This window comes from Cetorhinus maximus, chromosome 7, assembly GCF_964194155.1.
Source record: "Cetorhinus maximus chromosome 7, sCetMax3.hap1.1, whole genome shotgun sequence".
NCBI lineage: Eukaryota > Metazoa > Chordata > Chondrichthyes > Lamniformes > Cetorhinidae > Cetorhinus > Cetorhinus maximus.
Genome location: NC_135885.1, coordinates 22,379,839 through 22,667,145, shown reverse-complemented (window position 1 = coordinate 22,667,145; position 287,307 = coordinate 22,379,839). Strand labels below are relative to the sequence as shown.

At 41.2% G+C, this 287,307-nt stretch overlaps 4 protein-coding genes across 7 annotated transcripts; 3 read left to right on the top strand and 1 right to left on the bottom strand.

Moving 5' to 3' along the window:
* The first annotated feature begins 13,671 nt into the window (after positions 1 to 13,671).
* Positions 13,672 to 28,227, top strand: LOC144682642 (inosine-uridine preferring nucleoside hydrolase-like). Its single transcript, XM_078545167.1, has 5 exons — positions 13,672 to 13,854; positions 15,515 to 15,694; positions 17,398 to 17,509; positions 25,805 to 25,941; positions 27,880 to 28,227. Exons 1-5 carry the CDS (start codon positions 13,672 to 13,674, stop codon positions 28,225 to 28,227), a joined length of 960 nt encoding a protein of 319 aa, XP_078401293.1.
* A 19,333-nt stretch (positions 28,228 to 47,560) lies between these two features.
* Positions 47,561 to 70,051, top strand: LOC144682641 (nucleoside hydrolase-like). The gene is made up of 5 exons (XM_078545166.1): positions 47,561 to 47,796; positions 50,628 to 50,807; positions 51,911 to 52,022; positions 60,194 to 60,330; positions 68,731 to 70,051. The coding sequence occupies exons 1-5, from the start codon at positions 47,614 to 47,616 to the stop codon at positions 69,076 to 69,078; spliced, it is 960 nt and encodes a 319-aa protein (XP_078401292.1). The 5' UTR covers positions 47,561 to 47,613; the 3' UTR covers positions 69,079 to 70,051.
* A 14,690-nt stretch (positions 70,052 to 84,741) lies between these two features.
* On the top strand, positions 84,742 to 95,215 carry LOC144682637 (nucleoside hydrolase-like). Its single transcript, XM_078545160.1, has 6 exons — positions 84,742 to 85,031; positions 87,614 to 87,807; positions 89,683 to 89,862; positions 90,940 to 91,051; positions 91,688 to 91,824; positions 94,248 to 95,215. The coding sequence occupies exons 1-6, from the start codon at positions 85,019 to 85,021 to the stop codon at positions 94,593 to 94,595; spliced, it is 984 nt and encodes a 327-aa protein (XP_078401286.1). The 5' UTR covers positions 84,742 to 85,018; the 3' UTR covers positions 94,596 to 95,215.
* A 20,641-nt stretch (positions 95,216 to 115,856) lies between these two features.
* Positions 115,857 to 285,564, bottom strand: tmem131 (transmembrane protein 131). 4 transcript variants are annotated; one of them, XM_078545159.1, is made up of 43 exons: positions 285,285 to 285,421; positions 269,627 to 269,727; positions 238,297 to 238,358; positions 232,833 to 232,873; positions 220,617 to 220,704; positions 208,885 to 208,953; positions 190,908 to 191,031; positions 188,510 to 188,626; positions 187,854 to 187,976; positions 182,151 to 182,231; positions 180,082 to 180,232; positions 179,933 to 179,989; positions 179,220 to 179,281; positions 179,018 to 179,126; positions 176,637 to 176,745; positions 173,888 to 174,041; positions 173,571 to 173,741; positions 172,556 to 172,666; positions 172,331 to 172,465; positions 170,533 to 170,637; positions 165,217 to 165,303; positions 164,779 to 164,931; positions 164,486 to 164,561; positions 164,232 to 164,349; positions 162,698 to 162,836; positions 162,450 to 162,559; positions 160,041 to 160,107; positions 158,084 to 158,235; positions 157,635 to 157,777; positions 155,942 to 156,128; positions 155,225 to 155,410; positions 154,187 to 154,345; positions 151,205 to 151,797; positions 140,855 to 141,024; positions 138,077 to 138,222; positions 137,879 to 137,997; positions 137,620 to 137,775; positions 136,743 to 136,905; positions 126,261 to 126,382; positions 126,007 to 126,121; positions 125,488 to 125,597; positions 118,037 to 118,206; positions 115,857 to 117,091 (listed from the first exon to the last, which is right to left on the bottom strand). In XM_078545159.1, the coding sequence occupies exons 6-43, from the start codon at positions 208,902 to 208,904 to the stop codon at positions 116,804 to 116,806; spliced, it is 5,358 nt and encodes a 1,785-aa protein (XP_078401285.1). In that variant the 5' UTR covers positions 208,905 to 208,953; positions 220,617 to 220,704; positions 232,833 to 232,873; positions 238,297 to 238,358; positions 269,627 to 269,727; positions 285,285 to 285,421; the 3' UTR covers positions 115,857 to 116,803. The 4 variants fall into 4 exon arrangements, with proteins under 4 accessions (XP_078401285.1, XP_078401284.1, XP_078401282.1 ...); XM_078545158.1 differs by lacking the exon at positions 220,617 to 220,704; XM_078545156.1 differs by lacking the exons at positions 220,617 to 220,704; positions 269,627 to 269,727 and having other exon boundaries at positions 285,285 to 285,564.
* Between the last annotated feature and the right edge of the window lie 1,743 nt (positions 285,565 to 287,307).

Below are 287,307 nucleotides of genomic sequence, written 5' to 3'. Positions count from 1 at the left end.
CCTGAGCCCACCAAGTTGGCCTGGAAATGTTCCAGGCCAACGTGGGCTTCCTGCATGGCAACTGGAAACCCAGTGAGCATGGGAACAAAGCCTTAACAGGCACCTTAATTACATTAATTTGATCTAAAGGCTACTGTTTTCTACCTCACCTGTTTTCTCTGAAAATGGCTCAGGGTTGTGACTGTGACGTCACACCGACACTACGGCCGACAGTACCGACAGAAGGGCTGTGGGCCCTTCCAGCTCGTTCCTGACCCTGGCCTTCTTTCAAAATTCAGTCCAAATTCTCCAAATTTGGTTTGCTAACATACCCGTGAAATAGCTTGGGTCATTTTACTATATTAAAGGTGCATTATGCAGCTTGTTGTAGAAATTTTCTGATGATGCTGATAAGTGTCAGCTGTGGCACAGTGGGTAGCACTCTTGCCTCTAAAGCACACTATTATGGGTTCAAGTTCCACTCCAAGATTTGAGTAAAGTGCCAGCATTAAACCAATTAGTTAAGGTTAACATTTAAGTCAAATAAAGCATTGCAAAGGTATAATTTGCAATATAACTGATTTAACATGTAGACAAAATACATGGATTGTATGCAAACTCAAAGGAAGAACCCCACTGAGATCATCTTTCCTCTCCTGTTCCATTTCTTGGCATGTTCTATTAATTCTGCTGTAGTTTAAGGTACCTTTGAGATTTCTACAGCCAAATGTGTGTCTTGCCGGCCACACTGAATCTCTGTCTAGTAAAGTTCTTATTTTGAAAGAAAAAAAGACTCTCATTTATATAGTATTTTCACAACCTCCAGACATCTCAACATGCTTTAGATAAAAACAAAAAGCTAAAAGCTACTGCGGATGCTGGAAATCCAAAACAAAACAAAAACAGAATTACCTGGAAAAACTCAGCAAGTCTGGCAGCATCGGCGGAGAAGAAATCAGTTAACGTTTCGAGCCTTCATGGCCCTTCGGCAGAACTGCAGCATAGTTTCAACAAGGGAGAAATATAAATTGGTTTAAGGTGGGGGGGGGGGGGAAAGAGACACATTGAGGGTGTGGTGTGAGCAGATGATCAAAAGATGTCACAGACAAAAGGGTCAAAGAGGTGTTGAAGGTGGTGGTCTTTGTCTGAGAAAAGTGCTAATTAAGAATGAAAAACAGGATATTCAAAGTACAGCTCTAGTGGGGGTGGGGTGGAAAGACTAAAGGTTTTAGTTTTAGATTTAAAAATAATGGAAATAGGTGGGGAAAGAAGAATCTATATAAATTATTGAAAAAAAAGCGGGTGGGGGGGGAAAAAGAAACGGGGTGGGGATGGGGGGAGGGGGAGTTTAAGATCTAAAGTTGTTGAATTCAATATTCAGCCCAGAGGGCTGTAAAGTGCCTAGTCGGAAGATGAGGTGCTGTTCCTCCAGTTTGCGTTGGGCTTCACTGGAACAATGCAGCAAGCCAAGGACAGACATGTTGGCAAGAGAACAGGGTGGAGTGTTAAAATGGCAAGCGACAGGGAGGTTTGGGTCTTTCTTGCGGACAGACCGCAGTGTTCCGCAAAACGGTCGCCCAGTTTGCGTTTGGTCTCTCCAACCCACCTCCAATATTCTCCCTCCACTTGGACCCCTCCCTCTGGATTCTTACTTTCTCTTGATCTTTTCATTGAGAACTGTCGGCGTGACATTAGCCGTCTCAATTTCTCTGCTCCTCTCACCCATTCTAATCTGTCTCTCTCTGAACTCACTGCACTCCGTTCTCTCAGGTCCAACCCCAACATTGTCATCAAACCCGCTGACAAGGGTGGTACTGTTGTTGTCTGGCGCATTGACCTCTACCTCGCGGAGGCTGAGCGTCAACTCGCAGACGTTTCCTCCTACCTCTCCCTGGACCATGACCCCACCACAGAACATCAAGCCATTGTTTCCAGGACTGTCACTGACCTCATCTCCTCTGGAGATCTTCCTCCCACAGCTTCCAACTTGATAGTCGCCCAACCTCGGACGGCCCGCTTCTACCTCCTACCCAAAATCCACAAACAGAACTGTCCTGGCAGACCGATCGTGTCAGCCTGTTCCTGCCCCACGGAACTCATTTCTCGTTATCTTGACTCCCTTCTCTCTCCCCTTGTCCAGTCCCTTCCCACCTACATCCGTGATTCCTCTGACACCTTACGTCACATCAACAATTTCCAGTTCCCTGGCCCCAACCGCTTCCTCTTCACCATGGATGTCCAATCCCTCTACACCTCCATCCCCCACCAGGATGGTCTGAGGGCCCTTAGCTTCTTCCTTGAACAGAGGCCCCAACAATCCCCATCCACCACTACTCTCCTCCGTCTGGCTGAACTTGTTCTCACACTGAACAATTTCTCCTTTAACTCCTCTCACTTCCTCCAAATAAAAGGTGTGGCTATGGCTACCTGCATGGGCCCCAGCTATTCCTGTCTCTTTATGGGGTATGTGGAACATTTCTTGTTCCAGTCCTACTCCGGCCCCCTCCCACAACTCTTTCTCCGGTACATCGATGATTACTTCGGTGCTGCTTCATGCTCTTGTCGGGACCTGGAAAAATTTATTAATTTTGCTTCCAATCTCCACCCCTCCATCATCTTCACATGGTCTATCTCTGACACTTCTCTTCCCTTCCTTGACCTCTCTGTCTCAATTTCTGATGATAGACTGTCCACCAATATCCATTACAAGCCTACCGACTCCCACAGCTACCTCGACTACAGCTCCTCACACCCCGCTTCCTGTAAAGACTCCATCCCATTCTCTCAGTTCCTTCGCCTCCGTCGCATCTGTTCTGATGACGCTACCTTCAAAAACAGCTCCTCTGACGTCCTCCTTCTTCCTTAACCGAGGTTTTCCATCCACGGTCGTTGACAGGGCCCTCAACCGTGTCCGGCCCATATCCCACGCATCCTCCCTCACGCCTTCTCCTCCTTCCCAGAAACATGATAGGGTCCCCCTTGTCCTCACTTATCACCCCACCAGCCTCCGCATTCAAAGGATCATCCTCCGCCATTTCCGCCAACTCCAGCATGATGCCACCACCAAACACATCTTCCCTTCACCCCCCTTGACGGCATTCCGTAGGGATCGTTCCCTCCGGGACACCCTGGTCCATTCCTCCATCACCTCCTACTCCTCAACCCCCACTTATGGCACCTCCCCATGCCCACGCAGAAGATGCAACACCTGCCCCTTCACTTCCTCTCTCCTCACCGTCCAAGGGCCCAAACACTCCTTTCAAGTGAAGCAGCATTTCACTTGCATTTCCCCTAACTTAGTCTACTGCATTCGTTGCTCCCAATGTGGTCTCCTCTACATTGGAGAGACCAAACGCAAACAGGGCGACCGTTTTGCGGAACACCTGCGGTCTGTCCGCAAGAAAGACCCAAACCTCCCTGTCGCTTGCCATTTTAACACTCCACCCTGTTCTCTTGCCAACATGTCTGTCCTTGGCTTGCTGCATTGTTCCAGTGAAGCCCAACGCAAACTGGAGGAACAGCACCTCATCTTCCGACTAGGCACTTTACAGCCCTCTGGGCTGAATATTGAATTCAACAACTTTAGATCTTAAACTCCCCCTCCCCCCATCCCCACCCCGTTTCTTTTTCCCCCCCCACCCGCTTTTTTTTCAATAATTTATATAGATTCTTCTTTCCCCACCTATTTCCATTATTTTTAAATCTAAAACTAAAACCTTTAGTCTTTCCACCCCACCCCCACTAGAGCTGTACTTTGAATATCCTGTTTTCCATTCTTAATTAGCACTTTTCTCAGACAAAGACCACCACCTTCAACACCTCTTTGACCCTTTTGTCTGTGACATCTTTTGATCATCTGCTCACACCACACCCTCAATGTGTCTCTTTCCCCCCCCCCCACCTTAAACCAATTTATATTTCTCCCTTGTTGAAACTATGCTGCAGTTCTGCCGAAGGGCCATGAAGGCTCGAAACGTTAACTGATTTCTTCTCCGCCGATGCTGCCAGACTTGCTGAGTTTTTCCAGGTAATTCTGTTTTTGTTTTGTTCAACATGCTTTACATCAGATGAATTAATTCAGAAGTGTAGTCGCTGTTGTACTGTAGGAAATGTGATAGCCAATTTACACACAGCAATGTGATAATGACCAGATAATTTGTATTTGTGATATAGATATGCATGAATTTCTGCCCCTATGTATCCTTTTACATTATGGTGACCAGCATTACACACAGTACTCTTAAGTGTGGTTTCACTAAGGTTCAATACAGGTTTAACAAACTTTCCCTACTTTTCAATTCTATTCCTCTAGAAATAAAACCTAGTGCCTGTTTTGCATTTTTAATGGCCTTGCGGTGCAATGACTTTTGGTGATTGGTGTATTTGTACTCCGAGATCCCTTTGTTCCTCTACTCCACATGGACTTGGACCTTCCAGTAATAAGTGACTTCCCTGTTCTTCTCACCAAAACGTACTGCCTCACATTTATCTGAGTTGAACTTCATTTGCCAATTTTTTGCCCATTCTACAAGGTGATTAATGTCCTCCTCTAATTTGTTGCTGTGCTCAATATTGAATATTTGCCCCCTCTCCCACCCAATTTGGTGTCATCCGCAAATTTAGAAATTGTGTTTTTGATTCTAAAGTCCATATCATTAATGTAAATTGTGAACAGCAGCGGCCCCAATGCAGGTCCTTGTGGAAGGCCACTTCCCACCTTCCGCCATTCTGAATAATTACTCTTTACTCCCACTCTGTTTTCTGTCTTGAAGCCTGCTAGCAATCCATTCTAACACTTGTCCCCTGGCTCCACATTCTCTGACCTTATTCATTAGTCTTTTATGGGGCATCTTATCAAAGGCCTTTTGAGACTACAGATAAATTACAAAGACTGCATTACCAACGTCTACTCCTTCTGTTACTTACTCAAAAATTCAATAAGGTTCGTGAAGCAAGATTTTCCCTTTGAAATCCATGCTGACTATTCATTTTTATTTTTCTCATATCTAGATTGCCTTGGTTTTGCTTTGAAATCCTTTGTTTATTCTTTCCTTAATTGTCCTTTCTAATTTATTTGGTACAATCCTTTTAAAGCTCTTAATTTTGCTGCTTCTCATTTAATGCTTTATTCTCCCACTAACTGGATTATGGTAAAGCAATGAAAGAGAAATACTTTTTTGTGTGCTGCATTTTGGCCTTCATCAGGTTAATTTATTGAACTCGCATTTATGATAATACAAGTGGGCTACCTGTCTTGCGTTTGAGAAATAAAGGGATGAAAGTTAAAAATAAGATGTAGCAAGAGCTACAAAAAGAGAGTATGAGATTAAACTTTGAAGAGATATCAAAATCAACTCAAAAAATCCAGGACACTCGCCCTCACAGTCCTCTGATTCTATTCTGTCTTTTGTGCCAGGAGTTATCTAAGTAAAATCTGTACAGTCATTTTAGACTGTTCAACAGTATTGTCCAGTTGTAATCCTTGTTTTCAAAAACACCATCTGTAGTAAATCAGTTACTTGCATCATGAACTGAATAAGAACTCTGGCTTTAATTGCATTCATTGCAGCAGTAGCTGTCAGGATCTATTCAAATAACAACGCCTTCTAGCTTACATGTTCAATCTTATCCAAATTTATACAAATGTTCTCAATTGCAGCAGTGTGATGGTTAACTTCCACAATAATTGCTTGATTCAAACGCTGAAACATACACATGCAATCACTTAATCCCATATTCACAATTGTAGATTCATTAACCAAACCTGAACAGTGCAAGAATGAGTCATTCCATACAGGATGTTAAATTAACATTGCCTTGATGGAAATTATCATACATTTTTGTTGTCAAATGTCTGACAAAATCTTAGATTCATTTCCAAGTAGGACCAAGTAGCTTGAGTATATATTGGGCTCTTCTTGATGGCTCTTATGACATTGTCACTCGGGTAACCAAAGTTTACAACTGGAAACACAACTTGTTGGGTGCCGTTTCATGGTTACAGGACCACAAACAAAACAACCATAAAACTGACAATGTTCCAAATCAGCCCGAACCCATTCGGCCCAAATGGTCCCAGGGTAGTGCAAACCAAGTCCAGCGGCCAATTCTGATTGAATAAAAATCAAATGATTGATCTTAGCTAATTCTTTCATATTCAATTGTACATCTTGACAAAGGTTGGCCTATGCTGCCTCGTTTAACTCTTAAGTGCCCTAATGCCATCAAGAATAAGTTTACATTCTGGCTGGAATTAATTGAAGCATTGATTACTATCTTCCAGTCCTCAGTTATCATAACCCCTGTACCCATCCCTTCCTTTCAACTGGGTAATTCTAGTAATTTATTGCTAAAAACCTCTATATCCATTATGTTCAGTAACCCTGTATCAATGCCCATGAATTCCAAAACAGTATTGAACTTAAAAGTCAGGTAAATTTTTCTATTCTTGTATGCTTGAAAAAGCAGCTCATATCAAGTTATCTTATCAATTTCAATTTCAGAAATGAATGTTCGCTTCATACCTTCACACACTTTTTTGCTTTGGGGAATAGTGGGGAGATGTTGGAAGGATTGGCAGGCTGAACATCAACCTGTTGAACTGCGTCATGAATGCTCCTTCTGTGGCCAACAAATCTTGGAGTGGAACTTGAACCTGGAGTTTCTGGCTCAGAGACAGAGATGTGACTGGTGAGCCAAAAGACCTTCAGAAGCAAATAATGATCGATAAATAAATTTACATTCAGCAATATAAAAGTTGTTGCTTGATGAATTAAATAAAGATATCTAACAGCAGAAAGGGCTAACAGCCACATGGTTACCATTAGCAAAATGTGTGACAGCGGGGTCTGAAAAACAGCATGGCTATGATTTCTGCCTGGACCCTGGCAAAAATGTGGAATTTTCCCAGACCGTGGAATTTCCATCCATTATAACCAGGTGTAAATGGAAGCTCATTGAACTCCTAATTTACAGGCACAGAAAGTATGCTTATTGCAGATTTGGAAATGATTGTTTTGTACATTGGCCTCGACATTTACTCAAAGCTGTGAATAGAGCCAGGGGGAGAGTTTCCATGGGGGTTTTCCTGATCTCCAGCAGGATTTAACTGCAGGAAGTCTTTTGGGTTGCAAAACTGCTTGGAGATTGGAGGGGGTGGCAAGAAAGTCGAATATTGATTGGGGGGTGGGAGATCACTGGGGCAGGGCATCAAAGATCAGAGTGAGTGGGGTGTTGGAGATTATGGGAGAGTCAGAGCATGAGGGTGGTACAGGAATAAGCTTGTATGTTCTTGAGGGAACACTCCTGTTCTTCTAAACCATAAAAAGTGCTTTGAATGCATTTATCTTATGGATCCAGCCCTTCTCACCTTCTTTTACCTAACAAGATTTCCGAGTCCTGGGAAAACTCAGTCAACTTTAATTAAAAATAAAAGATCTATAAAATTGGAGATACGCAGTCTCCTTAAAAGTTTTCACTGACCCACTTGTCTCCTGACAGTGAATTGGTTGCCAGCCCCTTGACCCACCTCTATTAAAACTACAAATGTATGTACTGGAGGAGGTTTGGGTCTGATTTAAAAGTTTTAATCTTTTTTCTTCCCACCTGACCCAAACCCAAACCATTTTTGGAGATCAAAATTACCCCCACTTGTGTTTCATACACTTTCCCTGCATTTTCTGAATCAGAACAAGATGGAAATACTTTCATAATGAGAATAGCAACAGAACCATTGTTGCTAATATAACAGAGAAACTGACCATAAACTGCTTCCAAGAGTTTTGCAAAAAGAGAATGAACCGTTACAAATATGAGATCTGTAAAGTGTTTCCCAAATTACAAATGTTCATTCCAACCTAGAATGCTCTATTACATCTAACTGGAAATTATACCAAATGCCTTTACACAAGTGACTGTTTCTTTACTGCTGGGAATGTACTTTGAAAGCAACTTAATACAGCATTTCATCTTTAAGTGGTATAATTTGAACAAGACCGAGATATTATAGCCATATTAGACACAGCTGCTACTATGTCACCAACCAAATCTCCAGGGAAATGGATTCCATAGGCTTTAGAACTCCAGAAACCAATGCAGAAATGTGAAAACCTGAAGCAAGGTGCCCTGCGGTCAACCTTATTGGTTTGGTACTGTTTATGGCAGGACGGGATGCCAAGATACAACCACACAGTGCTAAAATTCTTAATGCCATGTTCGACTTAGTCAGCAACTTCATCTTTTCAACTTGTGTGCAACTGGAGGGTGGTAATTCTGCCCATTGTCATTTTATTAATGCATTTCCCAAACTAGGGGATACACCTGATGATGACCATTCCCTCTCTGCCACTACAATTTGCTTCTACTTACCTATGCGTCATGATAGTTCTCCAAGATCACTAACTGTATCCTGTGCTGATACTTGCAAGGGTTTGCAAAGTTGATACAGGGTGATATGAGGTATTGTGTTGGCCTGTTTATTGGCTGTGTTTCAGGCTGTTGTTTCAGGCCTACAATGACAGAATAGTGATAAATGTTATAAAGCTACCTTAAAGAGACAATAACTATGGCCTTGGCCTTATCTCAGTGAGTGAATTGAAGGTGATCTCCTAACCATTTTTGCATTGTGCATGTGCAACACAACAGTCCATACCACTAGAATCTGTGACAGAGACTTTATACAATAGTCTTCCCCTTTCCCCTCTATGATGAACTACTCCCAATGAGACCTTGAGTTAGGAAACACTGCCTCTCCACCAAAAAAAGAGAAAATGTTTACAAAACACAGTTTACACTGAATATACAGTAGAGAAACAGGCCTTTTTGTTCAACCAGTTCATAACTGGTTAATAAAAACAGGAAATATTGGTAATACATTGCCTGCATTTGAATGGGAAGGTGCTGTGTGAAAGGGATGGGGTGTTGGCAGTGATTGAGAACTGGGCTAGGGTGTCACAGTAGGAATGGTCCTTTTGGAATGCTGAAAATGGTGGGGACGAGATGTGTTTAGTGGTGGCATCATGTTGGAGGTGATAGAAATGGCAGAAAATGAACCATAGGATATGGAAGCTGGTGGGTGGATGGTCAGGACAAGGGAAACCCTAACATGGTTCTGGGAGGGAGGGGAAGGGGTGAAAGCAGAAGTGCAAGAAATGAGTCCAACATGGTTGAGGGCCTCACAGTTGTGGGGAATCCTTGGTTGAGGAAAAAGCAGGATGTATCATAGACGCTGGCATGGAAGTTGCATTATCAGAACAGATACGACGGAGGCAGAGAAACTGGAAAAATTGAATGGAAAGGGTGTAGGCTGTGTGGAAGTGTAGTTGCAGTAGCTTTGGAAGTCAGTGGGCATATAATGGAATGTTTGTTGAAAGCCCATTACCAGAAATGGAGATGAAGACATCAAGGAAAGGAATGGGGAGTCAGAGGTGAACCATGTGAAAGTGAGAGAAGGGTGGAAAGTAGAAGGAATATTCTTGCCTTTATGGCACAGCAGACGGTAAATGCTGAGCTGCTCAAAGGGAAACTTGAAACAACTGACATAACTGTTTTGCAATTTGTATAAATGTTGAGATGCGTGCCTTGAATTCAGTAGTAATAAGACCACCGAGTCTTATAGATTTCCTACAAAACTAAATTAAACCATTATTAATAGAAGAAACAATTTTAAGCACACACATAGATCTACAAATTACTACTAGGATAACTTCTAAATCTCCTAGTTAATCTAACTCCCAGTTACAGTTTCGTAAAGGCAACAGTAAGGCACATAGATTTTAAAAGGCTCAGGCAAAGAAACACAATACCCTGAACAATCCAATTCAAAATGAGTTTTCTTTATTTCAGATCTTTGTAGACAGCAGCTTGAGGTATAGATGCTGAAGGCTTTTCACACTTGTTAAATCTTAGAATGCCTACCCTTACACACAGCCTTTGCTCCCATATAAATATTTTCCCCTTTGAATGCAAATTCCCATTGTTTCACTATGTCTTTGGACTTTACCTTTCTAATAATAAAACCTCTCATAGTACCAACTTTACCAGTAACCTTTGGGAAAAATAAACACACTGGGCAGAATTTTGCCCTTGGTGGGCTTGTGGGCCCCACCGGCTCGGCAGCGGGCGGACAGCTGACCCCCGCCACCAAAACGGGGCCCACCGCCATTTTGAGTGGGCGGGCCAATTAAGGCCCGCCCAGCGGCCTGCCCGACAGGAAGCGCTATGTGCTTCCTGTGCAGGGGGGAGGGAATCCCCCACTGTCAAAGTGCGCTCTTTCGCGCATGCGTGCGAAAGAGCGGACTGCTCCCTGAGACTAAGTGCTGTCTCAGAGCGATTAGTGACAGTCTAAAAAACTTTAAAAATAGAAATATAAAAATATTATTAACATGACCCCCTCATGTGACATTGTCACACGAGATGGGACATGTTAATAAATATAACATTTATTAAAGTTTTTAAAAAAGAACATGAAACCTCATCCCACCAGTGGATGAGGTTTCATGTATTATCAGAAGCCCGCTGGGGCTCCTGGCCTGTCCGCCAGTCTTAAGGTTGGACGGGCAGGTCCTTTAATTACTTTAAGTACCGTGTCAATGGCCTCAATTTCGCTGTCCGCCCGCCTTCCTGAAAATTTAAAGGGACCGGAATGATGTCAGGGGTTCCTCCCGACGTCATCCCGCATCATTTTCCGTTAGCGAGCAGGCCCCGCCCCCAAATCACTGATGGGAAAATTCTGGCCTATGTTTACCTACTTAACATTTCAAACCTAGCTTATCTTCTATTACATCAAAGCCTTCAGACCGGCTGTCTTTAATTCAATTAAGTCATATGCACACAGACATAGACCCATAGACACAGACCACACTATTACTCTATAATAAATTCCAATAACATAATGAAAATTATGATATCTTCCTGACACACTGTCTAGCAATGCTGGATGCCTGTCTTATACTCAATATCATGTGAAAATGAGGCACAGAACTCAGGAATGTCATTTGCATGTAATTTTAATTTGATTGTCACTTCCATGTGATGGCCTTTACCTGGGGAGGGGGGGAATTAATAATACATTTGTGGGAAGGCATGCAGTGTAATGTGCTTCAGATCGACTTGTGATAGCACCCAAGCAAAAACTAGGTGAGGAAAAATTGGGAAATCTAGTGCAATACCTCTGAGTTGTTCTCCATTTTCTCATATTTGCCTTTCGAATCTCAAATCCGGAATTTTATGGCCCCATGGCAGTGGGGACAGGGCCGAAAAATGCGACGAGCCATTCTAAACTCCATTGGCTTTGGTGGGAATGTAAAATCCCACTGGCGTAAAATTCAGCCCTAAGAATCAAGCATTTGAGTGTCATCTTTTAATTTTCATCAATGGTCATTGCGTTTATGGCACAACTTGAAGGCTTATGTTTTTTCCCACCAAAAACTTTTGTTATAATTTAAGTTCTACAACTAAATAATGATAAATATTGATGATAAATTCAACTCCCTTTCTATATGTCAAAGTATGGTTAGGACCCAGAAACTTGATACTTCTCCTTCGGCAAGGAACGTTTGTGTGTGAATAATGATGTTCCAGGTTATCTTTGTGTTCATCAAAATTCCTAAAAGAAAACTTCAATTCCCTCACATTGTCGAATTTTGCTACCTTTGGGTTTTATTTTGTACAGTGGGAAGTCCGAGCATAGAAAACAACTGGTTATTTTTTTACAAAGTTTTAAATTAATTAAGTACAAAACTGCTTTATAAATCTATCCAAAATATAATATATAGAAAAAAAGGGTTCACACCTACCTTGTGAGGAAAGCTATTGCAAATATTTGCGCAAGATCAATGGTTGAGCAATGTTGAAAGTTAAGAATCTGATCTCTAAGGAGACAAAGAAAAATCAACAGAACACTTTCGATTTATATCTGATGCTTGGACTCACCAACTTTACAATCTTCTCTACCAAGTAAGTTGTATGCAGTGTTGGTGCCTCATTCTTAAATTGTTCATAATTTTGGCTCAATTGCTCTGAACAATTACAATGTGATGAAAAATAGCAGAAGTAAACTGGCAGCCAGGAAGATTGGATGAAGCAATATGATTGCTGAAAGCCTGCCCACCCATAGAGAGTAAAATAAGGGACTCGGGTGGCTCTAATTCCTGAGCTAGGCTGTGCTGTGCTAGTAGAACAGACAAAGGCTCAGGTGTCACAGAGGTGCAAAGCATAGCAATTCATCAGTGGGACAGCGGGTGTTTAATCCGAGCATTTGTTGGTCCCACTGCCAAATTCAGGGTCCCTTTCTGGGATGTCAAAAACAGCTCCCTTCTGTACTTCAATTAGAAGCGTAATGTTTGAATGATTCCATTGAAAAATTAATTTACTCAAGATTCTTCAGCGACCCCTGCGGCTGAATGTACATATTAGCAATTTCAGGTATGCTGACAAACTGTTTTAATCATTTTTGAAGAGAAAATTTGGCAGCATTTAAAATAGGCTGCTAATTTGTGTTTGCCCATTTTCACCTTCCACCCAAGACAAATATATACCACGTGATACGGTCGAGGTTATTGTTGCGGACCAGCCTTGAGAGTTGCACAAGTTTAGAAAAAGATGGAAATGGCACATTTCTAACCAATTTATATTGAGGCATTTGGTTCTGAGTTTCTTGTTTATTTGCTTTATGTGTGATAATTTTTGCAGTGAATTCTTGATTTTAAAAGAAGGAAAAATGTACATATTAGCAAATCTCAGTACACAAATAGTATCTAACAGTGGGAATTGGAAAACTGGGTGTGAGGTCTATAAAACACTGGAACCCAAGGAGCTAGTGGGGACACAGTACAACCTGCCTCGTTGTTGTTCAGCTAAACAGGAGCAGTAGGGTTGAGTAATATAAAACTACGGCAACAACTTTTCACACATATAATGGCCTAGATTTTGCAATCAGCAGCAAATAAACAATGCTTGCTGTTCATTACAGTTGCCTACAGACATTCACCAGTTGCCTACAGACATTCACCAGCATGCCAAAGTATTAACTCCAGAACATCATGTGAAACCACATATGGAGTACTGTGTACAGTTTTGATCTCCTTACTTAAGAAATGATATAATTGCTTTAGAAGCAGTGCAGAGAAGGTTCACTAGGCTAATTCCTGGGATGAAGGGGTTGTTTTATGAGGAAAGGTTAGACATGTTGGAACTGTCTCCAACATGAGTTAGAAGAGTGAGAGCTGATCTTATTGAAACATATAAGATCCTGAGGGCACTTGACAGGATGGATGCTGAAAAGATGTTTCCCCTTGTGGGAGAGACTAGGACTAGGGGACACAGTTTAAAAATAAGGAATCTCCCATTTAAGACTGAGATGAGAAGAATTTTTTCTCTCAGAGAGTCATTGGTCTGAGGAGTTCTCTTCCCCAGAGAGCAGTGGAAGCAGGGTCATTGAATATTTTTAAGGCTGAGTCAGTTAGATTCTTGATTGACCAGAGAGTCAAATGGTATAGGGGGCAAACAGGAATGTAGAGTTGAGGCCACAACAATACCAGCCATGATGTTATCAAATAGAAGAGCAGACTTGAGAGAACAAATAGCCTACTCGTGCTCCTAATTGGTATGTTCGTATATACGTAAGGTCAGATCAGACAACAGGTACCATTTTAAACTCAATCCTACACATTTCTTTGGACCGCAGATTCTGAGATGGCAAAGAAGCTATTGCTCTTAGATCTCGACTGTGGGGTGGATGATGCCCAAGCGATGATGATGGCTCTTGCAGCTCCTAATGTGCAGATCATGGGTATAACATGTACTCATGGAAACACAAAAATTGAAAATGTGTGCAAAAATGTACTTCGGGTGCTGAAGGTTTGCCAGAGAACAGAGGTACGTGATGACAATTATGGATAAAGGTACAGAGTGTTTTGAATATAATTAGTATTACTAAGGGAAATAGATACATGTTATTGGTCCAATCTAGTGTCACCATAATGTATGATTATAGCTCAATTATATACATGAATTTCACACACAATGGAACAGCTGTGTGAATGATATCTGCTTTTTTTAACTTTAAATATTTCCAAGCCATTTAAGTTTGTTTCTAATTCTTGACTACCCTCATGAATTGTCCTTTAAAAAAGTTCCAGGTTCAGACTGAGCTGTATTACAGTATTTGTAAAACGTTTTCTCTTTTCAAATGTGTATATATTTTTGTCCGATCAGATGCTTAGAATTAAAAATTCAGTATACAAAAAAGATTTGCTTTGCTTGCTTTGTGTAACAATGTAAATGCACTCAAAGAAAAATGGCATCAAAATACCTGGTCCTAGGAAAGCAGAACCAGTGCACACGTCATGGAGGGAATAGGGGAGGAGAGGTGAGGTGGTCATAATTTGATGAGGAACTATGGTCCAAGGGTCAAAAACTCTGGTGAGGCATGTGTTTCTTATAATCACCCCTTCCCATCCTAAACTCACTAAAAGATGCAGGACTGGTGGGATAATGCGCCCCATTAAAAAGACCAACATAAAAAATGCCTGCATAATGTGGAAGATGGAGTCTAATATGCGTTTACCATTACTGGCTAATCACTGAGTAAATGGACGAGGGAAAATTCCTGGCTATTGTCTTTAGAAAGGCTGCACCAGGAGAAAGGAGATTTCTTTCTATGGCCTTTTTCTTCCTCCTGCCCTAAAAAGCAGCAAGAGCCTGGAAGGAAAAATAGCCAGGCAATGTGAAAGACAGTATGGTCATTCATTTGTTCCATGTAAGTGACTTTGTACCTGGAATTTGGGATAAGGTCAGTATCGGGCCAACCTGGTGGCAAGTCCCCCAAAGAGGAGAGCCCGTGAGTGAAATTTTATGATCCCCTGTCCATGGGTTTGAAGGCAGGAGGACTCAGAAAATACAGCACATGGCCTGCATGCCACTTACCCGCCCACCTCAACCTGTCTCACTACGGGGGGGGGGGGGGGGGGGGGGAGGTGAGGCGCGGGTGGCTCACCTGCCCTTAGGCCTATTGAGACTCTTAAGTAGCCAATTAATGGCCGCTTAAATACACTCCCCTCCCCCACTGCTATATTACCCATGGCGGGGGAAGGCCCATGCCAGGTGGGTAACCTGGCAGCTTTTTGCAGGCTCTCAGGCAAGGGGTGACCTCCTTCGGGGGTCTCCTGTGCCCATCAGAGGCAAGTTTGTACTCCCGCTTTAGCCTTCACCCCATGGGCTATCAAACCCAACCCCCACCCCGCTCAACGCACCTCCCCCCCCCAGCCCCTAGGGTAGGATCTGCCAGCCAGGCTCTGCCACTACCCTGGGCTTACCTGAAATCCAGCATCCATAACCTCTTCTTCTTCAGGGGCTGCCTGTAGCCCCAGCAATGGCCACCACTCAAATCTGCATTCCCTGTCGACATTTCAAGTGAAGGGGTGAGAAACCCCACCATTTAAGAAATCCTGCCCCATGTTTACACAATGTCATTACATGTAGCAATCACTGCAGCTCATTCCCCATAAGAGCTATTTTATTTTCCTTACAATTGCAGATTCCTGTGTTCCGAGGTGCAGGTACCTCTCTCCTTGGAGATGAGCTAAATGCTGATCATTACCATGGAAAGGATGGCCTGGGTGATGCTCCAGACCCGAATGCTCCAGGGTTTGAACACATACAAGCTGAACATGCAGTGAATGCCATGATAAGGATAGCCACTGAACATGCTGGTCAGGTGAGATGTATGTGTATCAGCAAATAAAATTCTAGCAATCAGTGAAACAGATGAGCAGGAGTGGGCCATTCAGCCCCTGAAACCTGTTCCGCTATTCAATTATATCATGGCTGGTAAGTATCTTAACATTACCTTTTTTTCATTCATTTACGGAATGTGGGCATCGCTGGCTAGGCCAGCATTTATTGCCCATCACTAATTTCACTTAAGAAGGTGGTGGTGAGATGCCTTCTTAAGCCGCTGCAGTCCCTGTGGTGTAGGTACACCCACGGTGCTGTTAGGGAGGGAGTTCCAGGATTTTGACCCAGTGACAGTGAAGGAGCGGCGATATATTTCCAAGTCAGGATGGTGAGTGGCTTGGAGGGGAACTTCAAGTTAGTGGTGTTCCCATTTGTCTGCTGCCCTTGTCCTACTAGATGATAGCAGTCGTGGGTTTGGAAGGCGCCTAAGGAGCCTTGGTGAGTTTCTAACCGCGTTGGTCCTGTAACTCTTAATACCCTTACCTCAACTATCAGGGAGATGGTGGTGTAGTGGTAACGTCACTGGATTAGTAATCCAGATGTCCAGGTTAATGCTCAGGGGACAAGAATTCAAATCCCACAATTGATGGAATTTAAATTCAATTAATAATCTGGGATTGAAAACTTGACTCAGTAACCATGGTAACTATCGTTGATTGCTGTAAAAACCCATCTATGTTATCCTGCATAATGGCTACCCTGATCAGATCATTTCGCGCTGTATATCACTCAAGCTCATGAATGGGCTTAAGGCTGTCACTTTTGGTCCTGAAAAGTGCCCAGTCTACTTCAGATTACCCAGGAAGGGCAAGGTATCTCAAAAATTTGAGCAACAGGTGAAGCTAGCCGTTTCACACTGTCACCATGCAGCAACACAAGTGGTATTCGCCACTACCAGGATGCTGCTGTCAAGTCAAAAAGACGTTCTGCCTATCACACAAATGAATAATGTGGAAAATGAATTTCAGTGCCAGTGTGATGCTAGGTATGTAGGCCGTACATCCTGAAGACTGGCGGATCATATCAAACAGCATGTCCCAGTCTCTGTTCATAATGGGCAAGGTATAGACTGTACCTAACCAGCCCATGCTTGCAAAACTCAAAACACAGTGTCCAACCTTGAATGTGATTCTGCGATTGGACAACATTTGCTAAATAATCCTCGATGCTAAGAATTACACTGACACCAATTTAAGTGTGGTGCATTTGAGTGTACTAGAAGCTAAATATACTATACACAGGGCCCTGTTCTTTGCGGACAGAAAAACCATGTACACACATTATGCCTATGTCAGCTAAACAAAATAAATGACAGCCATTCGCTGACTCATTCCTCAGGGCAATGCCTTGACCAATCGGGGTCAAGCTGCCTGGTTGAAATTTCAAACAATGCTTGGCAGTTAACTGTCAGTTACCATCATTGGCGCTTTCTCCATGGCAACGCCACTTGACAACCAATCAGCTTTCTCTTCACATACAGTATAAATTGTGGTTTTCCTCTTATATTGGTATTCTTGCGAGGTGTCCTGATGAGTGTAAGACAAAAAGCTTAGACATATCTCTTTTTTCAGCAATACTCAAGAATGAAAATAGCATCTGTTATATTTTACAGTTGTAAAAGCCTACTGTAACTTTACCATCTCTCAGTGTCACTGTGCTAAGAATTTGTTTATTATCTTACAGGTCTCTCTTGTGGCTACTGGCCCCCTGACCAATGTTGCCCTGGCACTTAAAATGGATCCCACCTTTCCATCTAAGTTAAAACATCTGTACATCATGGGAGGAAACATGGAAAGTATGTCATAGTTTGCATCATTCTATCCGACTCAGGGAGCTTCATACATGAACCTAACCCAGCCCTCACCTGATAACATATACATGTACTTTTAATGATAATCAAGTGGTGGGGGATTTCTTTCTCCCCTGTCTTCCCCAAAGTGCCTGACTAGCTGGCACAAGCTGACAGGAGCAAACATGAATAAAAGCTGAAACAAAAACAAAAATTGCTGGAAAAACTCAGTAAGTCTGACAGCATCTGTGGAGAGAGAGACAGAGTTAACATTTCGAGTCTGTATGATTCTTCTTCAAAATTAAAGAGAAGTAGAAATATGGCGAATTATATACTGTTTGGGGGGGGGGGGGGGAGGTAGGACAGATGAAGCTGGATAGAAGGCCAGTGATAGGTGGAGGCAAAGGAGAGATTGCAAAAGATGTCATAAACAAAAGGTCGAAAGGGTGTTGATAGTGGTGATACTGGCTAAAGGAGGTGCTAATGTTGACATTAAGAGTAGAAAGCAGGATGACCAAGAGACAGAAGGCCCTAGTGGGGGTGGGGTGGGGGGAGGGGATGGTGTGGGAGAAAAGATCAAAATAGGCTAAAAGTTGGGGGTAAAACAATGAATGGAAATAATTTTTTAAAAAATAATAGAAATAGGTGGGAAAAAATGTATAAATAAAAATTAAAAATTTGAAAAAAGGGGATCAAAAAGGGGTGAGGATGGAGGAGAGAGTTCATGATTTGAAGTTGTTGAAATCAATGTTAAGTCCAAAAGGCTGTAGAGTGCCTAATCGGAAGATGAAGGGCTGTTCTTCCAATTTGCATTGAGCTTCACTGGAACACTGCAGCAGGCCAAGGATGGACATGTGGGCATGAGAGCAGGGTGGTGTGTTGAAATGGCAAGTGACCGGAAGGTCTGGGTCATGTTTGTGGACAGACCGAAGGTGCTCCACAAAGCGGTCACCCAGTCTGCGTTTGGTCTCTCCAATGTAGAAGAGACCGCATTGGGAGAAGCGAATGCAGTAGACCAAATTGAGGGAAGTGCAAGTGAAGCACTGCTTCACTTGAAAGGTGTGTTTGAGTCCTTGGATGGTGAGGAGGGGGGGGAAGTAAAGAGGCAGGCGCTGCACCTTCTGCGATTGCATGGGAAGGTGCCGTGGGAGGGGGTTGAGGGTGTTCAGGAGGGAAAGGTCCCTACAGAATGCCGACGGAGGTGGGGTGAAGGGAAGATGTGTTTGGTGGTGGCATCATGCTGGAGTTGGCGGAAATGGCGGAGGATGATCCTTTGAATGCAGAGGCTGGTGGGGTGAAAAGTTAGGGCAAAGGGGACCCTATCATGGTTCTGGGAGGGAGAGGAAGGTGCGAGGGCAGAGACGCGGGAGATGGGTCGGACACGGTTGAGGGCCCTGTCAACCACCATGGTTGGGAAACCTCGGTTAAGGAAGAAGGAAGACATGTCAGAAGCACTGTTTTGGAAAGTGGTTATCATCGAAACAGATGCGATGGAGGCAAAGGAACTGAAGAATGGAATGGAGTCCTTACAGGAAGCAGGGTGTGAGGAGTTGTAGTCGAGGTAGCTGTGGGAGTCGGTGGGCTTGTAATGAATATTAGTGGACAGTCTATCACCAGAAATTGAGACAAAGAGGTCAAGGAAGGGAAGGGAAGGGAATAAAAGCTGATAGCTTTCTGGTCTTCATGGCTCAACAGCTCGTCATGGGTACCAATGAGTCCTTAGGGAAACTCTGACAATAATATTCTCTAGTATAGAAATTTAGAGGAGAGGAGAGCGCAAGAGGAGGGTCCCGAGACAGGCAGTCAGCAGCACCTAATATCACAGGAGAAAAGTAAGTTCACTGGCTGGTGAGAAACAGCCGCTAGAGAGTGTCATCAAATAGCTGAGAATTAGAAAAACACATTGGGCAGAATTTTCTGGCTGACGTGCGGGTGGTGGAGCCCACAAGTCAGCGCTTAAAATGTCCCGCGCTGACGTCGCGCGAGCGTCCTGTCATCAGCGCACGGCATTGCGATATTTAGGTCAGCGGGCACGCTATGCAGTGCGACGCGCGCCCGCCATTAATTAAAGGCCTCGTTAAGGCCCATAACTTGCCAATTGGTGAGGATTTTGAGGGGGCCATGCGAACTTCGGCTCAGCACACAGGCCCAACGGGCAGGCGGGTACATGATTTTTTATCAAAACTCATGCACTGGTGGGATATGTGGACTCAGAGGGGTTGTTCGTGTTTTTCATGAAGTATTTATGAAGTGTTTAAAGTGTTTTAAACTTGCCTGTGTGATTGTTAGCAGTTCACATCGATTTCCAAGAGCTTTCTGTGTACTTTGAAGCTTCACCTCATCAGTCTGCAGACAGTAATCTTTATCGGGCCTGCAGCTTTCTGGAGGCCTCCATTTAGCCTGGGTATGGGTTCTGACATCTCCACTGGAGGCAGCTCCTCTGAAGAGGAAGGGAGGGATAGAATAAGGAGGAGGCCAGGAGTGGACAATCAACCTCCAGGGGAGCCACCTTTAGGAGTCCAGGCGCAGGCACAAGGGGCGCAAGGACAAGAGGTTGTCCAAGGTGGAAGGGGCTGCAGAAGACGCCACTATCCTGCTGCCAGGGTATACAGGCGGCGAAGCAGCTACCTCAATATGACTGAGGTGCAGTGTCGAAGGAGGCTCCGTCTCTCAAGGGAGACAGTCAACTATATCTGTTAGATGTTTGGCCCTGAGATCTCCCCTAACTGTGGGTGGACACCCCATGCCAGCGGCTCTGAAGCTCACAGTTGCCCTCCACTTCTATGCCTCTGGCCTGGCCTCCTAAAGGTGGCTCCCCTGGTGATCTTTGCGGTGTCTCCCAATTAGCTGTCCACACTTGTGTCAAGCAGGTTACAGACGCTCTGTTCAGACAGGCATTGACCTTCACAGAATCACAGTGCAGAAGAGGCCCTTCGGCCCATCGAGTCTGTACCGACACGTGAGAAACACCTGACCTATCTACCTAATCCCATTTACAAGCACTTGGCCCATAACCTTCATCCACTTCCGCTGCGACCAGGCAAGTCAGGCACAGCGACAACTCATGCTTATGTGTAAAAAATGGCTTAATTTCTAAATCCAGTGTTGGTATTTGTAATATAGTAGTATAGCCAGGCTAACACAGGGTCCCTACGACTTGTTCTATAAACGTCATTTGTTGTAATTGGCAACTCATCTTCTTTGAAAAGAAAAATATATCTTCCTTGTCAGACTCTATCTCTGATGGGGATGGTAATCCAGACATCACATTGGCTTTACAATAATCTTCTGATCATCTATACTTAATGTCATACTTATAAACAGACAAAATCAAAGCCCATCTCTGCATTTGGGCTGCAGCTAAAGTGGGTACTGGAGACTTTGGATTCAAAATCGCTATCAATGAAATATGATCAATTTTGATCATGAAACTCATGATCATACAGGTATTTATGAGATCTTATTATTCCAAAACTCAAAGACAATGCTTCGTATTCTATCTGAGTAGAATTTCACTCACTGGCACTGAGGGTGCGTGAGGCAAATGTCAGTCTCTCCTCAGCATTACCCAATTGACTTTTACACAACTTGAATGCTTTGTCACACTCCTTCCTCCAATTCCGTGGAATATCCTTCATTCGATCGATGCAGTAAGGTTGCTAAATTTGGTTTGATTTTACTGTAGCAATTCATTAGGCCCAAGAATGATCTGAGCTCAGAGATATTTTGAGCATGTGGCATTTCTTGTTGCTTGAGCCTTACTCTTGTTTGGATATGTAACACATCTTTGTTTACTCTGTAGTACTCTACAGAATTTTGAAACATTTCACATTTGTGTGCCTTCACCCGAATTCCATGCTTTGCCAAATGTTGGAGCACCTTTTTCAGTCTGACATCATGGGTCTGCCTGTTTTGGAGCTGAAATAAGTATGTCATACAAATAGCACACTCTTCCCTGAATTCCTTGCAAAATTTGGTTCATCACCCCTTCGAAGATTCCAGGGGCTGAAGAAACACAAAATGGCAGCCTATGAGGTTGAAATAGACCCATGTGTGGTATTAATATTTAAATATGACTTAGACTGATCATGTAACTCAAGTTGCAGATAGGCATTTTTCAGATCTATCTTTGAAAAAAATCTGCCCTCCTGACAAGATTGCGAACAGATCCTCCATGTTTGACAAAGTATAAGGTGGACTACATTCTGGTACCTGCTTTACCTGGGAATCATCACACTACTGTCTGACTTTGGTACTAACACTATGGGAGTAGCTAATTACTCTGTTCTACTTTAGAGATAATGGTCTCAGTTTCAAGTTTTTTTGGTTCTTGCTCTACTTTCTCCCTTAGAGCATAGGGTACTGGACAAGGTCTTGTGTTCTTCTAAACCCGAACATAAGCCTTGTACCCTTGAATTGGTTTGCCAGTTGTCAATAAACACCTGAGGGTACTTTTCAAGTGAATTTTGCATCAACACAAAAAACCTTGTTCCAATTTACCTTGAGTGCTGCTAACCTGACAAAGCTGGTTTTTCACCATTCACCACAACAATGGGCAATTTTGCATTGTTGTGACTGGAACCAACACACTTCTCATTATGGGAATTTTCTCTCCTCCATAACTTTGTAATCCTATGTACGATTTCTCCAGCTGATGTTGACTCAGTTTTACAAGATACAGCGATTCAGGAATCACCCTAATTGATGCACTCATGTTGACCTTCATGTTTACCTGAGCTCCATCCAAAACTACTTGGACTACATTGCCCTGCGAATTTCCACTAGGCATCCTTGTGTTTCAGATTGTATGGATCTCAAGCGACCCCTCACCCACCTGGTGCTGTTCAACAACTACATGCAGTGATTCCCGTTTCCTCCAGCCGGCATTTTCTCCATTTACCTTCCTCTAACATGCCTTGGCAAGATGACCCTTCTTCTTGCAGCTGTAGCATGGTCTTCACAATTCTGCGCCCAATGTTGACCCAAGCTTCGGTAACAGCTCTTTGTAGTACCACTGCTGTAGTTTCCACAAGTTTAAGCAAAGAAGGCCCATGATTGCTGGGACGCCTGCCAAAATGCAGAAAAGTGCAGGAAACTTACAATGAAGGAAATTGGCAGCTGCAGAGATAGCCTGATTAAAAAATAATAGTTACTGCACACACTGTTGTAAAGAGGTAACGAAATTTAAAGCTGTAACTACAAGAAAACACAAACCGCCATGGACAGCAAATCAGAAGAGCTAGATGCATTTTGCTATGCAAAGGGAAAAACCAGACCCAAGAGTGGAAGTCTTGGAGAAGACAATTTTTAGTCTACGAAAGAGCTACAAGATTAAATAACGAATTAGAAGAAGTACAAGTTGATAAGTTTTTATTCATCTTTGGTTCATTTATTGGTGAAGTACTCCACAGCCAATGTATAGATCAATACTTGACAACATTTGGTGAGATATTAAATGGCTGTGACAGGTATTATAAACTCCAAGTTGTAGAGAGTGCAGACCCTAGAAGAAGGTCTAGTACACTCTTAATAAAGCACCAAGGGCAACAAGAGACTCCAGAGAGAGGGCGACTCTCAATAAAGTGCTAAGGACAACAACAAGAGACCCCAGAGAGAGAGCAACTCCTAATAGAGCACTGAGAGTAACAACAAGAGACCCCAGAGAGAGGGAAACTCCCAATAAAGTGCTAAGGGCAACAAGAGACTCCAGAGAGAGGGCAACAAAAGACCCCAGAGAAAGGGAGCCAAAAGATCCCAGAGCGAGGGAGATAGATGGCAGTGCGGAGTGAGAAGATGGCTATGAATGAAGAAAAGCTATCAGAGGTAAATCAAAAGAAGCAAAACATTCAAAAAATAAATGAAGCTGTTCTACAGGAAAATGTTTGCATCAAAGCTGAACTAGAAGATTTGAAGTGTAAGATTCAAACTGAGTATATACCTCATGAAAAAATATGGTAAACCGAAGTCTTCAATGAACCAAGCTGTTTGAGATCTGAACAAACAAACAAATTTCAGAGACAAAGCTACCAGGAGGAAATAATGATCCTCAATTCCACAGTTGGCTAATCAAAGCAGGAGTTGGGAAAACTCAACCAGATATACAGCCAGGCAAAACATCAGGCAGAAAAGGCACACAAAGAAGTTATGATTCTGAATGACTCCTTGAAGAATCAAAATGCAGCCATGGAAAATCATGAGGAGCTAAAAAGGATGTTGAATATTACTTCTGAAAAAGCTGCATAGCAACAAATATTATGCACTGAAGCCTAGAGTGAGTTGGCAAGAGGTCAACAAGAAAATAAACAGTTGAAAGAACAATTGATTGTCCTACAAGATCAAATATGAAAGGAATGTGTAACTGTCTTAAACAGCAGAATGGAAACACATCAGAAGAAACTTGAGAAGACTCTACTAAATTATAGGAAAGCTCAAGATGAAATAAGTGGGCTTTATAAAGGAAAGGAAGGTCTGTTGAAAGACCTTCACATGCTACAAGAATTCCTTTGGTCAAAGTTTATTCCTCTGGAAAATTACAAAGAGAAGGAAAGTGAATTTAATGTCACTCTGAACAAGCTGAAAGACCAGTTGTCAGAGAAGACTCAGCAATGTTCTACATTCCAGGAGGAAGCCAAAAGCTACAAGAAACAGACTGAAGAGCTGAAGAAGCAGTTGAATAGAAAAGAGGGGGCATTGAAAGGAAAAGCCATTGAACTTTCCAAACTGAGAGTGTATAATGGAGCCACGATAGCACAACTACAGTACTGAAACAAGTTAAGATTATGCCGGAGACAGACCTGGCCAACAATGAATCCAAAATGAAGGACAAGGACAAAGTTCTGTTGCAGATAGAAAAAGAAAAGACAGAAATGAGATCGGAAAATATAAATCCGACGCTGAAGTAAGGCACTAGAAGAAGTAAAAGCTGAGATGAATGAAAGGATTCATAAGCTTGCAAGAGGATTTGGAAATAAAACAACACTCAAGTGTTTGGCTGAAATTGTGAAATAAGTGGAAATGAAGATTCCACTTGCAAAATGTTAAGGTCCAGCAAGAACATGGCAGATACCATGGAAAAAGCAAATCCGAGTCCACTCTGGGAAAGAATGGAGCACACGTTCCCCTCAAAAGGAATGGGACATACCCATAGTGTCCGAAAAAAGCAGACAAGCTGTTAATAAAGAGAAACACAACTCGAAGGATTGCAAAAAGCAAATCAAGTGGTGTTGGCCAAGTACCAAAAAAACAGAGTACTACCACCATTCCATCCAAACGTTACAGACAGAGATGTGGAAGAACTGTCAAGCTTCAAGACCGTCTGAGTTTATAGAGTCAGAGATTTGAGATTGAGGAGCAGGGTTAGCAAGTAAAGATTGTATTACAAATAGGTATACTCAATTGGAAAGGAAAGTTTTCTTTGGAGAAGAAAGGGGGATGTTGTATAATGTGCCTGCATGCCACTGTAATGTAACACTTGCTCTTCCAAGCACCTTTAATGTAGGGCTGGAGAATAGCACCGTCCATGGTATGATGTATAGAGTCACATGGTAATAGACTGACAGAACAATCTAGAGAGAATGCTGCAACCAGTCTGCATGCAGGTAATAGCACCATGCATGACAGTAACCTGGGATCTGTAAATAGTTAAAGATTAACAATAAAAGGTTCATGTTTAAATATACAAATCTCAAGATCTCATCATTGATACATCTAAAAAACCCATATTACAACATTTGGTGAAAAGAAGGTTGATCTGAATCAATATATCACTATATTTCACAGCCATTTGTTTCAATCACTAGAACCTGTCTTTTTGTAAGAACACAAAATAATAACTACATTACACTTCCACAAATCAATGGGTTGTCTTATGTGACTTAAGTGAAATAGTTCCCCTGAATTCTGCCCTTTTGCTTAGGGCAGGACCTCTTTATTGCAGGAGCAATTAATATGTTGTCAGATCTGAATCCTAATCCACTGTGGCTCAAATCTGCTGACTTGTGAATTTAAACCCTTGAAAGCTAAGCTGAGCTCACCAGTGGTATTTTTAACTAGTATTGCCCTGTGGTGTCCCCCAGAAACATTTTCAGAATTCCTAAAATGTGATAATGGGTATAATTACGTATTTGATTCCTTAAAATATACTTATATTCTATAATATTGGATAGTTGATAATTCCTTCCAATATTGATATTTCATATAAATGCTAAGCATTTATTTTCATCGATGCTGAAGGTGACCGGATGAAGAAGCTTTTAAGGTTGTGGTGGAATGAATTTCATTTGAAGGTTTTATCTTTTTCAGGCAGGGGGAATGTGACAATGTGTTCTGAGTTTAACTTTGCAGCAGATCCTGAAGCAGCTTATATTGTCCTGAATCATTTTGCATGTCCTATCTATATCGCTACTTGGGAATACTGTCTTCGTCAGGCACTGCCTTGGGTAAGCTGTAGAAAATACATTTTAAACAAAGTCAAGACCACTGAATACATGTACACTTCTTTTGCACATGTGTGGTTTATGTCAGTTACATTAATTGGAGAAAAACAATCAATCAAATTGTAAGGACATCATTTTAAAATTGAAGATTATTGATGGGTTTTAAAATAAAATTATAGGCTAGAAATTGTCATTGATGTTAATAGCAGACATACACAATACACTCACAAGACATTTATTTGCTTTAATGGAGGCATTACCCATGGAAAAAAATGCCTGCATAGAACTAGCACATGGAAGAATATCATAAGAACATGGTAATCATTTGTGCATTAATATCAGCAACAGCAATTCCTAGGATATTTGTCACATTATTTATATGCTGTCAGAGCACATGCACTGATTTAGAAAAGAAATTGATCCTAAACATGAGGTGGATATCAGGTAAAAGTAAGACTGTGCTGTGTAGGCTTAAAAATAGATTGGTTTCCTCTGCTAGTTTTAGTTTACCTGCCTGCTGTAAAGAGCCAAGGCAATGTAAATCTGCCACACAAAATCTGTTTGTGGAAGTACTATGGTATGTTCTTGGAGGAGTTATGGTGACCTGCTGGTTTTGGAAGGGAGTGTTGCTGCATCCTGACAGGGAGGTGAAAGGACCTTTGTGATATGTCAATGCCACTCTTGGCACCATTCTCACCTTGCTTTAGGGTTACAGGTTGGAATGCAGGAGGTTCAGTGATCAGCTTGTTGGTGAAATGCAGACATCACAATTACTGCTCCTGGATGAGGTGGAAGTAAGAGAAGTACTTCCCTAATGACCATTGGTGTCTAGGGCCTCCTACTGAGATCCCTCCTCCTCCCTCTGCAGATTGCTTCCCCTAGCTCTTTGCCACTTGTGCTCCATTTCCAAATTATGCTGCAGCCCAAGAGGTTTTGCAACTATAGTCCCCATTACGGAAGCAGGCTTGTTCCTGAGAGGTTAAACAATCTTCTGACCTCCTTGTTAAGATCCAGTACCACACCCTTCAAAATCCAAAAGGTTTGCAAAATACCTTCAATGACATAGCAAAAGTCAGTCAACAGTACTTCACCTGATTAGCCCTTTAAATAGCCCCAGTTGGTGTGGGGAGGGTATTTAGCTGGAAGTACTTTAGAAAGCGTTTTAACTCGATGTGTGCAGTCCAAAATGGCAGATCATGCACAAAGTCAGCTTCATAGACTGTCTGATGTCATGATCCACCCGCTTTGCAAGCTTTGAGTATACCTCCATGCCAGTGGTCTGACAGTCAGGACGCGACATGCATTGGCAGAGGCCGGAAGCATTCTGCCTGACGTTTTCTGCATTTGGGGCTTCTGTAGCACAAGCGATATCAGCACTAACTGGGTGAATTCCACTATCACTGTCTCTTGTTTCTCTTCTTAGAATCATAGAATTATATAGCATAGAAGGAGGCCATTCAGCCCATCATGCCAGCACCAGCTCTTTGACAATTCATGATTATCAAATTAATCTCAGTCCTTTGTTCATTTCCCTTAACTCTGTAATCTTCTCCCTTCAAGTATTTGTCTCATTCTTACACTTGTAGTTACAGGTTGCTGAATCACTTCACAAATGTAGAGGGCCAGTTATTTATGACTGATTTTAATTATCTGGGTTATAATGAGTGAAATGAGCCCAATAATTGCCAGTTTAATATTATAGGTCTGTATTTTCCATATCAATGATGTTCTTGCTTTTTCATTGTTGCTCTATAAGCTAGTAGCCACAAAGAAAAATGTTAACACATGAAGACGTTTACTCTTATAAATGATGAGAACCATGTGTTAAAAAAAATTTTAACACTTGACAGTTTATTTTTTTCATTTTGATTTAAATAGAATGAATAGGAGATGACTTGGAAGTTGTGCAAAGTTGATAGCCTTTCATTTTGTCCATTACAGGAGTTTTTTAAGGAGTGGGTAAATCAAGACACTGAGAAAGCTTGTTTCATGAAGAAAATAACGTCACACACTGAAAGATTTTCCAAAAGCAAGCAAGCCAGCAAAGAGATGTATTTTGGGCCCGGCTTCCTGTGCTGTGATTCTTTTGCAGTGGCTGCTGCTATTGATGAGAGTGTCGTCACTGAACATATACGATATGGAGTAAGCGTGGAGTTACAAGGATCAGTGACCAGAGGGATGATGATCGTGGATACACTTAACCTACTGCAAAAACAAAATCAAGCTTTTATTATGACAAAATGTGATGTTGAGAAGGTTAAACAGCTCATGATGTCTGCTCTGAAATAACAGGCTTAATAGCGCTAGCAAAAATTAAGTTGAACACAAGCATCAGTAGATTTTCTAGCGTGCATAGAGTGTTGATAGCAAATTACTTTCCTATTTCTTATTAATTTGCTAGAATGTTTATTTCATTTCTTCACTCTTTCCCTATCTCTTCTAATTTTCTACTGAAGGCATAGAGTCAGGTTCAGTGGGCCCTAAGTGTCCTCTTATATATCGTGCAAGTTTTTTATTCTTCACTTTTGAATGCAGATGTTAAGTATTGCAGACTATTGCTCATGGTGGCAGCATAACCAAATCGGTTCCCACACGTGACCATTTTCTGCATCTGCACTCCAGCAAGAATTGTGACTGGACAGTCAGAAGGAGCAGAAAGCTTGGTTGAATTTCTCTTCCTTCCCAAAGACAATTGTAATGCTTCTACTGCAAGGTGAACTATCTCAGCTCAGACTAAAAATGTGACATGCGACCTTTACTAACTGGTTCAGTGAGTAGAGATAAAGTGTAGCAAAACAACAACAACACAACTTGTATTTAAATAATGCTTTTAATGAAGTAACATGTCCTACGGTGCTACACAAGAGCATAAAATATATAAAATTGACACTGAGTGAAAGAAGGATACATTAAGGCAGGAGACCAAAAGCTTGGCCAAAGAGGTAGGTTTATCAGAGCATCTTACCTACCCAACTCCAGGAAAAATGGGTTGAGTTTTCAAACAAGAATGGCATTTTAGGAGTATAATGAAGGTACAGATTGTGATTGCAGAGGTGCTGCTCCATTCATAGCCAACTAATGGGATTGTGATGTATCGCGAGCTGCATTTGGTAATATAAGGTATCCAATCAAGAAGCCACAGAATCATATGGGAAAAATTTTCCCCCTGTTAGGGGGGAGAAGTGCGGGAGTGGGCGCAGGCAGGCGCGCCACCATTTTACGTGGGTGGGCCAATTAAGGGCCCGCCCAGCATGACATCTGCCAGGAAGAGCTATGCGCTCCCTGTGCGCGCGGGTGAGGATTCCCTCAGCCGAGAGTGCGCTCTTTTGTGCATGCATGCCAAAGAGCATGCTGATCTCCCTGAGACTAAGTGCTGCCTCAGGGAGATCGGCTCCAAATTAAAAATTGTTAAACGAAAGATAGAAAGATTTCCCTGATATGTCCCCTCATGTGACACTGTCACATGAGTTGGGACATGTCCATAACTTTTATTGAAACCTTTATTAAATATTTAAATACCCTCATGAAACCTCATCCCGCCCATGGATGAGGTTGCATGCTTTTTCTGAAGCCCGCCAGGGCTCCCGGCCTGCCGCCAACCTTAAGGTTGGACAGGCAGGTCCATTAATTATGTTAATTACTTTTTCGATGGCCTCAATAGACCGTTGACAGTTCGGCGGACGCACAGCTGATTTGGCTGCGCCCCCGCTGACCTGAAAACGGAAATGACGCGGGGTGACATCGGGAGTTCCACCCGGCATCATCCCGCGTCATTTTACACATCAGCGAGCGGGCCCCGCCCCCTCTCACTGACCGGAAGATCCTCCCCATAAATTAAACTCTTAAATTCCTGATTCAGCTAGCATTTGGAAATGTGTGGGTTAACTGGGACAGTCAACATGGATATCATGAAAGTAGGTCACGTTTGAACAGTTTGTGTTTTTTTTGAAGAAACATCCAAATTGAGAAAGAGAATATTGTAGATGTTGCATATATGAGTTTAAGTTTCTCATAAGGGGCTTGTAAGAAAAAACAGGAATTTGGTCTAAGAACAACTATAGTAGCATAGACAGAAAGCCGCTTTCCACCAGAAAGACTTGCTTAGAAAAAGGTTAGAAGGTTTACTTTATGGATCTATTTGCATCCACTTTTGTTCTCAAGTTACCTTGATTTGGACTTGAACATGAAGAAAATAAATCCATTCGTTTTTATCCAGAGAATTACATGCAACGGCTTCTCTTCTGATTCCTACAATGTTGCCTCTGGCACTCTACAAAGATCTATCCTTGGCCCCTTTCTATTTCTCACCTACATGCTGCACCTTGGCAACATCATCAGAAAACATATCTACTCCATCACCAAGATCACCTTTGTCTACCATCTTGGTATTGCCTCATTCCATCCCTGCCTTAGCTCAGTTGCTGCAGAAACCCTTTGCCATGCCTTGATTACCTTTAGATTTTACTATAACAATGTTTACCTGGCCAGCTTTCCATCTTCCAGCTCGTCCAAAACTCTGCATCCTGTTCACTTATTTTCCCTGTGCTTGCTAACCTACATTGGCTCCTGGTTCAGCAATGCCTCAATTTTAAAATTTACATCCTTGTTTTCAAATCCATGGTCTCACTCCTCCCTATCTATGTAGTTTGCTTCTGCCCAATTTTCATCTACTGCACATTCCCAATTTTAACCAATTCAATCACTGGTTGTTGTGCCTACAGTTCCCTAGGTCCTGAGTTCTGAAACTCCCTTGCTTAGCCTCACCACTTCTCTCTTGTCCTTTAAGAAGCTCCTTATGAATTCCTGCTAAACTGTCTTAAAGCCTTTTTATCCCAGCTTGAGTGAAGTGCTTTGGGATGTTTTACCACATTTAAGAAGCTAAATAAATGCAAGTCATTGTTGTTGTAGAAATTTTCTGATGACACCAAAATAAGCATTCAGTGATTCAATAGGACCAGCAAGGCACATATTTGGCTGTTGAATTCTCAAGGGTACATTAAACCACAGAAGGGTTAATAGAACATGACAAGAAATGCAATGTGGAAGGAATGATGAACAGAGTGGGTTTCCATTTCTTCCTATGAGTTTAAGTACAATCTAGGCAATTTGTCTATATATTAAAATAGTTATATTGAAAATTATACCTGAGCAATGTTTTATTTGATCTAAATGTGAATCTAAATTTGATCTATGCTTAACCACTGAATATATCGTTTAATGCTAACACTTTAGTAAAAGTGCTTTGATTGTATAATCCATTTCACAAAATGGTCAATATCTTTTTATAAGTTTGCATTTATGTACCTGCATTTTGGTATTCCTTACTGAAAGATTTATTGCCTGTTGCCTCATTTTTGCAATTCCTCCTCTCAATAAATTACTGAGCTCTTTTGTGCTGACTACTCTAGTTGTCCAGCATTTGTACCTCATTGTCCTGGACTTTCTTTTCATTTCAGCATACTTTGTTTGCTTTTTCCTTGCAATTGTCCTTCCTATTTTATTTGATACAATCCTATTAAAGTTCTTAATTTCACATTTTCTTTTTTAACGCTTTCTTTTCCAATTAACTGGCCTATGATAAAGCTAAAAAAGAAAAAAGACTCTTTGTGTGGTGCACTTTGGCCTTCATCAATTTTATCTACTGTACTCTCTTTTATGATGATAAAAACCTTGAGATTTGCACTGAGTTGACTGCTCATAGCACTTAATGCCTACTGTTTTCATACAAACTTTTAATGCAATCCAGAACCAGCCTATGCTTATCAGGGGAAAAAGTCACACATGTGAGAAAAGAACCACGAATAACTAAAGAGATTAGAGACAGAAAGGAAAAAGATACAAGTGCAAAATATGATGCAAATTCCACTAATTGGGAGAGATATGAAGAACGGCAAAGGCTGATAAAATAGATAGAGCTACAGAAAGGGAGTATGAAATGAAACTTGTAAGGGACATCAAAATCAGCACAAATTATTTTTGAAGTTAAATTAGAACAAAAGGGTGGTCAGGAGCAATGTGAGCTCCCTGAAAACTTTTTAAAAATTCATACATGGGATGTGGGTGTCACTGGCTAGGCCAGCATTCATTGCCCATCCCTATTTACTCTTGAGAAGGTGGTGGTGAGCTGCCTTCTTAAACCACTGAAGTCCCTGTGATGTAGGTACACCCACAGTGTTGTTAGCGAGGGAGTTCCAGGGTTTTGACCAAGCGGCAGTGAAGGAACGACGATATATTTCCAAGGCAGGCTGGTGTGCTAATGGTGATAATGTCACTGAAAGTAAGGAAATGGTTGTAATGTTGAATTTTCCTCTGAGTAGAGGAAGATGTTAGCATGCCGGACTTTCCAAGGAAACTAATTTTGAATCAAGGACCAGGATTAAAATTAAAGTAAGCAAAACAACAGAAATGAACAAAAGAATGGTACTAAAGATTGATAAATCCCCAGGACCAGATCGTTTTCATTCTAGAGTTTTAATGGAAGTAACCTAATTCGATATACATTGTGCTGCACCAATTATTCTAGATTCTTCAATAATACACATGCAGTCAATGCCACGATACTTCACATCAGCTTTCATATTCCATTGTCTCACTAATGGTCCTAGCATTTGACAACAAGGACCAAGCCATGAACTGCAGGCACTACTGATGCATAATTACCAACCTTCTACTTTTGGAGCTGATGCCTGTAGTGTAATGGGTTAATAGAATAGTTATGGTTGTTATGACCAGGATGGGAGGAGTGCGCAGCTTATCTAGCCCCACTACTCCACAGGTCGCAACTAGAGTGTAACTTTTTAATTCACTCAACAAAACTCAGCCAATTGTTTACCTTCGCTACTGTTAGACCCAGAATAAAAGAGACTTTAGCCAGGCTTCTTTCAATAAACTCAGAATGTTGCCTATGTCTTGCCTATACCCTGTGACCTATGTTGGTATACTTCCCCAATTAAGCTCACTGTACCCTGTAGGGTGTGCACACCTATTGCAAAGGTTGATACTGTACTAGCCAGGGCTATTGGTTGTGTTTCAGGCTGCTGACCTTGGCCTACAATGGTAGGAAAATGCTCAATGTTACTGTTTTGTGTGGACAGTAAAAATGGCTTCTGCACAAAGTCTTTGTTTCACCCAAGATAACCTCAGTGGTCAAATGACTATGGCAAGCCTTGTATACAAGAGGCAGCAGTGCAAAGACATTTCTCCAAACATCCCCCTTTATATAAAGAGAAATAATACACATTCCATGCGCTATCGTTTGCAGTTGCAAGTAACTCACATACTGTACACAGTCTATAAAGAAAGTCATCACGGTGAACAGAAAATTGTTCATTCTAGTCTGTCTCACTTTCATCTGTTTCTAAACATGCATTGCACACATATCTTTAAAACATTCAGGTCTTCTAATGGTATGTGTGCGGGTTATTGTTGGTTGTTTTTCTGGTGTCTGCTAGTTCCTGGGGTGATGGTGCCTCTTGGGAAATGTCATTGCCATAGCAAGTGTTGCTGCTGACCCGTTGTATTTGTTGGTTCAGTTGATGAAATCAACTCTTCCGCATCAGCTGTCTGCTGTGAAAGGGCAGCTTCTCCAGTTGGATGTATATGCCTGCGGTTGTGACAATATATCCGGTCATTGACTTTGCTTTATACAGGTTCCAAGTTGCCAAGTGGGCTGAATTTTGTTGACTGCGTTGAGTGTTTGCACTCTGACTAGCTCTCCAATTCTCAACTCTGACAATGATTTGGCTGCTTTATCAAAGTGAAATTTTGCTTTCTGTCATTTCACTCTGATTTTGTCACTCACTCCTGTTACTACTACTGGCTTCAGTGGTTTTTTTTAGCTATTGGAAGAGTAGTTTGGATGTGGCATGACATTAGTGTTACAGACAGGAGGGGATTTAGTTTAGAACAGCCCTCATTTCTCTACTTACTACATGTAAACAGGAAGGTGTTTTTGATTTTTTGATTCCCCGCCTATTATAAGTGGTGGCGTACGTTTCCCAACCCTTCAGTTTGGAGTGATCCAACCCTCTATTAATAACCCCACAGCAAACTCGAAATAAGGTAAAATAAGAGGGTCGGTTTATTTTACACACACATACTAAATGCAGGAAAGGGGCTTTGCAACGTCCACCCCTTTTTGCATTCATACAATAAAAGAGAGATAAGAGAAAGAAAGGGTTTCAGGTCAAAGATCACGATAAAAATAAAAATGATGGTTTCATGTGAATCCAGAGTCCAGAATCAAAGTCTAAGGAGGAATTCTTTCACAGAGTTCAGCTGGCTGAAGACCAGTGGTGTAAGATTCACTTTTCCGGTGGTGTTGATGTCCCAAGATGAAGTAGGCACACAGAAGTTGAATCATTTCTGTAAGTGATAGTACAAAATCACTCCAGCAGAGTCAGGTTAGATGTGGGCCAGTTGTCCAACCTGGCCAAAGCTCGCTTCTGTGTGACCTGCCAGTCAGATGTTAAACAGCAGACTGAAGATGGAATCCGAAGCTGTATAACTAGCAATTCAAACAGCTCAAGTCTCAGCCATGTGACAGAGTGGTTTCGGGTTGAGCTATTCAGCTAACGGGGCTTCTTGTTAAACCCATTGTGCTTTAGCAGGTAACAATAGAACCATTAGCACAACGTTGGAGATGAGGAGCCACAAATAGCTCTGTCTTTATCCAAAGCTGACTAGTGCAGACGTCTCATCTACTATCCTTTGTGTTGCCTTGGCTGGTATGTTTCTACAATGCAAGGGGTGTTACATTCCAGGGGTTTGATGTTTTAGCCTTTGTCCATGTTTAAACTGCTCAGAAACTTCCAGTGCTACCATCATGTGGTCAGCAGTGGCCATTTTATCAGTCCAGCCATTTGTCCATTTTAAAAGAAAAATAATTTTATAAAGTAGCCAGGGTGACATTGAGATATATATATATATATATATATATATATATATATATTTTCCATCCTGTCTTCTAGACAGGACATTAGTCACTGGACTGGACTACTTTCCATTCTTTCATTAGGTGTATTTCTCCACTTTAAGACTGCCTTGCACACCTGTGCTGGATCTACTGGATTTTTTGATGTCCCCTTTGGCAATCCGCACCCACCCTCGCCCGCTCCTGCCCAGCATCCCACCATAGGAAAAATTCTCCCCAACGTCTCTGCTGTTGATGACTTGATGACTTTCAGAGTGTGTGGTGCCATTGCTTCTTGTTGAATCTGGAAGATTTCACAGTCTGTACTAGTGACATCAACTTCCTTCAAAAGGAGTGCGGCTTTCATCAGCATGTCGGCGATGTACATCTGTTTCCCTTGCTTGTACTTCGCTTCCAAATGATATCCCTGTAAACGCAATAACTCCATCCTCTGCTGACGCTTTTGAGCAGATAGAAGCAGTTTGAGAGAGAAACTTTGACGTCGCTTGTTGTCAGATTCTGTCGTCACTTTGTGTCTCCCAAACAGGCACCGATTAAAAGCTCACAATCAAAGACAATAACCAGGCACTTTTTCTCAATGTGCAGCATTGTTCAGCTTGTGTTAAAGCTCTGGATCCAAATGCAACTGTTTTTCCTTGCTGCATGTGTGTTGCTCCAAGTCCTGCTTCATTGCCATCACACTGCAGGGTGCTTTGCCATTGGCATCATAGTACCTCAGCACTGACGTTGTTGTCACCAGTTGTTTGATGTGAGTGAAGGCTGCTTCTTGTTCTGAGCTCCAATGCCAAGGAACATCCTTTGCAGTGAGCTTGCATAGAGGTTCACACTCTGATGACAAATTGGGCAAGAACTTTGTTAGGTAGTTCACAAATCCAACAAATTGCTGCACCATCTTCACATCTGTTGGTTGCTGCATCACAGCTATAGCTCATATCTTATCAGGACCAGGATGAAGTTATTTTTCTGTCAGTACATGACCTATGTAGTTGACGTCAGTCAACTTAGGTTGCAGTTTTCTGTTACTCAACTTCAGGTTCATCTAGCAAGTTCTCTCTAGTATTCTCACTAGATTCTGATCATGGTCTACGATGACTTCTTCCAGCATATCTCCACATCCATAGACTAGCATATCATCCACGATCGTTTCCACTCCTGGAAGATCATTGACTATCTATGCTGTCTGTGTTTATACTCTTCCCGGGCAATAGAAATGCCAAATGGCATGCGCAACCACCTCTTCCTCCCAAATGGCATCCAGAATGTAGTCAGAAAACTGCAGCATTCATCAAACTTCGCTTGCCAGTATCCATCCTTTACATCTAGGGTAGTATAGACCTTTGACTTGGCAAGTTGCAGCAAAATTTCTTCAATGGTTGGCATGAGGTCATGAGATCTATGCAAAATTTTATTGAAAGCCTCTGAGTCTATGCACACTCTCAGCTTTCCAGGTTTTTCTCACTGCGACTGTGCTGCTAATCCAGTCTGTAGGAGTTGTCACTTTATTACTCCCATCTTTTTAAGCTTCTCTATCTTGTCTTTCAGGCTGGACTTGAGGGCAGCTGGAACTTTCCTCGAAAGATGCTGACTTGGCCTCATACTCTCATCTATTTCAAGGTGATATTCACCAGGAAGACATCCAAGAGACATGAAAACGTCCTCTTAATTTATCTTATTTTGTCAGGATCTGTTCAGCAGTCCAAGCTGAACTCCTGAGGTGAGGTGAGAGTGACTGCCCTTGACATCAAGGCCGCAGTTGACAGAGTGTGGCATCAAGGAGCCCTAGCAAAACTGGAGTCAATGGGAATTAGGGGGAAAACTCTCCGCTGGTTGGAGTCATACCTAGCACAAAGGAAGATGATGGTTGTAGTTGTTGCAGGTCAGTCATCTCAGTTCCAGGACATCAGTGCAGGGGTTCCTCAGGGTAGTGTCCTCGGCCCAACCATCTTCAGCTGCTTCATCAATGACTTTCCTCCAACCATAAGGTCAGAAATGGGGATGTTTGCTGATGATTGCACGATTTTCAGCACCATTCGAGACTCCTCACATACTGAAGCAGTCCATGACCAAATGCAACAAGACTTGAACAATATCCAGGCTTGGGCTGACAAATGTCAAGTAACATTTGCGCCACACAAGTGTCATCTCCAACAAAAGAGAATTCAACCATCGCCCCTTGATGTTCAATGGCATTACCATCACTGAATACCCAACTATCAACATCCTGGGGGTTACCATTGACCAGAAACTTAACTGGAACAGCCATTTAAATACTATGGCTACAAAAGCAGATGAGAGGCTGGGAATTTTGCAGAGAGTAACTCATCTCCTGACCCCTCAAAGCCTGTCCACCATCTAAAAGGCATAAATCAGGAGTGTGATGGAATACTCTCCATTTGCCTGGATAAGTGGAGCTCCAACAGCACTCAAGAAGCTTGACATCATTCAGGACAAAGTAGTCCACTTGATTGGCACCCCATCCATCATCCTCAACATCCACTCCCTCCACAATCGATGCACAGTGGCAGCAGTATGTACCATCTACAAGATGCACTGCAGCAACTCACCAAGGCTCCTTGGACAACACCTTCCAAACCCACAGCTTCTGCCACATAGAAGGACAAGGATAGCAGATGCATGGGAACACCACCATCTACAAGTTTCCCTCCAAATCACACACCATCCTGACTTGGAACTATATCGCCGTTCCTTCACTGTTGCTGAGTCAAAATCCAGGAACTCCCTTCCTATCAGCACTGTGGGTGTAACTATACCAGAGGCACTGCAGCAGTTCAAGAAGGTGGCTCATCTTCGGGAAGACAATTAGGGATGGGCAATAAAAATGCTTTCCTAGCCAGCGATGCCCACATCCCATGAAAGAATAATTCAAAAAAAGTTCAGCTAGACATCTCAATGCAGTCACATACTGATCAATGCTCTCCCCCTCTTGCTGAGTTCTGGTGTTGAACACACATTGTTCATAAATAACATGAGTAGATGGGTGTAGTGGGTCTTCAAAGCCTCCAAAACTTCATAAGATTGGCTTTGCTGCTCTTCGGGGAGGTCTAGGGTGCAATACTGCTTGTAGCACTCTATCTCCAGCACTGATAACTGAATTGCTACTCTTATTTGTTCAGGTTTCTTGTTTAACTGATAATTTCATAGCTCCGTCATTGAGACTGGAAGAATTTCCAATTTATTTTCAAATCTCCCTTCATCTCCATATGAGCTGATATTGGAATATTCAAAGCCATACTGACTCACCCAACAGTCAATGCCCTGTTCTGTTGAAGGGTCATGAGGACTCGAGGCATCAGCTCTTTTCTTCTCCGCCGATGCTGCCGGACCTGCTGAGTTTTTCCAGGTAATTCTGTTTTTGTAATGCCCTGTACAAACTTGCAGACTGATATTTCAGCTAATCTCTGCTGTTACTTACAGTGGCTGGCTCTCTTACAGCTATCAAAGCCCACTCAAATTCAGCTGCACACTCCTGACGCCATGAGCCTGAACTTCCTCAGAGTGGCAATCAGCGTAGGGTTGCCACTCCACTCCTAGTTTGTTACCCGAAATCCTGCCTCGCCCAAACTTTCAACTCAGGCCGGTCGACGCCTGAGTAGCACAGCGTGCCCCAGGACCTAGTGTAAAGGGTAACGCTGTCAAAGGGAAGGAAGCCACGCCCCCTTTTTATGACACTAGCCACCTTACAGCAGGTAAGGTAAAGATCCAGTGAAGAGTAAAGGTCCTTGACAGGCCAGGAAGAAGGCAAGTGTCTCAGGTAAGTGGGTAGGATTTAGTTGGGTGGGAGAGGATTGGGGGAGGGGGCGGAGATCAGAGTCAGGCCTTGTGGGAGGGGGGGTCAAACCTGGGAGGGGCTGGGCCTCGGGGATGTGGGACTCAGGGGGTGGGTGGGTTGGGCTTGGGGGGTAGTGGGTCAGACCTTAGGTGGGGAGGGGGTCAGGTCCCGGGGAGTGTTGGGTTGGGCTTCGGGGTGGAGCTGCGTCAGGCGTCAGCGGGGAGGGGGAGGGTTGGGCTAAAGGAGGGGGGAGTCGGGCCTTGGTGTGGGGGGGATCTTGTCGGGCCTCGGGGGTAGGTCAGGTTGGGATTTGGGATAGGGAGGGGGTCAGGCTGGCAGGGTGGGGGGAGGCAGGTTGGGTCAGGCCAGGCCTCGGGGTTAGGGGGTGGTGTCAGGTCTTGCCGGGGGGTGGGGGTGGATCAGACCTCGGAGGGGTAGGGCTGAGAATCAGGCCTGGCAGGCAGATGGGGTGTTCCATGGGTTGGGGAGTTCCTGTCAGTGGGTCCAGTCCCTTGAGGGTGCGAGAAGTCCTGTACGGGGGTGGAGGGGGTTGTGAGGAGACACCTGGGGGTTCGGGCAGCTGGTGAAGTCCTGTGGAGAGGTGGGGCTGTGGGGTGTTCCCTGAGGGCTCAGGAGCATGTGAGGAGACCCATGGGGTTCGGTGTGGGGCTGTGCAGTAGTTACACAGAAGTTAGAACCTCTTCTAATTTTTTCTGGGTAACTATTGGTGTAAGCCATCTGAAGTTTGTGATTTAAACCGCATTTTTTGATGGTTACCAGTGCAGGGCAATTGCTTAGGGGAAGTTTGCACTTCTGGGCAATTGCTATGCAAACCTTACGGTGAGCTTCCGAGGTGGAGGGGTTCCCCCAGCACATCTTTGGGGTATTCCCGCAATAGGATGCCATGAAGCTCAGATGTTATGGCCCCATGTTTCATGTGGTCAGTAAAATGGCTTCAGCACAAAGCCTTTGGCCAGGATTTTTTGGCCCTGTTGGGGCAGAACCCGCCACAGGAGATTCAGCGGCCCAGCCAAAAGTCCATTGACTTTCAGTGGGGCCGGATGAGCCCGGCGGTGGGCGGGGCCAGAAAATCCTGCCTTTTGTTTCACCCAAGATGATCTCAGTGGTCACAATACTATGGCACTGCAAGAGGCAGCAGTGCACAAAGGCATTTCTGCAAACAGTTACAATGCTACTTAAAGAGACAATAAATTTGTCTTGGTGCTTATTCCAATGAGTGAATTGACGGAGTTTTCCTGACCATATCTGCACCTAACTGGATGCATGTGCAACATGCAGCCCACACCTCCAGACTGTAGTGTGATACAGACCCTACCTTCTACCCTTACCTTCTATGATGGAGGGGCTCAGGTAACTGCCACTGAGGCTTTGAGATAGGAAACCCTGCCTCTCCACCAAAACACTGTAAAGTACTATTTACATAGAATATACAAAAACGAAGCAGGCCATTTGGGAGACCAAATGCAGATTGGGTGACTGCTTTGCAGAACACCTCTGCGCAGTTCACAAGCATGACCCCGAGCTTCCAGTTGCTTGCCATTTTAATTCTCCACCGTGCTCTTGTGCTCACATTTCTGTCCACGGTCTTCTGCGGTATTCAACTTAAGTTCAACTCAAGCTTGAGCAACAATACCTCATCTTCTGAATAGTTACTTTACAGCCTTATGCACTCAACATTGAATTCAACAATTTCAGACCATGAATTCTGTCCCTCATTTTGATTCAGCTTTTTTTTTTTGCCATGTGCCCATCTGAATCTTGTTTTGAATGTTTTTGCTTTTGGACAGAGCTGTTCATTATTCAGCCATTCACATTCTGGACAAATGCTTTATTTCTTTACTACAACCATTACCACTCCCTTTGCCTTTTGTTCCAAGATATCTTTGTCCGCTACCCTATCCCTTTTGTTCTTCCTTGCCCTCCCTCCTTTTAACAGCATAAAACCCATTATATATCTACCTACCTTCCTTCAGCTCTGAAGAAGACATATTCAGCTCGAAGTGTTAACTCTAGCCAAGATTTTCGTTACAATGGAGGGCCTCTCCGTCATGGTGAAAATCCCTTTGGGAGAGTAAGGTACCCTTTGGGATTGTTAAAAGTAAACATGATTGTACATAAATTCATTGGAACTGTCAAGACGTCAAAGAACTGTGAAGGAAATGCACAGCTGTCAAAGAACTGTCCAGATGTCAAATAACTGTTGTTACGATCCCAGCTTGTGTTACTACTGTACAAAAACCAGGTCCCAGGGTGGAACCCGACTTAATAGATCCCAACTTTTATTTTTTGTTTAGATATGTGGACAGTGGCTACTGAACAGAGTCACGGGAGTCAGCTGATGAACTTATAACAAAAAGATAAAACATTTATTAAACAGGAAAAGATGATCTATATTACAATACTCCTTCACCCACAGCTATATATTTACAGATGTACACAGATTTGTAACGATAACACAAGTTACAAAAGCTATCTTATACTCTAGCGTTCACAGTCAGTACAGTCCATGTAAACCAATAGGCAACTTGTGGTCAGGCATACCGCACACTGAAACCAAGTGACAGATGCCACCCCAAACAGATGCTATGGATCTTTCCTCAAATCCCCGCAAAAGCTTGTCACACTATGAGCCAACCAGTCTCAGTGAACTCCATCTTTCACACGAGGGTTTCCAATCTCCACTCTTGAAAAATTCGCTTTGGAATCTTTTCCCAAGCCGATGCTTTCTCTCAGGCGCATTCCACAAGGGTCCACCTCCAGGGTTTCAAACTCTCCTTCCGAGGTTCCTTTCTCTGGGTCACCACGCACTTTCTCTCACTGAACACATGCCCATAGTAAAGAGTTACTGACCTTCAGCTGTCTCCTTGGACCTCTGGCTTCTCGCAGCCTTTCTCTGTTCCTCACTCTTAATTTCACTTAACAGGACCTTTTCCAGACTTATGTTCTTGTCCTTTGACTTAACTGTCTTCTTGGGATCTTTCCTGTTCCACTTCCCTGGATTTGGGGACTTTCTTCTTCTGTTCTTTAGGGAAACCTGCTTTCTCTGAAGTTCCCTCTCCTGCTTCTGCTGGCCATTGCTTCCAAATTAATTTTGGGACTTACTATCTGTCCCTCTCTTATGCTACTTCTGCTGGCAACTCCTTTCAACCTTGGAGCCCGCTGACCAATTACGCTCAAACTGCTTTGGGTTTCTCTCTGTGTGTGTGTGTATGTATGCAGGGCTTCCCTCTCTGGACCCCTGTTGCCAGCATAGTTTTTTCTTCTTTGTTGGAACTTCCATAAACCACTACCCCCCTTGATAACACAGATCTCCACTTCAAGGGTCATAAAACACATTAAAAATGCAGGCATCTTTAAAATTGAAATTAAAACTTAACTTCTCCTTTTCTTAACACACAAATACAGAAACACAAATCAAACTTACCTTAAAGATAAAACTCATTCCTAGCACACACAAATACAACATACTTAAAACTCTCTCTATTTCCTAACACTGTCCAGCTGTCAAAGAACTGTCAAAGTTGTCAAGGAACTCTTAAAGCTGTACAGGAACTGTCGAAGGATACTAGGTTAGTTGGATGGAGGGTGTAAGGGCAATGGGTGGTGAGTGGGGAGCATAGGTTGCCATGAGTTGGCACTTAATTGGCATAGGGGCTATAAAGGCCCATGGGGATGTGAGGGTCATGGGGTTATGTGGGGCCATGGCGGTGGACAGAGAGGCACTGGGATATGAGGGGCATGAGGTGGCAAGGTTAGCATGGATGCAGCATAGGGAGTGTGTGGGGGGTGAGTGGTAAGGGCTATTTTTTGTTTTACTGTTTTCTGTTATTGAATTCAATACAGTGCCAGAGCACAGAGGCAGGCCCAGCCCTCCTCTGCACCCAACAGCCTCCACACTCCTTCTGGGGGCGGAGGGCCCGACTTTCAATCCAGCCCGCCCCCCAGAATGAACATCAGAACTGCGGGCGGCAATTTTTTTTTAAAAATTGGGTTGGCAGGCCAAGGAGCGAAAATCTGGGCCTCTGTTGATCTCTTCACAGATGCTACCCGGTCTGCTGAGCATTTCCAGCATTTTCTGTTTTTATCCTTCACACAAGTTTTCAAGCAACTTTTTGTTCAGCGAAATTGAAAAGAAGTATTAGTGCCTTTTTTTTTTGTCAGTACCTAGCAACACTGGATGCCTGTTTTCCACTCGGTATTGTGTTAAAATGAGGCATAGCACTCAGGAATGTCATTTGCAATTAATTTTAATTGGAGTGTTACTTCCCGGCTACGCCCTGACTCCTTACTTTAGTAGGACTTCTGATAGCACCCATTCCCAAAACCAGGTGAGGAAAAATTGGAAAATCTAGTGCATTGCCTCTGAGTGGTCTTCATGTTTCTGAGGGTAAAGAAAATGCTGGCACCTACCTTTGTGAGAAAAGTTGCCTTAAATATTTTCGAAGGCTCAATGGTTAAGGAACGTGGTAAGTAGGGTTTTTTTTTTAAATCTCGGAGGAGACAAAGGGCAATAAGCAGAAAGCTTTCGAATGATAAATACCTGGCTCACCGTCTGTTCAAACTTCAATCGGTGCTACAGGCAGCGATGAGCATCGCCAAAATTACCTTGGCTTCGGGTGATTTGCAGTGAGGTGCGAAATTCTTGGCGCTACAATTGCAGAAGTAAATTGGTGATGGAAATGAGGCAGTAAAATGAGAGGCTGGGCTGGAAGTGCGGGCTTCACACCTTCGTTGCTGAGGTATTGTTTGCCGGAGGTGAGCGTTAGCCCGAATGTCCCGGCCCTCAAACGACCGTTAACGGCTGCGCGTGCGCGCGCGCCAAGCAGAAGCGGTCCCTCCAGACCAAGGTCGCCTCCTCACTGTTAACTCCCGCTTCCTCGCACTTGCTTTGGTTCCTGATGGAAGGTCGCCGGCGCGAACCGTCAAATTCTCGCCCCACTCCACTCTCCACAGATGCTGCCCGACCTGCTGAGTATAGCCAGTCTTTTCTGGCCTTTTTTTTAAAAAAAAATTTCGGATCTCCATCCTCTCACTCCCCAAATATTGCTGCCCGGTCGTTTTGTGGCCGGCTCACTGCTTGGAAGGCACTTCACCAGCAAATAGATGAGCCCGTTCATGGAGTGAGTTGCCGCCCCAGCTCCACTTTCCCCCTCCCGGAGCAGCTCATGGTGACCTATGCCATTGCCTTGCCCAAAAGTTGTCAGGTCGAAACTGCCACGAAGATTTTGTCAGGAATGACGCCAAACTATCAATCAGCACCCTGTGAGGGTGCCAAAGATTTTATATTATACTATATAGAGAGATAGCTATAAGGCTTTCAAAAGGAAATTGGATAATTATCTGAAGAAAAAAGTTGCCAAGTACAGGGGAAAGGCAGGGGAGTGGCATGAGCTGAGTAGCTCGTACATAGAGCCTGCATGGGCACGGTGGGCTGAACGGCTTCCTTCTGTGCCGGAAGCATTCCATCATTCTGTAAATATTCCATAGTGCTGGGGCTCCTAGCTGAATGCAATGGTCTCCTTGGTCTGATATGACTATCTGGATCCAGGACTGACAAATATTAAAAGGAGGGCAGAGAAATTAATGGGGGGCCAATTAGCTTGCTTGGCTGGAGGCTAACGTGTGGATCAGATTAATGCCAACAGCACGGCATTGATCCCCATTTCGGCTGAGGAAGGCTCAGGGCTTGCCACTTCACCCTACCTGTCGTAAAAAAAATCACAGCACTTAGCTCTGGCACTGTGAATAATTTGCCAAGGACCTGCCTTCAGGCAGAGAACTCAAAGAAGTTCACATTGCACCCCAATTTTTGGGAGTTAAGGGGACTCAAAGCATAGCAGTGGGGCAGCTTGTGCCCAATCTGTGCATTTGTTGGTCCCACTACTAATTTCTGGGGTCATTCCCCACATAGTAAAAATGAACTCTAGCCCCATGAAATATGTAAATAAGAGGCTTAATAAATAAAACGCTCCATTGAGAAATTGGAATAGCCAGTGTTCTTCAAGAACTCTCCCATGGCTGCTATCTCCAGATATGCCAAAAAAAATGGTTTTAGTTACTGTTGAAAATAAATTGGGCAGCCAGTTTGCTACTACATGTTTGAACTTTTGCCCAAGGTAAATTTATACAATTTTTTACCCTCGTGTTTATGGTTGCGCGAATTTCTTTTTTATTCATTCATGGGGTGTGGGCTTCCCTGGCTGGGCCAACATTTATTGCCCATCCCTCATTGCCCTTGAGAAAGTGGTGGTGAGCTGCCTTCTTGAACTGCTGCAGTCCATGTGGTGTAGGTACACCCACAGTACTGTTAGGAAGGGAGTTCCAGGATTTTGACCCAGCGACAGTGAAGGAACGATGGTATATTTCCAAGTCAGGATGGTGAGTGACTTGGAGGGGAACTATCAGGTGGTAGTGTTCCCATATATCTGCTGCCCTTGTCCTTCTCGATGGTAGTGGTCGTGGGTTTGGAAGGTGCTGTCTAAGGACCCTTGGTGAAATCCTGCAGTGCATCTTGTAGATGGTACACACTGCTGCTATATGCGCTGGTGGTGGAGGGTGTGAATGTTTGTGGATGTGGTGCCAATCAAGCAGGCTACTTTGTCCTGGACAGTGTCAAGCTTCTTGAGTGTTGTGGGAGCTGCACTCATCCAGGCAAGTGGGTAGTATTCCATCACAGTCCTGACTTGTGCCTAGTAGATGGTGGACAGGCTTTGGGGAGTCAGGAGGTGTGTCACTCAGCACAGGATTCCTAGCCTCTGACCTGCTCTTGTAGCCATAGTATTTACATGGCTAGTCCAGTTCAGTTTCTGGTCAATGGTGGGATATTGATAGTGGGGGATTCAGTGATGGTAATGTCATTGAACGTCAAGGGTCGATGGCTAGATTCTCTCTTGTTGGAGATGATCATTGCCTGGCACTTGTGTGGTGCAAATGTTACTTGCCACTTGTCAGCCCAAGCTGGATATTGTCCCGGTCTAGCTGTATTTGGACATGGACTGCTTCAGTATCTGAGGAGTTGCAAATGGTGCTGAACATTGTGCAATCATCAGCGAACATCCCCACTTCTGACCTTACGATAGAAAGAATGTCATTGATCCAGCAGCTGAAGATGGTTGGGCTGAGGACACTACCCTGAGGTCCTCATGCAGTGATGTCCTGGAGCTGAGATGACTGATCTCCAGCAACCACAACCACCTTTTATTTGTGCTCGATATGAATGCAACAAGTGGAGAGTTTTCTCCCTGATTCCCATTGACTCCAGTTCTGCTAGGGCTCCTTGATGCCACACTCTGTTAAATGTGGTCTTGATGTCAAGGGTAGTCACTCTCACCACACCAGGGGAGTTCAGCTCTTTTGTCCATGTTTGAACCACAGCTGTAATGAGGTCAAGAGCTGAGTGGCCCTGGGCGGAACCCAAACTGGGCATCAGTGAGCAGGTTATTGCTAAGCAAGTGCTGCTTAATGTTGATGAGTCCTTCCATTACTTTACTGATTATGGAGAGTAGACTGATGGAGCAGTAATTGGCCAGGTTGGATTTGTCCTGCTTTTTGTGTACAGGACATACATGGACAACTTTACAGATAGCTGGGTAGATGCCAATGTTGTAGCTGTACTGGAACAGCTTGGCTAGGGGAGCGGCAAGTTCTGAAGCACAGGTCTTCAGTACTATTGCCGGAATATTGTCAGGGACCAGAGCCTTTGCACTATCCAGTGCTTTCAGCTGTTTCTTGATATCACGTGGAGTGAATCGAATTGGCTGAAGAATGGCATCTGTGATGCTGGGGACCTCCGGAGGAGGCCAAGATGGATCATCCACTCAGCACTTCTGGCTAAAGATTGTAGCAAATGCTTCAGCCTTATATTTTGCTCATTGAGGATGGGGATATTTGTGGAACACCCTCCTCCAGTGGGTTGTTCAATTGTCCACCACCATTCACGACTGGATGTGGCAGGACTGCAGAGCTTAGATCTGATCCAACAAAAACAGATCTGATCTGTTGGTTGTGGGATCACTTATCCCTGTCTATCACATGCTGTTTGACATGCATGTAGTCCTGTGTTATAGCTTCACCAGGTTGACACCTCATTTTTAGGTATGCTTGGTGCTGCTCCTGGTCACCTATGCTCTTCATTGAACCAGGGTTGATCCCCTGGCTTGATGGTAATAGTAGAGTTGGGGATATGCTGGGCCATGAGGTTGCAGATTATGTTCAAGTACAATGCTGCTGCTGATGGCCCACAGTGCCTCCTGAATGCCCAGTCTTGAGTTGCTAGGTCTGTTCGAAATCTATCGCATTTAGCATGGTGATAGTGCCACACAATACGATGAAGGGTATCCTCAATGTGAAGGCAGGACTTTATCTCCACAATGGTCACTCCTACCAAAACTGAACTTTTGCAATTCAGTAATCAGTTCAGAAAAAGGCAAGTGGCGCATTCCTAATTTCACCCAGTTGGTTTATATTGAGATAAATGGTGCTGAAATCCTGGTTTACTCACTTCACAAGTGATAATTTTTGAATGAAGTCTGGATTTTAAAAGGAGGAAAATTGTACATGTTAGAAAATCTCTGCATAGAAATAATATCTAAAAGTGAGGATTGGAAGACTGTGTACAACTCCAAAACACTGGGACCCAGAGCTTGTGCTTCAGTGACTCAATAGCCACAATATATCCTGTCTCATTGTTTTCAGTTGGTCAAGAGCAGTGGAAACGAGTAATCTGAAACTACAGCTTCAGCTTTGTATTCAAATAACAGCCAGGACTTTGTAGTCCATGACAAATGAACATTCATTCATTATGCCATTTATTATTCTCGTAGCCGCCCCCACACATTCACCAGTGTTACCAAAGTAGTAACTACAGAACGTCAGACCAATAGGTACCATTTTGAACTCAACCTTACTCATTTTTTGAGCCACAGATTCTAAGATGGCAAAGAAGCTGTTGCTTTTAGATCTTGACTGTGGGGTGGATGATGCCCAAGCGATGATGATGGCTCTTGCAGCTCCTAATGTGCAGATCCTGGGTATAACATGTACTCACGGAAACACAAAAATTGAAAATGTGTGCAAAAATGTACTTCGGGTGCTAAAAGTTTGCCAGAGGACCAAGGTACGTGACGGAAAGAAAGTTTTTATATCATATTATTTTACCATTTGCAGATCTACCAAGATGCAGAAATTTGACAAAAAATATTGTTGGGCATGTGTAAGAATGATGATAATTGTTTTATAAAACAGTGCAAAAGTATACTGAATGGTGTTACACAAACTAATCAACCTTTTACTTGTAACTATATGATTTTGGTTCATAAAAGTATTTTTTTACATTAACGATGACTTTAGTTGTCAAAAATTATATGGTGAGTATGCAGTGATTTAAAATTCTACTTTTCTGTAATGTTCGCATAGCTTGAAGAGAAATCTCAGTTTGGTTAGGTGCTGTGAAAATGTTCTGTTGGTTGTCTATCTCTTCAGTGGGTCTTCCTGGGAATGTCAGTTGAGGATGGTCAAAGAGCCTCATAGTTGTTACTTTATAGCCACCCACATGAAGATGGCTCATCTGGGTGGAATACCAAAGGGCTGCAGATGCCTGTGAAATTGTGCTCCACCTACAGGGAAAGATGAGATAATGTTGACAGTATTGGTGGTAGGCAGACAGAGGAATGTAGTGGTAGGGCATGGTACATACAAAGTTAATGTGGGACTGAGTACACTACTGCCAATATAGTGATGTAAGAAGGCACATGACCCAGAGCCAGGGTCAGCCTAGAGATGGACAGAGATGAGTAAAGACTTAGGATGGAGTCAGCTCCATACCTGCACTCTCTGCTGTATATATGTATAAAGTTATGAATTGTTAATAAATACTTGCAGTTAATATACTCAAGACTACGACGCCTACTTCATGGTATCTGAAGCAGGATTCTTCAAGGAACAGGAAAGTAATTTGGGTTTGCAATATCCTATTTATCCAACCAGTGTTTTGAGATAAAACCGATGTTGAAGTGCTTCTACCCCCAAGCTCTCCCACACTTCTTGTATTACCAGTGGAAATAACAATATCCTATTGGTCAAATCTAATGCAGTCCTAACTTCTGATTATCATTAAATTATATACTTGAATTTCACACACATTGTGTGAATTATATCTATTATTTTAACTTTGGAGATCTTGTGGCACAGTGGGTAGTCTCCCTGCCTCTGAACCAGAAGCTCCGGGTTCAAGTTCCACTACAAGACTTGATGGCCATGGAAGGTGTATTCATAATGCGGCCAAACAGGTTGCATACCTACTTGTATATCCTTCCAACATATGCCAATGGCAGATGGTACGGGCAGGAGAGATTCCTGGTCAGCCATGTGATGGAAAGAAAATCTGAGCCTCTGCCATCACTGTTCATAGCTCCAGACTACAACACGCATGTAAAAATGTGTGGTGCCACAGAAACTGACTCCTTGGGAGGCCAGTTGGCTGGATGGCCAGTGTGGATCAGATTGGTGCCAACAGCACAGGATTCTATCCCCATTCTGGCTGGGGTGGGTTCAGCACCTGCCTCCTTGTCCTACTGTCCTACCCTGGGTGGAGGTCATGGTGCTCTGGATGGTACATGCTTTCGGGCAGAGAACTGAAGGGGCTGAATCTTCTCAGAAGGAAAGTCAGCAGGCAGCCGATGCACCTGAAAGAAGCTACTCTGCAGCTATAACATGCTGTGGGCAGGTTAAAGAAGATGAGATTAGGACTTTCACCCTTCAGTGGGAGGAATCCCACCCACGAGAGCTGCCGGGAAATCTGATTTTGGAGGTTAGGTGGGGAGGAACAAATGGGGGGGAGGGGGGTCCTAATGTACAGAATGCTCCCAGAATGATGTGCCCCCCTTCTTTCCCACCTTTACAAAAACATTTTCAAAAAAACGTCCTGCTCACTCCCACTTGCCTGCCCATGCTAGCCATATTATCATATTATGTTGTGCGCAGCATATTATAGGGTCAATTGAGCTTGTTATTTAAATCTGATTTTGAGCACTGATTTTGGCACCCACCTACCTAGCATATTAAGGCGACAGCTCAGGGGTGGACTGGAAGGCTTTCCACCTTGCGTTATATGTGTCCTCCCCCACCAGTTGTAGTCAGGAGCTGTAAAATCTAATTCAAGAAGAAGAAGATGATTTTAACTTCAAATATTTTCAAGCCTTCAAGTTCATTTCTAATTCTTAACTACCCTCATGCTTTATCCTTAAAAGAAATCCCTGGTTCAGCTTGAGCTGCACCACAGTATTTTCTTTTTAAATGTGTACATGTTTTATCTGATCAGAGTGCAGAAGAGGCCCTTCAGCCCATCAAGTCTGCACCGATACGTGAGAAACACCTGACCTACCTACCTAATCCCTTTTACCAACACTTGACCCATAGCCTTGAATGTTATGACGTGCCAAGTGCTCATCCAGGTACTTTATAAAGGATGTGAGGCAACCCGCCTCCTCCACCCTCCCAGGCAGTGCATTCCAGACTGTCGCCATCCTCTGGCTAAAAAAGTTTTTCCTCACATCCCCTCACCTTGAACTTATGTCCCCTTGTGACTGACCCTTCAACTAAGGGGAACAGCTGCTCCCTGTCCATGCCCCTCATAATCTTGTACACCTTGATCAGGTCGCCCCTCAGTCTTCTCTGCTCCAATGAAAACAACCCAAGTCTATCCAACCTCTCTTCGTAACTTAAATGTTTCATCCCAGGCAACATCCTGGTGAATCTCCTCTGCACCGCCTCCAGTGCAATCACATCCTTCCTATAATGTGGCGACCAGAACTACACACAGTACTCCAGCAGTGGCCTGACCAAGGTTCTATACAACTCCAACATGTCCTCCCTACTTTTGTAATCTGTGCCTCGATTGATAAAGGCAAGCGTCCCATATGCTGTTAAAGATTTCTTTTCTTTATGCAGATTCCTGTGTTCCGAGGTGCAGGTGCCTCACTCCTTGGAGATCAGCTAAATGCTGGTCATTACCATGGAGAGGATGGCCTGGGTGATGCTCCAGACCCTAATGCTCCAGGGTTGGAAGACATACAAGCTGAATACGCAGTGAATGCCTTGATAAGGATAGCCACTGAACATGCTGGTCAGGTGAGACGTATGAGTTTCAGGAAGTAAAGTTTTAATAAACAGTTCAGCCCCTCAAATCTGTTCTGCCTTTCAGTTAGATCATGGATTATATGTATATTAGCACTGTCTAACTGCCTTGATTGTGTAACCATTAATACCCTTACCTATCAAAAATCTATCAATTTCAGTTTTGAAATTTCCCAAGTTATCGGGGAAACTTCCAGATTTCCTCAATGTTTTTTATGAAGAAATGCTTTCTGATGTCTCTACTGTACAGCCTAGCTCTAATTTTTTTTATGCCCTACTTTTTCTGGACTGGCCTAACAGCGGAACTAGTCAGTGCCTCCCAAACTGTGGGTTACGCCCTCCAGTTGGGTTGCAAGATGAGATTTTGGGCTGCCTTAGAACTCGGACTGAGTGCCCCCTTAAATCCTCACATTTTTTTTCTATTGATGGACTTGGCCTAATGGGCAGATCTTTGAGACCTGATTCCAGCTGCAAAAAGCCTGTGAAAAGATGAATGCTTTTTTAAAAAAAACTTGCAGTTTAAGCACTCCCCATCATGCTTAACCATAAAAAATCTCTCCCCACTTTTTGCTCTGACAAATCTCTGCCCTTCATTCTCTCAAATCTACCCCCACCTCACAGCTCTACTCCATCATCCCACTGTCATACTGGGGTCAAGATGCTTTTCAAAATGAAGTCACTATGGGACAAAGTTTGGGAAGCACTGAACTAGTTTCTCTCTATTTACCCTTTAGGTGGTAACTTTTAAAATGGATACTCATACTGACATAACAAACATTTCTCACAGCCAGCTGAAGGTCCAGACGGCCCACATTGGCATTCATATCTCGCTGTCCAAGGACTGACTGCTAATGTAGCCTATACTTTTTGTATGCTGGTGATGTCAGAATTGCACAGAGCTGCATCTGGTGAGGTGACAAGGACAGCTCCAGCTTATTTAAAGAATGGTCTGGAATTTGAACTACTGATGAAACAAATCCAAATATAAAATTAATCTTAACCTATAAAATAGAGAAAGACTGAAAATAATAATGTATATTTTACAGTTGTTCAAGCTTTAGCTTTAACATCTCTGTCACTTGTCTATTGCCCTACAGGTCTCTCTTGTGGCTATTGGCCCCCTCACCAACATTGCTTTGGCATTTAAAATGGATCCCACCTTTCCATCGAAGTTAAAACATCTGTACATCATGGGAGGAAACATGGAAAGTATGGCATATAGCTTATTTGCATCATTCTCTCGACTATGATGGGGGGTGGGGGTGCATTCTTCATATCGGAGTCTGACCATGTCCTTACCTGATAAGTATTACATGTACTTTTGATAATAATGAAGTTGCTGGGGGAGGCGAGTGGGGGATTTGATTTTTTTTTTTTTCCCCCTTATCCTAGCCAAAGTGCCTGACTGGTTGACGTAAGCTGACAGCAACAAACGTGATAGCTTTCTGGTATTTATGGCTCAGCAGCCCATCATTAGTGCATTTACTCAATGAGTCATTAGGGAAACTGTGAAAATAATATGCTCTAGAATTAAAATTTAGAAGATTTACATCATAGTATGCAACTGGTTCTGTTTCTCTGTGGCATAGTTAACCCAATGTCCTGATTAATTTACCACCTTTTTCTCTCCCCTTTATTTATGTACCAAAGCTAACCATCTAATGGCTCTGAAACTGCTTTGAACTATATGATCATGGTGACCAGACATTAATCTAGATTTGGAATAACTATTTAATTGAATATAGTTATTGTTACAAATTTGTTCAGACATAGATATCACCTGATTTGAGTGGCATCTGGTAAAAGCAGTCTAACTGCCTTTATTATGTGGGAGATGACTCACTTTGCTCTACATCTCCTTGTATGATATGATCCAAGTCTAGCAATATCTAAACAAGATATTGACGCCTTTCATGTGAACTTCTTCAATCTCCAAAGGCGGACTGAGAACACATTTGGCAATTAGAGGCGGAGAATATTATGTGGGGGCAAACGGATTGCTCCCCATCTCCGGAAACAAAGTTGGAGTGGAACCGACCCGCTCTACGCCAGCCCACCCCACAGCCATAACACGTTGTGGGTGGGCTAAATTGGGGCAGTGTGGGACTTCCACCCCTCACTGGGGAGGAGGTCCCGCTCTGGGGAGCTCCATTCGATGGCTGGCAGCTCCATCAGTTCCGGCAGTGCTAAGAGCACATTGCCCATTTAGTGGGCAAAAAACAGCTTGCCCACTCTTGCCCGACTGCCCACGCCAACCATTTTATGGTGTGGGATGTATTATTGGGGTCTATTGGCTTGTTTACAAGCTCAATTGACCCTTGATTATTTATTTAAATTTGGTGGGCGTGATGCTGATTTCAGCAGGAAACACGCCCAGCTGGGACACATAAAATGCAGCCCAGAATAGCTCCTCTTGCGTCTGCCCTTTAGCTTAGGGCAGACCTCATTACAGCAGCAATGAATGTGAGTGATCACTAGAATGATTATTCTTGACTGGTTCAGATGCCACATCTGAATCCTGATCTCCTGTGGCTCAACCCTGTTGAACAGTAAATAATAAACCCTGGAAAGTTAAACTGAGCTCAGCAGGAGTACTTTTAACCAATATTGCACCTAGGTCTCCCCATGGGAAGATTTTCAGAATTCCCAAAAAGTTGGCAATGGGTATCATTGGGCTGAATTTTCTGGCTGGCGGAGGAGCGGAGTGGGCGCCCAACGTACTTCACGACTCCAGTGCATAGCGGAAGTGGGCGGACGGCGGTGGGTGCGTTCATCCCACCGGGTCCAAAGGCAACCCGGCGGCCTGTATAAAGGAAGGCCTGGCAGCCTTGGAAAGACTGCTCTCATGGCTGGGTGAGGGGCAATGGAGGTGACGCAAGTCCAGAGGGTAGGCCATCGCGGCAGGCCAGGCCGGAGGGTAGTGTGCCCCTTGTTTTTCCAACAAGTGCTTTGCTGCCCTCCTTGAGGGAGGTGGCAGCATAGCAGGAAGGGCTGGTTCCCCAGGATGGGAGGAGGAGGGCCCCCCCACATGACAAAATGTGCCTGGGAGGAGTTGGTGAGCTCCCACGACCTGGTGCGGTGCACCTGGATCCAGTGTCACAAGCACTTCAATGATTTGTTGTGCTCTGGAAGGGTGAGGACAATGTTGGCATTGGTCACTCAACCCAGCAGGTTGGCTTTCCCCCATGCTGCCACCCCACCCCCAAGTCTGAGTGTAGTGACTGCATTGAATCTCCATGTGTCCTTTGCTGGGTGCGCCAGCAGATATTGCCCATGCCGAGGTCAGCCTGAGAGGGTGGTGGAAAGATGAGTTCTGCGCCCACAGCATGTGGTACACTGGGACCCACATGACTGTTTTGGGGGCCACCTGAAGGAGCTGCGCCTAGGCGCTGTGCTTGAACTGCAGGGCATGTTTAAGTCAGGGTGATGACATGCTGGGAGGGGAGCTTCAAGGTGGCGTGGCAATAAACCATCTGCTGCCCTCTGTGCTCCACGTGCTTGCGCCTCCTTGCTACAGAAGGATATACCATGTGGTGTCTAATGTGATGTAGGCAGCATGTGGCCAAGGAGGGGGTGGGGAACAGGCCTAGCATCTTTGTGAGAGTGTTCGGCAGCAGCGGGGTGAGGAGGCATGAGTCCTGATATGTCCTACTTTGGTTGGGGTGGGTCGTGCATGAAGGGAGTCCGTGTACAATTTGCATAAATCAATGCTCGTCTCTGATTTTCAGGAGAAGAATGCTCAATGCTGCAGAGCGTGTGAGGACTGGTGGTGGACAGGAGCAGTTAGCCATTCTCAGCCAGTTTGAGCAGGAGGCCCTGGATTTGGAGAGATGCCATACGCCCAGATCCACTGGTGTCGGTGAGGGTGGGTGCCACGGCCAGGTATGTATGCCCAGCAGTGAGGTCAGCATTGTTCCTCCAACAGCCATAGCAATGCTGAATGTTAAGTGATTTAATTTTGCACATGGCTTGACCATTGCTTATGGAAGGATGAGTGCATAATGATCTGGGGGACCAGGATGCATTTTATCATTGTCTCCACGTTAACTGATCCAATGTCCTTGTTCTTCCTTTCAGCATCAGCGAAGCAGAGCTGGGAAGAGGAGCAGCAGAGGCCCCCTCTCACACCTGAGGACCCTGAAGTCTCACCAGCGTCACACCATCTCTGCCAGGCAGGCATCAGCGCAGATACTAGCACCTCAGTGGGAATTAAAACATCGGCTAGTGTCCTGGGGCACAGTGGTGAGGGCACTTCACAGTCACTGGAGGAGCTGGCAGAGACAGTGTGTCCATGGCGCCAGCAGTCGGAGGACTGCAGGGGACCAGGCACATGCTCAGTCAGTGGCTGATGATGTGCCTCTAGAGTCATGCGCGATGCAGCAGGGGCAGGAAATGCGGCTTGGTGTGCGGGAGCATCTGGGGGAGATACATGAGGCTATGCTTGGCTTGGTCTCCGTGATGGAGGAGTCTACGTGGACTTTCGCCGAAGCAATGAGCCACATGTCCAAACACCATGCGTCCTCCATGGAGTGAGTGGCGACTCTCGTGGAGAGGCTTCTCCAGGAGACCCATCAGGGCTTTCTGGGGATGCGCTCTGACCAGCAAGCACTCATATCGGCATTAACCTCAGCTGGTCAGTGCCTGTGTGGGAGATGGTCTGTGCACCAAGTTTCCTAGCTCAGTGCCCATCAATCCACGGTGAGCAGGGAGGTCCAAAGTGACCTCATGTCGGTGCAGCAGCAGCCTGTCATCTCTGCGGGTGCCTCTCAGGGTGCACCGGATAAGGGTGTGCAGCTCCTCCACCCCTCTCCTTGTACCGTAGCATCCAGTGAGGCTGCGAGAGTGCCTCTTATCTTCTGCATTTGCATGGTTTCCAAAAATGTTATGAGTGCTTTGTGGGTAGATGCCAGCTGTGGAACTGGCAGATCCCTCCCAGGCGGGGTCAGCACAGGCTCCATGGGCCAGAGGACGACCGCCAAGGTCATTGAGGCCGACAGGACAGCAGAGTTAGCAGGCTGTCTCAGATGCCACTCCCAGTGATGGGGCAGCACCAAGACGTAGCACCCGGAAACGTAAGCATAAGGCACCTTGGGCAAACCACAGGTTTATCACTGGTGCTTTTGTGTTGGCCTGAGATGAAGTCTTTATGATTTGCTTTGAATTGGAACACCGTTGTCATTTTTTTTGCTTAAGTTTCTTTGCTTGTGATGTTAAATTCAGACATGTGACAATGGCTGAGGGTGCCTCTTTTCTTCTGCATTTGTATGGTTTCCAAAAATATTGAGTGTTTTGTGGGACATTCAGTTTTATTAGCAAGGCCCTTAGTTACTGTTCCTAACATGGCAGATCTTGCACTTAGGTATTGAGAATGGAGCCTATAGCCCAGGCTTGTCCTGGAGCTCCATCTGTGGTATGCTAGCTGAAGGTTCATTGCCTCCCTGCAGTATGCTGGGTCAGCATTTACCCCCTCAGCATTTCCCTATGCATGCTCATCCTCGGACTCACTGCTGGACTCCTCATGTGCAGCCACAGCCACTGCATTGACATCTTCATTGTCCACTCCATTTCTCCACCCCCCCCCCCCCCCCCCCCGCCACTTTCCAGCGCAAGATTGTGGAGAGCGCAGCATGCAACCAACATCACTGACACACGATCTGGGGGGTACTGGAATGAGCGGTCCAGGCATTAGAAATGCATCTTGAGAAGACCGGTGGTTCTCTCCACCACAACCCTTGTGGAGGCGTGGCTCCTATTGTACCGCTGCTCAGCCTCTTCTTGGATGGCAGAGAGGCATCATGAGCCACCATCTGGGGTGATAGCCCTTGTCACCCAGCAGCCATCCATCAAGCAGGCTTGGAGCACTGAAGAGCCCTGGCACCTGGGAGTGTCTGAAGATGTAGGTGTCGTGGGAGCTGCCTGGGTACCTTGCACAGACTTGTAGAATCAGCATCCTGTGATCACACACTATCCGCACGTTCATGGAGTGGAAGCCCTTCCTGTTGATGAAGGCACCAGGCTCACCTGCTGGTACCCTGATGGCCTCATGTGTGCAGTCTATAGCACCCTGGACACGGGGCAAGCCAGCAATGGCCGCGAAGCCTCTGGCTTGTTGTATCTGGCTTGCCTGGTCCCAACAGAGGTCGATGAAGGTCAATGCACGCCTGAACAGAGCGTCTGTAACCTGCTTGACACAAGTGTGGACAGCTGATTAGGAGACACCCACCGACCCCTGGAAGGAGCCAGAGGCATAGATGTTGAGGACAGCTGTGACCATCAGGGCCACTGGCATGGGGTGTCCACCCACACTGTTAGCAGAGATCTCCGGCCTAATCATCTGACAGATATAGTTGACTGTCTCCTTTGAGACAGAGCCTCCTTCAGCACTGCACCTCTGACATATTGAGGTAGCTGCTTCGCCGCCTGTATACCCTGGCAGCAGGATAGTGGTGCCTTCTGTGGCCCCTTCTGCCTTTGTCTACCTCTTGGCCTGTGCCTACCCTCCCAAAGGTGGCTCCCCTTGAGGCTCAATGTGTACTCCTGGCCTCCCCCTTGTAGCTCCCCCTTCCTCCTCAGAGGAGGTGCCTCCAGTGGAGAGTTCAACTCCCATTCCCAGGCTAAGGGAAGACTTCCTGGAACCTGCAGGCCCAAAAAAGATTCCTCACTGCAGAGTGCTGACCTGCAGGTTCAGTCCAGACAAAGCAGCTGGTATGGGTTTTGAAGTATTGCAGATCACACAGGCACGTTTCAATAACTTTGAAAAATCAATACTTGAGAGAGCACACTCGCGACTCCAGTGAGCCCTCTTATCCCGCCCGTGGATGAGGTTTTTACAAGTGTCCTACCCGCCTGCCTGTTGCGCCCATGTGCCGACCTAAAGATTGCACGGGTGCCAAAAAATTGTGGTCGATTGGAGCGTCAAGCGCCTTAAGTGGTCCGTTAATTAATGGCAGGTGCTCACCGGAGAGCAACGCAAGCCCACCCAATGAAATATCGCGATGGTGCGCAGTGATGTCGGGACGCTTGCCCAATGTCACTGCACGTCATTTTACACCCGTGCTCGCAGGGCCCGTCCCATACGCCAACGGGAAAATTCTGCCCATTGTCTCTTTGTTTGATGTATATATTTACATTATTGGATAGCTAATATCCAAAATTCACATGAATGATAAGCCTTTATTTCCACCTGACTGCTAACGATGCCCATTAAGAAGCCTTTAATGTCGTCACAGGGGTAATTATGATATTACAGATTTTAAGGGCAACTATTTTGAAGGTACATTTCTGTTTTTATAGTACAAGGGTATCTGGCATAGCAAGGGTTAATGTGGAATTAGTGTGATGTAAACAAGCACATGACCTGAGACTAGGGTCAGTTGTGGACTACACAGAGACCTGTGTAGAAGCAAGCATGGAATTCGCTCATAGCTTGGGCTACACCCTGAAAATATGTACATAGTTATGTGTTATCAATAAGCACTTAATGTACAACCATACAAGACTCAGGACCTCTTTGTGAGACCTACTGAACGTACAATATGGTGATAGCAAATGGGAAAAACCCAGAACCTTAGAAGCTGGAGCAGAAATTCAAACCTGGAAAACTAAAAGAACAGCATTCTGAGCTGATTAAAAGCACCTGAAGTGAAGCCACAGAGGGAGATCATCTGAAAGAAGCTCCATTGCATAATTGGAAGCAGAAAGGCTGAAGAAAAAACTCCACTGTCCAGCTGAGTACTCAAGATCTCGTGGAGGTTCATTGTGAATGCTCAGTACAGAGTCAAAGGACTGAGCAGGAGTAAGCAAAAACATCAGTTCTAAGCCAGAACTAGTTTAAAAAGCTTCAGTGCTGGAAAAAAAGTCAAAGCCTGTGTCTAAAAGCACTGTGGCCATCCTGGATTCAGAGTTGGCATCATACCACATGCCGCTGAGCTTGTCATAAGAAAAGAAAGTGGCAGGTTTAAAAATGTCAGCCAAAGCCAGGAATCCACGGTAAAACACCAGAAAATCCTCTAATATCACAGGGATGGCCCAGCATAACTGATTTGACAAATTTCTGCAAAGATGTCTGGATGATCATGGCTGCGGGAGTCTGCCAAAACACACAGGCACAGGAAGACTCTTTGGAGAAAATGATTACTGCGGCACCATCTTTCAAACCTGCACACCATTTAAAGCTGCACTCACCTTAGCTTTAAAGCACCCGTGGACAACAAATCAACAATACCAGACCAATTTGGACTGATCCAAGGGCCAGACCAAACAAAATTGAGGATTTTGGCAGAAAAGTCTTAAGATACATGATAGCTTCAAGATTAGATAAAAAGACAAGAAGCTGAACAAGTGAATACACTACTTTTGGTAGTCTGATAGCCGATTATTTTATTGCGAGGTAAGGAATGAGCAAATTCTCAAATAAATTTGATGTCTAAAATCATTCAATATATATCTTAATCTAAGAAACAACAACATTTCAGAGCAAAATTCAACAAATGTGTCCAACAGCTGGTTGATTCTTTTATAAACTAATTATACAAATTGGCTGAAGGCTGTGACTATTGTGACCTTAAGTCAGAACTCATAAGGGACAGAATTGTTGTCAGAGGGGCTGACAATGCCCTTTCTGACATACCTCAGGCTAAGGAAGATCTGACTTTAGAAAAGGCCATCCAAATCGACAGTCTGAAATCCGCCACCAGCACCTGCCATTTTACGTGGCTAAGAACATAAGAAATAGGAGCAGGAGTAGGCTATTTTGCCCCTCAAGCCTGCCCTGCCATCCAGTAAGATCATGGCTGATCTGCCCCAGGCCTCAATTTCTCTTTCATGCCAGCTCCTCATAGCCCTCAACTCCCCGATTTATTTCAAAAATCTATCTACCTCTTTTAAACACTTTCAGTGATCTAGCCTCCACAACTCTTTGGGGTAGAGAATTCCAGACATTCACTACCCTCTGAGAAGAAATTCTTTCACATCTAGCAAACCAAACCTCAAGTTTCAATACCTTCACGTTGGAAAGAAGGAATTCAAACACAGGGCCTGCAGATATCTCAGACTGATTTGAAATCTCATCTTTAAGCATCTTTTTTCCCTTTATCTGCATTTTAATCTTTGTATCTGTATTTTAGCTAATAACTTTAGAACTTTTACTTAAGTAACTTTCAGCAATAGTTTTGTAATAAAATAACCTTTATCTTATTTCGGAATGAAGCCTGACTGCTGGGTTATTTTTAAATTGGATCACTAGCAAATTAAAAAAGAGGGCTACATACACACTACACATAAATTCTTAGCTTATGGACCACTTTGAAGAAATACCTTTTATATGGTTGTGACAATGTTGTGATGGAATGAATTTTATTTAATGGTTTTATCTTTTTCAGGCAGAGGGAATGTGACAATGTGTTCTGAGTTTAACTTTGCAGCAGACCCTGAAGCAGCTTATATTGTCCTGAATCATTTTACATGTCCCATCCATATCGCCACTTGGGAATACTGTCTTCATCATGCTGTGCCTTGGGTAAGCTGTTGTGAAAGCACTGTTACCAACATAAAATCAAAACCAGTGGCTGGATGTACAGATCTTTTGATTTAGAAAATAAAAGAAATTGCTCTTGAACATGAGGTGCATGGCAGAGGCTGGTCTCCATGCTGGTTTCTGTTTCCTGACTTCTGTAAAGAAGAAAAGCAGAGTAAAGCTGCCACATGGTAATAACAACAAACAACTGTGGAAGGTTGACACTGGGATCTTAGGGGTGAATTGCAATGTTTCAAGGTAGTGTAGAAGGATTCAAGCAAATGGTAAAATTTGCATCAGGCGAGGAATAAAGATGTTTCAATGCACTATCGCAGCCATTAAACCATGAGAGACTTAGCACCAATCAAGGATTGGCGCCTTTACACAGTGAACCATCAGGGAGTCAGAATAGGGCAGGATTGGTGCCTTTATCCAATGAGCTGCAGAGGAAAACTCACTTTAAAAAATGGAAAGCCTCTGTTGAATTTGTGGTCCTTGTTTTGTGAGGGTTGTTGGACCAGAGATGTTTTGCACCTGTGGATTAATTCAATCTTTAACATTAAGGTACCAGGAACACTAAACATAACAATCCAATGCAAGGGACATGGAGAAAAAGCCCTGCTTACAACTAGGATGTGTTTCTAATCTCTGCTATGCCTGTGCATGACAAATGCCTGCCGTCGTTTTATTTGCACCATTTGGCTCTTGCTCCAAACATGAGCAGATAATTTTCATTTGGCTTCTGTTGTGAGCAACTCTCATGTCAACTACTCCCCCACAGCTACTTTTGCCAACCCATCCACCTCCCTCTTCTACATTTGTCCTCCTTAACCTCTTCACCTGTCTTGATATCCCCTTTGGCTAAGTGTTTATTTTTTACTTTGTGCATCTGTGAACTGCCTTGGGACCCTTTTTTTTCTACATTAAAGGCACTATATAAATGCAAACTGTTGCTTTTAACAGATTAGGGTTTGAATCATGGAATTGATACTGTATAGAAGGAGGCTATTGAACTCATTGGCCAGAATTTTTCCGTCGGCGATTTGGGGGCGGGGCCCGCTCGCCAACAGGAAAATGACGTGGGATGATGTCGGGAGGAGCCCCCGACGTCATCCCGGTCCCTTTAAATTTTTAGGGAGGCAGGCGGACAGCGAAATCAGCTGTTTGCCCGCCGACCTGTCAATGGCCAATTGAGGCCATTGACAGGCTCATTAAGATAATTAAAGACCTGCCTGTCCAACCTTAAGGCTGGCGGGCAGGCCAGGAGCCCCAGTGGGCTCCTGATAATACATGAAACCTCATCTACTGGCAGGATGAGGTTTCATGTTCGTTTTCAAAAACTTTAATAAAGTTTGTGAGGTTTATTAACATGTCCCATCTCGTGTGACATTGTCACATGAGGGGGACATGTTAATAATTTTTTAATTTTTCTATTTTTCATGATTTTTCAGTTGTCACTAATCTCCCTGAGACAGCACTTTAGTCTCAGGGAGCAGTGTGCTCTTTTGTGTGCATGCACGAAAGAGCACACTTTGACAGATGGGGAAGCCCTACCCACCCCCCCACCCCTGCACAGGAAGTACATAGTGCTTCCTGTCAAGCAGGCCGCTGGGCACACCTTAATTGGCCCACCCACTCAAAATGGCGGCGGGCCCCGTTTTGGCAGCGGAGTTCGACTGCCCGCCCACCACCGAGCCAGTGGGGCCCACCTGCCAACCGAGGGCAAAATTCTGCCCATTGTGCCTGTGCCAGCTCTTTGAAAAAGCTATCTTTCTACAGCCAGGATTTTACCCTCGTTGGGTGGGCTCAGCAGGGGAGAGCAGGAGCATTCGGGAAGCCGACCACCACCCAGGATCGTGGCCCGCCCAGTGTGAAACGCGTGCTGCCTGTGTGGGGGGGGGGTGAGGAGGGCAAGTGTGCAAGTTCACGCATGCGCGCTGTTATGACGCAGCAATCGGTAAAAGCTGAGTTGTTTAAATCCCAGAGGGAAACTTGAACAACTGTCGTAATCTATATTTTCAGTTGATATGTTTGAGATGCAGCTCTGAATTCAGGAATAAACTGCCAAGCCTCAAGAGGGTTTTTTTTATATAAAACTAAATTAAACATTTATTAATTTAACAACAACTTAAACACATACACATGTCTACAAATTATTACCATAACGACTTTTAAACAAATCCCCAAATTAATCACTCCCAGGTAAATCTTCGCCAAGTGACAGTAACCCATAGGGCAGAATTTGCCCGTTGGTGTGTACATCCGCGCATAAAATGACACGTGGTGGCATCGAGCGAACATCTCGACGTCACTGCGCACCATTGTGATATTTCGTTGGGCGAAAGGACAAATGCCGTCAATGATTCAATGCAGTCACTACACTCAGTCTTTGGGGGTGGGGGGTTGAGGGGGTGCGCGGCAGCAGGATGGTAAGCCGACCTGCTGGGTTAAATGACCAATGCCAACATGGTACTCACCCTGCCAGAGTGCAACAGGTTGTTGAAGCGCTTGCGACACTGGATCCAGGTGCGCCACACCAAATCACAGGAGCTCACCACCTCCCCCCACCCCCAGCCACATTTGTCATGTGAGGGGGCATCCTCCTCCCATCCTGGGGAACCAGCACCTCCTGCCGTGCTGTCACCTCGGAGGGCAGCAAGGCAGTCATCCAAAAAAACGAGGGGCACACAGGCCTACCTGCCCTATACTCCAGCCTGGCCTGCTCTGCTGCCCTACCCTCTGGACTGGCCTGCTCACCATAAGCCCTCTGGTGAGCCCTTCTACTTGCCATTGTGAGCAGCCTTACAAAGGCTGCCAGCGCTTCATATAAACAGGCCGCCGGGTCGCTATTGGACATGGCGGACAGTGCACTCCCGCTGCCACCCGCCCGCTATCCTTGGGAGTCACGCATTATGCTGGGCGGGCCTTAATTAGCCCGCCTGCGTGAAATGGCTGTGTGGACCCGATCGCGGGCAGCGATCAGGTACGTACCCGCTCCCGCTCTCCTCTCTCCTCCCCCCCCCCCACCCCACCACCAACCAGAAAATTCAGCCCCAGGTATTTTTGAAATGTCCAATTTTCCCTTTAAGCTTCAAACTCTTTGATAACACAACTGTGAACAGATTTTCTCTACCAGCAACATGTATAATCCGTGGATTAAATGGTTATAATAATAGTCCCCACCTGAAAAGTCTTGCACTTTTCTCCCTCAATTCGTCCAAAAACTTCAAAGGAATGCAGTCTGTATAAACAATTGTTTCTGATTAATTGTTTGCAACATAAATTTGGAAATGCTGCAATGCTAACACCAAACCCAAGATCTCTCTTTCGATCGTTGAATATCTTCTCTGTTGTACATTCAGCTTTCATGAAAAATAACCTATCGGTTTTTCAATTCCAGTGCCATCCTCTTGTAACAGTACGGCCCCAATGCCTATATCGCTTGCGTCAACAGCCAACTTAAATTGCTTGGTGTAATTGGATACTGCCAAAATGGGTGTGGTAGTTAGTACAGTTTTCAAACTGTCAAATGGCTTCTGACACTCCTGCGCCCATTGAAACTTCTTGTTCTTTTTAATAGTTCAGTCAGTGGAGCAACCACACTGCTAAAATTTGGTACAAATTTCCAGTAAAACCCACTCATGCCCAGAAATCTCGAAACTTCTTGTTTTGTTGTAGGCACTGGGAAATCCACGTTGGCCTTGACTTTCACCTCTTTCGGAGCCACCTTACCATATCCAATGGTATGGCCTAGATATGTAACTTGCGCTTTTGCAAATTCACTTTTAGCCAAGTTCATCATCAAATTAGCTTCATGTAATTGAGAAAATAATTCTTCTGAGAAAATGCTCCTCCCATGTCTGACTGAAAACTATCAGATCATCAATATAAGCAGCACAATTGCTTAGACATGCAATTACTTTGTTTGTCAGTCTTTGAAACATCGCAGGTGCATTCTTCATGCCAAATGGCATGATTTTAAACTGATATAGTCCATTTGGCATCACAAAAGCCGATATCTCCTTTGGTCTTTCCGACAACAGTACTTGCCAATATCCTTTTAGCAAGTCAATCTTTGTGATAAATTTCAATTGTCTCACTTTCTCAATGCAATTTTCCACCAATGGTATAGGATAGGAATCCACTTTTGTCACCACATTCACCTTTCAATAGTCCACGCACAGTCTTTGTGTTCCATCTGGTTTCAGTACCAGCACAATAAGCAAGCTCCAGTTACTGCAACTAGATTCAATGATATCATTTTGAAACACAAAGTCAATTTAGTTTTGTACTTATAGATTAAATCCAGCAAAGTTATCATAAGGATGTTGCCTTATTGAAGATGAAACCTATACCGACACATCATGTACAGCTAAATCTGACTTTCCCAACTTATTCCCACAAATAGGTTTTTGTGACTGCAATAGCTTTTCCAAATCACTTTGACACTTGTTTGGAAGGTAACTCAATATTTCATTTACATTTTCAAGCACCCCCTCACTATCCAATTTGATTAGAGGAAAACCAATTTCAGAGTCCTGCACTTCTACCTCTTCCTCATCATCATACACAGAAAAACTTTCCCTTCACACACAGTCTTTAAACTTTTCTGCAACTTGCCCCTCAGAATTCTCTTGGGTAAATTGTGAACACATTCTCACTGCTTTACCCATCAATAATTCTTCCTGTTTTACTTGTACGCAAACCACTGGTTTCTCCTGTGCCTGAACCTCACCCACAGTACTTTTACTTCCAGGACTATTCTGCATCCCAATAATTCCAACAGATTTTCCCTGTAATTTCCAACACACTGACTTTGTATGCCCCAATTTATTACAATAAAAACATCTCAACCTTCAAATGTCACTCCCACCCTCAGCACCTTCCTTTTTATTCTGAGAACAAACTTCCTGGGAAATTCCAGCTACTCCTTCTCTTCCCTGACTATCTGCCTTCCTTTTGCCTTCCCACTTCCTATCCTTTTTGGATTTAAAAGGGTGGTGAGAGAAGGTTTAGCTCTATGAACTAACTTCTAATCATCAGTTATCTCTGCTGCTTGCCTTACCGAATCAACCCTCTGTTCCTCCACATGAGTTCTCACTACCGAAGGGATTGAATCTTTTAAAGTCTTCCAAACGAATTACCCCTCTAAGTGCTGCATACGTTGTCTCTATTTTTATTGCCTGTATTCACCAGTCAAAATTGCTTTGTTTTACTCTTTCAAACTCAAAATAAGTTTGCCCAGGCTGTTTTCTCATATTCCTAAATTTCTGTCTATATGCTTCAGGAACCAACTTATATGCACTCAAAATAGCCTTTCTTTACTATATCATAATTCACCGATACTTCTTCAGACAGCAAAGCATATACCTCATGTGCTGTACCCACCAACTTAGACTGTAACAATAATGTCCAGTTTTCCTTTGGCCATTTCATCTGTTTAGCTATCTTCTCATATGAAATAAAGAATGCTTCAATATCCTTTCCTCATACTTTGGAAGAGCTTGTACAAATTTAAACATCTCCCCACTGGGTTCTAATTAACTGCCAACATTTTCAGGTCTCTCTCTCTCTCCCTGCAATTTCTAATTCATTTTCCTGTTTTCTTTCTCTCTCCTGCCTTTCTGCCTGTTCCCTTTGGAAGGCCCTGTCTCTTTCCTTTGCTTCTAATTCAAGTTTTTTCAGTTCCTTTGCTTGTTCAAGCTCAAGTGTTTTCATTTGTAACTGAAGCCTCACTACCTCCAGCTGTGACTCACTAGTATCAGGTAGCACTTCCAACTGTAGGTGCTGTGCTATACCTTTAATAATATCTGATTTCCTAGCCCCTGCAGGGAATCCCAATTGTCATTTATCCGCCAACTCTTAACTTACTCTTGGTTACTTTTTGTAACCCAATCAGAGTTATATCTTATACTTCCAAAAAAGATTTAGCCATGGATACAGTCATTTTTGTAGTCTCACCACGTCAAAAATACCTCACCAACTATTCAAAGTGTTTCTTGTACTCGTAATTTTATGATTTCACCAATTTCAAACCCCCAATTGTTATGACACAGCAGTTGGTAAAGGCTGAGTTGTTTAAATCCCAGAGGGAAACTTGAGCAACTGTCGTAACCTATATTTTCAATTGGTATGTTTGAGATGCAGCTCTGAATTCGGGAATAAAACCACCAAGCCTAAAACTAAATTAAACATTTATTAATTTAACAACAAATTAAACACATACACATGTCTACACAATACTACCATAATAACTTTTAAACAAATCCCCATATTAATCACTCCCAATTAAATCTTCACCAAGGCAACAGTAACCCATGGGGCAGAATTTTAAGCTCCGTGCAGGCAAGTGCCCGACACACCCGAGCATAAAATGACGTGTGATGACGTCGAGGCGTGCATCCTGACGTCCTCGTGAACTTGCGCGATATTTTGTTTGACGGGCGCACGCCAAAGTCAGCTGCATGCCTGCCGATAATTAAAAGGCCATTAACAAGCCAATTAAACTCAAATTTAAAAACAAAAATACCTGGAAAAACTCAGGTCTAACAGCTCTATTTTTCCTTAGTTCTGATGAAGAGTCATTCTGATTCGAAACGTTAACTGTATTCCTCTCCGCAGATGCTGTCAGACCTGCTGAGTTTGTCCAGGTATTTTTGTTTTGGATTTCCAGCATCCGCAGTTTTTTTGCTTTTAAATTAAAATTTACACTGCCAGTCCAACCTTAGAGTTGGCAGGCAGACGAAAAGGCCAAATGGCCTTTACATTTTTTAGGAAACCTCATCCACGAGTGCGATGAGGTTTCATAAAGCAAATAAACATTAAATAAAAACTTCATTTTGGAATTAAAAACATATCCCATCTCATGTGACAGAATCACACGAGGGGACATGTTTTTTTTAATTTTTACTGTCTTTATTGATTTTTTTAAAAATTGCTTCAATCTCCCTGAGATACCTCCGGACCTCAGAGATTGAAGTGCTCTTTTGGGCCGGGTCCACTTTCCCTCCTCCCGCTGCCCACACAGGTAGCACTGAGCACTGCCACTCGCGATCCACGCTGGGCGGGCCTTAATTGGCATGAAATCGCAGTGCAGCACCGATTGGGGTGGCGGTCTGCTTCCCGATCGCCCCGCCCGCTGTTGCTGAGCCCACCTGACGAGTGAAAAATTCTGGCCATGGACTTTAAACGGACACCAGGCAAAGCACATTTGACCTTACGAATTCAAAATTATGTTCCTTTCAATTTGGTTCCTTTGCAGACACAGTTGTAGGCTTACAGGCTGGTTAGATCTTAAATGCCTCTGACCTACACACACAAACTCCTTTCTGTTTATACCTAGCTTCCCCTTTGAATGTAAATTTTCCATTGTATTACTAGGGGGAGAATTTTCTCCCTGTTGGTGGGGTTGGGCGGGAGTGGGCACGGGCGAGCGCGCAGCCAATCACCACCCGCGATCGGTTGTGCGCCGCCATTTTATGTGGGTGGGCCAATTAAGGCCCGCCCAACGTGAAGCGCACGCGGAAGCGCTGAGCACTCCCTGTGCGGGTGGGGGGAGTAGGCTGAGCCAGGGCCTGCGTTTTTTCGCGCATGCATGCAAAGGAGCGCAAGAAATATCCCTGAAGCACAGAGCTGCCTCAGGGAAATTAGTTTGTTTTTTTTTTAATTTTAATAAAGAAAAAAAAAAATTTAAGACATGTCCCCTCCTGTGACAATGTCACATGAACTGGGACATGTCAATGAACTTTCATAAAAGTCTTCATTCAATTTATAAACACTTCATGAAACCTCATCCCACCTGTGGATGAGGTTTCATGATGAATGCGAAGGCCGCCCTGGGCTCTTCGCCTGCCCGCCAACCTTCAGGTTGGATGGGCAGCTCCGTTAAGTATTCCAGTTGATATTTAACTGGCCTTAATAGGCCTTTGACAGTTGGGCGGGCGCAGCTGACTCTGGTGCTTGCCCGCCGAAATGAAATTCGGAATGATGCATGGTGACTTCGGGACGCACGCTCGGCGTCACTGCGCATCATTTCACCTGTTGGCGAGCAGGGCTCATCCCCAGCTCCAGCTTCCCCATGACTGATATTAATTAATTATGAGGTTTTTAATGAATTAAATTAACCAAATAATTGCCAACATAATATTGCAACTCCTTATTTTCTAAATCATGACAATGTTTTTGCTCTTTCATAGCTGTTTTAAACTTGCATGTAATTCACCTTGTAACCAAAAGGAAAGATGTCAACATATTAACATGTTCACCCATGTGATGAGAAGTTTCATGCGTAAGAAAGTATATTAACCTTGGTCGCTTATTTTATGGTTTCAATTTAAGTGAAATGAATATGAGATTACTTGAAAGTTGTGCAAAGCTTATGACCTTTTGTTGTGTCCATTACAGGAGTTTTTTAAGGAATGGGTAAATCAAGGCACTGGGAAAGCTTGCTTCATGAAGAAGATAACTGCAAAGACTGAACAATTTGCCAAAAGCAAGCAAGGCAGTAGGGAGATGTATTTAGGATCCGGCTTTATGTCCTGTGATTCTTTAGCAATGGCGGCTGCTATTGATGAGAGTGTTGTCAGTGAATATATGCGATATGGAGTAAGCGTGGAGTTACGGGGATCAGTGACCAGAGGGATGATGATCGTGGATACACTTAACCTATTGCAAAAACAAGATCAAGCTTTTATTATGACAAAATGTGATATTGAGAAGATTAAGCAGCTCATGATGTCTGCTCTGAAATAGCAGATCTAATAGCAGTAGCAAACGGAAAGTTGAACACAAGCATCAGTAGATTTTCTAGAATGCATAATCTAGAATATCTTTCTTGGTAGCAAGTTTCCTCATGAAATTCTTTTTATTCTACTGATTTCAGTTTGATTTTTTTTCTACCCCCAGCCCTACACCCTTTCTTTTGAAGGAATAAAATGGAACTCAATGGGCCCTCAGTGTCCTCTTGTAAGCTGTTATTCTTCACGTGTAAGAGCAGATGTTGAATATTAGCAGGCGATTGCTCATATTGGTATCACGGCCAAACCTGATCCTACCTTTGCCCAATTTCTACATGTGCAAGGACCACTGGATAGTCACAAAGAGCAGAGATGCTGGTTGAATTTCTTTTCCTTCCCATGTTTCTACTGCAAGATTAACTCCGCTCAGACTAGAAATGCTGCATGCTACCTTTACCTTAATGACTTAGTGGGCAAAGGTAGACTGTGGCAAAACAACAACAACACAACTTACATCTATATAATGTCTTTAATGTAGTAAAATGTCCCCTGTGGCACTCCACAAGAGCATAGCTCAAAAGAAATTGACACTGAGCAAAGGAAGGATACATTGAAAGGTGACAAGAAGCTTGGCCAAAAATTTTAAACAGCGTCTTAAAGCAGAGAGAGATGTGGAGAGTTTTAGGGAGGGATTCTTACATTCACTAATTCAAAATAAATTTATAAGACTTTGCGAAATGGACAATAAACATGGATGGGATTAAAAATAACCAAATGTGATTAAAGTAAGTTGAAAAGTTTGAATTTTTTTAAACCAGTGGACAAATCAATAAAGACAGTGTTACGTATTTGGGTTTTTGATGAGGTAACTCAAAAGACACTTGTTAGAAAAATCAGGAGTTTGGTATAAGAAGAGTTATAGCAGCATGGATAGAAAGTTGGTTGCTACCAGAAAAGAGAGTTGCTTAGATTTGAAAAAGAATTGGGATTGTCATCCTAGGGATCAGTGCTGGGTCATTTGTGTTCTCAGTGTATCTATAGATGATTTAAACTTAGGGAAAATAATCTATTTAGTCATAGCCAGAGAATCACCTGTAATGGCTTCTTATTCCACTCCCACATTGTTGCCTCTGGAACCCCCCAAGGATCTGTCATTGACCCCCTCCTATTTTTCATTTGCACGCTGCTCCTCAGCAGCATCTGAAAACACAATGTCAGGTTCAGCATATATGATGACGACACCCAACTCTACCTCTCCACTGTCTTTGATTTGTTAGACTGCTTGTCTGATATCCAGTGCTGAATAAGCTGAAATTTTGAAATTTCCCCCCAACTAAATATTGGGAAGACCGAAGCCATTGTCTTCAATCCCCACAACAAACTTCATCAACTCCATCCATCTCCCTAGCCACTATCTGAGGCTGAACCAGATCATTTGTAAACTTAATGCTGTACTTAACATTGAGGTGAGCTTCTGACAACATATCTGCTCCATCACTAACACTATTTACTTCCATCTTCATAGGAATGCCCAACTCTGTCACTGCCTCAGCTCAGCTGCTGCTGAAACCATGTTCCCTGCCTTTGTTACCTCTGGACGTGATTATTACAATGCTTTCCTGGGCAGCCTTTGGTCTTCCATCCTATATAAACATGAGTGCATTCAAAATTCTGCATCCCATTCACCTATTCCTCCTGTGTTCGCTGACCCACATTGACTACAAGTCCAGCAATGCCTCAATTTTAAAATTCTCATCTTTGTTTTCAAACCCCTCCATGACTGTGCCCCTACCTGTCTCTGTGGCCTCCTTCTGCCCTACAACCTTTCAGGAGCTCTTTGCTGCTCCAACTTTGACCTGTTGGGCATCCTTGATTTTAATTGCTCCATTATTGGTGGTTGTGCCTTCAGCTGCCTAGGACCTAAATTCTCTCCATAAACCTCTCCACCTCTCTATTTCTCTGCCTCTTAACCTTTCTCTCCTCCTTTAAGCCACGCTATAAAACCTAAATTGTACAAAATCTCCTTGCGTTGCACGGTATTTGATAACACTCCTATGAAGCAACAGGGGATGTTTTACCATGTTAGAGTGCTATATAAACACAAGTAGTTTTTATTGTTGTGGAAATTTGCCGATGAAACCAAAGTAAGTACTCTTCTAGCCAGTGATTCAACAGGGCCAGCAAGCCACGTATTTGGTTGCAGAATTTTAAAGGGTACATCAAAACCATCATAGGATTAATGGAGCATGACAAGAAATGCAGTGGGGGAGGAATGTTGATGTGAGTGGGCTTCCATTTCTTCCTTATGAGTTTGAGTATGATCTATGCATATTAAACCAGTTATATTGAAAATAATAGCTGAGCAGTGTTGCATTTGACCTAAATGTTAACTTTAATTATTGAACATTTGGCTCAATGCTGGCACTTTGGTAAAAGGCTTTCATTGGAAAATCTGGTTCTCAAAAAGGTCAGCATGTATAGATAAATTTATATTTATACATCCGCATTTTTATATTCCTTGCTTAAAGGTTTGTTGTCCGTTGCCTCATTTTTGCAATTATCTCAAATTTCTGATCTCGTTTGTCCTCCAGTATTTGTACCTCATTGCCTTGTTGTTTCTTTTCATTTCAACATCCTTTTTTTGCTTTTCCCTGTTTTCTTGTAATTGTCCTTTCTGTTTTATTTGCTACAATATTCTTAAAGTTCTTAATTTTGTTTCTTCTCTTACAATGCTTTATTCTCCCACTAAATGGACAATGGTAAAGCTGATGAAGGAGAAAGACTCTTTTGTGTGCTATGCTTTAGCATTCATCATCTGTTATCTACTTAATTCTATTTTATGATATTATGAATACAAACCTTAAGAATTGTGCTGTGACTTGGCTGGATATAAAGTATCCATATGGTGATGTGCACTATTTCCATACAAGCATTTAATGAGATTCAGAACCACCCTATGCCTTTGAGCAGCAATAATTCTACTTGCCAAGAAAAAGCCATGGTTGACTAAAGAGATAAGAGATGACCTAAAACTAAAAGAAATAGCATACAAAAATGAAAAGCAAAACAGATCCTGCTGAATAGGAGGGGCCAGACTGGAGAGAGAATGGAACTCCCTAACAGCAGTGTGCGTATACCAACACCACATGGATTTTAAAAAATATTTATTCTTTCATGGGATGTGGATATCACTGGGAAGGCCAGCATTTGTTGCCCTTCCCTAATTGCCCTTGAACTGAGTGGCTTGCCACACCATTTCAGAGGGCAGTTAAGAGTCACATATACTGGGTAAGGAGGGCAAATTTCCTTGCCTAAAGGATATTAGTGAACCAGACAGGTTCAGTTTTATGACAGTTGACATGGTTCCATAGTCACCATTGCTGAGACTAGCTTTTCAATTCCAGATCATTACTTGAATTGTAATTGCACCAGCTGACATGGTGGGATTTGAACCCTTGTCCCCAGAACATTATTTGAGCTTCTGGATTACTAGTCCAGTGACATAGCCACTACACCATCTCCCCGATTGCAGTGGTTTAAGGCGGCAGTTCATCACCATCTTCTCGAGGGCAATTAGGGATTGAGTAACAAATGCTGGCCTTGTCAGTCATGCTCACATCCGGAGGACAAATAAAAAATTCATTAGAACACAAGAAATAAGTGAAGCAGTAGTCCATTCGGCTCCTTGAGTCAACTGCATCACTTAAAAAGATCATGGCTGATCCTCAACTCCACTTTCCTGCCGTTCCCCAGACCCCTTGATTCCCTTGGAGTCCAAAAATCTATCTAAATCTTGCATTTACTCAAATTTTCCTCATCTCAGTCTGAAATGGCTGATTGTTATTCTGGGTTTATGCCACCTGGTTCTAGGCTCTCCTTCCAGGAAGAAACAACATTCCACTCTGGTCAAAGCCACTGGACAAATAGGAAAAAGATTGGGGCAGTCCCATAGTATTTCTTAGATTTCATTATTATAGGATTGGTTGGTTACATGCTGCAGACTAGGGATTTTAATACAAATAGCTGCTTTTGAGGTATGGGACTCAGTCTTTTTGTATTGATCTTAAGATTATGCTGGGATGGGGTAAGGATAGGGAGAAGGGCTGATAATATCTTAGAAATAAAGGAATTTGCACCTCATTATTTTAAATAAAAAAGAGAAGCCATGTTCTAGGAAGTGAAACCAATAGCATTGCAATTGCAGTATATAGTCTGTGAGTAAGCTACACATGACTGATAATTTTTATCACATGATTCTCTCTAATTCCAGAAAGTTTGCTGACTAGTCTGTACCGCTAAACATGCAATGTACATCTCCTCTAGCCTCTTTGATGAATTGAATAAAATCCTAGTAGTCAGTTCCCATTTTGGGAATGTAAGTCTGTGAGAACACCCGGCACTTCCAATACCCCCACAAACCAAAACAAATGACAGAAGCAAAATTTTTAAGGACACTCAAAAATTAGGGACAAGGGAAGTTGTAGGAACTAGTTAAACATATGGATAAAAGTTCCATGTTGTTTTCATGATGAGACAAGCCCAAGGTTGATTGCTTGGAGTAGTGACTTTACAGTAACAAGTTAAATGCTGGGGATGCTCATTGTATTTTTGCTGCAAGTTGGGTGACCAGCTTCTCTGCAGGGTGATGTCAGCAGGCTGGTGTGAATAGTTCTTCTTGTTCACTGGCAAGACATCCATGTCAAAGGCTTTTTGTTCTGCCTTCAGGAGGTCCAAACTCCGACAGGCCCATGAGACATCATGGGGAGGATTTTACCTCGTCGGGCGGGAATGGTGGGCAGGCACGGGAGTGGCCGCGAAACGGTTCACCATCTGCGATTGGACCCCGACCACGATTTCATGCTGGCTCGCCAATTAACGGCCAGTCAGCGTGAAACGTGTGCTGAGAGCCTCAGCGCTGCTGGGGTGGGGGCGGGAGGAGCATGAACGCTGAAGTTTGTGCATATGTTAGGGGGGGCTCATTGAAAAGTCCCTGAAAGCACAGAGCTGCGTCAGGGAGCTGAAGGATTTAAAAATGAAAAATAAAGGGCAGAATTTCCCCCCCTTTGTGGGGGGGGGGGGGGGGGGGGGGGGGGGGGGCGGGAGTTGGGGGTGGTGGAAGTTGATGGGCGGGAGCATGCCAGCGCGCTTCCGATCGGTGCCCCTGATCGGAGGCGCAGTGCGATTTTACTTGTGTGGTCCAATTAAGGCCTGCCCAGCGTGACGTCCACAGGGAAGTGCTGTGCGCACCCTGTGCGGGCGGGGGGAGGGGGGGCGGGAATGCCTAAAATCAAGAGTGCGCTCTTTTGTGCATGCGCACAAAAGAGCGCACTCATCTCCCTCAGGCTAAGTGCTGCCTCAGGGAGATCACCTCTAGTTTCGAAAATATTAAAAATAGAAAAAAAAATTCCCTTACATGTCCCCTCATGTGACAATGTCACACGAGTTGGGACATGTTCATAATTTCCAAAAGAACTTTATTAAAATTTTTAAAACCCTACATGAAACCTCATCCCGCCTGTGGATGAGGTTTTATGTTTTTTCTACTTCCCGCCGGGGCTCCTGGCTTGCCCACCAACCTTAAGGTTGGACGGGCAGGTCCACTAATTACTTTAATTGATCTGTCAATGGCCTCAATTGATTTTGCTGCGTCACCGCCTTCCTGAAAATTTAAATGGGGCGCGGTGACGTCAGGAGTTCCGCCCAACGTTACCGTGTGTCATTTTATGCGTCGGCGAGCGGGCCCCGCCCCCACTCGCCGGTGGTAAAATCCTGCCCAAAGATTCAAAAAAATAAGGGAAACATGTCCCCACATGTGACCCTGTCACGTGAACAGGAACATGTTAAAAATGAGTCTAAAAAATGTTTAATTTTTTTATTCACTGTTGGATGAGGTTTTGCAAAAAATGCAAAGGCCACCAGGCCTATTCGCCTGCCCACCAACCATAAGGTTGGATGGGCAGTGAAAAATAGAAATAAATTAATTGATTAAGGGCCTTAATAGGCCTCTTAATTGTCGGTGAGCGCACTACTCATTGTCGCATGCACCCGCCGACCGAAATATTGCGCAATGCTGTCGGGACGCTTGCCCAACATTATTGCGAGCTGTTTCATGCTCGGGTGTGTCAGGCATGTGCCCACACGCCGAGATGAAAATGCTGCCCCATGTAACATTCCAGGTTTTTGACCCAGAGACAGCGATATATTTCCAAGTCAGGATAGTGAGTGACATGGAGGGGAACTTCCAGGTGGTAGTGTTCCCATTTATCTGCTGCCCTTCTCCTTCTAGATGGTAGTGATCGTGGGTTGGGTTTCCTGCCTGCTCCTCATATCCCTTGATTAACTGAGACAAAAATCTCTCTATTTCAGCTTTAAACATATTCAATGATGGCGGATCGACAACCCTCTGGGTTAGAGAATTCCAAAGATTCACAACCCTTTGAGTGAAGAAATTTCTCCTCGTCTCAATCCATATCATGAAACTACTCACTTATTCTAGATGCCCCGGCCAGGAGAAACAACTGCGGGGATGTTTGCTCCCAAGGTAGGCATGCAGAGTCAGGAAACTTTCTGGGTTCACCAGACCAGCCTTGGGAAAATTGCCCCGAATGGCATGATCTTTTTTGGGGTGGGGGTGTGCATGCTAGAGCCAGGCCCCATGTGCCCAGACGCAGATCAGAAGCAGCGTCAGGAGCTTCCGTATGCTGAGATGGGTTAGTTGAAATACCTGCCTCAGTGCTCTGGAAATTTGTTCCAGCTATGTTGTTAAGTAATTGGCCCTCACCCTTCACAGCCCCCACTGCTCCCCAAGCCTCATCCATGCCAACTCATGGCAACCCATGGTCCATCATACCCTCCATGCCAAGCCATGTCCCTCCACTTATCCCCATAGTTCCCTTTGGTCCCTATGTCAACTTAGTGCAACTCAAGCCAACCCATGCCTCCTTCTCATCCCATGGTCCCTTATAGGCCCAAGCTAACTTAGTGCCATCTCATGCCAACCCATGCCCACCACCCTGTGCCCTTACATTCTCCATACCAACTCACCCAGTATCCAGCATGGGTTGACTTCAAGGGCCATGCGGAGATAAAATAAAGTTCCAAATATCTTCTTTATTCATTCACAGGATGTGGGCTTCGCTGGCTGGCCCAGCATTTATTGCCACATCCCTAGTTGCCCTTAAGAAGATGGTGGTCAGCTGCCTTCTTGAACCGCTGCAGTCTATGTGGTGTATGTACACCCACAGTGCTGTTAAGAAGAGGGTTCCAGGATTTTGACCCAGAGACAGCGATATATTTCCAAGTCAGGATAGTGAGTGACATGGAGGGGAACTTCCAGGTGGTAGTGTTCCCATTTATCTGCTGCCCTTGTCCTTCTAGATGGTAGTGGTCATGGGTTTGGAAGGTGCTGTCTAAGGAGCCTCGGTGAATTCCTGCAGTGCATCTTGTGGATGTACATACTGCGGCTACTGTGCGTTGGTGGTGGAGGGAGTGAATGTTTGTAGATGTGGTGCCAATCAAGCGGGCTGCTTTGTCCAGGATGGTGTCAAGTTTCTTGAGTGTTGTGGGAGCTGCACTCATCCAGGCAAGTGGGGAGTATTCCATCACACTCCTGACTTGTGCCTTGTAGATGGTGGACAGGCTTTGGGGAGTCAGGAGGTGGGTTACTCATCACCAGATTACTAGCCTCTGACCTGCTCTTGTAGCCACAGTATTTATATGACTAGTCCAATTCAATTTCTGGTCAATGGTAACCCTATTGATGTTGATAATGGAGAATTCAGTGCTGGTAATGCCATTGAATGATAAGGGGCAATGGTTAGATTCTCTCTTATTGGAGATGGTGATTGCTTGGCACTTGTGTGGCACGAATGTTACTTGCCACTTGTCAGTTCAAGCCTGGATATTGTCCAGGTCTTGCTGCATTTGGACATGGACTGCTTCAGTATCTGAGGAGTTGCAGATGGCACTGAACATTGCGCAATCATTAACAAACATCCTCACTTCTGACCTTATGATCGAAGGAAGGTAATTGATGAAGCAGCTGAAAATTCTTTCGAGTTATCAACAGTCACAGATTGCAACTGTTTTGAGTACAATCACAGTTCTTGGTTTCCGGGAGTGGGACATGAACCCACAACCTTCTGATTCAAAGGCGAGGGTGCTATGGACTGAGCCACAGCTGACACCTCCCTGAAACAGCTGAAGGTAGTTGGGCCGAGGACAGACTATTACAGGCTTCACTGTGCCATAGCTTTTCTATGATTGTATACAAAAAAGACTCTCATTGATAAAAACCTATTCAATACATTTATATTCCCTCAAGTACTTACCCTTACAAAAACAAACATTTGTATTCACAACCCTGCATCAAAGACAGCTAATCCTTTAATCTTTGGAGCTGTCAATCAATGGTGAACTTGCAGTCCCCCACTATGATAATGACAGCTTGTGGAAACAGTCAAGCAGTAATAATACTATAACAATAGCAATTAGTGCTATGTCAACAAACATCTATTGAAACCGCAAACACAAATTTTTTCAACTCAGAAGGTGGGGCTCTCCAACCCTGACATTAGCAGGCATTGTCACAGGCTTTTAACAACTGTCCAAATTTTCCTGATTCCCCCCCCACCCCCCTCCAACCCCCACAATATTGCCCACTGGTGTTGGGGCTGGAAAATCCCGCCGAGGGACACAAGCAGCCTGGGTTTTTTTTTCAAAATTTAGAGGCTGGCTATTGAAATAACTTGACGGCTTTGACAGTTCACAAACTTAATCCACCTTTAACAAGCATTTATGTTCATTCTAAAACATTGTAAGTCACACACTGTGGTTTAGGGCCCTTGCTTCAGCAGTAATTTCAAATGGCCCCGCTGAGTTTGGGTTTACCCCACATGTGAGTCAAGTCCAGCCCCCATTCCCTCACCAGCAAAACTAGGATCTGTCGGAAATGGAGGCTGGACTTCCGGATCTGGGTTCCCAGTGCCATTTTGGAAAAGCCCTGGAGTCTCTGCAAAAATCTGGGCCAACGTTTCAGTATCTACCTTGTCAAGCCTCTTTATAATTTTGAATGTTTCACTGAGATCACCTCTCATTCTTCTAAACTCCAGAGAATGTAGACCCTATTTACTCCGCCTCATCATAGGACAAATCTTTCATCTCAGGAAACGATTTAGTGAGCCTTCACTGAACTGCCTGTGGAATCGGAATGCCCTGCAATTGGACTGTATAAAATGTGATGGAAGAACCCCAAAAAGGTGGGGTTAATCTCAGACATTCCAACATTACAACAGAACTGATACTTTTAAAAGGACTGGAATTTAAGACATCACCACAGTAGTAAACACAAGATAACAATAAGACCATAAGACATAGGAGCAGAAATTAGGCCATTCAGCCCATCGAGTCTGCTCCGCCATTCAATCATGGCTGATAAGTTTCTCAACCCCATTCTCCTGCCTTCTTCCCATAACCTTTGATCCCCTTACCAATCAAGAACCGCCATCATGTTATCTAATTGAAAAATGAAGGAGGCCATTGTCAGAACCAAATAGCCCCAGACGACATCCATTCACTCCTGTCAGGGAAGGAGAGAAACCTTTCACATAAGTATCAGCTTTGGAGCCAGGGATACCTCACCTTGGTGGAATTTATTGTTTTCAGTTGTGGAAACAACATCAGCACTGAGTAGGTGTGTCTGGAACAGACTTGAAGGATCAAAGAAGGTGCTAAGCACTAACCATCCAGCAGGATGGCCTCAGGAAATGTCTTCATGATATTTCAATAAGGATCATCATAAAAAGGACAAGAGCGAGGGTTTGGCATTACAGTCAAGAAGGACAGTCAGGAAGGGTCAACCTGGCTCATGGACTGACAGTTCTCACTGGAAGGACCAACCGTGTGGAGGATTGTAAATTATCAGCCAAATCTGAGGGGCACTGGGGCTGAGAGGTTAGAGTAATTTAGGGTAACGACCAAATCCAGGGGGTTTGTGTCTGAACTAAGTATAGTTGGGACAGAAATGTAAGGTTTTGCCTGTGGTTTTTCCAGTAAAGGTTTATCCTAATAAGTCATGGTGACTTTGTGTGTTTTTGGTTGGGAGCCAAGGTCGAACCGTGGAGGAATTTAAATCGGATGAACCAATTGAGGTGTTGTGTCATTTAAAACAGCATAGAGTTTTGTATTAGGGCATTAGGACATTTATTCCTAATAAACAAGAAGTTTGTAGTTGAGCTGAACCCTGTGTCTGTGCAATTTTGTTCTCGATAAAATCCTAAAGTCCTAGAACCACTTTAGGAGGGGAACGGAAACCACTTACAGCCTCCAATGGAAGTAAAAGTTCCTTAAGTTCCTTAAATATGGAGACCAAAATTCCAGGTGTGGTCTCACTAAAAGCCCCGTACAATTATAACAAGACCTTTTTATTCTTGGACTCCCATACACTTTCAATAAAGGCCAACATGTTATTTGTTTCTATAATTGCTGGCTGTATCTGCATGCTAAGTTTCTGTGTTCCTTGTACAACCATACCCAAGTTTTAGAGTGTGCTCTCTGCCTCTGTTACAAATAGTGGAGTGTTCTCTCTCTCTCTCTCTCTCAGGATTAGCGGATTGTGTCCCCTCTCTGTGAGGATTAGCGGAGTGTGCTCTCCCTCTCTCTCTGTGAGGTTTGGTGGAGTGTGCTCTCTCTCTCCCTCTATCTCTGAGGATTAGCGAGGTGTGCTCTCTTTCTCTGTCCGGATTAGCAGTGTGTGCTCTCTCTGTTAAGGTTAGTGGAGTTTGATCTCTCTTCTCGCTCTCTCTCTCTGAGGATTAGTGGAGTGCTTTCTCTCTCTCTCTTCCTGTGAGAGAGTGTGCTTTCTCTCCCTCTCTCTCTGCGAGGATTAGTGGAGTGTGCTCTCCCTCTCTGAGGATTAGTGGAATGTGCTCTCTCTCTCGCTCTCTCTCTGTGATGATTAGTGGGGTGTGCTCTCTCTCTGTGATGATTAGTGGGGTGTGCACTCTCTCTATGAGGGTTAGCAGAGTGTGCTCTCTCTTTCTCGTTCTCTCTGAGGATTAACGAGGTGTGCTCTCTTTCTCTATCAGAGTTAGCGGAGTGTGATCTCTCTTCTCACTCTCTCTGTGAGGATTAGTGGAGCGTGCTTTTTCTCTGTGAGGATTAGCAGAGTGTGCTCTCTCTGTGAGGATTAGCAGAGTGTGCTCTCTCTGTGAGGCTAAGCAGAGTGTGCTCTCTCTCTGTGAGGATTAGCAGAGTGTGCTCTCTCTCTCTCTGTGAGGATTAGCAGAGTGTGCTCTCTCTCTCTCTGTGAGGATTAGCAGAGTGTGCTCTCTCTCTCTGTGAGGATTAGCAGAGTGTGCTCTCTCTCTGTGAGGATTAGCAGAGTGTGCTCTCTCTCTCTCTGTGAGGATTAGCAGAGTGTGCTCTCTCTCTGTGAGGATTAGCAGAGTGTGCTCTCTCTCTGTGAGGATTAGCAGAGTGTGCTCTCTCTCTGTGAGGATTAGCAGAGTGTGCTCTCTCTCTGTGAGGATTAGCAGAGTGTGCTCTCTTTGAGGATTAGCAGAGTGTGCTCTCTCTCTGTGAGGATTAGCAGAGTGTGCTCTCTCTCTCTCTGTGAGGATTAGCAGAGTGTGCTCTCTCTCTGTGAGGATTAGCAGAGTGTGCTCTCTCTCTGTGAGGATTAGCAGAGTGTGCTCTCGCTCTGTGAGGATTAGCAGAGTGTGCTCTCTCTCTGTGAGGATTAGCAGAGTGTGCTCTCTCTCTGTGAGGATTAGCAGAGTGTGCTCTCTCTCTGTGAGGATTAGCAGAGTGTGCTCTCTCTCTGTGAGGATTAGCAGAGTGTGCTCTCTCTCTGTGAGGATTAGCAGAGTGTTCGCTCTCTCTCTTTCTCTGTGTGTGTGTGGATTAACAGAGTGTGACCTCTGTCTCTCTGAAGGTTAGCGGAGTGTGCTCCCTCTCTTTGTGAGGATTAACAGAGTGTTCTCTCTCGCTTTTTCTCCTCTCGTTCTCCCTGTGAAGGTTAGTGGAGTGTGCTCTGAATGTGTGCGTGTGTGTGTGTGTGTATGTGTGTTTATGAGGATTAGTGAAGTGTGCTCTCTCTGTGAGGTTTAGTGGAGTGTGTTCCCTCTCTCTCTCTCTCTCTCTCTCTCTCTCTCTAAGGATTAGTGGAGTGTACTCTCCGTCTCCCTCTGTGTGAGGATTAGTGGACTGTGCTCTGTCTCTCTCTTTCTCTGAGGATTGGCAGAGTGTGCTCTCTCCCTCTCTCTTTCTGTGAGGTTTAGTGAAGTGTGCTCTCTCTCCCTCCCTCTCTCTATGAGGGTTAGTGGAGTGTGCTCTCTCTCTGCCTCTCTCTATGAGGGTTAGTGGAGTGTGCTCTCTCTCTCTCTCTCTCTCTCTCTGAGAGTTAGTGGAGTGTGCTCTCTCTCTGCCTCTCTCTATGTGGGTTGGAGGAGTGTGCTCTCTCTCTCTATGAGGATTAGCAGAGTGTGCTCTCTCTCTTTCTCTCTCGTTCTCTCTGTGAGGATTAGCGAACTGTGTTCTCTTTCTCTGTCCAGGTTAGTGGAGTGTGATCTTGCTTCTCACTCTCTCTGTGAGGATGAGTGGAGCGTGCTCTCTTTCTCTCGTTCTCTCTAAGAGGATTAGCGAGGAGTGCTTTCTTTCTCTGTCTGGGTTAGCAGGATGTGCCCTCTCTGTCACGGTTAGCGGAGTGTGATCTCTCTCTCTCATTCTCTCTGAGGATTAGCAAAGTGTGCTCTCTTTCTCTGTCTGAATTAGTGGAGTGTGCTCCCTCTGTCTCTCTCTCTGTGAGGATTAGTGGAGTATGCTCTCTCTGTCTCTCTCTGTGAGGATTAGTGGAGTATGCTCTCTCTGTCTCTCTCTGAGAGGATTAGTGAAGTATGCTCTCTCTGTCTCTCTGTGAGGATTAGCGGACTGCGCTTTCTCTGTGTGTGAGGATTAGCGGAGTGTGCTCTCTCTCTCCCTCTGTGAGGATTAGTGGAGTGTGCTCTCTCTCTCTGAGCTTTAGCGCAGTGTGCTATTTCTCACACAAAAACAAAAAATGCTGGAAAAACACAGCAAGTCTGACAGCATCTGTGGAGAGAAAGACAGAGTTAACGTTTCGAATCCATATGACTCTTTTTCAGAGCTAAAGGGAAGTAGAAATGTGGTGAAATATATGCTGTTAAAGGGGGGGGAGGGGGAGGGGGAGGTGGGTGGTAGAACAGGTGAAGCTGGATAGAAGGCCAGTGATAGGTGGAAACAAAGGATAGATTGCAAAATATGTCATAAACAAAAGGTCAAAGGGTTATTAATAGTGGTTGTACTGGCTAAAGGAGGTGCTAATGGTGACATTAAGAGTGGAAAGCAGAATGTGAAAATGGCAAGTTCAGGGTAAGCACTCTGGAAAGTCACAGATGGCCCTAGTGGGGGTGGGGTGGGGGGAGGGAACGGTGGTGGGAAAGAAGATCGAAAATCTAAAAGCTGGGGATGAAGCAATTAATAAAAATGGAAATAAATTTTAAAACTAATAAAAATGAATAAGTAGGAATAAATAAATAAAAATTAAAATTAAAAAATAAAAATTAATATAGAAAAAAGGAGGGGGGGTCAAAAAGGGGTGGGGATGGAGGAGAGAGTTCATGGTCTAAAATTGTTGAACTCAATATTCGGTCTGGAAGGCTGTAAAGTGCCTAGTCGGAAGATGAGGTGCTGTTCCTCCAGTTTGCGTTGAGCTTCACTGGAATATTGCAGCAGGCCAAGGACAGACATGTGGGCATGAGAGCAGGGTGGAGTGTTGAAATGGCAAGCGACAGGAAGGTCTAGATCATGCTTGCGGACAGACCAAAGGTGTTCCACAAAGCGGTCACCCAGTCTGCGTTTAGTCTCTCCAATGTAGAGGAGACCGCATTGGGACCAGTGAATGCAGTAGACCAAATTGAGGGAAGTGCAAGTGAAATGCTGCTTCACTTGAAAGGGGTGTTTGAGCCCTTGGACGGTGAGGAGGGGGGAAGTAAAGGGGCAGGTGGTGCACTTTCTGCGATTGCATGAGAAGGTGCCATGGGAATGGGTTGAGGTGTTGGGGATGATGGAGGAGTAGACCAGGGTGTCCCGGAGGGAACGATCCCTGCGGAATGCCGCCGATGGGGGGTGAAAGGAAGATGTGTTTGGTGGTGGCATCATGGGAGTTGGCAGAAATGGCGGAGGATGATCCTTTGAATGCGGAGGCTGGTGGGGTGAAAAGTGAGGATGAGGGGAACCTTATCATAGTTCTGGGAGGGAGAGGAAGGTGTGAGGGTAGAGGCATGGGAGATGGGCCGGACACGGTTGAGGGTCCTGTCAACCACCGTAGGTGGGAAACCTTGGTTAAGGAAGAAGTAAGACATGTCAGAAGCACTGTTTTGGAAAGTGGCATCATGGGAACAGATGCAATGGAGGTGAAGGAACTGAGAGAATGGGATGGAGTCCTTATAGGAAGCAAGATGTGAGGAGCTGTAGTCAAGGTCTACTCTCTTTCTGTGAGGATTAGGGGAAAGTGCTCTCTCTGACGATTAGTGGAGTGCACCCTCTCTGTTAGGATTAGTGGCATGTGCTCTCTCTCCCTCAATGAGTAGTAGCAGAGTATGCTCTCTCAATGAGTATTAGCGGAATGTGCTCATTCTCTCTCTCTGAGGATTATCGGAGTGTGCTCTCTCTCCCCCTCAGTGAGGAATAGCAGAGTGTGCTCTCTCTGCGAGGATTAGTGGAGTGTTCTCTCTTTCTCTCTGAGGATCAGCAGAGTGTACTCTCCCTCTCTGAGGATTAGCAGAGTGTGCTCTTTCTCTGAGGATTAGCAGAGTGTGCTCTTCCTCTCTCTCTGAGGATCAGCAGAGTGTGCTCTCTCTCTCTGAGGATTAGCAGAGTGTGCTCTTTCTCTGAGGATTAGCAGAGTGTGCTCTTCCTCTCTCTCTGAGAATTAGCAGAGTGTACTCTCCCTCTCCCTGTGAGAATTAGCAGAGTGTACTCTCCCTCTCCCTGTGAGAATTAGCAGAGTGTACTCTCCCTGTCCCTGTGAGAATTAGCAGAGCGTACTCTCCCTCTCTCTGAGAGAATTAGCAGAGCGTACTCTCCCTCTCCCTGTGAGAATTAGCAGAGTGTACTCTCCCTGTGAGAATTAGCAGAGCGTACTCTCCCTCTCTCTGTGAGAATTAGCAGAGCGTACTCTCCCTCTCCCTGTGAGGATTAGCAGAGTGTACTCTCCCTGTGAGAATTAGCAGAGCGTACTCTCCCTCTCTCTGTGAGAATTAGCAGAGTGTACTCTCCCTCTCTCTGTGAGAATTAGCAGAGTGTACTCTCCCTGTGAGAATTAGCAGAGTGTACTCTCCCTCTCCCTGTGAGAATTAGCAGAGTGTACTCTCCCTCTCTCTGTGAGAATTAGCAGAGTGTACTCTCCCTCTCCCTGTGAGAATTAGCAGAGTGTACTCTCCCTGTCTCGTTCTCTCTGAGGATTAGTGAGGTGTGTTCTCTATCTCTATCCGGGTTAGCGGACTGTGCTATCTCTCTCGCTCCCTGTGTGAGGATATAGTGGAGTGTGCTCTCCCTGTCTCTGTGAGGATTAGTGGAGTGTGCTCTATTTGTGGGGTAACGCGGAGTAGTCCTTTGGGCCCTTGGTGTTTTGGGAATTGTTGGGTTAATAACACGGTGAATTTTCCGGTCTGGGCTTTGCCGTGTGTTGGGAGTGAGATTGTGGGGCTAGTCCCGAGTTGACCCGTTCCGGGTTATAAAGAATCAATTCCTCAGTGGTTCTGTTCTTGGTGCAAATGCTGATCCCTTCCGCTTGTGGTCGAAGGACAGATGGTCAAGTCCAGTGGGTGAATGTTTGGGAGGTCACTAATTACCCTGCACTGCACAAAGGCTGCTTAAAACCTCGGTTACAAGTCGGCGGCGGAGAGCGAGGAGTTGAGTGAGAGTCAGCGCCGGTGGACATGACATTCCCAGGTAATCAATCCCGGCCACAATCTCCCTCTTAACCCAGCTCCCGACTGGCACCCCCTCCCGTCACCAGATATTACCAACTCGACCAAATGAACCACAAAACAATCTTGCAAAGAGCTTGAGGCACAGAAACTTGGTCTAAAATTAAATCAGAAATGTTGCAAATACTCAGCAATTCTGGTAACATCTGCGGGGTGGGGGGAGGAAGTTAACGTTTCAGATTCAAAATATGACTTTTCATCAGAACACTGGATCCTGGCCACTGCCCTGTGCCCTTATTTATGTCCCATCCTTGTTGCTTGCTAAAGGCCCGTCAGTATAACCCGGCCGCCAGTGGGGAAAGTTTTAGGAACCGTCATCCAAGACTAAATTAATAGTCACTTGGACAAATGTGGATTGCTTCAAGAAAGCTAGCGTGCATTTGTTTAAGGCAAAATGTGTTAAGCTTAACATGGTTGGGTTTTTGATGAGGTAACAGAGAGGGTTGATTATTGTGATTGCTGGTGGTGTACACGAACTTCCAAAAGGTATTTGATAAAGTGCCACATAACAGACTTGTCAGCAAAGTTAAAGCGGATGAGCATGGGCTGAAAAGGACAGTGACAGCATGGACATGAACTTGGGCTGAGTGACTGGAAACAGGGTAGTGGTGAACGATTGTTTTTTTTCAGACTGGAGAAAGGTAAATAGTGGGGTTCCCCAGAGGTCAGTACCATTGCTTTTCTTGATATATAATGATCTAGACTTGGGTGTGCAGGGCACAATTTCAAAATTTGCAAATGACCCAAAACTTGGAAGTATTGTGAACCTTGAGGAGGCTGTGTTAAACTTAAAAAGGCCATGGACAGACTGGTGGAATGGTGCAGACAAGTGGCAGATGAAATTTAACGCAGAATGGTACTGAACATTATGCAATCATCAGTGAACATCCTCACTTCTGACTTTCTGGTGGAGGGGAAGGTCATTGATGAAGCAGCTGAAGATGGTTGGGCTGAGGACAGTACCCTGAGGAACTCCTGCAGTGATGTCCTGGAACTGAGATGACTGACCTCCAACAACCACAACCATCTTCCTTTGTATTAAGTATGACTGAAACTGTTGGAGAGTTTTCCAGCTGATTTGCTATTGAGTTCACTTTTGCGAAGGCTCCTTGTTGCCACACTTGGTCAAATGCTGCGTTGGAAATAACTTTGCCGATCACCTGGAACTTTACTGCCTGCAATGGTGGTGGAACTAGAAGCACCACTGAATGATTTCAAAAGGAATTTGGATGGACACTTGTGGGAACTAAACTTGCAGGGCTAGTGGAATAACGCTCAGGAATGGGACTGACTGGATTGCACAGAGAGCTGGCATGGACTTGATGGGCCAAATGGCTTCTTTCTCTTCTGCAATGACTTTGACTAAAGACAATCTGATAATATGGAGGTGATCTTCGGGTCTTGTATGTGAGAACAAAACTGTTTTTCCTAAAGGGGAATTCTACTGATTTTCTTTTTAAATGTCATTACAGTGGCCCGTAGTTCAGAATACACCCAAGTTTGAAAGGAAAAGTTAAAAATTGCATTTATATAGTACCTTTTATGAACTCAGGATGTCCTAATGCATGTTTCAGTCAATGAAGTTGTGACTGTGTAAGGCAGCAAACACAACAGCACATATACATACAACCCAACAATGTGACTATGAAAAGTTAATCAGTTTTGAGTTGTTGGCTGAGGGATTATAAAGTAGCCAGGCCACTGCGGTGTCCTCGCCTGCCATGAAATCATCTATAACAAAAACAGAATTACCTGGAAAAACTGGGGTCGTGTGGACCCGAAACGTCAACTCTTTTCTTCTCCACCGATGCTGCCAGACCTGCTGAGTTTTTCCAGGTAATTCTGTTTTTGTTATAGATGATTTCATGGCAGGCGAGGACACCGCAGTGGCCTGGCTACTTTATAATCCCTCAGCCAACAACTCAAAACTGATTAACTTTTCATAGTCACATTGTTGGGTTGTATGTATATGTGCTGTTGTGTTTGCTGCCTTACACAGTCTATTGAAGGGTCGTGTGGACTCGAAACGTCAACTCTTTTCTTCTCCACCGATGCTGCCAGACCTGCTGAGTTTTTCCAAGTAATTCTGTTTTTGTTTTGGATTTCCAGCATCCGCAGTAGTTTTTTGTTTTTATTATTGATGAAATCATCTATGTCCACCTGAGAGGGAAAACAGCAACTTCGTTTAATGTCTCATGTGAAATACTCTGACAGTGCAAAGCACTCTCTTTATGGGGCCATTTGAAGTTGTGAATGACATTTATAGTTTTTTTTTTGCATTAACACAACAGAGCAATCTGACTACACCATTAATATATTTCCTGATTTTGTTCTGTTAAATAGTTGAATGAATGATTGAATGGTCCATGGCAGAAAGATTTTGAATGAATCTTATCTTCTCTTTTGAGAAACCCTGAACCAGTACTTTCTAGAAAACTGGTTACTAATTCACCAGGGTAAAACATTACCAGAAATGTTAACTGCAGGACTTCAGACCAGTTTTTACTGTTTTAAACTTAATCCTCCTCATTTTTTTGCTCACAGATTCTAAAATGGCCAGTAAGAAGCTGTTGCTTTTAGATGTTGACTGTGGGGTGGATGATGCCCAAGCGATAATGATGGCTCTTGCAGCTCCTAATGTGCAGATCATGGGTATAACATGTACTCACGGAAACACAACCATTGACAATGTGTGTAGAAACGTGCTTCGAGTGCTAAAAGTTTGCCAGAGGACTGAGGTTGGTGATAGAAAATAACGAATAAAGTCACAATCCCTTGTAGTGATGCAAATTCCCCTTTTTTAGGGGTAGTTTTTAATTATAAAACATTCCTTTTTTTTAAACAAAAGGAAATTGTTCTGGGATGCAGGCATGTTGACAAGGCTGCATTTATTACTCATCTATAAATACCCTGAGAAGGTAATTGTGGGTTACCTCTCTTGAACTGCTGAAGACTTTGTAATGATGGTGCTCCCATGCTGTTGTTAGGCAATGAATTCTGAGGATGGTGGGCTAACATCTCCATTCTTCTTCCACTCGCTCTCAGCCACCACTTTGAACTTGGACTGCTGGCTCATCAGCCACCATTGCGCTCTCCACTTATCTCTGCAGAACGTCGTGGATGATTGCATCAACGTCCTGGCTTTGACTGAAATCTGGCACATGGATTGTTTTGCCTTGCCCCTTACTGAAGCCTGACCTGCTGACTTGCCCTGACCAAACTACTGTGTTGACGATGTCTCCCTCCACTCATCTAATACTTTTTCCTCCTTTGACCACCTCACTCCCTTACACTCCTCTCACCTTCCCCTTCACAGAATCACAGAATTGTTACAGTACAGAAGGAGGCCATTCGGCCCACCAAAATGCTTGTGTGTTACTCCAGAAACCCTGCCACAAAGCCCACCAAAATATCCTGCCTACTTTCTTTCCTTTGCACTAAGTTTCTCCCTTTTTGCCTCTAAATTCACTGGCTTCCTGTCCTCCTTGAATATTTCCCTTCATTTGTAAACTCTCATATCCATACCATCTCTTTTACCATCTTGCAAGCTCTCAACTCCCAATCAGGAAAAAGGCTATCGTGATCATTCCCTGGGCAGCAATAACATGCACACCCCTTTCCCAACCTCCACAACCGCTTCTGTGACTTTGATTAGAGCCATTTCAGCATTTTAGCAGAGGAAAAGCCAAATGGAGAGATTCAAATATGGAGTTGTGGCGAATGGTTGAGGCATGTTCAAGAATTTTGGAGAGAAAAAGGAGGCTTGCAAGGGTTGAGGATGTTTCCCTTTGAGGAGAGGGAGGGGGTGGTGGCGCAGTGGTATTGTCTAGAGACCCAGCGTAATGTTCTGGAGACCTGGGTTTGAACCCCACCACTGCAGATGACATTTGAATTCAATAAAAAATATGGAATTAAAAGTTTAATGAAACCATTGTTGACTGTCATTAAAAACTCATCTCATTCACTAATGTTCTTTAGGGAAGGAAATCTGCCGCCCTTACCTGGTCTGGCCTACATGTGGCTCCAGACCCACAGCAACATGGTTGACTCTGAAATGGCCTAGCAAGCTATTCAGTTCTCAAGGTCAATTAGGGATGGGCAATAAACGAATAAAAAAAATAAGGAAGACTGACCAATGGTTTGACTTCAACCTTGAATAGGTAATAAACGCTTGTTTATAGCACCTATATACCAAGATTGAATAAAACTTCAATTGCTATTAAATTTGATTTCTTTTTAAATTACTTTTTCCTAATAAAATACTCATAAAATTAAATACTTCCAGTTTAATCAGGACTTTAATTGTCAAACTCTGAAAGTATTTTTGAAAATGAAATCATTTATGGATGTGAGGATTATTGTTTTATTGGCAACTGTAGTTGCTTTTACGCAAAGAAATATCCTACAGAGAACAGTATTCAGTTCATGTATTTTTTGGTGATATTAGATGAGGGAAAGTTTTTGTGCAGAATGTCCTCTCAACTCACTACTCTTCGATGGGATTTTCAAAATTCACCTGAACAAATAGCTCAAACTATTATTTGCAATTTTTTTATGCAGTAAATATATTCAGGTCAAATGTGGAATCATTTAAAGACTTTTCCCCATCACAGATCCCTGTGTTCCGGGGTGCCTGTAGCTCCCTCCTTGGACAGAGTTTGAATGCTTCAGATCACCATGGAAAGGATGGGCTGGGGGATGTTCCAGACTCTAATGCTCCAGGATTGGAACATCTACAAAGTGAACATGCTGTGAATGCCTTGATACGGATAGTCACTGAACACACTGGTCAGGTGAGCTATTCGGCCTTTTGGAAAAGAGAATGCTAGTGCCCAGAGGGAATCTTAATGTGAATTCTGATCCTGTAGCCAATCCAATAGAAGATGACTAAGCAGATTTCTGAATCCATATTAAAATGTCAGCAATTAAGCCGCAGTTATTATGATTAAACTGAAATGACTAGAGTGGCTATTGCTTCATTGGGCAGTTTGCTGAATGAAAGACACAGGCAATCACTCTTGTTCAATATTTTAGGCAGTGACGAAATATGAGCCTATGAATGCAGTTTTGATTTTATCAGTGAGTGACATTGAGCTAATAACCAACATATTGACAGACAATTTATGGAGATTCTATCCCCAAATAAACTCCTGTCGATTATATATTTTGGGTGCCTATTTTGACATTTTAATTGGCCTTTATAGAAGCCAAGCAGGTATGTATGGTTAGCAATGTGTACTACCATAACAGAGAAATGTTTTGACGTTTGACCAATTTACGCATGTTTAATTACAACATTTTGTAAAATTTATCTGAGCAAAATTTTCAAAATAATTTTAGCCCCCTCATTTGATATTAAACTTGCATTTATATAGCACCTTTTTAATGTTGTAAAAGCATCCCAAGGTGCTTCACAGGAGCGTTACGTAGACCCCTGCAGCCGGCCCCTATAGCCGTGCTTCTACCCCAGTTTGGAAGATAGCTTGATTCAGGCCGTGGACCTCTTGCCCAGTAAAGAGCATTTCACTGCCAGCAAGTTTTATATGGGGCAAGGCATGAACCGGGTTCCATCTAACGGACATGAGTTTCTATGCTTAGTTGAACACGATTGGCCAAATGCCCTCCATATTATCCAATACCTTAAAGGTGAAGAACCAGTTAAACTGCTTCAATGAGAGCAAGAAAGTTCAGATTTCAGGATCACAGTTTAAGCTTGTGACAAAATGACTCTAAATACAAAATTAATCCTCTGTAAATTGTGATTATAAACAGCAAAACCATACATGTTAGCTGCACATTAATATTAGTCCACTGTAAGTTTTTAACATCTTGCTGTTGCTATGCAAAGTAACATTGCTGTTATATTGCAGATCTCTCTTGTGGCTGTTGGTCCCCTGACCAATGTAGCTCTGGCAATTAAAATGGACCCCACATTCTCTACAAAGCTGAAGCATTTATATATCATGGGAGGAAACATGGAAGGTACACCAGAAAGATTGGTCCTTTATTCAGCAAACCTGTGATTTTTATGATTATTATATTGAATAAATCATCAATCTAAACATGTTTTTGTTGTTCAAAAATGCTACTATTGCTAGGCAGATGGTAAAACAAAATTGTGTTCTACCAAGATTTACTGAAAAATTGATCTTTACATTCTAATTATAATCTGCACATATGGTACAAGAATAAATATTTTCCTTGATGTGACATTTATTGTGCTACTGCTGTTGTGATTCAACACCCTTCCAACAGCTTGCGTTTATATTTTGATGAAACAAAATCCAGATGTTTCTCATGCTTAACGCAAAAATGTCTACTCCTGCACTCACTCCCTATGAACAAATGCACAAAGTAATCTGAGATACAGTGGTCGAGGTGAACAATGAATCCTTCCGTTATTGTAGAATAACACAGGACTTCCACTACGTCTACTGTCATTTCAAAAGTTGGTTAGCATACACCAAAAAAACAATCATGGACAAAATAATGGAGTTTTTTTTGCAACCTCTTTGTCCAGATTTGCTTGGTAAATGTACTTCTCTTTGGGCTGTACTTTCTGAGAATTCTGAAAGTTTCACTGGAATAAGGTCCATGAAGATTTTGCTTTCTTTTCAGGCAGAGGGAATACAACAGTCTGTGGGGAATTTAACTTTGTATCAGACCCAGAAGCAGCCTCCATTGTTCTGGATCAGTTCGTATGTCCGACCTATATAGCCACATGGGAGTACGCTTTACGTCATTCTCTGCCTTGGGTAAGATATTCAGGATATATAATTACAACGTCAAAATGGTTGATGTACGTTCACTATTTTACACTTCTAATTCTAATGAATTTAGTTCTTTTAAAATTCTTTCACGTGAAGTGGGCTTTGTTGGCAAGGCTGGTACTTATTGCACGTAGCTAGTAGCCCGGAGAGAGTTCTGGTGGGTGGTTCTTCTTGAGCTACAGTTCATGTGGCGAAGGTGCCCCCCCCCCCCCCCCCCACCCCAAACCATGTTTGGTGTTCCAGGATTTTCAACAACAGCGATAGACGTTCAAGTCAGGATGGTGTGACCTAGAGGATAATCTGGAGTTTATGGTGTCCCAGTAGATTTGCTATACCGCCCTTCAATGTGGCGATCATGGGTTTGGGAGGTGCAGCCGCAAAGGCTTGGTGAGTTTTAGCAGTGCGTCAATAGGCGGTATACAATGCTGCCACTGTGCACTGATCATGGAGAGAGTGAATGTTAAGGCTGGTGGATGAGGTACCAATCAAGCAGACTACTTTACCCCAGATCAGGTGTTGGCAACCTATTGCTCTGGAGCTGCATGAGGCTCTTTAATATCTCATTTGCGGCTTCAATTTAAAGTGTTTACATTGCCAATTTGTAACAGTGTGATAACATTTAATGATCAATGTTTCTGCTCCTATTGGGCTATTTTACAAATGTATCGTGAAACTGAAAAATGAATGGCATTCTAGAGGACTAATTTTTTTTTTAACCTGGGTGTGCAATTCAATCCACCCCAGCAGCTAAAGGAAGGCTTTCTATTGGTTCATGTCGTCATTGTATTAATTAATCCAAGATCTGGTTGAACCGTAATCCAGATACATATAGAGCTTTTCACATATTTTATATATTACATGTTCAAATAATACAGTGCAGTTAAATTCACTGCAGAGCGTTAGCAAAACTTAAAACCTTTGCCAAAAAATAACCACTTAGAAGTGAAAGAAAATGTGCCATTATGATTCTCCAGAAAAAGAAGCTGATCAAGCTGAAGGCAAATTTAAGATTTGGATAGATTCAACTTTGAAAACAAAAGTAATGGTTTTTACCAATTCCTGGAATGTAGAAACTGGATTTTTTTGCCCAACCTGTATACAAAATTGAATTTACATGAAATTTAGTAGTAACTGCTGTCATTCTTATGAGCAGTCGAGAAAAGTTAAAGCAAATGACTTTTTATAGCATTAATGAGTGAATAAACATTTTTTTTCTTATGCTTTTACTCCATTTTAAAAAAAAATCTTGCGACTCACAATAGTTTTGCTTTAGGCAATTGTTTTGAAAAGGCACTTCAGTTAAAAGAGGTTGCCGATCCTGCCCTGAATGGTGTTGAGTTTGTTGAATGTTGTTGCATCTACACCCATGTAGGCAAATGGAGAGCATTCCATCTCAATCCTGACTTGTGCCCTGTAGCTGGTGGAGATGCTTTTGGAAACTAGATGAACCTTAGCTGTAGGATAGTCAGCTCTTACTTGCTCCAGTATTCGCAATATGCCTATTGAGTTTCTGGTAAATCGTTACACCTCACCTCCCCAAACCCAGGATGTTGATGATGGGGTACTAGGTGATGGTAATGTCACTAAACATCAAGGGGAGGTGGTTAGACTCTCTCATGTTGGAGATGACCATTGCCTGGTAATAGAGTTGTCCAAGTCTTGCTGCATGTCTCTCTGGGTCTAGCTGTATTATCTAAAGAGTTGTTAATGGAGCTGAACATGATACAATGATCAGAAACCAGTCCCATTTGTGACCTTATTTTCATTTGGGCTTGACTTGCTGTAGACTACTCAGGATTCAGAATTTTTTTAAAGTTCTGCTGGAATGAAGTTCAGTAAAGTTTTTTGTAGTTTCAACCAGAGGGCTAGTCTATTAAATTAATAAATAAAATGAATATTTCTCTGTAGCATTGAAGATTTTTGATGGAAATAATTTGAAATTGATTGAATTATACAACTAAAATATATTTGTTACTTTGTCATATATTTTAAAATTGTGGGTTTTTGACAAGAATATAGTCGTAAGGCATGAGTTACACTGGAATTGCTTTGCAAATAGGAAAAAGTGACAATTTTTGAATGGGGCAGATTTTCATTACATTATGTTCTTTCATGTTTGAATAATTTACTAATGTTGTCTTAATTAATTATCTTGTACTGTAAAAATGTGAGGCAATCAAGTGGGAAGTTACTCATTTTAAGAGTGAAATGTTATGAGTTATTTGATATTGTGGATGAATATCACCACTCCACATGTTCAGTGTGGAGTCTCTATGATCTGCTCTGCTGGTGTTCCTTTGTTCTTTTTGATATCTACAAGCCAGTAGTAACTTTGCCATATAATAGTGATAGTGAGAGAGATTCCCAGAAGTGTGTAACTGATGACTCTGTTGTGTCTATTACAACAGGAGTTTTTTCACAAGTGGATAGATCAAGACACCGAGAAGGCTTGCTTCATGAAGAAGATAACTGCACACAGGGTAGAACGTGCTAAGATCAAGCAAAATGATAAAGAGGTGCATCATCAAGCAGAGTTTGTGTCCTGTGATTCTTTTGCAGTGGCCGCTGCTATTGATGAGAGTGTCGTTACTGAATACATGCAATGCAGAGTAAGTGTGGAGCTACAGGGAACGCTGACCAGAGGGATGATGGTCCTGGATACACTCAATCGCCAAAAAAACCAGAATCGAGCTTTTGTTATGGTGAAATGTGATCTTGAGAAGTTCAAGCAACTCATGATGCCTGCTCTGAAATAGATAGCAGGATGTTTTCATGGTGGTCCGAAAAAGAAAATTAAAGACCATCATCAGTAGATTTTATAGATCATAAATGTAGTTTTTAAAGCTTAGCAGGAACAGTTACCTTCCCAGCCTTCCATTAATGGGTTGGGCTTGTGAAGAAGTGGGTTAAAAAAAACCCCTCAAAATAATTAAAATTTGTTATGGCAATGTAAACTATTGACTTCACACTATCACGATATAAAGGTTCAGTCAACCTTGCATCTATAGATCCATCATCAATAGCATCTGGTAGTCGAACATATAGATAAATCTCTAATATAGACACTTCATCAGAATCCCACTCTTGGAAAAGAGACACTAAGTTCCACGTTCAGTCACATATATGAAGGCAAAATACTGCGGATGGTGGAAATGTGAAATATGAACAGCGAATACTGGAAATATTCAGGTCATGCCAGGTAGCATCTGCGGAGGGAAAAGCAGAGCTAATTTTCATTCCGCTTACCTTTTGTCAGAACTGTAAAATGTTATAGGTATAACTCACTCTCCACCTCTCTACCTTGTTTTCCTCCTTTCAGACACTCCCAAAAATGTACCTTTTTGACTAAACTATTGGTCACCTGACCTAATATCTCCTTATGTGGTTTGTGTCATACTTTGTTTTATAATGCTCCTGTGACTGTGAAGTGTCTTGACATGTTTTATTACATTATAAATATAAGTTGTTATTTCAGGGTTATCCTGGACTATATTTCCATTTTCTCCTTTGTCTCATTCAACACTAACAAAAAGCCTATTTTTCTTTCTTTCAGCTATCGAGGACCCCAAGCTTCAATACCTGTTCAATGCCCCTTCTGGACCCTTCTTCTCTTTCACTTTCCTCCCTTCCAATTTCACCCTCGGCTGCTTTTTTTCAACTATGCCATCCAACCTTCCCCTCTCTCACTCTGCTTCTGATGGTTCTGTTATTCATCTAATTAGTCTTCCTTACCACCCTATCATCCGTTGGGTCTTTTCAGCCCTCCCCTCCATACATGCTTAAAACCCATTAATGCTGCAGCATTTTCCAGTTGCGATGAAACGTTATCAACCTGAAGTGTTAACCCTGTTTCTCTCTGCGCAGATGCTGTCTGACCTGCTGAGTATTTCCAGCATTTTTATTTGTTTATATTTCAATTACTTGTGTGGTTTGGGTGAGTGAAGAGGAGAAAGGAGCAAAAAAAAAAGCAAGGGAGAATCCATATTAAAACACTACCTTATCAGCTATCTCAAATTACTTTTGGAGATTTGAAGATGACATTTCAGGGAGGAATGATGAGCAGAATATAGGGAGATTGCCATCTTGTTCAAATAATGCCAAGAGATCTTTACAAAACAATTGAAAAGCCAGGCAAAACCATGGTTTAACCTCTCATGCAAAAAGTTGGAATCCCAAACTGAAAATTGCATTGAATGAGTCTCATCATATTGAAGCAGGAGTGCTGCTTTGCTGGGTGTGCAGTCCATTAAACAGAGTCCCTACTTCTAAGAACCCAGGAAGGTAAGGACTAAGAAAAGGCCATTCACATATTACAATGTTTAAGTTTGGAGTGAGTTTGATGGGGCAGTTGGTTTTCTTTTATTCCATATTTTGGTATGAAACTTTCATCCGTCCATCCGTTCTTAAGATTCAGTTTTGGAGAACACTATGTATTTTAGATTTAATTTGTGAAAACATTTGCCATTCAGTGAGGCAGCTGATGATGGAAATAATAATTGTAGGGCATCGCAATCGTTAATAAGTGCAATAAATAAATAGCATGATGAGCACAAAAGCGGTACAATATATTTCTCTATATTTCAGCTTTAGTACTCTGTATCACTGTCATTTTAAAACTCCTGATTATGCACTCATGTTCTACCTGACATCAGAATAAAGAAAAGAATTCTTTTCCATGAAATGAGGAAGAATTTAGTCAATTTCAGATGATGCATTTCTCAGTTTTTACCATGCCTCTTTATAAAGAGGATTTTGATAACATACAGTTTTTAATTTCCTAAGAACTTTCTACCAATCAAGTACTGAGGTAATGTTATCTTTCTCTTCATTATTGGACCTTCTGAATAAAATATCTATTTTAATATAAATAGGAATCTTCACTTAAAATAATGTTGCTGTTTCCAACAGTCTTTGCCTTTGGAGCTTGCTTAATTTTTTAACACAAACACATTTTTAATAAATGTGTAATCAGTAACGAACAGAAAAGATCCATTGAATTATGAAGGCCATAAAGGGATTATATCAGCCATGTACTAGTGACAGGATTTGATATCATGTTTCTCTTCCTTTGTGGCGACATATCCTGGTGAGTTTAGGCATCACTAAATAAATCAGCTGTTATTGATTATCAAGGAAGCATCTAGTACCATTGATTACTTTTCAATTGATAAATTTAACTGTCAGTATAATGCCCTGCGTTAATTTCCTAAATATAAAGCACATTCAACAGAGGTTGTGGTAGTGTTTGCCAGCATTTGAATGAACATATTTTGTTGATTTTTATAGAGAATTTCAGTGTTTATTTTTAATGGTTCATGCACATTTTCTGACTGGACTATTGGAATGAATGAATGCTAAACAAAAATATAACCAAATTTCACTAATATTTCAATTGCGGTATAAATCTGTGTCAGTATATATTGTTTCATTAAGAAATTACTTCTGTATTGAGTCAACCCAATGGTGGCCAGAATCAGAGGGGTTCTGAGTAAAAAGGCATCGAGTGTCCTTCCTGTAGTGAGGTGGAGTGCAGCTCAAAACGTACACTGTCAATCATGCCCACCTATAAAGTTTGAACAAGTTGACTAACGACATCAAAAAGCTGACATGGCCTAACAAAACCTGATAACTTGAGGAACAATGTATAATTGATTCTTTTTCCCTTTATCTCTTGTGGGATGTGGACATCACTGGCAAGGCCAGCATTTGTTGCCCATGCCTGATTGCCCTTGAACTGAGGGCAGTTAAAAGCCAACCACATTGCTGTGGGTCTAAAGTCACATGTAGGCCAGACTTGGATAAGGATAGCAGATTTCCTTCCCTAAGGGACATTAATGAACCAGATGGGTTTTTATACTAATTGATAATAGTTTCATGGTCACCATTACTGAGCCTCACTTTATATTCCAGATTTATTGATTGAATTTAAATTTCCCCAGCTGCTATGCTGGGATTTGAACCCATGTCCTCAGAGGATTAAGCTTGGCCCCACTTTAGCAAGTCATGCTGCTTCCAGGCAACTTAGTGCATAAAATATTATATTAAATTTTGTGAACACTTAATATTTTTAGATTGTATTCTTTGGTTCAAATTTATTTTCTGCAAAAATTGAAACCCAAGTTCCTCGTGTATGACGTAATGAAAATAGTACTTACAATAGAATTACAGTGGGGCATGAACTCAATATACCATCCAATTGTAATATATGGAGGAAAACTAAAATGCACAAAAGCGCATTTGTTTTTTTGCATGGTGGATGTAGAAGTATTTGTAAGCAGCTAGCAGGCTTTGTGCAAAGTCGATTTCCTAGGGTCTAAAATTTAGATTTTGACACTTTTTGGTACATTTTCTAGAATTTTGACATGTTCTGATGTTTGAAGCTAAAGATAATTTAGTTTGGAATACAATAAAATGTATAGATATAGGACCTATTTTACACTAAAAATGCATTGGAAATTCCAATGTCAATCTGGTGCTAAGGAAAATCTCATTAAGTTAACATTTACCTGTTACACCCGTCAGTCAGGATCACAGTGTTACTCGCAGACGTTATCAGTTTTAAACTTTGCTAACGCTAATAACACAATCTCAGGAACAAACCTGTTAAAATGGGCACCTAGTCAATAATGAAGAGATCTTGCCAGCGTAGGTAGGCCTTTGTGCTATTAAAAAAAAGACTCTTAAATCTTGAAAAATTGGGGCCTACTTATTTTTAAATATTAGGGCCCATTAAAAACCTGTTTTTTTTAGGTTTGAGCACCCTCAAACATTGAAAGATCTTACTTACAAAATTGGGGCCCTGCTCCTATTGTTTCTACCTTGCCACCTCCCTCCCTTACTGGGGTACATGCCATCCTCCCTCCCCCATCCCCCTCCCCCCCCCCATCCCAGTCTTGCCTTTCAACTTTTCCATCTGAGCCCCTGTTGAGATTTATTAGCAACCTCAGTAGAATACTACTGAAAAGTAAAATAAAGTGATGCCAGTAAAGTACAAGCAATAGGAGTTAATCATTCACAATCAAAATTGACAGCAATCCACTGAGAAGAAGAACAAGGTCGAACAATATTTTTCAAAAAGTTTGTTGTTGGCCCTCGTGGAATGTTGTCTTGAGTCCCCCAAATTGAGGAACTTGTTACCCCTAGCTGCCCTATTTTATCCAAGTGGCTAAAGTGTTCCTTCACAAAGTGGTCAAAGTAGCCAAATTCCTAGAAAATATCTCAGTGCTTGGTTACCAGTCTGGCTTCAGAAAAATCCACTGAACTTTAGTCCCTCTCAATCTTGTGATCTAGAATTACTTATACAGAGACTTTCGGACCTGCCAGTAGGGCATCTCAGGCTCGGAGAGTCACTGCCCTCTTCTGGCAAAGTGGGTGAACTGTTGGACTGGATATGCAATGCTGTGGAAAATACAAACACTGACTGCGATAAATAGGCAATTGTGTTATTGCAGTAACAATGTAGGAACTTCTCTGGAAAGTATACTCCTCTATTTCTTTATTTTCATCGATGTTCTAGTGAATACCATTAAGAATCATAAAATTTTACTTCACAGGAGGGCTATATGTGCCACCTAATGTAGGATGTCCAAAAATAGATACATTCCTGAAATTCCTCTCGTGTGCTCAGTTTCCAAGTGCAAATGATTGGAAAGAAGGTCGAAAACTGTGGTGCCAGGTCTCCAGCCAGTTTATGTTGGTCGAGGACATCTCAAGGTCATATTATTAACCCTCAAGCATTCCATCAAGTAGAAATAGTCTCCATACTCTGGAGTTTAGAAGAATGAGAGGTGATCTCATTGAAACGTATAACATTCTTAGAGGGCTTGACAGGGCAGGTATCAAGAGACTGTTACCTCTGACTGAAGAATCTCAAACTAGGGAATATGGCCTTAGAATACAAGTTCAGCCATTTAGGACTGAGAAGATGAGAAATGCCTTCACTCAGAGGGTTGTGGATCTTTGAAATTCTCTACGTCAGGGATTTATGGATGCTCCATCACTGAGTATATTCAAGACACAGATCCAAAAAATTTTGGGCACTAAAGGATATGGGGATAGTGCAGGGAAATGGAGTTGATGTAGAGCAGCCATGATATTATTGAATAGTGGAGCAAGTCTGAGAGAACATGTGGCTGGAACCTGCTATTTATCTTCTTCTTAAGTCTCAGGTTGGATGACATGAGAGAGGCAGGGAACAAGAGTAAGGAGCCTTCAGAAGCTGAAACAAACCATTTTTCTTCAGGTCCCCAATGGATGCTTAGAGTTGAAAGCCTTTGGCTGGTGTACTAAATGCCCTATTTTAAAAATCAGGGTCCGAATTCTTTTTAACAGATTTAAGATCTTGTCCTTTGCACTTTTTAAACAAAGAGCAAAATATGAAATAAAAAAAAGGAAAATACTAGAAACATTCAGCAGGTAGAAACATTTTGCATTTTAAGTACCAGTAGCTGCCCGCCACAAACGTCTTTCACTGGCTTCACTGAATCTGATTGAGAGCCAGTCGGTCTGAGGAGGCTGCAAAATTACAGGCATCCTTCTATTTACAAAACAATTATGAGAACATATCCAAGGTGGAGATAATGGAACAGAAAATCACAGAATCTTAACAGCACAGAAGGAGGCCATTTGGCCCATCATGACTGCACCAGCTCTCCAAATGAGCATTATGACCTAGTGCCATTGCCTTGCCTTTTCCCTGTACCCCTGCACATTGTTTCTATTCAAATAATCATCCAATGCCCTCCTGAATGTCTCGATTGAACCTGCCTCCAACACACTTCCAGGCAGTGCATTCCAGACCCGAACTACTTGTGTGAAAAAGTTTTTTCTCACGTCACACTCACTCCTTTTGCAAATCATTTTAAATCTGTGCCCTCTCATTCTTCATCCTTTTACGAGTGGGAACAGTTTCTCCCTATCTACTCTGTCCAGCCCCCTTGTGATTTTGAACATCTCTACCAAATCTCCTCTCCAAGGAGACCAGTCCCAACCTCTCCAATCTATCCTCATAGCTGAAGTTTCTCATCCCTGGAACCGTTCTTGTAAACCTCTTCTGCACTCTCTCCATTGTGTTCACATCCTTCCTATAATGTGGTGCCCAGCTGAAGTCTAACAAGTGTCTTATATAAATTCAGCATAACCTCCTTGCTCTTATACTCTATGCCCTTATTAATAAAGCCCAGGATACTATATGCTTTTTTAACTGCTCTCTCCACCTGTCCTGCCACCTTCAATGATCTGTGCATATGTACACCCGAGTCTTTCTGCTCCTGCAAACCCTTCAAAATTTCACCCCTTATTTTATATTGTCTATGTTCTCCCTATCAAAATGCATCACCACACACCTCCGCATTGAACTTCATCTCCCCCCTATCTGCCCACTCCACCAACTTGCCTGTGTCCCCTTGAAGTTCCACACCATCCTCTTCGCAGTTCACAACACTTCCATGCTTCGTATCATCCGCAAACTTTGAAATTGTCCCCTGCACACCAAGATCTAGATCATTAATATATATCAGGAAAAGTAAGGGTCCCAATACCGATCCCTGGGGAACTCCACTACAAACCTTCCTCCAGCTTGAAAAATATCCATTGACCATTACTTTCTGCTTCCTATTTTTCAGCCAATTTTGTATCCACATTGCTACTGCCCCTTTTATTCCATGAGCAATAACTTTTCTCCCAAGTCTGTTGTGTGGTGCTGTGTCAAATGCCTTTTCAAAGTCCATGTACATCACATCAATAGCATTACCTTCATTGGCTTTTTTCTGTTACTTCAATGAACCCCAGCAGGTTAGTTAAACACGATTTCCCCTTTAGAAATCTATGCTGGCTCTTCCTTATCAACCCATATTTTTCCATGTGACTACTAATTCTATTCCAAATAATTGTTTCTAGAATCTTGCCCACCACTGAAGTTAAACTGACTGGTCTGTAATTGCTGGGCTTATCCTCACAACCTTTTTCGAACAAGGGCGTAATGTTGCAATTCTCCAGTCCTCTGGCACCTCCCCTGAATCTAGGGAAGACTGAAAGATTATGACCAGTGTCCGTAATTTCTACTCACCTCCTTCAATATCCTTGGATGCATTTCATCCGGTCCCGTTGGCTTGTCAACTTTAAGTACCAACAGTCTATTCTACACTTCCTCCTTATCAATTTTGAACCCTTCTGTACTGCACTGCTCTTCAGGCACACACCATGAATCCTTAGCTGAGCATGAGGAAACTCGGCCTGGGAATCCCCTGCATTCAATCACTGCAGCCCCCTCAAACCCTCACTGTCACCTTTCACAACAGTAACCTTGTTTAGTGTGGACTTAATCTCTGTCCCTAAAAAACTCTGCAGACATTTGTGAGGAAGGTCAGGGCTTAGCAAATCTGGGACCTAATTTGTGACACTTTCTCCAGCACTCCTGCTAGTGGGCGCGCACTGGAAAAGCTGCAGATTTTTTGCTTCCATCTAACTCCTGTTGTTGGTTTCACCTTAAGTTTTATTTTAACAGAAGGTTGTCCTAATCTCTGTGTGTGACATAGGAAGGGCAATGATAACAAGAATAGGTTCACCGAGAATAACAAAGGCAATCCCTGCTATTCTCCGTTTAGAATTGAGCTCTGTGATGGCATACGTGGAGATTAACAAAAGATAAATCAGTTTAGACAATCTGTTTATCATAAGGCGTTAATACTGTCAGATTACAAAACCCTTTAATGATGATCTTTTGGAGCAATTGAAGGGTCATAAATATTAATTGACTAACAGTGGGAGGGTCTTAATAATACTATTAAACTGAATGACTTCCATGGCTGCAGGCAACTTTAGCGACCTGACTTCACACACACTCTGTGGAAGTTAGGTTTCCAGGTAATTGTGGTGCCTAATTGGCTGTTCTCTAATAGCTCAGTAATTGAAGAACAGAATGTCATCTTGACACCACCTTTCCCCATTCATCAAAACGTTGGTGGTCTCCTACAAGCTTTCTACACACAAGCTGTATAACTGCACGTGAAAAGCTATGTATTTTGTTTAAAAACACAAGTGGAAAAGTGCATTAGCAGAATTGGCGAACAGTCCTCAGCCTTGCAGTTCCAAGGCTCCTCTCAGTTTCCATGATTTAGTTTACTTGTTTGAATTTAGTTTGTCTATGGTTTTGAAAAACTTTCTCCGACTTGCTCCTTCCTTGGGGTATAATTCTAAATCCATCCATAATGGAGTGGCACTGAGAGCAGACAGCTGCAAATTGAATGTGTTCCTTTTAGGTGTTCTTATCAGTATTAGTTCTGCAGGGTTTACTTCAAAATGGACATACATTTCAAAAAACATGAATTTATTTCCATAAACCTATGTAGCAAATATTCCTTCTTTAAGCCTGAGGCTTTGTATAGTTTGCTGATTGGTGCTCATGTCATTACCTCTAAAGATGTTTTCCTAATTGGCATGTGTGTCCTGTACTGCAATTGCTTATATACACCCTTTGTTATCTGATTGCAGTTAGAGATTCAGCACTACCTCAGCAGTGTGCTATTTGTCGTCACATTTCAATCTTGATTTTTAAGCAAAACCATTAGATCTATGATTTATCTGGGGGAAAATGTTAAAATGAGTGAAGGTATGGAGTTATTGTATCAAAGAGGTGCTTGATATATCTCAGCCTGAGCAAACCAAAGGCAGAGAAAAAGACTGTCCTTTGACTCAAGAGAAAGCATATTAGAATATGGAATAGTCTCCACAGAATCATAGAATAATACAACACAGAAAGAGGCCATTTGGCCCATCAAAGTCTCTGCCAACTCTTTCAAATCCCAACTAATTAGTCCCACTTCCCCCCTCTTTCCCCACATCTCAGTATTTTTTTCTGCAAGTATTTATTCAATTTCTTTTTGAAGATGAATCAGTATCCACTGCCCTATCAGGCAGTGCTTTCCAAAACGTAACCACTTGTTGCATAAAAGTTTTTTCTCATTCTGCCTCTGGTTCTTTTGCCAACTACTTTTAAATTGTTGGCCTCTAGTTACTGACCCTTCAGCCACTGGAAACAGTTTCTCTTTTTTTAAATTCATCTAAACCCTTCATGATTTTAAACACATTATCAAATCTCCTCTTAACCTCCTTTGTTCAAAGGAGAACAACCCAAGCTTTTCCAGTCTAGCCATGCAGCTATAATCCCTTATTTTCCTGAAACACTCCCTTCTGTACATCTCTGTATCCTTTCCAAAGCCTTCCTGACCTACTTCTTAACTGTGTGGTGCCCAGAACTGGACACAACATGCCAGCGGGGGCTGAACGAGTGTTTGGTAAAGATCTAGTAAGGCGCCTGGGCTGTTGGCTCTCTCGGGAGTTCCTCTCTGCATATCTATTATTGGCCATCTGCTGCCATCCATTGTTGCTTCTCCCTCTAACTCCTCTCTTCGACTGTTTTAAGTTCCCCTGATTCTAACAGTGGGTGTATTTTAGCCCAAACTTCAAGCTAACTATTAGTTTAAACTAATCACCCAAACTTACCTTATGAGCTCCAGTAAAGATCTGGAAAAGACCTGCATGTGGATTTTCTCTCAAACCTGGTTTCAAATTCCTGGACTTCTCCCATCATCAGACATATTTTTTCTGCTCCAGGCTACACCATAAGGCCCAACTTCTGTTTCTGATACGCTGGTCTTTTGCAATATTTAAAGTAACTCTGATCAGTTTACAACCTTGACTCCATCAGTGATGTAATTGAGAGAGTTCAATGTCCTGCTGAGACTGTGATTGACCAGTCTATTTCCGGTCAGAAGACCACTCACTGGGCCAGAAAAAAACTTGCATTTACCATCATCTTTCTGATTCTTCAACCAGGTCTGGATGCCTCTTGCACCCTCATTCCCATGAAACTACCTCCCGTTAGTACATCTGTTGATACTCTACCCCAAAATAGCTCCTGAACTTCACTCACTACCTCTATCGGAACTCAGAACAGTTTGTCAATGCTCCTTTCTGATTCCACTCTATCTATATCACTGTTATTCCACCACAGGACCTCTGACTTTATCTCTGGACTCATTGTTATCTTCTATCTATTTCCTATTTACTACCAGGTTTTTAAATGTATCCTAATTTTTATCTAACCAGATCAAGTATCGCATGCGCTTCAGGGTCCAATCATGTGTGCATTTTGGTTGCTCCCCGGCAACCTGAGCAACTTTTCTCTTCATCTCTCCTAAACTCTCCATCATCATGCCTACTTCCACTTTCAGGTATTTGGCCCTCTCAATTCCCTATCTTAAAAACTGTGGTACTCCTCGACTTTCCAGCTCTCTTGCCACCATCCCAAGCTTGACTCCTCCTTAGTTAAGCCTAAAACATCCCTCGGGGCCTCTCTTTTCATCCTTCAACCAGCTGATCAAGGCACTTTGGCACTGGCCCATTACAAGCAGTAACATTAATTGCCCCATCCCGCTCCCTCGTCGACCTTCCTACACCCACTAGGGGTTTATCTTGCCAATCTTATGTCTCAATTGCTGATCCTGTGGACTTTGCCATTGGATCAGCTCTCACCACCACTCTACACATTTCCCTCCATAATATCGATTCACCTGTGAACAAGGACCTTGCCATCATGAACTTAGCACGGAGGATTGCATTGACATCATAGCTTTAATGGAAACCTGGCTGAAGGGTGATGACACGTTCCCCCTTATTGAAGCTTTCCCACTGGCTATATCTTCTTCACTTCTACAATCAAAACCTTTTCATGGTGGCAGTGTGGCACTTATTACCAAATCACGCCTTAGTGTGACCCCCTACTCCTCTGCCACTTTTTCAAAGAACAAAGAACAAAGAACAGGCCCTTCGGCCCTCCAAGCCTGCGCCGCTCATATTGCCCGTCAACTAAAACATTTTGCACTTCCGGGGTCCATATCCGTCTATTTCCATCCTATTCATGTATTTGTCAAGCTGCCTCTCAAACACCACTATCGTACCTGCTTCCACCACATCCTCTGGCAGCAAATTCCAGACACTCACTACCCTCTGCGTAAAAAACTTTCCCCGCACATCTCCTCTATAGTTTTCTCCTCTCATCTTAAATCTATGTCCCCTAGTAATTGACTCTTCCACCCTGGGAAAAAAGCTTCTGACTATCTACTCTGTCCATGCCACTCATAATTTTGTAAACTTCTATCAAGTCGCCCCTCAATCTCCGTCGCTCTAGTGAGAACAATCCGAGTTTCTCCAACCTCTCCTCATAGTTAATAACCTCCAGACCAGGCAGCATCCTGGTAAACCGCCTCTGCACCCTCTCCAATGCCTCCATATCCTTCTAGTAATGTGGCAACCAGAATTGCACGCAATATTCCAAGTGTGGCCTAACCAAGGGTCTATACAGCTACAGCATGACTTCCCAGCTTTTATATTCAATACCCCTGCCAATGAAGGCAAGCATGCCATATGCCTTCCTGACTACCTTATCCACCTGCGTTGCCACTTTCAGTGACCTGTGGACCTGTACACCCAGATCCCTCTGCCTGTCAATGCACTTAAGGGTTCTGCCATTTACTGTATAATTTCTGCCTGTATTAGACCTTCCAAAATGCATTACCTCGCATTTGTCCGGATTAAACTCCATCTGCCATTTCTCCGCCCAAGTCTCCAGCCGATCTATGTCCCTTTGTATCCTTTGACAATCCTCTTCACTATCTGCAACTCCTCCAACCTTAGTGTCGTCTGCAAACTTACTAATTAGCCCAGTTAAATTTTCCTCCAAATCATTTATGTATACTACAAACAGCAAAGGTCCCAGCACTGATCCCTGTGGAGCACCACTAGTCACAGCTCTCCATTCAGAAAAGCACCCTTCCATTGCTACCCTCTGTCTTCTATGACTAAGCCAATTCTGTATCCATCTTGCCAGCTCACCTCTGATCCCATGCGACTTTACCTTCTGTACCAGTCTGCCATGAGGGGCCTTACTGAAATCCATGTATATAACATCCACTGCCCTTCCATTGTCGATCATCTTTGTCACTTCCTCGAAAAACTCGATCAAGTTAGTGAGACACGACCTCCCCTTCACAAAACCATGCTGCCTCTCACTAATATGCCCATTTGCTTCCAAATGGTAGTAAATCCTGTCACGAAGAATCTTCTCCAATAATTTCCCTACCACTGACATAAGGCTTACCGGCCTGTAATTTCCTGGATTATCCCTGCTACCCTTCTTAAACAATGGAACAACATTGGCCATTCTCCAGTCCTCTGGGACCTCACCCGTAGCCAGTGAGGATACAAAGTTTTCTGTCAAGGCCCCAGCAATCTCCTCCCTTGCCTCCCTCAGTACTCTGGGGTAGATCCCATCTGGCCCTGGGGACTTATCCACCTTAATATTCTTCAAGACGCCTAACACCTCTTTTTTGATCTCAACATGATCCAAGCTATCTACACACTCTTCCCTAGACAAATCAACCGCTAAGTCCTTCTCTTTGGTGAATACCGATGAGAAGTATTCATTTAGTATCTCTCCCATTTCTTCTGGCTCCACACACAGATTCCCACCTCTGTCCCTGAGTGGGCCCACCCTTTCCCTGGCTAACCTCTTGCTTTTTACATATGTATAAAAGGCCTTGGGATTTTCCTTAATCCTGGTTGCCAGTGACTTTTCATGACCCCTTTTAGCCCTCCTGACTCCTTGCTTAAGTTTCTTCCTACTTTCTTTATATTCTCCATGGGCTTCATCTGTTCCCAGCCTTCTAACCCTTACAAATGCTTCCCTTTTCTTTTTGACTAATCTCACAATATCCTTCGTTATCCAAGGTTCCTGAAACTTGCCATGCTTATCCTTCATCCTAGCAGGAACATGCCGGTCTTGAATTCTTATCAACTGACATTTGAAAGCCCCCCACGTCAGTTGTTGATTTGCCCTCAAACATCCGCCTCCAGTCTAGATTCCTCAGTTCCTGCCTAATATTGTTATAATTGGCCTTCCCCCAATTAAGCACCTTAACCCAAGGACTCCTGTTATCCTTATCCACCAGTACCTTGAAACTTACTGAATTATAGTCACTTTTCCCGAAATGCTCCCCTACTGAAACTTCGACCACCTGGCCGGGTTCATTTCCTAATACCAGGTCCAGTATTGCCCCTTCCCTAGTTGTCTACATATTGTCTCAGGAAGCCCTCCTGGATGCACCTTACAAATTCTGCACCATCCAAACCCCTAGCACTAAGTGATTCCCAGTCAATATAGGGAAAGTTAAAATAACCCACCACAACAACCCTATTGCTTTTACATCTTTCCAAAATCTGCCTACATAACTGTTCCTTAATCTCCCGCCGGCAATTGGGAGGCCTATAGTAAACCCCCAACATTGTGACTGCACCCTTCCTATTCCGGAGCTCTACCCATATTGCCTCGCTGCATGAGCCCACCGAGGTGTCCTCCTGTCATACAGCTGTGATATTCCCCTTAACCAGCAGTGCAACTCCCCCACCCCTTCTACATCCCTCTCTATCCCGCCTGAAACATCTAAATCCTGGAACGTTTGCCAACCCTGTCCGTCCTTCAACCAAGTCTCTGTAATAGCAATCCTTTGAGCATCTCATCTTGTTCCATCCCTCTCACCTCTCAAAATCATCATTCTCCACCATCTACCCAAGTATAGCTGTTAGTGAGAGTCTGGATGGTTGAGTTGTCTGCGTGGTGCCAGGCTTTGGCATATCTGCTATGGGCTGGAGAGGAACTTGAAGTGGGAGGAGGATCCAGTTGCCATTGGCCACGCAGGTACCAAAGACATAGAAAGGACTAGGAAAGAGGTTTCACTTGGGGAGAATGAGCAGCTAGGGGATAAATTAAAAAGCAAAACCTCAAAGGTAATTATCTCTGGATTATTAACTGAGCCACAAGCAAATTGACAAAGTAAATAGGATTAGTATGTTGAGCACGTGGCTCAAAGTTTGGTGCAAGAGAAATGGATTTCGATTCATGGGCACTGGCACTGCGAAAGTAGTACTCTTAGGACAGTCTTCATCTGAATTGTGCTGGGACCAGTGTTCTGGCGAGTTGTATAACTAGGACTAGTAGAGGAGGCATTACACTAAATAGTCGGGCGAGGGATTAAGTGAGGGAAGAAGTTAGAGAGGGGACCAGGCAAGACAGCAGGGTAGCAATAAGGGAAATGATAATCAAGAGTGTGGCAGCAAGGGTCGGAGCATACAAACTCAAGGGTGTGCTAGCAGATAAGGCTAGAGGTTGCAAAAATGGTAAAAAGTCAAAACCAAAGGCTCTTCATCTGAATGCGACTAGAATTTGTAACAAAATGGATGAATTGTCAGCTCAAATAGAAATAAATATTTATGATCTGATAACCGTTACAGAGACATGGCTGCAAGATGACAAAAACTGGGACCTGAATATTCAAGGGCACATGACATTTCAGAAGGACAGGGAGATAGGAAAATGTGGAGGGGTAGCTCTGCTAATAAAAGATGATAGTACAATACAGAGAGACGAACTTAGTTCTAAAGATCAAAATGTAGATTCTGTTTGGGTAGAGATAAGAAATAGCAATAGTAACAAGTCACGGGAGTAGTTTATGGGGCCCCCTAACAGTAACCACTCTGTAGGACAGGGTATGCAGGAAGAAATAGTGGGAGCTTGTGAGATAAGTACTGTGATAATTGTGGGTGATCTTAATCTACATATAAAGAGGACTAAGAGATTGATTAATAGGGGAAAAATAGAGTATGAAAGTAAACTTGCAAGGAACATAAAAGCAAACTACAAAAGCTTCTATATGTAAAAAGGAAAAGATTAGTGAAGACAAATGTAGGTACCTTACAGTCCGAAACAGGAGAATTTATATTAGAGAACAAGGAAATGGCAGAACAATTACTTCAGTTCTGTCTTCACTGAGGAAGACAAATAATTAATCAGAAATACTAGGGAACCATGGGTCTAATGAGGAGGAATTGAAAGAAATTGTTACTAAAAAAATAGTGCTGGAAAAATTAATGGGACTGAAAGCTGATAAGTCTCCAGGGCCCGATAATCTACATCCCAGGGTACTAAAGGTGGCAGTCATGGAAATAGTGGATGCATTGGTTATCATCTTCCAAAATTCCATAGATTCTGGAACAGTCCAGCAGATTAGAGGGTGGCAAATGTAACCCCACTATTTAAAAAAGGAGCAAGGGAGAAAACAGCGAATTACAAGACTAGTTAGCCTAACATCAGTAGTAAGGAAGATGCTAGAGTCTATTATAAAGGATGTGATAACAGGACACTTAGAAAATATCAATAGGATTAGACAAAGCCAACACTGATTTATGAAAGGGAAATCACATTTGATAAACCTACTGGAGTTTTTTTGAGGATGAAACTTAGCAGAATAGATAAGAAAGAACCAGTGGATGTAGTGTATTTGGATTTTCAGAAAGCTTTTGATAAAGTCCCAAAGATTGTGGGTAATATATTGGCATGTATTGAGAATTGGTTAGCAAACAGGAAAGAGTCGGAATAAATGGGTCTTTTTCGGAGTGACAGGTGGTGACTAGTGGGGCACCGTAGGGATCAGTGCTTGGGCCCCAGCTATTCACAATAAATATCAATGATTTAGATGAGGGAACCAAATGTAATATTTCCAAGTTTGCTGATGACATAAAACTTGGTGGGAATGTGAGCAATGAGGGAGTTAAGAGGCTTCAAGGTTATTCAGACAGGTTGAATGAGTGGGCAAATACATGGCAGATACGGTATAACATGGATAATTGTGAAGTTATTGCCTTCAGTAGGAAAAGCAGAATGGCAGAGTATTATTTATATGGTGATAGATTGGGAAATGTTGATATAGAAAGGGATCTGGGTATCCTTGGACACTAATCACTGAAAGCAAGCATACAGATGCAGCAAGCAGTTAAGGTGGCAAATGGTGTATAGGCCTTCAGTACAGGAGCAAGGTCTTACTGCAGCTGTACAGGGCCTTGGTGAGACCACACCTGGACTATTGTGTGCAGTTTTGGTCTCTTTACCTAAGAAAGGATATACTTGCCATAGAGGGCATGCAGTGAAGGTTCACCAGACTGATTCTTGGGATGGCGGGATTGTCGTACAACGAGAGGTTGGGTAACTAGGTCCGTTTTTACTGGAGTTTAGAAGAATGAGGGGATCTCATTGAAATGTATAATGTTGTGACAAGGCTGGACAGACTGAATGCAGGGACAATGTTTCCTCTGGCTGGGGGCTCTAGAACAAGGGGTCACAGTCTCAGGCTACAGGGTAGACCCATTTCGGACTGAGATGAGGAGAAACTTCTTCACTCAACTTGTGGAATTCTCTGCCACAGAAGGCTGTGGAGGCCAAGTCACTGAATATATTTGAGGAAATAGACTTCTGGACTCTAAAGGCATCAAGGGGTATGTGGAGAGTGCAGAGGATCAGCCATGATCATATTTAATGGCAGAGCAGGCTCGAAGGGCCGAATGACCTACTCCTGCTCCAATTTCCTACGTTTCTATGTAATGTATGGTTGCTAAATTTGATGACACAAGGATTCTGCAAAAGGACATAAGTAAATGGGCAAAAATTTGGCAGATGGAGTATAATATGGGAAAATATGAGCTTGTCCAGTTTGGTAGCAAAAATAGGAACACAGCACGTTATTTAAATTGAGAGAGATTGCAGAACAGGAGGTACAAAGGGATCTGGGTGGGTTGGTATATGAATCACAAAAATGTCAGTATGCAGGTACAAGAAATGATTAGGAAGGCAAATGAAATGTTGTCATTTATTGCATGGGAATGGAATATAAAAGTATGGAAGCTTTGCTACAGCTGTACAGAGCATTGGTCAGACCACATCTGGGGCACTGTGTACAGTTTTAGTCTCCTTATTTAAGGATATAAATGCATTAGAAGCAATTCAGAGAAGGTTCATTCAACTGATTCCTGGGATGAAGGGGTTATCTTATGAGGAAAGGTTGAACAGATTGGGCCTTTATCCACTGGAGTTTAAAAGAATGAGGTGATCTTATTGAAACATAAAAGTTCCTTTCCTTGACAGGGTGGATGCCGAGAGGATGTTTACCCCTTGTGGGAGAGACTAGATCTAGAGGACGCAGTTTAAAAAAGAGGTCACCCACTTAGGACAAAGATGAAGCAAATCCACCCCCCCCACTCCCCTCAAGAGGGTTGAGAATCTGTTGAATTCTCTTCCCCAGAGACCAGTGGAGGCAGGGTCACTGGATATTTTTATGGCAGAGGTAGATCGATTCCTGACCAACAAGGGAGTCAAAGGGTATTGGGGGTAGGCAGGAAAGTGGTGTTGAGGCCATGATCTTATCAAATAGTGGAGTAGATTCAAAGGGCTGACTGGCCTATGCCTGCTCTGAATTCGTATGTTTGTATCCAGACCACGTGAACTGGAGCCAAGCGATCAATACAATAAAACCAAAATTGAAGATTGTTAAAAGCAGAGGATGAATTTCCTGAAAGCACTCCGGGGTGCAGTAAAGGCATCATTAATTTAAGATCAATTGATACTGAACACATTGACAAAGATGTCTAGTGTCAAGCTGATCTTGCAGTAAGGACAAGTTGTCAGAGTTGTTAACTTTTGGAACAAGTTGCCAGTCACAGTGTGAGCATGCAAAAGGTACCTGTGGAAATGGGGAATTTTTGGTCACCACGAACTGAAGATTGCCTTTGGGAACTAGAAAGGAGTAGCCTAGATTTTTTTTCCTCCCTAAAATTGGTCTGTTTTTTCTTTTGACGCTCATGTGATTGCGCAGCTGGTCTGTATTGGGGATGGGGCCAGTGACGATTGGGGAGGGGGGGTCACATGATGTTAAAGTTGCACCATGAAAGTATGGAAAGTCTCAATTGATTAGCTGGGCTTTTCCTGTTGGTCTGACACGAGATATTACAGAGGTTACTTTAAGACCAATTAACGAAGGCACATGATGTGAACTGGTCAGGAAGATTCATCGTCATAAAAAGGGCCTCTTTTCCAAGAAGTCAGGAATGTTGAAATAATTCCAAAGCATGGTCAGAAACCAAAGACTTCATAAAGTAAATTACTTCCATCAGAGATCATTTCCACCTGTTCACAATGAACCTTTCAAGAAAGTATGAAACAAAATGTGCACTGCTGGAATCCATATGAGAAGATAGTGTTGGCAATGTTAGAATCCAGTCACCAGCATGGGCCCAGTGAGATCCAGGCTGAGCAAAAAGACTAGGGAATATGCATTTTAACAAAGTTAAAGAAAACAGCACACTTAGGAGCAGTAGGCCAACTCGGCCTTTCGAGCCTAATCCGCCTTTCAATAAAATCACAGCTGAACCAATTGTAACCTCAACTCCACATTCTTGCCTACCCCGATAACCTTTCACTCTCTTGCCCATCAAGAATCTATCTACGCTGCCTTAAAAATATTCAAAGACTGCTCCACTGCCTTTTGAGGAAGAGTTCCAAACACACTCAACCCTCAAAAAAAAATTCTTCATCCCTGTCCTAACTGGGCAACCCCTTATTTTTAAATAGTGACCCCCCTAGTACTAGATTCTCCTACAAGAGGAAACATCCTCTCCACAATGACTCTATCAAGACCCCTCAGAATCTTATATGTTTCAAACAAGTCACCTCTTACTTTTCTAAACTCCAGCAGATACAACCTAGCCCGTCCAACCTTTCCTCATAAGACAACCTGCCCAATCCAGGTATTAGTCTAGTAAACCTTCTCTGAACTGTTTCCAATGCATTTATATCCTTCCTTAAATAAGGAGAACAATACTGTACACAGTACTCCAGATGTGGTCTCACTGATGCCCGTATATCTGAAACATAACCTCCCTATTTTTGTATTCAATTCCCCTCGCAATAAACGATAACATTCTATTCGATTTCCTAATTAATTTCTGTACCTGCATACTAGCCTTTTGTGATTCATGCAATAGGGCACCCAGATCTCTGTCAGAGCTCTGTAATCTCTCACCATTTAGATAATGCTTTTTTTATTCTTCCTGCCAAAATGGTCAATTTCACAATTTCACCCTTCGTAGCCTTGTATCCTCTTCACTTCTTACTTTCCTACCTATCTTTGTGTCATCAGCAAATTTAACAACCATACCTTCAGTCTCTTCATCCAAGTCATTTATGTAAATTGCAAAAAGTTGAATCCTCAGCACTGATCCCTGTGGCACACCACTCATTACATCTTGCCAACCAGAAAAATACCATTTATGCCTACTCCATTTCCTGTTAGCTAGCCAATCTTCTATTCATGCCAATGTTACCCCCTGCATCATATGCTTTTATTTTTCGCAATAATCTTTGATGTGGCACCTTACCAAATGGCTTCTGGAAATCTAAATACAGTACACCCACAGCATGTTACTTCTTTGAAGAACTCCAATAAATTGGTTAAACATGATTTCCCTTTCACAAAACCATTTTGAATCTGCCTGATTATTCTAAATATTTCCAAGTGTCCTGCTATAATGTCTTTAATAATAGCTTCTAGCATTTTCCTTAAGACATGTTAAACTAACTGGTGTACATACTGATTTGGATTTAAGTGTAGGGGTATGATCAAGAAGTTTGCGGATGACATGAAAATTGGTAGGATGGTAAATTGTGAGGTGGATGGCCTTAAACTGCAGGAAGATATCAATGGACTGGTCAGGTGGGTAGAGCAGTGGTAAATGGAATTCAACCCGGAAAAGTGTGAGGTAATTCACTTGGAGAGGGCTAACAAGGCAAGGGATTACATTATGAATGGTAGGACCCTAGAAAGTACTGAAGATCAGAGGGACCTTGGTGTGCATATCCATAGGTAGCAGGGTAGGTAGATAAAGTGGTTAAGGCGGTATACGGGATACTTGCCTTTATTAGCCAAGGCATAGAATACATGAGCAGGGAGGCTATGCTGGAACTGTATAAAACACTGGTTAGGCCACAACTGGAGTACTGTGTACAGTTCTGGTCACCACATTATAGGAAGGATATGATTGCACTGGAGAAGGTGCAGAGGAGATTTACCAGGATGCTGCCTGGGCTGGAGGGTCTGAACTATGGAGGAAAGATTGGATATGCTGAGGTTATTTTCCTTGGAGTAACGAAGTTGGAGAGGAGACCTGATAGAGGTGTATAAGATTGAGGGGCATAGATAGGGTGGATAGGAAGGCACTTTTTCTATTAGTAGAGGGGTCAATAACCAGGGGACAGATTTAAAGGTAAGAGGTAAAAGTCTAAGAGGGGAGATGAGGAGAAATTTTTTCATCCAGAGGGTGGTGGGAGTCTGGAACTCACTGCCTGAAAGGGTGGTTGAGTCAGAAACTCTCATAACATTTAAGTATTTAGATACTCACTTGCATTGCCATTGCCTCCAGAACTATGGGCCAAGCGCTGCAAAATGCGATTAGTGTAGTCAGATCTTTGTTGACCGGTGCGGACACAATGGGCCAAATGGCCTTCTGTGCAGCAGACGTCTATAAGTCTATCTGCCATCTCTTTATTTTCCATTATTAATTCCCCAGACTCACTTCCTATAGGGCCACGCTCACTTTGTTAACTCTTTTCTTTTTAAATATGTACAGAAATTCTTACTGTCTAAAACTAAATCCACAGAGGAAATCATAAAAATTTTAAGTCAGTGAATGCAACGATGCAATCATTTTCCTTTGTGAAGCACCATAATTAAAGTGGACAAAAACATATTTTGGGGAGGTAATGAGAAAAGTGGAGAAATTATAGATCAAGACCATATGTACAGTAGATTGGCGGTCAAGAATTGTTGAGTGATATATGAAGAGGTGGTTCTTAAAAAAAGTCACATTCTATGATTTTCCCCCCCCCATTTGAAAGACAGTACAAAGAGGGTATATGTGGAACATGAACCAATTAGGGAAAAGTGCTATTTAAAAGTTTAGTTCTGCTGTTTCACCATGAGGTGGTGCTAAAAGTTTGCAATGTGCTCAGTAGTCTGAGTTAACATAACGGATAATTGAGCATTCCTATTCATTTTTAAATAAATTAAAGTGGAACAAAGTTCAGTTTCTGAAAAACTTTATTTATCTCAAAAAAGTACAACCCAGAGAATCGTGTTTCAATCAAAGAACACAAAGGGGATCGCGCTGCCTCCATAAACTTTGGGTTTGCGTGCTTCAGCCAGAGTAAACAGCGATCAGCACACATTGTGAAGCACATTATGATGACAGAAAAGGAAAACCAAAGAAACTGTGATTACAGCTTTCTTCCTCATTATGCTCTGCCATAATCTTGATGATTTTTGTTGCCCTTTTAAATACAAATGAAAGCCAAAATGCTGGATACATAATTATTACCTATCGTTTACCAACACATTCCCATTTCTAAAACGCCCGCTTTGCATTTTAAAAACAAAGGGTTCCATTAATTCTTTTTCTCACAAAAACAGAGGAACTTGAACTTAATACTGGGAGAGAAACTTTTCTCCATTATCTTAAAAACACATCACAATGCTTTATAAGGATGTAATACAAAGGGATCTGCATAAAATTCTTGCGTCTTGTTCCCTTTTATTCTCCAAACTGAAAATAAATTTAAGATGTATTTCACTGAACATAGGAAGGTGACCAAATACTTCAGTGATTTTCTTTTAACTTGAATACATAACGAACAAAGCCTGTTACAACTGTAACAGAAATCGCATACAAACCATAATTACAGTCAGGATCGAGGAACTGTTTATAGCAGATATGAATCATAATCGTGTGGCAAGAAGCGAAAATAGTGATTAGTTATGGCTGAGAACTGGATCCCTATACCAGGAACATTTGTTCACAAATTTCCTTGTGCGACTCCAATTAAACAGTTGCTGGAGTTGTGCAAAGAAACTCGAGTGAAGGGTTTCTGGACTACAGGCTCAGCTTGATCAATATTTCACGCTTTAAGCTGTGTCATACTGTATTTGTAATCAGGTTCTGTGCATTACCCACAACTGCGGGCACTTGTAGATTAGTTCTCATGAGGAAAGTTAGAATTATTCGACCAGGGATCAGAGCTTCGTCTTCCTGGAGTGGGTCTCCAAATATTGTCAAGGTTCTTCCAAGGATCAAACATTCGGCCAAGGTCTTCTATTAAGCCAGGGGCTGCATTTTCTCCTATAAGATCGACAGTCGCCATAGAGTTGTTGCTCGTTGGAGTGGAGAAGGGCAGGCTGTTGTCTCGACTAGTGGACCAGATCGGGTTGCTGAAAGGAGTGGTGGACCAAAGACTGCTGGCAGAGTTACCCAAAAGGATTGACTAAAGTGAGGAAAAAGAGAGGCAAGTTCACGTTAAATTATTAACCGATACAAATGGAAATGTCTTTGGCACTGGTTAAGTAAGCAAGGAAACTTTAATGCACATTTAACAAAAGCCACATTAATAAAAAATTGATGCACCCTGTAGATAGCATGTCATTTATCCAGCAGCTGAGGAAAAGATGCACCATTTCCAGCGTTCTTCCATCATACTTCATTTTCAGACACTTCATGTGCTCCAAGTAAAACCAGACAGTATTTGATAGCTGTGACCATCACAGCATGGATGCCTGCCACTGGCAGATTAGTCAATAAGAGAAGGCACAGCCCTCATGTGAGTCTTTCCTGTTAAGCTTCTCTAAGCCTCAGAACCAACACTCAACAGCTAGTGACAAATGTATTTTTCTTCTCTATAAATAGTCAATTTCCTCTGATAATTTCCTTTTATTTGTTACATAGGACACCGTTCTTTGTAGATAGAAAGAACGTGCACATGTGCATTGCACCTGTTCCAGCTAAACAAAATAAGTGATAGCCATTAGCTGATTCATTCCCCAAGGCAATGTCTTGACCAGAGTCCAGTTCAGTGCCTGGTTTAAATATCAAACAAAGCTTGACAGTTAATTATCAGTCACCATCAATTGGTGCATTCTCCATGGCAATGCCTCCAGCAGAGTCCAAATGCCAGCCAATCAGCATTCTCTTCTCTTACAGTATAAATGTTTCCCCTGACATTGGCATTTTCTTGCAAATTGCCCTGATGAGTGCAAGGCAAAAAGCTTTGACAAAAAATGTCTCTTTTCTTCAGCAATACTCAAGTTCTGTACTACTGACTATAATTATTGCTTACTTGCGGAATAAACTTGAATTTACATCCACTGTATATTCTCTTGCACAGACGTTAAATGGACTGATATTTATTGCCATTTCTTGCAGCATTACTTACTGAAGTTGAATGAGTTGGTGAAACAGTGCTAGTTGGCCAGGTATTGCGAGCCTCAGGTGATGATGTATCCCAAATGGACGTAGATGGAGCAGAACTATAATCTGGCCAATTCTGGGCAACTTCCTGGTTGTTAAAGGTTGCTCTTGAGAGTACATGGGGGCTGAAGACCTCTACAACAGAATTAAAATAACAATGCATGTTAAACATCTATCATTAAAATGCATAGGGGATTGGAATGGAATAGAATTCACTCACTTGGAATGAATGGGCAACTAACACCAAATCCACAAATATCATTTGTACTTGCTATGAATTGCTTCAGCACAGGTCCATCAATTTAATCACTAACAAAACATTTATCACTGACTTTATATTAGTTTGGAATGACTTGTACAAAGGAAATTAAACTTTTATTGACTCACTGCTGGGGCAATAAACTGAATTAAAAAAACATTCTGCTCTATGGAGCTTCCTCTCACCCAGAACCCAGAAATTTTAAAAGATTACTAGAGTTATGGACACAGTATATACAACAGGGACATAGAAAGAGCAATTCTACAATAATAATGTCTCCCTCATACAGTGCCAACAAGAAGCAATGCCATTGTGACAAGTGCTGGATAAAATGGCATTTACACATGGCTCTTTATCTGAGCAGCATAATCTGCTTTTCACACTTGTGCTAGCCCATCCGCTTCCTGAGCTTCAAGTTATTTTGGAGCATGCATTTTTCTTTAAATATAAAGTGGCTTCCTACATAGAGAGTTTATAGCACAGAAACAGATCATTTGGCTTAACTGGTCTATGCCAGTGTTCATGCTCCACTGAACCTCCTTTCAACGCCCTTCATTTAGCTATCTTGCTCAACAACATGCTGGATCCTTTATGCCCATAGTGTTTTGCTGAAGAAGTCACAAGGAAAGGTTTATACGCGGAAAACAATGCCGTTAGATACAGGGGTCTCCGAGCACACACGGGCCATGGCTTAATGCTCCTTTCCTGCAAAAACTACATTCACATTTGCTTTTTTACATTTTGGGGGAAGAATAAAACAGCTTTACAAAGGTAGAATATATTCTCTCAGAAGCATGAATGCTCACTCTTATAACCCTGCTCTATCATTAATGAACCTCTAGGTAGAAGTATCCCATTCATACCATTCTTTACAAGGGTGTTGAGCACACACTATTCCTGCATGATGCCAAGCCCAGTGATTCATCAATTGTATGAAGTGGCATCAGCCTCCTCTTCATGGTAGCACTTCTTACCTTGGGAGTGAAAAGCTTGTGGGTTCACATTCCACTCCAGAGGTCAGAGCAAATAATCCACCATCTTCACTGTTTATAAAACAAAGCTATTCCCTTTATTATATTGGCTGAAAGTAATATCACTGTCACATCCTATTACATGATTTCTGTAATTACGCTGAAGAAATGCTTTAGAAGTACCTATTAAAAATCATCAAATTTTGTCTAAAATATCCAAACACAGGCTTCTATCTTGCTGCATGTGCACACAAATGCTGACAATACCTTGTCTGGTCATTAAATTGAACAGCTATTATGTGCACATGAAACACTTCAAGCTAATTTTAGTATCACAGCAGAGAGAACAGAAATGGATGAGCACCAAATAAGTATTCTACTCTATTTCAGTGGTTAGTTTTGTACAATTGCATATGTCCATATTATGCACTAGACAACTATGTCCATAGATAGCATTCTACACTTTTTAAGCCATCTTGTTGCTCTATTTATATATTTATCGAGTTACAGGATGCTGAGAATATTGATGCGCCATGTGACCATGTCAGCTTTAAAGATTGACATTTCTTCATGGTGAAGCAAAAGCCCACTTTCAGTTTATTACATGCAACTGAATATTCAAAACCTTTGCCTCCTACAGGTGAAACCAACTATTTATTGCACGTAAAACGCTGTAGTAAAAATGTCAAAATACTGCTTTTCTAAACATGTTTGCTAAACATGTATAATGGGACTTGGATTATCTTTACATAGTAAAAGCAAACGAAGGGGCTGGAAATGTAAACCACACATCCAACAACATTCTGCTCCAGAGGCAAAAACGGGTAGTTAAAAAAATATCATGCTCCTTTTTAAGACTCTAAGAGGCCCCTTGAGTGGGAGCTGGAACAGCAGCTCCCATCTCGGTTACAAATTGACCCGTGGTATCCGTTGTTGCTAGCAGGTAAGACGAGGTTAGGATTAAATAATGGGGAAGCAAGGAATGGATGTATATAGTAGAGTTCTACTGAATTACCTTCACAGATCAGTAAGTAACTATGCCAAGCTCTCTCTCAGGCTAAGTAACGCCACTCAATATCGAACCAAATCATACCAAGGGTTGACTATCTGTGGTTTATCAAGTGAACTTGATGGGTGAATGGCCTCTTGTTCCTGTTTCATATTTTTGAACTCCCTGATTTAATATTTAGCTCACAGAACAGCAAAACTTCTGATTAGGTTCTTTACAGCCTCAACATAAAGTTCAGCAATGAGATCATGACCACTCCTATTTTCTCAGCTAGAAAGTGCTGGTAAATGGTTCTGCTTTTCCATTTGAACTTCTGGACCCATGTTTTGTTTCTTTATTGGCCCATTACCACCCACTTTTACCTTGCACCATCTTCCCTTTTATCATTTCATCACCCCTGCCCTCCAACCTATTACAGACCTTTCCCACTGCTTTCCTCACCAACCTCCACTCCTTAGGCTCCCACTTTTTCCAGGTTCTGTACTTGCATAAAAACTGTTAAATCCCTACTGGCGGCTTAAAATAAAGTGTAAAATCTGTCTTTCCTTCTTACAGATGCTGACTGACCTCCTGTGTACTTCCAATATTTTCTATTTTTGTTTCAGATTTCCAGTTTTAAATTTAAAAAAATAATTTAATAACCTTTCAATTTCTTTTAACATGATACCTGGGAAACAGTTTAAAAAATGTCTTATTAGGACTTTCAATCAAACTATTGTCCATGATTCGTACACAAATCTCTAAAGATTGCCAAAAATATTGCAATACAATAATGAGCTAAACTCATTATTACAATAGCTTAACTACTGTCTGCTTCAGTAAAATTCCACTTTCATCAATTGAAAGTTGTGTAAAATAGACCTGGTCACCACTTTTAAATATTCAATAGTTGGGAGTCATATCTGCATCAGTAAACTGCGGGTTATAAATTTCCAATTATCATATTGGTGCCCAGTCCAAATTTTGGTTTCTTTGCTTGTTTTTTTTGCATCTGTTCCCATGTGGCTGATGCAGATCTTCCTCGTCCTACTGACCAACTTCTCAAAAATCAACAAGTTATTTCCACATGTTTTTCAAAGATTAATTTCACCTAACTGAAGTTAGAGTAACTATTTTTGTTGAATGCACATACATTCCAATATTTCTAACATGCATCAGCAGAAAGCACTGGAAGCTGGACAAGGCCAATCTGAACAAGGCAGCATCTTGTCCTCTCAGGCTGACCCAAAAACATTCCTTGGCAGTATTCAGAGATGAGCAAGGGAGTTTCTGGCCAATGGCTCCGGCTCAACAAATACGACTAAAAATAGATTATCTGGTCATCACGTTGCTATTTGAGAGACTTTGCTGCGTGCAAATTGGCTGCCACGTTTCCTGCATTGCAACAAATTGGACAGTGAAGAGGATAGCTGTCAACTCCAGAATGATATCAATGGTTTGGTTGAGTGGGTGGAGATGTGGCAAATGGAGTTCAATCCAGAGAAGTGTGAAGTAATGCATTTCCGGAGGGCAAACAAAGCCACTCAATAAATGGGAAGTTATTGAGGGGTTGAGGAAGTGAGGCACCTTGGAGTACATGTCCAGAGGTCCTTGAAGGTGGCAGGACAGGTGGACAAAGTGGTCAAGAAATCATGTGGAATGCTTTCCTTTATTGGGCAAGGTATTGAATACAAAAGCAGGGGTGTAATGATGGAATTGTATATAATGCTGGTTAGGCCACAGCTGGAATTGTATACACAGTTCTGGTCATCATATTACAGAAGGACGTAATTGCTCTGGAGAGTGTTCAGAGGAGATTTACAAGAAAGCTACAATTTTCAAGCCTTGGCAGCAATGAGGAAATATTGGATAGGCTAGGGTTATTTTCCTTAGAACAGAGGTGGCTAAGTGGTAACCTAATTGATGTGTACAAAATTATAAGGGGCCTAGATAGGGAAGATAGGAAAGACTGGTTTCCCCTAGCCGAGGGATCAATTGCCACAGGGCATAGATTTAAGGTGACTGGTAGATGGATTAGAGAGGGCATGAGGAAAAACTTTTTCACTCAGAGGGTGGTGGGCATTTGGAATTCACTGCCTAAGTTGGTGGTCAAGGCTGAAATGCTCAGCTCATTTAAAAAGGTACCTGGATCTGCATCTGAAGTGCTGTAACCTGCGAGGCTATGGAACAGATGCTGGAAAGTGGGATTAAAATGAGCGGCTAGTTTCTCTTTTTATTTTTTTGGTCAGCGCAGACACGATGGGCAGAACAGCCTCTTTCTGCACCGTAACTTTTCTATGGTTCTAACAATGACTACACAGTTCTTCGCTTGCTCTAAAATGCTTTGGGACATTACGAGGTTGTGAAAGTCTGCATAACTGCAAGTTTTTCTTCCTTCCACCAACTTCATACTGTTCTACGTCCATCTAAATGAACCATGATAACAGGTTCCACAGGTCTACAATTCCTGCATTGCAGGAATTCACCAAGGCTCCTCTAACAGCACCTTCCAAACCCATGACCATTACCGTTTAGAAGGATAAAGGTAGCAGATAGATGGGAACACCACCGCCTGGAAGTTCCCCTCCAAGTCACCATCACCCTGACTTGGAAATATATCGCCATTCCTTCACTGTCATTGGGTCAAAATCCTGGAGCTCCCTTCCTAACAGCACTGTGGGTGTACCTACACCACATGGACTGCAGCAGTTCAAGACAACAGCTCACCACCACCACCACCTTCTCAAGGGCAACTAGGGATGGGCAATAAATGCTGGCCCAGCCAGCGAAGCCCACATCTCGTGAATGAATAAAAAAAAAGACATGAAACTGATGAACAGATTTTGAAACCGGAGAGAAATAACCAATGCGAATTAGCCAACAATTTGGATGTTTGTAGGAATTGGAATTTCGGAATGGATCCCAACTGTTTTATGTTATAACTGAGATACCAGTAGCAGAGGAAACCACTCAATGTTTCAATTTCAATTCACTGAAAACACATTTCCTCTCGTCTACAATATAGAACTTGGATTTATGTATCATTTATCACAAGAATGTCCTAAAGCATTTCACTTACAACTAAATACTATGAAGCAGTGACATTTGTTTAAGTAATGGTGGCAGTCACTTGGTGCACAAGACCGGGCAAAAATAAAATCGACATGTTATCCAAGAATGAAAAAGGTTGCTACTTTATTTTAATCTGTCTGGAGCAGTAAGGGGCTACACTGCTAAGGGAATATATTCTCCCCCCACCAACCCCGCCTCAACTAGGCAAAACGTAACTAAATTAGCTTAGAAGGACCATTCCAAACATTAGGCATTTACACTTGAGATTCTTTTCAACAATGCCCAATTTTTGTTTGAATTTGCATTTCCTCTTTAAAATGCTAATGGAGATTTCCATATCCCCATTGTTGTACTCCAAAAAGTAGAATGTCCTGCAAACTACTCTTATGTCAGGCTTCCTGCATACCCAAAGCTAGCAATTTAATTTATGGTAATTTGAAGAGAACAAACTCATTACCTAACACTAGATTGTTGTGCAGTTTCCAAATGATGCGTATCATGAGCAACAGTCTCCACTACTCCTCACCGCCTCAACAAACTTTTGATCTGAATTGAATCACAGAGTCAGTCATCTGGCTGCTCGTTAACCCTTGAGCAATGGGCTCTGGAGCCAAATTGATAGGGAGTTGCCAACAAGCCAATAATGCTTTTAAAATATCTCTCACTTGCTTTTGTCAGGCAATTAGGGCAAACTAACCTCCAAACATGCTCCTCTCTATTGACATTACATTGATTTTAGAGTTAAATTGCTTGTTTTCAAAGGGACAGGACTTCTCGAGTTGCTAGTGTGAAAGTTACAGCTGTAGGTGGTCACAACACTGGGCCTGTCTAATGTACTCCCAACAGGCAAGATCCTTACTGATTTGAAAGCCATTAGGCCCTGTAGAGTGAATGGTGAAAGAGCAGAAACAGCCAACACAATTATTTCCGGGGGTGATTTATGTCCTCTGGCGTCACCTCCACAGCTCAGGACAAGGTGACTTTGTGGCAACTAATTCAGTCTTTAGGCCAACTCAATTGTACCCATCTGTGAGATGGCTGCATGGGTTGTGGGGAGGAGGGGGGAAGGGGGAAAATGGTCAAGTGCAGGAAGAAATGGGCTCCATTTCAGTCAAATTTGTCAAATGAATGGCCATGTTGACAGGAGGATCCTGTTTCGAGGGGGAAAAAAAAGCAACAGCTGGTCTCATTATCCCCAAGAATTCTGAGGAATAATTGTGAACCAAACATTCCACTGCACCTTTTATGCAGGGCTACTACCTTTAGAAAAATATTTAAACTGGTGCACTTCGAATCTTCCAGCACACTATCACCCTTTCTAGTACCACATGAAAGGGTAAGCAATTTAGCAAATTCAAATGCTGTCTTATATTAGGGACTATATTAGGAACTGTAGGAGGCATTATTTTGTCCTCAAAAACATTGCAATCTAATGGAATACAATCTTCATTAGTAACTTCAGACTTACTAGGCAGAAACAATTACCCCAAGATAACATCTTTACATAAAAAATATGCCATAATTTAGAGGCTGATTTTGACTATGAGCCAAGATGACCTGGCCTTTCCTCCCCCAACCCCTGCAGCCCAATGGCCAAATAGCATTAATGCCATGCATTGATGGTTGCTTTCTGTTGCCGTCTTGTCTGTTAAGCATGCAAAAACACTTAAGAGAATTGGAGCAAAGCTCCACTCTGCATTCAATGTCAAAATAAGTGAATTTGCAACATGAGCAGGAAGGTCCAATTTGCTGTCCCTCACTTGATGTGCTGAGACCAATTACAGTGCTGCTGTGATGGAGATCAGCCAGCTAATAGATAGAATCCAGTAGCTCTCTGGTCCATATGGTTCAACTAATAACTGGATAAGCACAAGTTAATGTGGATTTGTTTTGGCACGTTACATTGCCAAGCTGCTGGCATTAAAGCATTGGGACTGCTGACAAAGTCATTTCATGATCTAGTCCTCACAGTCAGGAACTATTATGCATTCAAATTCATTGCCCAATATTTAAGGTGGGGCATTTCTACGAATGAAAGGGAAACCCTCCCACCCACATCCTTACACTCCTGTATATTACCGATATAATCCCAATCTACAGATCACTCATTAGTTTGAATGCGTTACCTCCAGTAAGATTGAAGGAGTTGCTGGGTCCGAAAGCTGAAAACGAGTTTGGAGGAGCAAATTCAGAGGTGCTGGTGGTACTCATACTGCATGGACTCAACAAGCTGGAGCTGAAATGCAAAATTAAAAAAAAAACTGAACTTTTTAAGAGAATCACATTTTCTATAAAACAAATCAATGACAGCCCAAGTGAACCAACTCGCAGCAAACAGATTAAAGGAGGAAAACGAGCCAAATATTTCCCACATGACTGCTCTATCACAAATTAAAATAATCTACACAAAATTGTACTACAGAATGTTTGGCTCACCCAACATATTCATACAATTGCAAGGCTACTAGAAAATAATTAAAAATACAAAAGTCAGTTAATGTTTTAACTAAAGTTGTCCTCTTTAAAAGAAAATCACTGATGCTATAATTGGAAGGGAAATAGTCAAAAGAAAATCAAAACATTGATTTTCCCTGCTGTCTATCCTAAAACTCAATATCAGTTAGTAGGCAGATTATATCCCTCACCTGGTGTCTGACTCATCGCTGTCAAAGGAAGCTATGCTATTACATAAAGGGGCAGTAGGAATGTTGCCACAGGCTTCGGCTTTGATTAAAGGTGCTTTCATTGGACCGCTGCTGCCTGCAAATATATTATAAAAAAACTTTTATGAACAGAATATTTCAATATTTAGTTTGAGTTAACAGGTTTACTACCAGGAAATGAAAGTGTTCCATATATACAGCTCTATCATTCAGTAGCTGGACAAAGTAGTTAGTACCTGGACTCTTGTCATAGCCTGCGGCCACAGCCGCAAAGGTGGGGTTGCCATTTTTCCCAGGGAGAGATGCTGATTTTACAATTTTGGATTTACTACCATTCACTGGTTTAATACCAGCATCACTGCAACAACAAAAAAAGGCAATTCTGTAACTAACACGCACTCCGTTATGAAAATATAGCAATTTTTATGTTATTGGGATTTATTGTAAGGGTAGGAATAGTGCTCGTCTGCCTGGGTGGGACTTAATTGAATGAAAGACAGCTGGTCCGAAGGCTTTGATGTATCACAAGAGAAGCTAGGTTTGAAATGCTAAATAAGTAAACATGGTTTTTAAGTTTTAGAATGAGAGGTATAAAAGGAAAATTTGCATTTTGAGATAAACCAGAATAGTCGTGAATTTCTAAGAGGATGAAATGTCACACCTAGTCAAAAGAAGCCAAACAGTGTGTTTATTTTTCCAAAGCTTACTGATAAAATTGGTGCTATGAAAGATTATTAGAAAGGTAAAGTCCAAAGACATATTGAAACAATGGGATTCACATTAAAAAGGGAGAAACATGTATAAAGGAGATGAGATTATACATAAGGGGAAGGATTTCTAAGATCTAACAAGTGTGAAAAGCCTCCAGCCACTGTGCTCAAATTGCTGTCTGGAGGAACTGAAGAAAACTCACTTTGAACATCCCTGCCCAGGGTATTTTGTGTTGCTTTGCCTGGGTCTGTTAAAATCTATTTTGTTTTTACTGTTGCCTTAACAGAGATGTAACTGGGAGTTAGATTAATTACTGGAGCTAGGAGTTATCATAGCAATTTGTAGACCTATGTATGTGCTTTAAATTATTTTTTTTATTAATAAATGTTTAATTTAGCTTTGTAAATACCCTCCAATACTCAGTGGACTTACTACTGAATTCAAGGCACGCATCTCGAAATAAACATACAACTTGCAGAACAGTTGTTTCAAGTTTCCTTTTGGGATTTGAGCAGCTTAGCATTTACCATCTGATGTGCCATAACAATATTAAAATACACAGCATAAAGAAGCACTGTGCTTATGTAAAAATAGTATCCAGTTCATAACCACATGCAAAAAATATACATTTGCATATATGGAAACACATGCAAATATCTGATAACATTCATATTTCTAACTGATCAGAAAATTGCTCATTTCATGCCCAACCCATTCTGCATCTCTAAACATGAAAAGGTTGAGCAATTTTAGATTTGATAGAGGTGTCCAAAATCATGAAGGGTCTGGACAGAGTACATAGGGAGAAACTTTCCCGCTCGTGAAAGGGTTGAGAACGATATGGCATGTGCTTATTTTGCCCTATGAGAAAATACTTTCCCGTGCAGCGAGTGACTATGGTCTGGAATGCACTGAGAGAATGGTGGAGGCAGGTTCAATCAAAGCATTTAAAAAGAGAATTAGATTGTTATTGAAAAGGTAGAATGTGCAGGGTTATGGGGAGAAGGCAGGAGAATGACACTAAATGAATTGCTTTAGTAATTGCATTTGGAGAGCTGGTGCAGACACAAGTGGGGCAAACGGCTGCCTCCTGTGCTGTAACAATTCTATGAATTTACATTAGTCATTCAAAATGTCAAAGGGCTGAGAAGATACAGTTTCCTATGCTTTCAAAATAAATTACAACTATGACTACACAACCAATGAAGTGCTTTTTAAAGTGCTTTGGGACAGCCCGAAGCCATGCATGTGTTTCTTTCTTTAACATGTCAGTACTTAGACGTGAGCAATAATTGTGACTTAAAACAAGTTTGAATAGTTTGAACATGGGATTTCACACCAGAACAATAGTCTAACAATTGCTAAACAGTGGATTTGAGAGCGTTTTCTGGCAATGTACTAACATACAGGGAGAGCTATCTAACTCCAGGAGGGTTCACCAACCAGCACTCTTAGGCACAGGGTTACTGGATAATGATCAAAAATAGGAATTCAGAAGGATTTTCCACTTCCCTGGCACACCCTTATTGAATCAGCTAAATCAGATCAGGATAGGAATCAAAAATTGGATATTCTGATCTGTATACTTTAGTTTTTATACTGTACTTGTTATTTCAGATATTGCTTTAATGATGGGGGAGGTGATGGCGTAAGACTAGTAATCCAGAGACCCAGGGTAATGCTCTGGGGACCCAGGTTCGAATCCCACCATGGCAGATGGTGGAATTTGAATTCAACAAAAATCTGGAATTCAAAGAATAATGATGAGCATGAAACCATTGTCAATTGTTGCAAAAACCCATTTGGTTCACTAATGTCCTTTAGGGAAGGAAATCTGTCTTCCTTATCTGGTCTGGCCTACATGTGACTCAAGACCCACAGCAATGTGTGGTTGACTCTTAAATGCCCTCTGAAATGGCCTAGCTAGCCAGTCAGTTGTATCAAACTGCTACAAAGTCACAAAGAAATGAAACCAGACAGACCGCCTGGCATCAACCTAGGCACCGGAAACGACAACAGCAATCTCAGCCCTGTCGACCCTGCAAAGTCCTAACTAACATCGGGGGGCTAGTGGCAAAATTGGGAGAGCTGTCTCAAGCAACAGTCCGACATAGGTCATCCTCACAGAATCACACCTTACAGATAACGTCTCAGATAACACCATCCTTGGGTATGTCCTGTCCCACCGGCAGGAAGACCCAGCAGAGGTGGCGGCACAGTGGTATACAGTCAGGGGGGAATTGCCCTGGGGAGTTCTCAACATCGACTCCAGACCCCAAGAAGTCTCATGGCATCAGGTCAAACATAGACAAGGAAACCTCCTGCTAATTTCCACGTACTGCCCTCCCTCAGCTGATAAATCATGTTGAACACTGCTTGGAAGAAGCACTGAGGGTGGCAAAGGCTCAGAATGTACTCTGGATGGGGGACTTCAATGTCCATCACCAAGAGTGGCTTGGTATCACCACTACTGAGAGCTGATCGAGTCCTAAAGGACTTGCTGCTAGACTGGGTGTGCAGCAGGTGGCAAGGGAACCAACAAGAGGGAAAAACATACTTGATCTCATTCTCACCAACGTGCCTGCTGCAGAGGCATCTGCCCATGACAGTATCAGTAGGAGTGTCCACTGTACAGAGTCATTGTGGAGACAAAGTCCCGCCTTCACATTGAGGATACCCTCCATCATGTTCTGTGGCACGACCACCGTATTAAATGGGATAGATTTCAAGCAGATCTAGTAACTCTAGACTGGGCATCCATGAGGCATTGTAGGACATCAGCAGCAGAATTGTACTCGAACACAATCTGTAACCTCATGGCCCAGCATATCCCCCACTCTACCATCACCATTAAGGCAGGGGATCAACCCTGGTTCACATGAAGAGTGCAGGAGGGCATGCCAGGAGAAACACCAGACATACCTAAAAATGAGATGTCAACCTGGTGAAGCTATAACACAGGACTACTTGTGTGCCAAACAGGATAAGCAGCAAGTGATAGACAGAGCTGAGCAATCCCACAATCTGATCCAACAGATCAGGTCTAAGTTCTGCAGTCTTGCCACATCCAGTCATGAATCGTGGTGAGCAATTAAACGACTCACTGGAGGCGGCTCCACAAATATCCCCATCCTCAATGATGGAGGAGCCCAGCAGAGTAGTGCAAAAGATAAGGCTGAAGCATTTGTTACCATCTTCAGCCAAAAGTGTCAAGTGGATGATCCATCTCGGCTTCCTTCGGAAGTCCTCACCATCACAGATACCAGTCTTCTGCCAATTTGATTCACTCCACATATCATCAAGAAATGGCTGAAGGCACTGGATACTGCACAAGGCTGTGGGCCTGACAATATTCCGGCAATAATACTGAAGACTTGTGCTCCAGAACTTGCTGCGCCCCTAGCCAAGCTGTTCCAGTACAGCTACTACACTGGCATCCACCTGGCTATGTGGAAAATTGCCCATGTATGTCCTGTACACAAAAAAGCAGGACAAATCCAACCCGGCCAATTACCACCCCATCAGTCTACTCTCGGTCATCAGTAAAATAATGTAAGGGGTCATCAACAGTGCTATCAAGTGGCACTTACTTAACATAACCTGGTCACTGACTCCCAGTTTGGGTTCTGCCTGGGAAACTCAGCTCCTGACCTCATTTCAGCCTTGGTTCAAACATGGGCGAAAAAGCTGAACGCCCGAAGTGAGGCGAGAGTGACTGCCCTTGCATCCCGAGTGTGGCATCAAGGAGCCCTAGCAAAACTGAAGTCAATGGGAATCAGGGGGAAAATGCTCTCCTGATTGGAGTCATGTCCAGCACAAAGGAAGATGGTTGTGGCTGTTGGAGGTCAGTCATCTCAGCTCCAGGACTTCACTGCAGGAGTTCCTCAGGGTAGTGTCCTCAGCCCAACCACCTTCAGCTGCTTCATCAATGACCTTCCTTCCATCATAAAGGTCAGAAGCAGGGATGTTCGCTGATGATTGCACAATGTTCAGAACTATTCGTGACTCCTCAAGTACTGAAGCAGTCCATGGCCAACTGCAGCTAGACCTGGACAATATCCAGGCTTGGGGCTGACAAGTGGCAAGTAACATTTGTGCCACACAAGTGCCAGGCAATGACTATCTCCAGCAAGAGAGAACCCAACCATTGCCCCTTCATGTTCAATGGCATTACCATCACTGAATCCCCCACTAACAACATCCTGGGGGTTACCTGACCAGAAACTGAACTAGCCATATAAATGCTGTGGCTACAAGGGCAGGTCAGAGGCTAGGAATCGTGTGATGAGTAACTTACCTCCTGGCTCCCCAGAGCCTGTCCACCATCTACGAGGCACATGTTAGGAGTGTGATGGAATACTCCCCATTTGCCTGGATAAGTGCAGCTCCCACAACACAAGAAGCTTGACACCGTCCAGGACAAAGCAGCCTGCTTGATTGGCACCACATCCATAAACATTCACTCCCTCAAACACACAGGAGCAGCAGTGTGTACGATCTAGAAGATGCACTACAGCAATTCACCATGGCTCCTCAGATAGCACCTTCCAACTCCATGACCACTACCATCTAGAAGGACAAGGGCAGCAGACAGATGGGAACACTGCCACCTGTCTTGGAAATATATCACCGTTCCCTCACAGTCACTGGGTCAAAATCCTGGAATTCTTCCTAAAAGCACTGTGGGTGTACATATACCACATGAACTGCAGCGGTTCAAGGAGGCAGCTCACCGCCACCTTCTCAAGGGAAATTAGAGATGGGCAATAAATGTTGGCCCACCCAGTGAAGCCAACATCCCGTGAATGGGAAAAAAAAAAAATCAGCATTTGCGTCATCCATCTGTACACCTTGTTCAATTTTCATGCCATTTTTCGTTCCATTGGGGTTTGCTTTAACTTAAATAGGTATGGGCATAAGACAATTATTACTTTTCATTGATGACCTGTGCTTTCAAAAAAGTGATAAGAAAGTTAATGATATCAGCTGCAAAAGCAAGATACTGTGGATGCTGGAAATCAGAAAGAAAATTTATAAATAGCTATGGAGACGGGACTGGGGTTGGACAGCGCCACAATTTCCTGCCACCGGTCAGCATACCAGTTTGTCACCATGGTCCTGCCCTGGAGCCATTCTTAAAGAACCTGGTTGGGGGGGGGTGGAAGTACTATCCTCCCCAAAGTGGTTGGTAACCAATTAAACCCATTAACGGGCATATTAAAGCCAGCGTGCAGATTTTCCAGTTGGGCTCCCCACTACAGCCGAATCCCAGTCGATGAACGGAGGTGGCCTTTCAGCAGGAGACTGAGCAGCTAATGCGCCATCTACCATTTTTAACACTGCCCTATGTGGCTGCAATTACATAACTGTTGCAGCAGCTGCTGCTGGCTATCCTACCCCATAGAATGGTGGCCTGCCAGCTGTCGTCTCTATTTGTTTTTAAAAAGTATTCAGAGCCTTTTGCTTGCACAGCCCACCTTGAGGCGCTCTCTCCATCTCGCCCTCTTTTTCTCCTACCTACATCAGCGGTTTCCAGCTCTGATGGTCAGGCTGCAATGTGACAGTGCAGGAGGGCCCCTTATTGGATCTTCAGCCTTGAGAGCCTGGTCTCTATCCTTAATTGGATGGGGGTCCCTGAAGTAGGCACTGAATTGACTGCCCCTCAAAAATCACCCCCTCGGTCCTGACGCTGGCATGTATGGGTGACCGAGTGTGGGATCTGGACCCACAAAACAAAATTTCAGCTCAACATTTCAGTACTCAATTCTAATGAAATGTCATCAGCCTGAAACAGGGATGGACAATAAATGCTGGCCCAGCCAGCGAAGCCCACATCCAGTGAATGAATAAAAAAGGGCCTCAATTTGATCTCTGCTTTGTGCCAAGTTAGCTCTATAGATTAATAAAACATGCTGTCAATCAAAGGCCAACACCACACAATATTTGGTTAAGGTACCAGCCTCCAGAAGTTGCTGTCAGTTTGAGTAGCAGCAACAACAATGAATGCTAAGAGTTTTACCATCATTACTACTGCAAAATCTGGGCCACTGTGATACATGGGTGACAATCAATCCAAAATAAAATGAATGATTTAAATGGAAGTGATGAAACAGAACTAAATGTTGCAGAAAGATTGCTTTTTTATTCGTTCATGGGATATGGGCATCATTGGCTATGCCAGCATTTATTGCTCATCTCCTAATTACCCTTGAGAAGGTGGTGGTGAGCTGCCTTCTTGAACCACTGCAGTTCACGTGATGTAGATACACCTACAGTGCTGTTAGGGAGGGAGTTCCAGGATTTTGACCTAGCCACAGTGAAGGAACAGCGGTATATTTCCAAGTCAGGATGGTGAGTGGCTTGGAGGGGAACTTGCAGGTGATGGTGTTCCCATGTGTTTGCTGTCCTTTTCCTTCTAGATGGTAGTGGTCGTGGGTTTGGAAGATGCTGTCTGAGGAGCCTTGGTGAGTTCCTGCAGTGCATCCTGTAGATGGTACACACTGCAGGAAAACACTGCTGACAACATTAAACTTGTGGGAATGTGAGCGGTGACAAGGATATAAAGAGGCTTCAAGGTGATTTAGACAGGTTGATTGAGTGGGCAAATACATGGCAGATGCCGTATAATGCAGATAAGTGTGAGGTTATCCATTTTGGCAGAATATTATTTAAATAGTGATAGATTGGGGAATGTTGATGTACAAAGGAGCCTGGGTGTCCTTGTACACCAATCATTGAAAACAAGCATACAGGTGTAGCAAGCAATTAAGGTGGCAAATGCTATACTGGCCTTCATTGTGAGAGGGCTTCATTGCGAGAGGAGTAAGGAGGTCTTACTGCAGCTGGGCAGAACCTTGGTGAGTTCACACCTGGGGTAGTGTGCGCAGTTTTGGTCTCCTTACCTAAGGAATGGCATACTTGCCATTGAGGGAATGCTGCAAAAGGTTCACCAGGCTGATTCCTGGGATGGCAGGGTTGCCATATGAGGCGAGATTGGGACAACTAGGCCTGTGTTCACTGGAGTTTAGAAGAATGAGAGGGGAATCTCATTGAAACGTATAAAATTCTGACAGGGCTGGATAGACTGGATGCAGGGATGATGTTTCCTCTGATTGGGGGGGGGGGTCTATAACAAGGGGTCACAATCTCAGGATACAGGGTGGGCCATTTAGGATTGCGATGAGGAGAAACTTCTTCACTCAGAGGGTGGTGAACCTGTGGAATTCTCTACTTCAGAAGGCTGTGGAGGCCAAGACTGAATATATTTAAGGAGGAAATAGATAGATTTCTGGATGCAAGGGGTATGGGAGCAAGCGGGAGTATGGTGTTGAGATAGAATTCAATGATTATATTTAATGGCAGAGCAGGTTTGAAGGGGCGAATGGCCTACTCTTGCTCCTATTTTCTATGTTTCTATGCTGCCACTGTGCATTGTTGGTGGAGGGAGTGAATGTCGAGTGGAGTCAAGCTTTGAGTGAGTGTTGTTGGAGGTGCACTCGTCCAGGCAAGTGCAGAGTATTCCATCACACAATTAATCAGCAGGAATAATTTCTACAAAATAGTGACAGAATACATATGAGACAAATAGCAATATAATTCAATAAGATTACCTAGCAAACAGCACAAGTAGATTCACACCAAGTGCCAGGCAATGACCTCTGCCAAAAAGAGAGAATCTAACCATCTCCTCTTGATATTCAAGAGCATTATCATCATCGAAACCCCCGCCATCAACATCATGGGGGTTACTGTTGACTAGAAACTGAACTGGACCAGCCATATAAATACTGTGACTACAAGAGCAGGTCAGAGGCTGGAAATTGTGCAGTGAGTAACTTACCTGACTCCCTAAAGCCTGTCCACCATCTCCAAAGCACAAGCCAGGCATGTGGTGGAATACTCTCCACTTGCCTAAAAGAGTGCAGCTCACACACTCAAGAAGCTTGACACTAGCAAGTCAAAGCAGCCTGTTTGATTGGCACTCCATAAATCACCTTAAACATTTACTTCCTGAGCCACTGGCACACAGCGGCAGCAATCTGTGCTATCTACAGGTTGCACTGCACCAAAATCACCAAGGGTCCCTTAGACATTACCACCCAAACCCGAAACCTCTAGAAGGGCGAGAGCAGCAGACACATGGGAACACCATCACCTGCAGGCATCCCAAGTCACACACCATCCTGGCGTCGAATTATAATCACAGTTCCTTCACGGTCACTGGATTGAAAACCTAGAACTCCCTCCCTAACAGCACTCTGGGCGTACTTACACATGGACTGCAGTGATTTAAGGCAGCAGCTCACCACCACCTCCTCAAGAGCAATTTGGGATGAACAATAAATGCTTGCCTTGCTAGCAAAGCTCACATCAAGAATGAATAAAGGATCCGAACAAAAATACAGTATAAAAGATGGCTAATTCCAAAAGAAATGAAAGAAGATCTAGGAGCAAGCAACAAGGAATTTAACTGCTAGGCAAAAAAAATCTAGAAGTTGCACAAAGATGTGGTCTGTTTGACGTGTGTGTCATGCCAGGATTCCAGACTGGTGAAAGAAAAAGACTGCAAAGTTTTGCATTGAGCAGCAGAAGAAGTTTGTTAAGTAACTATAAATGAAGTGCATTTACTTTATTGCATGCAAGACATTTTAAACGAATTAGCACGTGTCTAAAACAGTATTTTCATGGCTACACCCATGATGAGTAAGCAATGGGCAAAACACTGATAAATTAAAAATATGCTTTTTATTTTAATATCATCTGCAAATTAAACAGCACTAAATGCTACAGGTAAGATAAGTACAAACTAGATTTGCTAAATAAAAAGTTAGTGAAACCCAACATGTTTATAAACAATTTGGATGCTACCAACTAAAATGGCAGATTACCAGCACAGTGCTATTCCAGTGTTATGCAAAAACCACCCTACCAGCTACAGATATTGCTTGGTAGTTAGAGGGCAGAGGGAGAGGAATTACAGTCTTGAATGGCAAGATTATCCTTCTAAGGCAGATCGATAACTACACTAGCTGGTTACTTAGCCAGTATGTAGCATAGCTGGGTAACTGATCACTTGGGACCTGCCCATCTGAGGTTCTGGATTACCAAATCAGTCATGAAGGACTAACTTAGTTCCATTCACTAGGAATAGCATACTGGAACTAAACTCCAAAAGAGCTCCTCCTCAAGAGGAATTTTATTGTATAATAGATGGATGAACATAATTGGCTTTATCTCATGGCTGATTTTCATTCTATTTTCAAGAAGCCTCCTGAGCTCAATAGTTTTTAGTCAAATCTAATCTCTTAGGTTTTAAGATGTTACTAAGGCACATTCACACACTGGTCATTTTCATAAGCAACCTAGTGTTTGTTGAGGAGCAATATTGTTTTAAAACCTGATGAAGGATTATTAAGCGATTGGGGGATACAACATGTATGGAAAGGCTTCCCAAGAATAAAGACAAACCTTTCTAACATAGGGGGCTGGTAACCTCAGTTGGCTAGATGGCTAGCATATAGTTCAGAATAATGCCAAAAGTGTGGGTTTGATTCCCATTCTGGCTGAGGTAAACTTGTGACCTGCCTCCTCACCCTACCCCGGAGAGTGGAAGGCAATGGCAAACCACTGACAAGAACTGCCAAGAAAATGGCTCAGGATGAAGCATCCTGATAATGAGCCTTTGGGCCAAGGCCACATGACATGACAACGCAGAGGAATAACTGTCGTCATCAAGCCACATGAAATGTCTTGCTAACTACAGGCCAATCGCAACTAAACAGAAATGGATTAAAATCAAACTACAAAAACCTTTCACATATGAATCAATGTATATCAAATACCCTGATTTTGCTTACTACAAGCCTCTTCAAGCTTGAGAGATCAGAATTCTGAACTGTTAATTTTGTAACATACTTGAACTCAATTTTTGGTCACAAACACAGGTTCTGGGCATAATGACTCAAAATATGCTGAAAGATAGGTTAATTGTGAATAATGGATTGTACCTGTTGTTGACAATGCTACTGTAACTGGGAGCACGAAGTATTAGACTGTGAGATGATCCAAGTGGAGGAGGAGATGGAGGTCCAGGCATAGGTGAGTTCTGTCGCTTCAAGAAGACATCAGCATGAAGTGTCTGGATGGAGAGCTGTTGAAGGCTGTCTGAACCTGAAGAACATTAACAATGAAAAGAGTTCAGTAATTAAAGCTCTGATTAAATTGAAAATGTTAATACTGCCTCATAGAAAAAATTGTAAACATCTTAAAATAGAGGAATTCAATTATTCAACAATAAACCTCATTACTTATTTTATCCTGTGAAAATGATTTTGTGCGAATTAGAGACTAGAATTTAAAGATTTCATCAATCCTTAAATTATTACTCTCTCAAAATGTAATGTACAGGTCACACCTTAAAGTGTCAAGGACAGTTACTAGGAAGAGTGGAATTATTTGCTTAAAACCCAATTTTCACTGCAGATTTTTAAAGTCAGAAAAACTCCATATGCATCTTTTGCTGCCTGTCAAAGGTTTCTCCAATGTGGCTCATACCAATTCAACCAACTCAAGACTCTTAAATGGAATTGAATGGCACAAAATTATATTGCATCTAGAATCGTAATACAAAATGGAGGCTCTAAAATATGGACTACAAAAGTAAAGATCAGGCCACTTGTGCGCAACCTGAATCTTAAAATTAGATTCATCATATTATCACCTTTTTCTGCAGGGAGACGAATGTGAAACTACTACTCGTTGAGAACTGGCTGAATACAGAGTCATCAAACACCGTTTTGACAAAAATAAAATTGAATGCAGAACTGATCTTGCCCTTTATTCCTATATTTTAAAAAGGTCACAGGAATGAAAGAAGTCACTTACTGCTACTAGATTTAGGAATAGGTACAATGTCCCATTCAGGCGGTGGAGAGTCTTTCTCACCCTCTGAACTGCTGCTGTTTCCCATTTCCTGACCAGAACCGCTTGAAAGAAATTTTACTAGTGGTGATGGCCTTCCATCTACTAATTTGCCAGGCACTAAAATAAAAATTACAGAATCATTAGTTTAAAAAAAACCTTTCCACATCAAAAAGAAGTTGTGCACAGTGTATTTGCAATCTGATACACATTAATCCCTTACCTCTTTTTGGCAGGTTCCTCAGTTTTGGGCAATTCGTCAAGGTTGAAGATACTATTTTGGCAGGGAAGGTTTTGCGTTGTTTATTCTCTAACGGAGTAGTATATGGCAACTCCAACGAACTTCAAAGAAAGAGAACCAATTAATACTTAAGAAAGCTACCCATTTATATTAGTTATAAATATGATAAGAATGCTTCACCTTGACTTAATGTCATTCTGGGTTTCCTTTTTCATATTTCCTAGGGGTTTCTTTCCTTTAGATTTTAATATGTGAAACATATCAGCATCATCTTTCTCTTTGATAGACAACACTGTTTTCCCTTTTTTCTTATCGGAATCTGGAGACTAAAGATAAAAAAAAAAGCTAGTCAACTTTTATTCGCAAATTCTGAAGTCAATAAGAGCTTTAGCACAATTATTGTATCCCTTAAAAAACACACCCAAGTAATTCACCAGCAGTTCCATATACTCTACTGTTCTAGACTCCAACATTATGTATTTCTTGATTTCTGTGGCTGAATTGGTCAGCTCAAAAAAGCCCAATTGATTATATTGACGAGGGGACCATTTTATGTCTGCGCGTAAGGGAATGGTATGTACAAGATGTTCAGCAAAGCAATTACCTAATTTTCCAAATGTCTCCCCAATGTCACCATCTTCAGCTGCTTCATCAATGACCTTCCTTCCATCATAAGGACAGAAGTGGGGATGCTCGCCGATGATTTCACAATGTTCAGCACCTTTTGCGACTCCTCAGATACTTAAGCAGTTCATGTCCAAATGCAGCAAGACCTGGACAATATCCAAGCCTGGGCTGACAAGTGGCAAGTAACAATCATGCCACACAAGTGCCAGGCAATGACCACCTCCAACCACCCCTTGACATTCAATAGCATTACCATGACTGAATCCCTCAATATTAACATCCTGGGAGTTACACCATTGACCAGAAACTGAACTGGTCTAGGCATATAAATACTGTGACTACAAGAGCAGATCAAAGACTAGGAATCCTGCAGTAACTCACCTCCCGACTCCCCAAAGCCTGTCCACTATCTACAAGGCACAAGTCAGGAGCGTGTTGCAATACTCTCCATTTGCCTGGATGAGTGCAGCTCCAACATGACTCAAGAAGCTTGACACTATCCTGAACAAAGCAGCCTGCTTGATTGGCACCCCATCTACCACTGAAGTACAGTGACAGCAGGGTGTACCATCTACAAGATGCACTGCAGGAATTCACCAAGCCTCCTTCGACAGCTCCTTCCAAACCCACAACCACTACCATCCAAAAGGACAAGGGCAGCAGATACGTGGGAACATCACCGCCTGGAAGTTCCCCTCCAAGCCACTCATCATCCTGGCTTGGAAATATATTGCTGTTCCATCATTGCCACTGGGTCAAAATCCTGGAACTCCCTCCCGAACAGCACTGTGGGTGTACCTACACCACAGGGACTGCAGCAGTTCAAGACTGCAGCTCACCATCACCTTCAAGGGCAATTAGGGATGGACAATGAATGCTAGCCTAGCCAGAGACACCCATGTCCCATGAATGAACATACAGTGACAGCAGTGCGTATGAATATAAAAAATTCACTCTCCTTCCAACATCTACTCTTTCCCCCAGCACCTTCGAGAGGAGATTGAGACAGCAATGTGTGTGTTTTTCCTCCAACATTGGAGAGATTAAATGTAGATTTGGTGACCACTTTGCTCTACCACCTCCATTCACCTGCCGCTTCTCAATACTCCATCCCACCTTTACAGACAATGCCCTTCTCCTTCTACACTGTTTCAGTAAAACTTAGTCTAAACTTGAAGAACAGCACCTCATGTTTCTTCTAGCCACTTGGCAATTTTTGCCCCACGCTATTATCATTTGTCATTTAACCATCTCCTGTTCTCCACCTAAGCACCTTTCAACTCATTTTTTCTTTATCTGGTGCATTTGCTTTTTGAACCACTCTTTTTTTATGAACTGTTTATCTGAAATATCTTCCTGCTATGAGAGAGAATTATGCCTGAAGCATCAACCTATTTCTCTTTACAGATGGATGTACTTGGCAGCTTTCTGTGCATTTTCTGTTTTTGATTCAAGCTGGTTTAGTTTGACAGTGCAGTTGGAGGGCAGGGATGGAGACGTCCAAGAGGTGGATTTTATGTCAGGGCATGAAGATGTTAACCTCAGTCTTGCCAAATTTGAGCTTCAGGAAATCATGACACAAGGATTTGAGGCCTGACAAGCAAATTAATAGCATGAAGGTAGACTATGGGTTAAATAAATGGAGAGACTTGTATCAGTATACATTTGGAAGCTGACCATTTGCCTGTTGTCACCAAGGGACAGAACAGAGGTAATGAAGAGAGGAGCTCAAGGATAGATCCTGGAAGACAGGATCATATATATGGAGGACAGAAGCAAATATAAATGCAGCCAATGCATCTGGCTAAGTAGGAATGAAACTACACAAGTACAGCTCCATGGAGCTGGATGAGGGCCTTGGTCATTGTATTCAGCTCTGCGGAAAGGTCAAGGATCAGGGTGTGGGGTAAAATTAACTATGGCTGCAGTCTAGGAGGATCTCAGTCGTGACTGTTGGAAAGGCTGTTTTGGAGCTACAAGGAGGATGGAAACTTGATTGGAGAGATTTGAACAATTTGTGCGAGAAGATGGTCAAAGATCAGGATCCGAAAGAGGAAAGGGGAACTGGACATGGAGGCAGTAGCTGGAGAGGTCAAAGGATCAATGGTGGAGATTTTTGGGAAAAGCAGAGACTATAATCTTTATTGTCCAAATGTAAGCCGAAAGGTACTAACTTGAAAGAGGTGTTAAATTTTTCACTCAATTTGAAAAAGGTAGAATTAACTAACCACACCTGGGGCAGTTCATATGCAATAGACTGGGGAAGAGTTAGGCTTTTAACACTTTGCTACATCAAGGTAAAATTGTTCATATTTACAAAAAGTAACTAACCTCCTTGAGAGGCGATTCGACGTCTGGATTAGATGTTTCAGTAGTGGTGGAAGAACTGTCATCGTTATCTGCGTCTTTTAATTCATCCTCCTGCGGTTTTCCTTTTACCCGTCTGTCCTTCTCTTCACGTTTTTTCTGTGCTTTAGTTTTGCGTTGTAATTTTACTCTCCCTGCGATATGAGATAAGAACGTGTTCACAATGTCAGAGGAAAATTCAAACAAGATTAAAGCCATTATGGGTTGGCTTGGATTAATGACGGAATCCTGCACAAACTTAAAGGTTTATTATGCAGACTTGAATTGGCGTAATATACTCTGACACTAATAGGATTCAATTTCTCAGGGAACTAATCTCAGATGAATAAGAAAAGCAATGAGCACGTGCTTCAAGTATTAAGTAAATTAAATAAAATATTATATAAAGTTAAATAAATGCTACAAGTACTTCCTACGAAGTGTGGCTAGAAAACAAAAGAGCAAGGCAAAGTCTAAGCAATGGGAGTAAGCCACTCGCCTATGTTTTACGTTTGCTCTACAGCAGCCTTCACAGTTGTTGGAGAATAGGTTGACTCTCTTGACACTGGAAAGTGGTGACAGACGGAGCAAAATTATATATTTGTGTGGCTCACTTATGCACACTAGAAGCTAAATATATTCACACACAGGGGCCTGTCCTTTGCAGACAGAAGGAACATGCCCATGCATTGCACCTTTTTCAACTAAACAAAAGCTTGGGGAGAGCCATTGATCAATTTATTCCCCATGGCAATGCCTTGACTAGAGTCGACCTGTCTGGTTTGAATTTGAACAAAAGCCTGGCAGTTAACTGTTCCCTGGTGCATTCTCCATGACACTGCCTCTACCAGAGTCCACTTGCCAACTAATCAGCACTCTCTTCTTATGCAGTATAAATTGTTGTTCCCTACTGGTATTCCTGGCCTGATGGGTGCAAGATGAAAAGCTTTTTTCAGCAATACTCAATAACTGATTTAAGAAAAATCTAATGGCAAACATTTTTGTTGGTGTACTAAAAATTGGCATCAACTTGCACTTAATCTTCCATAAACTGGAACTGCACTCAAATTATATAAACCTGGAGAAACCTATACATCTTTACTGGCAGTTACAAATAAAAGTCAGAGTTGATAAAAGGCTATTCAGCCTAATGAAATTTTTTTTTCAATAATCAGGACTGCCTCAAGAAGCTGAGCTCTTATCACTGGTATTCAGATAGTGATCTGCTAGCAACTCTTTGGACATCATCGATTTTGATCAAGTTTCCCCAGTCCAGGATAGATAAAAATAACAAATACAGTTTTGGTCTCAGAAATTCCCTATCTACAATGCACAGAGATACAAGATTTCTCAAAAGTGAGTTACGTTATCTTCTATTAATTGCAGTTTCTAATAAAAGCAATTCGGTCTTGCCTACAAAGCAATAGGCAGCTGTAAGCATGTAACAGCCATAAGCAAAAAGTAAACTTGGGCTCTTTATTTAGGTCACTGGAATGTGTTATGTCCAACTTGATTCAGTATCCAATATAACTGTAGGGATGTCACAAGCATTTCAGGAACTACAGCCAACCCAGGTTGCTGAAAAAACTCTTTCTTTTGCTCCAAGCACAAACGATGACTGGTTCTTACAGCTATTAGAATTCAGCCAGAGATCCTGCAAAGATCAATAGTCAACAGGATGCTGAGTGAAATAAGTGCATTGTCTCCCATTTCATTCTGATTGCATCTTGTCTGTAAACAACCAATCTGTCTATGGAGTTTTATGTAAGCCCTTCTTGGCTTTATCAATAGTTTTTCTTGCCAAAGCGAAAGGCACCTGTGCCAAAATGCAAGCTCACTGTTTAATTTTAAGTTGCTGCAGTAGTTCACTGTACACAGAGTACAAGAGAGGAAGCTGTAGGTGATTACACACACTAATTTTTACTACATCAGCATTTAAAGAAGGCAACCTGGAAAATAGATCCAGGTGCAGAATTATTCATACTGCCAGATGAAAGCTTATAAACTTTTCTTTCAGAACTCAGGCTGCCATTTTGGAACCAAGAAAAAGTTTGATTAAGTAAGGCTATCACAAACGATCAAAGCAATTGCTAATGAATTTAAACCTCCCCTATCAAGTGCCAGGAATCATGCTGGCCTTTGAGCTTTGATATACTCCAAGATATTGTAACTCAGTTACATGGAGTGGACTGTATGTTCAACATTATTCTTGTGGGTATTGGAAATAAATCTAGAGTAGAGTAGATTACATACTACCACAGTTAAATCAGGCTAAATTTCCTATGGCCTGGAGAACCTTCCGACAGTACAGCGGAAACCTCCAAAACCAGCTGTTAACTGAACTTCATTCTTGCCCCTCACCACGGAGGGTAGGTTGGATTCTGATTATTGCTGACATTTGATAAGACTATCTACTCACCATTGAGAGGTTAAGGATGACCCCTCGAGTCTCCTTTCTCTCCAACTATTTCCTTTCGATTACATGCTGATTTGGGTTCCTCTTTTTGCTTTTTATCCCTATCAATAGCTATCTGCTTTACCATGACCCATTTGGACAACCAACAGGACAGCTACGTGATTGGAAAAAAAACTGAAGATTTTTTTCCTTTTATCTATACTTTGTACGTTTGCCCACATTGATTAGCCAGAGGGACAGCACTAGAATGTAGTGCTTGTATTCTTCACCTTATTTCTCATTCATGTAGGAGACAGTTTCTAATTGTGGCATTTCTGTCTTTTCTCTGAATCCAATACCAGCAGTGAATACATAATATTATGGCCAAATCCAGCATCATATTATATTTATTTATTGCATGGGATTGTGGTGGGTCAAATAGGAAAAACTGGTTTAAAATATGCAGATACCAAACCAGGGTTTTGCACAATTGGAAACAAAAAGTGTATGATATTCCTATGACAGGAAAACATGTTTTAATATAAAATGATATAACATAAAATAAAATATTTTCCCCATGAGGTAAAACTCCTGCATTTGTAGAGCATGGTATTACATTCCAGCCTTTCCAACTCAACCAATCATAGCTAGACTCTCTTATGGATTGGTCAGTTATTTCCTGCTATTTTCATGACCTTGTGATAACCTAGACAGTTTTCAGGGTAACGAGAACCCAATGATTTGCAAACTTAGAACAGTTCACCTCCAACTGACCTCAATCTAACTTCACCATTCCTAGAGGGAGTACAGTCTAGTTATAAGAACATAAGAACAAGGAGCAGGAGTAGGCAATTCAGCCCCTCGAGCCTGCCCCACCATTCAAGATGATCACGGCCGATTTCATTTCGGCCTCAACTCCAATTTCCCACCCTCTCCCCATAACCTTTCAACCCATTATTAATTAAAAATCTGTATCTCCTCAAATTTATTCAGCGTCCCGGCATCCACTGCACTCTGAGGTAGTGAATTTCACAGATTCACTGCCCTTTGAGAAAGTAATTCCTCATCCCTGATTTAAATCTACCACCCCTTAGCCCAAAACTATGGCCTCTCATTCTAGAATGCCCCACAAGGGGAAACATCTGCTCCACATCTACTTTGTCTATCCCCTTTAGAATCTTATTAACCTCAATTAGATCTCCTCTCATCTGTCTAAACTCTGGAAAGTATAGGCCTAAACTGCTCAATCTCTCCTCATAAGACAAGCCCCGCATCTCTGGAATCAATCTAGTGAACCTCCTCTGAACCGCCTCCAGTGCAACTACATCCTTCCTCAAGTAACGGGACCAAAACTGTGCACAGTACTCCAGGTGCGGTCTCACCAATGCCTTGTACAGTTGCAACAACACTTCTATTTTTACACTCTATTCCTTTAGCAATAAATGCCAAAATTCCATTTGCCTTCCTTATTACCTGCTGTACCTGAATACTAGCTTTCAGTGATTCATGCACGAGGACACCCAGATCCCTCTGGACTGAAGCATTCTGAAGTTTCTCTCCATTTAAATAACATGTCGCCTTTTTATTCTTCCGACCAAAATGGATAACCTCACACTTATCCACGTTAAACTACATCTGCCAACTAGTACACCAGAGACCCAGGCTAATGCTCTGGGGACACGGGTTCAAATCCCATCACAGCAGCTGGTGGAATTTAAATTCAATTAATAAAATCTGGTTTTGAAAGCTAATCTCAATGGTGACGATGAAATGATCAGTTGTTGTAAAAACCGATCTGGTTCAATTATGTCCTTTAGGGAAGGAACCTACTATCCTTACATGATCTGGTGTACGTGACTCTAGATCCACAGTTTTTCCCCCCTCCAACTTAGAGGAAGCGGGTGTCGCTGGCTAAGCCAGCATTTATTGCCCATCCCCAATTGCCCTCAAGGTGGTGAGCAGCCCTCTTGAACCGCTGCAGTCCATGTGATGTAGATACACCCAGTACTGTTAGGGAGAGAGTTCCAGGATTTTGGCCCAGTGACAGTGAAAGAATGGCTATGTATTTCCAAGTCAGGATGGTGAGTGGCTTGGAGGGGAACTTGCAGGTGGTGGTGTTGCCATGTGGCTGCTGCCCTTGTCCTTCTAGATGGTAGCGGTCATGGGTTTGGAAGGTGCTGCCCAATGGAGCCTTGAAGAATTTCTGCAATGCATTTTATAGATGGCACATACTGCTGCCACTGTTCGGTGATGGAGCAAGTGAATGTTTGTGGAAGAGGTGCCAATCAAGTGCACTACTTTGTCCTGGATAGGCTTCAGTGGAGTCAGGTGGTGAGTTACTCGCCACAGGATTCCTAGCCTCTGACCTGCTTATGTGGCCACAGTATTCATGTGGCTAGTCCAGTTCAGTTCCTGGTCAATGGTTACCCCCAGGATGTTGAGAGTGGGGGATTCAGCAATGGTAGTGTCATTGAATGTCAAGGGGTGATAGTTAGATTGTCTCTTGTTGGAGATGGTCATTGCCTGGCACTTGTGATGCAAGTGTTACTTACTACTTGTCAGCACAAGCCTGGATATTTTCCAGGTCTTGATGCATTTGGACATAGACTGCTTCAGTGTCTGAGGAGTCTCAAATGGGGCTGAACATTGCAGAGTGAACGTCCCCACTTCTGACCTCATGATGAAAAGGAAGGTAATTGATGAAGGAGCTGAAGATGGTTGGGTCTAGGACACTACCCTGAAGAACTCCTGCAGTGATGTCCTGGAACTGAGATGATGGACTTCCAACAACCACAACCATCTCCTTTATGCTAGGTATGACTCCAACCAGCAGAGAGTTTTCCCCAATTGCCACTGACTCGTTTTGCTCGGGCTCTTAGATGCCACAGGCTGTCAAATGCTGCCTTGATGGTCAAGGGCAGTCACTTTCACCTCATGAGTTCAACTCTTTTATCCATGTTTGAACCAAAGCTGTAATGAGGTCATGAGCTGAGTGACCCTGGCAGAACTCAAGTTGAGCGCTAGTTTGGTTATTGCTAAGCATGTGCTGCTTGACAGCACTGTTGATAGCCCCTTCCATCACTCTACTGATGATCGACACAATCTGACTTTACTGACTGATTTACTGATAAAAGGTGGTCACTGGCCAGGTTGGATTTGTCCTGCTTTTTTTGGGCAGGACATAACTGGACAACTTTCCTCATTGCCGGGTAGAAGTTTTGTTGCTTTGCTGGAACAGCTTGGCTAGGGGCACTCCAATTCTGGAGCACAAATCTTCAGTACTATTGCCTGAACATTGAGGACCATGGCCTTTGCATTGTCCACTGCCTTCAGCTGTTTCTTGATATCATGGAGTGAACTGAATTGGCTGAAGACTGGCATCTGTGATGCTGGGGACCTCTGGAGGAGGCAGAGATGGATCACCCGGTTGGCACTTCTGGCTGAAGATTGTTGCAACAGCTTCAGCCTTATCATTTGCACTGATGTGCTGGGCTCCCTCATCATTGAGGATGGGGATATTTGTGAAGCCTCTTCCCCCAATTAGTTGATTAATTGTCCACTACCATTCGCAACTAAGTGTAGCAGGACTGCAGAGCTTGGATCTGATCCATTGGTTGTGGAATCACTTAGCTCTGTCTATCACTTGCTGCTTATGCTGTTTGGCATGCAAGTAGTCCATTGTTATAGGATCATCAGGTTGGCATTTTTTTTGATGTATGCCCAGTGCTGCTCCTGGCATGCCCTCCTGCACTCTTCATTGAACCAGGCTTGATCCCCTAGCTTAATGGTAATGGTAGAGTGGGGGATATGCCAGGCCATGAGGTCACAAATTATGTTAGGGTACAATTCTGCTGCTGCTGATGGCTCACAGCGCCTCATGGTTTCCCAGTCTGGAATTGCTAGATCTGTTCAAAATCTATTCCATTTAGCACGGTGGTAGTGTCACACAACACGATGGAGGGTATCCTCAATATAAAGATGGGACTTCATCTCCAAGGAGTTGTCACCCCTACCGATGTGGTCATGAGCAGATGCATCTGCGGCAGGCAAGTTGGTGAGAATGAGGTCAAGTATGTTTTTCCCTCTTGTTGGTCCCCTCACCACCTGCCGCAAACCCAGCCTAGCAGCCATGTCTTTCGGGACTTGGCCAGCTCGGTCTGTGGTGCTACTGAGCCACTCTGGGCACGGGACTTCAATGCCCATTACCAAGAGTGCATTATGTGCCCTTGCTTCCTCTAAGTGGTGTTCAACCTGGAGGAGATTCATCAGCTGAAGGCTGGGGGGTGGTGCCGTACATGGTAATCAGGAGGTTTCATTGCCCATATATGACCAGATGCCATGAGGCTTTGAGGGGTCCAGAGGAGATGTCGAGGACTCCCAGGGCAACACTCTCCTGACTGTATACCACTGTGCTGCCACCTCTGCTGTGTCTTTCTTCCCGGCAGGGCAGAACGTACCCAGGGATGGTGACGGTGGTGTCTGGGACATTATCTATAAAAAGGTACAAGTCCCTGAGTATGACTGTTGCTTGACTAGTCTGAGAGACAGCTCTCCCAACTTTGGCACAAGTCCCCAGATGTTTGTAAGGACGACTTTACAGGGTTGACGGGGCTGGGCTTGATGTTGTTGTTTCCATTGCCTAGGTCGTGGAAGGTGGTCCATCCGGTTTCATTCCTTATTGACTTTTTAACAGTTTGATACAACTGAGTAGCTTGCTAGGCCATTTCAGCTGGTATTTAAGAGTCAACCACATTACTGTGGATCTGGAGTCACATGTAGGCCAGACCAAGTGAGGACAGCAGATTTCCTTCCTCTAAAAAGGACATTAGTGAACCAAATGGATTCCTGGGCTTAATTCCAGAGTTTAATTGAATTCAAATTCCACCATCTGCCGTGGTGTGATTCGAACCCAGGTCACAAAACATTACCTTGGGTCTCTACATTACCAGTTCAGTGACAATACCACTACGCCAGTAAGAGCATTACACTGGGTCTCTGGAATACTAGTTCACTGACAATACCATTATGCCACCACCTCCCCAAAGTTGAATTGGCAGTGATGGTTCAAGATATTTGTTTCAATTTGACTTGAATTGATAGAAAATGTGGAAGCAACTTTTATTTTTTTCTTTAGCTAAATCTGCTATGAATCATGAGGAAAATAGCTCAGTCATTAATGCACATCAACAATCACCAGGCAGAGGTAAAGTGTCTCTGTGAATCTGGAGAATGAAGGTCTGAGAGACATAAAATGTCCCTGTAAATTGAGTGAGTATTGAAGGGAGAAACTACATCTGGGAACTGGGGAAGAAAGCTTGTGAAGAGAGAATGGAATCCCAGGAGGGATAATGGCTAGGGAGGTAGCTTTTGAGGAAGTAGTGGAATTTATTCCACCTACAGTTATTTTAAAAAGATAAAAAATATATAGGTTATGAAGTAATAATCGGTACACAAATTTTAAAATAAAATGTGCCTCAAATGCATATAGAAGTGAATTGGGGAGAGGTAGTATTTGGAAGTATGCATGGTTTAGAATGTCCAATTAGATAACCTCACAAGAACCGTTGCATTTGGAAATCTGGGCTAGGAATCCAAAAGTTTTCACAAACTCCCTAGAAATGCCCTTGTCTGTTGAATACATCTGGGATCAATCTTCCTTCAATAATTCTACAAAATCAACTGCAACAGAATGATTAGATCAGTGGTATTAACTGGCCCAAAAATCCTCTTGCCAACTCAATTACTTGCTTCCGACTCACCACCTCCCTTCTCCTGAAACCTTGCTGAGGGGGACATGGAGACGCCGACAGTTGGAAGGGTGGCGATGAGCTGGCCACAGGAAAGACAAGTGCTGACATAACTTTGGGCTCCAGGAATTGATGAGTGAATTTCGGTTGTTAATTCCACCCGATTAATGGCCATTAATTTCATGTCCTGGGGGCATCTACCAGTTGTTTGCTGATGGGCTAGAGTGACAGAAAACCTCAGTGAGCCATCAGGGTGTGCGCGGCTGTGCTAATTGTATCCATGGTGGTGCAGCCTAGAGGGAATACTGGTGAGATAATGATAATTTAAGAATGCAGCCTGAGGAAAGGGAACCAAATAAAGTCAGGTAACATTTTCATTTCCAATGCGTTTTTGACATTTCTGAAGAATTAATTTAACACATCTACCATTTTCTCATTCTTAGTATTTTTAATCTACTTATTCTGGAAATACCAGTCTTTTCATCCTTGCAAGACAATTTTAGGGTTTCATGAGTTCACTGTGTAAAGCTAAAATTGGTCTTATGGCAGACACCAGGGCAACTTATCCTAAAACTATAATTTGCAGAATGGTTGAAACATAATGCTAGTTAGTATTAGTCGCATGTTATGAAGGCAAACCTATGATGCTTTAATTTCCCATTTTTAAATTAAAATTGGCTTTTAGATACAAAGTGTGTTTCTCATGTAGTTACTTCACTTCTACTGTATTTGAGTGCTAGATTACTTCAATGCTCATCCATGCAATTGTCATCTCCAGATCACCTATTCAAATGTTCTCCTGGTCAGCCTCCCATCCTTCACTGAATTGCAAACTCTGAAGGTATCTATGCAACATCTAAATTCCACTCACCCATCACTCTTGCCCTGTTTATCTTAAGTGTTTAAATCCCTTCATGGCTTCACCACCAGTGACCACCCCGATCCCAGTAATCACCTCCAAATCCCTCCCTTCTTGAATTTTCCATTCCTTGGATTGCGGGTGTGTATAAATCTGGCCCCATCCTCAACACTAGTGGCCTTGCTATTCTGAAGAATCATATTCAATTTGAAGCATTAACGCTGTTTCTCTCTCCACAATGCTGCCAGACCTGATCATTTCCAACACTTTTTTTTATTCAATTCCAGATTTTCAGTATCTGCAATATTTTGCTTTTATATTGACAGCTATGTCTTCAGCTATGTCTAGGCCATCCCTAAAACACTGCGTTTCAGCTCCCTCTTCCTCCTTCAAAATCCATCACTTGACCAAGCTTAATTTTAATTTATTCTTTCATGGGATGTGGGTGGCACTGGCAAGACCAGTATTTATTACTCATCTCTAATTATGCAAACTGAGTGGTTTGCCACACCGTTTCAGAGGTCAGTTAAGAGTCAACCACATTGCTGTGGGTCAGGATTCACATGTCAGCCAGAACAGGTAAGGATGGCAGATTTCCTTCCCTAAAGGACGTTAGTAAACCAGATGGGTCTCATAGTCATCATTACTGAAACTAGCTTTTAATTCCAGATTTACTACTAAAATTTAAATTTCACCAGCTGCTGTGGAGGGATTGGAACTCTTGTCCCCAGAATGTTAGCCTGGGCCAGTGACATTACCACTATGCCACCATCTCCCTAAGCTTTTGTCTATACTAGCTAATATAAAAACATCAGAAGTAGGAGGAGTAGGCCATATGGCCCCTTGAGCGTGCTCCACCTTTCAGAGATTGCTGAACTTCTACCTCAACTCTTTTTCTCCCTATCCCTTGATTTCCTTAGTTCTCAAAAGTTTAATCGATCTCAGTATTGAATATACTCATCCACCAGCTCTCTGTGGTAAAGACTTTCAAAGATCCATAACCCTTAAAAAGGAGGAATTTCTCAAGTTAGTCCTAAATGGTTGACCTCTTGTTAAATGATGATACCAAATTTAAGTTACTCCAGCCAGAGGAAACAGCTTCTCAGCATTTACCCCAAGTCCTCATGAATTTTATGTTTCAATGAGATCAGCTCTTGATCTAATGCCAGATAATATAGATCCATTCTACTTATTTCTCCATATAGGACAACCCTCTCATCCCAAGATATCGTCCTCGGGCTCAACACCAATTTTTCTTATGCTTTTGTGAAATTTGTCTATGTTATAGGAACTGTATAAATGCAAGCGGTTGTTCTCCAGACAAACACTATTACCTTTATTCTTTGATGCAGGAGATGGAGGCTGTTCTGTGAAGACATCTGGTGATGGGGATTCAGGTAATTCACATTCTCTATCCACTGTATCTCCGAGGCTGGTGATATCAGAGTCCTCTGAGCTGTGCCTTGTGTTTGCATTGTCCATACATGAAGTAGCAGGAGGTGACAGATGTGATACAGTGTTCTCATGATGCTGCTCCTGTTGAGGCACTGCTGGTAATTGTGGTAATGACTGTAGATCCGGTTGTAATTGTGTCTGTTGCTGGTGCATTTGGTGAAACTGTCTTGATGTCTTTGATCGCCTGTTTGTCTGGCTCTGGGATGGATTTGCCTCAGAAGCAATGGCATTTACTTTTGTAGCAGATGTAATGGATACTGTTGGGGTAGATGTTCTACCAGTGCTATTTGAGTTATTTGCAAAATTGTTCTTTAGTTTTGGACTTTCAAAGTCTAAAGAGTTTCTGTTACTGTGCAACTGTGATGCAGCAGAGAACTGCTTGTGGTTGGCTACACTGGGTCTTGAAGAACCACCTCCTCCAAATACTCCTCTTGAAGAACTGTGATTTGAATCTGATCCAAGTGCATTTAAACTGAAGACAAAAAAAAGCACGAGAACTTAGTTGGTTTTACTTATCCAAAAACCTATATTTGAGCAGATAGTAATTAGTCATAATATTTTGTTGTTGCACTAAAAAACAAATGTTTGAAAACTTTAAAAAAAAAATTAGACTACATAAATGAAGTTCATTGTAAAATGTTACTTGAAGTTTATGCAGCTATTACCATGACAATTACATACAAGGTTACAATCATTTTAGGAGTGTATTTAACAGATAGTAACACAACACAAAATTGGCTTGTGCTTATGGATACAAGAGTATGACTTTTACGGTGTCCCAGAGTTTCTAGCACAGAACACAGGAAGACAAAATGCCAAAAAAAAAATCAATCACTATCATGGTTAACAAACCTGCAAGCTAAAATACTGAGCAGAATCAGTAACGTTTGGTGGTTGTGATCAAGGACAATATGGACAAGTTCTCTCAACAGGGCAGCATCAGGCTGCTAGTGCTGCAGAAGGTAACTCATCCTACTGCTGTGCTTACAAATTTGAAACTTCACGATGCAGCAGAAGTTCAACAGAGAGTCAGAAAAACAGGTATGTAAATTTAAACTCAAATATAAAGGGATCAAGTACTGTGACTGAGGTCAAGCACTGCAAAAAGTGTGTCCAGGTTCCCAATCTTAGAATTTGTTCAAAATTGTACCTGTGTAGAACGAGTGGACAGCCTACACTTGAAGGGAATTAAATTCAAAACCAACCTGGGTAAACGTCACTCCAGTCAGTGAGTGAATCTATGCAAGGGTTTCTAGGGAGAGAGTGGAAGTAAAATTGTATTGATTCTTTCAAGGCAAATTAGATGTATTTATTTCAGATAATACTTTGGGATGCAACATAGGAATAATTTGAGACTTGATGTATGGTAAAGTATAGCATGCTTAAGAACAGGTGAGTTTGCACCTATGGTTCTCAAAGCTTTCTATCACTGGGGTAACTTCACCTCATATCTGGGTCTGCTGTAAACTAATTGATAGAGATTAATTGCCACAATTAAATCAACAACTGATTGTTGCATTATGTGACTATCAAGATGGTAGATGGACCTTGGTCTTTTCATGCCTAGCAATTCTTATGTTTCTATGTTCCAGGATACTCCTGGCTCTTGTAGAATGGAGGAGTCTAAAAAAATTCCAGGAAGACACCTTTGGCAGTGTTATGGCACCACGGATGGTAAATGCCGAGCTGCTCAAATCCGAAAGGGGAACTTCAAACAGCTGCCACAACTGTTTGCAATTTGTACTTTGAGATGCATGCCTTGAATTCAGTAGTAATGAGCCCACTAAGACTTAGTTTTTCGTAAAACTAAATTAAACATTTATTAATAGGAGAAAAAATGTTTTTAAGCACATACACAGGTTTACAAATTACTACTATAATAACTCCTAAATCTAATTTATCTAGCTCCTAGCTACACCTCCATTAAGGCAGCAGTAAAACAACTTAGATTTCAAAAGACCAGACCAAGGCAAAGTACACAATACCCTGGACAGTGATATTTAGTGAATTCTCTTAGCTTCGGTTCCTGTAGACAGCAGCTTGATACAGAGGCTGGAGGCTTTTCACACGTTAGATCTTAGAATTCCTTCTTTCCTTACACATAACCTCATCTCCTCTATACATGTTTCTCTCTTTTTAATGTAAATCCCACCGTTCCAATTTGTCTTTGCAACTTTTACTTTTTCCATAATATAAATCTTTCATAGTACTATCAGTAATCTTTGGGAAAAATAAACACACTGTTTGGCTTAACATCTTGTGGCTAGGTGTAACATCCCATCATCTCTAAAATTCAAACTATTCTGGTTTATCTAAAAGTGCAAATGCTCCTCACACCCTAAAATTTCAGCCGTGTTTACATATTTAACATTTCAACCCTAGCTTCTCTTTGATAACTCAAAAGATCAAGACGAGCTATGTGCAATTCAATTAAAATCCACACACACGCACACAACCTCACAGAGAAATTAATCCAAATCCCACTATTAACCTACCTTCACATTAAATCACAATAATATGATGAAAATTATTACATTTTCATGACAGGCAGTCTGATTTATTTTAATACGTGTGCCATGAATGAAAATACATAATGACACTTTCTTCATTATTTGCCTATTTGATAGAACAGAATTTGAATTAGTCACTGTGAGTCAATGACCATATAAACATACTGCATGGCATAACACTCCTACTGTTATAAACTGCACATCCCACACTCGAGCAACTCATAACTAAGTAAAATATGTGGAGAAAAAGCTACAATATTAGTTCTAACAAGCTGTAATTGGATCAATACAAGCAATATATTCTGAAAAGTCCAATGAAAAACACATCCAAACCAAGATCATTACACTTACTTTCCATCTGATGAAATACCAACTATTCTCCTGAGATCGAATGTCCTTCCCATGTCGAAGGGAGGATTGGACCCCTCTAAAGACAGACGCCTTTTGAAGGGCTCCCATATTCCTTGAGCTTCTAAATAAGCTGTTCCAATCACCAAAAGGAACAAAACACTGGAAACGAATTACAAATCAAATAATAAACTGATGCAATACAAACTCTCCTTTTAATACTTTGCACTTAGCAGGTAAAGAAAGGCAAAATGGGGAGAAGTTTCAGCACAAGTACACCCTCCAGCTGTAGTTAAGATTAGTAGGGTAGATCCTATTTGGTAGCAGATAGGATATTTATCAGGTGTTTGGGGTGGCTTTTTTTCTTAGTTTGAGAAACCGAACTGAGCAACAGAGGCTTGTTCTGTGTGCTGCACACAAAAGTCACTTTACCATCTATAACATCCGAGGACTCAAAATCATGCTTTCTAATGCCCAACCAACTAGTGAATAAGCCTCCTATTTGGGAAAGGCGCAAACAGGGTCTAGTTGGAACCTTCACGTCTTCAAAATGACAGTTTGAGCTTCCTTCACTTGACCTAAGTCAACCTTCTGTTGTAATTTGATACATGAGCCATGTAGAGCATCAGGGCATTGATAATTGACCAGCTGGTCTGGTTTACCAAGGGAACTGGAATGTGGCAAGAGTATCACTTGGGGCTGGTATTCTTCACACAAATCCAAATAGCCCCACAAGTATTTGCCCTAAATGATGGTCTTTGATAGGACATCCTATATCATTTGGTTGTACCCCTGTATACAACTGGCATTCCAAAGCCTTCACTCTGCCAATTTGTGCCCAAGTTCTTTGACCTTGGGTAAATGGGATGTGTCCTCTATTGAGCAAACAGAAATCTTCGAGATGTAGATTCCTCATTTGCTTTGTTCAGAGAATAAAACATGGTGACTAACTTAAAAACAAAATCAACTTTTCCCAAGATACATGTAAAGCGATATATTCAACAGTAGGTTTTGAAATGGTGCACATTCTTTAATAGATACCTCATTATTCCTGAGATGATCACATACAGTCCCAACTCCCAGTTAGGTCTAGGCAGGGCCTCTGCACATGTTGCCAACATATGATAAGGAAGTGATGCATTTAATACAAAAACAAATTGGGAGCCTCCTGCTGTGATAAGTTTTAGTTCACGGATAACTCTGGAGGCAGTGAAATCAGGTGTAAACCTAAAAATAAAAATGCCAGGTCCCGTATAAATAGATCTTGACCATAAAACCATCAATAGATTAAAAGCATTCAAAGCTAAAAGCATCACAAATGTATCTTTTAGTACTGCAGATCAAGCCATACCCGAAGCCATTAAATGCTAGAATGACATTGGGTGGCTAAAACTAGATGCCAGGAAGTTTGTGGGTTTGTAGCTAACCAATTTATGTTATGATTTTGAACCAACAATCCAGGCGCTTTTTAAAAAAAATGCCAGGGTTACAATCCAATTCTTTAAAAAAGCCACTGGTTAATATACTGGCTAGTTTATTACAGGATTGCTATAGTGTGTGAATAAACTGTTATAAGCAACCAACATTAAGTTTTTGCTTAAAACATAGAAATTAAAGTAGCCCTGGGCCAATGGATTGAACCACGTTTGAAAAAAGTAGCATTTCTAAATTAATCAGCATTGCCAAGGATGCATGGATTGAACAGCCCTTCAAAATAGCCAAAACAAAACCAAAATAAAGAGAAGCTGAAGGACTCACAATATAATAATGTCTTTAGAGGCATTTGGTTTTAGTGCAAACTCTTGACAGTTTACAACTTTGAAGCCATATCCTTCACAGATATATCCACTGATTTCCATAGACTTGACAAGAACTGGAAGTTGCCCTGTATTTTCTACTTTAAAAACTCTCTTCAATGTGAAGTTTGGCTCTTTCATTTTCATTTCTGCAATTTAAAAAAGTTAATTAGTTTTCAATGAAATATGTAAACATGAAAGGCTTCCTACTTTCCAACCCCCCCATCCTTTATTGAAAGTAGTGACTCTTTCTGTATGTAAGTTGATGGGTGCTAGAAATCCATCCAGTATCTCATCCAATCACTTTTCATGTAAGCAGAGGTTAATATTGCAAACAATGGTGGGTGGCTTTGTGTCAACTCCAATCTTTGCTACGCGTGTACCATTTCCTAAAGCAGTAATTAATCTGGAATCAGAACCTGAAGCCGATTTCCTCCTTCAAGCCCAGTGGTGCAGGGTTAATTATATCATCTATTGAGGTTCAGGTGCAACCAAATTAAGCATTGGTTAAAGGCTGAACCTAGAACTTTCCTGGTCTGTGGTATAGTACCAGTCTGAACAGTGTATTATTTTTATTCTTTCATAGGATGAGCGCATCACTGGCAAAGCAGCATTTGTTGCTCATCCCCGATTGCCCTTAAGGTGATGGTGAGCCACCGCCTTGAACCACTGCAGTCTGCTTTACTCAGTAAGCCCTCAGAAGTTTGCCAATATATTTGGTGTTGCAATGCCAGTTATGACAAAATTTTAAAATGCATGCTCAAATTCTTCCTTAGTTGGTTGAAATGGCTGAGCTACTTGTGACATTTAACAGTAAGGAAAAATAAATTTTAGCCCCTATTGTTAAAACCTCCTTACATCAGTAATCTTTTCTATTTCAGTTTTTTTTTCAAATTTATTACAAATGAAAAAAGTTTCATTTGCATTACAATTGAGTTCAAGCAGAATTACTAGGTTGTGTGCAAGATTGGAAGTGCCGTCTTTTTGGTGGGACGTTAAATCTTGGCCTGTCTGCCTGTTTAGCTGGACTATAACAGCAGAAAGTTCTCTTATTGTCCTGGACTGCACTCACCTCAAACAGCACTACTAAAACTGGCTACTTATTGTGCTGGCTGCTATTCCAGTCCTTGCTGCGTGCAAATTGGCTATCATAATTGCTTACAAACTGTTACAACACTGAAAAAGCAATTAATTGGTTCCAGTGCTTTGGGAAGTCCCGAGCACATCAAAACTGTTACACAAAGGCAAATTCTTTAATAATTTACTCAAGGCTTGATTTCATAAATGTCTTCCAAGATTAGAAGACTTTCATTTCAACATCATTCCAAGTCCTTTACTATTTTACCATAACAAGTATATCAGCTACACCCACGTCTTCTTTGTCCAGAGCTTGCTGCCTGAAGGCAGGTTCCTGGCAATTATTCACCAAACCGCAAAGTGCCAGGATTTTTTTTATTACTACAGGTAGGGAAAGATGGCAGGCCCCGAGTCTACCTCAGACAAAAAGTGGATCGAATGCTATGTTGGCCTTAATCTGAACCACACGCTAGTCATCTTGCCAACTAAAGCTAACTGCAACAACTCCCCCACCGGCCCCCGCAGCCACAATGAAAGTTTTTTTTTATACACGTTTTCACTACTGTTGAATTACTTACTATCTGAACAATCTTTAAGCAAAGCTTCATTAATTTTGAAACGTAAAGAACTTCCAGGACCAGGATGCTTCCCTGCAACCTTCAGGCTCTCAGTTGTTCCTTGCCCTTTTACTACAACTGCATCCACTACTGTCAGGTTGTTTCTGCAGAGTAAAGAATTAGTTGGTTAAAACAATCACAGTTTAGACTCCTGACATAATCAGTAAAATAAGCGTCATTAAACTTTCCCAATTCAGTAGTCAACAGCCCTGAACAGTGCATCAGTATGATCAAATTATAAAGATTACATGCAGTGAATTTATAAACATTTTAAACAGTGTCTTTATTTTACAAAATGCCAAATTAGAGGTGCATTCCAAAACCTTCTACAAATGAGAAAGCCTGGAGACACAGGGAAGTAAGCATCAAAAGTCAATGGATCAGAAGACAATACAGCTTTAGAAACACACCTTATAATAATTAAGGACATCACAGTTCTGTTGTGAACTGGTGTAAACTTCACTGTCACAGCTCTTCTTTCACCAGACTTCAGAATTACATTTAGCACAGATTGCCTTGCAGATCCTTCCACAAATCCTGAAGAACTTTTAACAGGTGATGTCTAGAAACAAAGGAAAGGTGGGGGAGGAGAAGGAAAAATAACTAAGTTCGATTTGTATTCTATATATAGAAAAATATCTAATTTCCCCTCCCTATTTTAAAGTTTATTTTCATCCCCTTTGTCTACATGTTAGAAATTAAACAAAATCCAAGACATCCACCGCTCCACACCATCTCTTTGAATAAACTATTGCCCTTCTCCATTCATGTAGTTTCAGGCCAGCTTCACATGCCTAAGCATAAGGTCACAGAATCAATTTTTCAACTTATACCTCTAATTTTAAAACTAAAACTTTGGTTTTAAAGAACAGTTTTAACTGAGACAAAGGCATCGAAACAAGTTATATAAATAAAACTAGGTAGAAACAAAACAATATACAGCCTAGCCTGAAATAGGTGCTCCATCCTGTTCTTAGCCAGTCCAATTTCATGGACAGCATCAAGCACAGTTCTTTAGAAACATCAGTTGGGTCCAGAGAAGGCAGAATACAACTTGCTCCCACATCCCACTCTGGTCAACAGGAACAACATTGATGCACTGACACAGAATGAAGCATCGAGGTGTCTCAAAGGAGTTTATAACTCTACAGCCAGCTAACCACAGAACTGTGGTGACATTCAGGAGGTGCAGTGATTCAGCTGAAATTCTGCAAGTTACTGATTATCACTACATCCGAAAAAGATAATACATTAAAATGTAAACCTGAAAGCTGATTAATAGCAGGCTTGCTGTATAGATGTGGAAAAGAAATGGCTCACCCTCCCCCTATCAGCTCAAAGAATCGGAAATTGCTATATATCCAAGTTATCAACTCCAAACCTTATTCTTTCTCCATAGCTTTCCAAAGTGTTTACATGTTTCTTTCTTAAATGCCTGACTAGACTTCAATAGTCACTTGTGGCTATGGATTCCCATGTGAAACATTTCATCTTCCCCTTTATGCCTTCAGTACCAATTCTAAATTTAATGTCCCCTTGGTACCAATTAACCAACCAGTGAAAATAATCTTTCATTATCTATACTTCTATTAAATCCCACTTTTAACACTATGGATTGAATACACCGCTAGTTTTTCCAAGCTGCTCATAATTGTATTATCTAGTCATTGGTGGTACTGTAGTAAATCTGCTCTGTATCCTCTCCTAAGGAAGATCTAAAGAATTTGATTGCATGTGTTATACAGGGAAATCATGCATTTAGAATACATCGCAGCTTACTTTTCTTCTTGCCAATTTTCCTCCCAATTCAGTACAAACCAGAGATCAAACCTGGGATCTTCCCATCTTGTACCGCACACCATTGGGGAAACCGGGAGTTTTTCTTTTCAATCCCGATTTCTATGTTAACATTTTTTTCTCCTATACCCATCATGGCAAATATAACTGCTTCATTTACATTTTTAAAAAATCAAATCTTTTGCATCTTTGTTCCTGCTGAAAATTTTCAGAACAAATTCTCATTGAATTTAATGTTATCTATTTTCTTACAGTCTTCACCAAGAACCATGACCATTCTAAGAAACATCAACCATCATGTCTGTTGTTTAAATATGTCTATATATGAAAATTAGCTTCTAGAGGTCTATTAAGACCATCACTGATTGCATAGAGGCCTTAACAGCATTAATATAGGTGAGCAAAGCTGCTTCTTGCCCATTAAATTTCAAGTTCAGGTCCTTACATCAGCTACTCAACTTAATACAATTCAGGAAGGTGACCCAACTTTAATGGGAATATCTCAAGCCCTAAATGTAACCCTCAAATGGAGGTGTTTGCTCTTCTTGGAGGACAACTTACTTTACTTACATGGTTACTGACGATCTTAAATTCAAAGGTTTTTGTATCCAGATTAGCATGTTTGCCTAAGTGTAGCCTGAAATTAAAGAAAGGTACAGTATTGCAGAAGATATTTCTACCAAATCTTTCACATCACTAACCAGCATGTTTCAGTCAACTTTATCTGAAGGTGTATACCATAAGTCAGATGTTTGTGACAACAGTCTGCATTAACCACCATCACAGTTTGAGATTCATATCAATAGCTCCTTAAAATCCAATTTAGAAGCAGTTGCAAATTCATTAGTGAATGTTGCCGGTTCACTATGCATTAACACGAGTCTGATTCTGGTTGGAATTAACTAGCAATAATGCATGGACAGGGGGAGCTGGCAATTGAGAGAAATTTCAGGTATTAAGAAAGAATTGTCTTGGAGATTTGCAGAGTTTCCTTTTGCACATCATGTTAGTGTCAAATTATTAGGGCACCATGGGTGATATAGAAAACAAATGTCAAACTCAAACCTTTTTTTAGGTACTAAGCATAATGAAGATCAAGACGCTATACAGAATTATTGTATTTGCACCTTAACATTCATGCAATTTGCTATTTCCTCCTGTTCCAAAGTCATAACTATGATCAACAATTCTTCAGACCCTTCTAAAAAGACAGCTAATGCATTCTGAAGGGAGCAGCTTATTTACAGAAAATGTTTTACATAAATCGACATGGATTCATAGGATGATTACAACAGAAGGTAGCCATGCGACCCATGTCCTTGCTAATTCTCTGCAAGAGCAATTGAGCTACTCCCACTCCCTTTCCTCATAGCAAACCCTTTCTCTTCAGATGCTTATCCAATTCTCTTCTGAGAGCCAGAATTGAATCTGCCTCCGCCAGTCCCAGGCAGTGCATTCCAGACCCTAACCAGTCGCTGCGTAAAAAGGTTTTTCTCATGTCGAAGATTCTTTTGCTAATCAGAAGTCTGTGTCCTCTGCTTCTCAACCCTTGTGCCAATGGAAATAGTTTCTCTCTCTGGCTAATCCGTCTAGACTGCTCATGATTTTGAATAAGTCTATCAAATCTCTCTCAACTTTCTTTTCTGTAAGGAGAACAGTCCCAATTTCCCCAAACTATCCACCTAACTAAAATCACACATCCCTGGAATCATTCGTGGCTATTTTCTGCATTCTGTCCAATGCCTTCAAAGTACAGTGCCCAGAGTCAGATACAATGCTCTAGTTGAGGCTGAACTAATGTTTTGTAAAGGTTCATCATAACTTCCTTGCTTTTGTACTCTAGACCTCTATTTATAAAGCTTTTGATCCCGTGTTTTTTTTTAAGAAAAATACTCAACTTGCCCTCCTAGCTTTGATTCGTGCACTTATATCCCCAGGCGTCTCTATTCCTGCACCCTCTGTAGAAACGTACCCTTTATTTTATGCTATCTCTCCTCGTTCGTCCTTTTAAAATGCATCACTTGGCACTCCTCCGCATTAAGTTTCATCTGTCAGGTAGTCATCCAACTCACCTTCCTTCTATGCCCTTGTGAAGCCAATCCCGATCCTCCTCTCAGTTCACAATAATAAGTTATGTGCCATCTACAAATTTTGAAATTATGCTCTACACATTCAAGTTGAGGTCATTAATATATAAGAAAAGCAGCAGCAGTCCTAGTGCTGACCCCACTCCAGTTTTACCTCACTCCAGTCTGAAGAATAACCATATACCTCGGTTCTCTGCTTCTTGCCACTCAGCTCAGTTCATGTGTGCTGCCACTGCTCCTTTTATTCCATGGGCTTCAACTTTGCTGGCAAGCCTAGTATGTGGCACTTTATCAAACACCTTTTAGAAGTCCATGTACATCAGATCAACCACACTACTCTCATCAATGCTCTGTTACCTCACCAAAAATCTCAACCAAGTTAGTTAAACAGGATTTGCCTTTAAAAAAATCTGCTTGCTTTTAATTAATTCACACCTGTCCAGGTGACTTATTTCATCCCGGATTATTGTTTCTAAAAACTTTCCCACCACCAAGGTCAAACCGACTGGCCTGAAGCTGCTGGGTTTATCCTTAAACCCTTTTCTGAAACAAGGATGTAATATCTGCAATTCTCCAGTCCTTTGGCATCTCCCCCCATATCCAAGGAGGACTAGAAGATTAAGGCCAGTAACTTCACAATTTCCACCCTTACTTCCTTCAGCATCCTCCGATGCATCCTACCCAGTCCTGGTGACACCAACTTTAAGTACAGCTAGCCTTTTATTACCTTATATTTCTATACTTAAGGGGTGGAGAAAAAAAAAGACAATATTAACCAGGCTTCCTCTCTTTCTGCTGATAGGGTAGAGCGAGATGGGTGTTGGTTGAGGGAGATGGGTGTTGGTTATGTTCAATAGTGGAGAAATAATGAAATTAAAAAGCAAGTACATACCTTTCCATTAACACATCTGCAACAAATGAAGGATTTGGATACAATGCTAAAGGAAGAAGTTGGGCAAACACAGGTACGTCTGCTGGATTTTCTAAAATGAGTTCTTTTTCCTGCAGAAAATAAAATTTATGAAACAGCAATAGTTACTAACTGATCTAAAATCACTGCATGACATAACACATTTAAAATGTATACAAAAGGATCCAACTTTTAAATTTCTATAAAATACATTTGCGATAAATACTTACTGATGTGTTATTTGTGTTTGTAAGTGGGAAAATTAAATCTCGTGTTGCGTTGATTAATGATGGCCACATAAGCTCTGATGTGATTACAGCTTGAACACTTTTCTGTAGGTCTGTATCTACTTCAAAGACAACATCCATCCTTTAAAAAGTAGGCAAAGACTTGTCAAAAATGCACGCCAGCATTAAATATACACACTGCCTTTCTACAAAAGACTCGGGGTACAATATAACTTAAAATTATTGCAATATGCAGTTGAGCATTGTATAACAATACTGTGGCCTCTGCCACTTCCTGGTGAAGTGCAAGCTAGATTTAATTGAGGGGGGCTCCACTCCAATAGTTTTAATGTATAGTTAATGTGGTTATAAATCAACATTTTTTGCACCAGCATGCCTGTGGTGATCACTTGTCTGCAGGAAAATTGCCGTGCTTGCTGATTAGGCCAGTCAAAATATTTAATAGGTAGGGCTGTGAACTAGAGGTAAGTAACATGACAGGATAAAGTGATACCAGTGATGCTACCAAAAAGAATATTCAGTTATCATTACGTACCACACCTAAATTATGTCTAGTTTCAGCCAGCAACACATCAAGGGATGACAGATTTGAATGCTTAAAAAAATTACTCCTGCAATTTGATATACTAGCAGGGAGTGACCTGCACATGCAGATTTACTACAGCCTCAATATAGTTTCACTGTGCTTCGGACCCAAACTGCCTCGAGCACAATTCCACCATCTGTTGGCTTGCCATTATGCTTACCCTGTCTACAAGTAACCCCCTCCCTCATGCCTGACCTCAGTCAGTCAGGAACTAATCAGTTGCTACAGAATGCAAACTAGCAGCAGTTTTGATATATTTCAAAATAAAATTGCAGAGAATTAATCTTTGTTCCAACTTCTAGACAGTAGTCTCTATTGCTTTCCTTCATCTTGCATCTTTTAAAATTTATGTGGGCGTCACTGGCAAGGCCAGCATTTATTGCCCATCCTCAATTTCCCTCGAACTGGGTGGCTTGCTAGGCCATTTCGGAGGGCAGTTAAAAGTCAACCTGTGGATTTTTCTTTTTTATTCACCGCCATAAGCTGTGGGTCTGGAGTCACATGTAGGCCAGACTAGGTAAAGACAGTAATGTCCTTTAGAGACATTAGTGAACCAGATAGGTTTTTACAACAAACAATGGTTTCATGGTCATTATTAAGACTTTTAATTCCAGACTTTCATTGAATTCAAATTCCATCATCTGCCGTGGCAGGATTAGATCCCAGAGCATTATCCTGAGTCTCTGGATTACCAATTCCAGTGACAATACCACTACGCTATCGCCTATAATGGCATCCAAATTAGTTTCAATTAGGATACCCAGGGAAAGGAAATTCACTTCATTAACCAGGCTGAACTTGAACCCAGGTTCCAAAGGGCTTGGTCAAAGGACAGTGTTGCCTCACCATCCCACCCATTATACCAATAGCAATGGCCTTTATTTAAACAACAATAACATTTTAGTGCTGAAAACATGTCAAGGAACTCACTTGTGCCCTGAGTTTTCTTTAAGTTCTGTCCATTTTTTGTACAAATTCTTATACAAATCCCAGTCTGCATCCCACGCATCATCTTGCATTGCGAGACTATGCTGCAATCTTAACTCCGCTGGGAAGGGCGGGGGTAAAGAGAAAAGGGAAAAAGAGGCGGCAGAGACAAAAAAAAATACTCAATGCAAAAACTATCAATATTTTCCTTGTATATTTTCTTGATGAAATTACAAAGATGAATTTTAATTACTTACATTTAGATAAAAAAGGCAATCCCACATAACAATAATCCCCACATTGTAAGCCAGCATCAAAATAAATATTTGCTATCTGCAAAAAAGATAAAATATAATTAATAAAGCAGGGCAATACTTAAGTTACACCAAAGCAAACAATGTTTGACTTAGCATTGCAACAAAAATAAAACAAAATGCAGGTAGTTGAGTGTAATGTCTAAAGTGTTGCATTGTTGAAATGTGGAAGCTAATGTGCTGCTTATAAGAATGAGACAATCATGCACACTATACAAATGCAAAATATGACAAACCTTGGATTTCTTTTTTGATTCTAAATCATCCTTGTTATTTTTCATTCTCTTGTAGTAGAATCGCACATCCTCTGTTAGAGGACGTATATTTTGTAGTTTCACCTTCTGTGAGAAGGAACTCATTATATTTAAACTATGGTGAACTACTTTCCCCTGTAAAATAAAATATTTATAAGCTTACAAATGGGGGGAGAACGGGTGAAGGAAGAATTCAAAAATCCTTGTTACCACACTTTACAACTTGTGTATATATTGACTGACAGAGACACACACACAGCTCCAGCATTCCCCCTTTATTTCTTCCTCTTCAAAATAATTGCTCAAAATTCAATAATTTCAAGTTCATTCAAACAATTCTGGTTTGTTTTGACATTTAACCAACAGCAAGAACAGGAAGATATTACAACATTAAGATAACAAAAATGAGTATCATCTTACTGGAAATGAGCCCGGAAGAACAACATGTTTAGGTGAGCAAACCAAGGAGCCTACAGCAATAAGTGCCTTTACTTGGATGGTTAAAATCTGTATAAACAAAAGGAGGAGAATGTTAGCCTACAACAAACGAACGTAAATCACTAAATATAGCAATTTGCTACAATTAACCTTCACCCAAATAAAATCCTCATCTCCACACTCATTCTAAAATAAATTCATCAGATCCCTGCTGCAAAACGCTTCCTGGGGTTGGCAGATGGAATAGAAAAATCAATCAGCACAGAGTACAGATTTTTTTTTTAAAAAGAAAAAAGGGCAAAGACCTTGCAATATATGTAGACAAAATGCAAGTCTCAGGGGACAAAAGAAACTTCTACAGAACAGCTTCCAGTATAGTTTCCAGATTAGATCAATTTATTTAACAGCTTAATTTAACAATTTTTAGATAAGTGGCTGAATATTGGAATACACAATATTCCGACACAATACAAATTTCAAAATTTGCTGCCATGGAGGTGTGGCAAACAGTGAGGATGATATTGGTTGATCGAAACAACATAGATAGGCACAGAATGGTCGGACAAGTGACAAAGCATTTAGTAGAAACATGTGGGCTGATGCATGTTGGTAGAAGGGATAGGGAGAAGCAACATAGTTGTAATGGCGCAGTTTTAAAGAGCACTGTGACAAAAGTGTAATAATTTTCATTATATTTTTCTGGTTTATTGAGTAGAAGGTTTTTGGGGCTAAGTATGGTTGGGTCTGTGAGATTTAACTACATTTGGAGTCAACTAAACTGCTAGCTTGAAATCATTAAACGAAGCTAGGTGCTTGACATGCTAACGAGTAAACATGGATGCTGATTTATCATTAAGGCGTGAAGGGATTGTTGGATTTCAAAGGGATCTTAGTCTGTTTACAACTAGCCAGAAAAGCAAGGCTAATGTGTGTTTATTTTTCCCAAAGGTCAAAGGCATATGGAACAACAGAATTTACATATTAAAAAGAGAGAAACATATATAAAAGGAGAATGAAAGGCTATGTGGGAGAAGGCCACGTAAGATCTAACAGGAGTATGTGAAATGAAGCCTCCAGCCATTTGTGCATAAGCCTGCTATATAATGAAACTGAAGTTGGGGGAAAGGTCATTTGGAATTCTGCTGTATTGCATTAACTTGTTGCTTCGGTTTTAAATCTAAAACCTATTTTAGACTGTTGCTTTAAAAGGGGGTGTAACTGTGTCAGGTTAATTAGGAATTTTAGGAGTTATTAGGAAGTAATTGTATTCTTATGTGCTTGAAATCTTTTGTTAATAAATAATTTAATTTTAAAATCTATAAAGGTCTTGGTGGACTTACTACTTCTGAATTCAGTGCACACATCTTGTAATTAATACAAATTACAAAACTGTTGTGATAGCACAACCAAAGTTTCCCTTGTGGATTCGGTCCACCTGGCACACATCATCTGCCACATCATAACAGTGTGCAGGGACAGAGGGGCCTGGTGGGTGCATGTACATGGACCTTTGAAGGTGGCAGGACATATTGAAAAAGTAGCTAGCAAAACATATGGGATCTTTGGCTTCATAAATAGAGATATTAAATACAAAAGCAGGGAAGTTACACTGAACCATTATAAAACTCTGGTTAGGTCTCAGCTAGAGTACTGGGTCCAATTCTGGTTACCACACTTTAGGAAAGGGATCTTGAGAGGGCACAGAAATTTAACAGAATGGTTCAGGGATGAAAAATTTTAGCTAAAAAGTTAGGTTGGAAATGCTAGGATTGTTATTAGAGCAAAGGAGGTTGATGGAAGATTTGATAAGAAGTGTACAAGATGGTGATTGATTTAGAAAAAAAGTTAGACAAAGAAAGAGCAAGGGGACAGAGAGAAGACTTTGGGCAAGAGATGCAAAAGGAATGCAAAGAGGAGCTGTCCTTTTACACAGCAGGTAGTAATGACCTGGAACTTGCTGTCCTCAAAAGGTGGTGAACGATTTCAAAAGGAAACTGGATGGGCACAATTTCAAAAGGAAATCGGATGGGAAATCAACTTGTAGAGCTACAGGGATAGAGCAGGAAGAATGAGATGGACTGGATTGCTCCACAGAGTGCCAGCAAGGACTTGATGGGCTGAATGATTCAGCCTTCCTGTGTGCAATCGTCCACAGATATAGTTTCAACCATCGGTAGTCCTGGATTTCCCTTATTGTTCAGTTGGTCAGGGTGGTACCTGTACAAATTATAAAATTCAGAAGGTCCCAAGTATTGATTTCCAGTCTGTTCTTATCATTTGAGCAATGATCCTTGCTATCTACACATGCACCTTCTAGTGAGTGAGTATAACCACTTTTAGCTATGATACACAGAACAATTCCACCACCCCCACCCACCAATACACAGCTGAATAGTCTATCAACACGTACTGTCACTTCAAGAGAGTATTCATTTCAGCAAAATGTTGAAGGGTGACCAGTGTGCACATAATGAATCTCAGGAGTCAACATCTTTAGGAAGATGGGGAAAAGTGTCCATTCTCTAAGGCTAACACTCAACCTGTTTTCATTATATATTTTAACTGTTGAGAAATCAAAATCAGGCTATTTTTGTTTAAAAAACCTCTGACATAAACCATTATATCTAAATCAAGATAGCCATTACAAATGTTAAATTTGCAGCAATTATAGTATATAATTATAGCAGCAAATAATTGTAACTAAACTTTTACTCAAACTATGAAATATTTACAGGGTAAAAGATAACAAAACAACATTTTTAATGTAATTACTTTCGCAAAGAGCACAAAGGCAGAACAGAACAAGCCAAGCATCATTTCAGCTTTGCAGGTTAACCTTGCACAAAAAGATCAATCTTGGTACTGAAGAGTGATAACATCAAGTTCCCCCTTGAATATCATATGCTCGCTGCAGTATGTTTCCCAAATGCTTGGGTAATGTGTGCATAACCCTAAACACAAGGGAAGCTAAAATGCACCTTCACCAAATGCATTTCCTTTACTTTTATACACACCAATTGTCATCCCAGTCTACTCTTGATCATCAGGAAAGCAATGAAAGGTGTTGTCGACAGTGCTATCAAGTGGCACTTACTCAGCAATAACCTACTCACTGACGCTCAGTATGGGTTCTGCCAGGCCCACTCAGCTCCTGACCTCATTACAGCCTTGGTCCAAACATGGACAAAAGAGCAGAAATTGAGGAGAGGCGAGAATGACTGCCCTTCACATCGAGGCAGCATTTAACCAAGTGTGGCATCAAGAAACCCTAGCAAAACTGTTGTCAATGGGAATCAGGGAAAACGCTCCACTTGTTGGAGTCATACCTAACATAAAGGGAGATGTGGTTGTGATTGTTGGTTAGTCATCTCAGCCCCAGGACATCACTGCCCCAGGACATCACTGCAGGTGTTCCTCAGGGTAGAGTCCTAGGCCCAACCATCTTCAGCTGTTTTATTAATGACCCCCCTCCATTATAAAGTCAGAAGTTGGGATGCTTGCAGATGATTGCACAATGCTCAGTACCATTCGCGACTTCAGATACTGAAGCAGTCCGTGCCCATACGCAGCAAGACCTGGACAACATTCAGGCTTCGGATTATAAGTGGCAAGTGACATTTCCGCCACACAAATGCGGGACAATGACATCTCCAACAAGAGAATCCAACCATCTCCCTTTGACATTCAATGGCATTACCATCTCTGAATCCAGCCGCTATCAACATACTGGGGGGTGGGGTTGCTACCATTGACCCAAAACTGAACCAGCCATATAAATGCTGTGACTACAAGAGCAGGTCAGAGGCTGGGAATTCTGCAGTGTAAAACCCACCCCTCCTGACTCCCCAAAGCCTGTCCACCATCTACAAGGCACAAGTCAGGAGTGAGATGGAATACTCTCCACTTGCCTGGATGAGTGCAGCTTCATCAATTCTCAAGAAGCTTGACACCATCTAGGACAAAACAGCCTGTTTGATTTTTACCCCCTCCATCAACACCACTTGGTGGCAACAATGTGTATCATCTACGAGATAGAACCATAGAAAAGTTACAGCACAGAAGGAGGCCATTCGGCCCATCTTGTCCATGCCAGCCCGAGGACACCCAGGTGCCCTTTCTAATCCCACCTTCCTGCACCTGGCCCATAGCCCTACAGCCTCCAGCACTTAAGGTGCAGATCCAGGTACTTTTTAAAAGAGTTTAATGTTTCTGCCTCTACCACCAACTTGGGCAGTGAATTCCAGGCACGCACTACCCTCTGTGTAAAAAAGTTCTTCCTCATGTCCCCGTTATACCTTCTGCCACTTATCTTGAATCTATGTCCCCTAGTTCTAGAATTCTCCACCAAGGGAAACTATTTTATCCTGTCCACTCTACCTATTCCCCTCAATTTTGTACACCTCAATCAAGTCACCTCTCAGCCTTCTTTGTTCTAAGGAAAATAACCCCAACCTATCCAATCTCTCCTCGTAGCTACACTTTTCTAACCCCGGCAACACTCTTGTAAACCTCCTCTGCACTCTCTCCAGAGCTATTATGTCCTTCCTGTAATGTGGTGACCAGAACTGCAGTTGTGGCCTCACCAGTGTTTTATACAATTCCAACATTATATCCTTACTTTTATATTCTACACCTCTGCCAATGATGGAAAACATTGCAATAACTCACCAAGGCTCCTTTCAACAGCACCTTCCAAACCTGTGACCTCTATCACCTAGATGGACAAGGGCAGTATATGCATGGGAACACACCACCTCGAAGTTCCCCTGCAAGTCTCACACCATTCTAACTTGGAACTATATTGCTGTTCCTTCACTGTCACTGGGTCAAAATCCTGGAATACCCTCCCTAACAGCACGGTGGGTGTTCCTACAAAATCATGGACTGCAGCAGTTCAAGAAGGCACCATCATCACCTTCTCAAGGGCAGTTAGGGATCAGAAATAAATGCTGGCCTAGCCAGCGACACCTACATCCCATGAATGAATTTTTTAAAAAATCACTATACTTATGGCTTTGGTGTTAGACACTCTGATAATTGGTGTCCCAACAGAAGATGATGTGGCCAGTGCAACTGTTCGCTAAAAATTTAAAGATATTTGGACTGACTGTTAACAGTGACAGAAATGCTTTGATCCTATTGAACAGAAACAAATTATTCATTCCATCTGAATGAATATACTAATGAAGACATTGTAGTCACAGAATTCATACTTTAAAATATATTGATGCAGTGTTTTTGTTAAGCTTGTAAACACAATCTACATTAGAAAGACTTTGCCTTTAAAAAAGATATTACCTCATAATCTGTTGTGATCTGCACTGCCCCATCATATGGTCCTTCAAGTTCTTTTGCAGTCAATTTCATCCTAAACACTGCATAATAACCTGAGGCCAAGATCATCTGTGGAAAATAGAAATATTATTTTTGAGTAAATGTTATAGATTGCATATCACCCCACCAGAGCCACAGCGGTTCTCAAGATAATCATTCCTCACAATTCCAAACCTAAAAGAACAGAAACAAGTTAAACATGAGTCAAGGATGCATTCTTGGAAGATGAGACTGATGCTGGTTTAGAGATAGGGACAATGCCTGCAAACAGTCTTGATTGCCGTAACAGCTACTTAAATGCCTATGTTAATTTGAGATAGCGCAAGGTCTTCAAAAGTTGAGCTTCACCCCCATATCTCTATTTTGAGACTTGTGTCACATGCACTTTTAAAAAGCATACAATAATAAAACAAAATAATTTCTTACTTCTTGCTTTAGATGTTGCCTGTGATCTCAATCTGCTTGAGTAATTAGCCTCTAACTAATCATAAAGGCAGAGTAATTAAGACTTTTATAGGTTTAAAGCGACATGAAATTACACAGCTTCATCTCAGCAACATTATGCCTAACAGTGCTCCTGCCTGTATAAAAGTGTTCTTGCCTGTATAAAAGTGTTTCTGTTCTCCATCTGCAAGCAATGCTACCATGATTTTTTTTTAAATTTGTCTGACGGCCAACATTTAAACCAGTCAGAAAAACAAGAACATTGAAAAGTGGTTACTAGCCCAATTTAAGTGTAATTTTTGAAAATTTTATTGCAAATCCTATCTGCTAACCTAGTCAAAAACCATTTATTCCTCACACCTCAAAATGTACAATACTTTGGAACTATTAACTAGCAAGGCATAATTATGTAATAGACTCAAAGGAAATGCTATTGGATGTCAACATTCCCGCAAGAATTGAATATTTATGAAGAAAACATGTGTAAACATGTTCAGATTGCATGCTCCCTGAACAATGAACAAAGCTTTTCCCCAAATACTTTAAACAGCATGCACAACCACATGGGCAACAAACTCAAGCTTTAGGAGTATGATGAAAAGCTGGTGTTAGTAGAATACTAAAGTACACTTGAAATCTTGAACCAACCTATAGCAGCTGAAAATGCATATGTTAGGGCAAAAATGTATGTGTCTGCACGTTTCTTTTACCAAAATCCTCACACCACATGCCGCTGTATTTTAAATTCAGCACCTTCTTGGATTAAGATTGCTAACCTTCAACCCCAACTAGCCAGGATTGTTCACGAATCTCCAGGAATTAACAATCTTAACACTGCTACAAGGACCTTGGAGAAAAACCATTGGGAGATTTAAAAGCTCATTTTCTTTGAACACGTATTTATAGGTTATAATATTGAAGATTGGGCGAAAAACTGTTTGACTGCATGGTGCGGTTGGAGATCATGTGATTAAAACTTTAGGAGTATATAAACTTAATTTGGGTGCAGTCAGTTGCCAAAATTAGACATTTGTTTAGGACTGTGCACTGGTACCTGCAACAGTGGGTTATGGAATGGTATGTGGATCTTATTGTAAATCTATATAAAATCTTAGGTTAAGATCAGTGTGAACATAAGTTATAAATTAGAAGTGATTTGCAAGTGTTACAGCTATTTAAGAATGGACAGTCACATCCAAATCCTAAAGGGTCCAGTTAATGCAAAATCTTTAGAAGCATATCCATACACAGGGAGAGTTATGATATAAACCATTAACACTTAAGAATTAGGTACACAGAATCAGAAGTAAAGACTTACAGAAGACTGTTTTGTTGGCAACAACTTTTCTAAATCAGGAAGGCTGGAAATTATTGTGGTTCTGTTGCCTTTCTCCACAATCAGCAGTTCAATACTAAGGCCGTCTCCCACTACATACCAGGCTTTCACTGCCAGCTGAAGAGATTAAATATCGAAATCAGTAAAATGAAATATGGTGCAAGACATCTCAAACAATTAGGTTACGTTCCAAAAAAGGCACCTTACCTCAATTGGGTTGCTATTCATAATGATAAAAATAATATTGCCATCTTCTGTGGCACTCAACACACCAAAGTCTATGATGCGCTCTTCTAAACTTGGTGGAAGTACAAAATACTGCAAAATTAATATAAAAATAGCTTTTGAAAAAATAGCATGTTCACAAAATACAATTTAAACAATGAAATCTCAGGTCAATCAATCATTCTTCTACAAGCCCAGGTCAATAAATTTGATTTTTTAAGAATATACTTTATCAACTAGGCAAAACTTTAAGACCTATTTATGCAAGGATGGGCTCTATTCTGAAACAAACTCTGCATTGCGACACTTCATAATAGAAGTGTTATGTTCCGTTAGGTGTTATGACTGCAGCACAGTAATATGACAATTCCAAACAGTTTTCTGTACAAATGTAAACAGTGCACGTTTCTGGATAGAAATCAGGAGGCTGCAATGTCAAAAATTCATAGCAGATGGAGCATACAACTGACATGACTCCACACAACAAAATAGAAACCATTTTCCTGGTAACGCAGCAAGCAGTGCATGTATCTCATTTAAAATAAGTTCACTGCAATCAAGTAAACACAGTCCAAAAAAAACACTGCGTTTTCAGACTATACAGGTGGCATAAAAATACAAAAAAGGTCAGTAAAAGTTGCAACAACAGAAAGCACTCCCTATTAATTCAGGAGCTCATCCCCAAAGCCCTCCCTAATACCACCAGAATGTTCTCTTTAACAAAAACATTCTGTTCTTTACACATCAGATCAAATGAAAGTGCAGCTTTCAAATTTCTATAAAATATGCACAGTTTTACAATACCAAATAGATAAATTAGTGTTTGGTTAGAATTTCATTTCCTTCAATTTGAACTTTGCTCTTTTATTAAGTTAAGTGTAGATCAAAAAAGGGTTGCAGTATGCCCATATCCCAGAACAAATATTTCTCACTTTCTAGGTTAACTGAAGCTCATTACAAAGGTACTGAAAATTTATTTTCCTTTTTATGTACTTACATCTAAAAACCCTGTATAGGCTCGCACAGGCAGATGGAATTTTGACGCATTTGTGACGAGCAGGATGTTGCTGTCTATATGAATGGAGGAAGTGGTAGCCGTGAAAAGGAGAGAAAATATATAGAGTGCTTTTTGGGGGGGAACAGAAACTGGTTCACTGAAGTTTTTAATCTATGAAGAGAAAAAAATGGGTCACAACTTCATTTTATATAAATGTCCTTGAATTCAACAATCCACTGCTCCAAAAGGAATAACCAGATCATGATAAGCAATGTGGACAAAATATTTGATGTCACAATTAAGATGCTTATAGTTACCTTGAACATGCTCTTTGCATCTTCTGGCAAAGAAACATTGTGTATAATGATTGGAAAATTGAATGTATTTGTTAGATATATTGGTCTCTCCACTGGATCTGTAGGACTGTCTCTGATATGAAACAGTGTTGCTGCATGATCATATCCCAAGTACCTGTAAATCACAAGAAAGCTTTACTTTCTTTCCTCTCAACAACATTGACAATTTTTCCTTGTGATATCCTTTCCAAAGTTATACTCCAGCAGTAGCTGGGGGACTGTCTCAATTCAGGAAATGTCTAGCTCTAGCCTCTTATGCTCTAGTTCAGTTACTGAGCACCTCAATGGAAAGAAAAGTGATTAGCATTCAATACCAACACAGATTACAATCATTAAGATTTTAAACTCAGTACTGGTTGTAATTCCAACTACATGATTGGGGAGGTGGGAAGGAGTGGAAAATGGGATCTCCTTTGTCTTTGCAGCAGTCTTGTGCCTCAGCAAATATCTGGAAATAAGAAGGCTTGTATCAGTATAAAAGTGACCATGAAAGGCATCAGACTCACTTTGAAAACCCAACTGGCTAGTTAATGTTCTTTAGTGAAGGAAAGCTGCTGCCCTTACCAGGTCTAGCCTTGTGCTTAAAGGCTTCAATGCTCAGTGATTTGGTACAGAAACCTAACATATCGCATAAAATTAATTTAACTGCAGTCACTATTGTTATGCCAGCAAATGCAGGAGCCAATTTGCAAATAATCATAATTCCCACAAATAGTGTCAAGATAAAGTGACCAGCTTATTTTTGTTTTGGTGGTGTTGGTTAAGGAATAAATGTTCACCCTGGGGTTAAGGCAATCTCCCCACTCTTTCAGTTGTGCTGTGGAATCTTTCACATCTACCTTAACAGGCAGAAGCAGCCTTGGTTTAATAGTTTGCCCAAACATTGACATCTCCAACAATGCAGCAGTCTTAGTATAGATTTGGTGTTTAATCTCAGGCTGGGACCAACACACGCGGTAAGTGTACTACTACTGAACTGTTATGTTTGTAGAAGTCTTTAGAAAATAATGGATCATTTCTAAAGAGATGCAGTTTGTGCAATTCTGTCTACTACCCTTGATTCATAGATTAAGAGACTTTGCAAGGAAAAAAAGATCAAAACTTCCTCATTCATTATGATCTCAGGTAAGGGAGTCAACATTGTACCTGAGGCAGGGTAAGGACTCTTTCTAAACAGAGACTATTAGACATTAGACCATAGGAGGAACCTTTACCCACTGGCAGAGTCCAACTGTAGAATTCTTATTGCCAGAGTGGCAGATTATAGCCTAGCGATCTGATCTAGGACGTAGATGGTCTATCAACTGATCACAGCCTTAACCAGCTTAGGCAGTGAGCTCAGCAAGTAAATAAATTAATAAATATTTACTTATCTTCAACTCTGATAAAAGATAGTTGCAAGCATGCAGGACTCAAGAACTGATTCCATTATATAAAAACAAAAAACTGTGGATGCTGGAAATTCAAAACAAAAACAGAAACAGAAATACCTGGAAAAACTCAGCAGGTCTGGCAGCATCGGCAGAGAAGAGTACAGTTGACGTTTCGAGTCCTCATGACCCTTCGACAGAACCTGTTGAAGGGTCATGAGGACTCGAAACGTCAACTGTACTCTTCTCTGCCGACGCTGCCAGACCTGCTGAGTTTTTCCAGGTATTTCTGCTTCCGTTTTTGTTGTGAACTGATTCCATTACAACACTAAAACTGGCTTAAGAACATGCAAACAAAACAAAGGTTTACTTGTCCTTCACAAAGCTCACTGAACATGATTTGTGTCTGTTCCCAATGCTCAAAGTTACAAATTATAATCTCAGCCACAGAATAGGCAAAAGATTGGTATAGTGAAGATAGCAGGAAAGGGAAGGCAGATTTGACACCAATTATCATCAATTTTATCTAAAAGGTGGGTCAGTTCCTTCCTGTCTAAAAACACTAATTAGTTCTAAATTAAGTTCAATAGGTAGTAGTATTTATATAACATCTTTAATACAGTAAAACGTCCTATGGCGCTACACAGGAAGCTTATCAGACAGAAATTAACACAAAGCTGAAGGAGATATTAAAATGGGTGACTTGAAAGCTTGGTCAGATGTAGGTTTTAAGAAGCATCTTAAAAGAAGGGGAATTGGAGGGTTTAAGGAGAAAATTCCAGAGCCTCTGGTGTAGATGGCTAAATGCACAGATCCCCAATTGTAAGGTGAAGGGTTTGGGGATGCATTAGAGGTCAGAGTTGGAGGAACAGGCATTTTCTTGGAGGTTGTAGAATTGGAGGAGGAAACAGATGGAATCAGGCGAGGGCCATGGAGAAATTTGAACAGGTATTGGTGGACTGGGAGCCAATGTAGTACAACAAGTACAGGTGCTATGGGTAAACAAGACCTGTTGTGAGTTAGGGTACAGGCAGAAAAGTTTTAGTTGAGCTCAAGTTTATCTAAGGTGGAACATGAGGCTTGTCATCAGAATATTGTAATAGAAGAGTCTGGAGACAATTAAAGTCATGGATGAAGGTTTCAACAGCACTTGAGCACAGGCAAGTGATCTTAAACAAGTAGAAGTGGCGGTCTTATAAAAGGTAACCAACTAAATAAACTACTATAAATTTTCTATTTGAGCAAAGCAGCCATCAATTTTTGGTCAGCTACTTTTAAAACAATGTCAACATTTACTTGCAAGAGAAAATTCTCCCCAAATTAAAATTCAACACACTTACCCTTCTAACACTTCTGCTTGGTATGGAATTTCAAGTTTTGAATAATTTTTTTCTTTTGCTTTCACTGTTATTTTCCCAGAAAACTGCAATGTACTTTTTGCTTTTGAAGCTGAAATTAAAATGTAAACCTGCAGTTACTAATGTCAGCAAATTTTAAAGATGTAACCATAGGTAAGGATTTTTGATTTGCAGCACCTTTTACTGCACCATTAACTACTGGCAGCTAGGGTACTTTGTAGACTACACATTAAGTTTGCAACAAGCTTTACAAGTCAGAAAAGGACAAATGCAATAGGTCAGAAACAATTTCATCTTACTACATTCCTCAAACTTTCCTCAATCGATGATTCTTTTCAATGATCTGTTCAAATAATGTTTAACTAATTCCTTTTGCGTAAAGACAAAAGCAGCTGATTGTTCTCCTTTGGGCAGAACAGGTTAAGGGAAAATTTGAAAGGTGTTCAAAAGTATGAAGGGTAATGATCGTTTCTCTCCATCTACTCTATTTCCAATAGCAGGAGGGGTCAGTAAGCAGACGCCACAGATGTAGGATAATTAGCAAAAATTCAGGAGGGGAAAATATGATCCGGAATGCACTAACAAGAGATGGTGAAAGCAGATTCAATAACAACTTTTGAGAGAGAACTGGGATGTACATTTGAAAAGGAACAACTCGCAGTACTATGGGAAAAAGGAGCAAAAAAGAGTGAGACTAACTGGGTAGCTATTTTAAAGAGCTAACAAAAATATGGGCCAAATGGCCTCTGAACTGTATGATTCTTCTGAATCAATTGATGAGCTCTTGGTATTTGATGAACAATTTTATTCCATTAATTTTATCTGCTCCCTTCATATATTTGGAAATTGCAAAGCTTCCTATTTTTCATGGGAAACAAGTTCTATTTTCTTTAATTGTATCTGAAATTTAGGATATTCCTATACTGTACTTCAATATAGTTCACAGCCAATAAAGTCAAAGTTGCATAAATAACACCAAACTGTGATCAAGCTTCACATTGACAAATCTTATTACCTGTGTCAAAAAAGCTCCAGATTTTTGTGCAACTATTAGCCATACCTCTGTATAAATAATGGATATGCAAGAATATGCATATTTAACAGAGCACAGATTAATAGCTAATTAATTTCAAATAATTTGAAGCATGTACAGTCTCAAAAAAATGTGTTTTCAAAGTTACATTATTCAGATGGGTGGGCAAACCCCCAAATCATTGTAAAATGGAGGCAAGGAATAGAGGCAGCTCTTTTCTTGTTTAATAGCAGCCAGATGGTAAATGAAGAGTAAAGAAACCATTAATTACAATGGAGCATGTGAAATGTATTATCGCTTGGCCAGAGGTCACAAGAAAAGATGCAACTATGATTCATGGGAATATTGCAATGATATTTTTTTCATACAATTCGTCACTTGGTATGGCAAAATGATCTGCAACTCAGCTACAAAATAAATGTAGGTCTCTATTTCTGAATGAAAGGCCTTACAGCATTTTGACATGACAGTATATGTACCATCTCCGGTTAGATCCACTGACATCAAGTACATAATATTTTGTGAAATTCAGATTACAAATTTTACACTTACTCGAAAGAGTCATATTGGATTTGAACTGTTAACTCTCTCTCTCTCTCTCTCCCTCTCTCTCTCCACAGATGTTGCCAGGCTTTGGAGTTTTTCCAGCACTTTGTTTTTATTTCAGATTTCCTGCTTCTGCAGTATTTTGCTTTTATTTTAGCACATCTGAGATAATTGGCCAATATTCCAATGGTACTGTGGTGCTGGCTTGTATGACTGGCTAACAAGGAACCTGGCAAAATTGAATTAAGTTTGTTGCAGGCTACTGCAAGGTTAATACTGCCAACATGGCTAAGCTATAGATAGCAAAGAAAGCAGCAACTGGAACAGACTGATTTGGAAGTCCAATATATTATGTACAAGAATTGCCTTTAGGAATATGATTTCTGATCTGAGTTACCTCTCCAATGATGCCAAACAGGGATAGTTATATAAAAAAAATCAGGCCATCCTTTTAACTGACAGCGAAACAGTAGTGAAAACACACCTGTTCATAGTCAGTGCAGAGAACAAGGAAACCCACAGAAGGGAAAAGAAATATAGATAAATCTTTCCATAATGGAGCAGTTATTTATACATGGTATGTTCAGAGAACTATCTGAATTACACTCCATTTTTCATTGTGTTGCTTATATGGTTATATTACATACAACAGGATTGGACTGTATGAAAGTATATAGACTATAAAAGACTTCCAAGAATATGTATTGTGGTTAAGTGACAAAATACATTCAACGAAGCTATCCAGTTCAGGATTAATAAATACTTATTTTAGGGATACACTTACCATCAAATATAATACTAGCAACTTTGGTATATTTAGTTTCTGATGCCTTTAGTGTAATTGGCTTGAAGTCTACTGTAACAGCTTCATTTGGTGGGGATGGTTTAATACTCTAGAAATAGAGAACAAATGTACATCAGTTATAAAACAAAAATATGAAAGAACACAATTTTATAGTCTGAAGTTATGGAAAGTAAGAGCTTACTGTTATTGGTACGTCTTTTGCTCCTGAATTTAATAAATGAAGATTTAAAACTTTTGGAAGATCTGCAGAGAAATGACAAGATTAAGTATTTTGCTGCTCATGCATCAGCTGATTGCTGAGATTTAAAACAAGTACAATTACATGTACTTTTTTCTCCCATTACAGGTCACTCTGAATTAAATGTTCACTAGAAGTGAAGGTAGTCTAAGTTATTCACATCTCCGCAACTACCATTTATGCTGCTCCAAGAGTTGAAATTAGTAAACAAGAGAATGTCATTTTTTTGGCACGCTCCTCGTTCAGACACAGAACTTGCTTTAAAAAAAGTTAAAAATTAAAATCACAATATAATAAGGTGTGTGGTGTAGTGGCAATGTCACCAGACTAGAAATCCAGCTAATGCACTGGGAACATGGGTTCAAATCCCACCAAAGCAGCTGGTGGGATTCAAATTCACAGTTAATAAAAATCTAGACTATAAAGCTAGTCTCAGAAATGGAAATGGTGATCGCGAAAATCATCATCAAGGATCAGTCCAAAAGAGGAAGTGCAGAAAAGTGACAATGACAGATAAAGCAGAGGAAAATGAATGAAATAGTGGTGAATAAAAAGGGCAGGTGGAGCCAGCAGTGTGTTTGGGGCAGGAATACAAAGCATATGAATTATGACCAATGCTGTAACTTTAAATTAATCAATAAAATTTAGAAACTCACCTTGGGTTCGTAACGTACCAAAATCTAGCATTTCTGTTGAGGAATAAATTCCAGGTGCTGCAACCAGAGTAAATTTTTGCTTTTAAAAAAAAATCTGTAGGATCATACACTGAAAAACAAATGCAAGATGATATCCATTTCTGACTCACCTGTTGTAACTTCCACTTCAACAGGTAAAATAAGGAACTCTGTGTTGTCTGATGCATTTGTTTTTATTCTGATAAAAGCTGTGTGATTATCTGCTTCTCTTGAAGAAAAACTGGCTCGCATCACAGCTTTAGTTTCGTAGGGTGGGATCTCCTAGTTACAAAAACGTAAGACCTTAATCCATATTAAGAGAGAGATTCTGGACAGAAAAGCAAAGAACATTATCCTCAAAACAGCCCCGCGAGGTCGAGCAAGCAAGTGGTCAACAATGAGCTGCAGGAACTTCTGCCGTATTGGGAGCATGATTAAAAAAGTTTTATTTTGGAGGTGCTATTAGATGGCGTATGACATTGTGGAACAATTTTTCACAAATAAACTTTAATAGATTTGCCCATTACAAGTTCATAGCACATTTGCAGCCAGAATGACAGTGGAGGGAAACATGTCTATTGTGTTTCTTTGATACAGAAAAAATATTTGCCTCCCCTTCATGCCAAACAACTTAAATCTTTAACATATATTAATTAAATCCTTACAGAATTTGGCTTATACCATTGTACTTAACAATTTTATCATCAGGTAAAGGATCGCTCAAACTAATGAATGTCATAATCCCTAATTCAGTCATAAAATCCAGGTTGGAAGTGCAAACTTGTATACTGCATTTTAAATTAAATCCCAATGTTCAGGACAATGTAGATATTATGCAGTTGCAGCTAGTTCTATGTATTTAAATTAAAAACAAGAGCTGCTATTTAGAGTTGTATTGAATTTGCGTAGGATAACAGAGCACCAGTTTTCAGGCTGCATAAAGTTTAAAATCATTCAAATTCGACCATGTGCAAGTCCAGTCTATACATCAATACGCCCACACATTAGCATAAACTCAGGTTGTGTATTTATAAATTGTGCTCATATTACCAGATCCAGTTAAACACCGGAACTGATCAATAAGCCACCATTCCTTCTTTGTGGCCAGCATAATTAATTGCATTTACAAGGAAAGACCTGCTGCACAATTTCTTCAGTGGCACTCTAAATGGATGCTATGGGGCCTACATGAACCACCAGCTGGAACTGTAAGTTTCGATCTGTCAAATTCAGGAGTCAACTTGCAAAAAGCAACTGAACAATATGCTGGAATTCATTACTGACCCCATTTCCACAATCCCAGATTTGTTTCTCAGGTTTTTCTCCATCACATACAAGTCTTAAATCTTTTTCCTGAAAGGTGGATTGAAGTTTTCATCACCACTGCTGTTGGAGAAGCATTGGGCCTCCACATACTACTTCAGCCAAATGATTCAACCAAACTCCCCAATTGGACAACCAGAGTGCATATTCACTCCCGCCCATCACCCACATTTGCTCTTACGATTAAAATTACTACAGCAAGTTCAAGTGCTCAGACATCATTTTGGCATCTATGCATAAATATCAAAATTGACACGGATTCTATCGCTATCCCTATGCCTAGTTGGCTTTGAAATATATAATTAAAATGTATTTCTATATGCTAAAAGAAACAGTTCAAATTCGTCTGACTAAGAACTGCCATTTCAAGTCCTCTTTCCTTCATTGCCGATCAGACATGTCACTGATGGAAGCACCCAAAGCAGCTTCACTGATGTAAATAGGGTCAAAATTTCAAATTAGCCTGAAAGCAGATCCAGAGCCATCCATCCTCAAAGGCAACAATCATTTATATAGTGCCTTTAATAAAAGTAAAAATGTCCTTAGATGCTTCAGAGATGCATCAAAAAAATTCTTGATACTGGAAAGATTACCAGCAAGAGATCCTGTTGTTAGCCATACTTATAAAGGGATTGGCCTCAAACAAAAAACATATTTGGGTTATGAAACAGTATGACATTGAGACACAGATCAGTGAACATCTGTAGCATGATACAAGAGTATATCTGCCACTTCCAACCCCAAGTCCTCCAAAAGCTATTAATCTGGCTTAATTAAGTAATATGGCACTGCAATTATAAGATAGGAAGCAAATTAATCAAATTTGCCCCACAATTATTTACCAGTTTCAGGGCAGTGATGAACTTGTGATACTCACCCATAATTTTCTAGGGCCTTCTGGTTGACCTGTTGGAAGCTCTAAGTGCAGATCTCCTCCACTTGAGTACATTTCAACTACCTGGTCAAATAAAAATCAAAGTCTTCATGAAGCATTTTTCCAAAGTCCATGAAAGAAAAGTTGGGCTTTAACAATTCGTGAAGAAACAGAGTTGCATGGAGTGTAACCTGACTCCAGATAAAGTGGTGTGAGAAGCAGGGAATGTGTGGGGTTGTGGGGGGGCGGTGGGGGAGAAGGAGGAGCGAAGAATGAAGGAGAGAGTAGTCTCACGCTCCTTTAGTTTTACACTAGGGGACATGCAGCGCTGCATGGTGCCAAATCAGACAAAGGGCTCAGGGCCTTCTGAATGCTTAAGTCTACATGCAACAACTGCAGTACCCAAAAAAAGTGGTGAGAATGTGGAACTCGCTACTACAGGGAATGGTTGTGAATAGTATAGATGCATTTAAGCAGAAACTAAACAAGCATATGAGGGAGATGGAAACAGTTGGCTACGATGGTGTACAGTTCAATGAGGGGAAAAAAAGAGAGGTGGTTTGAATGGAACATGAACACAGGCATGGACGGGTTGGGCCAAATGGCCTGTTTCTGTGCCACATGTTCTATTTAATCCAATGTAATCCAATTAATTTCAAATGTTTCAGCAAGACGAGCATCACTACTGCACAGCTCCTATAGCGTTTAAATTTTAATGCTGGAGTAAACTAGACATTTATGGTGCTCTCTTCTTGGCCAGAGAAATGGAATTCCAACCAAACAGATGCTGGCCAGCATAAACAGTATTGCTTAACTGGTGATCAAATTGGTAGCTGAATAAATGCATTGTAAGACTCAAAACCAGATCAGTCTCATTTTGCTACTCCCACTTCAGAATAAACAGTACTTGCATTTTTTCCCCCAAATCCTGAATGCGGCAGCTAGTGCTGAAATATAGATTCAAAGCAATAGCAGTCCTCCAGTGCCTCTCATACTTTCCAAACAAATATAGATAACAAGATAGTGACTGAAGAAGAGGCAACACAACAAGCTAATCCAATGTTCTGTTGAAGGGTCATGTGGACTCGAAACGTCAACTCTTTTCTTCTCCACCGATGCTGCCAGACCTGCTGAGTTTTTACAGGTAATTCTGTTTTTGTTTAAGCTAATCCAATTCTGTATTCACTAGACACTCAGAAGGAAGAATGTTCCCTTGCTGGAGCCAATGAATTGATTAGTAATTTCCACCAGTTTTTCATTTTAGTTCAGGATTGTTGACAGCAATTACATACTCACCCCACCCTTAAAAATATACGGGAACCTCATGGTCCCCATTCCTATTATACACCAGGGACTACTCCACTATCCCACACTGCAGTCACCCAAGGAGATGACAAATAACATTTTCCAGAAGTACACGGTATTCTAGTATGGTTGTCCTAGTTCCCTCAACATACAGGCTGATCTATTCATATCAATCTGGCTTTTTTACCCCTACAATGACTAATTTTTGTAACCAGAACCCTGCAATGACGTGAAGTTGAAACAGTTACATAAGCTGTAATGATAAACTACTGCTGGGAACCATTTGTGGTTGCTTTGGGGGAAACTGATGCTATTTTGTGTGGGAGGTAAAGTTAAAAGACAATTTCATAAATTTTGTGCTTGATCTCACAAGAAACGTATTTCAAACAGACTATTCTAACTGTTCCCACTTCCTCAGAGAAAGCAAGAAGGGAGAGGTTAAATCAGTAGCATTGCAACAATCTAACCCTTCAATTACAGTATTTCAATTCCCAGATAATACTTTGAACATTGTAATACCTTTTAATAGACCATATTTTCTGAATTCTAGTCCTATAATGTTTGAACCCTAAGCATTACTGTTAAAGATTGATTCCATGAAAGTTCAATGGGTTAGCAAAGCTTCTGAGTCAATAAAATTATGGTTAATCTTTGAACCCAAATAAAACTCATCTGATCTTCATTAGAACTGCTCTTGAATTCTATCTTAAAATAGCACAATTGGTAATTGAAAAAAAAATCAGATAAGCTGAGTGATTTAAAAGCTGAATGAAGTAGTCTCTAATAAAAAGCTGTATAATATAAATGTTGTATTCCTATTTACTTTCTAATTGGCTCCTGAAAATCAGGTAATTGATGATTATTGGTCACTGCTGAGCACTGGAAATACAGAAGGCAGCTCCCAAAGAGAACTTTAAAAAATTAAACTGGAAGTTTGACTGGCTTGGGACCTGGACAAAACGGTACTCAAATTTGAGACGGCCAAATCAAATGAGACCTACTTAATTTCAATATTGGTTTGGTGAGCATTTTTGTGCCAATCAACTAGTTTACTACATCCATATCATTACTTGTGAATGTCCAGTGCATGTCTGCTGCATCACACCTCAAACTGTCCTATTTCAGGGCATCAGGCATTTTTGGGACACAAATTGGCTGAAGTCAGAACTTCTTAAAATAAAAAATCAAATATCTGACTTAAGTGTAATCAAAAAGTAGTATGGATAAAGCTGGCAACAAAAAAGTAGTAAGCAGGAGGAAAAAAAGTTAATTTCCTCCAAAGCTATCATTCACTAACGAAGTAATACCCAGATTTAAATTGATCAACTAATTTCTTTCAACAGTTTAGGTTTGATGTTTATTGTCTTCATCTCACCTGGTAATAGCAGAATTGCTAACCTTTGATCTAGAACCTGGGCATTGGGTACAAAAGTTTACCTGGGTGTTGGAATTTTCACATGCTGTGGGCCAGAGAGATTACACACACAAAGCTCAAGAGCAACAGAAGGGTAGAGCGTACTGGACTACAAGCCAATATTGCACATCTCTTGAGGGAGGTAGAATAAAAATATTTGTATAGAGTTGGTTGCATTATAAGTTTTAGAAGATAGCAAAGTACCACCATTACAGGTATTAGATCCATTAGATTTGGATCAGTATGATGTGTAATATTATTGGAGTGAGTTGCGTGATAGATCATTTCACTAAATGTATGATATTACAGAAATTGGTGAAGCACAGTTAGAGTTTAGTGGTCTACAGCCTAAAAACATTAAATAATCAAGACAAGTGTTCTCAACTGATCTAATCATTTTTTAAAAAAGCTACATTTAGTAGTCTGCCTTTGGTCGTCATGTGCCAGTTGCCACAAGAATTTTTTTTATTCGTTCATGGGATGTGGGCATTGCTGGCAAGGTCAGCATTTATTGCCCTTGCACAGGTGGTGGTGAGCTGCCTACATCAGACTGGCTTGTTAAGCCATTTCAGAAGGTAGTTAAGTATCAACCACATTGGTGAGTCTGGTGTCACAAAAGGCCAAGAAAGGTAAAGGATAGCAGATTTCCTCTGCTGAAGGACATTTGTGAAGCACATGGCTTTTTATGACAATCCAGTAGTTTTATGATTATTACTGAGACTATTAATTCCAGAGTTAATGATCAACTGAATTGAAATTCTTCCAGCAGCCATGGTGGGATTTGGACCATGTCTCCTGAGCACGAGTCCAAACCTCAATTACTTGTCCAGCAACATTACCACTATGCTGATGCCCCCATTAGGTGCCACATCAGCATACAATTGCTTAAATGTTTGTGAAACAAAACACAGCTGAGATGGTCACCAAGGAAATAGTAACAAAAACTACCAGACCCACCACTTAAAAACAATAAAAATAGGCAGCCACAATGAAACTACTCCAAATATTATTTGAAAAAGCTCCATCACACCTCTACATAGCTCCCTGATTGTCCCAATATAAAACAATTCCCATCTGTCAGAGTCCCATCTACAGCTGTACGCTTCTGCCACAAGATGGAGCACCATTAGCTCCAGATCATCATGTCAACACGGTCACTTCAGATAACCTCAACTTCCAAGTCACTGCCAACATTCCTAACCTTCCTCCTGGATAAAAGTAACTTTGGAACTGCTAGTCATTTACTTCTTTCCTTTCTACATTTTAGTCAATGAGTCATGAAACTTCTGTGTTGTTCTTTCAGAGTAAGCAATCCTATAAGCTGTTCTACCATATCTCCCAACGTGGAGAAACCACACTCCTCCCTCCAGGGTTTTCTACTGCATTAAGCGCTGAAAATCCTGGCAATGTCACAATGCCATTTTTTTTTAAGCTTTTCTAAATTTTTGGCAGTCTAGCACATTTGACTCATTCATTTTGCAGTTGCTGCCACATCCCCATGAAATCTGAGCTCCTCCAGCCACAGTATGTGCCTAAACTGCTCTCATTCTCAGCTTGAAGCCCAGGCTTCACAGTTTCTCAGTTCTGCATGCCGCCTGTTACAGCTGTGCTTCTTTCCCAACTTGTGAGCACAGCTACCCAGTTTTCAGTGCTTACTTTTCCAAAAAAAATGCAGTTCAAATTGCCATGGTAGGATTTAAACTCTCATCCACTGGACTGATTGCATTAAATTTTGACTCAATGTCAAGAGCAGACTGACTGAGCCCATACGTTTCTGATCACTTCCAGCCGAATACAAAAGAAAGCCTTCAGTCTTACAACCGAGTAGCAAGATACCAAAACTTTTTAAGGGTAATGGAAAAGAGGAAGAAATAGATTTGAATGATTATCTTAGTCCAGAAATAACTGGTGTCAAATGAAGGCTTTGGGACTGTTCCATTTTGAGTATTACCCCTGATATACATTTAAATAATTTATAGAACGATGCAAGTAACAAAATCATCAATCTTTCATAGGCAATATAAATTCCAGACTACACCATCAAGCAGAACGCCATATCCTAGCTTCAAATAGCAAAACTAAACCATTCTTCTTAAAATTACTAGATCACTCTCAGTTACAATGTAAATGCTACTCTGGTTTGTCACTTAGTAGCACTCTCCTTGGAGTCAGAGGCTGTGGGTTTAAGTGCCACTCCAGACACCTGAGCACAAGTCCAATGCAGTGATAAGGGGTTGCTGCACTGTCAGAAGTGCCACCTCCCTTGGCTAAACAGGGGCCCTGCCTGATCTCTCAGGTCAACATAAAAGATCCTATGGCGCTAAAGAGCAGCAAGGGTGTTTTCAAGGAGGTTATCCCCAGTGTCCTGGTTACTACTTAACCCTCAACCATCATTTAAAAACATTATCTGGTCATTATCACCTTGCTGTTCCCAAATTGGCTGCCTATGTTACCATGGTAACTACACTTCAAAACTGTACGTCATTGGCTGTGAAGTGCAATGGGGTATCCTGAAGTTCTAAAAGGCGTTATATAATTGCTAGTTTTTTTTTGGTAGCATGTTTAGATTTGACTCAAGAGAAAATGAGGCTACTTTAGTTAGATACAAGGAAGAGGCATATCAGGAAATGTGAATTGTTGCATTAAACCAGACATTTAAAAAGTTAGCTCCTTTGCACAATATTTCTAAAAAATCATGACAATGTCAAAATTGGTATTATTTACACTAATGTCCTTGATAACAGGGATATTATTACACTGGGAAGTGAATTCACCAAATCTATTCTCCTGCTGTGGAAACTGTCCACCAGGCCATTTCCTTTCTTTATCAGGAACTACCTAATAGTTGTTGTTGTGACCTCCCTTGAAGGCCAGGCCAAGACTGGAGATTTAAAACCACAAATCTGGACTTTTCTCTGGAATTGCACTACACCAGAGAGGGAATATATAACCAGCAGTAAAGGATAAACCAAAAAAAGGAAACCTACCTGTAAAGGTTCACTGTGAGGGTTGTGTATATTTATTAAAGGTGAAAAACTGCTATTTACAGGAACCCTTGCCCCTATAAATGGGCGCAAGCGATAAGGATTAGGTATTCCAACACCAAACACCTGCAATAAAAGGATTCAAAAAGATGAAGTTTTGGTCTTTTACCATATCAAACAATATTTACCAAGACCAATAAATAAAGTACTACAGGTTAATAAAATTAAGCGAGGTATGTAAGCTTCTGTTATCTCATCAAATCAGTTTTGCCAAAGGTGAGCACTTTTTAAAAAAAGTCAAAATACTTCATGGTTGCAGTGTTGTTTCAAACAAGTTGAGCTTGAAATCCCTCATGCTATGATTTGCCCACAAAAATGCCTTCTCTCAACTGGTTGAAGAACGCACCGAGAGGAGACAAGACTCTTAGTTGATGTGGAAGTAGTACCAAAAATGCCTGTTGATCATACCAGGCAACATTGCTGCTCACTGAATGAATGGAAATGCACAAGGAGAGATTTGAAATTTAGAAAGTTTGGCTTGGGGGGGGGGGGGGGAGGAAATCGAAGAAATTCAGGTATTAAAAGTCTACTTCAGTTAAAACTTTGAATCAAGCTACATTATCTCAAGCACTAAAAAAAATAAAGTCTTTCTTTCTTACCTGGTACGTAAATACCCCATGAAGTGATGTATTAATAAATAAAGTATTTTCTACATTTCCCACTACTCTTGCAAGAAAAACTACATCAAAAGATGTGTTTCCTCCTGGTGGAATAATCTAGGCAAAATCAAAAATATGAATTAGTTTATATGATTATTAGTTTATGGTGTAGCTGTTACCAATTCTATTCCTTACTATAGTTGCACAATTAGATTTGCATCAGACGTTATTGTGGCAGCCAAAATAGTTAGAATTAGAATTTGTCATTTCATAAGCACAATGCTTAATGTTCACAAGAGAAACTGAGTCAATCTAAAGAGGAAGAGTTTGGGGTTTGGTGAGGGCCTGGAAGAGAAAAACTATTTTGCAACATTATATGTAATCTGTCAGTATTAGTAAGGCACATTGAATACTACCATCTCAGCCTTACCAGCCAAGTTGTACTTGCTCTACTGCTAATTACACTATTTGAAACAGAAAATGTACAGCACAAAGGGAGGCCACTACACAAGTTCTTATGCCCGTGCAGTGATCAAGTTTGGAGGAACCCCAAGGTGTCCGAGTCTGTCTATTTGAACAAGACCTGGCCACACACTGGAGCCTCAATTTGTAAACCAATCACTGGAAATGAAAATTGTTACAGTTTCTGTAACAAAAAATAGTTGCATAAATCCAGTTGTTTTTCTAAATTTTTGATGGTGCATTATGCAGAACTTATACTGTTTGTTAAGCAAACATGGAAATGTTATCAGATCAATTTTCAAATTCAATCACCTAAACATTACAAACAACCTAGGTGATAACAAGCCTTCAAAATTCCACTAACCTACTGGAGAATTCCCTTCGAAAACTAAGAATCAATATTATTCATTACAACAGTTAAGTTTGTGGTGAAGGAAACTATTGCAATGAAAAATACTGTAGGGGACTGGACCCTATTTATGTGCAGCTTCCACATATGCAAACATTTATACACTACTTCAACCAACTGACATATTATATACAGTATATACAGGCATTAATGCTCAAACGTAGTTTGATCTCTGTTGCATACAATCAATAAATTCCCATGTTTCAAAATTGGAAATGCTAGGAGTATGTGAGTCAAATATTTAGTACAACTTGGCTGCTATTGCTACAATGGTACTAAATGCACTTAGCACATGTTGGCAGGCTGGTTATAAAAAAGGGCACAAAATACTCCCCAAACAAGCAAGCTCCATGTGCTTCGCTTGTGCAACAATGTTTGATAAATATTCACTTACAAATCTTAGTGATGACATAACTACCACACTTAAACAAATTTGGAGTCTGGTGACCTCTTGGTGAACCATAACTTCTACAATTAATAGTGATGCTGGCAGATAGTCTCCATTACTTGCACAGTAAATTAAAATTAGTACATTCAACATTTGTCCCCTCCCACGCCTTGTCAAAATATTATACCACAGCTGAATTAATTATGGACAAAAAAAATCTTGAACGTTTGGACTACCCGACAAAATTAGTAACTCTAGTTATGAAAATATGCAAGTGAAAAAGAATAATCATTACCTTTCAGTAAATCAAAGCCCTTCAATAATAAAATTTGAAGGATTTTCTAGTTTTAACAGCATTTCAAAGTAATTCAATAATACCACAGACAACAGGTCAGAAGGAGACCATTTTGCCCATCAAGTCTGGGCCTGGTCTTCACTAGAGCAACTCAAAGCTAATCAATCACTCTTTTCCCATGACTGTCATTTCCTCCTCTTCAAATACTTTCCAATTTTCCTGTACAGACACAATGGTCTCAGCCTCTACCACTTCATAGTAAAACATTTTATGCTCCAATAACCTTGCTGCATATTTCATAAATTGAGAACCTTCATTTAATCATCTCTGCTCCAATAGAAATAGCCCCAGTATCACAAGTCTCCCTACATAGCCATAATTTTCCCATTCCTGGTATTATCATGGGTGAATATATGATGCGATGTTCCTTCCATAATGGAATGGTAAAAGCTATACATGGCACTAAGTGCGACCTAAAGAAATATGCAAATTTATTGCTTTGCTAAAATACAAATCTGTAACCTATTTCAGTGGTTTAAAAATGCTTAAAACATTCATGTCATTGCATTCCAAGCAGCACTGCAAAAGATAATTAAAATACGTGCAGCCAGCCACGTACCCTATTTTCTTCCTGGCACGGCAAACATTTTCATTTGCAGTCATTGCAAGTGATGCAAACAGTTTTCATAAAGTTACATATTTTCCCTTATGGCATGTTCTGGCTACAGATTAACTTCATATGTTGCGGAGAATAGAAATCTCAGATCTTCACCAATGTACACATGACGAAGGTAATGATTATTCCTGCAGCTATTTCAACAAATGCAAAATACAAAGTTCTTACCCTATTTTGAAAAAATGATGCATGAAAGTGTGATGTTGTTGCTGATATTGATACTAAAATTATTGTTTCTTCTGTGCTGGGGTTGTGCAAGTATACTTTTTCCATTTTTGGCATTCCCACTGGCCTGTGAAGGCAAACAGATATATAACCATTAAGTCATCAGCATCACAAGAGATCCACTAGTCAAGTTCGCCACAAACAAAGTACACGCTAGCACCTTTAGTGTAGCAAAAAATTCAAGGTACTTTATAGGCAGGTTGCTTTATCACAGACTTATGTTTACAGCTATTTAAAACTCCTGTACAAGTAGCAGAGCTGTGTAATAGAATATTACACTACGCTTGTTCCCAGAATTTGACATGGAAGTAACCGATCACATTACAAGTGCTCATTGGTGAAAAGTAAATCCTTAGCCAGTTTCATAATTCAGATCAGTTTGCTTGCTTCAGTCACTATAAAAAGGGACCAGGCATGAAGTTATGTGGGGCTTTCTTCCTACTTCTATGGACCCAATAGGTGTCAAAGTTTAACACAAATGAATTCAAATGATCTTGGTAATCTACTCGCACATCAGAATATTTCAAATGCATAATAATTTCAAGGACACCATAAATTTGATACAATTCCAGTTTAAAACAAATTTACTCAAACACAAACTTTCATGCAAGCCATGGATTGCCCACAATGCTCCCTATCTCAGTCAAGGTCATCTGGCAAAACACTGGAGAGAGAGGAGAGAAAACTTATTTGTTTAAACACTTAAAATGAAAAGCAAACCTGCTCAGGTCACTTTCACACATCCCAATTAATTAGAGGCAAATGGTAGGAAAACAAGTCATCTTGCATATGGGAAGATAATTAGGCATTTATTAAGGAAATCACTCAAAAACAATTACATTGTATTTTTTTGCTGCTATGCTGAATTCTTGAACTTCATGAAAGGCAATCTAGAATTGAGGTGATAGAGGCAACACCTTTAAAAGGACACGATTCTTACATTAAGTAGTATTCCTGAACTCATAGTTGCTGCATAATATGTAATTGTCAAGTCGTAAGATACTGCTTTATATTCTACTGAAAATTAAAGTATGCAAAAAAATGACATGCAACTTCAAAATCATTCACCCTTATTTTGATTTGATGCAATTGCATAGGAAGTATTCAAATCTTAGCATATTTTCTGGATTAGGCAAAATGGAATTAACGGTGTCTTATTAAAATAAAATGCTTAATCTCACAAAAATATTAGTCAACACAGAATTATACAGTAGGCCTTGAAGAAGTGGGTTTTTCAGCCCACTTGATCTCCTAATAAGGACTTCAAGCTCAAATGATCTTTTAAAAAAAAAAGTACATTTCCATCATGGCATCCAACAGCATGGTAAAACGGGTCTACGGATTTCTTCCGCTGGAAGACTGCGATCCATGCAGCAGACTCATATGAAGTCTCTCTGCAATCATTTCCCAATCTCAACTCATCCTAACCTTGATCCCAGTCAATTTTACTTTGCTTGCAAAATGATTACATCACAGTGACACTCATCTCCTTGCACTATGAATGCTGTACAATCAAAAACAAGTGTTTTTTTATTCATTCATGGGATGTGGGCATCACTGGCTAGGCCATTTGTTGCCCATCCATAATTGCCCTTAAGGTGGTGGTGAGCTGCCTTCTTGAACTGCTGCAGTCCATGTGGTGTAGGGACACCCACAGTGCTGTTAGGGAGGGAGTTCCACAATTTTGACCCAGTGACAGTGAAGGAATGGCGATATATTTCCAAGTCAGGACGGTGAGTGGCTCGGAGGGGAACTTCCAGGTGGTGGTGCTCCAATGTGTCTGCTGCCCTTGTCCTTTTAAATGGTAGCAGTCGTGGGTTTGGAAGGTGCTGCCTAAGGAGCCTTGGTGAGTTCCTGCAGCGCATCTTGTAGATGGCACAGACTGTGCATCGGTGGTGGAGGGGGTGCCAATCAAGGAGGTTGTGCCTTGTAGATGGTGGACGGGCATTGGGAAGTCAGTTGGTGAGTTCCTCGTGACAGGATTTCTAGCTTCTGACCTGCTCTTGTAGCCACAGTATTTACATGGTTAGTTCAGTTCAGTTCCTGGTCAATGGTGACCCATAGGATGTTAAAGTGGGGGGTTCAGCAGTGGTAACGCCATTGAATGTCAACAGGCAATGTTTAGATTCTCTCTTGTTGGAGATGGTCATTGCCTGGCACTTGTATCACAACTATTGCTTGCCACTCATCAGCCCAAGCCTGGATATTGTCCATGTCTTGCTTATCACAAAACTATCATTTTTCATAATATTATTGTGAGATATTGTAAAGTATCCATGTGCGTGAGAGAAAACTAAATTAGACAGATAGACTGCAAGGTTGAAATTATCAAAGCAGTTAGGTGTAAAAGGGAATTTGAAATGCTAATGAGTGAGTTAGGGTAAAGTCAGCAGATAGGGTGAATGAAATTCGCAATTTTAGAGTAAGGGAAAAGTTGTTGGATTTTCAAAGAGACAAAGGTTTTTACGACTGGCAAGATAAATAGGATGTTATGACATGGCAGATGTGTGCCAGGCAGTCCAAATCCACAAGGGAAACCTGGTTACCCTATCACAACCATTTTGCAATTTGTATTTATTATGAGATGTGTGCACTGAATTCAGAAGCAGTGAGCCATCTAGGATGTTTAGAGATTTAAAAAATCAAAATATTTATTAACAAAAAAGAATTCAAGCGCATATAGAAGACTACAATTACTTAATACTATAGCAACTCCTAAAATTCCTAATTAACCTGATTCCCAGTTACACACCCCTTTAGGGCAACAGTCCAAAACAGATTTGAGATTTTAAAAAGCCAGCAAGTTAACAGTACCTACTTGACATTGGGCTTCGAAATGGCTTTCTCCAACTTTAGTTACTGGACACAGACTTATGCAACAAATGGCTGGAGGCTTCAAGGCTGCTTCACACACTCCTGTTAGATCTTACATGGCCCCCAACATATAGCCCTTCGTTCTCCTTTATATGTTTCTCTCTTTAACATGTAAATTCCATTGCTCCATACATCTTTGGAACTATACATTTCCCATAATATAAAAGCTTTCATGTTGCCAACAACCTTTGGGAAAAATAAACACACTGCTTAGTCTTGCTTATCTGGCTAGTTGTAAACAGACAAACATCCCTTTGAAACCCAAACAATCCTTTTACTTATCTGAAAATGCAAATACCCTTCAAAGATTACATGCTAAGACAACATCCATGTTTACTCATTAGCATTTCAAATAATTTCTATACCTAGCTTCTTTTACTTTCAAGCTTGCAGTCTATCACTCAAAATATAATTAAATCACACAGACAGAACAATCTACACTCACACCTATAAAACCGACTTTACAACAAACCAAAAAAAAATGAAAATTATACTTTTGTAACAGGAGCAAGGTTATGATGTTGATTTTTCCCCAAAAGTGCTGACCATAATGATAACATTAAAAGATGTTCATGGAAAAAGTAAATTCCAAAGACATGGGGGAACAATGGAATTTACATATCAAAGAAGGAGGAAATATACTTAAGGGTGGATGGAATGCTGCGTGTGTGGCGTCGTGCGAGATCCGAAAGATACACTGTGAGAAACAGACTTGGGGAAGAGCCTCTAGCCACTTTGGTTACTGGAACAGCAGACTTCTGCAAAGTTGTGTTAAAAGCCTTTGAAATTCCACTGTTGAGTGGGTGCTTCTGGTAACCTTGCTGGATTGTCTCTATAAATTTAAAATATATTTTGAACTGTTGCCTTAAAAAAAGAGGGGGTGTGTCACTGGGACTCTGGTTAATTAGGTACTTTTGGAATTGTTATAATATTAAGTAACTGTGATCTTGTGTGTGTTTGATTCTGTGTTAAAAAAAGTTTTAATTTAATTTTTTTAAATCTCTGATGGTGTTAGTGGACTCATTACTTCTGAATTCTGTGCACAAACCTTCTGGTAATAAATACAAATTACAAAACCATTATGATAGTGTGGCCAAGTTTCCCTTGTGGATTTGGTCAGCCTGGCAAATATCACTTGCCTATCATAACATGCTACTTTTGGACATGGACTGCTTCAGTATGAGTCGTTGCAAATGGTGCTGAACATTTTGTGCAATCAGCAGCGAACATCCCCACTTCTGAACTTCTGGAAAAAAGGTCACTGATGTAGCTGAAAATGGTTGGGCCTAGGACACTACCCTGAAGGGCTCCTACAGCGATGTCCTGGAACTGAGATGATTGACCTCCAACAACCATAACCATTTTCCTTTGTGCTCGGTATAATGCCAACCAGTGGAGAGTTTTCCCTGATTCCCATTGACTCTAGTTCTGCTGGGGCTCCTTGATGCCACACCTTGGTCAAATGCTGCACTGATGTCAAGGCCAGTTACTCACCTCACCTCTGGAGGTCAGCTCTTTTGTCCATGTTTGAACCAAGGCTATAACGAGGTCAGATACTGAGTGACCCTGCTGGAACCCAAACTGAGCAGTGAACAAATTGTTGGTAAGCAAGTGCTGCTTGATAGCGCTGTTGATAACCCCTATCACTTTACTGATGATCGAATGTAGGCTGATAGGGTGGTAATTGGCCAGGTTAGATTTGTCCTGCTTTGAGTACAGGACATACCTGAGCAATTTTCCATATTGCTAGGTAGATGCCAATGTTGTAGCTGTACTGGAACAGCTTGGCTAGGGGCATGGCAAGTTCTGGAGCACAAGTTCTCAGTATTATTGCTGGAATACTGTCAGGGCCCATAGCCTTTGCGGTATCCAGTGCCTTCAACCATTTCTTGATATTACATGGAGGGAATCAAACTGGCTGAAAACTGGCATCTGTGATGCTGAGGTCCTCCAGAGGAAGCAGAGATGGATCATCCACTCAAACACTTCTGGGTGAAGATTATTGCAAGTGCTTCAGCCTCATCTTTTGCAATGATGCGGTGGGCTTCTCCATCATTGAGGATGGGGATGTTTATGGAGCCTCCTCCTCCAGTGAGTTGTTTAATTGTCCATCACCCTTCACAACTGGATGTGGCAGGACTGTGGGGCTTAGATCTGATCAGTTGGTTGCTGAATTGCTTAGCTCTGTCTATCACTTGCTGCTTATGCTGTTTGACACGCAAGTAGCCCTGTGTTGTAGCTTCACCAGGTTGACACTCCATTTTTAGGTATGCCTGGTGCTGCTCTTGGCATGCCTTCCTGCACTCTCCAATAAACTAGCGTTGATCCCCCATCCTGCCATTACCACCAAGTCAGGGGATATGTCGTACCACGAGATTACACATTGTGGTCAAGTACAATTCTGCTGCCCCACAGTGCCTCACAGTTGCCCAGTCTCAAGTTGCTGGATCTGTTCAAAATCTATCCCATGTAGCACAGTGGTAGTCCCACACAACACATTGGAGGGTATCCCCAATAAGAACTCAGGATTTCGTCTCCACAAGGACTGTGTGGTGGTCACTGTCATGGTACTGTACTGATACTGTCATGGACAGATGCATCTGCAGCAGGCAGTTTAGTGAGGAGTTCAAGTATGTTTTTCCCTCTTGTTGGTTCTCTCACCACACTGTAAACCCAGTCTAGCAGCTATGTCCTTTAGGGCTCAGCCAGCTCTGTCTGTAGTGGTGCTACCGAGCAACTCTTGGTGATGGACATTGAAGACCCCACCCACAGTACATTCTACGCCTTTGCCACCTTTAGTGTTTCCTCCAAGTGGTGTTGAATGTGGAGGAGTGCTGATTCATCAGTGAGGGGGACAGTACATGGTAATCAGCAGGAGGTTTCCTTGCCCAAATTTGACCTGGTGCCATGAGACTTCATGGGTCCAGGACTTAATTGCCAATTTCTGTACATTCAGATATGTATTTCTCCAGTTTTCCAATCAAGCTCAAATTATTTTTAAAAAGTACTGTATACATCTTCAGCTCAAAATTAGTTAAATTTTACGTTCTGAACTGATGGGTTTGTGTCAACCCCATTAGGTCCTTGCACAGTAAGCAAAGGATTAATAACTTGCATGTACATAGTGCCTTTTGATAGGAAAATGTCCCAAGGTGCTTCACAGGGACTCAATTAGACAAAAAAATTGACATAACCACTGGATGTATACATTGTGCACGCACAGTCAAACTTAAACAGAAATGGTGGGGAGGGTATTAGTGGGGGAAAGAGATACTCAGACATTGATTAACCCACAGATGTGAAATTCCATATTAAAAGTTTGCTGTATTCTACATACATATTTTAACATTCAATAATTACAGCTATTGGTTCAAAAGGAATAAAGACAAAATGCTGAAGACAGTCAGTACGTCTGGCAGCATTGGCGGCGAGAGAGAGAGACACACACAGACAGACAGACAGAGTTAATATTTCAGGTTGATGATCTTTTACCAGTTTTGATGAAAGATCATTAACCTGAAGCATTAACTCTGGCTCACTCTCCACAGATCCTGCCAGATGCTGAGTATTTTCAGCATTCGGTTTTTAATTTCAGATTTCCAACATTTGCAGTGTTTTGCTATTGGGTTTCTATAGGATTTTTATCCTGAGACATGTCCTTGTTGCCAGATGTTCTGTCCTCAGTGAATAGGCTTTGCAATGCTGTGATGAGTGCACTCTTGTGTACAAAGAAACAGGTCCTTTAAGCTAAAACCTTAAGGTAAGCCAAAGAAAAAAAATGAGGAAGACAATGAATCTAATCTAGAGCACCAATTTACTTACTAAATACTTGCATGATATGGAAGTGCACCACAAAGGAGTGTAAGACACTGGTTTGAGTGCACACTTTACACTCCCAAATTCCTAATCTCCGACATCAGAATAAAGCACATAAAACTGTCCAGGAATGCGCAATCGAAAGAAGTTCTGCTCTTCTCTCCGATACGGTTCTCCATCACTTCTGTCTTGCTATAGAATTAGAATGGTGATTACAAGCACACGAGGCAGTCATTTGGCCTGTCATGTCTATGCGGATCTCTGCAAGAGCAATTCACCTAGTGCTATCCCTTCCCCGCAATCTTGCAGATTTTTCCTCTTCAGATAGCAATCAATTCTCTTTCAAACATCATGCTTGAATCTGCCTCCACCACACCCTCAGACTGTGTAGTCCAGATCCTAACCACTTGCTGTGTGAAAAAGTTTTAATTTCATGTCGCCATTGCTTCTTTTGCCTATTACCTTAAATCTGTGCCCTCTGGTTCTCATTCCTCACCCCAGAATCACACTCATTAATCTTTTCTGCATGCTCTCTAAAGCCTTCACATCCTTCGAGTGTGATGCCCAGAACTGGACACAATAGTCCAGTTGAGGCTGAACCAGTGTTTTTGTTTCTCACAAGGGTACAAAAGCAAGGAAGTTATGCCCCTATTTATATTAACCGTGCTCTCACCCTGCCTTGTCACCTTCAAATGATAGTCCCCAAAGTCCCTCTGGACCTTGTTTAGAATTGCGCACTATTTTATATTGCCTCTCCCCATTTTTCCTACCAAACTAAACCACTTCACACTTGTTCACCTTTGTTGCTGATTTCTATTTCTCTTCCTGTGTTTCACCAGGTCCCATCATCACCCCCTTTGGCCTTGCACTGTGAAACCTTTCATCATTTAATCTCTCCTGCCTTTCACCTGATCACAGGCCACTTTCACTTTTATTAAAATTCAATCACAGGATGTGGGCTTCACTAGCTGGGCCAACATTTATTGCTCATCCCTAGTTGCCCTCGAGAAAGTGGCAGTGATGAGCTGCTGCCTTGAACTGCTGCAGTCCATGTGGTGTAGGTACACCCACAGTGCTGTTAGGAAGAGAGTACCAGGATTCTGACCCAGTGAATAACGGTGATAAATTTCCAAGTCAGAGTAACAAGTGCCTTGGAGGGGGAATTCCAGGTGGTGATGGTGTTCCCATCTATCTGCTGCCCTTGTCCTTCTAGATGGTAGAGGTCGTGAGTTTGGAAGGTGCTGTCGAAAGAGCTTTGGTGAATTCCTGCAGCGCATCTTGTAGATGGCACACACTGCTGCTACTGTGTGCCGGTGCTGGAGGGAGTGAATGTTTGTGGATGTGGTGCCAATCAAGTGGGCTGCTTTGTCCTGGATGGTGTCAAGCTTCTTGGGTGTTGTGGGAGCTGCACTCATCCAGGCAAGTGCAGAGTATTCCATCACACTCCTGACTTGTGCCTTGTAGATGGTGGTCAGGCTTTTTTTTTTGGGGGGGGGGGGGGGAGATGGGATGTCAGGAGGGGAGTTACTCGCCGCATGATCCCTAACCTCTGTCCTGCTTTTGTGGCCAGTATTTACATCGCTAGCCCAGTTAAGTTTCTGATCAATGGTAACCCCCAGGATGTTGATAGTGGGGGATTCAGTGATGGTAATGCCATTGAACTTCAAGCAGCGATGGTTGGATTCTCTTGTTGCAGATGGTCATTGTTTGACACTTGTGTGGCACGAATGTTACTTGCCACTTGTCAGCCCAAGCCTGGATATTGTCCAAGTCTTGCTGCATTTGGACATGGACTCAAAAACTTACTACATTGGTAATTTTTCCCAGTTAGGATGAAAGGTCACAGGCCTGAAATGTTTCAGTTTACCATTTTCTGTTATTGTTAAAACAGACAAATGCTATTGTTGCAAATATGCTAGCCCCCCCAAACTAAGAAACACACAATTTAAACCTAGTCAGCTTGCACCATGTGACCACAACATCATAAAGCAAGTTAACTTCAAACAAAACTGAACTCAGCAAACATGAAATCTACAGCCAAATACCCTACATCATTTTAACCCAGTCAATACCTGTAATCTCTGGATGGGAAAATGTGCTGAATTGAGCAAGAGCAGTCTGCCACATAATATTTAAATCAGAAATCCCTTGGCACACCACACGTGTAGAAGCACAATACCCCAAAATTAAGTCAGATTTTCAGACGCAATTCCAATTTCAGTCTTAGTGGGGTAAGCGAGGGAATACACCAGGCATATGCAAGTACTTTCACCCTTCCGTTTTAAAAAACAATTTTAAAAAAGTTAGAAGATATTTGAGAGCAGTCTGCCTTATCAAATATTTCCTAGCAGCTGGTTCAAAAAGCTATATCGACAAGAATCCCTGGAACAGTTCCATTTTCTCACTGTCGGAAACCGAACAGAAATTTCAAAGTGAAATGAGAAAGAGGAGGAATAAAATATTACTTCAACAGCACTTTTTCTTCAAAAGGCTGTATGTCCAGTAAGATTTTTACATCACCAGAAGCATATTCAGATTAAATGGAGATGTAAAATATGGACAAAAATCAGGACTGAATAGTATGAAGCTTCTGCAGCATTTTAAAAAGATCAGCTATTAATTTTGCTCCAATGTTATCTTGTAACAAGTGAATATTTTCCTGTAGCAATACTTTTATTGCTTCTCTTCCTCATATACAATTCCCATACCTTGTTGAAACTGGCAGTATATAGCCAGCTTGCCCTACAGCTTGTAGATGGTTTAAATTCTTGGTCCAGCAGAGTTATCCTACAGGGCAGGTGGTCTATTGCAGACTGTTATTTGGCACAGACTTCAACTCTAGAATGCTCTGTACCAATTATCAAGTTTAAATTAGTTATTCTTCATTTGTTTTATTTCTCTCAGCAAAGCTGACAAAATGACCACTAACATAGGATAATTAGATTATAGGTGCTGTACACAGGGCAAATGAAAGAAAAGTCATATTCTATGATTTTGAAGTGCTTACATATTCTATTTAAATCATTTCATCTACAAAGCAGAATTTAGTTCATTTTCCCAAATTATCCCATACAAACAACAATTTACAATGACCATTTGACCAATGAATAATTGAGCAAGGCTAACAAGGCGAAGTTCAACGTTAAACAGTCTATAGTGCAGCTAGTGTTTCGCAAGTTAACTTGCGATAGTAATTCACTAATCAGAGCTTTATAATTCTCAAATAGTGGAGATACTCAAGATAGAAAGTAAACTCAGTAACTATGAAGAATGTTTTTATACAAGACTATTATTACATACGTGCATATTTAAAGTTGTGTGAAAGCAGAATAGTCATTCAAAATCAAGAAATTTGTTAATCCTGGTGCTAATTTTGTTTACGACCATGACAGGAGAGCATTAAGTCCCACTCAGTTATATTTATGTCCACCTGAGAATGAGTCATACTCTCAGCACCAAAATGTCAGCCAAGATTGCGTGCTTAAGTCTTGGAATGGAGCTTGAACCCATGAGCCAGCAGGCTCAGAGGCAAGTGCTACCACAGAGCCAAAGCTATTCAGGTGACATTCAATTAGAATGCTGACTAGACCATAAGACATAGAAGCAGAAATTAGACCAATCGGCCCATCGAGTCTGCTCCGCCATTCAATCATGGCTGATAAGTTTCTCAACCCCATTCTCCCGCCTTCTCCCCGTAACCTTTGATCCCCTTACCAATCAAGAACCTATCTATCTCGGTCTTAAATACACTCAATGACCTGGCCTCTACAGCCTTCTGTGGCAATGAATTCCATAGATTCACCACTCTCTGGCTAAAGAAGTTTCTCCTCATCTCTGTTCTAAAAAGTCTTCCCTTTACTCTGAGGCTGTGCCCTCGGGTCCTAGTCTCTTCTACTAATTGAAACATCTTCCCCAAGTCCACTCTATCCAGGCCTTTCAGTATTCTGTAAGTTTCAATCAGATCCGCCCCTCATCCTTCTAAACTCCATTGAGTATAGAGATGAGAGAGAGAGATATATAGTAATTTCATATTTTACTCAGTCAAATTCATTCTTGACTGGAATTGACAAGGGTTAAGTCTACATATCAAAATTTAGTGGAAGTTCTTCGTGACATATACAAAATAAAAACTGAATTTTACATTAAAATAGTTCTGCTAGGGCTAAGCACAACTCCACAAAGTTCCAGTTCAACCTTTTATGTTACTTTCTCACTCTGCACTAATCTCATTTCCCCAGCTTGTATTTTCCCCATCGTTATTGGTGCCTCGAGCAGTACTAAGTTATTATGGCTTTAATACACTGCACAGTAGAGAGAAAGTTAGCCAGTAATGTGTAGTGTCCATTTATGTTCTAGCAGTTTTATCTTTGGATTCATCTTGCTGCCATTGAGCACAGCTTTCCACACTGGAGAGCCATGCACAGCACTTCAAATAAAAACACAAACCATAGAAAGAAAATGGAAGATATAGTGTAGCATGGCTATAGCTCAAATCGTATTAGCACCCAAGCTGGTTAGTTAAGTTGGCCATCAGACTAGCCCTAGTCCAGAGTACTGGAGGGATTACTCACCATATACCCAGGGACACGAGTTAATTTGTTTTAATAAAGCAGCAAGTACCTGTAATCGAAAGCATGTTAGGAATTTCTATGACCCAAGTTTCCTGCCAATCTGAAGCAAATGAGATATACAAGGCTACACAAGTACCCTGAGACAATGTGACCCTTTTCTGAAAGCATGAGGTAAGTTTCTTTAGCTTTGAGTAATAAATTCATCTTTTAATCCACAGCCACAATTGGACACCACAAACAGTATAATTGCAGGTAATGTTATTAATTAAAAAACAAATAAAAAAAGAGGCACACCACTGAAGAACTCTTCCAGCACAATCTAAGAATGTTCCATCACAGAACCTGTCCATTTGATCCATCATGTCTGCATCAGTATTCTTTGCCACATTTAGTCAACTTCTCTAGTCCTATTTTTTCCTCATTCCACTTAGCATTCCTGTTTCTAAATCAGTTTTACAGATTGTTTCAATGTCATGGAATCAATAGCTTGTGGGAAGATTGTACATTTTCTTGAATTTGTGCACAAAAAATAATTCTAACCTCCCAATTAACTCATTAAAATTATGCCCTTTCATTATGAACTCACTGACCAATGGAAATAACTATCATACACACTATCAAAACTCAGTTTCAAGACTTCCATAGGTATACTTCAACCTTCTCAACTCCAGTGAAGGACTAGGCCCATAATTGAACCTTGAATTTTAAGTGACATCCAAGTGAATCCATGTTGTTTCCCTGATGCTTTTATATGTTTATTTAAAGAGTGCTGCTATAACTGTACACAGTACTCCATCTGTGACAAGGTCTTGTACAAATTCAACATCAGCTTTTTGTGTATTCTATGCCCCTACATATAAATCCCAAAAGATTCTGCTGGTTGTTTTTTTGGTCTATCTACTTGCACTGCCATGTTTAATGACTTGAGCATCTTCACACCATCATGGCTGTTCTATTTTAAATCTTGCCATTAAAAAGTATAGCCCTTTCTTTGATTTTCAGTTCCATATTACTTTGCATTACAGTACATCCGCAATACTTTGAGCCTATCCATGTCTTCCTACAGTCTTTAACACTTCACCATACAATTTGTTCCCTCAATTCTTAATCCAAATTATTTACATACATAAAATACCTGTGCCACTGCCCACAGTCATCGACATAGTAACATTGCCCTTAAATTACATGTGCTATTATCTTTACCATAAGACTGGTGCTTTGCAAAAGCATCACTGCATTTCTTTTATCTATCCACTGATTTTTTTTCTCTCTCAATCCCATCTTTCTTTCCCCCTCTATTTTGCTTTCGCTGCTGTACATGATCTGACATTGAATTAACTATTCTAAGTTACACTTCCTGGTTTAAACACCGCACCATGGTAAGGATTCTTCAATCTGATTGGTTAAGGAGAGGCATCACTGTTTGCCCAGTTAACATAGGTGTCAGATCCCCTGTAGAGGGTGCTGTGCTGTTTGGCGCTCTGATAACCATAAACTCCAACGCAAAAGCCCACAGAGTCTGTGGGTTAATTCAAATGTAATGAATGGATAGAATTGTTCCTGCGCCACTGACCGGAAAATCCTGCCCAATATTGACCACAGGGCAAGGAAATTCCAATGTTTAGGGTTTCAATGATAAAATGTTCAGCAGAGATGTATAATAATTGCTTATACCCAGCCCCACCCATATTCAGCCCTTTTCAATAACTTTTTTCCTTTTTGTAAACTATTTGCTAACATTTAAAAATAGGCAGACAGTTTGATCCTGAGGCACAAGACACCAGTATTTCTGTCCAAGTTTTATTATTTAAATGTTTTGGATTCATTTGAGCGCTATTTGGCAGGATGGAAGACAAGACATTTTACTGGGGAAATGACCAAAACTTGTGTCTCAATTGCATTTTGAGTTTTTGTTTTATGTACTTTTACCCAACAATGCTTCTACATTCTGTCAACTCTTTTTGTAACTTAGCCTTCAAAATTACCTGTTGCCCCAGTTACACAATTAACGTATGATATCGTATCTATCAACTACCATCTTCACATAGCATATTGAATCTATAGTGACCCCTTTAAACAGTCAATAAATATCAAAAATAACTGTTGCGCACAAGGTCTCTTTCATATTACCCAAATGAAAACAGGCAAAAATACAAAATGACAATGTAAAGAAAATGTAGGATGCCCCTATTTTGACAAGTCACCTGAACTTTGCTCATTATTTTAAAGTCCTCAATTTGTTACTAGCTTATTCCAAGCCCTGGGTTATGCATCTATCATGTGCAAAAAAAATTCTGCAACTCCTTAAAACTCAACAACTTTCAGCTACAACTTTCAACTTCAGTTGATCACATTCTATCAGCAGTAGTCAGTATGAGTAATTTGCAACAACACACCAGCTGATAACATTATGCAATTACATAATGCCCCTTCTGGACAAAGGGACTGAGTTGTTTTGGTGGGGGGGGGGGGGAGGGAAAGCATTTCAAGTTTTTGTTTCATGCCTCTATGTTTTCCTGATGTTTGAAAACCACATGCATTAAAAACACAGGAGAGGCCTTTCAATGCAACTACCTAATTTAATATCCTTCCACATTTTTCTTTCCCAAATACTTATCCAAAATATTAAGTGTTGAACATCCGTTCAGGACAAAGGCTGTGCATCGTTTCATGGGCAACTAAAATCAATACCAGCATGTACCAAGAACTTTGCTGACAGATGCATTGGGCAAGTGTTAATGTTCCTGTAGTAGCAGTTCTGCATGCAAAGTTACAAGAGTAAACACAATAATACACCATTATAGAAAATATAGGTTATTGTATGCTGTTGCCATTTAGTGCAGGATACACAAAAATTATCTTGTCAACCAAAATATTAATCTAGGCATGAACTGGGGCAACAGCTAACAGCAGACAAGTGTAAGAAAAGTTGAGGGATTTTCAAAATCAAGTGTAAATGCTGGATTACATTAGCATGCCACTAAGTTATCTTTAGTGTGCAAGTACATTGTAACTGACCACACTGCAGTTTGCATTCAGAATTGGTGGAAATACCATCTAACCTCCCAAAATTGCAGTAAAACCATTCATTTCACCTCGCTCTATGGGTAAATAAAAAATATAACAGCGCCTTATCTAAAACAAAAAAGTTTTATGAAATAACAGGTCCCAGATGAACAGTGCAATAATTTTGCAAAGTTAAAAAACAAAAAAGTACTATGATACTTAGGAACATTAAAAATTGCTTTTTTCCCCTCTGGTTTTTTTCCCTGAACTCTTGGGAATATGCCTACTCTAGTGAACTAGAATAGAATTTGTGCAACCTTATTTCTGCTTTCTCTTTCTTTAAATGTGTAACTTCCGAATTGAAGAGGAAATCAGTAGTTTATTTCAACACTATTCAAAGCAGAACCATCAGTTTCGAGAACATTTACTTCTATATACACATTTCACAATGCAGATTTGTTCAGTAATACACCTTCAAAATATAGACAGTACATTCATCTGGTTTTCAGACATTCCCCATGAAAAAAATTTTTCCCAAATAATTTACTTTGCAGAAGAAGAAGAATACAAGGGGAAAAAAAGAATGTTGACTATGGGATGACCATGATAAGTGAAACAGGGCAGCTCAAGTGCTGTGAAATGTCTTCAGCTGACTTTTATACATAAGGTCGATTATTAAAATCTAAAAACTTCAACACTACAATAACTTTAGATTGATAAGAAAGACATCTTAAGTATCTTTGGTTACCAGCTAGTATTAAAGCAGGGATTTAAAAAAATATTTGCACTCAGAATCTGGTTTTTGCAGTCAAGGCTTCATTTATGATTCATTCCTTGTTACCCCAAGATGATGGGCCTTCCTGAAGTTGAGTTATGACAATTTGAAGTTTGGAGTATTTTTGCAGTAATGGCACTTACCACCAAGCACACTATCATAGTGAAGATTGGTTCTCCCAATAATATAAAACTGTAGGTTACAACTGGTATTCCATTGTTCCAACATGTCTTTTTAACTCTACTTTTCTAATAATAAAAATCTTTCACGGCACCAATTTTATCATGCTTTGGGAAAAATAAACAAACACACTGTTGGCTTCTTCTGGCTAAGTGTAACATTTCACCACCTCTTGAAATTCAAATTACTCTGGTTTATCTAAAAATGCAAATTTTCCCTCTACACCTCACATTCTAAAACTCCAGCCATGTTTACCTATTTAAAATTTCACACCTAGCTTCTCTGGATACATCAAAGCCTTCAGGCCAGCTGTCTTTAATTCAATTAAGTCTCTCTCACACAAACACAGACACTATTCCTACCTTACAATAAATGTCAATAACATTATGAAAATTATTATATTTTCCTGACAGTAGCAAGAGTAAACCGGATTACTTACTGTGTCAGCTGATGAAGTCCAAGTAAGTTTTTCATCAACAATGCATAAAATGGAACTGTGTGTTGCATAATGCAATGAATTATAATCTAGGTGCTGTTTATGTGACCAGAGGACAGCACATTCAGGGATTTATTTATTTATGCCACTTTGGAATGCAAAAGGAACATATTTACCTATCTGCAGTGAGCTTGAAGAAACCTACAAGTAGCACTGTCTGAGCATATCACAAAATTCCTTCCAAGGTTTTGGCGGGGGGAGGGGGGGGAGGAGAGAGGGGGAAAGAGGAGAAAGTGTAATCTGTAGCTGAATATGAACAAAGCGTCTGCTAGGACGCGTTAAAAGACGACATTCAACTTAACCTTTACCTTCAATGTGTTTTTTGATGCATTCATTCAAGGTGCTGTAATAAAATATAGAAACCAGCAGCATGTAAACCCAGTTACAATGATTCGCAGGAGGAATCAAAGTACACATGAAGAAACCATATCTGGACAGTAGATGTAATGGGTACATTTGACAAAGTGGTCAGTCCTCACATCAGTATCCTATACATCAGATACCAATTGTTCCCAAGACTGAAAAAGGGCTTCCAGAGAGTAAGTGTGCTGTTCTGAATTCTATCTACTTCTGACAGACTGTAAAAGGAGCCACACAAACCACGAGATCCTAAATTTGATCTAGCTCCATGCTGAGTTAGCTGACCTCAGCTGGAGCAATGCAAGAGAACTGGAAAACAGGCTAGGTTACAATTTGACCCCTCTCCAGATACACACTCATATCCAATGAGAAAGGCAGCCTCCTTAGGCAAGCCCTTGTTCCCTAACGAACCAAAATGTTGCTTTATGCACAAATTAATCTGGAATGTTTTGAGTTTACCATAAAAGTATAATTGGAAAGAGCACCAAGTCATAGGTTATGCTTAGATTCTCTCCAACTGATAAACATTTGACAGACCACATTTCAAGTTAAAAATTTTGATAAACGTTTTATAGTTAACAAACAGCAGATTGTTAATTTACAAAACTTCACTTAACTTACAGTATCCTTTTTAAATCACATACTTGCATTATATAGGGTCTTTCATGACCTCAGCAAATCCCAAAGTGCTTTCTAATCAATGAAGTACTTTGTACGCAAATTGCATGCTTCCTTCCCTACACTGCAACAGTGAATACAATACAAAGATCCCGCAAAAGGCTGTTACATAGCGACTGGATTTTTAAAATAGTGTTGGTTGAAGGGTAAGTGTCCGCCAGGACACCAGGAAGAACTTAGTCTTCAAAAGAGTGTCACAATTCTTTTATAACCACTGTGCATAAATTGGCTCCTACGTTTCCTACAATAGAACAGTGACTCCTTTTAAAAAAAAACTTTTGATTGCAAGTGTTGAGAGATATCTTTTCTTTTTTTTTCCCCTTCATGTGAAAAATGGCACTTCTGACAGCACACTCAGTGGTCCACTGAACTGTCAGCTTATATTATGTCCTTGAGGGGGACTTGAATCCACAATTTTTAAAACTGTAATAATTTTGAGAGTTAGCAATAACTTTCACAACAAGTGTCTTCGATGAAACTCATGACTGTTTTCTTGTACAGCTACTTTACTATTGTGACCTAGTGTCTTGGCAGACTTAGAATTATTGCTGTGCACTTGCAGGGACAATGAGTATAGGGTCAAAATGTTTGGTGACAAATGCTGCTTCTCTATTCACTCCACTTGACAGGATGTGGTTCCATTTAAGGAAATGGAATTGTTGAATACACAAACATAGAATAGTTTGCCTGAATGTATTATCACTTTCACAAGCTCCCACCTTCTCATTACAAATTTCCATCAAACATATGTATGCAACAAAACAGTTGAATTGTTAAAAAAAATTTGCATGCATTTTTCTCCACATCAGTAGAGCTCCATGAAATAATTGTTATATTAACTTCAAATCCTGTCCCCAGAAATTACTGTAAAAAAAGTTAAAGTTTAACTGATCTAATCTCCTTGACACACTGCATTACTGAGTTTTGAACAGCCCCATATACACAAACTGACACACCTTTGTTCTCAAGCCCTCAGTCGAAACAAACTGAAATCTGCACAATAAAAGACTTTAAAAAAGGAAACCAAACACCACATAATTCTGACTATTGGTATCACTAGTTTATTATACAATTAACTTCTCAACCAAATCAATATTAGCAGACACCCTGTTCAGTTCACTTTGAAAAAACAAAAATCATAAAAAATACAAAAGGTTGGCTTACTGTTCGTGGAAATCCAACATTGGTGGTTCAAACCGGATAGGTCTGCAGTTACCCCGATGGAAGGAGGCACTGAAAGAGAGAGAAAGCTTCTGTAACAGCAGCAACACGGTAACATACATGTCTGTTCTTGTGGAAATACAGCATGCATTTCCTTTCCTTCGCTTTCTTGTATGAAAAACACCCAGGCCAAACAGTTATTGTTGCACAGACCTAGAAGAACGTGTTCAACCGGTCTAGGCTTGTCACATTGCTTGTACTCCCCAATGCTTTCCTGCCTCGCCTCTGCCAACCAATTAAAATAAAGGTTTTACTGAACACTCCCTTTCTCAATGGTATATGATTAAAATTTTTGTTTTTATGCTATGAATGTAAATTTAAGGAAACAACTTCCTAGAAACAATCAAAACCAAGTCAAAAAAAGTTTAGCAACAGGATTTTTAAAAATTACTAGGATTAAGGAATTATCCTACAGAAAAACACGTGCATTTGTATTTCATCCCTACAGGTGCTTTATAGACAAGAGGGGAAAAAAAAGTTAAAAATTTTGTCAGGTCACGATGAGAGTTCGAAGTGTCTGGAATCTTGATCAAAAAAGAATTGAGAAGCTTTTTTAAAAGGAGACAGGAGTAAAAGAGGCAGAGTTATAGGAAAGCAATTGGGCTGCTACTGTACTTCAACTCTGCTACTAAGGGGGGTGGAGGGAGTGGAGGAGACACAATAAGCTACAGCTAACTGACTGAAGGGTGCAAATGGGTGGTTGTAGAAATGAGGTGGGGTGAGGCCAAAAATCTTAAATTCAGCGTGTCAGGAGTCAGGGAACTACCACTGGTCAGTGACAATGGGGAGAGACAGACATGAACAACAGGGCACTGTTGACTTGTGAACAGGTTTATGAAGGGCAGAGGATCAGCAACTACCAGTGAGGAGAATGTGGAACTTCCATGCAGGAGATCCAATAACAGACTTCATAATCAAAAGTGTATTCTGAAAACAAACTTGGTAGCTGGAGTCAAGAACAATTGCTAGGCTTTTGACAGCACTCCGGTCATTTAATTTGGGTAAGAGATCAGTGCAGATAGGATATCAGGTAAGTGACACCCCCCTTGCCCCACCACCAGCTCCCCCCCAAAATGAGGTATCAATAACCCACTACTGAATAGTTCTCTCCCAGCCTCCAATTAAAAAAATTAACTACTTGTTACAAGACAAAAAGGTGCAAGATTTAGAGGAAGTTTTGCACATTGAAATCAGGACTAATGGGACAACTGGCCTGAAGCTACAGGATCCAGAACCGATTCTAACAAGCAGAGAACTTAGAGAATACATCCCCAGAATACATCTGCATTAGGTGCCAGAGTACAGTCACTAAAGTGCAAAATTGCTGAGCTTGAAGTTCTAATTCCCACTGTCCACAAAAGGAATTCATAGAATGGTAACAGCACGGAAAATTAGACCATTCAGCTGGTCAGACCCATGCCAGTTCTCTGAGCAACTCAGCCAGTCCCACACTTTTGCTCCAGTTGTTGGTCACTCCACAAAAGTGAGGCAAATAGTCAAGGTTCATGCCATCATCCAACAGCTAAACTGTTTTAGATAGCCACAGGGAGGACAAAAGTTGTTTTGGGGAGAGAAGACCAATGTTAGCATCATGGCAAAAGAGGCTATAGAAAATGGCGATAGCAGAAGTTGCAAAGATGACAAAAAGGTAGCAGAGAATTCTACAATCAACACTGAAGATAGCATACTCTGCAGCTATCGTGAAGAGTCTCACATGGGTGAAATACTTCATGTCTCAACTAAGCAAACCTCTGAAAGTCAAAAAAAGATCTTAAAAGTCAATTATTTTACATGATTTAAACTTTGCCAATTGGGAAGTTTTTTTCAAAAATAGACGAATACGCCTGCAATATTTTAAGGGTCCTGAAGTTCTGTTTTTGGTTGCTTGCCCACTCTATTACTTTGAATTGAATATATAGTTTTAATATGAGCAGTTCCCCACCCTACAACTCCTTTCCAAGTCACTGTAGCCAGATCCAACTCGAACTGAAATTACTGGTCGGAGATAACATTATCTTAAAATTGGTTATAAATGTTGCGCAATGTTTAGATTCATTTCCCGCCTTTAACAGGGGCAAAGTCTATGGGCAAGTCCACCTTAATTACCTAACCAGAATAATCACTGATACTAGTAAGCACTTGGATGACATACACAACTAATTTCTATCATGCATTAGCAGACGCAAATCTGTTTGTCATTGGCAGAAGAAATGGTAGAATTAAGAAATTTAGGAAATTTTTCTCTACTAATTCAAAATGGAGTAAAAAGGTACCATAAAAACAGGATTTCAGAAATACAAAGCAGCACAAAAGTGCATTCATTAGGTGTTTTTCTTGCATCCAAGGTGAGTGACTATTACTCGTGAGCAAATGAACCCATTCACCTTGGCCACCATATATCAGTATTTAAGCACTTCTAAACCAGGTACAGCACTGGCAAATGTAAAGCAAAGCTCTTTCTACTCTAACAATGTGCTTTAAATCCAACCTTAGCAATACCCAGTCCATCACCACTAAACTTTCGCCCATTCTGATGGCTATTGAACATTGCCAATTATGAATGCTGCATATTATGGATCATTGCCTATTGGGTACTAGGCCAAGTCTTTCCAAATCATCTCAAATCAGCATCAAAAGCCTGCTGCACACAATTATTTTGGATGGATAATGCCAACTTCCAGATGTAAAAGGATAATCTCCCAAAATTCGCCAAGTCCTTCAAGTGCTTTCATGGGCTTGTTCAGTTTGGATGTGACCATTCCGTTCAAGTACTAAACACCCATTGATAATAGTTCAAATTCAAAATAACTATTTTAATACATGATAAAAAATACTCACCAGTGACTAAACAGAATCATTCCATGAGAATGTGGATAAATTGATCAGAAGCATCTCATTTGTTAAAGTAAATAAAATTACTGTCCAGTTCAGTGATGATCAAGACTGTCACCAATTTACAAAACTTACAAGTCTCAGTTGAGTTTATAAAAAGCACGAGTTTGACCCCATTCTGCTCAACATACTACAATGGAGAACAGAAATGCTGAACTATAGCAATCAGAAATATGACATTCTAGCCAATTATTTCACAAAAATCACATGAAGCACGGGCAGAAGCTCAGATGAACAGAAACAAGGTCTCAACTACTTCACTAGATGGTGAGAGAATGGAACAGAGTGCTTAAGGAGACTGTAGAGTTAAATATTTAGCAAATTCAAGGTTTCTTGAGAAGGGAAGCAGAGAGAATCACAAGGCTAATTTTTTAAACTTGGTGGCCAGTCAGGCTAACAGGAAAATAGGGGGCTGAGAGACCAAATGCAGACTGGGCGACCGCTTTGCAGAACACCTTCGGTCTGTCCACAAGAATGACCCAGACCTCCCTATCGCTTGCCATTTTAACACTCCACCCTGCTCTCTTGCCCACATGTCTGTCCTTGGCTTGCTGCATTGTTCCAGTGAAGCTCAACGCAAACTGGAGGAATAGCACCTCATCTTCCGACTAGGCACTTTACAGCCTTCCGGACTGAATATTGAGTTCAACAACTTTAGATCTTGAACTCCCTCCCCCATCTCCACCCCCTTTCCGTTTCTTCCCCCTCCCTTTTGTTTTTTCCAATAATTTATATAGATTTTTCTTTTCCCACCTATTATTATTTTTAAATCTATACCTTTTATGCCCTTTTAGTCTTATTTCACCCCACCCCCACTAGAGCTGTACCTTGTGTGTCCTGCCATCTATTCTTAATTAGCACATTCTTTTAGATAATATCACCACCTTCAACACCTCTTTGTTCTTTTGTCTGTGACATCTTTTGATTATCTGCTCCCATCACTGTTTGCTTGTCCCTACAACCACACCCCCCCCCTCCCCCCCCCCCAACCACTTCTCTCCCCCCACCTTAAACCAGCTTATATTTCACCCCTCTCCTATTTTTACATAGTTCTGTCGAAGGGTCATGAGGACTTGAAACGTCAACTTTGTTCTTCTCCGCCGTTGCTGCCAGACCTGCTGAGTTTTTCCAGGTAATTCTGTTTTTGTTTTGGGCTGAGTAAAGGCTATCATATACATTATCAAGTGCATGAATCTCACATTTAATATAAACAAAAACATTGTTGCAATTACCATTGCAAAGCAATGTACAAATGTGATAATAGTAATTACATAAAATTGCAATTGATAATAAAGTGTTAATATGAAGTTTGTAAAGTACCTTACCCTATCTAGCCATGTAGTAATGAACAGTAATTATTGTACCTTAAAATTAGATTTTTCTCATGAACAAGGCAAATTATGTATGTTTTTTTTAAAAAAAGACCTCCAGATTTGTGGTTTATGTTGGGAGATTTCAGCCACTGAAGCAGCCACTGGAACATTTTTTTGTATCATGTGATGACATATATGGCCACAAATAAGATTAAGATATCTTAATCTTAAGGTAAGTATTGCTATATGGATCTTTTCTCTCCTAAACCATGCTTGCAAAACAATTAACACATACACTTGAACAAGCAATATACATCAGGGACCAGTTAGTTACTGAAAGTTAAAAACATTCATAGTGGTTGATATAACACTTGCTCTGCACCCTTTGATATGTATAATTTACTTAAACAGCGCCATTGTTTATTTTTAGTACACCACCCCTGCCCTGGGAAGTGCATCTTCCATGTAACTTTGACCCTGAACTCTATAAAGGGGAGAAGTCTTCAAATCTCAGTTTATTTAACATTTCCTCCACCTTACAATTCAGCCTTCAAAGCTATACAGATGAGTGTGTGCGATAACCTAAAGTTTGCATTTCATTGCTTCCCTTAATTTTCACTTACTGGTGTGGCAAATGTTTTACCACATTTCCTCCCTCAAGATAAATTACCTCACTCCTAGTAAAGTGCTTGGTTAAGTGGTTTTGTCAAGGTCTACAGTCCTCCCAAGACAAGAATTTGAGTGACCAGTGTACTGAAACACCAAGAGTATTTACAACCTATTCTGCCCCTGGAGAGTATGACTTATTAACAATTACACTTTTACAAGGCCCTTTCATAGTGGTTCAGCTACTGAAATGTACAATTCCGAGCTTCTCAAATGTAAATAAGCCAAGGTGACAGTCAACGGACCTACAAATCTGTTGAAGGTCTATCCTGCATTTAAATATGAAGGTGCTGGTCTCCCACATTTGAATAATCATAAAGGTGATTTAACAAGTTCCTAAAGCTCACCAAAGGCAGGAGTGCCTCATCAGATGCAGTCTTTTTTCTTTTAAAAATACAACATTGTTGCAATGAGCCCATCACACAGTGCACTCAAGCGACTCAAGAGGCACAGCATTTGGAAGCAACTTCAGAAACTGGACTGATTCCTGCCCAATTTTAATCACAGTTAATAGATTGAATTGCCAAAACCTCCATTAAACCTTTTTGAGTTTATCAGAGCCAAAATAGTGCAGGGAAGAGTGCGCAAATTTGAAGATGAGGACATTGCTCCTTTTTCAGATGCTTTGTGACATTCATTATATACAATGCTCATCTAATGAAATGACTCCAAAACGTTGTCTAATCTAGCAGAAATAGAAGCAATTGTTTGAGATTAATTTGCCAAGATGTAAAAAATAGCTCAAGATAATCTGATTGTTAATAAAATCATCACAGCAAATTTCAAGTAAAATATTGTACTCTTTCACTCAGCAAACCTTAATGTTATAGCTTTGTCAAGTCCGACGGTATTTTGGGCAGACCAGACTATAACTGCATATTATACTTTTACGTTTTGTTCAAATTTCCGTTTGCTACTTTTGCATTCCACTCAAAATTTTCCACATGTCAGGGGGATGTCCATAAAGGGCAAAATTAATCAAAACTGCATCACTGATCTGTAAGGAGCAGGTCAAGAACACATTCAAAATAGTGACAAGTGCTGTTGATGCTTCCAGAGACAAGTACTCACCGTTTACACTAGAGTTGCCTCTTATGGCAGATCTCTGCAATCACAGGCAACTTTGAAAATTGAGCATAAAATTAGGAAGACTCCTGGTTACTGCATAGAAACCAAAGTGACGTTCCCAATGATCCTGTGCGATGACTTTCAGAGCAGCAGAATTTGTCACACAAAAGGAGTGAGTAAAACCTTATTAGGATCCAGATGGATAAATACCACCAAATAATTCCAAACATTAAAAACTGGGATTAATATATTTATGAAATCAGTAATTAAAATAGTACATTGTCAAACAAGTGCAAACTGTGTACTTGCATCCTTAAATTCTCCTTTTCCAGTGCTCCCCCACCCAAGTTATCTAATGCTACAAGCCTCAGTATCACCTCATTACATAACACTAACCATGGAATTATACGATGAATGATGTAGCACAGGTCATTCAGTCCAGCAGGCCGGTGTTGGCTCCTTAGCTGGAGCTATCCAATTAGTCCCACTCACCTGCTCTTTCCCCAGTTTTGAAAAAAAATGTTTCCCTTGAAGCATTTAACCAATTCCCTCCTGAATGTTATTTAATTCGCTTGCTGAGTTTAAAAAAAGTTCTCTCATGTCATCTCTGGTTCTTTTACCAAATAGAGTGTCCTCTAGTTGCCAACCCCTCTGCCACTACAAATGGTTTCTCCTTTTTCACTCTGATGTACACTGCATTTTTTAAAAAATTATTTTAGTTACCATTGAAAATGCAGATTAACCAGTCATTCAACTCTTTGCACCTGGTAAGTCTAATGCTACAAACATTATTCCACAGTACAGTCAATTTTACTGGAGGAGAGACTTGCATTTAGAAAATGAGAAGGTTTTGACAAAGATGTATCACGTAATTAGAGCTAACTAAAAACAAATCTGAATCACAAACTTGTGAAAATTTAGTCTGAATTAGCAGCTTGGAGCTGTGGTGGTCAAGCATCAACTGTGCTTTTGATTATATATTGATCTGAACTTGGGTATACAGGCATAGTTTCAAAGTTTGCAGATAACATGCATTGGAAAGTAGTAAAACCGCAAGAAGGATATTAGTAGACCTTCGGAGGACATAGGCTGGTGAAATGACACGTGGCAGATGAGCTAATGTCAAAGCTTGAAGTGAATCATTTTGGTAGGGAAAATGAGGAAATATAAACTAAATGATACAATTCTGAAGGGGATGCAAGTACAGAGGCCTGAGGATGTGGGTACAGTTTTGAAGGTGGCAGAGCATGTTGAAAAATGTGCACAAGGGCCCTTGGTTTTATAACTACAGCATAACATTCAAAAGCAAGAATGTTGTGCTAAATCTTTGTAAAACTCCATTCAGACCCCAGCTGGGGCATTGTATCCAATTCTGGGAGCCCTAACTTTAGGAAGGATGTTAAGGCATTGGAGAGGGTGCAGAGATGGTTTGCTGGAATGGTATCAAGGATGTGGAGAGAATAGAGAAGCTGAGATTGTTCTCTTTGGAGCAAAGAAGGCAAAGAGGAGATTTGAAAGGTGTTCCAAATCATGAACGGTTTTGATGGAATAATGAGAAACTGCTTCCAAAGACTTAAAAGGCCAGGAGCCAGGGGGTACAAATTTAACATAATTGGCAAAAAAAATCCAAGGTGGCATATTGTGCACTGAGTTTTCATCTGGAATGCACTGCCTGAAATGGTGGTGGAAGCAGATTTAATAGGAATTTGATAAATACTTGACAGGGAAAATGTTGCACAGCTTTGGAAAAAGAGCAGGGGCGCTGGAATAATTGGATAGCTCTAAGAGCTAGCACAGACACACTTGCCAAATGGCCACCTCCTCCTGTGCTGCATCATTCTATGATTCTGTTTGAATGAACAAGTTAATGTTTTTTTTAAATCACTGAATGCAGGTTGTGAACGTTTCTTTTGCTAGTTTTACAAATACTTTCGCAATAGTAAGATGTCAGTTTAATTAAACATTGTCTGCTTCTCTCGTAAAAAACATTGTAGCTTGAGGGAATTTGTACATATGTTGATTATTGGGGTAGATTCAGCAAAATGTGATCTTGGCAGCAATAATATAATTTCTTTTAAAATAGATTAGTCCTCATACTTCCTCTACCCCTGCCAGTTTGAATTTCAATGAATGGGGGAGGTTAGAGAGTGTTAGTCCTCTATTTATGAACCAGCTGCAAAGAAAGATGCAAGGAGCTCACATTTTAAATTCTTTGTTCACAATTTAGATGGTTTGTTTTTTCCAACTCCAGAAGAATTTGACATGGTGTACAAGTCACATAATCCTTTTTAAGTTCTAAATTTCCTATGTATTTCCTATGTATCTGCAAAATGAACACAAACTGAATAACAGTTTTAAAAATGCAAAAAGTAGCATGATGCCTCAAAACATTAGAAATTTTCATTCTCTAAATCTGTTTGTGGTCATATTGAAGACATGAGATGTTGGTCTTAAAAGGTTTAAAAAAGGCTTTTTGTCACTAGTTTGCATAGTTACTGAAGCCCAGGTTTCTGCAAAGCAGCTGTTTTACTTGCTTTGAAAAAAATAGAAACTACTGAAAGTAGATTTTAAATTAGCTGTAATCTTCAGAGTAATCAATACACTTAAGTTATTCAGCTTGCAGATGTCTTTTTTTGAGAAGTAGTGAAAGTTTGAATGTTTAACACCTGTTGCACTTAAAATAGCTTAAAAAAGTATATAAATTAATTCTGTATTTTGACTTGACATTGAAATTTCAAATGGATTGAAATTACAGTTTGATGCCAAAACATGTTGACTTCTGAAATTATTTCATCTATTTTTGTTTTTTAAACTTCGTTCCATTTTGAAGAGACCTAGTTTTTACCCCAAAGCAATTGCCTGGTGCAGCTATGAGAGATTTGCATTAGCTCTAATATTGTCTTATAGATTTGCCACAATTACACTTGTGTGAAGCTGAATAATAATAAATTCAGTAATAAATAAGTATGGCAGCATGTGCGCTGAGGTGTTCTCTCATTGGGTAAACTAATCTTTCCATGAGCAACTTTAATTTTAGATTTAGAAGTATAATCTATTTCTAGGATTTCATGGTATCTCCTAATATTGGTTCACAATTCTGATTGTTTTTCAAGTAGAATGGTGCTACTTGCATGAAGCAAATTATGGTAAGCCTTTTTAATATTTAGGGTAAAATCCAATTAACACCTGCAAAATGTCTACCCTTCAGATAAGACATTAAACCAAACTCTTACTGTCTACAAAAGCAAAAATACTGCAGATGCTGGAAATCAGAAATAAAAACAAATGCTGGAAATGCTCAGCAGGCAGCATCCGTGGAGAGAAGTAAAGCTGATGCTTCAGGTCAATCGTGATGAAGGGTCCTGGACCTGAAATGTTAACTCTCGACTGGTCAGGGAAATGATAAAAGATCTTCTTGATTATGTTCGATTAAAAGCAAGGCTTTAGCCAGCATTCCTCCCTCAACAACTACTATCGAAAAGGCAGATTAACCAGTCATTCAACTCCCTGCACCTGGTAAGTCCCAAAACATCTGTCCCATTTGTCTCCATACAGTAATTATACTCCAAAAGAGCTTCATTCTGTGAAACACTTCGAGATGTTTTGGGTATGTGGTAAGGCACCATATAAAATGCAAGTGTTTTCTTTATCAGAGGTAAAGTTCCAAAATAATGGCGTGACTTCTTTCAGGCTCATTTCATGTCTGTATACTACACTTTTGCTGTGATGCATATCTCTATGCAGCTTAAACATTGGAGCTTCATATGTAAATACAAAAGCTAAACAAAATTAATGGAGAAGTAATAGCTGAAGGTGATGCATGTTATTATGATTCTTAAGTGTCTGTTTACATGAAAATTGTTTGTTTTTCTAATTAATTGGAAAGCTTTTGATTACATATCTGTGCTTCATTTTTCATCTACCCTGTATTTGCTTTTAAGCTGGATTTCAACCATTTCAGAATGCAAGTAAACTGGAAAGTGGATGAGTGAAGTAAAGGCTGTTGGGCAAGCTGGTTATTTTGATGTGGACTATTTTGTCCAACTAGAAAAGTTTAATTTTTTTTAAAAAAAATTAACATTTTCTTTTTGTACATTCAGTACAAAGCACGACCTTTCTTGTAATTTGTGTAAAGTTCTGATGAGTGGATATTATAGTTAATCTTTTGCATTTGTTCGGGGTAAAGAATGTTTTGCAACATAATTTGAACAACGTGAACAATCTGTTTTAAAATGATTGCAATATTACAGTATGCTTAAGCCCACACATCTGCAGTTTTGATAAAATGTCGGGCCATTGAGTCACCTTAACGTTCCATTCGATGATTAAGTTATGCCCTTGTGGCAGGTTTCGACTAACTTGGTAACGTTAGTTTCTCATCCGTTACCATCGCATGCCAATTTATATCTTCAGTTTGACTTAGTCATTAAACAGAAAGTGTACTCCCAATTTTGAGGTTGCTTTCTTTCATTCTTTTAATGAAAGTGATGCGTCAGAAACAAAATAATGTTGAAAGACTCAAATGTGCTTTCCAATCAGGCTGAACTGAAATGCTATCTAGAATTGGGGCTTAAACCTGCAACTACAGAACTACACCTGCAGTAACTGCACAACATTTTATACATAAAATGCAGATCAACAAAACTTCATTACAATATACAAATTTATCTGAGGTGACTGTGTTTGAGTATTTCTTTAATACCCCCAACTAGTAACTTGTGCATAATTACACTTAAAAGGTTAATCTACATGTGCAATGCAAATAGTGATGCTATGTAGCAAACATTAGTGCTTACTGATGGTAATCTCTTGGAGATGTTCTAAAGGTACCTGTTAGAAAAGCATTATTCAGATGGTGAACATTTTTTTTAAACCTCCATTTTGTAGTTCTCCCTTAGCATATATTGGATACAATGTGGAACTCTGCATGGCCATTCACACAAACCCAATTTATTTATCAATGTACTGAGGTAATTATTACACTGCTTTACAGTTAGAAATAAGTAGATTTTAGGCTTGACTTTTAGAAAATACAAATAAAAGGGGAAGATGCAGTCCTGATTAATCCGGCTATATTACAATGATTTCTATTCCATGTTTAGTATTTTACAGATAGCAAGTTGATGAAGTGATTTAAAAAAGCATATAAGTTACTTAAGTTTATGTTAAGAGGAATAGAATAAAAAAGGTCATGCACTGATAGCCGCTACTTGCTGCATACCCCACAGCCCCTACCAACCTGCTCTCATTCACCTGTGGCCTAGGTCCTTCACGGATCCTGGGTTTCTGGTGGGTGCGCTGCCAACAGCTGCCACTGCTCCCACTGACATTGCCTGCAATGGACAGATACGGGCCTCTGATTGGCTGGCAGCACTCGGGGGCGGATTTCCAGTGTCCTGGATCCCAGGGAAGGTCTGCTGCTGGCTACTTTAGTGTCCGAGACACATTTAAAATGACGGACCTTCCAGAAAGGAGGCAATGCAAGCTCTCGCTGGCTCGCCAACTGGCGGGCAAGACCCCCACTGAATTTCACAAGATGAGGTTTTGATGAGAGCAGATAGAGAAACACTACTCCCTCTGGTGAGTGGGTCAACAACAAAAAGCCGTGGACTCAGCATAAGTGATCTAGAGGGAAGATGAAGAAACTCTCACTGTTGTGATCTGGAATGCTCTGCCTAAAAAGAGTTGGAAGTTATGAAACGGAGTGGCACAAGTATTTGACAATGACAAACTTACAGGGTTATGGACAAAAAGTGGAACTAAGTACGGCTGCTCCTTCAAAGGCCCAGAATAGGCACAACCGGCTGAACGGCCTCCTCCTGTGCTAAATTTTAGATAAAAATCACATAAATCATGTGAACGTTTACAATGATGCAGAATACGTCACAATGATTCACCGTAAAATACAAACTATGAAGGTCAGTCTCAAATATATTTAGCAATGCAACAATTTCATTTTCTGTGATTTGTACTGTACCATAATTAATTATTCATATTGTAATTATAGGCAATTATTTCTTTCAATCTCCATAAAAATTTAGCAGCTAAAATTATGGATTGCCACAAAATTATGGATTGTCATACCATAGCCTACACCTTCAGATCTTTATAGGTGAATAAAAACACTCAGTAAGGCAATGAAATAGCCAACAACTTGCATTTACTAGTAAAATGCTCCACAGGATTTTACAGAAACACAATCAGACAAAAACACAATACCAAGGCAAGGACAGACATGACAGGTAACAAAATGCTTGGTCAAAGGTTTAAGGAGCATCCTGAAGTAGCGAGGTGGAGAGGCAAGAAGCTTATGGAGGGAATTCATAGGAACAGGAGAAGGCCATTCAGCTCATTGAGCCTGCTCCACCATTCATACAATTATGGCTGATCGAACACTTCAATGCATTCTACCCCACAGCCCTTTATGTTATTGTTAATCAGAAGTTTATCAATCTCTACCTTAAACATACTCAATGTTTGATCTTCCACTGCCCTCTGGGGTAGAGATTTCTAAAGATTCACAACCCTCTGAGTAAAGAAATTTCTCCTCATCTTGGTCCTAAGTGGCTTCTCCCTAAATTTTGAAAGTGGGTCCCCTGGTTCTAGACTCCCCAACCAGGGGAAACATCTTACCTGCATCTACCCTGTCTATTCCTTTAAGTATTTTGTAGGTTTCAATGAGATCACCTCTCATTCTTCAAGACTCTGGGGAAACTGGGCCTGGATTCTCTAATCTTTCTTCATAAGACAGTCCCTCTATCCCTGAGCAAATCTGGTGAACCTTTGTTGCACTCCCTCTATGGCAATAATATCCTTTGAGGTAAGGGGACCAAAACTGCACATAGCACTCTGGGTGCGGTATAACCAAGCTTCTATACAACTGAAGCAAGACTTCACTACTCCAGAGCTTATCTAAAGGCATACTTACCAATGCCTTCAACTATGTGCATATGGTAATTAGCGTGTCACACCAGTATTTGTTGACAAAATTCAGCATAGACCACTCACTCTTTTCCCCACCCAAACAATTTCATTCTTCCAATTGTGCTGTTAAAACACCAAAGAGGTATCCTCCCGTTCACCCTTTTCCAACACTAATAGCATTGCGGCCTCAATATACTGCAGTCCGAATTTCAAGTTCCTTGGTCTCCTTATTTAAAAGGAAAGATGTAAGTACATTAGAAATGGTCCAGAGAAGCTTTACTTGACTGATACCTGGAACAGGTAGGTTGTCTTATGAGGAAAGGTTGGACAGGCTAGGTTTGTATCCACTGGGGTTTAGAAGAGTAAGAGGTGACTTGATTGAAACATACAAGATCCTGAGGTGTCTTGACAGGGTTGATGTGGAAAGGATGTTTCCTCTTGTGGAAGAATCTAGAACTTGAGGTCACTGTTTCAAAATAAGGGGTTGCCTATTAAGGACAGATATGAGGAAAAATTGAGGGTTGAGAGACTTTGGAATTCTCAGCCTCAACTACCTTTTGAGGGAGAATCCTTGAATATCTTTAAGGCAGCGGTAGATAGACTCTTGATAAGCAAGGGGGTGAAAGATTATCAGGAGCAGACAGGAAAGCGATGTTGAGGTTAAAATCAGATCAGCCGTGATCCTATTGAATGGCGGAGCAAGCTCGAGGGGCTGAGTGGCCTACTCCTGCTCCTAGTTCTATGTCCGTATGCAAGAACAGGAGTTTCCAACAAAAATATCCAATGGTTGCAATCACTGTCTGCCGCTAGTGCTGGGGTTCATGAAGGCAAAGGGAACTACCTTAGCTGCTACACTAAATGAAGGTGGCAGAATTGATTATTTGTGGGGTGGGATGAGTTAGTGAAAGTTTGCAGTCAGGTATAGGAGGAGGCGAGAGAGGAATGATTTGAAGGTCAATGAAGGGAGCGTAAAGAAATGTTTCCAAGGTCTTGAGTCATCAGTTTTCCTGATGGTTAGCTTCTTCTAGATTTCCAGACCGAGTGCTGTTACATTTTATAACCTATGCAACACATGCACAAAATACCTTGATTTGCATTGGAGAGACACTTTTGCAGTCACAAGGAAAAACAGGCTGCTAACTAGCAGGTACAATAAAAAAAGTGATGTTTGTCTTTTTTCCCTCCCCACACATGCTTTAATGAAAGCTCTACAAAATTTTTTAAATGCTCATCTTTCTTCCTGAAGTCACAGATGCAAGGCTACTTGATGCCTTCTACCTCTGTTATACTGTGCTGGCAGTCTGTTCAACTGCAAGAGCCATCAGGAAGAAAACATATTGTCACATCAGATATCCAAAAATGCACTCCTGCATGGATACTGAACAATCACACTCACTATCCCCATAGTCCTGAGATGTTAGGGCCAACTTCCAGGGCCCCTACCATCACCACACTTATTGGGGAGGCAGTAGCATAGTGATGTCACCAGACTAGTAATCCAGGGGGGCAGGCTAATGCTCTGGGGACACTGGTTTCAAATCCACTACAGCAACTGGTGGAATTTAAATTCAGTGAATAAGTCAAACTAAAACACTACTGACTACTGACCATGAAACCACTGCTGATTGAAAAAACATTCATTCACAGGATGTTCAAGGGATAATTAGGCCACCCTTAATTAGCTTGTTTTAGAGGGCAGTTAAGAGTCACATTGCTGTGGGTCTGGAGTCACATACAGGCCAGGTAAGGACATCAGACTTTTGAACATCATCATACTTTTAAACTCGATTTTTATTGAATTCAAATTCCACCATCTGCCATGGCAGGATTCGAACCCAGGTACTCAGAGTATTACCCTGGTTCTCTGGATTACCTGTCCAGTGACTATGCCACTGCTTCCCCCTGTTTCTACCATCCTTATCTGGTCTGGCCTACATGTGACTCAAGACCTAGAGCAACGTGGTTGTGTCTTAAATGCCCTCTTAATCCACTCAGTTGTATCTAGCCGTTACAAAGTCTACAAAAAGGAATTAAACCGGGCAGATCACTTGGGATTGACTGGAAAAAACAGCAAATCCAGCCGTGTTGACCCTGCAAAGTCCTCCTTACTAATATCTGGGGGCTGGTCCCAAAAATTGTGAGAACTGTCTCAGACATCAATCTGACAGTCATCCTCAGGAATCATGCCAGACAGACAATGCCCCAGACACCACTACCATGAGGCATGCCTTGTCCCACCAACAGGGCAGACCCACTAGAGGCAGCAGCACAGTGGTATACAGCCGGGATTGAATTGCCCTGGGAGTTCTCAGCATCGACTCTGGACCTCATGAAGTCTCATGGCATCAGGTCAAGCATGGACAAGGAAACTTCCTGCTGATTACCCACTTCAGCTCATGAATCAGTACTCCGTGTTGAACGCCATTTGGAGAAAGCACGGAGGGTGGCTAGAGCATAATGAAGTGCCCGGCTCAGAGTACAATGTCCATTACCAAGAGTGGCTTGTTAGCATCATCATTGACTGAGCCCTAAAGGACATAGCTGCTAAACTGGGTCTGTGGCAGGTGGGGAGAGAACCAACATGGAAAAATATACAAAATCATCCTCACCAATCTACCTGTTGCAGATGCACCTGTCCATGACAATGATGGAAGGCGTGACCAACGCACAGTCCTTGGGGACGAAGAAAGGACTTCACATTGAGGATCGCCTCCATAGTGTTGTGTACCACCGTGCTAAATGGAATAGATTGCGAACGGATCTAGCAACTCAAGACTGGGCCAGCAGCAGCAGAATTGTGTACAATCACAACCTATAATCTCATGGCCTGGCATATCCCTCACTCCACCATTACCTTCTAACCAGAGAACAACCCTGATTCAATAAAGAGTGCTGGAAGGCTTGCCAAGAGCAGCACCAGGCATACCTAAATATGCAGTGCCAACCAGTGAAGCTACAACACAAGAATTATTCATGCCAGTGAAAGCAGCATGCAACAGACAGACCTATGCGATCCCAAAACCAACAGATCAGATGTAAGCACTGCAGTCCTACCACATCCAGTCATGAATGGTGGTGGACAATTATACAATTTTAACAGGAGGGGGGGGGGGGGGGGGCAGGAGTGGGGGCGGCTTCACAAATATCGAAGTCCTCAAAATGATGAGGGAGCCCAGCACGTCAGTGCAAAAGGCAAGGTCGAAGCATTCATGATACCTCAGCCAGAAGTGATGAGTGGGTGATCCTTCTTGGCCTCCTCCTGAGGTCCCCAGCTTCATAGATGCTAGTCCTCAGCCAATTTGATTCACTCCACATGATATCAAGGAATGGCTGAAGGCACTGGATACTACAAAGGCTATGGGTCCTGACAACATTCCAACAATAGTACTGAAGGTTTGTACTCCAGGGCTAGCTGCGCCCATATCCAAGCTGTTCCAGTACAGCTACAGCACTGGCATCTGCCGAGCAATGTGGAGAATTGCCCAGGTATGTCCTGTCCACAAAAAAAGAGGAAAAATCCAAGCCGGCTAATTACAACCCCATCAGTCTACACTTGATCATCAGCAAAGTGATAGAAGGGGTCGTCGTCAATGCTACCAAGTGCCACTTACTCATGAATAACCTGCACGCTGCACTCAGTTTTGGGCTCCTCCAGGGCCACTCAGCTCCTGGAATCATTACAGCCTTGATTCAAACATGGACAAAAGAGCTGAACTCGAGGTCAGGTGAGAGTGTCTAGCCTTGACATCAAGGCAGCATTTGACCGAGTATGGCATCAAGGAGCCCTAGCAAAACTGGAGTCAATGGGAATCGGGGGGGGAAAACTCTGCTTGTTGGAGACATACCTAGCACAAAGGAAGATGGTTGTGGTTGTTGGAGATCAATCATCTCAGCCCCAGGACATCACTGCAGGAGTTCCTCAGGCCCAACAAACTTCAGTTCTTCAATGACCTTTTCTCCAGAATGTCAAAAGCGGGAATGCTCGCTGAACGTTCAGCACAACGACTCGGATACTGAAATAGTGCGCGTCCATATGCGGGAAGACCTGGTCAACATTCAGGCTTGGGCTGATAAGTGGCAAGTAACATTCGCGCCACACAAGTGCTAGGAAATGATTATCTCCAAGACAGAATCCAAACATCTCCCCTTGACATTCAATGGCATTACCATTGCTGAAACGCCCACCACCAACATTCTAGGGGGTTACCATCGACCAGAAGCTGAACTGGACTAACCATATAAATACTGTGGCTACAAGATCAGGTCAGAGGCTGAGGATTCTGCAGAAACCAACTCCTCTCAACCCCCCCAAGCCTGTCACCATCTATAAAGGCACAAGTCAGGATTGTGATGGAATACTCTCCACTGGCCTGGATGAGTGCAGCTCCAACAACACTTGAGAAGCTCAACACCACCCAGGAGAAAGTAGCCTGCTTGACTGGCACCCCATCCAACACTTTCACCATTCACTCCCTCCACCACTGATGCACAGTGGCAGCAGTGTGCACCATCTACAAGATGCAATGCAGCATCTTATCAAGCATCTTCGACAGCACCTCCCAAACCCGTGACCTCTACCAACTAGAAGGACAAGGGCAGCACATACATGGATACACCACTACCTAGAAGCTCCCCTCCAACCATTCTGGCTTGGAAATATATTGCCATTCCTTCACTGTCGCTAGGTCCAAATCCTGGAACTCCCTCCCTAACAGCACTGTGTACCTACACCACATCATCTTCAAGAGCAATTAGGGGTGGGCAATAAAAATGCTGGTCTAGCCAGCGACACCCACGCCCCATGAAAATAACAACTCCCTAGACCAGATAACAGGAGATCAAACCCAACGTCTTTGGGCTTTAAGGCCTAATTACTCAAGAGCTTGTGCGTGACTTGCTCTAATATGCTTCAAAATACAGGTATTATTTAGCAACATCATTACTACCTTTCATCTCAATCAGCTTGCCCCTATGATGTACACAAAGTTACAGGATACAAAATGACTGTCAATATTAATGCACTTCTTCCAAATCACTCCCAAAACACAAGAACAAATCTCTCACCATTTGGAATGCCATTAGAACCACGTGTGCCCTACTGTCAGTCATCTATTATGTTTTCTTGCACTGCAATGGAAGCACGTGGTTGAAATATTTCCACGCCTGCATAAGAGCTTATCCAGGCACAAAATTACATTCCAGCTGAAAGAACCAATCCTGGTTTGCCATTTTTCAGCCATCAACAATAACTTTGCCTTCAGGCAGCAATGCTGATTAATTTATTAGCTATTGTGATTTGACAAGTCTTTGTGAAATAGCTGTGGCCCGCCTGATTACAAAGTTAAAAATGAAGTGCAGACCAGTTTTACATCCCCACAATTCAAAACATTTCGAAACCTCAGACAATATTTAAATATAGACATAAAATTACTTTAAGCTGTTACCTTCAAACTAGCTAAATCAGCTCACCCTCTCTTCCCTTTAAACTGTAGCTATTGGACTTTTTAAATAAAGGTGTAGTATCCTCAATGCCATATTCACATTGTGCAACTTGGTCACAGCTGAAATTTCAGTATTAATCTCCCATCATAAGTGGCTAAAATCATATGTTTATGTGCTAACTTCCAATTGCTCACCATAATTTCTGTAGGAGAACTCTGTGGAAACAGGGCCATGAACTCTGAAGTTGTGGCCTGCCTATAGACCAATAGTGGGGAGCTGATAAAAAGCAGCATATGTTGTTTGCAAGCACTCCTAATTTCATTACCAAATGATTCAAAGATGATTGGTTATTTCCAGACAAATCCCCTTACTCTGCCTATCAATTCTAAGCAAACTAGTTCAGATGGTTCATCATTTAAAAGCAAATCAATTTTAATAAACGCCAATTTCTGTATTTCTACACTGTGGCCCGCCTCTAGTCCATTTGAGTACGCATGGCACACAACATATTTAAGCTAAAGATATGCCTTCTAAATTATTAACATTTGGTAGTTTAATATGTAAGTATTAGCCAACAAGTTCAACTGAAGAAGGCACAGTAACATCTGGAATTTGGATAAATCAGTGTTACATTTGATGGCTGCCAGAAGCCAAGCGGACATACTTGTAGGCTCTAGAATAGTTGTAATGCACTTCCTGGTCTACTGACTTCAAGTACTCGACATCAGTGATACAGATGAGGTACAGAACTGTATCCAAAAGAATGAAGGGAAAAGGCATTGCATAAAACAATATAGTAATCATGCAAATGGTGGAATACACTGAGTCAATGCAGTGCACTAACTGGATAAATTCCATTATCAGAATACCACTTGCAATGGCTCATCTTCTTGGTCGTGCATCGATACTTGCAGTGTCCCCAAGGATCTATCCTTGCCCTCTTTTTAAGGGCACAGTAATTACACAATTGCAATAGTAATCCAAAGGTTTGGACCAATACAGTGGAGAATGTCAATTCAAATATCATGGCCGTTTGAGAATTTGAATATCCGTACTCCCAGAGCCCTTTGACCTATTTAGACCATTATCCAAGCAGAATGTGGCATCTTAATCAATCATTCTTACCAAGGTGTACCATCTTACACTATTGAAATTCATTTTGCCAATTATATGTCCATTCTGTAAGTTTATTAATGTTTTCTTGTATTATTCCTTTGTATTAGCTATAACCCCAACTTGCTGTTGGCTGCAAACCTGTACTTCCCACTTCTGAATAAGACATAAATTGTTAACAGTGGTCCCAGCATCAGTGTATTGCCAATTTCCGCCTTCAGCCAGTCGGGGTATCAACCCTACGGTTTTCTGTTCATACCCAGATTGCTATCCATACTGCTACCTGTCCTGACTCCACATGCAACAACATTCTCACACCTACTCGGTACCTCCTCAAAAGTCATTTGAAAATCCAAATATATTACACCTCCTGCATTACCCACGCCCACTCTTATTAGTTCTGCAAAGAATTTAAGTGAGCTTTGTCAAGCATATCCAATAGGAATCAGTGCCAATACTATATTGGGTTTACAGTTTATAGATTTTTTTTCAACGACATCTTGGAGTAAAGATTCCATCATCTTTTCCTACCACTGATAAGCTAGATGAGCTGCAATTCCCTGGGCTTGTTAGATAGCCCTTTAATATAGGGCTAATTAATCTGTCCATCAGTCCTTTGGCACTTTTCCTTTTTGTAATAGATTGTCACATGTAATAACACTTCTGCTGTCTCTTCTGCAACTTTTAAATCTAAAAAATGCAATCTAGCCAAACCAGGAATTTTGTCTTCTAAGTTTGAAGAGGCTTTCAATTATCTCCCCCCCCTTTCTATCTTAAATGCCATTATCTCTTTTAATCTCTCCTTTGAGGGTCATGCTCACCTTTTCTCTCTAGTAAATACTGAAGCAAGAGAAACTGTAAAAGTAAATGAATGTTTCTGCCATTTCAGTCATTATTTGCAAGTTGAACTTGGACATCTCTATCCTGATGTGTGTTATGAGTCCGTAGAAATTTTTTTGATGTTAATTTCAACTTTGCAGCTTGCTTTGTTTTCCTAATTGTTTTTGGCTTTTCTAACCATTTCATATTCTCTCATGTCAAATTTCTTTATCATGAGTGTACTAGCATATGTCACCTTCTTTGTTTTCATTTTATCCTCTTTTTCACTTTTGTAAACTCATACTTTTAAATGTCACAACATCCTAACTAGTACCAGAACACTAGGTACTATTTTGTGTGATATGACCTCTTTCCCAGTACGTTAGAATTCTTCATGCCTGCTACAAAACTGGCCTGGAATTCGTACAGTAGCAGGTAATAGTTATAAAATGTACTAACGGATGATTCCCTGCTAGTGAGGGCAAGAGAACAATTGATCCAAAATAGAAAATAGGTTTCCTCTACCTATAATTCTAACGTCACTTCCAATTTTCAAAGTGGCAACAATCAGTTTTAAAAAAAAATGAGTAGGCGGCGATTTGGCCCCTCAAGCCTTAAGGTAGCGGGACAGGTAGATAAGGTGGTTAAGGAGGCACATGGGATACCTGCCTTTATTAGCCAAGGCATAGAATATAAGAGCAGGGAGGTTGTGCAGGAACTGTATAAAACGCTGGTTAGGCCACAGCTAGAATATTGCATGCAGTTCTGGAATCCGCATTATAGGAAGGATGTGACTGCAATAGAGAGTGCAGAGGAGATTTACCAGGAGGTTGCTTGGGCTGGAGAGTTTTGGTTATGAGGAGAGATTGGATAGACTGGGGTTACTTTCCCTGGAACAGAGGAGATTGAGGAAGGACATGACTGAGGTGTATAAAATTATGAGGGGCATAGATAGGGTAGACAGGAAGGAACTTTTCCCCTTGGATGGATCAATAGCCAGGGGGCACAGACTTAAGGTAAGAGGCAGGAGGTTTAGAGGGGATGAGAGGAAGAATTTTTTCACCCAGAGGGTGTGGTTGGAATCTAGAACTCTGCCTGAAAGGGTGGTAGTGGTAGAGGCAGAAACCCTCATAACATTTTAGTAGTATTTGGATGTGCACTTGCGATGCCATGGCATACAAGGCTATGGGCCAAGTGCTGGAAAATGGGATTAGTGTAGTCAAGTCTTTATTGACCAGCGCAGACACGATGGGCCAAATGGCCTCCTTCTGTGCTGCAAATGCCTATGAGTCTGAGTCTATTTAATTAAAATGGAAGAGTGTATTTCAAAGCATAAACTCATTTGTTCAGGTTTTGGTTATGATGTGGAGTTAAAAGCACTGCCAACTCTTGAAATTTAATCATTATTTTGTAAACACCTGCACTGCTTCCAATTCTAATTGCCACGTCTGACAAATCAACGAAATTCCACAGCTTGTGATTTACATGAGCAACTCTCCTTTACGTGTGTATTATTTAAAAATCCTCACTTCCAGAAAAAAATGCAGAACCATAGAGGGAGTTCATGAGTCTGTCAGGAAGTTAATTTTACGGCAAATTCCTGAGAAAATCCTGTTTGTGGCAGTCAAAGTTGACAACCTACACTAGAACTTTGTCAGTGATAGGCTGGCATCTCGATGCAAAAAACTTAAATCCAGTGACACAACTTGGTTGAAAAATCTTTTTACAAATCTGCTCCATTTGTGAAGTCACTATAATGAAACAGGACATGCTTATGTGATGTTTACTCAGCCTGCACCTACTCTTGGGCACCCCCTCAAGATATCCCATGGAACCACACAATGCAGTAAACACATCAGAATAATTTGGGGGAAAACACAAACTACCAAACTCTGAGGAGATCAGTTAACATTGAAGTTAGATATGCAAAGCTGTTAAATAGATCACAAAATTGGGATGGGCCCTTATTTTGTTCCCCAATAAAAAATATTTTTCAAAGGAGGAGATAATAAACTTTGACCCGAAATATTGCAATTTACTTGTCCAGATATTTTAATGTATTTTGGTGTTCTAAGTTATTTCTTCACAACTAAGCTTCGCGTTTGCACCAACTCATGAATTTTAAATAGGTGTACAGGTTTACACAACTAAATTCTTGAAAATAAAAAAATTCCCGCTTCATGGAAATTCTTGTAGACAGACTGCAAAACAGTACTTTTATGCCTTCAAATTGCATGTTATGAAGTTAGTTCTGTTTTCGGGAACACGAAAGAACTTGTGCATATTAACACATCATTCTGAACTGATGTTCCAGGATCCAGTCACTATTTATTTACATAGTTGCAAATCAGACCACAATGACGTTATATCCTATTGTTTGTCTCAAAATATAGCAATATCATTTGATAAGGGTTAATGGGAAAGTTAACAAAGGTCTACGGTTAAGATTTTTCAAACAATTTTGAATATATTTGTTAAAAGATGAACTTCTGACAACTTTAGAAATACTGCAAAGAGACTTTAATGAATGCAACAGTGAAGGAACAGAATTAACAAAGCTAGACAACAAGTAACAAAGAGGAATACCCAAAGGTAGTCACGACAAATTAATCTTTCAAGTGAATCAGGTTTGGAGGAAGAGAAAGCAGGAAATGATGGAAAAACAGTAGAGGGGTTTAAAAAAAAGAGAAGGGCACATCAGAGGCATTTAGTGAACTGTATTTTTGCCTGGAATCCTGAGCTGGGGTAGGAAGCAGGGGAAAAGCATGGGTTGTGATAGGGGAATTGAGATAATTAAGGATAGGGGCAGTGAAACATGGGGAAAATAGCCAGCCTTCAGAGGGAAGGTAAACAACACCGGCAATGGGAGGGGGAAGGATGTTGTGAATTTCATGATTGTTATTTCCACTGAAGCGAAATGAAATGGACTTCAGAATAGCTGTCGATAGGCAAAAGGGACCAGTGGGGAAAATGGGCAATCCATTATCAAATGGGATGTTGGGAAGCTGATGGGGGAGAAAGAGGCTGACCAAATTGTCAGTTACCAGCAAGCCTTTTCTCTTGAAGACTGGGTACATTATTTCTAATCCAAACGCAGAATTTCAGACTTTCCATGACTAAATTATTTTCTGTTGCTTTCCCAGTGCTTCTTGCTGTTTCTTTTCTGTAGCGTTGACATCACCATCAATGAAGAAATGCTACAGAGAACTGGTCAGAAGTGTCATCAGGACCTAAATGATGGAGACACGACAGAGACAGAGGACACATTTTGCCTCCTGGACGTACACTCCACCAGACCCGACACCACCAGATAGAAAGAGAATGGGGCCTGCCAAAGGAGGCTTGGCAAAGTACATTTAAGGAGGGCCTTCAAGAGCAGGACACCACCTGGACTGAGCAAAAGAAAGTGCGATGGGCCAGGGCTGGTGGCAGAGTCTTGCTGCCAGGGTTCCCCAGTCCCATGCTTGACCAAGTCTAAGTAAGTCCCAAAATTAAATTTCCGATCTTCGCAGCAGTATGGCTGAAGCCTCGAGTGTACAAATAAAACCACTATTGTCATAATATGAATAGAAATATTTAGATTTCAATTAAAAGTTTTTCATTTAAACTTTTGACTTGGGATTTGTCAACATCTGAAAGACCCAAGATACTTACGCTTTCTGCTGATATGAACTGAGGCCCATGTCGGACTCCGTCTGCAAATACAAAAAAATAAATTGAATAAGTCAAAGTCTAAGCTGCATAATTATTGAAAGCAGCCCACCTCCCCCAATTTGTAATCTATTAATGATGAACAGGCCAGCAACTGACATTAAACCTAAGAGAATATAAGAAAAGGAATATGTTCCCCTTCGCAGATGCTGCCAGACCTGCTGAGTTTTTCCAGGTATTTTTGGTTTTGTAAAAAGAATTACAAACAAGGTCAGTGACATGGTTCACAGGCATCTTGGTTAAGTGGAGCAGAGTAGTAAGATATTGATTCTTCCTTGTTTTTCCCTAGCTGGCAAGCTCATCCCAGCAATCATCTGAGGAGATGCTGAGTGGAGAACTGGCACTTCTCCCAGAAGGGAAGTTCCTAGCATTCAGCTATCGGTTACCAACTCAACAACATGGGAGCAATTAGAAATAGCACTCATGGCATATGCTCTTTCTTAACCAAAGTTCTGACTGTTAAATCTGGAGATTAATGCATTGAAAATAAGACATTTTAAACAGCTAACTTTTATTTAAAAAACATGCACTCCACTTTCGTTATAATGGTTTTCAGAAGGTTAAGTATTTTCATGGTGCAATAAGGTGCATATTGGTTGTAAGTAAATATTCCTGCATAGCATGATGACAGTTTTAGAAGATGGGTTACCACAGGCAAGTTGAAAATTCCAGCAGTTTTCGTTATTCACCATTAACTTCAAGGCAGACCTCAGATTATTGCTATTCTCCGACACGATTCCAACTCTCTCATTCAGAACTGTTTAGATTATTGGAATAGTGCAAGAAAAAAAAAGTCAACTGTTCCGAAGTACATTTAAATTTTCCTGACTTACAGGTGCAAAATCAAGCATATGGCCCCATGATGTGAAGAGCTGGCTCAAATGACAAAAACCAGTTCAATTCAAGGCTCCTTCCAGAAATTGGACACCAAATTATCCCAGTTTAGGCTTACAGGCCTTTGAACTTTTTACTGTTTTCAACTAGTAGAAGAGAGAGAGAGAATTAAAGGACCATCAACTTCAGAATCAACCAAACAGACAATGCTCACAAGGCATTATACCTGTGTCATAGTTACCCCATCATGGGGCAAGCTGAGGCAGAACACATCTGGCAATTTGTGGCATCAGATATAAAATGAACATAAAAATTGCAGGCTGGTCATAAAGACTCAAACTGGTTTGCACTAATGTCATTCAGGGAAGAGAGCCTGCCACCTCTACATACAACTCCAATTCTACAATACAAGGGAAACTCTTAACGGCCTTTAAAGTGGTCTAGAGTGTCACTCATTTGTTAAAAGATCACAATGAAGTAAGGATGGGCCCACCAGCCTCTGCTAGCAATTGAGGATGGACATTTATTTCAGTTTTGTCAGTGCTGTGTCCCCCAACAGCACTACAAAAAAAGCAAAATACTGTGGATGCCAGAGGTTAGGCAGCATCTGTGGAGAGAGAAACAGGTCATGGTCAGATTGTGATCTTTCATTAAAACTGGTGAAAGATATCAACCTAAAACATTAAATGCTGTTTCTGCCCAACCTGCAGAGTGTTTCCAGCATTTGTTTTATTTCATTTAACCACACCACTGATCAGATTATTTCTTCCCCACTCCGCTACCACCATGCATGGTCCCCTCAGTCAAACTTTATAATCCTTTAAAATCCTATAAAACTACATTAAAAAAACATTGTGGTCTGGTACAGATATAATGGTTGCTAGCTTGATCAGTATTGTAAGAGTCAGGATCCTGTTATTTAGAAATTATGGAATCAAGTTCATACATTTAGTCATCAATGGTCTCACCGGAACCAGGTTCATGCATTAAATAAATCAATTCTCACTTATGTCAGTAAAGAATAAGTGGTGATAAATTTTCAGTGTGCCCATTTGAACTGTGAAAAATTCCAGGATAATTATGCATTCTCTGTTCTTGCAAATTTAAGCGGTGTTTGGATAGAGCATTTGCTAAAGTATCGCTGATTACAGATCTGTGATTGGTGATAGTAAGAACAATGAGGTGAATTATTATTAGATGCATCAAACCAATATGCTTTAATATTGCATAATTTCCTATACCTTGTTTTAGTACGAGTACACTAACAATTTTCCAACAGGACTGCCCCCATGCACCTTGAGTAACAGAATTATTGCATGATATCCTTTATACAAGCCAGCAATCATTTCAGTTTCCTTGATAATAGGAAACAAACATCAAGAATGCAACATTTTGCTTCCTTATACATTTCCTGGTTGTATGAACTTCCTCTTTGTCTGAACTTCTTATCCATCACATTTCCTAGCCAGCTGAAATGCATTTAAATTTCCCCATATGTTTGGTGCGGAACAATGAAAAAACAGCTGCTTTGCCATTAATATTTCCTGAATTACTGGAACCTGAAACAAATACTTTATTGCAAAACACCAGCTTGAAATTTTTATCTAGCAATCTTCGGCCTTTACTTTTTATACTTCCAAAAACATTGCAAATTGTTCCTCATTCTCTTCACTTCTTTTTGCATAATCCATTGGTCTGGCCTCTTTGTAACACAAAACAGTTTTAGCTGGTTAAAGTGTGCTAAAGTACAATAATTATGGAAAAAACAGAAAAAATATCATTTACACATGGCAAGAGAGAATTTGGGGTGAATAAAAATTAAGGGCTAGTGTTATGACATGGCAGGTGATGTGTGCCAGGCGGACCAAATCCACAAGGGAAACTTGGCCATGTTATCACAACATTTTTGCAATTTGTATTTATTATGGAGAAGATGTGTTCATTGAATTCAGAAGTAATGAGTCCAGTAAGACCTTTACAGGTATTAAAAATTAAATTAAAATATTTATTAACAAATCCTAAAATTCTCAATTAAGCCAATTCCCAACTAAACACCCTCTTTAAGGTAAAAGTCCAAAATAGATTTTAAATTTAAAAAGCAAGCCAGCAAGTTACTACAGCATCCACTCGACAGTGGAATTCCAAAGGTTTTTCTCCGCTTTATTACTAGACAGAGAAGACTTTTTCAAACATGGCTGGAGGCTTCCCTGAGGCTGTTTTACACACTCCTTTTAGTTCTTATATGGCCTCACAACATCACCTTCCTTCCTTCTTCATAAAGGTTTCTCTCTAATCTGTAAATTCTATTGTTCCATATGTCTTTGCAAATTCACTTTTCCCATAATATAAAAAGCTTTCATGCTGCCAATATGACCGCTCTCCTTTTGGGAAAAATAAACACTGCTTGGCCATGCTTATCTTGCCAGTTGTAAATATCCTACCATCCTTCTGAAATCCAAACAACCCCTTCATTTATTTAAAAATGCAAAATTTCTTTCACACTTTATATGCTAAGACCTCATCCATGTTTACTCAAAAGAGCATTTCATGTATCCTTCTACACCCAGCTCCTTTTGATAATTTCAAGCTTGCAATCTAGCTGACTCCAATTCAATTAAATCTCTCAGGCAGAATCATCCATATTCACCCCTAAAGACCTACTTTACAACAACCTAATATAATGAAATTATAGCTTTGTAACACTAGTTAAAAACTGCATTTCTACCCCTCCAATGGCAAAGAAAACTTCTCCACAACTGCACTCAACCTTTGGTGCAATGTAAAAGTTTTCTTTTCATGCTTATCAGCTTCCGTAGTATTCTTTTATACCAGTTCTAAATTCAAAAGTCTGAAGTTCCATGATACCAAAATATCAATTACTGCAGCCTTTGGATAACTGTCCCATATTAATTTCACTTTTGGTTGGCTCTCATGGAGAATAGCTTCCAGTTTATTTTACTGAATTGAAGTGAGCATTTGATGGAATCTAAGTTCTAGAAACAGACACTAATTAGATCACTACGCTCATCATAGAAGTATAGTTGTAGAAATGGTATCTCACAGCAACCCAAAGTAATTGTATACAATCTGAAAACAATGCAAAATAATTCCAAATGTAATAAATCCCACCAGAGTTTTTGAACTCCACTCAATTCTGATCATTTTGTTACAAGTAGAAGTCAGAATATTTACTGAAAGATAATTAAATTGTGCAATTTAGAAAGGTATAACCATATACCAAAGTACAAGCAACCACAATTAACAGCTGTATGACCATTTATGGTCTGGCCATTGCCAACCATTGTAGTAAGCTGTGGAGGCACCATGGTATTGTATGGTGTCAGTGAGCATCTTTTTAAAAAGTCATCTGTCATAGGGAAACAAAAAAATCCTTAGTTTGGTTTATTCTTAAAAAAATGGCCCCTCGAGCCGGTTCTGCCTTTCAATAAGATTATGATCCGATTGTGACTTTACTCTGCTTTCCTGCCTGTCCACCAATACCCTCGACACCCTTATCAAAAATCTGTCTATATATCCTTGAATATATTCAAGGACCCAGCCTCCATCTCTCTCTGGGAAAGAATTCCAAAGATTAACAACCCTCAAGGATGAGAAATTCCTCATCTCCCATTTTAAAGGGGAGACCTTTTATTTTGAAACCGTGCTCCCTAGTTCTAGATTTCCCCACGTTCTCCCAAAGAAAACAACCTCTGAGCATCTACCATGTCAAGTCCCCTCAAAATCTTGCATGTTTCATAAGATCACCTCAAAAACTCAAGTATAGGCCAATCTGCTCAACTTTTCCTCATTAACCAATCATCCAGAGAATCAACTTAGTAAACCTTCCTTGAACTGCTTCCAATGCAACTGTCCCTCCTTAAGTAAAATGACCAAAACTGTACAGAGTACTCCAAGTGTGGTCTCACCAGTGCCCTGTACAGTTTATAGGAAAACTTGTCTACTATTCATTAATGGTGAGTTGAGACTGTTACTGAACAAACGAAAACCAAAAGTCACCTGTTTGTAATATTTTTCAGCCTAAAAACATGAAATGTTACATTACAGAAAGGATAACAAATACCTTTGTATTTTGCCATTGGGAAAAGTCCAACATTTTGCAAGGCCACGCAAAAAAAAAGAAACTAGGGCACCAAAAGATTAAAAATAGGACAATTATAAAATGAGAAAATATGGAATGGCTGACAGGGCATTAGCCAAACCTTTCAATTGGGGTTGCTGTCCTGTATTTTTTCCCCTGGGATCTAAATCAAACAGCACAAACTTTACAAATGCCACAGGTAGAATTACTCAGTGGCAAGTCTCAATTACTACTTTATTCATGCATTTTTAAAATTCATTCATGAGATGTGGGCGTCACTGGCTAGGCCAGCATTTATTGCCCATCCCCAATTGCCCTTGAGTAGTTACTAGGTTTGATGTGATGTTGTGAAAAATATTGATATTTAACTTAAAAATGTTTTTAAATGAGGATCCAAGATGACAAGTAAATTGAAACTTTGATAAAATCTATAAGTGTTTGCAAGCCATGATACAATGAAGTGTAATAACATACCTGTAACAAGCCTCCTTCACCGAAGTGTAGTATCTCAATTATGTTTTCTGACTGGATAAATGCTGGAAAGAAAATAAAAACTATAAATATTTTATTCATTCTCAGTATATTTGAATGTGAAACATCATGATCTAGTGCCAGAATAAGGTGACAAAGCAAGTTGCTAAGCAAGATGACATCATAATAGTACTTTAGGGGGTGATCCTATATAAAGTAGTACAGTAGTTTACCTGTTGCTCGAGACTGCTCTCTGAATTGGTTATAGCTGTTACATTGAATGATGTCATAATAGATAAGATACCATTTTAAATCAAGTCTCACTAACCCAAGATTACAGCAGATCCTAGGACCACGGGTACAACATTTGTGGCTACATCCCACATAGGTTTGGTATACCAGCTTTACACGGAAAAGACAGTACAGGTAAATCCATCTAATCAGGCAGCAATGAAACAAAATTACTGATGCTATTGCATAGCCAAAAGTCAGATTAGACACAAATAAAGCAACTTCTGACTTCATCCATAGCTAATTTGTGCATTCCAAACCAGGGCTTTTGTAAAAAGTGACTCGGGCAGCCTGTACTGATTGACTCTGCCCCTCGGACACAGCGTACTGATTGACACTGACCCTCGGACAGCCTGTACTGTTAGGAAATAGAGATAGTTTTAGTTATATTGGTATTTGTGGGTGCACCTTTTAAATCTTATTTTATAGGTTTTTGCCCAGCTCTTCAGATTAGACCACAAGTGAACAAAGTTCAGTTTAGGCTGACGAAAGAGCAAGATTACAAAATATTGAAGAACAGGCCTCGAGCATGAATTGATCAGGACAAAACAGGACTGGCAGCCAAACTAGTTGATGAGTCGATCAATTCCTTAAAACGGTAGGATAAATACATGGTCGAGTGTGGAGTTGGAAGTCAAAAAGGACATTGTGCAAGATAAATCAAATACTCCACAGGACAAAATAGTTCCTACAAAGCCAGCAGAGGAGAGTGGGGAAGAAAAAGCCAATACTGATGGTAGGCCAAATGACCTCCTGAAGCATACAATTCCAAGGGATAGATTTTTAAAACTGGTGCAGATGGACTGCACATTAGAGAAAGCTACCGTCACTTTAAATGGGCAGCAGATCGCCAGTTTAGTGTTTGGGCAACAAGTTCAAAAATCCAACCAAATAAATTCTTTGAAATAAGGGGAGACCAAGAATGATGCAAATGTTGCAGGGAAGAGGAGAGGAAAAGAAAAAAATGAATGTTGTCTGAGAGGATAGGAAGTCTGGTTGAATAATGGAGATGGGATAATAGGTAGAAATCCAGTTTTCTTACAAGCTTTTGAGGATAGAGGGTTACGCAGAATTTGAGAGATTAAATGGGTGGGGTAAAGTCCAAGATTTAGATCGCACAAGATCTGTAAATGGACATCCAATAGGCTGAATGACCTTTTCGCCTCATGATTTCTGTTCCATGTGGATTAATGAGAAAGTAAGAGCTTACTAATTGTAACCTATACTTCAATATCTTGTACGTTGCAATGATTTACTGCACAGGTCAGAATACGGTTGTGAATTTACAACTATATTAGATTTCCTTTTCAAAATACATATAAATTATGCTAAGTAACAAGTATTCCTTGAAAAACAGGGAAATCTCTGAATGATGTGTTTGGGAATCAAGTTTTATGTATTCAACAAACAGAATAGAATTTCCTGCATTAAATTTTACTTCAGTTATAAAAGAACCTTTTCTTTCTACATTTAAGTTTTGCTTTTAACACAAACTCAATTCTGGCCAAAGATTTATTGCTGCATATCAGACTGTTACAAACGCATGATTGAAAAGTCACATTCACCAAGTTAACATTGGTCAACCTGAAACCAGCTCGTAGCTCCTGCCACTGGGCACAGGGTGCCCTAACAGGACCTCACCTCCCATTCGAACCTGAGCCCACAGCCAAGCCACTTTGGTAAACCTAGTGGCCTCACCACATGGCATGGGTACTCTCCATTGCTGGCAAAGCAGTGTGGAGGAGGCTAAGTGACCATTAATTGCCACTGATAAAATGCCATGCAGGAAGGTAGATGACAGGCACAGCAATCCCCATCATTCCACCCAATTTCACACCACACTATCTCCACCTGTTTCCCACCCTACCCCACCCTTTGCCTGCCAGCCTGCAGTTTACTCCCACATTCCAGGTCCCTACCAAGCAGCTCATTTTAGTTCAACTTAATCTCAATTCATTTCTTGTGACCCCAAGCTTCACATACTCAAAAGCTACCCATTTCACCTTCATAATATCACCTACCCTCACTCTTACTGTTACTTCAGCCACTGCCAGGTTCAGTTTTACCAACACTTCACCCAGCCAGAGTTCCTCTGACATAAAAGTTTCAACTCATTCAAAAAAGTGCAATTTGCTTCCTATCCTTCACCAAAAGTCCTGCTCATGTACCTCAATTGGTTTCATGGTCCAACAGAGTCAAAAATACTTGTCTTGTTTTGACTTGGTAAAATAGAGGATGTGCACTGGTACGCAAACTCTGGTCTCCAGTGCACCTTTTAGGTGAAAAAAAGGTGAGTTATCTTGGCCCTACACGGAACCCCTTTCTTCATTTTTAAACATTATTTGAGAATATTGCTTTGGTCATCTCAATACTTGCATTGTTCTTCGGCAACTTCTTTATTCTCTCCTCTGCCAATCACTTTGGGACATTCAACATATTAAAAAAAAAGGAGCTTGTTGCAAGTGCAAGTTTTTCCACAGGTAGTTGATCCATTTCACTGCAGAAAGCAATATTTATGGGTATTCCTTACTTTGTTTCATACTCTTACCCTGTTTTAAATAAACCTAACAATGTACCAAAATGCAGCAACACAACTGAAAGCATACACTGTTCCTGTTCAGCTGCCTATCACTGCCATTAATCTTCAATTAGTTTCCTAAAGCTTTGGGCACACTGTTAACTATCAACCAAAAATATGCCACGTGAAAGGACATTAGGAGTAGTTCAGTCATGAATCCAATGGGGCACATAAAAATGGGCTCGTTCACCTCGTTTTCATCCAGTATTGGTTTCCTGCCAACAGTAATCTTCAATTGGAATTACTACTCGATAATACCAGTCAACTGGAAACCAGTTTGACTATGCAAAAAGCCTCTTTGGAGGTTTAAATGCAATTTAAAAAAATGTTCCAAGGTACTTCACAGGGATTTTAACAAAATTTGACACCTAATTACTTAAGGAGATATGAGGACAGGAGACCAAAAAGCTTGGTCAAAGAAGTAGGTTCTAAGAAGCGTCTTAAAAAAGTAGAGAATATCCAGAGCTTAGGGCTTGGGCAACTGAAGGTACAGCTGCCAATAGTGCAGCAATGAAAATGAGATCTGCAGAAGAGGCCTGAACCTGGGAGGCTTGTAGGGCTCAAGGAGGTTACAGGGATAGGGAAGGGAAAGGTTTGAGGGATTTAAAAATAAAAGAATGAGAAGATCAAGGCATTGCCCAATTATATACAGACATTTCTTTATTAGAAAAGGAATGTGTCTGGAGGCAGAAAAGGCTGATCCATTTGACAAAAGCAAGAGAACTACAGATGTTGGAAATCCGAAATAACAATAGGAAAGGTTGGAAACTACTGGCAGGTGAGGCAATATCTGCTTAAATAATTGATGTGTTAATATTTCATGTATGAACTCTTCCTATGTGTCAAAAAAATTATATTCCGAATCAATTTTTTTTAAACAAAGAACTGGAGCATTTGGGGGGGCTAGGAGGAACACCTTATATTTAACCTGCTGATAGGGAATTAAATTGAATTACCCTCATGATTCACCATTATAAAAAACAGGAAGTGACAGGCATGAACAACACATTTGTTCCATGGTGACCCACTAAAAAAAGTGCAGTGTGGTTGAGAATTTTGGCCGTACTATTACCTCAAGAGATAGGCAATGTAAATAAAGTTAACAGGGGAGAAAGAAACCTCTTCCAGAACGTTAATGATAAAAAAGACAAAACGTTGTCCCCAAGGACCACCCTTAATTTTGAAGGATTGCTCCTAAATGTCTGATTGTCCTGGATCAAACAGATCCACCTAATGCTAACTGACACCATTTATAATGGAAGAAACAACAGCTATATTCAGAAAAATGTTTCTGGAATTTCAATGAAAAAGGCTCTGCAACATGTGGTAGCTGAAAAGCGTCCCTGCCTACAGTATTTCAAACAAAACTGTTTCAAAAGCTCTGAAGTTTAAATAATTTCTATGAGAAATAAGAATCTTTTAGGGGTTTTAATCATGTAAAAAGCTAGACCAAACAATAACTCGAGTGCCCTGGACACTGGAGATCTCCATGGCAAATCATCAACACAACATAGGAGCAGTAAAATTAGTTCTTGGGGGTGCTTAAAAGTAGTATCAAACTGCTGCATTGTCACATCTGATTTAGGTCATCAAAAAAAAAAATCACTGTTGTAATTACATTGAGCATACTGAATATTTCCAAGTAAGCCTCAAGGACTCAGGTGACAAATTAAAGAGTAATAAACATCAGAATCCTGAGCTTAGATTACAGAAAGGCATCAAGTTGCACTCAATCATAAACAACATGTTGACTGAACAGTTGACTAAGTCCATAGGGGTACAAATAAAACAAAAGAAAAAAATCTTTCATTGGAATCTATTAGCTGAGCATTGAGAGGTTGTATCAGGTTATATTGCGTCCTCGAGAGCTAGATCGATTCAACAGATCCATGCAAAATGCAAAGTTGCAAATGCTCTCGTTTTTTCGATTGTTAAATACAATCGCGTTGAAAGTGAAGCTAAAACTGGAAGCGTTTATGTTTTTATGATGCATGAATTAAAGCAACTGGATACCTGGGCAACTCCTAATACACCAATTCTCAAAAGGTTCAATTGATTAACAGCCAGTGCTGCGAGGCTAATTAGTTCCAACATCAAAACAAAGAAATGTTTCAAAACAAGATTCCGAGACAGTAGATAGAAAACTGGAAGGGTTTCAGGAAAGAGAGGGAGATGCATACTCCTGATAATTCAATTTTATGCTAAAATTGATTTGAACTTTCCAATAATTTGAATTAAGTAACAAAATAGATAGTGTTAGAAAAACTATGAATGGGATAATTTCAAGTAGCCAACTGAGTTAAGAGCAGATGGCACAGCAATTTAATAAAGCAACTGGCATAACCCAGAAAATATCCACACTACTGGGACATCTAAAGTCTTGGGCCAAATTAAAATCAGCAGTCTGAAGATTCTATTTTTCACCTGCTACTAACACGTTGTTGGGCTTCATACCCATAAACAAAAACCAAGTTATATGAACACAATACATTTGTTTTAAGGAAGATACTGAAAGTTTTATACAAATTTTCAGAGAGCAGCACATAATGGGGCTATTTAAAATACAACAGATCATCTAACAGTACTACAATTACATCTTCCCAAAAAGCACCAATAATGAGCTCAAAGATATTTTAAAAAAAAAACACACAAAATGTGTTTGTCAACTGTAAATAAATCAAAATTCTTATCCCTTGAAGATATAGAAAGTCAGTTGAAAATTAAGTCCAGCAAAGTCAGGCTGCACTGCTAATGTTCTGTTTCCACCCTCACCTATGGATGGGGTGCACGTAACATGCTTTTGGCAGAGAATCAGTACATGCAGAGGTGCCACATCAAGATATGTTCTGACAGGAGGCTCAATGGCACAGATGAGCAGTGAAGAAAGGCAGCCTTGCATTTATATAGCCCTTTCATGATCTCAGGACGTCCCAAAGTGCTTTACAGCTAATGAAGTACATTTGAAGTGTAGTCACTGATGAAATGTAGGAAAGGCGGCAGCCAATTTGCACACCAACTCCTACAAAAAAAAAATTTTAAATGGCCAAATAATGCGTTTTAGCGATATTGATTGGAGGGATAAATCTAGGTCACAAAAGGAGAACAACAGCAAAATACTGTAAATGCTGGAAATCTAAAATAAAAAGCAGTGCTGGAACAAGTCAGGAGGTCTGGCAGCATCTGTGGAAAGAGAAACCAAGCTCATGTTTCAAGTCAAATATAACTCCTCTTTGAAACTGAAGTAGTAGTTCACCAAGGAGAATGCCCCTGCTCTTCTTCAAACTAGTACCGTGGGATCTTTCCACATGTCATCTGAAAGCACCTGAGACAATACAGCACTCCCTCCCTACTGGGCTGGAGTGGCAGCCTAAATTCCTGCGCTCAAGTTTCTGGAGTGGGGTTAGAAACCCCAACCCTTCAAATCAAAGACGAATGTGTTACCAACTGCCAGCCCTATTCTGCATATTAGCTGCAGATATTCTTGTAATAGATTGCAGAGTTTTATTTGCCTCTCTGCTGAGATGGAGACTATGAAGGCAGTTCCCTACATTGAAGATCAGAACAGTAACATTAGCTGGGTCTTCTGAAGTAACTCAGTCACATCATGACATGCTTTCAGTGGTACTGCATTTAAAGCAGCATGCGGAGACCAACAACCACACCCATTGCTGCCTGAATGCTGCACCTAGGTGATATGGATTGTGGAGAACTGTCTTCACAGACATCACTTCAGCAGCAATGTTGAGCGCGCTACGCCAGTTATTGCTAGAATATCTGTGGTTAACACGAGAATGTGAAACAAAGGAAGGAAGTGGAACAAACAAAGCTATGGTCTTCAACTAGTCTCAGGCATTGTTCAACACTGACCTTTGGTGATGGTGCCGAAGGCCAAACCAGGACATCTTCATGACAACCTAATGCAGCACCATCCTGGGTTCGGCCTTATAATAGTTCAGATGCCAAGCCATGCTTACCTGCAGAATTTCTGCCCGTCATGAGGCCTCAACCCTTTCATCCTTGATAAAGGCTAGCAATGAATTGAAATGTTTTTAAACCTTTCTAAAAAGGTGAAAAAAGCTGCCCAAATCTACTTCTGGGGGCTGTTAATGATGCACAATAGCAGTGCATCACAAAAAACAAGTGTCACAACGCATGCCAAATCTTAAACACCTTATAGTAAAATACACTAAAATCAGCGTCAGTGCTTAAAATACTATCTTACTGAAATTTAACAAATGAAAATCTGAAGTGAACAGATATAATCCTTGCTGCAGATTTAAAAGTTCTATAACCCTTATGGCAAAAGTAGGTGGAGCACAAACATGTTGCCACAGTAGTAACAGTTGGAACATTTGATCTCTTCTGTCAGTGTTCAGAAGTGCCAGTTCAAAGCCAGGCATTTCACATGGAGATAAAAATAAAACAATTCCAACCTGCTGCTATCCCTCCTAGAAACCTGCTTAGAATAAAGCAGGCAGAACTTGGAGAGTAGATTATGAAAGAAAAATACTGTAAATGCAGGAAATCTGAAATAAAGAATGAAAATAATAGAAACACTCAGGCCAGGCAGCATCTGTTGAGAGAAAGCGTTTGCACTTCAAGTCAGTGACCTTTAGTCATCTCAGTCCACAGATGCTGCGTGACCTGAATATTCTAGCTACTCTCGATCAAGAAGTTGGGTCATAGATACCTGGAAAAAAGGAGGATTGGACCATGAAGCTGCAGATCCATCAGCCTGCCCACATTCAAAATGGCTGATGTGCAAACCAAGATACTGTTTTTAATCTCAACTCTTCCATGACCAGACAAGGCTTGTCTATAATAGAATTGCTGAGTTGTTGGCACCAAACAGTGTCTAGCAGATAATAAAGTGACATCAAGTATCAATAGGTTTACAATTTCAATCTTCAGAATTCTAAGCTACAATGGCTTCAAAAAACTGAGTCCATGCATCGGATTTAAGGCCAGAATCCACTTCTTCCCCACAAAACAAAATGGCTCATGTCTTCAAATTTGACAATGTCATTCATCCAGAATGCACAAGAAAAGACAATTCCCAATGGATTGTCACTTGCCTCTCGTGTTAAAGGATGGACAGGTTTAGGTTAAATTAGAAGTAAAGGAGCAAATAGGGAAGAGTGAGAGAGCTGGTATTAATTTAAAACTGACTTAAAATCTTTATCTTAGTAATTCCTGACATTTAAACAGTTTATCACTGTAATGTTAGTGTCTGCAGCTGCATCAAAAAGCATAAAATCATAAAGAGACCAGCCCAGGGGGATTGAAATTTCAATTTGCAAGAAGCTCAAGGGTTTAAAAAAAAAACAATTTTAGAAACAGATTTAGTGGCCCAAATGCAGCACTACAGCATGTGCCTGCATAATAGTGTCTATATACAGCTGCAAAAAGCTTCAGAATGCACAAATTATTTTCATCAACTGAAACAGTAGCTTCAAATGAGCCACATTTAAACTAGGTAGAAATGTACTAAAATATTACATCTCTGGAAGTGAAATGTAAAAAAAAAACTCATGTTGCCTATTGTTTTCTCCCTCTTACACTACCAGGAAAAAAAATGATACCCAATAGAAATTTTAATCAAAAGAAGATTACATATTTAGCTTAAGTATTTATACAGCTTGCTGCTATAAGCAAAGTTGATGCCATTAATTGCAGGATAACTGCACTATGTTATTGTTCATAGGCACTTTAAAAATCAGTACATTTACAAGCTATTCATAGTGCAGATCCTGCATCAATACATGGGAGGACAATTTCAACTTAGGCGAGTAGCACGAAATGGAGGTTGTATGCCCAACACCAGACTTCCGAAACAACTGTTCTTCTTTGAACTCAGTCACAGCAGGTGGCTCCCAGGAAGACAGCGGAAACACTAGGCATGTCCTCAAAGCATTCCTGACAAGGTCAAATATCCCACCGACTTATCGCAGACCCTAGCTTGTGACTAACCAAAACAAAAAGGGCTCATCTGGGAAGGCACCGAACACAGAGGCTTTGTCAGGAGCATGCAGAGATAAGTCGAGGTGGTAGAGGGTGCACACAAACCTCCAACCAACCCAGCTACCCTCAGAGCACCACCTGCCATGCATGTGGCCGAGTCTGCAGATTGTGCATTGGATTTGACATCTCAGAACCCATTGAACTGGAATGGAAGCACGTCATCCTTGATCAAGAGATTACCCAAGAAAAGAGTGGAAATGGTCTTATACCAATTAAACATCAAGCCAGCTGCAGTACTATAACAATTTTAGGAATAGCAAAAGACTATTAAACCAATAAGCCTGCTATTAGTTACATTCCACCCACCTACACAAATTCCTCAATGTCTTCTCACTCCATAAGCCCATCCATTTCCCTCTTGACTGTATTTTTCTGCTATTCACTTCAGTAGTCTTCCCTAGCATTTTACACTTACCTTTCACAGTAACATTTCACCCAACTTCTTTTCCAACTTAACCAAGAACGAAAGAGGCTAAAGTCAACTCTACCAAAATAATCCTTTGCAATGGTTAATTACAATTGGCATTTAAAAGCTATAAGCTACAATGCGCTTCCCAAAATAGAACAAAACAAGAACACTCACAGCAGTCAGAAAGTTGTTTGGAGAGTTGACCAGAAACATTTAAAAACACAGATTCTGAAATGGTTCTTGGTGAAGATGTCAAGGAAGTCAGCTGAAGGCTCTGTGATCAAAAGGTGGAAGAAAGGAGGGAATGGATTCAAGGTCAGAGACAGGGTCCTGGATCACGAGTGTGTGGAGGCTGCTCTATAGGAATAATGTCAGTTCCAGAGATAGGGTAGGAAAGGAGAAATTGTAGCTTAGAATGCATACAAGTGGAAGGAGGTCAGCAGGGGACCCACAACAATCAAGACTAATGGTGACCACAACAGTAGTGTCAGTAAATAAACTGTGCACATTTGCCACCAACACCCACCCTCAACTCCTGCTTTCTGCTAGGCCACACCACATTATCACTGTTGGAAGCATTTTCATGGATCGTGGAGCAGCTCCGCTACAAACACCGAGGGTCACAACTTCAATCATGCTTTAGAGCCACAGAATCCTTGGGAACCGAGTTGTTGACAGGGATGTGCAATATAAATACAACTCTAAATTCTGCCACGTGAATTGTGTTAAAGGAGGTGATGCTTGAATACAACTCCTTAAACCCCTTTAAGGGTATTAACTAGATTTAAAAAGATAGTCATCAATGTGCTTGTTCCTCCAAATGATCTGTGCACAAATTGCACAGCCATTACGTCACTCAAAACTTAGTTAAATTTCCGTAAGTAAATGACTAGCCCATAGATAAAACAAAATTCCAGGGGCAACTCTTGGGCTTTAAAAAATATTAACCAGAACTTTACATATTTTACCATTCATTGCTTCAATATTTTCTTACATGCATCTTAAGCCAGGGAAAGGCCAATATGCAAAGCAAACTAGTTGCCCTACATATATTTAATTCTCAATTTCAAGACTAATGACGCTTCATTTAAAACTAGAGAGCCATGTTCTGAAGTCAATCTGCATCATCAACTGCCACTCTTGGCACCGTTCAGTTTGCCACGCTTAGATTGCAGGCCAGTTCCTACAGCAACCACTTCAAAACAATACGTACATGTTTGCGGAGTTGTTTAAAGTTGGAATGGTGACCATTAAAGTTGGTATTTTACAGAATGGCTGCCAAAAGTCCTCAGTTTGAAATGGCTAAACCACTTGACTGACTTGAGGCAAGCAGGGGCACCTTAATTAGTCAGTCTAATGATGGTCTCTCACGATACCATAATTAATTTATGCTGTCAGTGAAGGCATGTGTCAAAGTCACCTATTCTAATGGCAAGCATTGTTTCCAGAGCCAGGACCAACATTTTTCCTTATATAACTGGAGCAGCAATGAACAAGTCTTTGTTCAAATACCACTAGACTTGAGCACATAAACCAGGCTAAAACTTGCAGTACTGAGCTGATGGCTATGTTTTTTTAAAAAAAGGCCCCGCCTAGCTATTCAAGTAGGCCCAAGAGGTCCAATGGCATTATTCAAAGAGCAGGAAGTTATCTTGGTACACTGTCCAACATTCGTCCCTCAATCAATATCAAAGTTAACTGCTTAATTATTCAGTTGCTGTTTGAGGGTATTTATGTGCAAATTAGATTTGCGTGTTTTCCAAGACAACAGCGACTGTACTTCAAAGTAATCCATAGGTTGCAAAGCTCTTTAGAGCATCCCAAGGATATACAGCACCTCTAATGGGCCCTTGGCACTTTTAAGGCCTGATGGTTTACATTCAGATATGATAATAAAGGAACATATTTCTACACTTTATATAGGAAGACAGTAGGCTATCGAGTCCCTCGAGCCTGTTCCACCATTCAATGGGATGATGGCTGATCTGTACCTTAATCCCATCCATCTTGCCTCAATTTTTTTTTATTCGTTTATGGGATGTGGGTGTCACTGGCTAGGCCAGCATTTATTGCCCATCCCTAATTGCAGAGGGCATTTAAGAGTCAACCACATTGCTGTGGGTCTAGAGTCAGGCCAGGTGAGGACAGCAGATGCACATGCCTAAATTAGTGAGCCAGATGGGTTTTTAAACAACAACTGGCAATGGTTTCACGGTCATCAGACTTTAATTTCAGATTTTTATTGAATTCAAATTTCACCATCTGCCATGGTGGGATTCAAACACAGGTCACCAGAGCATTATCCTCTGGAATACTAGTCTGGTGGCAAAACCACTATGCCACCATCTCCCCATGTCCTTTTATAACCTTATCTAGCAAAAGAACTTAGCAAATCTCGCATTTAAAATTATTAATTGAACTAATATTTGCTGCTTTTTGTGGAAGTGTTCACACATTTAACACATTGTAGTGTGTTATCTAAGGTTACATTTCTTTATCCTAGATACCCCCACTAGCAGAAAGTTCCTCTATTTTTCTATCCCTCCATTCCCTTCAAAATCCTAAAGTGTTCATTCAAATCACTCAACTTAACCATTGATGCCCTGTTAACATTCTGGTTCATGTGTGCTGCACTTCCTCCAAGGTGCAGTGCCCAGAAACGTTCACAGTACTTCAGGTGTAGTCAAACCAGGACTCTAGTTATGCACCAAAATTTTTTAAATACTTGGGCGGCATATTTTCCATCCTTGTTCTCTCTGCAGCCTTTGACATTATAAATCCCAGCCTGCAGCTTCTGTTCCAACTCAGGGGGACTACCCATTCCTGGCGACACCTTTACTTAGCCAATCATAGGCAGAACAGCACTGGCAATGGTTTCTCTTCTTATCTCTAAAGTACTCTTTTCCTCACTTAAAACAATGAATCTAAAATTCTCATCTGCACATCCCCATATTCACAAACTTGCCCCACCCTACTGTATTTGCAACATTCTCTAGCCTTGTATCCACTAAGGCATCCTTTGGGACTTTGGTACATCCTCCTCTCCCCACTATTTGTTGCACAGCCTTCAGCTATGTCAGCCCTACTGAAATTCCCTTCCTAAACACCTCCGTCCAAAAATAAATTCAGTGGCCAGATCTTAATTTAGATTTCCTCCTCACAACACTGTCTTGGGCTATTTTTACATTGAAGACACTGTACAAAATGTAATTTTTTTTAGTAAACTACCTAGCTCACCCATTACCGAATGTACATCAACTCTTCATTACCATCATGATTGTGGAAAATGACAGGAAGTCTGAAGAAACAGATGCCACAAACTTAAGTTCATAAAACATACCACACTATGGAGTTTACAATGTCCTCTGTCAAAATTAGATACTACATCATGCAGTTCCAAAGCTCAAGAACAGAAGAGGAAGCCACGTTTATGCTATTACTAAGTGCAACTCTGCAACCCTGCTTATATTGCAGAATTTATTCCACATTATCTGGCAAGAACTGTAAAACCTGCGATAAATGTATTTCAAGTGCACAATTATCCAAAAAGCTGTGGAGGTGTAGGTTCAGTGGCAACTTTTGTAGGAAAGCTACAAACAGGTGTAGACAGAACCCTTATCTGACAGATTAAATGTTGTGTGTAAACTGCACTCATTTTTATTCTTTTTAGTCAAATTTGACCAGATCAAACATCTTGGTGTAATGTGAAATGGTTGCTCTGGGTAACAAAGCAAAGGAATCACCTCAATAACAACATAAAAAAGGGACTACTGTGCACTGACCTTAAGGTACTGCTACAGTAATGAATCCTACATAAACCTCAAATCACAAAAATTGCATTCTAGCCAAGCCTTTCCCCACCTCATTTTCCTCCTATGGAAAACTACCAAAGCATGCCAGAGTCACATTTCCTCAGTCTTTCACTCAAGTAGTAGTATACAACTTGTGTGCTGTTTAACATAGAACTGAATTTCACCACCCCATCCATTTTGTTCAACAATAAGATGGCCTCTATTCACTTATGGATTAGTTACCAACCTTCCTACCTCCATACAGGTCTTCCCAAAATTCTCCTTGCCAGTCTCTTAACCGTTCCCTTACACAAACTAGAATATGTCCTCCTTAACCAGCTGAAATGACATCACCCAAATTGCACAGTAAGTGAAAAAAAGCAAAATACTGCAGATGCTGGAAATCTGAAATAAAAACAGAAAATGATGGAAAAACTCAGGTCTGGCATCATCGGTGGAGAGAGAAACAGAGTTAATGTTTTGAGTCCATATAACACTTCTTCAGCTCTGAATAAGTCATATGGACTCGAAACGTTAACGCTGTTCCTTTCTCCACAGATGCTACCAGACCTGCTGAGTTTTATCAGCATTTTTTGTTTTCATTGTACAGTAAGTGACTGGATCACAAACAAGAAAAGATCCAGGTTTGATCACCGGGCAATGCTTGGTTGGTCAAGATGAAATAGGAATTAGCCTTAGGATCAGGGAGAATAGAAAATTAGGCACAGTTTCTGCACTTGAGTGCCATTTAGCAATTCTCAGTACACATATACATCCCAGTTTAGAATGGGATTGGGTGCGTTATAAATGATTTTCCACAGACAAGACATTTGTTGTCAAGACTCAAGACAAGTAATGAAACACTTGTAAAGGGCAACAGGAAGTGACAGGCACTCTTGGAATCAATCTCAAGCCAGAGCTTGCTGCCTTCAGGAGAATATTTAAGGGATAAAAATGAGAAAAGGAAAATTCTTTCAGCAATATTAGATCTCAACACTGCCAAATTTACTGTACTGAAATATGTTTCTCCCCACACAAACACATTAGATCTGCAAGTTTACAAAAATAACAAATTTGCTAATCAAAGCCTGCCAAGTATAACAATCAATATTTATCAAGTCAATAAAATACTTTGTGCTTCATTTAAATGATGGCAATCAAAGCTGGTGACTGGGGTACCCACAAGACATAAATCAAACTAGCTGAACTGGAAATGATACCAACCTTGCCACCATTAACTTCATATTAAACATCTAAAAACAGACAAAAAAACTGCAGTGGATACATTTAAAACATAACTAACTAGGTAATTTAATATAAGAAAATAGGAATAGGAATAACCTATACTGTCCCGAGCCTACTCTGTCATTCAATATGATCATGGCTGATCTCTGGCTTTAACTTCACTTTCCCACCGCTTCCCCATACCACCAAAAATCTATCAGCCTTGAATATATTCAAATGAGGGCACATCCACAACTCTGAGGTACAGAATTCCAAAGATTCTCATCCCTTTGAGTAAAGAGATTTCTCATTTCAGTTCAAAATGATCAGCCCCTTATTCTGAGACAGTGCCCGTGTTCTAGATTCCTCAGGTAGGGGAAAAGAAACAGTCTACTCTGTGAAGCCCCTTCAGAGTCTTCTATGTTTCAATAAGATCACCTCTCATTCTTCTGAACTCCAAGGTTATAAGTCCAATTTACTAAGCCTAGCATAGGACAACCCTCTCATCCCAGGTACCAATCTAGTGAACCTTCTCTGCACCATCACCAAGATTCCAGATTTGGTCTCACCAAAATCCTGCACAACTGTCACACTGTCCCTGCATGCTAACGTTGCATTCCCTGTTTGAGTGCAAAGTCCCTCCAAACATCAATCATTGAATCAGAATGGTTACCTTCTGTGCTTTAACCATTTGGCCTGTCGTGCCTGCATCAGCTCACTGCAAGACCCTAGTCACATTGTCCCAACCTTTTCCCCCATAGCCCTGCAAATTTTCTCCTCTTCAGATAAAATGTCCAATTCTCTTTTGAAAGCCACAACATTCTGTGCATTCCAGATCCTAACCACTTATCTCATTGGCAAAAGACCAATGACCTTAAAAATTGTATCCTCTGGTTTTTGATCAAGCTTCACACCTTTTAAAAAATATTCTGCTTTTGTATTTTTACTACCAAAGTGAATAAGCTCACACTTACCCACATAATACTCAATCTGTCACCTTGTTGCCGTTCACTTAACCCGTCTATATTTCTTTGCAGCCTCAGTGTCCTCCTCAGTTTGCATTCCCGCCTAGCCTTGTATCATCAGCAAACTTAAATGGAGATCGAGAGCAATGTATTCAAGTCATTTTGGTTGTAAATAGTGGAGACCCTAGCACTGTGCCTTGAGGCACTCAACTAATCGCAGTCTGCCAACTTGATCATGCCCTATTTACTTTCAGCTTGTTGTCTATTAACCAATCCTCTAGCCACACTAATATATTACCCCCATCTTGCCCATTAACCTTGTGTGGCACCTAATCGAATGCCTTTTGGAAATGGCATCTACTGGTTCCCCTTTATCTACCCCACTAGTTACATCCTCAAAAAAAAACTAAATTTGTCAAACAGGATTTCCCTTTCATAAAAGATATTGACTTTGCCTAATCACATTATGATTTTCTAAGCACAGTAAGATTTCCTCAATAACAGATTCCAGAATTTGCCTGATGACTGATGTCAGGCTAACTGGCCTGTATTTCCCAGTTTTCTCTCTCCCTCCTTTCTTGAATGGCGGAGTCACGTCTCCAAGTCTGCTGGGCCTGTGCGAGAATCTAGGGAACTTTAGAAAATCATAATCAGCACATCCACTATCTCTGGGATGTAGGCCACCAGGGTCCTGGGGATTTATTGATTTTAGACCCTTGATTGTCTCTAGTACTTTTTTTCCCTTTGCTGATATTAATTTCCTGAAGTTCCTCTCTTTTTAGCCCCTTTGTTTTCCTCTATCTCTGGTATGGAATTTGTGTCTTCTACCATGAACACAGGCTACTTAACACCTCTGCAATTTCCTCATTCAGTATGATAATTTCTCCTCTCTCTGCCTCCAAGGGACCATTTGTTTTAGCTACTCTCCTTATCATAAGCTTGTAAAGAGCTTTACAATCTGTTTTTGTATTCCTGGCTACTTTACCGATTTCTTTTTTCCATTTTTAAATTAACTTTTAGGTGGCCTTCTGATTTCTAAAACATTCCCAATCCTCCGGCTTACTAATGTTCTTTGCAACATTAGAAGCCTCTTCTTTTAATCTGTTATCCTCAACTTCCTTAGTAAGTCAAAGATAAGATTTTTCTCACTTGCATTTATGATTTTCAATGGAATGTATTGTTAGACGTTTCTCAGTTTATTTAGCCATGCATTTTAGTCTATCTTGAACATTAACCAGCTCTCCCCTCAAACAAAGCTAGTTACACAGTTATAAATTTAAGTTTGTTTGGGGCTGGAGTATGTCACCTTCAAACTTGTACACTTCAACTGCATCATGATTACTTTTTTTGCCGGTTGATCTTTCACTATGAGATTACAACAGTAATTAACCCTGTCACATTGCACAATACTAGGTCTAAAATAACTTTGTCCCTAGTCAGTTCCACAACATATTGTTCCAGGAAACTGTCATGAAAACAATTCTACAAACTCCTCTTCCAGACCATTTTTGCTACTTTTATTAATCTTCATACAGGCTGGATCAAAGTCTCCAACAGATTTTACATTGGAGTTTGTAACAAATGCAATTATTTCTTGCTCAATGTTTTGTCCAGTGATGGAATTACTGTTAGGTGGCCAAGAAACCACTCAGTTAGCCTAACACCTGTCATAGGATAAATGCTACAATCCATTATTAAGGAGGTAAGCACATGACATTTAAATCAGAATACAATCAGGCAGAGCCAACATGATTTTTTTTTGAGTAGAGAAAGGGCGTTTGACTAATTTATTAGAGTTCGCTGAGGAAGTAACAAGGTGGATAAAGAGGAGCCTGTAGATGTGGCGTGCTTGGATTTCCAAAAAGCATTTGATAAAAGGTGCTTCAAAGGTTACAAGAAAAAATAAGAGCTCATTAGGGGAGTAAGATTCATATTAGCATGAACAGAGGATTGTTTAGCTAACAGGAAGCAGAGAGTAGGGATAAATGGGTTATTTTAGGGTTGGTGAGCTGTAACTAATGGAGTGCCACAGGGATCTGTGCTAGGGCCTCAGTTACTTACAATTTTTATTAATGACTTGGATGAAGGGTCCAAACGTATGGTAGCTAAATTTGCTGATGACAAAGATGGATAAGAAAATAAGTTGTCAAGAGGACAAAGTCTGCAGAAGGATTTAGACAGGTTAAGTGAGTGGGCAAAGATTTAGCAGATGAAGTATAATGTGGAAAAATGTGAACTCGCCCACTTCGGCAGCAAGAATAGAAACGCAGCATATTATTTAAATGGAGAGGGGCTGCAGAACTCTGCGGTACAGAGAGATCCGAGTGTCCAGGTGCATGAATCACAAAAGGTTAGTAAGCAGGTACAGCAAATGATTTGAAAGGCAAATGGACTGTTGGCATTTATGGGAAAGGGAGTAGAATATAAAAGTAAGGAAGCGTTGTTATAGCTGTCCAAGTCCTTCGGTGAGATCACATCTGGAACATGGTCTACAGTTTTGGTCTCCTTAACAGAGACTTGACAGGGTGCATGCTGGGAGGATGAGAGGGAGCCTAAAACTAGGGACATAGTTTAAAGAATTAGGGGTCTCACATTTAATGCTGAGATGGAGGATGGACATTAGTCTGTGGAATTCTCTTCCCCAGAGAGCAGTAGAGGCTAGGTCATTGGACATATTCAAGGTTGAGTTAGATAGATTTTTGATCAACAGGGGAGTCCAAGAGTTATGGGTGGGGGGCAAGGAGGAAAGAGATCAGGATACAATCAGATCGGTCATGATCTTATCAAATGACAGAGCAGGCTCAAGGGACTGAATGGCTGTCACCACCTCCCACCAGAATTTCCTGACCCTGTTATTCCTCATCTCTACCCATGCGGATCTTCTGAGACAAGAACCTCTCTCACTGCTGTTCTTACATCATCCATTACTAGGGATAATACTATTCCTTTTCCATTCGGTCTGTCTTTTCAAACTGTGGCATACTCTGGAATATTTACTTTCCAACCTTGGTTATCTTATAGTCATGTCTCTGTAATGGTGATTAGATCTAAACCATTTACCTATGTATCACTAGTTCATCCATCTTATTGCAGATGCTTTGCATAGGTAGGGCCTTTAAGTTTTGTTTGCATGTACCTTATTTGCTGATGCACCATTTTGTTAAGCTCTGTAACTTCCTATCCCACTCCACTTGTCTGTACGCAAATTGCTAGACCATTCCCTTCTCTTCACCTGAACCCCACCCCTTTTCAACTAAAGCTCTATCCACAACCCTAGTTATACAATGTCAAGACACTGATCCCAGCCAAATTTAACTGGAGCCCATACTAATGGATAGCCCCCTCTTTCTTCAAAGTTCTCTCATCTTTTATGAGAAATACATCATTCTTTTGTGATCTAGATTCAGATTAGTACACCACTGAAAATCAGCAAGAATGCAAAAAGAGAGAAGTATACAATTTTATTGCACCAATAGTGCTCATTTCATGGTATGCAGGAGGAGTATTTTAATTTTAGTAAAATCATTTGAAACATAGCAGCTTTTAATTAAAATATTTTGGTGCACGTCCCACTCAAGATTGAAACCAATTTAAAGGGAAGCCACATAAATATATCAGCTTGAATCAAATCATTGTAAGCTTCCCAATATAATATTTAGTTCATCATCACCTCATTTTCTCACAATAATTATGAAATGTTTAAGGACATGTGGTACTACTGAAGTATTTCCAACCTGATTGAATGGTGCTATTCCCCTTAAACAAAGAGGCAAGCTTGCACTTGATGCCAAGACCCAACCTCTTATGTACTTCAGATTTGCAACCAGAGTACATATTAAAAGGATTTGGTTTTATTCCTTCCTCCCAATTATACGGTTTGGCATTGAAATCAAGGGTCTCTGGATCAAGCAACCCTAATTTCTAAGCATAATAGTCCTGCACTCTAAATTAATATGGAGAGGCTTTAATAGTGGCACAGATCCAATAATAGTCATTCATGGGGAAATAAAACTAATTACACAGTTGTACCCAATCTGCTTGGGGTAGGCGAACATATGATTTTTATACAACCTCCCTTCCCTTAAGTGCTCCTAAAAGGGGATGCTGTGAATTCAACTGTTCAATGGTGCAGCCATCATCATGCTGATGCTGCCAACACTTCTCACCAAGTTCATTCCAGCTCCACAATTCCCCACAGGCTGAATTCCTGATTACAGATTGGCTAGGTGCCCAAACCATCTCTAGCGACACACTGCCCATTTGCATTAGAAATGCCACCCCTGCAGCAGTAACATCAGTTCCCATTCATTTACAGGCATTAACTAGTACACAGCAGAACCACTAAACTACGCTTCAGTGTTATATAAAACTGAAAATAGTTCCTTTTCAAATTTTGCAAAACAAAGCAAGTTTCACACTGAACTGGCAATCCTATTTTCACTACTTATTTTCACTAACCTAGGCAAATACACAGGAGTATTTCCATTACTGCAATCCTAGGACACTGAACATGAGTAGGACCAGGTATGTTATCCTAACTTTTTCTCAGAATCAAAATTACAAATTAGACTAGGATGAACTGCTTCACACAAGTTATTACATATTTGTAACCTGCTTTAGTTACACATTGAGAACATAACCTCTGACAACCAAAAATTGATGGAGGGGAAGGTAGGGTTGTTTCATGGCCTAGATTTTGCCTGTTGACCTAAGAAAACTTCCCATCTGAGGTGCAAACTTCCCCTTTTCTAATGGCAATTTTAATCTGGCGCCCAGTCAGGGGGATCTCCAGGAGTCCAGAAATGATGTCAGCAAGCAGCCTACACATGGCTAAACAAGAAGTTAAAACCACTGAATAGATTCACTTTTAACTTAAAGCAAAATAAAAGATAGAAATTAAAATGGTAAACAAAAATGATAAACATTATAAAAATGTTGAGAAATTTGACATGCCACAAATATAGAATTAGCTTTTCAAGGCTAGTGAGGGTGTTTAACAGTAATTATGATGCAAGGACACTTAAAACCCAGTTAGCTCTCGTTCAACAAGGTCCAACTTAGTGGGACTAATTGTAAAAACCTTTTAAGTTATCATTGCAATTCCTAAGACGGCAATTAAATCTGGGAGGGGGACCTTAGCAGCATACACGCTGAAGGAGCTTTGAATCCCTGACAATAACTTCTGGATATCTTCATTATTCTGCACATCTGCAGGCTCCTAAAGTTGCCATCAGTTTCAGTCGAGTAAATGGCAACAAACGCCGGCAGTTTTGCTGTGATTCCTGCTGCAAAATCTGGGTCAATGTTTCAGGCCAGAACTGGAATACGTCATTACAGACGAGCAGCTTATAACAAGGAACAAAGAGCAGGGAGAAAATAGTTATCTATGACTAGGCAGAGCAAATGGCAGAAATGACAAAGGCGCAAAATAATAAAGGCAATAATGTGAGAAATTAGACAATTTAAAGATAACTACAAACCAAGAGAATAAATAGAAGCAGATGCAGAAGAGGCGGTCGGGGGAGCGTGGAAAATTTGGTAAAATGGTGAAGACTGCGTTAGCTACAAATCATTCACTGATTCATGGAAACTCCAGTGCACCTATCCTACATTACAAGCAAATATCTGAGAGAAAATTGAAACCATGGTTAACATTGCCCAGAAGGCTGTAAAAACAAACATATGAGGTTCTGTTTCCAAGCTTGTATTCAGCTTCAATAGAACAGTACAGGCATCCAAAAACAGAGATCAAAGTAGGAGTGAGATGGAGAGTTAAAGTGGCAGATGACCAGAAAGCTTAGGGTCACACTGTTGGACTGAGTGGTGTACCACAAAGCTACTACACAATCTGACGGCCTCGCCAATGTAAATGGACTGCACCATGAGTGAAAAATACAATTCCAGGTTAGAGGAAGTGCAAGAAAATCACTGTCTCTCATAAGAGTTCTGGAGGCAACAAATAATGGTATGGAAGGAGTGAAAGATATAGGTATGATATCTCCTAAGCTTGCATGAAATGTCCTGGGTAAGGAGAGCATATGTTAGGGGTGATGGAGGAGAACACCAAGATGTCACAGGAAATTCTGGAAGGAGAGAGGAGGGAAGGATATCTGTTTAATCATGGTATGATGTTGGAGACGGCAGTGGAATACCCATTGAATGTAGAAGCTAGAAGAAGGAGAGGACCTTGATTTTGGGATGAATAAAGGAAGGAAAACTGGGATGTGGGCTGGACATGGTTGAATTCAGCTAATGAACAAAGGCAAGATTTCAGAAGTTGTTTGGAAGATGGCATTGGAAAGAGAAACTGGGAGAAGGGAATGGAGTCCCTTCACAAAGCAGAGTGGGAAGAATCAAAATAATTGAGGTAACTATAGAAGTCAGTGGGCTTGTAGCACATATCAGTGGACAGTATACCTCCAGGAGACGGAGATAGTGAAGTCAAACATAAAAAAGGGAAGAGTCAAAGATAGAACACGGGGGAAACAAAAAAGGAATCTTATGAAGGGTCATAAGGTATGAAAGGTTAGTCATATTTTTTCTTCTCCACAGATGCTTCCTCACCTGAGGTACCCTCAGCATTCGTCTGCCCTTAAAAAGTCTTCAGAATTTGAAAACTGACTACCATTTCAGCATATCAAGCCCTTTGCTTATCATTTGATTAACTGCTCATCTAGATACTTTGGAATGCTGACAAACCACGTGCATCTGTTTTCCTGCTACCCTTGCTAGCTGAAGGTAGTTGTGCTCAGATATAAAACACACCCTTTCCAAATGGCCATTATTCACTTGTATCTCTAAAAATTTTTAAAACAATTTCATTTGTAGCAAAGTATTAACCAGTATTAAATTGTTAGCAACCAAGAAAAAGTTACTGCATTGCTAAAACATTCAAACCTTAATAAAAGTCTAGACACAATCAGCTGAGCGTGCTCAATAAGCATATTCTGTAGCCACATTTAATTTGCATCAAGACAATAATGCATATTATTCCAAACAACCACAAAAGATATAGCCTACTGAAAGTCATGTCGTTCTGCATGCTGCCATTGTTTACGTACCTGCAACCAACAATTAATGCTTCTTGCAACTTTAAAACATGTGCAGATTGGATCACGTCAGCACAAAAATTTCCAGCTAAATACTTATTGTGTCCTTTGTATTACAAGAGGGCCGCACAATATTTCAATTATACCCCTATCAACAAGTTTAATTTGTGCTATTCAGTAGCAGTGCTACAAGTTATAATCAAGTCCTGGGGCTTTAGAGTACCTTCTTACATTCCATCAAAATCCCAGAAATGCTTTTCACCAAAAAGGAAGCAATGTAGTCAGCTATACTGTCCCATTTAACCCAGCACAGGTGGTGGTGGTGATCTCAGACAAGCTGGGGCAGGGAGGGTGAAGAAAAGTTGCTGCACCATGCTGTAAACACTACTGGAAAGTTCTGATCTCTAAATATCAAATGACAGCTTGCCTATCACGGTGAGGTAGGGGTAACACCACCCATTGGTCACGCTCACATAGAAGAAATGGCCACTGTCCAAGATACTGAATAGCTGCTAACATGGACAGGGGGAACTTGGTTAGCCTTGCAAATATTTTTTTTTAAAAAAGGCTGTTGCAGAAAGATAGTGATGCATCACATGGCTATAGTTAACTATATGGTCACTGACAAATTAATATTTGCTGACACTGTTTTTACAATTAAAAGTGTCCTCTAACTGGCCTCTGGAGCTATGTTGCGTGTGAACCAAATCAGAGAAAAAATCTTACAACATAGGGAGCTATTCAGCCCATCATGCCTGTGCCAGCTCTTTTAAAGCACTATTCAAATAATCCTCCTGTTTTTGTGCACCCACTCCCCACAGTTGCCTTTAAAATTCTTCCTTTTCAAGCATAAAGTCATTTCTCTTTTTGAAAGTTACTATTGAATCTGCTTCCACCACCCTTTCAGTGCATTCCAGATCATAACTAGCTGCACTAAAAATCTCATCTCTCATCTTTTTCAAACAAAATTACCTTAAATTGGTGGTCTGATTACTGGGCCATTGGAATAAATAAATTGTTGCCATCAAAATTCTTCATAATTTTGAACCTATTAAACCTCTCCTTCACTAATCTGGTCACTGACCAGAAACATTAGCTTCCACAGCATAGCTGACCACATTTCTCCACAGATGCTACCAGCTCTGAGTATTTCCAGAATTTTCTGTTCATAAGCCACAGTATTGCTTAAGTTTTCTCTAAATGCTTTCCAAAGTCTTAACTTTCCTAAAGTGCAGTGTCTTATCTGAAGCCCCAGAGAGAGCGAGAGATAGGATAATTAATTGAAACGTAAAAAGACAGGCTGATTTCTCAGCCGCACCAGACCCAACCACAATGGCGGGGGGGTGGAAGAGAGAGAGAGAGAGAGAGAGAGAGGGGCAGACCAGGTCGGCTTCCACATAGTGATCCTGACATGAAATAAGTAAGGCTGGATCCAACGAGCAGAGGATCAACACATCATGACCTGGATACGCAGTGTACCTGAAGTACCCCTCCACTGCCAACTTTACAAAAAAAAAAATCTTTTAAATTTAAAAAGTAAACAGTAAAAGAACTGGGTTGGGAGAGAATCCTGTAAATTGACCCTTTGTTAATAAAAGATATAATGGGACAGTCATGCCTTATGAGGATTGTACAGTGGTTTCCAGGGCAGGGGTGTTGCCAACTTCGAATGTAACTGCTTTTTGGGTCCTTCTGGATTTTGGAACGCCGGATAAGGGGTGAAGTTGCTGTAAATGCCTCTATTTAATCAAACCAACGTTCACACCTCTTTATTAAGAAAAGTTATCACTTTATCCTGCCACTTTCAGGAGCTGGGTTAGAGATGGAATCAGAGGCAGAACAATTAATCTAAATTTTGCTCCTGAAACTTCAGAGTAACTGGACAAATTGTCCCATTGCAATGACTGTCATTAAATTTCAACCAACCTTATTCAGGAGGGCCTTTGAATCAGTGAACTGTTGTATCTGAAAGTGCGAGGAGCTCATGGACTTTGCCTTCATGACGGAGACCATTTGCCTTCCTGTCATTTCCTTCCCTTCCCCAAGACCACTAGGTCAAACTTGCTCCAAAGTTTCCTTCCCACCCCCTCCCCCCAAACACTGCCTTAGGCCTGCATCGTTCTGGTGGAATTGTATCACTTCTGCACAGAGGATTTCACATTCTGATGACTCCATTCTATGATTAGCTTTATCGCTAGCCTTCAAGTTTCGCCCTCATCTTGCCCATGGTCTTAACCATATTCCCAATAAACTACAGACCACCCAATTTCCTCACCTGGCTCTCATGTCTTAACAGATCTCTCCTTCAAGTCTGCCATCACCACCCCTCTCCTCCATCCTTGCAAACTGCCACTCCATCCCCAACCTCCCTTTCTTCAATATGCTGTCACCTCCCAATGCCCATCTTTCCCAGAACTCCATGCTTGAATCCCTCCAATCAGGTTTCCAACCCTGTCACAGCACGAAAACAGTTCTTAAAAGTGAACTATTTCTCATCATGCTTCTCAACTTGTTTGCAGCCTTTGCCAGTTGATCAACCATCCTCCAATGCATCACTATCGTTGTCCAGCTGGGTAGGACTACACTGACCTGGTTCCATTCTTATCAAATCGTAGCCAGAAAATTGCCATCAATGGCTGCTCTTCCAATTCCCAGTTACCACTGGTGTCCACCAATGGTCTACCATTGAACTGTTTCTGGATGATCTCACCAAGGGGGAGCATGTAGATGAGAAAACTGTCAACTTCCACATGTATGCTGACAACACCCAGGTCTTTTTTTTAAATTCATGGGATGTGGGCATCACTGGATAGACCAGCATTTATTGCTCATCCTCAATTGCCCTCAAGGTGGCGGTGAGCTGCCTCCTTGAACAGCTTTAGTTCCTGTGGTGTAGCTACACCCACTGTGGTGTTAGGGAGGGAGTTCCAAGATGTTGACCCAGCGACAGTAAAAGAACAGCAATATAATTCCAAGTCAGGATAGTGAGTGGCTAGGAGTGGGGCTTCCAGGGGGTGGTGTTCCCATGTCTGCTGCCCTTGTCCTTCTAGATGGTAGCAGTCATGGGTTTGGAAGGTACTAAAGGTACCTTGGTCGAGTTCCGGCAGTGCATCTTGTAGATGGTACACACTGCTGCCACTGTTCATCAGTAATGGAGGGAGCGAATGTGTGGGGGATGCCAATCAGGCAGACTGTGTCCTGGATGGTGTCAAGCTTCTGGAGTGTTGTTGGAGCTGCACTCATCCAGGCAAGTGGAGAGTATTCCGTCACACTCCTGACCTGCGCCTTGGAGATTGTGCACGTGCGTGTACAAGTGTGCGCACACGCGTTATGTGGCAAATTACTCGCTGCAGGATTACCAGCCTCTGACCTGTTCTTGTAGCCACAGCGGTTAGTCCAGTTTAGTTTCTGGTCAATGGTAATCCCCAGGATGTTGATAGTGGGGAATTCGGCGATGGTAATGCCATTGAATGTCAAGGGGCAATGATTAGATTCTATTTTGGTCATTCATGCCACACAGGTGCCAGGCAATGTTACTTGCCACTTGTCAGCCCAAGCCTGGATACTGTCCAGGTCTTGATGCATTTGCACCTGGACTGCTTCAGTATCTGAAGAGTTGCGAATGGTGAACATCGTGCAATCAGCAGCGAACATGCCCACTTCTGATCTTAAGGTGGAAGGAAGGTCATTGATGAAGCAGCTGAAGATGGTTGTGCATAGGAGGCTACCCTAAGGAACTCCTGCAGTGATGTCCTGGAACTGAGATGACTGACCTCCAACAACCACAATAATCTTCCTTTGGTGCTAGGTATGACTCCAACCAGCAGCAAGTTTTCCCTGATTCCAATTGATTCCAGTCTTGCTAGGACTCCTTGATGCCACACTCGGTCAAATGCTGCCTTGATGTCAATGGCATTCACTCACCTCACGAGTTCAGCTATTTTGTCCATGTTTGAGCCAAGGCTGTAATGAGGTCAAGAGCTGAGTGGCCCTGGTGGAACCTGAACTGAGCTTCAGTGAGCAGGATGTTGCTAAGCAAGTGCCACCTGATGGAACGGGTCATCAACAGCGCTATCACTTTACTGATGATGCAGAATAGACTGGCTGGGACAGTAATTGACCAGGTTGGATTTGTCCTGCTTTGGAGTACAGGATATGCCTGGGCGATTTTCCACATTGCAGGGTAGATGCCAGAATTGTAGCTGTACTGGAACAGCTTGGTTAGGGGTGCAGCAAGTCTTCAGTACTATTACCAGGATTTTGTTGGGGTCCATAGCCTTTGCATTATCCAGTGCCTTCAGCCATTTCTTGATATCACACGGAGTGAACTGAAGACTGGCAACTGTGATGCTGGGGACCTCTGGAGACGGCTAAGATGGATCATTCACTCGGCACTTCTGCTAAAGGATTGTTGAAAATGCTTCAGCCTTAACTTTTGCACTGATGTGCTGGGCTCGTCCATCATTGAGGGATGGAGATAGTTGTGGAGTTTCCTCCTCCAGTGAGTTGTTTAATTGTCCATCACCATTCATGACTGGATGTGGCAGGACCGCAGAGCTTAGATCCGATCCATTAGTTGTGCAATCGCTTACTGCTTATGCTGTTTGGCATGCAAGTAATCCTGTGTTATAGCTGCACCAGGTTGACACCTCATCTTTAGGTATGCCTGGTGCTACTGTTGACATGTCCTCCTGTACTCTTCATTGATCCCCTGGCTTGGTGCTAAAGGCAGGGTGTGTGTGTGTGTGTGTGTGGTGGTGGGGGTGGGGGGGTGGAACAAGGACGATGACAAGGACATATGTGAGGCCATGAGGTTACGGATGGCGGTCAAGTACAATTCTGCTGCTGATGGCGCTCAGCACCTCACCAATGCCCAGTCTGGAGTTGCTAGATCTGTTCAAAATCTATCCCACTTCATGGCAGTACTGCCACACAATACGATGGAGGGTATCCTCAATGTGAAGACAGGACTTCCACAAGGACTATGCAGTAGTCACTCCTACCCTTACTATCATGGACAGATGCATCTGTGGCAGGCAGATGGATGAGGTCAAGCATGTTTTTCCCTTGTTTGTTCCCTCGCCACCTGCCACAGGCCCAGTCGAGCAGTTCTCTTTTTGGACTTGGCCAGCTTGGTCAGTAGTGGTGCTACAGAGACACTCTTGGTGATGGATACTGAAGCCCTTCACCCAGGGTACATTGTGCCCTTGCCACACAGTGCTTCTTCCAAGCAGTGTTCAACATGATTCATCAGCTGAGGGAGAGCAGTACATGGTAATCAGCAGGAGGTTTCCTTGCCCATGTTTGACCTGATGCCATGAGACTTCATGGGGTCTGCAGTCAATGTTAAGGACTCCCAGGGCAACCTCCTCACTGTATACCACTGTGCCACTGTGATGGTGGTGGTGTCTGGGGCATTGTCTGTAAGGTATGACTCCATGAGTATGAATGTCAGACAGCTTTCCCAATTTTGGCACAAGCCCACAGATGCTCATAAGGAGAACTTTGCAGGGTTGATAGAGCTGAGTTTGCCATCATTGTTTCCAGTGCCCAGATTGATGCCAGGTGGTCCGTCCGGGTTCATTCTTTTTTGACTTGTTTTTAAGTGGTTTGATATAACTAAGTGGCTTGCTACGTCATTTCAGAGAGCATTTAAGAGTCAACCACATTGCTGTGGGTCTGGAGTCACATGTCAGTCAGACCAGCTAAGGACAGGAGATTTCCTTCCCTAAAGGGCATTAGTGAACCACATGGCTTTTTAACGACAATCAATGGCTTCATGGTTGTCATTACACTTCTCATTCCAGATATTTATTGAATTCAAATTCTACCATGGTGGGATTCAAACCAGGGTCCCCAGAGCATTACCCTGGGTGTCTCAGATTACTAGTCCAGTGACAATATCACCGCTTCCCCCATAAGCCTCAACACCACCTCTTGCTAAATTATCAGACTGCTTATGAATCAGGGCACTGGATGAGCAGAAATTTCCTCCAATATTGGGAAGACGAATTTATCATCTTTGGTCACCAACACAAACAACTCACCACCAATTCCATTCCTTTCCTTGAGAACTGCCAGAGGCTGAATAAGACTGTTCACAATCACTTGTGACCAAATTTGAGCTTTCAACCACATACAAATATTGTCACGAACATTGCCTATTTCCACCTCCACAACATCATCTGAGTGCACCCAGTTCTGCTGTGGAAACTCTCACCCATGCCTGTGTTATCTCCAGACTTGACTATTCTAATGCACTCCTGATCATCTCCCATTCTACCTTCTAAAGTTTGAAGTGATGCAGCATCAGTTATGGCTCAGCTTGGTAGCAAATCACACCAGGGTCAGAAGGTTGTGGGTTCACATCCCACTCTAGGACTTGAACACATAAATCTAGGTTGACACACCAATGCAGTACTGAAGTAGTGTTGCATGTCAGGGGTGCCATCATTCAGATGAGACATTAAACTGAGGCCCTCCTTTCTGTGGATGAAAAATATTGCTGCACTATTTCAAATTAGAGTAGGAGAGTTATCCCAAGTGTCCTGGCCAATATTTATCCCTCAACCAACATCACAAAAACAGATGATCACATTGCTCTTTGTGGGAATTTACTGTGCACAAATAGGCTGCAGTGTTTCCTACATAAATAAATTGAAGAGTAGTCACTGTTGTTAAGAACTTCATTGGCTGTAAGGAGCTTTGGAAAAATCCATTGAAGGGCAGTACATATACACAAGTTCTTTCTTGCCTGTGCCCTAACTTGCACCAAATGCTGTTCACCTATTACCCCCTATGCTCACCAACTTACACAGGCTCCCAGTTAAATACCATGATTAAAATTGTCACCCTTGTTTTCAAATCTCTCCATATCCTGGCCCCTCCCTTTCTCTATTCTCCTTCAGCTCTACAACTCTCATCTGCATTCCCCTCATTCTGGCCACTTGAATATCTGCTATTTGGGTGGATGGGGGGGCGGGGGAGAAACAAAAATCACTCTACCATTGGTGACCATGCCTTTAGCTACCTAGGCCCCAAGATCTGGAATTCCTGTGCTAAACCCTCTCCACCTCTACCTTACTTTCCTCCTTTAAGGCATTCCTTAAAACCCTATCTTATTGATGAAGTTTTTGGGCCTCTGCCCCAATATCTGCTTCTGTGGCTCAGTGTCACTGTTTTATAATAAGCACATTGGACCTTTTAATTACATTTAAAAAAAGGTGTTAAAAGTTGTTAATGCAATTTGTGCACAAAACCAGCAACAAGACACAAATACAGTACACAAAACCAAGTCCATTCATTCAAGAGGCCTGATATATTTCAAACTCTCAAAAATTTGGCGTTAAAGTTAAGATCTTCAGAAATTATAACTTTATTTGCAAACTGTTGGAAGGAGCCCGAGAGCAAGTATGCCTCAAACATGGCCGAAATTGAAATTTCACTTTGATATCTACTAATGGAGCTTTCAAAATGGACAAGATTTAAAGTCGAACCAATATTTATGGTATGTGCATTTACAAGAGAGAAAGAATTGCATGTATATAGCACTTTTCATGATCTCAAGATACCCAAAGTGCTTTACAATCAATGAAGTGGTTTCTGAAGTGTTGTCAATTTGTGCACAGCAAGATCCCACAAATAGCACTGTGATAATGACCAGATAATAGTTGGTGGCGTTTGATGAGGGATAAACATTGGACAGGACACCAGGGATAACTCCCCTGCTCTTCACCAAAATCATGCCAAGGAATCTTTTATGTCCACCTGAGGGGGCAGATGAGGCCTGGGTTTAACATCTCCCAAAAAAATAAAAATGATCCTTCAGATGCTACAGCACTTCCTCAGTACTCCACTGCAGCCTGGGTCTTTTGCTCAAGCTTCTTGAGTAGGTCCTGAATCCACAATCTTCAGATTCAGATGCAAGAGCGTTACCAACTGAGCCACAGCAGACGTAGACAAACATAGAATTAATTTTTGTCTGCCACATTTTGCCACTCTTGACATACAAACTAGGCCAGTCAAAATAAGTTCTTCAGTTCTTCATACAACTTTTGAACAGTTTAGAATATATTAGTTACAGTCAGTCATTTATGGACTGGAGGGCAAGTTTTATAATAGAAAGAATGGCAAGAAAAGTGCAACAGGAAAGTATCACAGGAAGTGACACACACAACTGCTTCTGTATAAACACTTTAGTACTAAAATGCAACTTCAAAAAAAGATTAAAACTAAAATTCTAGGTAAGGATCACAAAAATTTTACTTCTCCCCTCCAGAAAAAGCTTTGATCAAAAAGTGCACCATTTCTCAAAACAGCCAAAATGGTGGTTGGCGGTGGGGGGGAGAAATATAAGCAGTGTGTTTTGCTTTACACAAAAATGTCAAACTAAAAGATGCTATTTGGGTAGAATCAATGGTATCTGGGTTAGGCTACATCAGAACTGGCATGCCTGCTACTGACACTGAATGCCCAAACTCTTAAGTACCAATAACCCTCATCTTAAAATGGAGAGTGGGGAAAAGTCAAACGTTAAGTCATCTTAAGTTCTTTTACTGACTTACAACTTTTTAGTATGTATTCTGTATTTGTGTTGTGAACATTTAAACGTGTGTTATATTTATTGCAGAAAACAAGCCTCCCATTTCTGAAATTTTAAAACAAAAGTTTTGGTAATGTTGGACCAACTGCACCATCACAACACCAGAAGCTTACAGTATCGTTCCAAAATAGTGATTCAGATAGTGCTAAGATTGTTTAATCTGTATTTCAAACCTTTTAACAAAGTATGGGCACAATAAGATCTTTAATTTTAATTAACCACAATTTGTAATGACAATCTTGAGTAGGTACAGCAATTTTTAGCGTATTATTGAATTGATGTGGCATACCAGTATACAAAACCAGTAGTATTTTTTCCACATAAAAAATAAACAGGAGAAAATATATCCAAAAAAATCAAGGCGATCCAATCAAAAAAACAAAATGGTTTAACTAGAAAATACCTTCCTTAAGTGATTGTAGCAGTTGAGAACTTAAAACAACCAGAGATTTATTTAGCACTCATCCAAAGTGTCCTTCAGTCAGTCGTGGTTAAGAATGTAAACTATAGAATGAGAGAAAGGTCATTTTGAGCATAAAAACCTACCTATCCCGAAAGATTCATGTTACAACCCCCTTAGAGACTGTTAACGTTTGAAGAGAAATTCAAACAAACATTATGAACTGAAAGAAATTATGGCACAAGATTTCACGTGTTATTAAACAAAACGACCTTTACTGTACACAAAAAATAAACACAAGCAATACCAACTTAATGCTCTAGTTTACACTAAGTCTTAAAACTTCGTTCCCCTTTTACTTCTTAATTCTGTCCAAGAGTCCCTTTATATATGTTAGGAGATCTTGAGGATTCATTCGTTTCGGTCTTTTGGAATTCAAACCAAGTATGCCACAGCCCTCCAGAATTCAGGTTTCTTCTGAGTGTTCCAGTTATTCTCAGTGAGAGATTTCGTGAGAATCCTTCCATTAGCTTTTGGATATGCAATCTTCAAACTTTTCTTCAAAACCTCAATGGACTCTTCAGCTCAGGCTTAGTCTTCACTGCATTCATGCTTAATGATTTAAAAAATAAATCAGGAACACCCCTGGTTCCTAATGGTCTCTTCGTTCCTTGTCCTGGCTTTAGACGTTCTGGGAGACTCTCTCTCTCTGCCTTCAAGCTAGCTACTTATTTGTAGATTTATTCGTCTAGCTCCAAGCTGAGCAAATCTTGCAGCCTCTTTTCCCCCTCACAAACACTGTCTCCAAACGGAGTTGCTGACAGCCTCTGTCTGTTCCAAAACTGAACTGCTTGCTTCTGGTCAGCAAACACACATAAATTAAACAAAGGAACCTCTCTAACTCCCAAAGCCTGGCAACATGGCATACTTGGGATGCTGTGAACAGAAGAAATGTAAACCAATTATCTTTACTCTTCAAAACAATCCCTTTGATTCTGTGACCCACATAACTAATTTATATCTCTAATGTCATTAAGGACCTTCTCCAGACTTGCTGGTTCCACCAAAAAAAAAACTCCCTTATTTACAAAAGTGTCTTTAGCTTCTTTGATCTAAGAACTACATGAATAATCAAATTAATATAAAAGCAAAAAGCTGCGGATGCTGGAAATCCAAAACAAAAATAAAAATACCTGGAAAAACTCAGCAGGTCTGACAGCATCTGCGGAGAGGAACACAGTTAACGTTTCGAGTCTGTATGACTCTTCAACAGAACTAAGGAAAAATAGAAGAGAGGTGAAATATAAGCTGGTTTAAGGGGAGTGGGACAAGTAGAGCTGGATAGAGGGCCAGCGAAAGGTGGAGATTGCCAAAAGATGTCATAGACAAAAGGACAAAGGTGTTGATGGTGGTGATATTAGCTAAGAAATGTGCTAATAGGTGACATTAAGGGTAGAAAGCAGGACAAGCAAGGTACAGATAGCCCTAGTGGGGGTGGGGTGGGGGGGGGGGGAAGGGATCGAAATAGGCTAAAAGGTAGAGATAAAACAATAGATGGAAATACATTTTAAAAATAATGGAAATAGGTGGGAAAAGAAAAATCTATATAAATTATTGGAAAAAAGGGGGATCGGAAAGGGAGTGGGGATGGAGGAGATAGTTCATGATCTAAAGTTGTTGAACTCAATATTAAATCTGGAAGGCTGTAAAGTGCCTAGTCGGAAGATGAGGTGCTGTTCCTCCAGTTTGCGTCGAGCTTCACTGGAACATTGCAGCAGGCCAAGGACGGACATGTGGGCATGAGGGCAGGGTGGAGTGTTGAAATGGCAAGCGACAGGGAGGTCTGGGACATGCTTGCGGACAGACCGAAGGTGTTCCGCAAAGTGGTCACCCAGTCTGCGTTTGGTCTCTCCAATGTAGAGGAAACCGCATTGGGAGCAGCGAATGCAGTAGACTAAATTGAGGGAAGTGCAAGTGAAATGCTGCTTCACTCGAAAGGAGTGTTTGGGCCCTTGGACGGTGAGGAGAGGGGAAGTAAAGGGGCAGGACCAAATGCCTTCAATTTAAAAAAAAGTTAAAATACTTAAACTCCTCATAACTTGAGACCTAGATTCATCCTGATCCCTCTTCAAGGTAACAATATCATTTTGAAGATAGCTGAAAGGCTATCGATGTAATAGCAGAATAACTTAGATTTAAACAGCCGATGCAGACTAGTGCCTGATCAGCTTGGCTAACTGTATTTTAGATTGATCTTTCAATCACATCGTGCTTTTCTATGAATAAAAAGCTTTAGCTTATTTCATTTTCAGAGCAACTTTTTTTTAAAAAAGTTTTGGCCAAGGATCAAAAAACAATTTATGAAACAACTCAATAAATAGGTATGCTAGCAGGGAACTTCAGCAACATACCCACTGGGATACAAATGAGTGACAGAATAGGGAACTGAGCCAGCAATTTCCATTCATAACTAGTTTATGATCACAAATCATCCATCAGGTAAGGCAGGGAAAGAGCACAGACCAAAATCATCCTCGTCATGGAGGACACAGTCTGCAGTCAACTAGTAGACAAACTACAGCTACTTTTATACTAATGTTGCAGAAATGCCAAAATAAATTTAGAATCACATGGCACAGAAGGAGACCATTCAGCCTAATACACTCATGCCAGGCTTGCTGAGCCCGACATAAGAAAACTATTTTTTGAAAAATTTTAAAATGGGAGTTTTCCAACTGCAGTCAGTCTTCAGTGCTTCATAAACAGAAATGAAGGCACATGAGCCCCTTGTAATGGTAGAACCTATTTCAAATGTGTCTATGGAAGGGTACTTTTTGCCCCATCAAGGCCATTGCAATGGTACTGTGCCACTTATCACCAGATCACACCTCGGCCTGACCCCCTACTCTTCTGGTACTTTCTCCTTCGAGGATCTCATTTTGTTCAACCCTTCTCACCTCATTCAAAACTGTTTTCTATGCCTTCAAGTACAATAAAGATTCTCACTGAGATATCTTCACTGCTTTCCTCCCTCAGCGTCTGCACAGAATGACTTCTCATCCTCAGCGATTACAGACTCACCTCAACATGCTCCGTCCTTAATTCAGTGGCCTCTTATCCTCCCTAATCTCTCTCTCTCTATGTAAAATCTCCAACCCATATCCACAGCCACCCCTCAACCTTGCCAGTCCAATTATAAAATCAGACAAGACCATCCCTGATCACTTCTTGCATTACTCTCCAACATCTTCCCCACACCACCCACCTCCCCTTCACACTCCAACCCTACTTTCTTCTGTATCGATGCCTGGATAACACTATTACCTTCACTTGCATCTTTACTTTCAAAATTCCAACTGTCTAGTCTTTCATCTTCCATTTACTACAACATTTCTGCAGCTAATTTACTCAACTGCCATCTTTGATGCCATAGTCCCCAATAAAAGCATTAGTCTCCCTCAGCCTGGACGTTCCCCTAGTACAGCTCTCATCTCCATTCCCTCAAATAGTAGGGACAGACTTGAAAAGATGTGGCAGACAATGGTTCAGCCATTCACCATTAGATCAGGCTTGATGGCAAAGCATTAATCAGACCTTGTTCTCACCTACTAAAACTGCTCACCACTCTGAAATGCAAAGATAACCCCCAGCTTCTTTTCTCTACTGTAAACCATCTTCAACCCTTCTCCTGTTTTCTCCACCCTCACTTCTAAGAAGTGTGAAGAGCTCAGGGACTTCTTTGCTACTAAAGATCAGGACCATCTGATCAGTAATATCTGGCATATTCCTCGCTTCCTGGGCCAAATTACCTCTAATTTTCCTCCTGAACTTGCACACTATGTTAGTTTCTCTGTCTTATGACATTTTGAGCTCATTTTGTCAACGAGACACACCTCCTGTTTTCCCATTAAACTGTTAGCTACCCAACTTTTCTCCTGGCCAATAGTTAGACAATATTGTTAACAGTTCTCTCCCTTCAGGTGCTGTCCCCCTCTCTTAAATCTGTGGTCATCACCCTTTTCAAAAAAAAACAACCCAATACCTCTAACCTTGCAAACTACCACCCCATATCTCCACCCCCAACACCTGATCCCCTTCCCACACAATCACAGAAGGTGCAACACCAGCCCCTTACCTCCTCGTCGTCCAAGGGCTCAAACACTCCTTTCAGGTGAAGTGGCACTTCACTTGCACCTCCTTCAATTTGGTCTACTGCATTCGCTGCTCCCAATGGCAGTCTCCTTTACATTGGGGAGGCCAAACGCAGACTGGGTGACCACTTTGTGGAACACCTTCGGTCTGTCCGCAAGCAAGACCCAGACCTTCCTGTTGCTTGCTATTTCAACACTGTCCTGCTCTTATGCCCACACGTCTGTCCTTGGCCTCCTGCAATGTTCTAGTGAAGCCCGACGCAAACTGGAGGACAGCACCTCATCTTCCAATTAGGCACTTTATAGCCTTCTGGACTTAACACTGAGTTCAACAACTTCAGGCCATGAACTCTCTCCTATCTGCAGCCCCTTTTTTATCCTCTTATTTTTATTCATTTTTATTTTTCATTTATTTATTGTTTTATCCCCCCCCCCCTTCTTATCCCATTTTTGATCCTTTTTTCCCCCATCACAAGGGCCATGTTGTTCTTTTCAGAGTGCTTACCCTTGTCCTATCATTCTGCTTTCTTACCTTAATGCCACTATCAGCACCTTTTTTAGCCTACCATTAACACTCCCTTTGTCCATGACATCTTTGTCAATCTGTCCATTGTCCCCACCTATCACTAGCCTTCTATCCAGCTTCACCTGCTCCATCACCTCCCCCCACCCTGCCGTCTTTGGGAATGAGATTTTTAACCAAGTCTGCCCCCTCACATCAACACAAAAGATCCCATGACACAATTTCAAACAGCAGGAAAGTTATTCCAGTGTATTGGCCAATTTTTATCCCTTAGTCAACATCACAAAATATAATAATCTGATCATTGCTGTCTGTGGGAGCTTGCTGTGCGTAAATTGGTTGCCCTCTTTCTTACATGAAAACAGTGACACACCTCAAATTGTGTCAAGACATCCCAGGTTGTGAAAGGCACTATATAAATGCAAGTCTTTTTAAATAAATTTTCTTTCCTTCAGCAATCCAAGCAGTGTTACAAATCAAATTAGAAGTTCCATCAAATCTGGTAATAAATGGAAACCAATATGAATTGTTTTAAAACAGAACATCTACTCAGACACAGACTCACGCCCTGTAGATGCAATTTTTTTCCCCCCCAATCAGATTACTAACAAAAATGTCTTGTATGCCTTGCAGACCCAAGACAGCTATCTATTCCTTTTACACCACTTTCATTAAACCCTTCACTGATTTTAACAGACACTCAGAAACAAAGAGATGAAGCAAAGGTATTTCAAATACTCTTGATCTTTTAACAGTTCATGTACTTTACCCAGAAATAATACAAGTAATGCAATTTTCAGCACAATTGGTTTCAAAAGAAGCCAATTCCTGGTGAGAAAATGTCAGTTGTGCAATTTTACTGAACTTGTGGTAAGCCAGTGTTTCACTTAATGATTTCAGTAAAGTCTTTTTTGAAAAACCAAAACTCAGCAAAATTCATATCACCTCAAGGTTACAAGTTTATATAAAAATGACAAATTACAGAACAAGCGCTGCATTAACTGCCTATGCTTATAGTTTCCAACATACCCACTTTTCAAAAGATACCCAAAGGCTGACAGGAAGTCACACTGCATATCTTATCAAGATTTAAGTTGGAGGTGATAACTTCTGTTTGCAAGCACAAATCATGTCCACACATTGTAGCCATGTGTGTATTTCAGCCACCACTCTGAACCTCAACCATTACTTTCCTTTATCTTGGTCCCTTCTCATGGGATCAGTCATGCTACCTCTCATCTCTCCCCTAAGTCACGCTGTGCCCAATTCCTACTGCTATTCCTCTGCCTTCCTATTTTCCTGCTGACGTTCCAAGCTTGAATCCCCATGTACCCCTCTTGGCATTCTCCAAAGGACCTCACTAAAGCACCAGCTATTACTTCTATATGAGCAGCAACCCCAGTTCCCAATCCCGTTCTCTTGCTAATCATTTTCCCCAGTGCTCCCACTGATGGCTAATCTCCTTTCCATCCCGCTCACCCCACTCATTACGGCAGAATAGTCATACGGACTCGAAACGTTAACTGTGTTCCTCTCTGCAGATGCTGTCAGAGATGCTGAGTTTTTCCAGGTATTTTTGTTTTTGTTTTGTACTGCAGACTAACAATCGTTGCCCCTCTCCATTTTCCCCTGCAGAACCATTCATGAACAAATCCAGAGTCCATTATCGTCTGATCATTCTCCTGCGAAGCATTTTGGGACATTTTTTCCTGCATTAAAAAAAAGGTGCTCTAAGTGGAAAACAAAAACAGAAATACCTGGAAAAACTCAGCAGGTCTGGCAGCATCGGCGGAGAAGAACAAAGTTGACATTGAGTCCTCATGACCCTTCAACACGGTGGAAGTTGTTGATATAGGAATGCAAGCTGTAGCTTTATTAAGCTTATTTTCTGCACCAATTCCACCTCACTACATTGCTGTGCTACCCAAGCCAACTGGATCCTTCAAATACTTCCTGTATACCATACATTAGTTCAGTACAATAATTAATATGCAATCCAACAATATTAACAGCAGTGTCTCCTGAAGTGGCTCAAATAAATAACTCACTGAACATAATTAGAATTCTCAAAATAGAAAGCTGCACTCGTTTGAAAATGCCTTCATATTTTACCCAAAGTTAAGGTAAGTTATCACAGTGCAGCATCATCTGGTCTTTAATGATTCATGCATTTAAAATGATTTGCAATATTCCAAAGTAATAACATTCCGTGAAAAGATTAAAATATGGGAAAGTTCACTACTCTGAACTCTCCTCATACAGCATACATATTCAAACCTGACCCAATGCAAAGAAGCAATGCTAGCTCACTTTTAGTTTGATGAAAGTCTCTATTTGTAAAATAGAAGAATAGATCATTTTACAACTATCCCAAATTCCAGTAAAATCTAGCCAAAATTAAATGTTTATGAAAACAGGATTAAAGATCCACGGATTCTGTTGTACAGTTGTCAAGGGGCCAACTGAAAATAAAGGCTAATTCAATAGCTAGTGCAAAGACTTCAACACCATCATACGCTGCTAGAATTCTTTCCCTTCTCCCTATCACGCAACTTCTGACCTCTCCCTCCAGTCCTCCACTCATTCTAGCTTGAATTCACTCAGTTCCCCTCCCATCCCACATTGCCTCCTTTCCCCAACCTGAGCTCCTCAATCCCTTCCACAATTTGCCCTGACCACTCAGCAATCCCTACTGACCGACACTGTTATTGACTCTGGGACTCTCTTTGTGACAGTTATGATCAACCTCTTCACAAAGCATTTAAAGAGGGAGTCCTCTAGCGAAGATATGGTGCATCAGGGTTTATGCCACAAGCTGGTAGCCTGATCCAGATGTTCACTATTCTCTGGGGCATTACCCATCTTATGTTCAATCTAGTTCTGCTGTTACTACAAGCACGGCCCTGATTCTCCCAGATCTATATCTATGCAGTTAATGTCTTTGTGAGCCGATTACAATCTAGCCCCATTACATTCATAGATTTGATCAAAATTTCTAAAGCTACACTTTTCTAAAGCATACAGACTCTGCTGTTTACCTGGATAAACGAGGTGTTTTTAAATCTCAGTATCAATCTTGTGGTTTTCCCCTGCACTTTACCAGAGTTTCAATATCCCTGAGGAGATCAAAGCTAACCAAAGTATTCAAACTGACGTCTAGCCAACATCTTGTATAATGACAAAACAGTGAGTTTTACTTTGTTGTGAATTGTCCCAGGAGCACATCTTGGAATCCTCTTTCCTTTCTTTAACTTTACAATATCAATCATGAACATTCAGAGAATGATACACCAAAACATGCAGGTCTTCCTCTTTTCCCACTGGCTTTAATCTTGTTCTCAGTTTTATGCAAGTACATTCAGCAGTTCATCTGTCCCTGTGCATAACAATACTCACTTGAATTTAAACATCATACTCCAAATTTAGCCACACTTTTCAACACGTCTGAACAAATTCACCAGAGAAACGCAAGCGCTTAAAAAGGTTTAAATTATGAGGACAGGTTGAATTTGGAAGGCTGAGGGGTAATCTAACATAGGTGAATGAATTTATGATAAAAAGGGATTAATAGGTTAGATACAGAGAAACTATCTCCTCTAGTGGAGGAATTCAGAACAATGGGGCACAACCTTAAAATCTGTGCTAGGCCACCAAGGAGTGAAATCAGGAAGTTCTTTCATACAAAAGGACAGCAAAAATCTAAAACCCACTCTGCAAGGCAGTGGATGCTGCATCAACTGAATTTTTAAAAAACAGAGGTTTTTTGTTGGACAAGGATATTAAGAAACTTGGGACAAAAGCAGGTAAATGGAGTTAAGGCACAGTTCAGCCATGATCTAATTAAATGTCAGGGAGAGACTCACGGGGCTGAACAGCTTGCTCCTGATATTCTGTCTATATCTGTGCAAATCTCACTACCTCAAGGCCCATCTCCTCACTAATCTATACTGGCTCCACGTCCTTCAATGTATTGAAATGTAATGTGAAATATTTGTTTCCAAATCCCTTCACTATCTCTACAATTTTTCCAAACTAAAGATGAAATACAAATGCTTTTGAATGCTAAAATAACCTGCCCAACATTTTAAACTTTGTTTTTCAGATTGTCAGAATTTGCATTTATCTTTTTTAAAACCTGCACTGATTGATATAAATAATAGCTCACAAGAGGTACTATTCTTTCAAGGATTGATTTGACTCAGCATTTTATTACTTGGGGACAGTACTTTACAGGAATATCACCAAGCGACTACCTTTATTTTAACTGTAGAATCAAATGCTCCAATTTTATAACTATTCCAGAATCCATGTTGAATATAAATTAACTTGTTGCAACATCAACTTGGGATAAGATGTCAGACATTATCATTACAACAAAATTCAAATACAAAAAAGGGCCTCAGTTAAGTTCCCCAATCATCTTCCCTCCTATAGCAAAGCTCCTGGCTGAAAGTGGTCAAACTTCCGATGTTATACTTGACTCCCTGCATTTTTCTGGAATTCCAAGAAAATCTGGAGGTTTGTCTGTTTTATGTACCACCTTTCAGCCACAGTATTTTGACATTGCAATGAAAGGAAGAAAATAAAATCATTTATAAAAGCTTGTTCTGTGTATCCTTCATAATGTCATAAAACTCAGCCTTAAATTTTCCTTTGTGCTTTTTTTCCCCAAAATCTCCCTTAAATGCATTAATTTCATTCTCTCCACTCTCCCTTGCTTGGCTTTCACTTTCACCATTTAAACCTTTTACCCTAAATAAAAAATTTGGTTATTTTCACTTCCACTTTAAGTCCTCCAAAAACCAGCAAATCCATCTACTTACTGATGTAAGAATGTGCAGTAACTCCAAGAAATATTGCAACAAAATGAATCACTGTTGTCTGAAAGATAAGTTATACTGATACTAGGAAACAGCAGTCTGAAACAGTGTGTGTTGTAAACGCTAAAAAAAACACTTGCATCTCTATAGCACCTTTTACAACTTCAGGGCGTCTCAAAACATTTACGGACAATCGAGTGCCTTTGAAGGGTAGACAATGTTGCAACACCGGAAATAAAACAGCCAAGCAAAATACTGCAGATGCTGGGGACCTGAAATAAAGACAGAAAAAGTGCTGGAAAATCTCAGCAAGTCTGGCAGCATCTGCGGAGAGAGAAACAGGGTTAATTGAGGCCAATATATTGAACTTGAAACGTCAACTCTTCCTCCTTCTACAGATGCTGCCAGACCTGAGTTTTTTTTTCCAGAACTTTGTTTTCATTTGAAATAAAACAGCCAGTTTTGTGCTTCTGTGAGAGCTTGCTGTGTAATGTGATGGTCACCAGATAATCTATTTTTTGTGACAATGATTGACCAGGACACTGGGGATAACTCCCCTGCTCTTCTTCAAAATAGTGGGGGCCTTTGAGGTGCACCCGAGAGAGCAGACAACGCCTCTCGGTTCAATATCTCATCCAAAGGGCATTACCTGTGACAGTCCAACCACCCCCTTAATTATGCCCTGGAGTGTCAGCCTTGATTTGTGTGTTCCAGTGCCTGGATTGGGACTAACCCCACAACCTCTGACTCAGACCAACCAAACCACAGCTGATAAAATGTAGTGAGCGTGGGAAAATGAATTTGAAGCAGGCTCTTAAGTAAACAGGAGCAGGAGAAGGTCAGCTGGCCCCTCAAGTCTGCTCTGCCATTCAGCTGCATTATGGCTGATCTTTTACCTCAAGATCATTTTCCTGCACTATTCCCATATCCCACGATGTCTTTAATGTCTTTAATAGCTAGAAATCTATCAATCTCTATCTTGAAGATGCTCAATGACTAAGCCTCCATGCCCTCTGGGGTAGAGAATTCAAAAGATTTACTATCGTCTGAGTGAAGAAATTCCTTTTCATCTCAGTCCTAAATGGTTCACTTATTCTGAGACTGTGTTCCCTGGTTCTAGACCCTTCCAGCCAGAGGAAAACATCCTTTCTGCATCTACACTCTTGAGCCCTGTAAGAATTTTGTATGCTTCAATGAGATCACCTCTCATTCTTCTAAACTCTAGAGAATGTAGGCACAGTCTCCTCAATCTCTCCTCATAGGACAATCCCACCACCCCAGGGATTAGTGTGATGAATCTTCATTGCGCTCACTACGGCAACTATATCCTTCCTTACGTAAGGAGCAAAACTGTAGACAATACTCCAGCTGCAGTCTCACCAAGGCTCTATACAACTGCAGCAACTTTTTTACTCCTGTTCTCAAATCCTCTTACAATAAAGGGCAACATTCTATCTGCCTTCCCAATTGCTTGCTGCATCTACATGTTCACTCTCAGTGACTCATGAACGAGGACACCCAGGTCCCTCTGGACATCAACACTTCCCAATCTCTCACTGTTTAAAGAAATACTCTGCACTTTTGTTTGTCCTACCAAAGTGGATAACTTCACATTTTTCCACATTATATTCTATCTGCCATGTTTGTGCCAACTCACTCTGTCTAAATTGCCTTGAAACCTCTATGCATCTTCCTCAACTCACATCCCCACCTAGTGCTGTGTAATCAACAAACTTGGAAATATTACATTCAGTCCCCACATCCAAATCATTGATATAGCTTGTGAATAGCTGGGGCCCAAAGCACTGATCCTTGTAGTATCCCATTAGTCACAGCCTGCCAACTTGAAAATAACCCAATTATTCCTTCTCCTGTGTGGGACCTTGTTGAAAGCCTTCTGAAAATCAAAATACACCACATCCACTGGCTTCCCCCTCGTCTATTCTGCTAGTTACACCCTCAAAAAAACTCCAACAGGTTTGTCAAACATTCCATAAATCCATGTTGGCTGCCCAATCCTACCATTATTTTCTAAGTATCCAGTTATCACATCCTTCATAACGGATTCTAGCATTTTCCCGAATATTCATGTCAGGCTAACAAGTTTGTCGTTCCCTGTTTTCTCTCTCCCTGCTTTCTTAAACAGTGAAGTTACATGCGCTACCTTCCAATCTGCAGGAAAACATTCCAGAATCTATAGAATTTTGGAAGATGACCACCAACACATCCAATATCTCTAGAGCCACCTCTTTCAATACTTTGGGATGTAGGTCATCAGGTTCAGGGGATTTATCAACTTTCAGTCCCATTAGTTTCTCCAGTGCTACCTTTTTACCAATACTAACTTCTTTCAGTTCCTCACTCCTGGTCCCTTGGTTCTCTAGTATCTGAGGTTTTTTTTCTATCTTCCTCCGTGAAGACAGACATAAAGTATTTGCTTAGACTCGAGAGCTTGGAGCAACTGGAATGGTGAGATCAGTTTAGATGCATCATTCCAATTAACTATCCTAATGCAGCGAGAATTGGTTCATGTTACAAAACAATTAGCCAGGACAGCCAATTGTACAAAATCTTGTTTAACATTTCCATCTCATTAGCTCCAAGACCAATTCATTCACAATAAAATTAGAGAAATCAGGTGTACTTAAGTCTAGTTAGATCCAATTCACAAAGTTAAACTGGGAATAAAACTCACCCTTTAAGCCCCACTAACACACTTTTTGGTGCACAGTTCAGAGACTATTTCATTCAAGTCTCAGTTCCAGGTCATTTGTATGCAACCCCCTATTAATCTCATCTACACTAAAAACATCCAACTTTTCTCTACACCAACACAACCACCTTGTTTTAAGATTGCCTACCCAAGCATTAAGTGGTGGATAAGATAGAACTTCATGTAGTTGAACACTGCATAAAACCCAAAGATAATTGGCTGTAACCCATGAAGGACCATAGACACCTCTCTCCCGAGAGAGGGCCAATTGGCGATATGGCTTGAGGGGCACTACTCCAAGCATGGGACAAGGCAAGGAGGCAGACCTCCATGAACCATCATAGCTAGTACAGGGATTGAACTTGTGCTGTTGGCGTCATTCTGCACCACACTCTAATCATCTAGCCAACTGAGCTAACCAATCCCCACAAAACCAAAGCCATCAAGATTGCAGTTTTATCAAAAACTTTCAGACCTTTTTCCTACTTTATTCTCTTCCTTGGTGCTCACTAAAACTGAAGCAGACAGAGTCAAACCTAAGCTTATTGTATTCTCAAGCTTTACTTCAAACTTCATTTCCTATCCCTCAGCAAATCAGCATACCTTTCTACAGCATTGTTCACTTTCACTCCACTGACAAAACCCCTATGTTATGACATGACTTCTCGATCATCCTTCCAAGTTCTTCTGCATACAAATTCTGTTTGCCAAAAAATCCACTATGTGCATCCTGCCAGCGGTAGCAGTCACCCAGGTTACACATTCAAGACCCACTCCAAAACTTAAGCAAGTCCTAGGTTCAAAATTCAGTGCAGCACCGAAGAGTGCTACGTTGTCAAAGATACTACTTTTCAGTCAGAATGTTAAAACAAAGCCCCGTCAGTCTGTTCAAATGACCATAAAAGATCCCTAGCACTATTCAAAGAGCAGGGAAGTTGTTTCAGTGCCCGGGCAAAGATTTATCCTTGAACCAATAACTGACAGATTAATTCGTTGTTTATCTCATTGCTGTTTATGGGATCTTGCTGTGCACAAAAAGTGGCAGTAAATTTTAAATATAAATCACTTAAAGTAACTAATTGGCTGCAAAGTGTTTTGGGACACATCATGAAAAGCACTACTTAAAAAAAATCCTCATGAAAAAGATCTTATTTTCTCAACACACTCCTGTATTCGCCAACCTTCTCAAGCTCCCAAAAGTATTGAGCTCAAGCCTTTGGCTGAAAATCCCTTCAAGATCTCATTTCACGCTACATCTTAAATCACCTCCAGTCTCTCCATCCATGTCCCATGGTGACCGAGTTTAGGGACATTAAATGCTTTCCTCCCTTCCAGGTATTACTTCATCATGGTTCCAACTGAAGTACTGCCACCCCCACCCCACCGAAAAAAAACTTCTCACATTACTACTTCTCTGCCCGCTTTTACAGACCTCTTCAAACACTATCTTCCCAAATCCTCTACTGCTATGTAAAGATATGTTGGTACTTTTAAGTGTTAAAAAGCAGCTACAAAAATGCAAGTTGTTGTTGAAGTGTTGTTGCAAATTACTGACTGCTGGACTGTTAAAAATCATCTCCAGCTGAGTCTTGAAAATCCAACCTGAAATTTCAAGTATTCCTATCTTAACCACTAGCACAAAAAGTGTGACACTTGGTACGAGTTTTCAAACAAACAGATAAGTACCAAGCACTTCTCAGAACATAGCTCAATTCTTAAGCAACTTCCTCAAAATTTGAAGAAATGTAACTTTCAGTCTGATTGGAGATGGAAAAAAAAACTACATCCCAGGTGACAAGCCTCCAATATATAGTATTCAATTCTTATAAGACATGTAAATCTGATAAGTGATCAAACAACTTCCTGACGTATAAACATTCCTTCCCCCTCCACCAACACCCCCTCCGCAACAAGAACCAATCTGTTGAAACACAATGGTAATGACAAAGTGTTGGTAAACCGTTTTTTCGTCTGTCTAGACTTACACCTATTGTGACAAGATTCTACTGTCAAGATATTTTAAACTTTCAGCTAAGAGCAAGTCCACAAATTAATTTGGGTGATTTCAAGAAGGAATGTACCATTTTTGCTTTAAACAAAAAAAATGCAGAAGTTGGTGCCTGACAAGTTTTTTTTTCCCCTCTTCAAAAAAAAGACAATGCTTAAGTCAATGCCTAAAATCCTTTGGTTCCTAAAGCTTCAACTAAGCTTAACAATTGGTCAATGTGAGTGATTCTCATAAATGAGAGCGTTATTACTAATTTTGCCAGTTCATTCAATTGCGTAAAATTTACTAGAACTTACTACGCTTACCATAGTACTTCCTATTATATTTTAGCAAACTCCAGCACTAACTACATCCACACAGGGAGGAAACACAGAATATAAAATGGCACCATACAGCACAAGAGCATTTTAAAATAAAAATATACACACCATACCCATTTCCTCACATTTAGCTTTTTTCCCCTTTCAGATTGAACACACACAGAGACGACTACAATTTGTCTTTTAATGTCACATCAAATGAATAACTACAACAACAAACTATCCAAACCATATAATGGCTCCAAAATTATGCTCTGACTGACAACTCATTAGAGATACTCAGGTGGCAAGTCTCAAATGGAGAGGGGGGGGGGGGAAAGTGTCAAAAAAAAACTTTTTAAAACCACTGACATTATAAAATCATGTTTCCCCTTTACACTAGCGTGTTTCTAGGACTAGTGGGAATAAAAAAAAGAGGCCTCATGTTTTCAGAGAAAATGGGCAAATTAAATACTTCCGATTTTCCACAACTTGGGCTCAGCCAGGCTATTTTGTGAGCATATTAATTTAGGTATTTTTGTAAATAATTTTATTTTGTAAATAAATGCCAGGCTAGGGTAGGGTAGTGAGGGAGTGAGGAATGGGGGGGGGGGGGGGGGAATTTATGACTAAAACCTCTGATTTTTATCTCGCCCTCTTGTCACTGTCCTTCTCTCCCCTTCTAGGCCGAGTGAAGCCTGGAGCTGGTGGTGGGAAGAGGGGCCGCCGACTGCTAACGCCAGGCGGCCTGGCCGCACCAAACACACACCTGAGCCTCCCACCCACTCCCCCCCTTTCTCAACCTCAAACCCTTTCCCCTTTTAATAACAAAATGATTATTCTTTTAAACAAACAACAAAAAAAAAAACCCCTCTTTTTAATCAATTTAAAAGATTTGGTTTTAAAAAAGCTAAAAAAAATTTTGACAAGAGAGGGGAACGATTATTTTTTTTAAAAAAAAAGTCAGGTTCCCTCCCCCCCCCTTCAAACTGCTCGAATCTACCAGAAAATAATCACCATCTGACTAAAATTAGATTTAATAAACAGCGTAAAGCTCTAGGATAGTTAACAGTGAGATAGAGAGAGGGGAGGGGGGGAGAGAGAGAGGTGGACAATAATTATCTCGCTTCCCCCTCTCTTAACTAACCTTCTGTCGTCCCTTCCGCTATGTGGGAACAGACCATAATAAATAGATGAAGGAGTCCTACAACTGGCCCTCGCCGCCCTGCTGAAGGGCTGAAGCTCCACCGTGGCGGTTGTTGGTGTCCCGGGCTCTCGGAGCCTGCTCCCTTCCACTTCGCCATGCTGCTACCGCTCTGCTGCCTGCTGCTGCTGCTTCCCCCCCCCTTTGATTGACAGGCTGGAGCTGGAGGAGGGACAGACAGCGACCCCTCAGTCAATGTATTATATACACACACACACAGGCTGACTCACTCTGTCCTCTCATTCACTCCCATGCAAAATGTGGGTTGGGTGGCTCACGCCCACACCAAAATAATGGCCCCAACACACACACACCCCACCACACACACACACACACCAAACCAAAATAAAGAGAGAAAATGCATCAACCCCCAATAACAACAGCAACAAAGAGGCAATTGCCTCCTTCCTTCCTTCCTTCCACACACTCTCTCTCTCCCCTCAAAATAAAATGCTACCAAGACAAAGAAATGGCACCAGTCAAGAGAGGCAAGCTCAAAGAAAGGGAAAGCACACCACTTGTTTCACAGTCGGTTCACTCTTGGCAAACTCGATAGAAGAAAGGGCACGGAGCTCCACCCAATAAGCTGTGACAAATATCAACCACCACCTTATTTGATTGCTTGCTTCCCTTTCCCCAGTTGGAAGAAAATAAACAAACAGGCCCACAATTCGAGAGATGAAACAATATTTTTAACCCTTTAAGGACTTTAAGGATTATTTGTTAAACCAATTGTCAAAAAACATAGAAAAAGCTAAATATAGAGAATAAAATATCCCATGGGCGGTTATCAAGCACTAATCTTATTTGGGAGGAGTTAAACTATATCATAAAGGAAAAACAATTTGACAGTTATATAGTGCCTTATGTGACCTTGGGATATCCTAAAAGGCTTTGCAGCCAATGAAATATGAACCTACGATACCTACATTTGAAGCACAGTGGCTGTTACAATGCAGGGAAATGTTCCAGCCAATTTGCACAAAGTAAGATGCCACAAATAGCAATGGGATCACCTGTTCTGTGATATCAGGTGAGGCAGAAATATTGGGTAGGGCAGTAGGAGAACTCCCTTACTCTTCTTCAATTGCAACAATGGGACTTGACACAAAGGAGGTCTTGTGGTGCAGTGGTAATACCCTACCTCTGAACCTGAAGCTTTGAGTTCAAATCCCACTCTTAGACATGATGGCTATGGAAAGTGTGTTCATAATATGGCTGAAAGGGTTGATTATCAGCCTGTAAATTTTCTAACGCACATGCAGTACTTTGCCAAGCATAATCATGGGCCATCCCAGTAAAGTCTATGATCACCAATGCCCTCTTAGGACATGGTGCCTGGTGGAGGATTTTATGCATCCACCTGAAGGCAGATGAGGCCTCAATTTAATGTCTCATCTGGGAAACAGTACCTCCAACTTTGCATCTCTGCATCAGTACTATTTTGAAGTTCAAATCTCTGAAGTAGGGTTTCAACCCACATTCTTCTGACTCAGGGCTGAAGTTGAAACCCTGTGTCACAGCCAGTAAACGTAAAGCAATCTATAACAGTCATGCTGAGAAAAGTACTGCTTTGAAATCACACTCAATTTCCTTAATTTATCTCCCATATATATATAGTTTTACAGGCAATAGATTATGGAGAAATATAGTTTTAATTTAAACCACTCATTATGGGAATGTGCTGTTTAGAAGTTTCATTATGTACACTTTTGTAAGTAGGGCTAAAAAATAACCACAATGCACTGGCAATTAATACCAATTTAACACTTCTCAAACAGCTGGCTAGCCACTTAACCAGAATAAATGTCAAAAGATTTGTTCTTTCAACTTTTGTGCAAAATGAATGAATGTTAAACTCAAATAGTTCCTTTTACAGCACAGAATCTGCAAGACACTGGTCACTGTTGCAATGTGAGTGGCAGAGGAAATGGATAGAGCTAAATAATGCCACAGAGGCAGAAAA

Excerpts from the sequence above, each read along its gene's own strand:
- LOC144682642 (XM_078545167.1), top strand. The coding sequence starts at position 13,672 with ATGGCAAAGAAGCTATTGCTCTTAGATCTCGACTGTGGGGTGGATGAT. Across the intron at positions 13,855-15,514 it reads AGGTTTGCCAGAGAACAGAG|ATTCCTGTGTTCCGAGGTGC; the intron begins GTACGTGATGAC and ends TTACAATTGCAG. Across the intron at positions 25,942-27,879 it reads TTCGTCAGGCACTGCCTTGG|GAGTTTTTTAAGGAGTGGGT; the intron begins GTAAGCTGTAGA and ends TGTCCATTACAG.
- LOC144682641 (XM_078545166.1), top strand. The coding sequence starts at position 47,614 with ATGGCAAAGAAGCTGTTGCTTTTAGATCTTGACTGTGGGGTGGATGAT. Across the intron at positions 52,023-60,193 it reads CATGGGAGGAAACATGGAAA|GCAGAGGGAATGTGACAATG; the intron begins GTATGGCATATA and ends TATCTTTTTCAG. Across the intron at positions 60,331-68,730 it reads TTCATCATGCTGTGCCTTGG|GAGTTTTTTAAGGAATGGGT; the intron begins GTAAGCTGTTGT and ends TGTCCATTACAG.
- LOC144682637 (XM_078545160.1), top strand. Across the intron at positions 89,863-90,939 it reads TCACTGAACACACTGGTCAG|ATCTCTCTTGTGGCTGTTGG; the intron begins GTGAGCTATTCG and ends GTTATATTGCAG. Across the intron at positions 91,825-94,247 it reads TACGTCATTCTCTGCCTTGG|GAGTTTTTTCACAAGTGGAT; the intron begins GTAAGATATTCA and ends CTATTACAACAG.
- tmem131 (XM_078545156.1), bottom strand. The coding sequence starts at position 285,441 with ATGGCGAAGTGGAAGGGAGCAGGCTCCGAGAGCCCGGGACACCAACAA. Across the intron at positions 172,466-172,555 it reads TGAATAGCAACCCAATTGAG|CTGGCAGTGAAAGCCTGGTA; the intron begins GTAAGGTGCCTT and ends TAATCTCTTCAG. Across the intron at positions 158,236-160,040 it reads TTAAGATCGTCAGTAACCAT|ACATCACCTGTTAAAAGTTC; the intron begins GTAAGTAAAGTA and ends CTTTGTTTCTAG.